At 32.0% G+C, this 255,798-nt stretch overlaps 11 protein-coding genes, 1 long non-coding RNA gene and 1 pseudogene across 20 annotated transcripts; 10 read left to right on the plus strand and 3 right to left on the minus strand.

Moving 5' to 3' along the window:
- Nucleotides 1–2,217: 2,217 nt before the first annotated feature.
- On the minus strand, nt 2,218–22,470 carry LOC139520026 (condensin complex subunit 2-like). Of its 2 annotated transcripts, none has more exons than XM_071312413.1 (17): nt 22,360–22,470; nt 19,438–19,679; nt 18,243–18,330; nt 17,262–17,348; nt 16,657–16,786; nt 15,769–15,842; nt 14,865–15,120; nt 14,015–14,103; nt 13,432–13,567; nt 11,846–11,942; nt 10,010–10,137; nt 8,787–9,019; nt 8,088–8,198; nt 6,315–6,479; nt 5,394–5,498; nt 4,103–4,276; nt 2,218–3,576 (listed from the first exon to the last, which is right to left on the minus strand). In XM_071312413.1, the coding sequence occupies exons 2-17, from the start codon at nt 19,677–19,679 to the stop codon at nt 3,520–3,522; spliced, it is 2,172 nt and encodes a 723-aa protein (XP_071168514.1). In that variant the 5' UTR covers nt 22,360–22,470; the 3' UTR covers nt 2,218–3,519. The 2 variants fall into 2 exon arrangements, with proteins under 2 accessions (XP_071168514.1, XP_071168515.1); XM_071312414.1 differs by lacking the exon at nt 22,360–22,470 and adding an exon at nt 21,867–22,029.
- A 3,663-nt stretch (nt 22,471–26,133) lies between these two features.
- LOC139520027 (uncharacterized) lies at nt 26,134–41,694 on the plus strand. 2 transcript variants are annotated; one of them, XM_071312415.1, is made up of 6 exons: nt 26,134–26,195; nt 35,895–35,994; nt 36,423–36,631; nt 37,450–37,576; nt 38,533–38,739; nt 39,948–41,694. In XM_071312415.1, exons 2-6 carry the CDS (start codon nt 35,901–35,903, stop codon nt 40,079–40,081), a joined length of 771 nt encoding a protein of 256 aa, XP_071168516.1. In that variant the 5' UTR covers nt 26,134–26,195; nt 35,895–35,900; the 3' UTR covers nt 40,082–41,694. The 2 variants fall into 2 exon arrangements, with proteins under 2 accessions (XP_071168516.1, XP_071168517.1); XM_071312416.1 differs by lacking the exon at nt 26,134–26,195 and adding an exon at nt 26,216–26,234.
- LOC139521451 (uncharacterized) lies at nt 28,198–32,693 on the plus strand. Its single transcript, XM_071314924.1, has 8 exons — nt 28,198–29,316; nt 29,520–29,652; nt 29,790–29,954; nt 30,200–30,379; nt 30,572–30,841; nt 31,111–31,162; nt 31,361–31,705; nt 32,066–32,693. The coding sequence occupies exons 1-8, from the start codon at nt 28,574–28,576 to the stop codon at nt 32,323–32,325; spliced, it is 2,148 nt and encodes a 715-aa protein (XP_071171025.1). The 5' UTR covers nt 28,198–28,573; the 3' UTR covers nt 32,326–32,693.
- A 6,457-nt stretch (nt 41,695–48,151) lies between the features above and the next one.
- On the plus strand, nt 48,152–63,842 carry LOC139520022 (uncharacterized). The gene is made up of 5 exons (XM_071312406.1): nt 48,152–48,828; nt 55,274–55,502; nt 60,268–61,468; nt 62,395–62,547; nt 62,725–63,842. Exons 1-5 carry the CDS (start codon nt 48,568–48,570, stop codon nt 62,849–62,851), a joined length of 1,971 nt encoding a protein of 656 aa, XP_071168507.1. The 5' UTR covers nt 48,152–48,567; the 3' UTR covers nt 62,852–63,842.
- Nucleotides 63,843–67,316: 3,474 nt separating this feature from the next.
- Nucleotides 67,317–77,172, plus strand: LOC139520023 (uncharacterized). 2 transcript variants are annotated; one of them, XM_071312409.1, is made up of 4 exons: nt 67,358–67,475; nt 69,390–69,536; nt 74,045–74,933; nt 75,447–77,172. In XM_071312409.1, exons 3-4 carry the CDS (start codon nt 74,167–74,169, stop codon nt 76,120–76,122), a joined length of 1,443 nt encoding a protein of 480 aa, XP_071168510.1. In that variant the 5' UTR covers nt 67,358–67,475; nt 69,390–69,536; nt 74,045–74,166; the 3' UTR covers nt 76,123–77,172. The 2 variants fall into 2 exon arrangements, with proteins under 2 accessions (XP_071168509.1, XP_071168510.1); XM_071312408.1 differs by lacking the exon at nt 69,390–69,536 and having other exon boundaries at nt 67,317–67,475.
- A 2,079-nt stretch (nt 77,173–79,251) lies between these two features.
- Nucleotides 79,252–86,600, plus strand: LOC139520024 (uncharacterized). The gene is made up of 2 exons (XM_071312410.1): nt 79,252–79,320; nt 84,821–86,600. The coding sequence occupies exon 2, from the start codon at nt 84,826–84,828 to the stop codon at nt 86,527–86,529; it is 1,704 nt and encodes a 567-aa protein (XP_071168511.1). The 5' UTR covers nt 79,252–79,320; nt 84,821–84,825; the 3' UTR covers nt 86,530–86,600.
- An 8,381-nt stretch (nt 86,601–94,981) lies between these two features.
- On the plus strand, nt 94,982–133,154 carry LOC139520025 (chitin synthase chs-2-like). Of its 2 annotated transcripts, none has more exons than XM_071312411.1 (13): nt 94,982–95,101; nt 105,844–105,891; nt 106,239–106,461; nt 108,636–108,773; nt 109,122–110,089; nt 120,593–120,784; nt 121,216–121,343; nt 121,983–122,100; nt 124,317–124,470; nt 125,353–125,487; nt 127,515–127,650; nt 128,452–128,652; nt 130,882–133,154. In XM_071312411.1, exons 2-13 carry the CDS (start codon nt 105,869–105,871, stop codon nt 132,612–132,614), a joined length of 4,149 nt encoding a protein of 1,382 aa, XP_071168512.1. In that variant the 5' UTR covers nt 94,982–95,101; nt 105,844–105,868; the 3' UTR covers nt 132,615–133,154. The 2 variants fall into 2 exon arrangements, with proteins under 2 accessions (XP_071168512.1, XP_071168513.1); XM_071312412.1 differs by lacking the exon at nt 94,982–95,101 and adding an exon at nt 97,730–97,807.
- An 11,996-nt stretch (nt 133,155–145,150) lies between these two features.
- Nucleotides 145,151–181,573, plus strand: LOC139520029 (chitin synthase chs-2-like). Of its 3 annotated transcripts, none has more exons than XM_071312418.1 (13): nt 145,151–145,260; nt 150,781–150,888; nt 151,308–151,533; nt 151,960–152,097; nt 152,698–153,584; nt 163,764–163,952; nt 165,922–166,046; nt 166,584–166,683; nt 167,218–167,371; nt 169,074–169,199; nt 169,495–169,630; nt 171,276–171,476; nt 179,620–181,573. In XM_071312418.1, the coding sequence occupies exons 2-13, from the start codon at nt 150,854–150,856 to the stop codon at nt 181,392–181,394; spliced, it is 4,092 nt and encodes a 1,363-aa protein (XP_071168519.1). In that variant the 5' UTR covers nt 145,151–145,260; nt 150,781–150,853; the 3' UTR covers nt 181,395–181,573. The 3 variants fall into 3 exon arrangements, with proteins under 3 accessions (XP_071168519.1, XP_071168518.1, XP_071168520.1); XM_071312417.1 differs by lacking the exon at nt 145,151–145,260 and adding an exon at nt 147,993–148,270; XM_071312419.1 differs by lacking the exons at nt 145,151–145,260; nt 151,960–152,097 and adding an exon at nt 148,155–148,270.
- On the minus strand, nt 169,702–176,064 carry LOC139520030 (uncharacterized). The gene is made up of 3 exons (XR_011663792.1): nt 175,598–176,064; nt 173,197–173,332; nt 169,702–172,227 (listed from the first exon to the last, which is right to left on the minus strand). It is a non-coding gene; the product is annotated as an uncharacterized lncRNA (long non-coding RNA).
- A 25,560-nt stretch (nt 181,574–207,133) lies between the features above and the next one.
- LOC139520031 (uncharacterized) lies at nt 207,134–217,656 on the plus strand. 3 transcript variants are annotated; one of them, XM_071312421.1, is made up of 2 exons: nt 207,134–207,229; nt 215,567–217,656. In XM_071312421.1, exon 2 carries the CDS (start codon nt 215,600–215,602, stop codon nt 217,472–217,474), a length of 1,875 nt encoding a protein of 624 aa, XP_071168522.1. In that variant the 5' UTR covers nt 207,134–207,229; nt 215,567–215,599; the 3' UTR covers nt 217,475–217,656. The 3 variants fall into 3 exon arrangements, with proteins under 3 accessions (XP_071168522.1, XP_071168521.1, XP_071168523.1); XM_071312420.1 differs by lacking the exon at nt 207,134–207,229 and adding an exon at nt 209,795–209,982; XM_071312422.1 differs by lacking the exon at nt 207,134–207,229 and adding an exon at nt 214,091–214,188.
- Nucleotides 217,657–220,462: 2,806 nt separating this feature from the next.
- Nucleotides 220,463–247,137, plus strand: LOC139520033 (uncharacterized; annotated as a pseudogene).
- LOC139521452 (uncharacterized) lies at nt 226,023–234,247 on the minus strand. Its single transcript, XM_071314926.1, has 2 exons — nt 234,229–234,247; nt 226,023–226,528 (listed from the first exon to the last, which is right to left on the minus strand). Exons 1-2 carry the CDS (start codon nt 234,245–234,247, stop codon nt 226,023–226,025), a joined length of 525 nt encoding a protein of 174 aa, XP_071171027.1.
- LOC139521453 (uncharacterized) lies at nt 246,447–251,042 on the plus strand. The gene is made up of 3 exons (XM_071314927.1): nt 246,447–247,158; nt 249,489–249,657; nt 250,705–251,042. Exons 1-3 carry the CDS (start codon nt 247,150–247,152, stop codon nt 251,040–251,042), a joined length of 516 nt encoding a protein of 171 aa, XP_071171028.1. The 5' UTR covers nt 246,447–247,149.
- The last annotated feature ends 4,756 nt before the right edge of the window (nt 251,043–255,798 follow it).

A 255,798-nucleotide genomic window follows, 5' to 3' on the forward strand; every position in this document is an offset into this window, starting at 1 on the left:
TTGTACGTTGTCTAAGAATATATGACATTTGTCATCAGAAGGAGCGTCAGACACTGTCAAACGTGAAGCAGTCATCGATTTCATTTAGGGAAATGAATGGTAACCCGAAACATTGGGATAGCCATTTACCAATTGCATTGTCACTTGATTTGTCTTTATACTCTGTGCTCAGCCAATGTAAAAGTATGAACTTACCTGTAACTTACCTGTAAATCCAATTAAGAAAAAATATAAAATCGGCGCAAATGAAAAAATGAAATCGGCGCAAATGAAAGAATGGAAATTTTCAAAATCGGCGCAAATGTCATACGCCCCATTATAAAACTAAATTTTGATCTTAAAAATTAGCTGAACTAATTGATTATTCTACTTTTTTTATATATTTCCTTAAACATTATTATTAACTGTGCTAAAATATTTTATTTTAAAGGGTAAAAACAAAAAAGCTAACCTAAGTCAGTAAGAAAGCTAAAATTTTGAAAAATAATTAGTTATGAATAAGTGAGTATTGCAATGCATCTTTCATTTATGTTGAAAATCAAAATTTCAAGATTTTTTTTAAATATTTCTAATCTTCATCAAGAGATTTGATCTAAAAAAAACAACAGCTATTAACTTATAATTTAGAAACAATGCTTTGAATGATGCATTTGGTAAAGATCTTAATTTCCACTATACAAATGTTGAGCAATATAATTGTGTTTAACTCCTGTTATTTTTGTTGAAATGTTGAAGTATGTAATTGACAGTAATCGAAAAGTAATGTAATTACTTTTGATAAAGTAATCGATTACATACTAAAATTTGTGTAATCGATTAATTGTAATCGATTATTAATCGATTGCACAAAAATCCTTCATGTAATCGATTATTAATCGATTACATTTGTCAGTAATCGTGCCCATCCCTGTTAAGAATATCTTATTTTGAAGTAATTTAAGTGAATGCATAAAATTGTCTCAGAGAACTATATATATTTATATAAATAGTTTGCAAAACAAATGAAGCTATGTTTAAGTTAAGAATGTAATACATAATGCTTATATGCATTTATTTACAAATGAAGACACTTAATGCAATATTTTCAATCAGATACTGTGAAGTCATATGACAATTTCTGAATCATAAAACGAAACACAAAATTTGCTATATATACTTAGGAAGTACAAAAAAAATAAACATTGAACTTCTGTTGAACTACACATAATGTTATCACTAAATACATTCAATGTGACAATCTTTCTTTCAGAGCAGGAGTAGATTAATGAACAAAACGTAAGATGAGGTAAAGGTAAAAGGTAAAGGAATTAAGCTGGACTAAAACAAAGATTGTTTGAGTTCAAAGTCGAATTACTGGATATAACAGTAAAAACTGCAGCTTTTTCTCAATATTTTGTCCAAACTCTGAAAGTCAGTTACAAGTTGGAAACAAGTGTGTTTGAAAATGAAGAAAAAAGAATATTTTCCCCAAAAATCCATAATTTTTTTGGAAACAAGTAATAAATTTTGGGAAATTACAAAAAAATAAATATATAAATACTTTTTTTTAACAAAAACCTTTCAAATAAATTAAGGCTTGTACTGCTATTATTTTGGTTTATTTTTCTATCATGATTTAAAAAGCAATTTGAGTGTATTTTTTACAATACGTAAAATCTGTGTACGTTTACAAAGCACAATTGAGTTTGAATAGTACTTTCAACGTTTTCCCAAAGAAAATACTTGCAATGAATGTAAGATAAAGATATCAATATTTTTTTAAGAATACTGGTGCATAATTAAATATCACACCTGAGCACATGTGTACTAGTTTAAACAATGTGGTTCTATTGATTTTTCACTCCAAACCTTTTTTTACTACTTTTTTCAACTAAATTTATTAGATGCAGATCAGAGAAATTTTTAAAAATTACTTATTCATTATTTCAATTTTAAGACTGGAAACAAGGTGGTTGGCAAAATGTCAGGTTAACTAGATATATTTTTTTGTTTACAGAATTATCTTAAATTGGCAAATCTATGTCATATGTCTGTTTCAGGTTCAGCACAACCGGACTTGAAATATCAGTTATCGGTCCTGTCCAAATAATAAGACCATTTTTAAAGACATGCTATGGTAGCTATTTTAAAATTATGTAAACTATTTATGATAACAGGAATTCATTTTATCTCCATTCACATCCAAAATTAGATCTATACAGATATTTACAGGCAATATAATGTTAAAATATATAAAAATGAACAGTAAAATATATGCTGATGAGAGGAAGACCAGTGAATGACGGACAGATAAAGGAAAGATAACAGAAAACATGGTTCTACAAATAAATCTGATAAATGAGTTAGCACAGGATGATAACACTCAAGAAAATATATGTACTGCAATTAGATATCAATAAATAACTGTGAACAGATTGAAAAATTTAACAAACTCAAAATTCCATGTATTTTTCAATTTATAACAATCTACCCGAGAACTGAAGTAATATATTTTTCACTATCAGAGTAATTTAACTCTTTTAAAGAAGAAAGGACCCGTTATTAACTTGAGTGAAAAGTACCATGAAATACTACGCTACAAACAAATGATCAAAAGAAAAGTTTTTTAAACGTGAAAATATGAATGTATATGTTTTGTATCTGACATGATGGAAATTGCTACATCCTTTAATAATGACTACCCACTTCTCAGTTGTAAAAAATAAACATTCCCTCTTTAAAAAAATTAATTGTGAAAAGTTTTTAAAGATAAGTATTTTCACTTTTTTTTTTGGTGGAGAGGGGGAGGGGAGGGATATTTCACAATTACAGATTTAAAGACCCCTTCTTATCAATTGGGTGATCAATACCTCATGCATATTTCCATTTAACTACTTGAATTAATTAGCTAATGATTATATTAATATTCTTACTAGCTGTGCTGTTGCATCAACATAACCAATTCAATATGTAACATTTAAATCCATGACTAATACAAGCCAACCTTAATATGAAATATACCGCTATTTAGAACAGAAGGAATTTATGAAGAAAAAAATTCTATTATATACAATGGACATACATTTAAAATGATTCAAATTATTTAAAATAAAACAAAACATACTACATTTAAAAAGTAATAACATTATTCATAAAATATCTTAACATTAAATAGTGGTATGTTGATTCACCTGAGAGTAAAATAATGACAAACTATTTCCTTAATTCTATACAATGGTCTATTTACTTATCATTAACATCATTACACAATATTTTTTTGAAACATTAAAAAAAAAGATTTTTACATTAGATTAGCATTGTTCAGAAGAACCTGAGTTATCTCCCCTAATCACATACTATTTTGTATTCTACTTTTTTCTATCTCTGATAAATTTCTGGTTAGTCTGGTGATATCTATTTATCAATTGCAACTTTATTTTCCATGTCGGCTGCCTTTCTTTACAATTGATGAATCCAAAGCGTTATACTATTTTCTTTATACAATTGATTGTTACTGTATAATTTTTTTTATAAACACTTTCACACATCCTGAGAAATTATCAAGTCTTTCATATCACTATCTTCAATTTTCAAATTCTGAAAAAAATAAATATAAAATTAATTTCAAAATGATTCAAAATATAAGATACATTGTACATGACATCAACCTATCATAATGATTTAAGAAACAATTCATGGCAGCATTTTGATGTAGAAAATTGAGAATATCTGGCAGTATAAATAATTTGGTGGTAACGCTGAACAGCCATTTTTGTGTATTACTGCATTTGCGCTCAAGGTAGATGTATTGTGATTATACTGGTTGAAGATAATAGGTCGTCTTATTCGAATGTCTGATAATCTTTATAACAAGTAGTAACATCTGAACAAACATTTTTACTTGTTAAACTAAAAAACTCTTTGGTGTTTCAAACTAAAGGTTTTTTTTATCCCCTGAATAGGTTACCTTATGTATTAACATATTTGACTGTCCCAAGACAAACTTGACATAAAGTTCATGGATGGAGGTTAAACATGTATACAAATCATAAAATTGACAAAAATACTTTTAATTTTGAGATTATTTGAATAATTCTGCAATGAAGAACAAATGTTTAATCACCTTTTCATTAGCTAAATGTAATAAACAGACAAATGCTATAGGAACACTAAGATTCTCTGCTGTCTGGCCGGACACTCTTTTTGGTAGTTCTGCTAACAGGCTGGTAAATGATATTGTCTTATCCATGGTTTTATTTAGCTGATCTGTTTGCATTGCACTTGTTCCTGGTTTGTCCTGTAAGGGAAAAAATCACACAATCACTTCGTGGACAAATATTTTACATATTAGACAATAAAAGAACAAACAGTTGCATGCACTGTCACATAGATGCCAACCCCCTTTTGACACAATCAGTAACAAACTATCAAATTTTCCGTATTTTTGAAAAGTTTTCAGTAATCATTTATAAACGTACATTTACCAATCAAAATTACTGACGAGTGGTTGCAAAGTGATGTACACTAAAATTTGTCATTTAACATGTTGTCTGTAGTATGTAATCCATTCATTAATTGTTCAGATGTTCTCGACTCAAACATTTTTGTTTTGTCAAGAAGTAGAGAAAGGGGGAAAGCTACTTAATAAAATGCAAGTTTGACTCTTCGGAAGTCAATTAGTTACCCAACAATAGGTTGATAACTCCCGAGAAACCGGAAGCATTAGATTGGCGTTTCCTAAAAACTGGACCCGGACGGAAAAGTAATGATAAAAATCCGCGTTTTACAAAATTGAACGTCGATGATTGGGAATCCGTAACTATTCGACTTTGACCGTAATAGCGTAGTTTATATCGCAAAATCGGAAAAACTACGGAAAAATCGTAATAGTTGGCATCTATGCTGTCATAAAAAGTACATCTCTTCTTGTCATTTATTATCAAAAAAATATTTCATGCTTTATATTGTACAAAACACCTTGACCAAAATTAATTTGGCTCCTTTTATTTTCAAAGAAATATTTTCTCTGACCCTTTGACAAAAATATAAAAATTTCAAAAAAAATATGAACCACACACTTTATCGAAAAAAAATCATTGGATATATAGCAGTTAAACAAACACTAATTTTGATCCTTGAGTGGCCTAATATTTCCTTAACAATAAAACAAGATTAAAACGATCAACTGATTTTTACAGAGTTATCTCCCTGTAGTATTATGTCCCTTATTTGGTATAAAAATAAATTATTGTCCAACTATAATTGAGCAAATGGAAGATCTAAAACAAACTAAACAATACAATTCCTACTTCAAATTATTAAAAGACATATATTCCAGGTGACGGAAAGTAGACAAAGATAAATGGAAGGTAAGTAGAATTATTCCAGTTACAACAATGAGAATGTATCACTACCTTTTCTTCTTCTGCTTCTGTTAAAATGTTCCATATTGTTTTCTTTAGTCTTTTGACATCTAACTTCTTTGCTGTTTTTGCGTACCCAATATCAATCTTTGCAACCTGTAATATTCAATGTAATTTAATGAACGTGAATCTCTGATCTATTATACAGCCACTAGGACATTATATTGAATGACATACAATATTTGGATCGTTTTTGTTATGATGATGTTCATAAATTAAACCCACCAAAATAAAACAGACACTAAAATGGCCCCACTTTCTAGTATAAATTTCAAGTTACAATTAAATACCTATGATCAGGATGAATCAAATAAAAATGTTGTGATAGAAAATATTGGTTGTTTTTTTTTAAGTTTAAGGATCACATTCTTTTCATGAGATCACAATAAGAAATAATATTAAAACAGGCTTAACAAATTGGTTGTCAGGACCTGAAGCATATACATGTTGTTCATACATTGACAAAGAAATATTTTAACATTGAATATGCTTGTTATGACAAACAACATATCGGAGTTTGTCAAACCATGTGTTTTATATTATCTAAGTCTCGATTGAATGAAATTCTAGCAGATTTTATTAGATTTCACAAAGCTCAGTTTTTTGCCACTTAGGGCAGTAAATGTCCAACATTACATTTGAAAAGTTCTACATTCTATTGGACTTTCTCAAATGTTTATTTATTATACATTTTCATCTTAAAAATAATGACCTTGTTATTAGGGCCAAATAAGGCCATTATTTCAACAATTTTTGTAAATCGAATGGGGATATATCATTAGGAGTGCAGTTTATTTTATACAATTTATAAAATGTTGCTGATGGTATGCTTAAAACTCAAAGTACCTGATGAGTTTATTGGTAATAAGAAAAAGCGTAGGAAATATCTTTATAAATTAGAATACATCTTACTTTTCTTGGAACATCCAGCAACTTATCACCAGTTAACATTGTTCCATCTAAAATAGTGTCATTGACTATTACTCCTTGCTGGGAATCATTGGTTTCTTGAGAGCACCCATCTGCTGTGAAGTTGAATCCAAATTCACCATTCTCGTCATCATCGTCATCACATGGCTGTTAATAATCACAAAATTCATAATTGAAATATAAGAGGAAATTTATAAAATATAGGAGATTCTAATTTTAGATGATTTTTTGTTTGTTTTGTTATGTACATCCTTAGGTAGGTTCTACAACTGTGAGAAGTTTCATCAATATGAATCCAGTTTATAGGAGTTGCATGATATACTGTTACCACATATTGCAATATTGAAGTTATTAAGCTCAATTATTTCAATTTAACAGGTAGGATCCAGATTATATTCCTTAATGAACATCTTAGATTAGTCTTAAGTTTTGTCAATAATCATCCAGGTGCACTAACTCCAGCAGGCCTGAATTGATTTCTTCAAAAATTTATTCAATATTGTTTAGGGTGTTAAAGCTATGCTCCCTTTTGATTTTTGTAATTGTCTTTCCAGTATTATAGGACTTGTTTGCTCCTCCATTTTTTGATTTTTTGCCAGATTTTCGGAATCCTCTGGTTTTATCAATGTATTGTCATTAAAAAAAATTGCCCACTAACCCCTACTTTTCTTTTCATAATTTTATTCCATAAAGTTTAAAAAGCCATATTTCAAAATTTTATAACATTCTTGTTATTTTTTCATAGTTTTTGAAACGAATAAGGTGCCAATGTTAAATATATGAATAATCTAGAGAGAATTATTTCCCGCCAAATTTTCAATGGCTTATATCTCGAAAACGAGAACACAGACCCTTCATTTTTTAAAACTTTTTTAGTTACTTTATTTATATACTATCAATTTATTATAGTCTTTTAAAAAGCTTGTTATTTTTTAATAGAGTAGCAAACATCCTTTGTTGTATCATAACTTGAGTTTATTCAGATCGAACAACTGGAAACTTACGGAATAGTGGGAATTGCTGAACAGTGTTTGATTTTCAAAAGATTCTGATATGTCATTCCAGTTGCTTCTGATTAAATTTCAATATCCCATTTTACTTTAGCAATTAATTCAGTATACACAATAATAAAGGGTGCATCATGTGTAAAAAACCTTAGGTATCTACTTGAAAAATTATGGAATTACTTGTGATCACAATTTATTCAATAAGACTATCCTCTTTACCTTTCCTTCAGCCTTTAGACAACAATATTTTGTTTAGGTGGTACCCAACACTTTAACTAAAATTATTTTGGCTCGTTTAATTTTCATAAAATTTTGTCAAAGTAGTTACTTTGACCCTTTAACAAAAATATAAAAATTTCAAAAATTTTGAACCAACCGTTTAGTCAGAAAAATTACACTGGTTACATAGCAGTTTGACAAACACCAATTTTGATCATTGAGAAGCTTGATATTCCTTTAACAACACAACGTAATTTAAACGTTTAGCCGACTTTACAGAGTTATCTCCCTGTAGTGTTAGGTACTACCTTAAGTAATAAACTTTTTTGAATTTTATTAATAATTCTAAAATTTCACGGCAAATTTATTTAAACAATCTAACATTTCTTCAAATCATAACCATAAAATAGTAGAACCAACATCTACAGTTTTTTTTCACAGACTTTTCATAAGAACATTAATCTAGTAAATTTAAAAGGTGACAATAATTTAAGGAATGTCAAAAATATAAAAGTTTATTGAACTTTACCTCGTCACCTCTCGGACAATAATTTTCCATATCATTTGAATTATCAAAATTATAGTTGTCTATTTCCCCGTCCACATCAACATTGTCATTTGTATTGTTCTGTCGCTTTATCTGAAACAAAAGAGAAAAAATAAAATTATAATCAAGTGTAGAGATAAAGTCTATTTGATTCTGTCCAAATTTTGAAACTGCTACTGATAATCGCCATAATCCAATGTCATATTTATTATGTATTCATTCGTTATATAAAATCAATACAGGAAGAATCAAAATGTGTCCTTTAAAAACTCATTCTCCTTTTAAAAAACATGAATTTAATACCTATGTTTAATATAGGCGAAAAAACAACAACACCCGGTTGCAAGTGTTTATTTCTTCTTCAAAACACCCACCTTACCTTAGTAAAAAACGGAGAACAATGGTAAATAAAGGGCATTTAAAGAGAATTTGTAACTTTTATAAATTCAATTTCAAAATATATATAACCTACTGAAGTGATAAGAAATAGGAAGTCTTTACTTACATGTCACTTAACTTTTATGGGGGATTAAATACATCTTTTTGAGGAAAATGGAGACATGCACAAACTTAGGGCTACTCATGCCACAGGAAGATAATGTCTCCCAGTTCTCCTAGTTAATTTTTAACATTTTGTTTCATAAGCCTCTACACTTTAGTATCTGATACTTTTTTACTTACCATAACTTTGGTTTTCTGAAATAATCTAAACAACTTATCAGCATCATAATGTAAATCTTTAGGGAGTGTGTTCTTCTTTTTACTATGTTTTATCATTGTTGCTTTTGTTAACATTGTTGCCCTAGATGATTTGAAGTAACTATCAAAGTCTATTTGTTGTTCATAGTCCATTTTAAATGGTTCTTTCTTTAATTTCTTCTTCCCTTGTTCTGTTTGGTTGACTAATCTTTTATCTGAAAAAAAACGTTAGTAAGTAAGTAAATTTTATTTATAGTCGAGCAGCTGATATTTTACGATATCTATACGAAGGAAACCCGATTATCTGTTTATCATTCTATTACTGGTCTTTTCCCTCTTCCTAAGACAGTTTTACGCTTGACAAGAGCAAGCTTGATAACGTCTCCTCTCGCATTGTGACGTCGCTGATAACTTCTCCTCTCACATTGTGACGTCGCTGATAATGCCTGGTCTCGTTTTGAAGTGTTGATACGAGAATTACGGAGCGACAGAGCAGGGTGATATAGGCGTAGGGAAGGACGATAAGTACAATTCAACAAGGTAAACATGAGCTCTGTAGAGCTCTTAACCGACTTGATATTTAAAACAAATAACAAATTATAAGTACATTTGACAAACTACACATACAAATAAAACACATGCATAATATAATAGCTAAGCAAACATGCATAAATCAAAGCATGCAAGCTAAAAAGAAAGGAAAAGCAAATTTTGCTTTTACTGGCATAAAGACAAAAGCTAAGCAAATAAATAACTTAAAAGCAAACAATAAACAGAACACATAAACAGAATACAGGGCCAGAAGATTCCAGCTCTGAGACAGCAAAGTTATTGTCTACATGAGCTACAGAAGCAGTTTTCTGAAGAACACCATGTAGATATACAATGTTTGAACTGTTCCAAAATTGAAAGGCTCCTTGCATGGTTAGGCAGGGAGTTCCACAACTTTGCTGCCTCAAAGCTAGAAGTCCTTTTGTCATACCTTGTAGTGTTGCTACAATATATAGGAATTTCCATATTGGGGGATTGTTTTACCTTTTGAACTTGGTGGTTGTTCTTTTGTCTTTTGACTTGTATTTTTATTTCATTTTGAACTATTTATTACTATCAACTCCTGAATTTCACATTACTGATATTTGAACCTTGATTTTTTTTGTCTCATTTTTTTCAAAATAAAAACACCATACAATAATGATTATATATACCTTTAGATAATGGTTTTATTTTCCAATGTGAGGGTCCCGCCCAAGCTCTCATCAGAGTATTATTGAAATAGGAGTAATCAGAAGGTGCTGAAGCTAAAACTGACAGCAGGGTTCCAGTTGTTCCATGTCTGAAAAAAAAAATAATGATGTAATACCAGTGATCTAGAAATTACTAGAATTACCCTTTCCCATCACCTTTAGGTCAGGGGAAAGTGGAAATTTAAACCTTTGTTGTCCTTGGACATGTAAAATCAAATTACAGAAACTTTATATTCATACACTCTAACTGTTTGTATCCTTTTATTTCAATCTAAGTCTAAAAGCAAGATGGTTGTTGTTGATGATTCATGCAGGGGTTCTGAAGTCTAGGGGAGGAAAATGTGGGCAAATGTATCACAAGTACCGTCACAAATACACTTGCCAGCTTAGCATGGAAATAAGCAATGTCAATGCAAGTATCAATCCAATCTAGATGCAAAGACCTTATAACCGGAATGCATACGGTAAACAAAAAGACATGTGTCAAACAAAAATTAATATTTTTCAAAATAAGATTAAAATATTCCATCAAAAGTTTTGTATATCTAGATGAACATGACATTTTATAATAAACACAATCACAAGCTAGTAAGACAAACTAATTTATATCAAAGGAAAATACAGTTCATAATTTCGAACTACATATATGAACATGTGATAAAAGGAATAATAAAATGATGGAAACATTTTTCAAAATAGTATTTAAATTCACTGAAAGTTCATTAAACTAGTGGGAAAGTTAATTTTAGATAACCTTCACTCTTGAAACATTGAAACATTTTATTTCACTAAAGGCCTCACATGAGACATGATAGTACAACAATATAACAAATAAGATATAATGTATGAACAAACATATTTACAAATGCATGAATAAATGGGAAGGTAAATACCATTTGTAAATTGACATTACAATTTTACAGAACTTGGCTAAGCCAACAAGAACAAATTTATCTTTGCTGTTTATTAAATTAGAGAAACTCATAGTATTTTTAACTTTAAAAATATCTGCAGGCAAAAATTTCAGCCTTTCAGCATTAAAGAAAGTACAATCATATATATAATGAAATTCATCTCCTAGCACATTCTGATCTATTAATGCTATAAAATCTACCACATTCAATAGGTAACCTATGACTGCACCTATATTTACACAAATTAATTCTTAAATCATAAGGCAATGTAGTTAAATAATCTTCAAAACCAAACTCAGACTTATACATTCTATAATTTAAACATTTTGAGGTATTTAATATCTGAGCCTTCCTTTCATTTACAAACAAATTGTGGTAATACTGTTTCACATTTTTAGACAACTGACAATTTGTATCTATATATTGACTATTCCAGGCATTAATAAAACCACATTCTTGTGGTACACCCTTTTACATCACATATGAGTTATCTCCCCTCCTACATTGTATCAAAGAAACTGTCAATTTGCTACAGTATAATCTTCTTTTGGTGAAATATTTGGAGAAAATCAATTGCATTTTCACATGTTAAAATGTTTTCTAATGTGTTCATCAAAACTGTACAAAGAAACCCATTCTATCAAATGAGTAAAAAAGAAAATTCAAAATAGAAAGTCCTTTATCAAATGGCAAAATCAAGTCAATGAAAACAACTGTCATATTCCTGACTTGGTACAGGCATTTATTTATATAAAAAATGGTTGATTATACCTGGCTTTATAGCTATCTAAACCTCTCACTTGTATGATAGTCACATAAAATTCCATTTGTTGACAACAATGTGTGAGCACAACAAACAGGCATAATAGGTTTAAGTACTTACTTGATACTTTCAATGGTTTCTGTGATTTCAGCAGCTTTACCATCACCTATTGTAATTCCATTATTTTGGTTCTCATCATGTACACTGGTATCTGATTCTGAAAAATTTATAAAAATGCAGTGACACTAAAACCTAAAGTATCCAGATTATGATTATACAATATCATTTGCTTAATCATGTTGCCCCTTGGTGGAGCATAGGCCACTAACAATATTTATCCACCACCATATCAATAGAATTGTAAACAAGAATGTGTCCCCAGTAAATGGATGCCCCATCCGCACTATCAGTTTCTATGTTCAGTGGACCGTGTATATGGGGGAAAATCTCCAATTTGGCATTGAAATTAGAAAGATCATATCATAGGGAACATGTGTACTAAGTTTCAAGATTGGACATCAACTTCATCAAAAACTCTAACCTGAAGCGGGACAGACAAACGGATGGACAAACGAACGGACAAACAGACGCACAGACCAGAAAACATAATACCCATAAATGGGCATAAAAAACAAAGTGTCTTACAAGCATTGTGATGGTTATTAATGATTGATTCTACATCAGCAAAATACAGAGGTTGATTGATGAAACAAATGTTTTCTACAGCAATGCTAGTCCAAATAATTATGACGTCTTGCAAGGCTATTTTAATTTTTTTCTGGGACGCCTTCCTACGACGTCATAACGCCGAAGCCATTTTTTACGTCTGGAGTTTGAGAGCAAATTTTGGGGGGAACTTTGACACCTAATTTTCACAAGAAATTTTTATTGCCGGTTAGAAATTTTGACGTAGTTACAAAGTCCTACCTTTTATGTGCTTATTGATGTAAAATATTTCCAGAAATATCCAAAAGAAAGGATAAAACAAGATAAGATTCCATTTGAAGTGGGGGAATATTTATTTTGTTTGGAAATGATTTCCCACAATTACCAACGACAAGTGACTTCCGGTGAATATAAAATTTAAAATCCGGTAAATTTCAATGGATCCGAATTTCCGGAACGTTCGATTTACATTATCTGGAAATTAGGGTCTGTCAAATTTTAACGGATTTTAAATTTTATATTCACCGGAAGTCACGTGTCGTTGGTAATTGTGGGAAATCATTTCCAAACAAAATAAATATTCCCCCACTTCAAATGGAATCGTATCTTGTTTTATCCTTCCTTTTGGATATTTCTGGAAATATTTTACATCAATAAGCACAAAAAAGGTAGGACTTTGTAACTACGTCAAAATTTCTAACCGGCAATAAAAATTTCTTGTGAAAATTAGGTGTCAAAGTTCCCCCCAAAATTTGCTCTCAAACTCCAGACGTAAAAAATGGCTTCGGCGTTATGACGTTGTAGGAAGGCATCCCAGAAAAAAAATAAAATAGCCTTGCAAGACGTCATAATTATTTGGACTACAGCAATGCTAAAATGTCCATAAAAAATTCCTGGCATTTGGATATTAATTATATTCTAAAATCTGTTTTTTTTGTTGAAAAATTCACAAATTGATTATTTTTACATGTTGCTTAATTGTATTTTTATCCTTGCAAGTTATAAAACAGTATGTTTGTCAAAAGTATACACTACACTACCTGCATAATCATTATCAGGAAAATCTCCAACCATATCAGGCATATCATCATTATCATTGTCAGCCTCAGGTATGGGTTCATGTTCAGCATTCATGTCAAACGCATGATCTCCATTGTCTTGTGAGTGTACTGTGTCCTGAAAAAAAATGTTTTCATGGATAAATAATTTCTTTGCATCAAGAAAATTTGCAGTTTATCACTATATTCACAGTAAATAAAAATTGTAGTACTTTGCTTTTCGAAATACACTTGAGCATAGTGATTATGTTTCATGAACTAATACACCATATCCTTTTCATGTCTGTTATATCATTCAAAATATTATGATATATAATAAATAATCCATGGTGATTTGGTTTTCATACATTAAAAAAGTTTGTAACAACATCAAATGGCATTACTTTTGGCTTATAATAAAAAGAGATTATATAAAATGTAGAACTGACAACTCTTGCATAAATAAGTTCAGTAGGATTAAGCATGTATTTATCTACAATTAAGCAACATAGTTTATACAACTCAATGTTTAAGTTTCAATAAAAAATATATAAACTTGAGAATATTTAAACAGATGAATTATTACCTCTGCATTTTCATCCCAATCCATGAAAGTAAAACTTGAAAATGATGGACAAACTTCTTTTGACTCTAAATTTATACCTCTAAACATTTCTGTAAAACAAAAGAGAAATTAAATGGTTCATCCCAAAAAGGATTTATCATGTATATGCATATATACGATGGTATTCTGTAATATTTTACATATAGTGTGATAAATCAACAAAACTGTGGTGTTTTCTGTATAAACCCATTGAATTGTGAGAAGTCATAAAACCCTTTTTATAAGTGTTCAAAAAACAGAAAGTTGAATAGCAATGAATGTAAATACACATTACAAGGTTAAGCATGCTTACTGAAACTTGAAACTTATATCAAGAAGTTCTGGCTGATTGTCCCTTAGAACAATGCAACAATAATTTCATATATTGTCATCATATGTAAGAATGTTCAGTTTACAGAAAGTGGAAGAGCAATGAATGCAAAAAAGCTTCACACACTGTGACAGTATAGCATGCTCAGATAAAGCTTGAAACCATATTTCTGGGAATCCTAACTTGTTGTTCCTGAGAAAAAAATGTGAGGAAAATTTCAAAGATGGTCATAAAGTGTAAGTACAATATCTTCTGTGAACCGGAAGTTGATGAGTAAGGAAAGTGAAAAACCAATCACATACACTTTGCTTACATTTTCAGAGATCTGATTCGTAGTCCTGAGAAAGATGAAATGTATATATAATGGGATGGAGAGACAAGAGTTAACCCGTATAATAATACCGTTGAATTTGAATCACTTTAATATATAGTACTTGATACTCTATATGCATTTTTATTGAGACTTTATATACAACAAGACAAAATCTTATTTATACAAACCTTTTATATCACTTAAATCTATAGGTTTATTTTGTGATGGTTGAATTTCATCATCAGCATTTACTACAGTACTTGAATCTAAGACCAGTTCTTGGTCATCATTGAAGCACCGTAATGTATTATGAAGCAATCCCATGGTTCCTCCCTCATCAAAAGCCCCTGACATCAGTTGAAACATTGGATCTACTTCAAATGCCAAGTCTACTTTAGCAGCTGTAATGTTCTTTAGATTTGTTTCTACTGTTGTATGTTTTTTCTGCAAGTAACATTTATGTTAGTGATTATTTTGGTACTTCTAATAAAAAAACAAATGGAAGGAATAAAAGCATAACATTATAAAGAATTTTCAATTTTAATTCTCACAACCTTATTATTATGCAGCATTTGAATAAATCCCATATTCTTATCTTGTATATTTTTTGTCTGTTGATTAACAATTGCATATGGTATCTGAATTTTTAATGTCAAAGCCAGTTGTCTTGGTCGCCAGAAGAGGGTTATGCACATATAAAACAAGTCTTACTTTGCAGTGCACCTTTAAATTTGTTGAGGGATTTAAGAAATATAATATAATCATCTAAATTTCTTCAAATTTGTATTTTGATCTTCCATCTTATTATAATTTTTTCAAACCTTTCAAGTCTTTAAAATGATAGCTAGTTTTAATCACCTTATGACTGATTGCATTCTGTATTTGCAATTTTAGAATCATTTTAATCTTGTTCTTTACATTGCAAATCTTATAAAAATGAAAGTGCTTTGTGTAAAATTGATTTCTATCTATGGTCTTATTCCATATGTATGGCATTATGCTTCCTATCAAATTAATAATAAAGCCTTTTATACAAAAATCTAAATAAAATACAATTGTTTTCACCAAAAATCTGCTGAGAGTGTTTCTTACTTTTTTCTTTTTCTTAATCTGTTCATTTTCTGGTGTGTCTTCATTATCTGCCATTTCTTCATCTGCTCCTTCCTCTGAAAGAAAACAGTTTAAAGTGTGTAAATATACAAAGACATTTAATTACCACATGTGATAGAACTAGCATTTGATTCATATTGAAACTAATTTATAGTAAAAACTGCAATCAATAAAATGTAGTTATAACTTAAAACTCATGAGCAAAGTGGCATATGATTGATGTAAATTTAAGATCTTATTTGGCGAATGAAAGATAACAAGTTTCCTTTGAACAACAGAAAAATCACTTGCATCGAAAGCATGTCATATATATAATTTCTCTCTCATTGAATTTTATATCCTTTCTAAGTCAAAACAAGTTTGACATATATCTTCTAAGGTTAAGATTGTATTGTATTGGACAATATGTTGGAGAAGACTTCATTACTTAAAGCTTGTGCCTCATCCAGTCATGTTTCTTGTTTTGAGAAATACATGTGTTTATGAAGTGCAGGTCAGATATCATGACTACTATAATTAAGTTTTTAAAATACAACATAAATGTAAAGAGATAAATGACAAACAGATGGGATTTTATGTCATTATCACACACATTAGCTAAAGATTAGCTGTACTAAATAACAAACGGTCTCAGATAATGTTACTTCAGAAACTATTGTATGCATTTATTTTTATAATTGTTGATCGATGCAAAATTTGAGCAATTAATTGATCTAATCTTAGGGAAAACTGCATACTAATAATGTGATACAAACCCTATTGATTTATTAAAGTATAACAAAGGTCGCAGAAAAATCTGAATTCACATTTAAATAAAACTTTATTTTTAACTATGGAGAACTGATAGTACATTTTATTAACATTACAAACCTCCATCATCCTGTTTAGATTTGTCTTTACTGGATCCTAACCCAGACAATACTTTATAAGTCTCAGCATGTATAGCATCCACTCTCCCGGCATAGATTTTAGCACTAGCATCTAATGTGGTACTGGCAACCTACAAAAATAAGTAAATAAAAATTGAACAATCGGCCAATTTGTGATAATAACAATCGGTCCCTGAAACTCAAATGTTGCCAACTTTATGGATAATTATAAATATCACTTCTCACACCTGTCAGATTGTCTCTATTTGTTAAGGTTTTCAAGGTTATAAATAGCTAAAAATTGCATTTTACCCCTGTATTCTATTTTAAGCCATGTTGGTCAGCAGGCAGGTTCATCAGTAACATACTTTAACTAGATACCCTAACAATGAGTGTGGCAAAGTTTGGTACCAATTGGCCCAGTTGTTTGAGATGAGAAGATTTTGGAAAACTTATTAGACACGACAAAGGACCCCAACTAATGGGAAAAGCTCACTTGGCCCTGTGGGCCAGGTGACCTAAAAAATGATAAGAGTGGTCTTTGTTTTACATTATAAATAATACCATTAGAGAAACAGATCTGAATCTGTAAATTATCTCAGTTACCTGAAAGTTTTCTAATTCTTTTTTCTTGACCAGATCTGACATATAATCTATTAAATGAAGTCCAAAGGCATTCTTGGAATTTATTTTCTGGAAAAGAAAATGTTAATACATAATATATGAATCAATTACAAACGAAAGTGAACCAACGCCTGGTGAGTCTGTAGTACAGTACAGTCCATAAAGTGGATACTCGGGGGTATGCAGGGTTGTTATGATAAAAAACATAAAATGTAGAGAGTCTTATAACAACAACACTTTAGGGACTGCTGCAGAAATTTATTGATCGACATGTTTCGGTGCCTAGGGCATCGTCATCAGGATAAAAACAATACATAAAATCATGCTGAAGTACAAAATCGGGTTGTTAAAATTTAAACGTCACAATGTTACAATGGTAAGTAACGTTTTTATCCTGATGACAGTGCTCTATGCAACGAAACATGTCAATCAATAAATTTCTGCAGCAGTCCCTAAAGTGTTGTTGTTATAAGACTCTCTACATAATATATAAATAAATACCAAAATATGTCTGACAACTACTAAATGTTTTTTGTTTGTGTTGTTGGATTTCTGTTTTATTGGTTTTTATCAATGTTTCATTTTATTCATACACAATAAAAGTATTGCCACAAGGAAGTTTCTGCAAAAATAAAACCTGTACGTGTGTTTTTATGAAATTAAACCAACTTCTAAAACCTGAAAGTTTGCAAAATATCGAGTCAGGTGAAGAAAAAAAACACTACTAAAGACACCAATGACAATGGCTTTAAAAGCTTGAAGCCATTTTTACAATGTTTCAGGAGTGAAAACTTTAGAATGAAAGTTCAAATAACTGTAATTTTCAAATTTAAAGTCTGTAATTTAGACAAAAATTAGCAGAGTGGAACCAATATAATATTGAAAATAGTATGTATAACTGTTTGCTGCTGAAAGATGGAATATAGCAATAAAGGATAAGGATAACAAATTTAATTAACATACATTTTCTGCTGACAGCTTTATACAGTTGGTATAATGTTCTGAAAGTTGATTAGCTGTTAATCCATGGCTTGATGAGACAGAACTTGGCCTGTGAATATAAATGAGAAAAACTTATTAATACACAATTCACATGCAGGGTTTCAGCTGGCGGTCGCCATTTTCGCAATTTGCGAAAAAATAATAATTGTGGCGATAAAAATTCGACATTTGCGAAAGAATTTGGCGAAAGAAATATATAGAACGATTTATTTTCCTCCATCTTGTTTATTTACTTTTTTCGAGTTTCTCGGACTGTACCCGATCCGACAATACTCGGAATTCACCTTGACCTCATTAAGATTTGGACAGAAAATCAATAATCAGCTGATTGCATTTTATAGCTATTGACAACAAAGGACTAATTAATAAAGGTGTTGACTGAATTGTTTGACAAAATGATATGGTTAAATGGCTTCCGCTAAATGTCACATACAGAATTTATTTACGACTATGCGACGCACCTGTTTGAAGCAAACTTTTGACGTCTCCTCTCCTTTTAAAGATAGTTTAGAAGAGAAAGTTGTTGTTGTGACGAAAAATTTTCAAAAGCAAGAAAAATCTCCGATTCAAAACTTTAATTCACCTTTGAATTTAATATAGGTAATTGATTAGGGAGACTACTTTAAAGTCGTTTGAGTGACACGTGTGTTTCAACAGAGACATATAATATTGTATTATATGTTTCTGGTTTCAAGCATAGTTTTAGTCTCAACTTTATTATTTACGATGGTCAAGAAAAGAAAACTGTTGTTATGAAGAAATCTACCCAAAAGTGTTTATTCATTAAATGTAGACTCTAAAATAAGTTTGACAGAATAATCATAGACACAATGGGGCAAAATCGCCTTATTTAAGGAAAAGGGGGGGTGGGGGTAAGAAAAAAAGGTAAATTTTAAACGAAAAATATAGTTATGTTACTTGGCGAAAAAGATAATAAAGTGGCGAAAAAATATATTGTTTTGGCGAAAGAGGTGGCAAAATAAATAATTGACCCAGGGGAAACCCTGCACATGTATTGTACATGTATGAATACCAAATACTGCCCAGTGCTCAACAACAACAGAACTAGTTAAATGGATATTCATTAATGCCAAACAATGTATAGAAAAGGTGGAATACCCTGATAAGGTATATATGTAGACAAAAAACAATGTACCTTTCTGCAGGTGAAGCAGGACTCCCAACAGTTTGTTTCAATTCTAATGCTCTGGAGCGACGTCGATCACGCTTCTCAGTACCAGCATCATATTCTTCCATATACATAGTCACAGGACTATCCATTCCTTTATGTCTGCTAGTTGATGGAGACACAAAACTACCAACTGTATTACTAATACCAGACCGTTTCTGTATGGCTGGCGTTGTCAAAGGAGAGAGGACATCTGACCTGCTGGGCATCTATAGAAAGCAAAAATTGTTCAATTGTTAATCAGTGTAAATTAAAGAAGTCACACTAACCAGTCTTTGGTTCTCTAGTTTTTCTTTAATGCTATGTTGACAATTTTATGATCTGAAGTGATATGCTTTTTTAATAAGAAATTGATTTTGATCATAGAAGCAGCTTGTAGTAATTTATTTTAGTGGAAAATAAATATACAAGGTTTTTTTCCAGTGAAAAGAGTTACATTCTGTCATTGATGACCAATGTACATGTATGCAGCTTGGGGAACTCAGCTAAATATTGTTTATTTAACCATTAGTGTCCATCACCAATTGTAAAATTGTGCATTCAAAGATAAAGAAGACATTAATACACTATTAAGTTTATTTGATTGTTTATTGTCACATGTACATAGGAATAAGCTTTCTAATTGCTGAATGGGGATATTTTTTATTTGTTAGTCTACACACAGGAATTCCCCAGTTAAAATATGAAATTGTAATTAGTGACAATGGAAAAGTCAGGCCAAACCTCAGATGTGTAGAATTCATGCAACCAAGTTCAGGAACTAATTGACAAATGCATTTATTTACAAATTTTGAAAAGTTCAAATACAGTGATCGGGAAGGTCGTGCGCCCTGCGCCTATAGCGCATATCGACCAGAAATGGCGCATAGAGTGACTTATATAAGCGCCCACGTGGCGCACGATATTTTTCACTTCGTTTCGATACGTTTTGATATCGTCAAATGGATTTCCGATCGTGTACCGTGCCGCCATGTGTGTGTACACAACTGTGTAATGTTCCTCCAATGATAGGAGCACCTATATATTTTTGGGACGTCTCGGGTGTTTTCCTATGGAAATAATAGAACCATGGGTGTAACTGATTACCCAAAAAACGTAATTAACCATCATTCATGATATGATTTTTTACAACCTTAAATTTGTAAAATTTGGCTAGTACAGACGAGATTTGTCTCTAATTATTATCTTTTAATTTAGTTCAGCTTGCTACTTTTTCGTTGAAAAACCCCAAAGCCTTTTTATGAATATAGTTTTTGTCTCCATAAAAGGCGACTAACTGTCCTTGTCACTTTTTGGTCTTTGGCTTGTTTTGACATTTTGTAAACATGCCTTCAGCGAATTGTTGTTTTGTTTTATCAATTAATGATACTCTCTACTGTTATTGTTGTCATCGTGATGAAGTAATAATAATACAAGAAGTGCAGAGGAAATGCCAAATACGTCCTCTAATACGGAACGTCGGGAATAAGTATGGTATCGACGAAGACCCAAATTTAATGTAAAAAAACTCATGCACATGAACAAGACAACAGTAGCAGTAGAAACATTGTAAATAAAGGATATCTTAAATATTATCTGGTTTGGAAGAAATTATTTTACATTCTTTGTTGAATTGAAATAACAAAATCACAGGCACAATATCTATAATATTATTTAAAATCATTAAGGTAAGTACCACCATCTCTTTGCTGAGATATACACTTTTTACTTTTTTCACTGTAGTCAATTCAAATGGCCCATTCATTTGACAACATGGCCCATTATTTTTTAAAATGGCCCCTTGAATTTAATTTTGAGGGGCCCTGGGCCCAAAGAGAAATAATCCTTCCAGATCACTGCAAATAACATTAAATATAAATTTACAATTTTTAAAATGCATCCCTGTTTATTTTCTAGCATGTGTAATATGTACATATACATGTACTGTACAACTGAAAAACTTTCTTCAAAATGTTTAATTTTCCTCTCCCAGTTGTGGATTTGAAGTTGTAACACAGATGTCCATTAATTTAATACATTGAGAATGATTTGCTGTGAGTATTACATTTGTTAAGAGAGTATAAAGGATTTTCTCCTATTGCATCATGGCAATTTCATTCTTTCCTGTTATTGTGACAGGTATTTGCAGTGCCAGGCCCAAATTCTCTTGTTACATGCATGAAAACAACAGGATGAATTAAAGAAATCAATATGAATACATTTGTATATACATTTTTTGTACATGTAGATTATCAATTATAGATTGTATAGTGTTGACTGTATGCATAATACAAAAACAACTGGCATATCTAAAGCTTACAGTATTTCACAATTATTTAAAACATTAAATATAATACAAAATTGAAAAACACTTTTTTACTCCTGTATCAGTTTATGTATGCTTTACATGTACTTACTGAACAACCCAACAATTTGAAAATAATAATGTGTTGTCATTCCTCATATTTAGTATTAAGTAACCATTGTTCAACATATAACTTGCGAATAATCAACAAAATTCTGTTTTGCATCAGTACATGTGCAGACAATAATAAACTGAAGAACTATCAAAAGGGAGACAACTTCAAAAGATTTGAAACATTTTAAATATTGACTATCATAATTTGTGTTTAGCGGTTTCTGTTCTTTTATATTTCTTAATTGTCATGCTATTATTCGTTCCTAAAAATATCTTTAATGTATAAACTACATATTTGTTATTAGAAATCACTATAAACATGATAAATCGGTTTATTTTGATATTCATAAAAAATTATGAAGACTGAAGTGAACCCGTTCTCATTTGATTTAAACAATCTTAAAGGGTACACAGTTTGATAATTTCATAGACTCACTGGGAATGTTTTGTAATTTTGTATATGTGTTTTGTCATTTACACTATAAAGTCACCTTTTGTGTTGTTTAGAACTTATCTATTGTTTTGAAGTTTCCGCCATCCGTATGGTCTCGTTTGTGGACGAGAAATTGCGAGAAATAGGGACACACTAAGACATTATTTGCATTTCCGTGTATGCCTCTGTAAGATGGAAACACGTAATAATAGTTTTCATCGTCTAAACGTTTCAAATTCAGCAAACAAACCAAAAGAAAGTAGCAAAATAACAACATATGTATCTTATAAGTATCCATTAAAATGTTACTAGAAAAAGCACACCTCCTTATTCCTGAGACAAAGAGTAAAGGTTAGTATAAATAACATCCACAATTGTATATATTACAAAATACGCATTATGTACAGTATTCACGAATTCAAGATTACATATTGATTTTAAAAGAAAAAAGTGACTATATAATTTATTTATCGTTAATTCTTACTTTGAATGAAGCATTTGTGTAGTGTACTATAGCAATTTGCACTTAACTTTATGAGAGCCACAAGTAAGATTAGAACACAATATAATAAAATTGAGAATGGAAATGGGGAATGTGTCAAAGAGACAACAACCCGACCATAGAGCAGACAACAGCAGAAGGTCACCAACAGGTCTTCAATGCAGCGAGAAATTGGTTTCACTCTCTTTAAATAAGGCATATTATTATCAATGCTGCTTAAATTTTCTTCAAAATGTAGGTGAAACCTAAATTAGATATGAAGATTGAATATAAAATAGAATAAGATGATATGCATGGTACGGATTCCAATGAGACAACTGTAATCCAAAAAGACAAGAGGACAAATATGTGAACAATGTCAGATCACCACAAAGGGTAATGTCACTAGCTCTCGTATCCGCCGCGTAATCTGATCCAGAAGTGATAAACTGGGTTTTCAATCGTTAACAAAGTTTAAAATCGAATTTCATTTTGGAAAAAGATGAGTTCTTTTATAACAAGATGTCACCATTTTCCCTGAATTTGTTTCCATCGCCGAGTCGCGGATGCAAAGGTGTTGAAAGCTAGAGAAATTTTGAAATGTAAATAATTGCTTGTAAGTGGCTTCGAACAGTAACATAAATAATGCGGCGGGGGTAACATGTTTGTGAAACTCACTCCTTCCTAACCTAGTGTAGTAGTGTGAAAATCGCAGTCACATTGGAACAAATCTTAAAACTACGTTAAAAAAGTCGACTCGATCATAAAAAAAACACACAAAAACATGTAACAAAAAGAATTAAAAAAAAACATTGATTCAATGATGTCATAGATAAAACACTCTTTGAATATAGTTTCAAATTGTTGTCAAATGATATACTATAAAAAGGAGTGGGGGTATATTAATGGCATTACAATCTAAACACTATAGATACAGTATGTCTGAACTGTATAAGTCAGTTAAGATAAAAATCTTATTTTTTTTTAATTTTTGGTTGTACAAAAGACAAGCTCTGAATCAAGTTATCGTCTTGCTTAAACTATGTCCTGTAATAAATGATTCCTGTATATTCAGAATAAGGACTGCTAGATAAGTGTCTAAGTTCAGAACGGGAGCAAACTAACATTAAACTGATATATGCAAATATGAAAATGAAATTATTCAGGATAAGGCAAAACATTTTGACCCAACGCTTGCACACATACGAGAGCTGTTTTAAGGGCCATTCTCAAATGAACAGCAAAAGAACAGTGTGCCAAGCTTATAAACTTCATCAACAAACCAAATTTCAGAAACAAGAAACAATTAGAATTCAAAAGTTTATTAAAGTCTCACCACATACGACATGATTAAAACAAGATACAATTATAAAATTAATTATACAGTAAACATAGTTAAAACAATTAAATACATGTATGTGCCATTCTTAAAAGAATTATGAGAGACTATTAAAATACAAATAATACTTATTCATTTTATAAAATACTACAAATACAGTAGTTAATGATATAAAATACTGTTTCTCCTTGTTAAAATGTTATTGCAGGTTTTGGCAACAATATTACAAATATTGGTATTTTTAAACATATATATAAATTTTTCTTCATCAGACAAGTTTAAAAACATATCATTATGACACAATTTATCAATAAAAAGAGCATGTCTTAGATCTTCATACAAGGGACAATTTAAAAGTACATGTTTTTCATCCTCTAAAATATTACAGTTAAAACAGACACTTTCGTCTAGATTTTTTCTTTCATATCGACCAGTTTCAATTTTTAATGGTGCTACATCACATCTAAACTTTGAAAAAGCACTACAATGGCGCTGTGGCATTTAAACAAGATGGCAGGCATAATTCAAACCACTATTTAACAACGAATACAGTACACGCATTTTAAAAGAATTAAAAAAGTGCACACAACAATAGTTCAATGTAATTATTCAAATATTCAAATATACATATTTTTTTATTTGAAGAAGCAAACACTTAGTCCAGAAGACAAATTTCAAGTCAACAAAAAAACCCACCTAAGGACATGTATAACATTATACAATATAACACTGAACAATATAAATTATCACTGGTATACTATTTGAGTCTGGTGGAGGACCGTAAGGGTTCTGTACAGGAAATTCGTTTCAGTACATAATTGAAAATAGCACAACAGAGGTGTGGGTAACACAACAGCCTGGTTTGTGTACAAACGGCATGACAATAAACGGACAGCAAATGTGATACAAAGGGTCATAACAGCACTGCATTCAAGCACAAACTCCTGACTTGGGACATTCATATACTGAATGCTGCGGGATTAAGCCATCATTCCGACGTGGGGGTCATCTCCACCAAAACAGTGATTCATATAAGAGCACATTGATTTAATTAGAGAATTTCTATAAATTAGTCACTTGAAAGACTGTCCCTGATATAACATAAGAACAAATTATCCGTGACTGAAATCATATAAATGATCGCCGATACAGAGCACACCACAACTTATAATGTGAACGCAATAAGGGACGACATCAAAAGTTCAATGAAGGATAAAAAACTTAATTCAAATAGTTTTTTCACTGACCCCCCTATAAACTTAATTTGGGAAAAATTGATTGACCCATATGGATATATGTAAAAATCAAAGTCGGATAACCAAATCTTGCAGCAGTTCAACCCCCAAACTATTTGAATTAAGTTTTTTTTTTTTTTTTTTTTTTTTTTTTTTTTTATCTTACATTGATCTTTTGATGTCGTCCCTAAAGATAAGATTATCGATCTAATAATATTCGAAGCTACCGAAAGTTATTTTAATGCCAATAACAACTAAAAAATAATCATGTAGTCAATTTAAATTTCACTCATTATTAATTTAGTCTATTTGAATTACTCAAAATATCAATATTCACAATTTAATTTTTAAAATGATAATTTTTAATAATGTAAATCATAAACTATGTCGTTTAGTGCTATATCTTTGTCATTTTAATCTGAGACTACTATAACTATATGTGTTATAGTAGTCTCAGTTTTAATTTATTGTGTTTGTAAAATTCATGCCTTTTATCTTGAATATGTGTGCACACAAAAAAATATTCATCCGTATACGTTCCTTTGATTAAAAGTGTAAAGACGTCATAAACATTTTATGAAAGCGTGACCTTCTACAATAAGGTACCAAAACAATTGTCCATTTTGCTTGTGTGATCTTTTTTTTCTAATAACATGTTAAAACGCAATCAGATCTACTTCTGTGGAATGAATTTCCATTTATTTATTTATATTCCGCGATATGGGTCCGACTTCGAGTTTAGCAGTACATAATTTATTTTTACCTGCGTTTCGAAACCGTTCATTTCATTGGTTGATATATTTAGCAGCGCCATCTTTAAAAACAACAAGCTAACAAGAGTAAGCAGGATAAAATTGAAGATTGGAAAATCAGTGATTGTACACCAGTTAAATTTGATTTAACACCAAATTTTAAGGATTTATTAATTTTTTAATCCTCCTGATAGAAATTCCATTTTTTCATTTACATTTATTTTTGACAGTCAGACTTGTTTCAATTTCAAAGAAAAATAAATTTTTATCTGGCAAAAGCAGAGTATTCCGTAGTCCAAATAATTATGACGTCTTGAAAGGCTATTATAATTTTTTTCTTTGACGCCTTACTTCTTGAAAGGCTATTATAATTTTTTTCTTTGACGCCTTACTTCGAATCGAAGTAAGGCGTCAAAGAAAAAAATTATAATAGCCTTTCAAGACGTCATAATTATTTGGACTAAGTATTCCGTAAACAGTGTTAGCTACTGTTAAATGACATTTGTGTTAATAACTCTAACAGAAAAATATATAAGTGTGTAGACCAAAAAACATAATAGACTTTAGTGACTACCATTAATGTATCAAACAATACTTATATAAAACTTTGTAGTCTAAGGTGGGTCTCACTGAGGTTAGACCGAATAATCTGTCTTGTGTGGGTACATTTGTCATTTCATATTTTCTTTTCATCATTTGGCTATTTATTATTTTTTTTTTTTTTGTGTGTCCACACGGAGACAGAAAGTGCTACTATCAAAAACGAAGCAAGACATCTCGGCACATTACAAACTCGGGACACGTCAACTCGGCATAGTGTAAACTCGGCACATTACAAACTCGGCATATTACAAACTCGGTACATTTATAATAAAAATGTATCAGATTTATTATTGTGCCAATAAAGACTTATTTTCATTTAATTTGAGATTAATACTTAGTAAAATATATGAAAAATTTATAAATGGCTTAGCAAAAATGGTATATTTTATTGTTTTATCATATACTGTTATATACTACTTTATATATAATGTTTAATTCGTTATGATTTCTGCATATATATTGTTTGTGTATATATTTGTATTGTATAGTTTATATATGCCTCCAACCCCTAGGGGTATAAATGTGTACAATGAATAAATAAATAGTTGTGTTTGTATTTAATATTTTACGGTGAAATTCAGTTTTTTTTTCTTTTTCTATAAAAATTTTGATAAACATTAAAAATTGCATCCCCGTTTTTCATCGTATCTAATAAACTGTAAATATGTAACATTGTCAAGTGACTTTTTTATCATTATTTCCTCTATTTAGATTATGCATTTTATTGATGGTGTTATGACGATTTTATGATTATCTCCAATTAACTGCAATAAAAAAAATAGGATGGCTACCTTTATCCTTTTAATTAGAGAAGTTTCAGGAAACAGGTGTTGATTATATATTGCAGTATAATAATCACATGATAATTAATAACAGCGGTATTTAATGACAGCCTGATAACATTTTTATGATATCCCGTTAGTAAAGCAGCTTGAGTTAATGCTGCTGAACTCCATGTGACAAATGCCTACCAAATAAAATGTCAAGTACCGCCTCTTTTTAAATTTATTGCGTAAAAAGTACATATATATCTGGTAAGAAACTAAAAATATTATCATAGTCTTTTAATATTTTTAAATTGTTTCACGAATTGCTCTGTATATCCGCTTTAATATTTATATACTTTCGTCCAAAAATGGGCACGGACCATTGTGTCGAGTGTTCCCGTGTTGTCACTACCAGACAACAAGCACTGACCTGTGATAACTGTGAAAGATGGGTACACAGAGTTTGTAATACAGGTATGTATATATATTAATTAAATTTCAATGTACTGAATTAAAAAAAAAAATCGATTTTTCAACGAATTTTTATCTAATAACTTTGTTTATAGGGTGTATTTATGAAACCAACATTCCTATCATTTATATGATTTAGTCATTTAGTTAGATGAATCTTCATCTTAAAATGCTTATGAAAAAAATGCTACATACAATGCACAGTTATCTTTTTTATAATAAAAAAAATATTTTAAGAACTTGTTACTATGTATGCTATATTGATAATTACTTGGTAATAAATTGTTACTTTTTCTATCAATTTTGGTACTTTTTGTCTGTATAAATCTGAAATAGTTGTTTTTAAAATGTATCTTATATGTATACTAGTATATATATAGTTAACACATCTTCTTTCATTCCGATGTTCTTCCTTTTATTGATATTAATACTAAGAAGAGCGCAGTGTTCCGTAGTTCAATATATTAAAGTAAATACTGAGTAGGCAAACACATATTAAACTTTATACATAAGTACATAACTAAAGTGCCTCTTTACTCTGACTCTATAAACATATCTCGCTCCAAGTCTTATTAATTCCATTACTATTTGTTCTCGAATTTTCAACATAAAAAAAGCACGTATATGATCACTTTTTCAGGCATAACTCAAACAGACTATCGTCGTCTTATGAAAGGAAAGCTTGACATTGCATTTACTTGCAATCTATGCAAGAACACAACAGAAAATGCTCCTGTTGAATCCACCAGATTAGAGCAAGACAGTGAGCAACGTTCCACACTGACAGGATATGGTACCTTCAATATCTCATTGATCAGCAGAAAATCAAACTCTGTAAATTCCACATTTACAGAAGTACCTTCAGGTACGAGCAATCCAACAAATCTTCCCTATGCACCCCCAGTTAATACACCACACAGAAATGGTTTATCAAGAGTGCCAAGACGTATTCTGCCGCCATTGTCACCTCACAGGACATTTAACGTTCCAAGTTTGGCACCAGAACAGGCATCAATAGAGCAACCAACATCAAATACAGTTGCAAACAGTTCAACAAACGATGCAACTCCAGCGTCACCAAGTTACACGCCACGTCGAAATGGCTTACCTCGAGTGCCAAGGCGTATTCTGTCGCCATTGTCACCTAACAGGACATATAACGTTGTTAGTGTGGCACCAGAACAGTCAGTAATGCAGCCACCAACATATCATACATCAAGAATAGTCAGCCCTTCACTGCCCGATGCATCCCAGACGCATTTAAATAGAACAACTAGTGTGCATCCTCTATCGCCCTTACCACTTGATGCTTCATTTGACTTTACCCATCACCAAGATGAAAATGATGACCAGGAGATTGTTGAAAAGTAAGATATATATATAAATATATTAAACAAATGTTGTACTTAAATGATTTTTTTTTGATTTTCATAAAATTTGTCATAACATAAAAAAAAAACGTATTGATTTATCTGAAAAGTGTTAACACAAATAAATATTGCATTTCATAGCTTTAAAACTAGTCCTTACTTTCACAGAATGCTTATTATGTTTTCGTTTATTTTTACAGTTCCATACAAGAGCCGGAGTTGCCTGACACAATTTTACCAGATGGTCCACCAACATTTTCCATCATAGAAAAGGGGACACAAAGAAGTAATCTGAAACTGGTTAGCAGTGACGGTTACGAATACACAAAGAAGGTATATTTATTTTTCAAGTACAGAATTGATATCTCTCGACAATTATCTTTTTAAAGCTTTGGCAAAAAGGTATCTACTTAAAAGATAAATTAACTACGGTACTACATGTATATTCTTGTATATTCTTTATATTTTAGATGTCTAAAGGCGATTTCACCTACTGGAGATGCATCAAACGATCAAAAGGCAGTAATTGTCCCGCTACTGTGTCACAGAAGGGAGAAAATTTTAAAAGAAACCCTAAACCCCACATTCACCCAGCAGACAAGGGGGCTTTGAAAAAAGTTCTAGTTCATAAAGAGGTATGCAAAGCCTAGACAGAGGAACATATTAGCTTAATAACGTGTTTCACTTAAACTATTATAAAATATCATAAAGTGAAATGTAAATACAGTGGAAACTGACATTAGATATGAAAATTTCTGTAAATATAAGTACATATTTAATATTCACTCAGAAGGAATAGCATTTCTGGGAACATTAATTTGCATTCGGAATTTTATGCATATACCTTTTAAATTTTAAATAATATTCTTTTAAATTTTAGGTAAAACAGACAGCACTCCAAGACATCCATAAACCTGCAGGTCGTATTGTGGATGATGCTATGCTTCGTCATATAGAACCAGAAGATCATCAGCTGCCAAATCAAAACAACCTAAAAAGAACTGCAAACCGTGTCCGAGAAGAACTTAGGCCAGATGAACCAACCTCATTGTTTTTCGAGGTAAAATATTTATGATATTCTAGATAGTCAACTTGCAACGCACATGTATAGCTACTTTTAGTAAATAAATGTAATGCTGCAAAAAGCTTGTTTCGGAATCCTTTTTAATTTTTTAATTTTTTATTTGTGATACGGTATTCTGAAATAAATATGTTAACACTCAACTAATTCAATCAAATTTTCTATATATAGCTCGATACAGATTACCTCCAATGTGACAACTTTTTGATTGAGGACATCAGAGTAGACGACCAGCGTCACTTGGTATTTTCAACGCCCGGGCAGTTACAGCTTTTGAAATATGCAAAGAAATGGTTTTGTGATGGAACCTTTAAAATAATGAAAGACCCATTCACTCAGCTATGGTCCATCCACGCCTTCATTAAAAAGGGAGACAGTTTGAAGCAGGTTCCACTGGTCTTCGTACTCATGTCTCGAAAGAAGACAAAAGATTACAAACCTGTAAGTTTCATAATCGTCATTTTTTGTTTGTTATCGACTTCAAGTTTTCTGTCAATGTGACGTTTAACCATTTTAAATTTGAAAATAGATTCGAATTTTTAGATAATCAAAACATTTTTTTTTAAATATGCGGAATATTTCTTGTAAATAAGTACAGCTTCATTTAATTTTTATAATTGATCATATTTATTATTAAAAAAAACCATGAAGCGCTCAAATATCATTAAATCTCCTATTATATATACATGTAGATTCTTGAATGTTTGAAGAGGAAGATTGGTGCACTCCATGTGGAAGGGTTTTGCTTGGACTTTGAAAAAGGTAAATTACAGCTTCACAGAATTACAGAAAAATAAATCAAAATGACTTTAAATTGGTGTAAAATTAACTGAAAACTCTAGTACACTTTTGAGTACGGGTGGATTTACACACTAGCAACTTCTAATTATAGACGATTGACAATACTTAGAATTGCTAATGACTTAGTAAGTGGTTTAATCTTTCCTTTTCTCTTAACAGGTGCTTGGAAAGCAATACGACATATATTTCCAAATGCAAGCATCAAAGGTTGTGCTTTCCATTTCGGTCAAGCCATTTGGCGGAAAGTTCAAGATTTGGGACTGAAGACAACTTACAGCTCAAGAGGAGTGGAATATAGATACATCCGTACGTTGATGGCTCTGCCTTTCCTGCCTCACTCGGATATAAGACCAGCTTTCAATACACTGAAAGAACGTGCAAACTCCCAGGAATTGAAAGAGCTCGTTGTATACATCAGTTCAACATGGTTCGAAGGTCGATATTGGTGTCCAAGAACATGGTCAATCTTCCAACATTCTATTCGCACAAATAATGATGTTGAAGGTATACATATACATGATATATTAGGTTCTCTAAGGCGGCAATATTTTTTATTCAACGATCTTCCTTACGTTAATCTAAACAATGCCAATATTAAATAAATAACCTTCAGATATAAATTTCCATATGATGTACATATTTCTTGAATTATACTAGTTTAAATCACAGGGGGTTAATAGATACACATACACAAATACGCAGCCACAGTGTATAAATGATTAACCCTTGGTCTAAAGTAAAATTTAAAAAATATGCCTGGTATATGCCTGGTATCTTTACAGTAGTAACTTATTTGCTAACTATATTATACCCCCATATACAAACCTTAAAAAATATTAATGTATGTATTTATGTTGTTTATAGGTTGGCATACACGCATAAATTCAGGAAAGTCAAATGTAAGCTTTTATGTGCTTATACCAGAGTTAATGAGAGAAGCTGAGATCGTGGATCTTACTTTAAGATTAGTATCCGAGGAACAAGTTCTCAGACATCAGCGACGCCGTTTTAAGGATTTGGAAGGCCGGCTCCACCAGTTCTGGGAAGAGTACGATAGTGGCGAAAAAACTGTGACACAATTGTTAAGGGATTGCAGTAAAGTGTACGGCCCCTCAGATGACTGATCACTGCTGCCAATACAAAGAATGCATGAAGTGACATTTTTATTTGTCGTTAACATTTCATTTAGTGTCTGTATGGTATTTATAGGAATTGTGTGTTGGTTTTTGTGAATGGTTCATTAGTTGATGTATGATTTATTTATTGAATTATTTATGGTATTTTCCTATTGAGAAGAGAGAGAGAGAGAGTGGAAGAGAGAAAGAGAGAGAGAGAGAGTGGAAGAGAGAGAACGAGAAAGAGAGAGAAAGAGACAGAGAGAGAAATATCGTGTACATAATCTGTTTATATGTAATTACTTAATTGAAAATACTTCATTGATAATAAACGTTCTGGTCAGTTGATTATGCTGCTTTTTATCAAGGCGTTTTATCAATCATTGAAAAAGGAATACAGAGAAATTTTACTCCATGCTACTCCAATCAAAATACACTGAAACCTAACCAAAAAAAAAAAGTCTGATTAATAAATATAAGAAGATATGGTTTGATTGCCAATGAGACAACTCTCCTTTGAAAAGATAGGTTCTTATTGAAAACTATCATATTTGATGAAACTACTATTGCGATGGTGATAATATAAATAAATTACTGAACATGATATATTTACACGAAAACATTCGAATATGGAGAACTCCTAAAATCTCGAACACTTAATCTTTCCATATGCACCCTAATTTTTATCAGTCATGAGACTAATTGAAAACTGTAAGAAGTGTTGTTTCTGGTTATTTTATCAAACTAACAACTATATCACCCGAGAGACATGTAGAAATGGCCACCTTTTTTCCATCCTTAACATAATGATTTTTCGTCATTTTTTATAACTATCTATCAGTTATAGAAGAGGGGAGAAATATACCAGAGGGACAGTCAAACTCATAAATAGAAAATAAACTGACATGGCTAAAAATGAAAAAAAAAACAACAACATACAAACTGAAACAATAGTACACATGACATAACATAGAAAACTAAAGAATAAGCAACACGAACCCCACCAAAAACTAGGGGTGATCTCCGGTGCTCCGGAAGTTATCATCCTTCTGGTAACTGAATGTTTTCATTAATATGTGCATTAGTTTTAAGACATTCGATCTAGATACGTAAAAAAAAAAGGGCAACACCTTAAATACACATAGCATATATCAATGACCAAGAAAAAAATAATTTTCCCGATTTTTTTTTTTTTTTTGATTTTTTTTTATTTTTCTACCATAATTAGCCTTGCTAAATGAACATTTATAAGATTTTAGGCATAAACAACTTTTTTATTCTTATTGATTTAAGTAAAATTTAATTAAATATTTGCTTTATTTATAAAAGTAAAACAATTTTTTTTTTTTTATATCAAGTGTTTTCTTATTTAACTTGTGACTTTTTGTCATATGAGTTTCTGTCCTATAATTTGTTCCATTTCTCACCTATTTTTAAAATAAAATTTGTTTATTTTTTTCTCATCGTAATTATTATATAAAATTTCTTTTTATGAACCATTTCCATAAATATATTCATTGGTGTGCCGAGTATGTATAGGTAATGTGCCGAGTTTGTATAGGCCGAGTTTGTACTATGCCGAGTTATACATGTCCCGAGTTTGTAGTGTGCCGAGATGTCCTGTATTCATCAAAAAGTAGTAGAAAGCCTACAATTTGTATGCAGTGGATTTTCAGGGTTTTGTTGCTTCCTGAGTGTTGCAAACACCTACCGATTGTTTATGGATTATTCTACATATCAGACAAAACCCTGAAAATCCACTGCATACAAATTGTAGGCTTTCTACTACTTTTTGATAGTAGCACTTTCTGTCTCCGTGTGGACACAAAAAAAAAAAATAATAAATAGCCAAATGCATGATGAAAAGAAAATATGAAATGACAAATGTACCTACACAAGAGACAGATTATTCGGTCTACACTGAGGTCTAAGCGTGACGTGGGATTGCCGATTTTTTGTAAGCGTGACACGTGAAAATCAAATTATTGTGCTGTGAAAACGGGAAATGAAGTATAGCGGATAAAAATGAGAATTGCTTACGTACATAGTGTAATTGGGATCCTTGATCAGAACCACTCAATGAGACCCCCTCTAAGGACAAAAGCACATATCCTTAATAAGTGTCTTAATCATGTTAATAGGGGTGTCTTCATGACCAATAACTGAAATATTTGCCAAATGATATAAATTGTAATTTTTGGCACTTTCCGTAAGAAGATAAAAAAATTGATTGATTTTGATGTTAATTTTTTTTCAAACATACCAGTAACAACAATTTTTCAGACCTCTTTATAGTTACGTTAAGTTCTGAATGACATTAAAGTAGTAAGCTTATTTGTATTAAAATTTTTTCAAACATAATTTTCAATTAGAGCTCTAGATCTTTACTACAGTTTTATCATTGTTTATAACCTGTAATTAGAGTGGTTATCCAAACAATAGGATTAAATCATGCATGTCATTATAATATGTGGTATTGCCATATTGGGGCAGTTTGTCATTCACTGTTCTAGAGTTATGTCTATTTTTAACTTGTAAAATTGAAAAGCCTGAGTGGTGCAAACGTGGCATTCATGAGAACTTACTGTTTTTAGGCTGTCTGTCCATCCGTCAGTGCGACAAATCAATTTTCCACATTTTTTTTATTTATATATTTTATTTTACGTACATGTACCTTTACACTACCACCTGACAAGGGTATCAATGGGTTACATATAGAAAAAAAATCAGTATACATGTACAATATAAAACGTGTGTTATGCGTTGCACTTTAAAAAAGAAATATTTTTGTGTCTCTGGTGGTAACAGTCGGTTCTTAAAGGTGAAATAACCCCAATAGAACATATGTACCCGTTTCAGCGCTCGACTGATACCCTGTTACTTATTCGTTCCTTATTTGCTTTTAATACGCGTGGTATACGTTGCACCTCGTTGAAATAAATCAATTATCGATTGCTATCACTGACAAATTGATTTTTATGCCCCACCTACGATAGTAGAGGGGCATTATGTTTTCTGGTCTGTGCGTCCGTTCGTCCGTCCGTCTGTCTGTCTGTTCGTCCGTCTGTCCCGCTCCAGGTTAAAGTTTTTGGTCAAGGTAGTTTTTGATGAAGTTGAAGTCCAATCGACTTCAAACTTAGTACACATGTTCCCTATGATATGATCTTTCTAATTTTAATGCCAAATTAGAGTTTTTACCCCAATTTCACGGTCCACTGAACATGGAAAATGATAGTGCGAGTGGGGCATTCGTGTACTGAGGACACATTCTTGTTACAATTTAATATAGACATAGTATTTAAGGTTACAAATGTACATATAAATTTTATTTGATTAAATCTCTACTTTCTCTCCTACAATACAATTTCTCTTCACTCCTCTGTTTTGCTGCAATATATATCTTGAATTTTTCTTGAAGATATTGATATTTGGTGTATTGCTTTATCTTGACAAGTTACAGATCAACTTCAAATTTTGTTCTTGCCTGATGATTTTGTGTATTGCCACACAATACCCTGAGAATTCTTGTGATTGTTAATTTTGCAAATATGATAATGTAATATATTTATATGTTTCAGAATAATATGGCATCCCTTGCTTTCCAACCATATGTTGATAAAGAGAATGCAGGATCATTTGGAGTCAGACCCAATAAAGGACAGATAGGTGGCGGACTAGGTAAGAATAATAAAAGTACCTTACATGTACATCTTTAATTTGGTTCATGAATATGAGTCTTAAAAATTTATAAATGAATTAACCCTTTCCTCCATGGAATTATTTTTTTACAAACTAGATTCACAAAGGATTTTTTCAAATAAAAAAAAATCATCAGGTTTAAAGAATTTTGAATGCATTGTGAAAACGAATATTTCATCAATGAAATTGCACTCAGATCTTCTCATAAATATTTTTTTTACATGTATAATAGATACAAATTTGATTAAGTCTGATAAGAAAAATTAGTAGATAAGACCTTTCAACTGAGGCACTACACAGGAGTCAAAAAGCGTCAATTGTGGAGTAAAGGGGGTGGCGTCAAAAGGTGTCATTATGAAGGAAAGGGTTAACTGATGAAATGCATAAATGTTCTAAATTTTTTTTAGGTAAGGTGTTCAACAAAGGTAATGAACAGAGTCTTGTCACACCTAGACGTGCACTGGGGGATGTAAACAGAGATCTAAAGGCCGTGAATAATGGACCTGGTCTTAAACCTATGCAGAAACCTTCAGGACTACCACTGCAGAGCAAAGGGCTTCAAATAAAATCAGCTAACATACAGCCCCTGACTGGTCGATCTGGTAATATAATGCAGGTAATGGTAGATCTGTAGAGTGTAGATAAGGATAAGGTGCATTGGCTATGTAGAGTTCTTACTAAGAGGAGTTGGTGGTTCCTGGACTTGTAAAAAACTGTCTGCTCTCACCATTTTCTGACTTGACGAGTGAGAGATGCTTGAATTTTGTACATTTTTCTAAGTCAAGTTTATCATCATTTCCAGCTGGTATCCTAAAATTCCTAATTAAAAAAAGATAGAACACACCTGCAAAATCAAGGTCATTAAGAAAGTATGTAAACTGTTGTAGGATGAATTTTCTAGTGTAAAACATTTATGACTGGAGAATTTCAGGAAGTATCAAAAGTCATAGGTATTTGGAGACAGGACAACTTTTTTTTTAGCCCTCTCCCTTTTTTCAAAAGTCTGTTATTTTTTGTGTTCTATTAATTTCAATTATTTTAGCATTTTTCTGTACATTATAAATTAAGTATATTTGCTATTTACTAAGTCTATCCATTTCAAATTTATTATCCACAGCTGTTACTGATATATTATAAAGAGAGTCTCTGTATATTATAATACAGTAGTATGATCATAGTGTATATGCTGATAAATGCGAAAATAATTGTCTTGTCTCCCAAGTACTTATAAAAATGATGTGTTATTTTAAGAAAAACAGTCATTAACAGAAGTCTTGTGCTTTATTTTCGTTTTTCTCTCAAAACAATCCAAACTGAATAATAAATTCACAGTTCATGCATATTTAGTGCATTGTAGTTTATCTGGCAGTAGTAATGATAGTTGCATGTATATACATGCATACAGATATTTTAAATGCTTGAAATATATTTCAGAAACCATCTGTGAATGAAAACCTTAGGAAAAAGTCGATAAGTACCAATAAAGTTACAGTCAAAATAGAGCCTGTTCACAAAAGACTAACAGAGGATATAGAACATATGCACATTCCTAAAGAAGAAGGTTGGTATTAAGTCGTGCCTGCGACTAATTAGGTGTAGAAAAGATTTATATTTCAGAAGGTAGAAGAATTGGATGCTTCATACCTTGTATACAGATGCCTTATGTAAAGAAGTTTGTGTCAGTCATATGTTAAATCTTATGGTTCTGTGACTGATACAAAAAAAATAATTTCATACGAAAAACTCACTTATTAGTAATAGGGTAACTGTTACCTATATTTGGTGTGTATACTTCTTGTTAGGTGTACATTTTCCACTAGAAGGTTTTATGTGACCATAACCTGATTTTTATGGTTCATTCGTCAATGCTAAGTTTTCCTTGTTACATATGTACATAAATAAATATATACACATGTTTCTTAAATTTGTTCTATAAGCAATATACCGTAGGTCATGTGTATATTGATATGAACTGATTGTAATGTGTACATGTCTGTCTTACTTACATAGTTCATCTGTGCTCAACCTCATTTCCATGGTACCTTGATCACTTCGTTTACAGACTTTTATCAAATAAAATTCAATCAAGATAGGTAAAGCAGCTGATATTTTTCAGCATGTGCACTCTTGTTTAGTTATTAATATTATAATGAAAATTATGTTATATATTTTATTAGACTTTTGGTTTATATAGAATGTGCCGATATGTATATATCTTCTCTCTTTTCCATAGAAATTTTGTCCAAATACATAATATCTTATATATATCAAACTCACAGTTTTTATGTTTGTCTCAAAATGTCCTACACACAGAATTTGTTATTTAGAAAAATCTATACAAATGAGATCTGAATAAATGTTTGACTTCTAGCCAAATATTGACTGGATTACAGCAATGACAATACTTTAATTTTGATTTAATCAGAAGAAATTAAGGAAGTACAGCCATGCAATATGATATTAAAGACAGAAAGAATGAAAATTGAATTATTGCATTGTTATAACATTTGTTTTTAGAGGATGATTTTGAGGACATTTGGCCAAAATCTGACAGAATAAGTACATACCTTAATAAGTTAGTACATTGGAGACCACCTTGCTTGTTTGGGGAATTGCCTGACTCAAGTGACGAGGAAGAGGAGAAGTTAGAGAGGCAGAGGATGAAGGAGGAAGAGGAAAGAAAGATGGTAGCATCTTTGGCGAAATATTCAACACAAAAATCAGGTGTCTCACTTTTATTCATCTTTTATATCTACAAAATGTATATGTGGCTTATCATATGGTGTGGGTTCATGAATAAAAAAAACTCAATAAATGTTTACACAGTAAAAAAGCCAGATTTATATTTTCTGTTTCCATCGGTAGAATCAACAGTTAGAAAAAAGATGTAATTAGGTCAGATGGAGAACCATTCATAATGAGTGAATAATACCGGTTTTGTTTTTAAGTATCCACTTTTTTTTTATCGATTTCATGACAAAATGGACAGGGTACATTTTTACTGAAAGGGAAGATATACTTGAATTTTACTGTACCCCATTGTTAAGGATTAATGTAACACAAAATTGGTTGACATGCTAAAAATTAAAGGTTTTGATCCAGCTGGGTAAAGCTACAATGTAACCTGAACAAAGAGAAATTTAATCACATGAAAAATACCCAATACACTGTATTTAGTATTTACTTGTATTTACATTTGCATTCACATATACCTCTGTATTTTTATGCCCCACCTACGATAGTAGAGGGGCATTATGTTTTCTGGTCTGTTCGTCCGTCTGTCCGTCCGTCTGTCCGTTCGTCCGTCTGTCCTGCTCCAGGTTAAAGTTTTTGGTCAAGGTAGTTTTTGATGAAGTTGAAGTCCAATCGACTTCAAACTTAGTACACATGTTCCCTATGATATGATCTTTCTAATTTTAATGCCAAATTAGAGTTTTTACCCCAATTTCACGGTCCACTGAAAATGGAAAATGATAGTGCGAGTGGGGCATTCGTGTACTGAGGACACATTCTTGTTTTAGCTCTATTCCTGTAAGTCATGGTTTATTGTATTTGAGTATTATTATTTACATTTAAAGTATTAAAGTATTGCTACATTTGCATTTAACTATGAAAATCCTATACAGGCAACAGATTATTTTTTGTTGCCGTCTCATTTTCAACATCACAACATTTGTTTATTTTATATCTATAAGTTCATTGATGACTGGTATCGATAGCTGTTTAATATTTACCTCAAAATTAGTTTTTTTTCTAATCGAAAAGTAGTTTGATGAACTAAATTTGATAAGTTTGGGATAGTTGGTGTTGGTTGGTTCATTGCATGTGTGACTGTAAAATGAGAAAAAAATCTTGTAGACAAAATATTTAAGAATCATCAGTTGAATGGCAAATGTACAAAATTTAATGGTCTTTTTAATTTTCTGTTTCAGATTGTTCAGATGAATTTAGATTTGAAGATTTATTAGAACCAGAAGATTTTGAAGATATTCCTCTTCCCTCAATATCTCTAGATAATTCTATAGACTTACTGCCAAACATCGGACCTCTACAACTCAAAGAATAAATGTGAACATGCATATACATTTTATTTTAAGAATTGATGTGGAATCCATGATTTAGATATAATAGCAGAAGATCTGGAATTGGGCATTTGATTTGCAATACTCAACTGATCTGCTAGTCGTGATGAAATAATAAGGTTGCTATGATTAATTGAAAATTTTATTTTTCTACAAACATTACTGCAATGTATATATTTGATGAATGTGTATAGCTGTGTCTTCGTGTGGAAGTGAGTTTGATACAGGAAAAGGGATGAAAGTAGATAGGTTTAAGCTTTAATTATGATATGTGTATTACTGTTGTCAAAATTCTGTCCTGTTGATATGTGTGACATTTTTAGAGACTATTTTTTATTTTATAGTTTATCAACTAATTAGGCCAACTAAAATTAATTAGTAGATTTTCATCCAAATTTTTGAAAAAAATGGGGCGGGTGTGAGGATTTTATTTTTTAAAATTTTATTTTATATGAAACCCTTTTGTGACGAGTTCTTCATGTTTGCAAGTGTAACGATAAGCTTATATCATGTATACATACACAAGTATGAGGAATCTTAAATAATTTTTGCAAGATGAAAATATACTTTTATTACCATGTAAAACATTAACTTAATAAAAAAAAATTTGGGACATTTGCTGTTTGTCAACATAAAAATAAAATGCGTATGTTAGTCGACTTTTTAAATTCAAAATATGGTCATAAATCTAACAAGTTTGTGCTTATGTTTCAATATCTTTTTAAATTTCCTGTCACAAAGTCATTGCATAAATAAAAAAAATCCGCAGTTTTCTATTCACAGAAATTTGTGACATACCATGATTTGCGGTCTTGGAAACAGAGTATTTCCTGAACACGAATATTTCACGTCATTCTCGTAATCAATCTTTACTCCCGGAAGATGATGTTGTCATGATAGAGCAGCAGAATATGTCGACTTAATTATTGTGGTTAGATTTAGTCGAGGTACAAAAACCGAAATTTGAAACAGGAAGCTTTGAATAAAACGATGAAAATCTATCAATTAATTTTAATTGGCCTTATGCCTTGGCAGATATTTGGCTGTCGCTTGCCATTAACTTGTGGAAAGAACAATTTCCGAATTTATAGTTTTTAATAAATAAAAAAAAAAAATGCCCCCTCTTCTGTTCATTTTTTATTAGATAAACGAATTATGATAACAGTAGTTCATTAACTCAACATATGTTTGCAAATTCTGGTCTATAGCTGTGTTTTTATATGAATTTTACATACCTACAGGAGTCAATTTATGATTTTTCCACACACAGTGAGTTGCCACCAAAAAATTACATCTCATGTTGCATACACGAGCGAGACAGGACAACATTTACTGAATTGTTTATTTATTGCATAATGTTGAACCAGTAGATATAATCAACTTGATTTCAAAACTTTTAGCTTCAGTGCTAAATTGGGCAAAAATATGAAATATTCTTTAAAAAAAAAATGTTTTAAAATTATCTCTTTTTGAAATAAAGAAATGTTTGTACAGTTTACTTTTACATGGTTTATTTTCACTGTCTATCATTTATGTGGTTTTTTTTCTTTCTTTTTTTAATACACTTGTAAAATTGTAAATAGTATGTAAATTAATATAAATAATGAAAATTAAGCTGTTTTATTTTATTTTCCATTTGCAAATAATATTGCAATTCATAGACCAGATTCATCAGGAGCAACGTTGTAGTGAAGCTTTGCATTTTAATTATAAGTTTTAGTATTCTTTATACTTTGACAGTATATTGTTTTCTTTCCATGGTGTTAGAGGCATACATCATCATGGGGAGACTAAAGCGAGACTAGTATTTTAGAGTGAATATAAAAAAAGAAGATGTGGTATGATTGCCAATGAGACAACTCTCCACAATAGACCAAAATGACACAGAAATTAACAAATATAGGTCACCGTACGGCTTTCAACAATGAGCAAAGCCCATACCGCATAGTCAGCTATAAAAGGCCATGAAATGACAATGTAAACCAATTCAAACTAGAAAACTAACATCCTTATTTATGTACAAAAATGAACAAAAAACAAATATGTATCACATAAACAAACGACAACCACTGATTTACAGACTCCTGACTTGGGACAGGCACATACATGAAGTTCTTTTATAATTCAGAATGAAGGTTGTTACAAGAGAAAAAAAAATAATTAACTTACAAGATCTTCAAAAAGGGCAGCATAACTGAAATTGTCAGTTGTTTCTAATAGGAGAAATCATAAATGGGTATTTTTGTACCTCTTTTTGTGATTTGGGCAAAAATTGTCAAAGATAGACCAATATTATCAGTAATGCTTAACAAATTAGTGATTTTAGTCAGGAATTATATTCTAGTTCACAATCTTTGGAGAGTGTCTATTGTTGAAGATGCACAGAGCCTCTAGTTCTAGGGAACTAAAAATCAGATATTCATGAAATTCATAATCAGTTTTCATTCTATATAGTATGATGGGGTTTTAGATTCATCAATTTTCAATTTCCAGTTATCATAATACTCCTGTGACTTATAGTTGTCTCAGTATGTACTTGCATACAATGGCCATATATGATATTTTCCTCATTTATTTGTTGGGAACTACAAATAAGATCTTCCTGAAATTTGATATCTGTTATCATACCATCATTCTATACCATGATGTGATGTTTCAGATTCAACAATCATGAATTTCCTGTTTTCTGAATTTTTGAAATTCTAATGCATAATGGTTTGCTTGAATTTTTCTTTTCATTTTCTAGGGAACTACATATTTAAGCTTCCTTAAACTTGATATCAAGTATCATGTGAACATGCTTTATTGTATGATGCATTTACAGATTTATGGGTCATCGATTACATGTTTACAGATTTTTTATATGGGGATCTCATAAATGAGCAGTGGCTCTTAATTTTTACTTGTTTGAAAACCTAATTCCGGTTGATTACAAAACAGCTTTGCTAGGGTCAATGTGATTATAACATGTATTGGAGAGATTGATATAAGTCACTGTAAGTCAAAGGAAAGGTACTATCAGTTAAGTGTGATTGGCTCTTCGAGGGCGCTCAATTTTCAAATATACACACTTAGCCATTGACTAACCAATTAAGCATATATTCACAACTCAAGTAACGGGTAATCTTATAATTCGTTTATTGGCAGAATAATTTTTTCACAGGTGATTTTTAAAAGGAATCAACTAAGTTTTGTGTTATGTAAATCTAATTACTAGTGTATCATAACTGTCATATATGTTCAATTTGTGACCGATTTACTAATTACAAATGCAGCAAACACGAATAGGAAACTTGGCAGATTTTTTCCAAAAGAAAAATTGGTGAATTTAAAAGACCTTACAACTCCAATATTATAAGGACAGTAGTTGCTTATGTAGGTACATATATTGAGATAAAGAGATGTTTACATTATACTTTATTCAGAGGACATGCATTTCTCAGATTGCTTGTGATTCTTTGGATTTGACGAAATTGGCAGAACGAGTGACACAGGAGAAATATGAGAAACATATTTGGTATAGGCTTCTTTGCAAGATCTACATGTCTGTCAGATAGGCTTCACCTGACCTTGACCTCATTTCTTGATCAGTTGACAAGTCCGTTATTCAGACAATATAAGCAATAGATCAACTACATTTAGTGTTCAATTCAGACTGACAGGTTTCATCTGATCTTAACCTCATTCTCATGGTTCATTCGTCATTGTTTTGTCTTTGTGGTTTGGTCTATTTCTCGGATGCAACAATAACAAATAGGGTCTCTTTATTTAGTGAATTGAGTGATTGTAAGTTGCACATGTCCGAACAGCAGATTTCATCCTTTTACCTCATTTTTATAGTCCACATCGACAATGTTTAGCTGTTATGGTTTTGTCAGTTTATCTGACAGATATTATAACGCCTATAATCAATACGCCAACTATATTTGGTGAATGAAATGATTGTAAGGCGTACATAACCGTCTGGTGACTATGGTCTTGAACATATTTTTCATGGTCTATTGGCTAATGCTAGTGTTTTGTCGAGCCTGCGACTTTTGTCGCAGAAATCTCGACATAGGGATAGTGATCCGGCGGCGGCGTTAGCTAACTTCTTAAAAGCTTTATATTTTAGAAGGTGTAAGACCTAGATGCTTCATACTTTGTATATGGATGCCTCATGTTACGAAGTTTCCGTCAGTCACATGTCCAATGTCCTTGACCTCATTTTCATGGTTCAGTGACTACTTGAAAAAAATGTTAAGATTTTTTGCAATGTTAAATTCTCTCTTATTATAAGTAATAGGATATCTATATTTGGTATGCGCGTACCTTGCAAGGTTCTCATGTCCATCAGACAGTTTTCACTCGACCTCGACCTCATTTCATGGACCAGTGAACAAGGTTAAGTTTTGGTGGTCAAGTCCATATCTGAGATAGTATAAGCAACAGGTCTTGTATATTCGGTGTATGGAAAGACTGTAAGGTGTACATGTCCAACTGGTAGGTGTCATCTGACCTTGACCTCATTTTCATGGTTTAGTGGTTATAGTTAAGTTTTTGTGTTTCGGTCTGTTTTTCTTATACTGTATGCAATAGGTCAACTATATTTGGTGTATGGAATGATTTTAAGGTGTACATGTCTGGCTGGCAGGTGTCATCTGACCTTGACCTCATTTTCATGGTTCAGTGGTCAAAGTTAAGTTTTTTAGTTTTTTCTTCTTTTTTTATATTACTAATTGCAATAGGTCAACTATATTCGGTGTATGGAGATATTTTATGATCTATATGTCAGTCGACCAGGTTTTATTTGACCTTGACCTCATTTTCACGGTTCATTGCTCAGTGTTAAGTTTTTGTTTTTTGGTCTGTTTTCTTAAACTATAAGCAATAGGTCAACTATATTTGTTGTATGGAAGAATTGTCAGCTGAACATGCCTGCCTGGCATGGTTCATCTGACCTTGACCTCATTTTTATGGTTCTGGGGTGGATGTTTAGTTTTTTTGGTTAAGTTTATGCGACAGTTGTCAAAAAGCTTTACATTTAGGACTATCAAAATAATATCAATGATTAGCAAAGAAGGCGAGACATTTCAGCGTGTGCACTCTTGTTTTTTTTTTATAAAGGCCGTTTCTCAAGAAACGAAGAAATCTGCTTATTTTTTAAAAGAATGTTTTAAAACTTTAAATCTCTCTACATTTTCGGCGTTACAGTGAAATCATATTAAAATTCACTTAATAAGGAATACATATCTTTTTAAGGCGAGATACAACGTAGAATCAATGTAATAATTATTGATTTTAGCATATACTGAATTCATTTTCGTATCTGTTGAATTCATTTCGTATATATATGCCAGATAATTTCAGCATGTATGCCTAATTAACATTTATGACCTTGATTTCGCGTTAATATTTCTGTATATATATATTTTACTATAAACAATAACCACAATAAACCTATTTCTCGTATCAAACATAAACTAAAAGAACTAGCCAAGGAATTTGTTTTTGTCCCGGCAGATAAAGCTGCTAATAATATTATTATTGTTTGACGTAAATTTTACATTGAGGTTCTGAAAAAGGAAATCACCAATTCACAACAACATTCCAACTGACTCCATTTTCAGAAAACGAAATCTGTAACAAACATAAACTTTTAACCACCGCTTTACAAGCAGAGCCAAATACAATGAAAGTCCCAACTATGTATTGGCTTCCGAAGCTACACAAAACCCCTTACAAATATAGATTTATTTCGTCTTCAAGCCATTGTTCAACTACTAAATTATCTATTCTTCTTACCAGCACACTTGGTACAATTAAAAACCTGATAATAAATTGTTCGAATAAGGCCTTCGAAAATAGTGGAATAAATTACTTTTGGAGTGTCAAGAACTCGTTGGAAGTACTTGATAAATTGCATGCTTATATTGGTGATTTTGAATCTGTTCAAAGTTTTGATTTTTCTACCCTGTATACCACATTGCCTCACATTCTCATTAAGAAAAAATTCACACACCTAATTAAATGGGCATTCAAAAAATCAGAATGTGAATATATATGTTCAAACTCTTTTAGGTCATTTTTTAGTAGCAATAAACAAAAAAAACTATGTTAATTGGACATGCTTTGATACTACATATGCCCTTGAATTTTTACTAGATAACATTTTTGTTCGCTTTGGGGATTCCGTATATCGTCAGATTATCGGAATTCCAATGGGGACTAACTGTGCACCACTTATTGCGGACCTGTTTTTGTATTGTTATGAGTTACAATTTATGACAAAAATAAGCAAAGACCCATCGAAACAACATCTGATAAACAAATTTAATAATACTTTTAGATATTTGGATGATATTTTGGCTCTCAATAATGACGACTTCAGTATGTATATTAATGAAATTTATCCTGTTGAACTTACTTTAAATAAAGCTAATACTAACAATGACCACTGCCCTTTTCTCGATCTTGATATCTATATCACTAATTATATATAATGGAAAGCTGAATACTAAAATTTATGATAAAAGGGATGATTTTTCGTTTCCTATCGTTAATTATCCGTTTTTAGATGGTGACGTTCCCTTGTCACCATCTTACGGTGTTTATATATCTCAACTTGTACGATTCGCTCGTGTATGTAACAATGTTTTAGATTTTAACGAGAGAAATTTATGTATTACTGAAAACTTATTACACCAGGGTTTTCGATATCACAAACTAGTCAAAACATTTACTAAATTTTATCATCGGTATAAAGACATCATTCGTAAATATAGCTCAACATGCAGACTTCTAATACGTTCAGGTATTTCACATCCAATTTTGTATGGTAATATTCTTTATAAAACACAAAGGTGTCAGTATTCACCTCAGAAACTTACAAAACCTTTGAATAGACTTATTAAGAAGGGATATAATTACGATACTGTTGTCAAGTCATTAAAGATTGCATATTTTGGCGTTAATATTGAGTCACTGATAAGGTCTTTGCATCGGAACTAAACACATTATTTTTTTTAAAAACAGTTGTTGGCATGACACGGGTTATGTTTTTCTCATATATGTTATGATGGTATGATACTAAACCCCTAACGGGAAGGATTGTGCCTGATGTTCATATGATGAAATCATAATCTTTCAGTCAGTTTAATTGAAGTCTGGAGCTGGCATGTCAGTTAACTGCTAGTAGTCTGTTGTTATTTATGTATTATTGTCATTTTGTTTATTTTCTTTGGTTACATCTTCTGACATTAGACTCGGATTTCTCTTGAACTGAATTTTAATGTGCGTATTGTTATGTGTTTACTTTACTACATTGGTTAGAGGTATAGGGGGAGGGTTGAGATCTCACAAACATGTTTAACCCCGCCGCATTTTTGCGCCTGTCCCAAGTAAGGAGCCTCTGGCCTTTGTTAGTCTTGTATTATTTTAATTTTAGTTTCTTGTGTACAATTTGGAAATTAGTATGGCGTTCATTATCACTGGACTAGTATATATTTGTTTAGGGGCCAGCTGAAGGACGCCTCCGGGTGCGGGAATTTCTCGCTACATTGAAGACCTGTTGGTGACCCTCTGCTGTTGTTTTTTATTTGGTCGGGTTGTTGTCTCTTTGACACATTCCCCATTTCCATTCTCAATTTTATATGCCGAATAATACAGCATATGCTAAATTGAATTAAACAAATTTTGAAATGAATTTAGCATTTGCTGAAATGAATCATAAATTTGCTAAATGATATATAGGATGTTATGAAAAATTTGGCATGTGCTGAGTAAAATACGTTTTAGCATATACCAAAATGAATGAAGTCACATGTGTATGCTTAGATAACTAATTATGATTCTGCAGCATAGTGCTGAATCATTTTTATTTTTAATCTGCTTTCTGTTTTAAACGAATAAAATAAAATTCTCACACCCACTTTCACTATAACAAACATGTATTCAATTATCCTATTGACATTCGATGAATAGATATTGGAATTCATTAGAAGTAGGGTTAGCGTTCCAGGAAGACACCGGTTAACTGTCATTTGGATTAAAATCAAAATATCTCGATTGTCCCTCCCGTTTTCTGATCTATCGATAGCGAGTAAGATGTATGATTTTGACCAGACTGTCTAAACTGAAGATAAGGAATTCATATGTTAATATAAAATATGTGTTGATGAAATTTTGTTAAAACAATTTGACGAATTTAAAAATAATTTACCTCAAATATTTTCTGCTGTTTACAATTATTTAGATTATGTGATGACGATTTACATAACAAAAAGTATTGTTAATTACAAAATTGATAATGAATTGAAGAAGCGTTGCGGAACATAAGCTTATTAGAAAACAGGAAGGAAATACGACAGGAATTAGTGACATTTGTTTATTGGTTTGCTTATAATAGCTAGCTTTTTAATCTTCTATATTTGATTTGTTTAACAGTGATAAAAAAGTTGAAATAATCTGTTGTGAAAGTGAGATTAATAAAATGAACGGAGAGACTGATTCCTCGGAGACAAAGATTCCAAGGCCTCGATCAAGTAGAGTGTATTTTTTCTCTGAAGTGCCGCAGATTGCAAAATGTCATGATTGTGAAGTGTTTGTTCCTGTACCGAAGAAATCAAAAGTTCATCTGTTTAGGAAAAAGAAGTCAGAACTAACATTGCATCCATTTGGATCATGTACTATCATGTTATTGGAATCCGACGCACCGGAGGACATAGTTAATTTCTCAGGAGATGAAAACCAGGTATACAATTAAGCAAAATGCACATTTGATTTATCTTATTTACCTGAAATCTTCAGTTCTTTATGGTAGACATACAGGTGTACTGAAAATATAAATCTGCACTTGTCTATGAATAAAAATGTACAGTTGAAGTTTAAGTTGTAATTATATTTAAAATAACTTTCAGTAACTATTACTAGTACTTTTTTTTTGTGATTTCGTGCACTGTCTAAATTTGTTTAATTAAGCTCTTTCTTTCTGGACTCCACAGTTTGGTCTGATGACTTTTGTGCTTCGGACCAATCAGTTGCGCTTAGCCATTTCCTATTTCCTATTGGTTTGTTACAGTTTGTTCTTGATATACGTATAATCCACTGTCCCAGGTAATTGAGGATGGTTCATCGATCACAAACATTCATAATCGTGTCACATTCAGATTTTTTGAAAAAAAATGTTGTTATTATATCCCGCATTTAGAAAAAAGAGAAAGATAATTTGGTAATTATGTACCGCAAATAAACGAAAAACCATGCCTTCATGACCACATTAATATGTTAAAACTACTTTTCGAACATGTTTTCTCCATAACATATAGGCCTTGGAGCATTATTCATATATGAAATAGATTGGCAAGCTTTATTGATTTGAATATTTGCGGTTTAAAAGGGGGGGTTCAATTTTTGTCCACAGTTTCATGACTGTGTGAAAATGTTCCAAAAAAAACACCAATCTGTTCCATAACGATTATTTACACCAAAATTGAGTATTTGAGAAAAAAAAACACATCATGTAGTTTGAATTGCCTTGCCAATTAAACATTCTGGTGGATTTTTACTATGTAGAGGGTTCAAATACCATCCCTGAGTAAAAACTATCCGGCATTTCTACCAAAATTGAACAGAAGTTTGTTTATAAATATGAGGATAAGATAGAATATAAAAGTAAATTTTGTAAAAAAAAATCCTGTTTTTCCGTATTGTTCTTATAAATGGACTTAGATTTTTCCGCCAAGAAACATTACTTTTAATCACTTTCTTAATCTATCCTGGATTCTACTTAACTTGGACAGAAGCTTGTTTATAGTTTAAACATATTTTATTTGCGTAAATGTGCAAAAGGGATGAGACACAAGTAAATCAAACTTATATAGTCTTCTCCCATAACAATATATAACAATAGAATATTTACAAAGCATGCATACATACAATACATTATTTAAAAATTGAATGCTTCTTTTTGTAAATTTATTGGGGTGTAAAAGCGTTGACCGAAGTACATTTTGTATTTAAAAATGTGCGCACGGTCAACGCTTTTACAACCCTATAAAGTTACAAAAAGAAGCATTCAATACTTTTAATTACATTTTTTAGTTATAATCAGGAAAACACGAATTTCATATATTTTTTTATTTAATTCACCTGTGCACTTTATTGTTGGACCACGTGTTATCATGAATGAAAAGTTGTATTGAGCAATGCAACAGCTTACGGAATAACACGTGATGTGCAGTAAGCCAATCAGAATAAAGTATTACAATGGAACATACATCTAATGTAATTATATATATATATATAAAATATTTGAACTCTGAAGAGATGGTGAAGCTTGTTTATGAGATAGTATCCAAAGAAAATTATGCCTGGTACCTATGATAACTATTGTAAAAAAAATCATTTTTTCCCAAATTTTACTTATAAATGAATTTTCTGCCAGTTAACATTACATTCACTCTGTGATTAACGTTTAAATTATATAATTTAAAAACATTTTTTAATTATCCTGGATGTGTACCAAACTTGGACAGAAGCTTTTTTATGATTAAAAAAACCCAAGTATCTAGAAGGAAATTTCATACCTGTTTATCCGTATTTTACTTATAAACGGACTTCTCTTCCAGTTGACATTATATACGGTCTGAAGTGAAAGTTTTCAAAACATTTATTAGATTCATAAACTATCCTGGATTTTTACCAAACTTGGACAAAAGCTTCTTACAATCAAAATATAGTATCGAGAGGAATATTTTATCAATGTTTTTCCTCATTTTTGTTGAGCCTGCGATTAACAGCAAAAGTATGCGAGACATTGGGTTCTGCGGGACCTTTACATATTTTTGTAACATTATGATAAAATCAAGAAGTTGGAATAACTAGAGGATTTGAAAGTTTAAGATATGTGGGCAAGCCAGTGGATCAAAATATAGCGACTAAGTAATAATCACAAAAATTGACAACACGTACCTATTGGAGCATTATAACTCTATAAGTTGTTTGAAATGTAATAATTTAATAAAAGGGGAAGGGATTTCTATGGGTTTCTTTTGGAGGAAGGGGACAAATACAAAGACGAAATGAAAATGTATAAATTCTTTCATATTTTATATATAACCACCTCAAAAAGAAGAAAGGGTTTTTTGTTTCTATGATGGTTCGGGGAGTCAAAATACCTCGTCTTATTTGTTCCACCATGTTTTATTTCCAACAGTAGTCCGAATTCTGCCTATGGCAATCCAAAAATCTGACGTCTACAAGAACATTGTTGTCATCTTTCAATGGTAGGGATCAAAATACCATTGCTGATTAAGAGAATACAAACAACTGTTTGAACATGTTTTAATGATATCAAACACTTATTGGAACAGTATTGCCATATAGGTAAAAAGGTAAAACATAGTATGTTTTATTCAACTTCTTATAGGATATCTATACAAAATAGATCGTTTGAATGAATACGACGAGTAGCAAATCATTGATCTTAACCTCTTTGATATTGAGGGATTTCCGTTTAAACTACTAAAACTAGTGATAATGCTTCAAAAAGATTCAAAACCTTAAGTTCCCAAAACAATGTATAACATCTTTTCTTAGCACACCCTACCATGATAAATTGAACATCCTATCTTAATATGTCAAAATATTATGTTATAATCGTCGTATTTTGAACCCCCTTTCGCTGTCAGAATTTCATATTGCCAGAGCATACATAGTAGACTTGCTACAATTCCCTTTTATTTATTTCTTTCTTCATAAGTTTACTGATAACTGCCAGCACACTGATTGCCATGGAGAAAGGGACTAGTATAATTACATTTTATCCTTCTTCCTGCAGATGTCAGTATAATGGTAATCTCCTAGTTATAGCAGTTAAATTGTTAAAGGGGCAAAATAAAAATAAAACATATCAAGGAAGGGACATGTAGCAAGTCTACATACAAAGCTACACGATGTTATTATAATCTCGAGATTATAATGTGTCATTAAGAACTTGAATGAAGAAATGTACACGTTTCCTGAGTCATCGTATCATTCACTAAAACAACATCTATATCTATTCTGACAATTGATTTTGTAGGAATTCTAGGAAAATACATTGTATTAAATGTAGGCATTTCAGGAAGTCACCCCTCCTCTTATACGTCAGAATTCATATTTACAATATTACAATAACAATTACAATACTTTAACTACATGTATTTATAATGTTGTAGTAATTAAGTATCTTTAAATAAACCAACATTTGTGGGAAAGGATTTTATAATATTGTTCTCTCAGCCATGGTATTTTGACCCTCACATGGCAATATAAAAGCCCACCCATTATTTCTATAAATGATCGATAGCTGGTCTAGATATAATGCTTTAAAAAGTATCTTGATTGGAAAAAAGTTTTTGGTTAAGGTTGTATGACACTTTCTTAGCCAAGGTATTTTGACCTCCCACAAAGGAAAGTTGAACGCACTCTTTGTAGATCAAAATTTGATACAGTACTAGCATTTACACTACTATAACTAGTTTTAATACTGCAATACGTATTTATCTTGAATTGAAAACTTTTAGGTTCATTATATTGCTTTGTACCACATTGCTCAATGAATGCTTACGTATTTTTATGCTTTTATTTCAAAACATCAGTCTCATTTTTTAAACTATCAGAAAAATATCTAATATATTATTAGAGCTTATAAGAACTTAATATGAAAGTATTTTATGAGTACCCTCTATACTTGTGGAAGTAATTAGATAAAATTAAAGAACAAACTGTAAATTGATATTAAAGTCACAGAAAGACTTCCTTAACGGTTATATTTGAAAATGTATGTACATGTGAGCTTCTGTTTGATAAAGTCGAAAAGTTGCTTCATAGTCAATTAATTTGATATTTCTAGCAAGTAACGCTGGTGTTCCAACAGTCGCTCTTATCATCAGTAAAAAGTTAAAAAAAAAAAAAAAAAAATACCTGTCCAATGAAATATCATGATCGTTTAGGCACTGACCATTACTAATTGTGTTAGTCGGGGAGGGACTATGTTTTATTCAGGCCTGTAAAAAAAGAAACGAAAGATATACATAGTAATTCTATATTCTGTAGGTTTCGTAGCAACATAGTAGTTACAGTCTAAGATTACAACAATTACAACAATAACTGTTTTATACACAAGACATTTTAAAAGAAAGACTTTATTATATAATATAATAATTCTAGACATAATTATCTGAATTAAATATCATAACATACATATAATAATAACATTTCTATTAATTAAAATGCTAAATTATTGGTTTTCTTGGGGTTACTCATTCATTGAAAAATTTAACCTTAAATTTTTTAAACACATGACATAGATATGGAAATCCCCAGTGGTGGATCCAGGGGGAGGGTTTCGGGGGTTGGAACCCCCCTTTTTTGGACGATCAATGCATTTGAATGGGGACATATAGTTGGAACCCCCCCTTTTGTCCTGGGTTGGGAACCCCCTTTTTAAAATGGCTGGATCCGCCCCTGATCCCTGCAGCAAACTTGACTGTATGAAATGTCACCTGGGGCGATCCCGACAGGTGTGAGCTACTTGACTAGAGAAATAACCGACCTGACAGGAATTAACCCATCTTATGTATTATTGAATTGGGGGAGTATAATTCCCTTTGAATTATAAAGGTCCAGTAACAAATGGACTTACTTTTTTGCATTCAACATAAAGATACCGTCTAGCGTTTAAGTTTTAGACCTTAATAACTTTGCAAACATTTAAAAAACTCATATGAATTTCGATGAGAATTAAGATCCGAAGAAGCATTCGAAAATATATTTTGCTAACAGTTTTCACTATGTTACTAAACAATGGACTTAGCTTTTTATAGTAAAATTTTTCGGCATGTGCATACAATCCGTGGTCGATTTTTTTGGTGAATAAACCTTCATGGAATATTACGAAACTTTTACACGACAAAGAAATATGAACAAAAATATGAATATTATTATTCTTCCGTATATTGTGCATTTGAACTCTCATAACTGGACTTAGTTTTAGCAGTAATAAGTAAATTTTACACTGACAGCACATGCGAACTTTGTTTGGATTTTTAATTTCTGCCAAAAATCTATGAATGATTGTTACAGAAGGGGAAGTGAACAAATGATTTGTTTCCTTTTTTTGTTCCTGTTTGGTTTTGATTAAATCTTATTATAAACTGTTTGTGATGAGAAAAAATTCCACGCCTCGCCAAATATGAATGATCAGGGTCTAATATAGAGCTTATGCAAATCCAGCAACTATGCAAGAACATTCAGCATGAAGTTCAACATCATTTTGCATCATTTAACATTAAACTCGATATCTGCCTAATTATCAAAGTATTATACATACTATTCCTATCCGATTCTCTTGGAAAATATTAGTTATCTTAATATGATCTAGGTAAACAGCGGCTATTTGCAAGTTTTATTAACTGTATTTTGGGACAATAACAAAAGATTGAAATCAAAATTCTTCTTCTGCAAGTCACAGCTCAGCTGATTGAAGAATATTGAACCATATTGCAAAAAAAATGTATTTGCATCCCAAACTCATACATAACCGTTTTATCATACTCTCTCAGTTGCCATTGTTTAATATCTGTAAATTAACCATATATATATGAAGGGAGTCGGGAACCCTAAACCCCTATGTTTACCCCTGACTGAAATTGTATTGCTAAATGATTATGCACAACGTCTCTGAACCACGCAAGTAAAAAAATACATAGACCTGAAAGATGAAATTGAGAAAGGAAATGGGGAATGTGTCAAAACGACAACAACCCGACCATAGAGCAGACAACAGCCGAAGGCATTCAATGAGTCTGCTCACAGACAACAATAAGGGGATTCGATGTGCATTGTAGGATCAAACGATCATATCTTAGAAACAGTGTTGCAAAATATGTTGATAACCAGTTTTCTATTCGTTACAGAAATAATTCTTTGGCAATATAGCTATTTTTAGACATCGACTATTCGTCTTTTGGGTGGGGGGATTTTATTAAAACAATAAAGAATGATAAATTCATTTTTTTTTAATTTTTCACCAAATATTGACATTTCATGATTCGTATTTTGGCTCCTTCAACCATGTGTGTTTTTATAAGTGGTAGCAAAACCACCATACCGGTATAAGGAAAAGTATTTAACACATTTTTGAATCATTTCAGACTCCATTGATGACCATATACCTTAACCGACTCATAGACAGATCATTGGAACACATCGTAAATAAGGCTAAAGTTTGGCAAGAGTTCCATTTGAATGATCAAGGGAAGAAAAGATCCTTTGTATTGCAATTCAAGAAAGGACCTGAGTTTGACGAGTTTTATCCGAAACTTCAGAATGTGATCAATACTCTACATGCTTGTAGAGAAGGCAAAGCAAAAATGAATAAAAGTAAGTTTTTTTGTTGAAAGTATCATTTACACAGCAACCATGACTTATTTAATTGAAAACCCTTTGAATAGAAGCATATATATTTATAATAAACATGACTATGCGGTATCGGCTTTGCTCATTGTTGAAGGCCGTACGGTGACCTATAGTTGTTAATGCCTGTGTCATTTTGGTCTCTTGTGGATAGTTGTCGCATAAGCAATCATACCATATCTTCTTTTTATATGTATGGCCATTTCTTTTTGAAATAACCCTTTATTAAAGTAACTGCTTAATGGTTTATTTCTCTCTAAATATACGAAGAAAATGATGGGTCATTCAACAGTCGAGGGGGGATTTGAACAAGTATGTGTTTAAGAAAAAAGTCATGATATCATACAATAGCTACATGCAACAGAAATTTAGATCATTTGAATACAAGATAGTTTTCAACATTGGATAATTGGATAATTTCCATGACACTGTGACATAGGTTATACATTGGTGTCAATTCATCATCTTTAAAGTAGGTAAATGCTATGCGGTACGTGTTTTCTTATTGACGGAGAACATATTAATTTGTAGTTGCTACCTTCTGCGTTATTTGGTCGCCATGGTAGAGTTATCTCCTTACGAATCATAAGTACTACATCTTCCCCTGTTTTTTTTTAATTTTATAAAGAACGCAAAAACGCCAGTGTCATTATTTTACCGAACTTTTTAATTACTTCAAGTGAAATGTAGTCTTTGAGAATGGTCCTGCGCTTGGTATTAATTTAATTTTTTGTTATAAATATATAAATAGGACAAAAATAAGACAGAAATGCACTAAAAACTTGTTAAATAAACCCGGCTTAAAATTTTCTACGCCCAGCGCTCGTTTCGTCTACAATAGTCTTATCATTGACACTCGAATTAAAAAAGATGAAAAGACTAGATTAATAACGAAGATAAAGAGTATTATTTAAGTACCCAAAAGTTCCAAAGGCTTTGCAAATACAGTTTTGTAAACAGTTGATTTTTAATCTTATGGTGATGGATGCTTTCAACCTTGACCTGATAGGATTTTATGTTTTCAATCTATGTTTTGATTCAGTATTTGAGTACGGATGCATGACCTTTTTAATGTGTTATCGGGAAAACACAATTGTGTCACTTCCACATATCCTTAGATCAAAATACTATTCTTATTCAGAACTATATTAAGATATTCATGAATAAAGGACATCGGTGTTGATTATGATGAGAGCTGTATTCCTTTTTAGGTTGAAACAATAAGACGTTTCGCAAATCGATTAACGGAGAAAAACAATGCTAAAAATTACTTTCAAGTATCCTTTTGACACAATACACACCTATTCGTCATAAAACAAGTTTAATATTGACTTTTTTTTCAAGTCAATTTTGTTTAGCATTTTTTTTTTTATTATCTTTGCATCATAGAATTAAAAATTACACACTGGGAATAAATAAACTGAAAACACACACTGAGAATTTGAAATTACACACTGAGAATTTAAAATTACATACTGAGATTTGTGCGCACTTTTTATGCGCACATATCTAATTAGCATACTTAATCTGAATCTAAGACAAGCTGAACAACTAGGAGACAGAACTCGTTAGGCCTTCGATTTGGTTCCAAATTATTTATAAAAAAGCTTTAGAAATACAAGAACAAGAAAAATACCCACTTACTCTTATTACAAAATATAGCCTTATGGTGAAAAACTTTATTAAAATTATAAGAAAACATATAAACGTAACACAAATATAAAAGATTATCTTGCGAAATCAGGGTAACAGTTGGAAGACTTTTGAAAAGGGACCCATGCTTAAACGGTTTTAAGTTAAAAAAAAATCCCGATACACTGGTAGTAATGATCTGAATTATAGGCAACAAACTTATATATGAATATGAGCGATTTTTAAGTCTTGAAATATATTACGAATGTTGGTTGAAGGAATCGCATTTCATTATAATTACATTAGATGTATGTTTCATTATGATACTTTATTCTGATTGGCTCACTGCACATCACGTGTTATTCCGTAATCAATTGCATTGCTCAATAAAACTTTTCGTTCATGATAACACGTGGTCCCACAATAAAGTGCACAGGTGAATTAAATAAAATAATAATAAAATTCGTTTTTTCATAATCATTGCTAAAAAAAATGTAATTATAGCGTTGACCGTGCGCACATTTTTAGTATGGAGCGCTTCCGCGCTTCATACAAAATGTACTTCGGTCAACATTTACACCCCAATGAAGTTACAAAAAGAAGCATTCAATTCTTAAAATAATGACAAGAGTTCTTGAGATTAAGATATTAATCTGTTGAATTATTCATCTCATGAATATTCATTAGTAATTTGCATATTAATCTCAGTGTGTATTTTTGAAATCTCAGTGTGTAATTAACAATTCTCAGTGTGTGTTTTTCAATTTATTTCATCTCAGTGTGTCTTTTTAAAATCTCAGTGTGTAATTTTGAATTCTCAGTGTGTGTGTGTTTTTTTTGTAAATCTCAGTGTGTAATTTCGATTTCTCAGTGTGTTATTTTAGGTTTTTGAATCTCAGTGTATATTTTTTTCTCGAAAAAAGGGTTTAAACATAGTTTTGACGAGAACGGCTTGCCATACCTATAGACATTATGCATTGTAAATGGATGGTAAAAGAAAGTTATTCAGGGTTTTTCTTAAACACTTCACTTGTTTTAATGGGGTTGAGTAGAGCTGGGTTAAATGATATGTTAACAATGCTAGCAATGATTTCCTTAAACAAGTTTATAAATTTAGATGGTTGGCTTTAATTGGAATTAAAAGGTTGTCTAGCACTTTTTGTAAACAATTTAAACGCTAGCACATTCATTCATTCATTCATTCATTCATTCATTCATTCATCATAGAAAAATAAATGAGTAATCTATGTTTTATTTAACAACAAATAAATTTTATAACAAATAAAGAAATCTTTGTATTAAATTCTGTGGATTATCTACAAAAATCTTTGTTTTATTTGCCACGAAATCCCCTTTTTCTAATTAAAAGTAAAATCACTAAAATACTGAACTCCAAGGAAAATTCAAAAACGGAAAGTCCCTAATCAAATGGAAAAATCAAAGGATAAAACGCATCAAACGAATGGACAACAACTGTCATATTCCTGACTTGGTACAGGCATTTTCAAATGTAGAAAATGGTGGATTGAAACTGTTTTTTTAGCGTTAAACCTCTCACGATTATGACAGTCGCATCACATTCCGTTATTTTTACAACGATCGATGCATGAACAAACATAATTGGTAAAATAGTCAAATGCAATGAAATAAGGTATAATAATGCTTTGCTAGAAGTTTCCACTTTGTATATGTACAAAATAGCCTATATCTTTCATTCATTATCTTTGCTGTGATGATAATGTTGCAGTTTGACACTTGGCCTGAGCATGCTATACAGTGATTGTTTTGGATGGCATTTACAGTAATGTCACTTTATGTGTACAGTTTAAAAAGTGAAATCGGAATGAATGTCTTAATGGCTCGTAAAATAATTTCGGAACACCTGCAACGGCTACATTCTAATCTGAGTTATCTAAACTTATTAAAAGTTACTTATGCTTTATTAACATGACAAATATCTTCTAAACTAAGATCTACTAAATGGGAGCAATTATGTGTATATGTTCCAGACCGTATGAGTATTTGGACCGTACGCGTACTGTCTGGACCATATGCGTACTTTTTCAAAATTCTCATACGGTTGGACAGATATTATGAAGTTGGTCAAGTTTATTAGATACAAATGCATATAAGAGATCAACATAACTTAACTCTAAAATTATTATAAAAAAACCAATGGTAATTGAAATAAAAAAAACTTTATACTTCAACTATATCAAAAATTCAAGCTAATTAATTCTGTTAATCTCTTGTGTTCAGCATGTCGATCAGTAATACATTAAAGGAATTATGATCACCGAAATCGAAGATATCGTAAGTAAACATAATGTGGAAGGACAATTGTTTTAGAATATTTAGCAACTTTAAAAAAAAAATGCAAATGCAAAGGAATAACATTAACGGTATCAATTTTCCTGCACCAGATGCGCATTTCGACAATACATGTCTCTTCAGTGATGCTCGTGAACATGCATGAACTGCAAACATGTAAACGTAAAAAATATTACGTTACATGTGGTAGCAAGTGTCACCTTGGGCGAGAGTACCAAAATAGGTTTCAGATATACAATTAAACAAACATTTAATTTTAATTGTTCGCTTGTTCATTTTATCCATCTACTTGTAATTGTAATATTAACAATGTGTAAAATTCAAATAAAGATTGTGATAAATGTTTGTTTAAATTTAACCCATATGATTCCATTAACATGTATATGGTCAGCTGGTACTTGACCATACGCGTATACTCATACGGACAGTATAACGGTACGAACCTACGAGTATACGTATATGGTCTGGACCGTACGCGTTCGGTCAAAATACTCATATGGTCTGGAACATATACATTATATTATACATTGCATGTACCAAGTCAGGAGTATGACAGTTGTTATCCATTCATTTGATGTGTTCGTGCTTTTGATTTCACCATTTGATTCGGGACTTTCCATTTTGAATTTTCCTTGGCGTTCAGTATCTTTGTGATTTTAATCAAAAAGAGCTTCAAACAACTGATTTGTAATAAATTCCATTTATGGTCCTTTTTAAAATCAAAAACGAATTTATGACATGATGCATTGATTTAAATTTTTCATTTCAGAATTCATCTTAGTAGGATTCAAATATAAAGAACCCGATGAATTTATTCGGACAATAAAAGGAACAAGCTCAACAGAAAGTGGAAGCAGTGATAATTCATGTTCTTCTGATTCTCTCGTGCACAGACCATATAACCCTCATCCACATGTATCAAGAGTGACTGGCTTAGACCAAGTACTGGAAAGAAGTAAGAGTACACAATCAGTTAAGTCAGATGTAAAGACCCGACAAGACAAATACCTCAAAGTGAGACAAGGTTCAATATCAGCACCTCAATCATGTGAGTTTCTTCAAACGCTCGATGATCCAGCTTGGACAGTAGATTACAGATTAGATTTAAAGACCCCTGAGGAAAAATACAACATAAAAAGAAATGGTTCTGCACCTCAATCAGTTTTTCTTCAAACAGTCGATGACCCAGCTTGGACAGTCGATTTCAGATCAGATATAAAGATCCATGAAGAAAAATACAATAAAGAAAGATATGGTTCTGCACCTCAATCAGTTTTTCTTCAAACTGTTGATGATCCACCTTGGGGAAAAGATATCAAATCAGATATTCGTGACAAAGATACAATGAATGGGGACAAACACAATTTCAAAGTTCGGTCGGGTCAGCATGAAAACCTGGAAATAACATTAAGAATTACAGACGTAGACACAGATACTGAAAATGGTGAAAATGTTGACAATCAAAATGTCAAAGTTCGGTCTGATCAGCATGAAAATATGGAGAAGACTTTAAGAATTACAGATATAGACATAGATACTGAAAATGGTGAAAATGTTGACAATCAAAATCTCAAAGTTCGGTCTGATCAGAATGAAAACCTGGAGAAAATTTTGAGAATTACAGATATAGACACAGATACTGAAAATGTTGAAAATGTTGACATGGATAACGGTGCTAAAAATATTGACTGTAGTGAAGGTTTCAATACACCAGGCACAGATTTTGAGTACACTAGTAAGGTAAATTCAAACATTGCAGATAATAACAATCTTTTACCAGTTGGTGCTGAAAATCTTACAATGAAGGCAAGACAAGAGCAAAAACAGTCGAAACATTATACTCAATTGCTGCAGACAGCCATTAATGATGGTGATCAAGAGAAAGCTCGTCAGTATGCAGACATTTTAGCAGCAAGTCATGTTGAAGGGAATGTGTTACTTAATTATGAAACAAATGAGCTGGACATCAAGTAAGAATTTTAATAATACTTTAAATGAAGATATCTGTTATGGTACCTTGAATGCCATGACGTATTACTCCGAGACTGTCATCAAAGTGAGAGGTTTAGCGCTATAAAACCAGGTTTAACCCCCCATTTTCTACATTTGAAAATGTCTGTACCCAGTCAGGAATATGACAGTTCTTGTTCATTCGTTTTTGATATGTTTTGTTATTTGATTATGCCATGTGATTATGGACTTTCCGATTAGATTTTCCTCTGAGTTCAGGATTTTTGTGATTTTACTTTTTAAGGCTTTCAACAATAAGCAAATAAGAGATGCTCGTCTGTTCAATATTTTACCAATACTCTGCATGAAAAGCCCTCCATGAAGTGTCTACAAGCTGTTGAATTAAAACAAAAGCAGCGCACATTGCATCCTCCATTGCAAATAAGGAAAGAACATAGTACATGCAGCCGAGTCTTGACTAGGAAATGTCCGACATCAATTTGGTACTTGTTGGACGTGAAAGTCCTGTAGGACAAAAACAAACATCTTAACCAACTCAATTGAGTACTTCGGAAGAACATGCACCTCATTCCTCGTACGACAAGGCGAAAACACTGCACTAAAGAGGTAACAGCCTGCTGCTGCCTATACTTTAGCCACATGAAGTAGAGGGCAGACACAACATCAAAGTTTCGAGCTGAGATCACGGCGGCTTCTATCACTCATATTGTATCATTCCCCAAGAAATAAAATTAGGCTGTATCTTTCTACTGCTATTGGTTCTTGTCTAGACTGTGGATCTGCATGCATCATTGTGGCTAAGTAATATGATATTCCAAATTTTGCAATGAATTCATTTATTAAATGTATTTCAAAATTAATTGACCAAATAAAGTTGTTTTTATCCCATTTAAACTAATATGATTTAACGATTCTCTCGTTTCAGCTTTACAAAGAATATAACCCCAATTTTTGGGTTTGACTCACATACCTCTGCATCATCACATGGTCAGGAAACAACACTCAAACCTGAAAACCGTTTGCAGTTCCCGCAGCAGTATTTTCAGGAACAACGCGCTAGAAGCATGCCAGATATTAGGTAAATAATCTATCTGTATACAAAATGTCACTTTTTTTTAATGATAAAATGTCTTTTCCTAAGATTATAAATTATAATTTTGAGAACTATAAAATATGATATTTTTTTAACTCTATTTATACATCTAATAATGTAATTTTTACTTAATGTTGTGTTTATTTTCTAATTTTAAAATAGCATGCAGTCGCAACAGTTTGCTGGTTATGGTGCTTCATATGACAGAGGATACTCTGGATCCCTCACTTTGAACATTCCACCAAACACATCACCTGATGCCATTGCTCAACCTGTGTCTGGTGATTGACGTGATAAAGGCTAGCCTGCACCACCCAAAGACGGTTTTGAGTTTTAACTTGTCGCATCTCAATTATAAATATTATTTTAAACTGCTGGTTAATACTGTAAACCAACTTATTTTCGCGACTTTCGCGAGTAGAAAAATAACGCGAATATAAATCGTCGCAAATATGAAAAGCTTGGATTTTACCATTTTAAACACAGTCGAGTATTTTTGAAAATCGAGAAATTAAATAGCTGCGAAGTTGATTAGAAAGGGAAAAACGCGAAATAAAGTATCCGCGAAAATAAGTTGGTTTGTTTTGATAGCAAACTGTCAAAATTATTTTTAAAAGTAATATCTACAATCTGTATAATTACTACAGAAAACCTGTGTAATTTGTAATACACTGTATAATTACATTGCTGCTCTTTAATACTATCTTTGGTCGAATTGTCTCTTTGACACATTCTCCGTTTCCAGTCTCAATCTTTTATTTTTACAGTAAAAAATGTTATTGTTTTATTTTTTAACTTGACAACTTGTTGATCATTTATTTAAACATTGTTCATGATTAAAACACATTGTGTTGTAAAAAAAAATGATTGTTAGTTAATGTGTGTATTCTTAACTTTTAAAAGACATTAAACGTTATTACTACATTTATTTTATTGGCAAACGAGTGGCTTTGAATTATAAAGAAGACCAAAATAGGAGTTTGGGAATGAATTCCCCTTTCCGATGATTGATTTAAACAGGATATTAAAAGATACGGTAATACAATCCGGGAAATATAAATTAGAATGGTCATTTGCCATTAATATTTATTCGATTAATACCATGCTATGATAGGGAATACGGGTTTTACCCAACATCAGGGAGCTAGTTGTTTGTCGAATATTGTTGTAAGCAGTATATATTTATTTGATGAAATTCATCAAAACCATCTACATCCCAAACTGTACCTACAATTGTAATTATTATTTTAATTTATTTAAACAGTTCCTCATAAAATAAATTTGTTTGTTTTACTAACTTAAGGTTCATCATAACAAGTGGACAAATATGGCCATATTTTCACCTCAAAAACTATTCTGAGTGCAGTTCCTGTGCAGTTTGAAAATTTTTAAGGCCTGGCATCTACTTGATATATGAAAGTTAAATTTATTTTGCATATCAGAAAGATACACTCTGTTTTGGACTATGATGGCATTTTTTTTCGTTCCTACAGAAACTATTTAATGACACACCTCAGAGAAAAAAGGGGCAAAATTTCCCAGAGGGACAGTCAAACTCACAGATCGAAAATAAACTTACAACGCCATGACTCAGAAAAAAGACATTCAGACAAAAAAATAGTACACAAGACACAACATAGAAAGCTAAAGAATAAGCAACACGAACCCCACCAAAAACTGGGGTTATCTCATGTGCTCTGGAAGGGTAAGCAGATCCTTGTTCACATTTGGAACCCGTCGTGTTGCTCATGGTATTACAAATTCGTTAAATAGTCTTAGTCGGTAGGTCACATTCGTGAGCAGCAACCCCCAATCAAGGAAATCATGATAGGAAATACAAGCACGGGAATATCGTATTCATTGGGAGATATCAAGATAAACATCTGGAACTATACTGTAAACTATTTGAACTCAAACTTTGCTGCACTTATCAGGCAAACGTCAATCATTATTCTGAAAATTTAATGGACTAAATGAATAGATACCAGGATTAAATTTAGTATTTACGCCAGACGCGCGTTTCGTCTACAAAAGACTTATCAGTGACGCTCGAATCCGAAAATCGTAAAAAGGCCAACTAAAGTACGAAGTTGAAGAGCATTAAGGACCGAAATTCCTAAAAGTTTTGCTAAATACAGCCAAGGTAATCTCTACCTGAGTTAGAAATGCCTTAGTATTTCAAAAATTCAAAAGTTTGGTAAACAGTTACTTTATAAATATGTCCATATCAATGATAATTCATTCAGCACAGAAGTGCTGGCTACTGGGCTGGTGATACCCTCGGGGAATTAAAACTTCACCAGCAGTGGCATCGAGCCAGTGGTTGTAAATAAACTCATCATAGATACCAGGATTAATATTTTTAGGGATGTCAACTCGGGCAAGGTTTACTAATCGATAACTCGTTGGATTTACCGAGCGATACTCGAGTACTCGCTCTGTAAAAAAAAATTACAAAATGGAAACAAAAAATTATACCCATTTTCTGTATTGCATTTCGTTGTCTTATTATCATAAAATAGCTAACATTATGACCAAATAGTAGATAGTAGTCTCAAAGAATGTTTTATCCTAACTAATAGCTCATTTACTACATGTAATAATCATGTAAACTGGTAATTATCTAATCAGGTAATTAATCAATATCTATAATTAATAAAATAATAACTCAAACTACAGTATTTGGGAACCGTTAAAAAAACACATTTAATTATCAACAAAGGTCGATGATTAGAACTTTCGAATGCGATTAATCATGTTCTGAGTGTCGATACAGGGTGCAACGAATTTGTTCTTATTTAAACCATAATTTTTTTTATAACTTGTCAACTTTTATTGGGACGTAGCGATTTCTCAAATTTGTTCGGTAACTAACAGTCCTGCTGACGGAAATATATGCTCTGACGGTACAGAGTTGGGATAGTACTTGACTTAGAGTAGCTAAAAATGTCAGCCTTGAAAAAATGTTCCTGTTCATATATCCTACATATACCTGTGTTCGGAGTAATTTTAATTGACATTGAAACAAAATCATTTGAATCATATTTTAATCTTTATTAATTTTGAATAATATATTATTTCCCGTTAGGTGCTCGCAATAAAAACATATTTGTTGTTTAAACTTAAGAAAGCAACAGGAAACCGATAAGTCGAGTATCATTTTGGTAATCGATACTCGGTACTACCGAGCGATACTCGAGTACTCGAGTACTCGTTGACATTCTAATTTTTTTTATTTACGCCAGACGTGCGTTTCGTCTACAAAAGACTCATCAATGTCGCTCGAATCCAAAAAGTTACAAAGGCGAAATAAAGTACATGTTTATATATTCAGAAATAAATCTGAAAATATGCTGAAAGTCTTCGAACAGTGCTTAACTCTTATGATACGTCTAAAAAGAACTTGAAATTTTATGAATATTGACTGAATAATTTTTTCGACTAGAAAGTTCAGACAGAACTAAACTGTTAAGAACTGATCCATTAATATATTGATGTTAAAATTCTTTTCTTCGCTTTTTCCAGTTTTTTTCCTATTTTCGCGTGAACTACCCAGAAAAAGTTATCAAAGGTACCAGGATTATAATTTAGTACGCCAGACGCGCGTTTCGTCTACATAAGACTCATCAGTGACGCTCATATCAAAATATTTATAAAGCCAAACAAGTAAAAAGTTAAAGAATATTGAGGATCCAAAATTCCAAAAAGTTGTGCCAAATACTGCTAAGGTAATCCATGCCTGGGATAAGTTAATCCTTAGTGTTTCGAAAAATTCAAAGTTTTGTAAACAGGAAATTTAGAAAAATGACCAAATGATTGATATTCATGTCAACAACGGAGTGTTGACTACTGGGCTGGTGATACCCTCGGGGACGAAACGTCCACCAGCAGTGGCATAGACCCAGTGGTGTAAAAGTTATCAAAGGTACCAGGATTATAATTAAGTACGCCAGACGCGCGTTTCGTCTACATAAGACAGTTAGCATTGCTTTCAACTTTTACAACAAAACATTTTAAAGGCAACATTACTATTTAACGTTATCAACCTTATTATATATAAGGAAATACCTGTACCAAGTCAGGAATATAACAGTTGTTTTTCATCAGTTTGATGAGTTTAAGCTTTAGATTTTGCCATTTGATAAGGGACTTTCTGTTTTGAATTTTCCTTGGAGTTAGGTATTTTTGTCATTTTCTTTTTAACTTTCATTTGTTATGACTGTATTTGTAAGTTTCTTATTCTACTTTGACATTTTAAGACTGGATCCTCACTAGGATTTTGAAGGTGAATCTTATTCTATCAATAGTCATTGGTAACTTTCAAAGGTTAAGACGATGTAGATTTCGTCCATAGCACCGGACATATGTGATTTGTTTCAACACTTTACAAAACACTTTTATACCGTTTGTTAGTATCACAAAACCGGTCTGCATGTATTCATATAATTTTCTGATTTTACATTTGACATGTTCACGGCAATATAAAGTTTTGGTTTAAAAAACAACAAATATTTCTACTTAATAACCGTTGTTTTGTAAAAAAATAAATACACACATACTTAGCAACATCATTTGAAAATACTGATTTTTTTTCTTATTCTGATTAGTTTAGCTGTATTAAAATAATGTGAATTTACATGAACCGTGGTAAAGAAAACATCGAATTCCCTCACTAAGCCTTATTACACACTATAATGTAATAAATACGCGTAGCCTTTTTGATATTTTTATCCAACCAACCGTGACCTATAAGTACAATTGATTTTTAATATAATTACTACGTCATGTTAATATTAACATGTAAACGCCTAATGTGTAAATGTCTATTAATAACTGGGATTCAGACATATTGTAAACATCGATAGTTTTATATATCATTATCAAGTATACATTGCTGCACCGAAGCTATGAAGGTAAAATATAGTTAAATTCAAACAATTTTCACTCGAATAACAAAAGCAGCTTGTCTCTTTTATGCATATCTTGTATATTTAGATAGTTTTTATTTTCTTTTTTATAAAACGTTTATTCAAACACGGATTTAATGAATAGGGTAATGGAGGAAGATAATATTACTGTCCAATATGTTCACCAGAAGTCGACGGAAAATCATTGGTAACAGATTCAACATGTTTTGTTGAGATTGACAATTACGGTTATAGTTTCTCTCATATTGCTTCTGACTAAATAGAACCATAACATAAATCGTTTTGACCCAAATCTTTTCAATCAAATTCTGACATTTAAAGGAGGACTGTCCTTATTAGGGGAGGAATACTATGACTAAGCACAATTATTGTGATAGCTTGTCATATAATACAACTCAATACAATACAAAATTAGGTATCATGTAGTACAAAACAATACATTTAGAATATTTAATCATAACATTAATTTATATTCAATTTTGACGAAAACAAGAGATTGATAATTTGTTTATTGTCGCAGAACAAAATACCGAAGCTGCGAAGATTTAGATATTATCCCAAAAATCGTATTCTCAACGATTTTAGTATACTTTCTTCCTAAAGTAACGATTTTTTTTTGCTTCAACTAGAAACCACACAATTGATAGGCACCTATTACCTATGGATAGTTCGTTTCTGTGTGTGTTACATTGTCGTTTTGTTTATTGTTGCACTTAAGTGTTTCTGTTGTTTTCCTCTTATATTTGATGTGTTTCCCTCGGTTTTAGTTTGTTACCTTTATTTGTTTTCTCTCAATCGATTTATGACTTTTGAACAGCAGTATACTACTGTTGCCTTTAGTACATCTGTTTATCTGGTACAAATAAAATAGGTGTAAAAATATAAAATATTCATATTATTTGAAATATTCAATTTCGGGATAATGGTCTACAAAACAGCTTAATTATTGTAAAACATACGTCAATAACATTAATTTTTGTGATTTTGACTTCCCTGCCAGGAAAAAAAACGTTTTCAAGACTTTCCCTTGATAAGACCCGTTGATGAATTTCAAAAATGTAACTGAATAGCATTTGTTGATAACGATATAACGTCAACAAGAAGAGCCGTGGTGTAGTGATTAGGGCATCGGAATATTAACACATAGGTTCCAGGCTTGAGGACTCAATTTGCGGCTCTGACTTTAAACCATTTGCGAGTATGATCTTGTGAAACGATGATAGTCCGTCGGAAATGGACGATAAATGGTGGATCCATATTGATAGCGAACCATAACACCATGATTGTTTAAAACTAGAGGCTCTAATGAGCCTGTGTCGCTCACCTTGGTTTATGTGCATATTAAACAAAGGAAACAGATGGATTCATGACAAAATTTTGTTTTGGTGATGGTGATGTGTTTGTAGATCTTACTTTACTGAACATTCTTGATTCGTACAATTATCTCATTATCTCAATTCATAATTGGCCAATTAGTTACAGAGGAAAATATTTTGTTAAAATTTACAAAAATTTACAAAATTTACAAAAATTTACAAAATTTACAAGATTATTAAAAATTGACTATAAAGGGCAATAACTCCTTAAGGGGTCAACTGACCTTTTTGGTCATGTTGACTTATTTGTGGATCTTACTTTGCTGAACATTATTGCTGTGTACAGTTTATCTCTATCTATAATAATATTCAAGATAATAACCAAAAACAGCAAAATTTCCTTAAAAATTTCCAATTCAGGGGCAGCAACCCAACAACCAGTTGTTGAATTCATCTGAAAATTTCAGGGCTGATAGATCTTGACTTGCAAAACAATTTAACCCCATCTCTGAATTGCTCTTAATGCTTTGGTTTCAGAATTATAAGCCAAAATCTAAATTTTACCCCTATGTTCTATTTTTAGCCATGGCGGCCATCTTGGTTGGTTAGCACGGTCACCGCACACATTTTTGAAACTAGATACCTAAATGATGATTATAACCAAGTATGGTTAAATTTGGACCAGTAGTTTTAGAGGAGAAGATTTTTGTATTTGTCACCTTCGGGCCAGGTGAGCTAAAAAAGCAGGCTAATGCCACAACAAGACAACACTCGCACTCCAAAAAGTGGAAAGAGATTTATATAAGTTGCAATAACTAGTTTCTCAATCGACTATAAATAAATATGTTTGAACTAAAACTAACATTTTGCCTTGATATTTCGATCTGGTACCTATAAAACGTCCAACCTTACAGTAAACATAGGATGGTGTTCAAAACAAGATAAAATTGAGAGTGAAAATGGGGAATATGTCAAAGAGACAACAACCCGACCATAGAGAAGACAACAACAGAAGGTCACCAACAGGTCTTCAATGCAGCGAGAAATTCCCACACCCGGAGGCGTCTTCAGCTGGCACATAAACAAATATATATACTAGTTCAGTTTTACTAATTTATATCTTTGTCAATAGATAATGTATAAAACATAAAATTATTGACAAAGTAACGAAATTCTTATGTGCCCTTTTAAGCGTTTACAGATTGTTATAGAATGTATGGGATGTATGAATGTTGAACTGTACGATTAATAAACAAAAATACTTTAAAATAGGTGCCAGTTTTAAGGTGGTACCGAACACCTTGACTAAAATTCATTTGTTTCGTTTAATTTTTTTAGTAAATTTTGACAAAATATTTACTTTGACCCTTTGAAAAAAATAATGAAAATTCCAGAAAACTTGAACCAATCACTTTCTCGGAAAAAAATGGTTGGATAGCAGTTTGATAAACACTAATTTTGATCATTACGAAGCTTAATATTTCCTTAAAAATACAATATATGTTTAGCTGATTTTAAGGAGTTATCTCCCTGTAGTGTTAGGTACTACATTAAGATAACACAACAGTTCAAGAATTGGACCCCGTTCCATGAAAAATCTTTTCATAGAAGTCATGATTTTAAATATAATTTGATTATGTATAATATGCTTCATATGTTTTTTTCTTCTGATTGAACAAGATACTGTGGTGAGTTAGCCTTACACTTTTCAAAGAAACGGCACCTTTACAGTCGAACGAGTAAAAAATCCACTAGAAAATGTTAGAAATTCAAAATTTCATGGTTTTTAAATCTTTGATTGTAATGCTGCTATAAGTATCCTTAATATTGTTGTGGGAAAATGTCAAATTTCTTCTAATGACGTGGATTGAGACTTATGCATCCCACCATTGTGTAATTGTGCTAAGGTCATATATTAGGGTTGTCATGTACTATTATCTATAGGTCATTTTGTATTTCTGTTGATGGCATTATGGATTCTCAATGCTCATCAACTTTGTGCTTGTTTGGCTTTATAACTTTTTTTAGAAGAGCGTCACCGACAAGTCTTATGTTGACGAAACGCGCGTCTGGCGTACAAAATTATAATCCTGGTACCTTTGATAACTATTGAAACAGTTATTTGTTTTTATAAGTGATTAAGATAATATTGCAAAGTTGACTGCTGTATCCCAGTTTTTTACGTTTATACCTATCATTTCTGTTTGTTTTTCTGACATATTGTTGTCAATATATTGGAAAAACAATCGACTTCCACACAAGTGAACGGTTGAGTTGCTATAAAACCAGTTTTAATCCACTATTTTCTACATAAGGAAATGCCTGTACTGAGTCAGGAAGATGACAGTTGATTCCATTGGTTTTGATTTTTTGGAGCGTTAGATTTTGCCATTTTATTAGACGTGTTCACCATTAGCCGATACAAAAAATAGTAGTAAGGTAAATGGTAAATGTTAATCATTTTTAATTAACTCAACCCTTTTACTCCATTTTATTGTTTGAAATTTAAAACACTAGATGGAGTATTTATTCAATTAAAAAAATAACATGAATCTATCAAAAAAGCAAAATTGAATTCAACGAGTATTAAATACACTTAAGTAAGTAATCTACAATTAAGATTTGGATGTAAATTTATTAGTGATGATGTACATTAATTATGAATCAAGTTTCGTCTAAGGGAAAGAACTATACATAGGTCTACAATATATGCAATATCGTTCCGAAAATATATATATAAATAAACTCATCATAGAAACCAGGACTAAATTTTGCATATACGCCAGACGCGCATTTCGTCTACAAAAGACTCATCAGTGACGCTCGAATCCAAATAAGTTAAAGAGGCCAAATAAAGTACGAAGTTGAAGAGCATTGAGGACCAAAATTCCTAAAAGTTTTGCCAAATCCAGCTAAGGTAATCTATGCCTGAGGTAGAAAAGCCTTAGTGAACAAAACAAAAACTTATGAAGGCACACATTTTTTTTATTTTATTTTAATTGTATGACTACTGTTAATCTGTATCAAAGGACGGGGGTCCGAAAAGCTTGATGGTGCTTTCGGCAAACTTAATTTCAACAGTATGTTATATATTTTCATGTTTTCTCTCTCCTTTTCCTTTTCTTTTCTTTTTTCTGGAACACGTTTGATTACCCCCTCTTGGTGTGATAGGTACTTCAATATTCATCCTCGACTTTTAAGGAAATTATTTCATTGTTTAAATTGTTATGAAGAAAATAAAAACTTACTTTAACACATTTGTGATGGACATACTATTTACAGTAGCCTTTTATATTTTTAAAGTATTACTTATTATCTATTTGTTCTTGGTGTTAGCAAAACTTTATTTCATAAAGCTATCCATGAAATTTGGTCAATTCTTCATCAAGCATTCAGATCATTGATAACATATCCGTCAGCTGAAAAATTAGAATTTACGAAGGGTGATTGGCCAGAATTGGAAGAAACTGTTGGATCTATTGATGGCACCTAGCTATCATATATTATCCCCGGCTTAGTATATTTCTAGGATTTCGATTGGTTAACGCACGTCGTTACAAAACCCATAGCCCCTGGGTGTTGCTAACCCATATCCCCGGATGTTGCTAACCATTATCCCGGGGAACTTCACGCAAGTTTTCCTTAGTTCCATGATTGCTCCTTGTGAAATAGTGAATTCTGTAGATTATCCATGACGTTTGTTATTAAATATTTAATTCATTAAAGATTTTGTCTTATTATGCCGATCATTTACACTCAATTTATTAAATGCATCACTTAACTGCATCATTTTCAAGGAATGGGACTGCTGACCTAGCTATGCAAATGACCCACGTTGACGTCACACCATCTATGACGTAACTCTCACAACATTGAGCGCCAAATTTGACTCAATCCAGTTTCGCTGTCTCCGAATTAAAAACGTCTTCTATTTGACTACCTGTAGGGTTCTACCAAAGGTAGTACCCTACACCCCGTAAAAAATATGTAAAATTTCCAAATTTCAATAAAACTTTTTTAGATAATGAAAAAAACGTTATTTTCACGTTACACATTGTACCCGAATTTCCATAAAACTCGCCCGATTCGGACTAAGACCGGGGATAAATTCGTTATCTACGTTCATATCCGTAGATATGGATATTTTAACACCCTTCAGTACCCTGTACACCCTTCGGCTACGCCTCATGGTGTACTGGGGTACTTCAGGGTGTTAAAATATCCATATCTACGGATATGAACGTAGATAACTTATAATAAATCGTCAACCAAAAGCCAGGCATGTTTTATAGTGGGCATCGTCGTATACACTATAATCATGTACACTTATGTAATGAGAGACACAGGAAAGAAAATGAGTTACATCAAATATGGTTTATAGGTCATAACAATGACGCGATGACTTGCAGATTGATGGATGCGATCGGTCTACACTATATTTTACCTTTTTTTCGTGATTGTTACTTATTTGACGATATTATATATCAACTAGACCATCCTATTGCAATACTATATACTGTAAGGCAGCTACGCAATTAACATTCATTTATCTACGATGAACGCAAATTTGTCGATGAAAAGATTCGTGCAGAAGAGTTTATGTAGAACATTCCATATTTATAGACATAGTCCCGAACGTTATTGCACCTGTTGTAGAACTATGTGAAGCTATTACCCTACTACAAAACCTGCTTAATGTACATCATAAATAAATGAACACCTTAAATCGTATATTACTTGCATTGGTATAATTAAATAATGGTTGAATTTAACTTTGCTTTTTGATAGATTCATGTGAATTGACGAATTGAAGTAATACTCTGTCTTTTGTATTCAATTTTCAAACAATATAATGGAGTAAAAAGGTTGAACTAATTAACATTATAAATATTTACCTTTCCCTACTATTTTTGGTTTCGGAATCGGTTTCGATTTTGATTTCGGCTTATGGTGAACATGTCCATTATGAGCTTTCCGTTGTGAATTTCCCTTGGAATTCGGGATTTTAGTTATTAGCGTAGCAAACTATTTTGAAATCCCCTCTTTCCCATTCTTCAGGTAACTTCTAATAGTTAACAGTTTTTTCTTATTCTACATCAGTTCAAATTTCAGGACCCTTGCCTACAAATCAAACTCCATAGCGCAAAGGGTTTATGGAAATTCTTAGATATATTTTTTTTTGTTGTAAGTTTAAATTTTCGAAAAAATAATCATTCTTTTTGTGTAAATTCTTTCTAGGTGTCGATTGTTGTCTGCGATGGTGTGTGAAGTTTTCAATGGACAGGTTTAAAAGAGTTCAAATTTCATCACATCTACCGTACATAGCTCAAGATTAAAGTATTGACTATGTCTTGAATAATATGAATGAAAGGGAAAGGAAAGCCATTCAAAAAAACTTGATAGATCTGATACACAATGTAAATCCTAATGATATAACTCCATATCTCTTCCAAGATGATCAAATCACCAGATCACTTTATGAGGAACTTTTAGACCTCAATTTATCGAGAGGAAAATTATGCCAACTCTTCATACGACGTATTACGTCGAACGGAAGTAAATGCAAGTTTAAAAGCTTCATTCATGCGCTCAGTAAAACATATCATTTTCTTTCTGAGAAGATAAAAGAAACATTAGCTAACATCAATGAAAATCAAAACCTGCAAACAGAAGAACAACTGATATATCAACGAAAAGAGGTATCTGAACCGGATATTGACAACCATGCAAAAACATACACATCAAGTAACCAAGACACAATTACAGAGCATGCTTTTATCTATGAGCCAATAAAGAAAATCGATGTTTTTACAGAAAACAGGCGTAGAATCTCAAGGATGTCGCACAGACTCAAACGTCTTAACCATGACGGCGACGTTGATAAATTTAGAAAATTTGTAGGGAAAATCGGCGACAAGTTTTCAAAACACAAACTTGACAGGTTAAAGAACGTAAAAGCACGTATGAATCTTGCAGACCTGAAATTCACCTCGCTCGAGGCTGAAGCTAGTTTTAAACGTGTCAATTATGACGTATCTTTGTATGAAAATCCTATCTTTAAAGAAATGGAGTCAACGATTCCATATACAACAAACCCGCAAGTGAGCAGTATGACATATTTAGCAAGGTATAATCAATTAAAACCCATTATTTCTTTTTCAAAGAAATCCTCATTATGGTATATTGCATATTTCGTGCAGCAAGATTACAATCATTTTCAAAATCTTTTTTTTTTGTTCAAAGAATTGTGGGTAATCTCGTTGTTCGTTAAAAGAAACGGAATTTACATTGTCGTTGATTGGATATCCATCGAATAAAAGATATTTTGTTTTAAACCCGGGACTATGGTGCTTATCTTAACTTTAAGTAAACGTTCATAGTTATGTTACCGGGATATTTTATAACGGAGTCCTTATGAAAGGATATTTGTTTATGAGTTTCTGACAGTAACTGGTAAGAGACTATTGTCGGATGGGTATTTCAGCTAAGTCACTATAATCATTACCACATGTTTATATTGAATTCAAAAGTATTTTTCTTATTTTTCATTTTTCAATTTTTTTATCACTATTGACATGATTGAACTATTTCTGATGAGAGCAGTTTTTGTTAACTCAATAGTTGTAATCGTATTTTGTAGATATGGATCAGCTATTTCCATGCTAGAATCTATAGACGTAGGGCTAGGTTACTTGCAGTATTCAAAAAATCACGCTGAACATGTGGTTCCGTGTAAAGAAACAGGCATGGTATTTTATATTGAGGTTAACCTACTTTCACAGAAATACGAACAAAATCCCTCTAGTGAAATTAAAAAATCAATACTAAAAACTGCCGAACTTGCCATTTCTCAGTTTTCTGGAGAAGATGAAAATGTTCAAAAAGATTACCAAAGAATGCTTATGCTTAAAATGGTGTTTTGCAGATTAGGAATCGGACTTTTTGGGAAACGAATAAACAGTGTTAAAGTGGACGACAGTGATAGAGAAGCAGCAAAAAACTTTATGGACTTTATTGAAAAACCCAATATCTGGGAAGGTATGGAGAAAAGACGAAAGATGTTGTTTCAGATTGCCAAATCTGAGCTTTATAGACAACATAATCAGATTGATCTCGCCCGCATGCATGCGAGAGAAGCAGCTGAAATTGCCGAGGAAAATAAGTGGAATGCCGAATTACCAAACATTAAGAAACTCGTAAACGAACTTGAAAATCACATCGAACCAATTACAAAAAAGGAAAACGAAGATATAGATGATTGGATGAACGAATTAGAGAATGATTCAGAGGAAATAGGAGAAAACAACAAAAGATAATGAGATAACATTTAAATATAGTAACGTATCATTAATTATAATCGGAATCTCCTTCCTAAATCTGTTGTTAGTTTTGTTTAAATGGGTAAAATATTCTCAAGTAATGACTGCTTGATAAAACCAACAGTTTTTTTCTACATAAATGCAGAATCTCACTAAATGATATTTTCGAAATTAATTTGACATTGAGATTTGCTTTAGAAGATATATTTTGTGAACCATAACAGAACATTTACAATTGAAAACTAGTTAACATTACGCATATAGTTACTTTACATGATATGGATAGATATAGCAAGCATCTCATTATAATTATATCTAAAATACATTTAATTATGCAAAATGCCTGTGCAGAAGCAGGAGTTTTCTAGGGAATTTAAATAATGATCTTTTTTAACCACTAGGTCGATACGACTGCAGGTGGAGTTTTAATTCCCAGAGGGTATCACCAGCTCAGTAGTCGGCACTTACATGAATTATCATTGATATGGTCAATTTTATAAATTAACTGTTCAAAAACTTTTGAATTTTTGAAATACTAAGGCTTTTTTACCTCAGGAATGGATTACCTTAGCTCTGTTTGGCAAAACTTTTAGGAATTTTGGTCCTCAATGCTCTTCAACTTCGTACTTTTTTATGCCTTGTAAATTTTTTTTGGATTCGAGCGTCACTGATGAGTCTTTTGTAAACGAAACGCACATCTGGCGTAAGTACAAAATTTAATCCTGGTATCAATGATGGATTTATTATAAACTGTGTACTTTGTCCATGTTTTTTCTTAATATGAAAATAAGAATATGGAGCTAGACACTCTATCTGTGCAGTTGGAAACTATCGAAAGATCAAGTATAGTAATTTTAGGGTTGATGCATTATTAAGGTTAATAAGAAATGTAAAATTAAACCAATACATATTGATAGGCTTGAAGCTTACATAACTATGAATATTTTACATTACAATCGTTGTTTCCATGTTAACTGGGTTTCTTCATCGTATATCATTTGATTTTTATTTTGCTGACAAGAAGAATAAAGAGCACATCGAATTCTTGATGGCTGTATTTCACTTGTGATTGAGAAATGCTAATGATATCAAGTTCGTTCTTTGAAAGAAGTAAGATTTCTTATAAATATTACAGATAGTTTGAACAAAACTATACTGTCTTTCATATTTATAAGTGACACAAAACATAGTTTATCTAAAAGACAAACGTATGATACAGAACTAAACAAGATTGAAGAGAACAACCCTCACCCGGTAAGATGAAAATTAAAGTTTGTTAAGTCGGACATACAACGCATAATTGATCAATTAAAGCCAAAAGGAGCAATTACATACATAGCTTACACACAGAAAATTTACAGAAAAAATTAGATCATGCCTTAAACAATACATATATTCTTAGCAAATGGTATCCTCATTACACTTATATCTATGTGAATCTGAACTAAATTCTAAGATAAGAATAAAATTGAAATTTCTGTATAAAATAATTGTACTATAAAATAATTGTATCAAAACTTTCACGAAATTATTAACAATTGATATACCATATTTTTCAAATATTCATACAATTTTTTATAGTATTTTCAACCTACTGCGAACATCGACTCTCAAAGTCTTAAAAACGGCATGACCATTCACCAGATATGCAATGATACTTTCTTAAAAGGTAGTTGCACAAGCCTCGTACCATTGCCATAATCTGGACTTTTGATTTGATATTTTAAGGTTCATCATAAGAAATTGGAAAATATGGCCGTGTTTACACCTCGAAATTTACTATAAGTACAGACAAATTGGTATATCTAGGAAAGTTTTAAGACATGGCAGGAACTAGATATATAAAATTTATATGTAGTATACGTTTCAGAAAATAAAAAACACCTTGATTTTGATGTCCAGTTTTTTCCAGTCTGCAGAAGATAGCAAAATAAACAAACAGCCGAGTTTCATTTGATACGGTCCACTGAGTTACACAGTTTAAATCACCTATTGTCTGCAGATGTCTATTGTCCATCTATTGTCCATTTAAATCAATACTACTCACAACATGTATTATATGAGGGGAGATTCTCAAACCTCTTTCCCAACTTAGTTTATTTTGGCACCTTCTGAAAAAAAACTGGATAGCATAATCTAGTAAAGTATATCAAAAGTAAAATCACAAAAATACTGAACTTAGAGGAAAATCAATTCGGAAAGTCCATAATCACATGGCAAAATCAAATAACAAAACGCATCAAAAACGAATGGACAAGAACTGTCATATTCCTGACTTGGTACAGGCATTTTCAAATGTAGAAAATGGTGGATTAAACCTGGTTTTATAGCGTTAACCCTCTCACTTTGATGACAGTCTCATCAAATTCCGTTATATTTACATTGATGCGTTAACTAAACAGACACAATAAATAAAATAGTCAAAATATGGGTACATCATCGTATAACAATTTTAAAAGGAACAATTTAACAGAAAACAAAAACATCTTTCAACAAACACATTCATTGATTTGTGTGTATGACGTCAGAAAATTTTATACGTCACATAGATTTGTCGTTCAATGTGCCTACAAACAATTTTAAAATTTACATAGGCAATGTTAGCATACAGGGTTAATAAATCAAAAGTATGTAAGAATAAATTTCAGAAATAGACCCGAGATTTAAAATAGTCCAAAATTTATACATGTTATATATAGAATTTAATTTTCTAAAACATAAAATGCATTTAGAATTTATATATCTAGTTCCTGCCATCCCTTAAAACTTTTGCAGTTGCTGCATATAGGTTTGTCTGTATTCAGAGTAAAATTTGTGGTGTAAATACGGCCATTATATTAGCCAAAAGGTTATGATGAACTTTAAACGGTGTTTACGTTAACCTAGATGGATGCAGATTTTCAAGCATGAAACCAAATTGAAATAACTTAAGATATGTCTCCTGAGACCAAAACTGTAAGACACAACAAATAATGATCAGACTGTTCATAAATAATGACAAAACGAAATTGAATTAAATAAAACACAGTACTCAAACAATATAATAAGCAAAACCGTTATCGTTTTATGTAATGTAATAATATACGTTCGTCAATATCTATTTATATCGTGACTAAACTATCCAATACAGTATTGTCACATGATCACATTTATACATCCGGATGTCGTCAGCTGGATTTTTGGAACATCAGTCATGTAAGTTTTATCCATTAAAAGCAACATGCTATGCACAAATAATGGTCATTTGACAGTTCGGTCACCCAAGTATAATAATCAAAAGGCCGCCGTTTGGTTTCCTGTGTAGTCTGATATCAAGTTGATATTAAATAAAGAACACATGTTACTATGACCTTTAGAAGTGAAATGAAGGTGCATTATTAAGGTTGTTTTGCATCTTATAAACTTGTTTCTTGCAGATTCATTTGTAAACCTTAAGTTAAGATCTTGTTCAGAGGAAAATCTTTTTACGTTTAGGTGTATTTGTGTTGATTGTTTTGTCTTGCATACATATATAACAAATAATATTTGATATCACATCTCGTTTCCGATTTCATTATTTAATATATTAAGATTCAACATAACCTTTTAGAAAATATGGCCGTATTTACACCACATATTTCACTCTGAGTATAGACAACCCTGTGCGCCTGGAAAAAGTTTGGAGCATGACTGTACCTAAATATATAAATTTAAATGCATTTTCAGAATATTCAAAACTTCACTGGATTTTGCTATTCATTTTTTTTTCATTCCTGCAGAAGTTGCCAAAATAAACTAAGTTGAGAGAGATGTTTGGGTAGATCCCCTCATATGATAAATGTTGTGAGTTATATTGATTTAAAAGGACAGTAGCCTGCAAACAGTAGGTGATTTAAATTGTGTAACTGTGTGGACCGTATCAAATGAAACGCATTTACTAGTTTATTTATTCTGCAAACTGGAAAAAAATGCACAGCAGAATCCAGGTCAGTTTTTGATTTTCTGTAACATAAACTACATATAACTTTTATATATCTAGGTCATGCCATGCCTTAAACTTTTCCTAGATGCATCAGTTTATCTGTACTCAGAGAATATTTTGTGGTGAAAACAAGGCCATATTTTTCAATTTCTTTTCATGACCATTAAGACTACATGTTGATGTAGTAACATAACAAGTGTTAACTCTTTCTAGTTTTTTTATGCCCCATATGGTTACTATGTTTTCATGTCTGTGCGTTCGTTGGTCTGTTCGTTCGTCTGTTCGTTCGTTCGTCTGTTCGTTCGTTCGTTCGTCTGTTCCGCTTCAGGTTCAAGTTTTTGGTCGAGGTAGTTTTTGATGAAGTTGAAGTCCAATCAACTTGAAACTTATTATACATGTTCCTTATGATATGATCTTTCTAATTTTAATGCAACCTTAGAGTTCTGACCCCTCATTTCATGGTCCACTGAACACAGAAAATGATAGTGCGATGGGGGCATCCGTGTACATCCGTGGACACATTCTTGTTTTATTTATAATTTTCGTTAAATTATTCAATATAAAATTTAGGCATATTGATAATTCTATTCGTGAAATCTATACTATATAAAAAGGAAGAGACCGATTTCATTGAGCCGCAACTCCTCTGAAACCATACAAAATCAGAAATATTTGTGATATGACGTATACATGTAGTGTTTTGTACTTCCTAAATGTGTCTATAAAACGCCAGTTTTGAGTAAATATCCAAATTTTGAGACCGTTATCGATACGTGTCTTATACGCTTTCGAGCATGCTCTGACGACGTGCTACCCGCGAAATTAAAAAAAACTCTTTGTTTCAAACTTGCGGTATGGGCTTTGCCCATTGTTGAAGGCCGTACGGTGACCTATAGTTGTTAATGTCTGTGTCATTTTGGTCTCTTGTGGACAGTTGTTTCATTGGCAATCATACCACATCTTCTTTTTTATATTGCCCAATCGAACGGCGATGTCGCGGGCATCTTCTAGTGTATTTAAAAACAAACATCCTTTCAATCTAGACTCTCTAGCAAAGAAGGTCTTCGCATCCTTTAAATCCTTAAAATACTTATAATATTCTTATTGTTTATGTGTGGATAGACGATTCTTTTTAGACTTTTACGTTGATGTATGAAAAACTGGCACATTTGAGGTTGTATAAAAAAAAAGTAAAATAACTAAAATACCGAACTCCGAGGAACATTATAAACGGAAAGTCATTAAGCAAATGGCAAAATCAAAAGCACGAAAACATGAAACGAAGGATAACAACTGTCATATTCCTGGCTTGGTACTTGTATATCATCTCGTTATATCTTAGATTAAGAAATATACTGACTGAACCCATTTAAATGATAATATACATAATATAATATATTGCATAAATGATCATAAATGTGTGCACCTGAACATTAGTATGCAAAGATTTGTTTTTATTTTCTTGAAATAAGGATAAAAACAAAGTAACAGGAAACATTGCTATCACCCCCAGTTTTAGGTGGGGTTCGTGTTGCTTAGTCTTTATTTTATGTGTTGTGTCTTCTATACTATTGTTTGTCTATTTGTCTTTTTATTTTCAACCATGGCGTTGTCAGTTTATTTTCATTCTATGACTTTGACTATCCCTCTGGTATCCTCGTCTCTTTTTGCTAAATAAAGGCAACAGTAGTATACCGCTGTTCAATAGCCATAAATCGATTAAGCGAAAACAAACCCGGTTTACAAACTAAAACCTAGGGAAACACATCAACTATAAGAGGAAAACAACAGAACAATAAAAACACTGAACTGCAACAATAACAAACGCCAACATACCTAGAATAAGACTATTTGATAACTGCCAATATGTGAACCTAAACTAACAAACAAAAAACAATTATAACTTGGAATTAATAAAAAATAAAACCACTTATTGTACATTCTGTCAATACCCCTTAACTGTACTGTACTGTAAAACAGTGTTTCAAAACCAAACACCACTTATAACCTTCATGGATTTTAGGAAATTTAGACAGAATAAAATTGAGAATGGAAATGGGGAATGTGTCAAAGAGACAACAACCCGACCATAGAAGAACCGACAACAGCAGAAGGTCACCAACAGGTCTGAAATGCAGTGAAAAATTTCCGCACCCGGAGGCGTCCTTCAGCTGACCACTAAACAATATATATACTAGTTCAGTGATAATGAACGCCATACTAAACTTCAAATTGTACACAAGAAACTAAAATTAAAAATAATACAAGACTAACAAAGGCCAGAAGCTCCTGACTTGGGACAGGTGCAAAAATGCGGCGGGATTAAACATGTTTATGAGATCTCAACCCTTCCCTTATACCTCTAGCCAATGTAGAAAAGTAAACGCATAACAATACGCGCATTAAAATTCAGTTCAAGAGAAGTCCGAGTCTGATGTCAGAAGGTGTAACCAAAGAAAATAAACAAAATGACAATAATACATAAATAACAACAGTCTATTAGCAGTTAGCTTGTTTTTGACCAAAAAATAATATTCAGATCAAACTTTTGAAACATTTTTTTTTCATTTTCTACATTTTTTCGCTGATAAATGGACTTAGTTATTTTTTAAAAGTAAACAAGTAGATACAGGTTGAAGTCAAAGTTTTTCAGTCAACAATTACTTTGTCAAACCTCCATGGAATTTTACGTAATTTGACCAAAAAGTAATGTTCAGTATAAAATTTTGAAAAGATTTATTTTCATTCTTACGAATGTAACTGACAATTAACTTATTTTACATTTAAAACCTTCATATAAAACTTTTGCAGAAGATTTTTGATAAATAGGAGAAAGAAAATTTAGAAAATATATTTTTTTTCATTTTCAGTAGACTGACTTATTTTTTTACAGTAAACATTTAAAGTTTGTGATTAAACATTTTGACATGATAAATAAGTAAACATTCATGTTTTTTTTATATAAAACTTGGCTAATCTTCAATACTGCAATAGCATCTAATGAAAATGTTATTTTCTTTTTAAAATCTATTTTATAATGCTAAATGGACTCATTTTTAAGTCAACATTACACTTTTACACTGACAGCAGAAATCGCAATCGAGAAAAGGAGTTACGTGGAACACCTTACGAATTTTTAAATGAAAAGAGTTATAGCAGAATATTGACACCATTAATAGAACTTTAAATCAATTAGCTAGTCCTTATTTTATGTAAATATAAATAGAAAAACGTGGATTAGCAGAAAGTTTTTTTTATGAAAATTTTCGATAAAATTGATTTCTTTTGTTCGTCGTACCATTGTCATAAATGTTTAAAGTGACTTATGTCAAAGGGTCGGGTCTTCTAATTGTTGTTTTTATATTTCACTGTATTATATAATATTTTGTGAAAAAACATATGAAACTATGATAAATAATTTACTTACTTACTTACTGTTTGAACATTGCATCCTTCAAGTTTTTGAAACTGTGTTGTGTAATTTGTTTCATGTTATACTTTTTAGGTGTTTCAAAATCTCAAAGGGAACTTTTATATCTTTGTCCAGCAGAACCAATTCTGTCTCGAGAAAGAAATGATAAATGAAAATATTCCACAATATTTCTTGTATTTTGAACATATCGCAAAACTGATTTAAAACTTATCTTCACTCTGCTACCTCAAATTTGTTTATCGCTTCTTTATTCTTGTTTTAAATGAAGGCATTCAATATGATATGTTCAATTACCTTTTATCAACTAATCAACCCTTTCCTTTAAAAATGTCAGTATTTTCTGCTATGAACTATCAAAAACATTGTTGAGTAAAATGCAACTTACTTTAAAAAATAATCCGGAAATTCTTATGTTCTAATATAAAAATATAAGGAGATGTAGTACAATTGCATATGAGACAGCCATATGTCCTATCTACCTAAGTTCAAATGAGGTGGATGTTAAAAAAATATATAGACAACCGTGGGGCCTCCAACAATAAGAAAACCTATACCATATAGTCGTCTATAACAGCCCTACGCCTGTAATTTCCTAAATTTGTTTTGATTTTATATACTGACTCGATTATAAACATCGCTCAACTTTACACCAGTCGGCTGACCGTTATGGAATAACCGTTTCACAGATTATATCGGATATGTTTCTTATGTCGTAGCTACAATACCCATCCCTTTTCACGAGTTTGACCTACCGAATTAGACTATTTACCGGATGTGTAATAACATAAGTAACACGACGGTTTCCACATGTGGAGCAGGATCTGCTTAACCTTCCGGGTCACCTGAGATCACCCCCAGGTTTTGGTGGGGTTCGTGTTGCTAAGTCTCTATTTTTCTATGTTGTGTCTTCTGTACTATTATTTGTCTGTTTGTCTTTTTATTTTTAGCCATGGCGTTGTCAATTTATTTTCAATCTATGAGTTTGATTGTTCCGCTGGTATCTTTCGTCCCTCCTTTACAAAAATACTGCAAAAAAGTACCAATCACAACAATCAAAAAAGCTTCCACGTAATCTGGAAAGATATAGTAGGTATCAAGACGATACTGCAGTTTTAATCACTGGGAAAACAGTTAGTTCATTAAAGCAAATTTGACGTTGATGAGCTAAATTGATAATATTCATTATTTCATGTTAAAATGTTCGAAATGAAGAAAATTATATACAATGCCTAGCAGATAGTATGTCAATATTGAATTTTAACTTAATACAGCGCATACAACATGTTTTCTTATTATTTAAGGAACAATGGCCACAAAAGGAAATATTTTATGTGGCGTTTGTGAAGTTCAGGACGTCACAACAGTTGCTGAACACTGGTGCCCTGAATGTGACGACGGCTTATGTTCGTCCTGTTTAAAGTACCACACTGCGTCAAAGTCCTCAAGAAACCATGACGTCATTTCCGTCGATAACTATTCCAAATTACCACCTTCCATAGCCAGTATAAAACAACACTGTCCTGTCCATGATAAGAAATTCCAAAACTACTGCCCTCAACATGAAAGTCTTTGCTGTCCTATTTGTATATCTACTGTCCATAGAAAATGCGAAGTTCTTGCAATCGATGACATAATTAGATCATCAAAAGAGTCCTCTTTAATTGAACACATAGAAAAAAATATTGACAATATGAAATTAAATATAGATAAAATCACAAAGGATCGGGAAGAGAATCTTAAAACCATAAAAAACCAGCGACAGAAATTTCAAACAGAGATAAGAGATATTCGCGGAAAAATAAATAGCCATCTTGATAAGTTAGAGCAGCAGATTCTCAATGAATTGCAAGTTAGTGAAGATAAAATTACCAAAGAAATAGAACATTTGCTTTCAAATCTTACTATTCACAACGATACCGTTTCCGTGTTACAAAACACTATTTCCGATATAAAGAGTTATGCATCTGATCTTCAGACCTTTCTTGGAAGTAAGAGAATTGAAGAAGATGTAATCAAAGAAGAACAGTTCTTGCATGAGTTGACAGAGAATGGAAGTTTAGAGTTTACAGACCTTCTTTTTATAAGGAATGACAAATTGTCTGATATATTATCAACAATTACAACATTTGGTGCCATTTCAACAAAGATGACGCCCCCTTCTATCATCATTAGGACTGAAAATGAAAACGAAGCCCAGTTGATGTCCGTTCAAATTACGAAACCTAAATCAATTGACGACATCAACCTTTTGATAAAACAGACACTTAACCTGCAGAAAGGAAATAAGCCAAATTATGTCACAGGATGCAATATCACACCATCAGGTAAAATGATATTCATTGACTTTGAAAATAATCGCGTAATAGTTCTGAATGACAGTGGAACATTAGACTGTGAAATGTTCGTATCGAACCGTCCTGTAGACGTTACTTGTATCGATGATAAAACCGTCGCTGTCTCCCACAATTGGTCTCCATATGAAATAGACATAGCTGACATTACAACAAAAAAAGTTGTTAAAGTGGTTCAAGTATCCTGTTGGTGTTGTGGAGTGTCGTTATACCAAGATAAATTAGTATACTATGAACAAGGAACAGGCATCAAGACAGTCTCACTTTCCGGGGGAAGCACATCTTCTCTTGTAAAACAGAATGTAAAGGGATTCTGGAATTACGTCACAACATTTGAAAATAAACTATATCATACTTGTCTAGAGGCAAATACCGTCACATGCTACACCATGGCAGGACAGATGGTGTGGGAATATAAAGACAAATTTATCATTGATGGTCCTTGTGGTGTTACTGTTGACAAAGAAGCTAACGTTTATGTCGCTTCGCAGAACAATGATAGTGTAGTTATATTGTCCCCTGACGGTACATACGCAAGAACCATATTAACGAAAGAAAATGGAATAGACAAAATTACTGGGATTCGTTTTAGTGAAGAAAGAAATATTTTATTGATTGTAAATCAGAAAGGAACAGCTTTACTCTATGATGTGAAATAATTTATGTTATATGTTTTGGTCCTGGCGTTGTATTTTTTTCTGTTGGAACAAAGATAGGTCAAAGATATCAATGATAGTTTTTTTCGTTTTTGGAATGGACGTGAATAAATATTAAGCGGCATTACAAAGCATGAGACCGGTTGGTCATACAATTCTTAGCCTAGTGGGTCACCTGGTGTAACATTTATTTTCTGTAGGGAGTTGTGTTGCTAAATCTTTAGGTATCTTTTTTTTTTTAATGTTTTTTTTCTATTTTCCGTTATCTGTTGAAAATGGCATTGTGTGTCTATTTTTTCTCACCCTCTTGGTTTATTTTACAACTTTAAAGGTTAGAATAAATAAAAGAACACAAGACGCCCGATTTTAGTAGGTCATTAAGGCAAAAAGGTATGAATCATTGTAAATATTTTTCAAAACTTTTCATATTGTAATCTTACTGACAAGCTTACCACAGACAGAAAAAGCAATTCATAAGGAAAAAATTGACTGAAAAAAATTGGCATGATGAATAACGGAAAGACCAACAACAGTCTACAATACATTATAAAAATTCGACAAATACTGTGATTTGGCATAAAAAAAAAATATAACAGATTATAACTACGATATAGTCTCCCCTTTTCTTTATTAGATACAGATTTATAATCTTTAAAAAAAACGTCGATGAGCCCTTCTGAAACTGAATTTGATCAGATGTAAAGATTTTTAGTTCCGTGCGTTGATCATGAATAGGATTCCTAATTAACATCAACAATCTATTTTTCACTGACATTTGTTACGTTTGGAGTGCATGTTTTACATAAGACAATCAACTTATGTGTAACCAAATTTTGTTTCTCTATTTGCCTAATTGTTTATTTGTTATTTGCGTGATTCCAAAAAAGATCTTCTCTAGATAAATGAAAACTATCTGACATTAACATTACGCTATATCGGTGATAATTGATTTAAGTCTGCTTCATATATTGAACATGGAGTCCGGAACTGTAAAGTTGGAGTGGTTCATTGCAAAATGTACGATACTGATATGATTTAGATGACCATTGTGAAATATCCGAGTCATAGACGACAACATTATCCAACTAGTCTTGTAATAGCTTTCTCTTTTCGTCCATTGTGACAGCACGGACTACTACTTTTCACCGAGTTTTAACTTGTAACTAGTAACACAACGGACTGTTGCTGGTCTTTTTCGTCGTATTTCCGTTTTGACACTAGTTGATAAATACTAAGTATTTGTTTTAGATTACTTATTTGTATCTTCTCCATAGTAACAATTTGTTTCAATACAACTTGTACATTTGAAACGAATAACAGACACAATGACTTACAAAATGTGATAAAATGATTTTTAACCATAGGACATTAAAAATATTAGAAATATCAAAAGTGGAGTAAAACACAGACCTGAGGTATTCTTCTTATCTTTTTTGTTGACAGCTTAACGCTTGTTAATTATTGTCGTCTCTTGCATTTCTTCAATCCGGCGGTCAACTCTTTGCTAAATAAGGGCATCTATTTGATTGTGCGGAACGTATAAATACACGACATCCCCGTTCTAAATGGGAAGTTAATTCCGATTAAGTGTAGAGATTGTGTTAAGAACCTACCTATTGCATTAATTGTTAATGTGTTTCCATCCTAGATATGGATGAATTATTTGTCAATGGGCGTAAATTCAAATTCAAAATGACGCACTTTTAAGCGTTGTTATCCAATCAAAATTACGGATTCTTCTGGCACATACATGTAATGTATAATTATTCATCTGTGAAAAAGATTGATCAAAAACAAAATAAGAGTAGGACCAGACTTTTGGTAATTGAATTAAACGTGCATGTTATCACGTGGAACCTTTGTCAGTGAAAAACTAAAACAGGTCAGGTGTAATATCCTGATGATAAGTTTCAAAAACCTGAGGAACTGAAAATTCAGTGTAATCTGAGTTTTATCTCAAATGTTCACACTGTCGAGGAACTAGTATAATGCATGTCGGATAACTATGGATAAAATTAGACAAAAGTCTAGCGTTTGTTTCCTCTGATAACTATGGTTATTTCAAAACTAATGTTATATATTTTAGGCTGTCTACTCAATTTTGCGACTTGCAATTTGCATTACTGTCAATATTTACTTGAAGAATACACAAATTATTAAAACCTTAGTTGCTTTAATACAAAAACAATCTTTTAGGTTGACCTTGGTGTTATTTCTTCACTATATCTACACATTTAGCTAAAAAGTTTTGGGTCAAACTGATTCTCTCCTTAATGTGACAACTTGCAGTATGTAAATGTATAATCTCCGTGTGTATACAAACGAAAAACTTCTCATATAATTTATAACGAAAGATATAAAAAGAAAATGCATTGAAAATAGTCTAAATGTATTTTGTAAGTCTTTTTATTACCTACATAAAAGAAATAACATGACTCCAATAGTGACCGCGAATGATTTTTCTTTATGAATTTCTTTTTTCAATTAATGTCATGAATCAATATTCCCATAATGGAACACCTTGCACCATTAGCTACAACTAAAGTGTTTTCTGAATAGCGCTTGCTAGTTTGAATCCAAACATGATCACCTTTACTTGCACTACAAAGTACATTTCGTGTTGTTGCAAAGTTTCCAGCTGACGATGATAAAGATGTGTGTTGTGGTCCTTTAACTAAATTTTGTACCCTTAATTCAGTATCCACATATTTTCCACTATACGTTTGCATAGTCCATGAAAACAAATAAATCCCGGAGACTGGTACGACAAAGATTCCATCTCCTGTGTTAAAGTTGTCTCCTTCGTCAATCTTTTCCTCGTTAAATTTCACAATTGAATTGACATTTAATATTGTAGCTGAGCTCAATTCGACATAAAAAAGCTGATGGGTTTTCTCCTGACCTTGACCTAAAAATTAAACACGCCTTTTTAATAACTGCCAGTGTGTAACTGTTACTTAATTTTTGGAAGAGAAAAAAAACTAGCTAAGACATCATTCTTAAAGTCTTCATAATATTGTCCCATCTCAAATTACATTTATGGTCTCAGGCTCATAGAATGTGCTTGAATAAGTTATTAAATGATGACATAAACTTTCCTTCATTAATTTATTCCTGTTTATAAATCAAGTTTTCCTAACAAAAAATCGACACAAACGTTTAAGTATTAGATACAATGAATAAGTGTTGATTCATAAAAAACAAACTAGTGATCACTAGTTGTCCTCTTTTATCTACGCTTATCCATTGTATCTTTTCTACTTAATGACCTCGTCAAATTTGCTTGCAAAACTACTCTGTAATGAAATTTATTTTAATTCATAAAAGTATCTAAATTTCAATTGGGAATCGTAGCTAGATACACGTATGCACTCAATTATCGCACCCTTAATTCAGTATTAAATTGTTTTCCGCTATACGTTTCCATAGTCTACGAAAACAAATAAATATTTACGATGAATCTTTCTATTGGGATAATATTCTTCTCAAAAAGTGCCCCCCTCCCCGCCCCCCAAAAAATGCAACAGAGCAAAACCCATAGAAACCCAAGCCAACGAGTTATTTTTTTTTTAATAATATATAATAATCAATAATGGGAGCACATCCTTTTCTACAAAAAATGGAAATCTTTGAAGAAATACCAAGCAAAACAATCATGTAGAGGTTTGTTATGTTCAAATGTCAGCAATATTAAGTGATAAGGGAAGTAAGATATGAAAACTTAACATATAAGTTACACATGGCCCTTTATTTTACAGCAATCGTTAGTTTGAAAAAATGTGACCATAGTGAGAGAAAAAACTTATAATGTTCCATTTTCTGTAAAATTAAGAATCCTGCTAGATTGTAAAATGCTTATGAACTCACAGCGTTAACCTGGGTATTGTGAATTGTTCTAAGAGAAAGTATGAATCTTTTTCGCACTAATGCAAATCAATATTTCTACAATGTTATTAAAAAGGCAAAACATATGTTGTACCATGCTCATGATGCTTGATTCAACTTGACCTGTTACATTTACATTTAATCAACTTACTATTGGTCACATTGTGCATAATTCCAGTAAAGTTGTTTAAACGCGTCTCAAGTAATTCCATAGATCTTTCTAAAGCGTCTATTTTGTTTTCATATTGGGTTATATTTTGTATCGATTTCGAGAAAACTCCTTGAAATAAGAGCACAATACATACGAATATAAAAATAAGCATATAATGAACTCCAGTTATTTTATTTCACGATATTTTCGTCCTCAACTTATTTCCTAGTTTATATCGTATTTATAGCAGATTGAAAAACTTTGCACATTTATATCGAAAGAGATGATACGTTACATGTATAGAATGCCAAACCAATTATATATATAAATGATAACTAGAGGCTCTAAAGAGCCTGTGTCGCTCACCTTGGTCTATGTGAATATTAAAGGAAGCAGATGGATTCATGACAAAATTGTGTTTTGGTGATGGTGATGTGTTTGTACATCTTACTTTACTGAACATTCTTGCTGCTTAAAATTATCTCTATATATAATGAACTTGGCCCATTAGTTTCAGTGGAAAATGTTAGTAAAAATTTACAAATTTTATGAAAATTGTTAAAAATTGACTATAAAGAACAATAACTCCTAAGGGGGTCAATTGACCATTTCGTTCATGTTGACTTATTTGTAAATCTTACTTTGCTGAACATTATTGTTGTTTACAGTTTATCTCTATCAATAATAATATTCAAGATAATGACCAAAAACAGCAAAATTTCCTTAAAACTAACAATTCAGGGTCAGCAACCCAACAACGGGTTATCCGATTCATCTAAAAATTTCTGAGCAGATAAATGTTGACCTGATAAACAATTGTACCCCATGTCAGATTTGCTCTAAATGCTTTGGGTTTTGAGTTATAAGCCAAAAACTGCATTTTACCCCATGTTCTATTTTTAGCTATGGCGGCCATCTTGGTTGGATGGCCGGGTCACCGGACATATTTTTCAAACTACTAACCCAAAAAATGATTGTGGCCAAGTTTGGATTAATTTGGCCAAGTAGTTTCAGAGAAGATTTTTGTAAAAGATTACTAAGATTTACGAAAAATGGTTAAAAATTGACTATAAAGGGCAATAACTCCTTAAGGGGTCAACTGACAATTTTGGTCATGTTGACTTATTTGTAGATCTTACTTTGGTGAACATTATTGCTGTTTATAGTTTATCTCTATCTATAATTATATTCAAGATAATAACCAAACAAGAGCAAAATTTCCTTAAAATTACTAATTCAGGGCCAGCAACCCAACAACGGGTTGTCCGATTCATCTGAAAATTTCAGGGCAGACAGATCTTGAACTGATAAACAATTTTATCCCTGTCAGATTTGCTCTAAATGCTTTGGGTTTTGAGTTATAAGCCAAAAACTGCATTTTACCCCATGTTCTATTTTTAGCCATGGCGGCCATCTTGGTTTGATGGCCGGGTCACTGGACACATTTTTCAAACTACTAACCCAAAAGATGATTGTGGCCAAGTTTGGATTAATTTGGCCAAGTAGTTTCAGAGAAGAAGATTTTTGTAAAATATTACTAAGATTTACGAAAAATGATTAAAAATTGACTATAAAGGGCAATAACTCCTAAAGGGGTCAACTGACCATTTCAGTCATGTTGACTTATTTGTAAATCTTACTTTGCTGAACATTATTGCTGTTTACTGTTTATCTCTATCTATAATAGTATTCAAGATAATAACCAAAAACAGCAAAATTTCCTTAAAATTACTAATTCAGGGGCAGCAACCCAACAACGGATTGTCCGATTCATCTGAAAATTTCAGGGCAGATAGATCTTCACCTGTTTAACAATTCTACCCCATGTCAGATTTGCTCTAAATGCTTCGGTTTTTGAGTTATAAGCCAAAAACTGCATTTTACCCCTATGTTCTATTTTTAGCCATGGCGGCCATCTTGGATGGTTGGCCGGGTCACCGGACACATTTTTTAAACTAGATACCCCAATGATGATTGTGGCCAAGTTTGGTTTAATTTAGCCCAGTAGTTTCAGAGGAGAAGATTTTTGTAAAAGTTAACGACGACGACGGACGACGGACGACGACGGACGCCGGACGCCAAGTGATGAGAAAAGCTCACTTGGCCTTGTAGGCCAGGTGAGCTAAAAGGGGGATAACATAAAAGTTTGTTTTCACTCCTGTAAAATTATATCATAGAACCTATTAAATCATATATATGCAAAGAAACCATAATTTATCAATAATGCTTAAAGTGATATGAAACCAGTAAGTGGTGAAAAATAATGTTTATCCAATTCTTGAACCAATGCATGTTTATATCATAAACTTAGAGCTCTGTGCACGATTTTGTCATTTTTTACGCAAATATATCGTATAATCGTCAATTTTTTTTCTCTCTGTCTGTTATGATTTAACAAATATGGCTACTCATTAAATGCCGTGTTTTAAAGCCGAAGTTTACCGATTGTCAACTTATAGTAAATAAATGACAAAAAGCATGGGTATTGAGCACGTGTTTAACATGTACAATCAGATAATTGTTTATTTTAATGACAGATGAGATCCATGCGTATTGCGATCGCCGGATTTTTACGAAGAGGGTTACACTCAGGTCACTATGCATACGGAAAATACGTCGGCGAATTGCTTCCTGGAAGCAAGCAATTAAAAACAAATAAACTTCTTGTAAATGTGGACACATTAAAGAATTTTCCTCAGAAAAAAGTATATGTACATAAGTTGTATAATGAAAACTATCCATTAAGTTATAAAAAACATATGCATGATTTTTTTTAATTTGAGGTTTCTTATGACTTTAAAGATATAAAATGTATATTATACGGTCTATTATACGTACTTACTCTTTACTGTCTATTTAATGTTTAGTATTAAATAAACATATGGAACAAATAAAATACATTGTTCGAAGGCTTTGTGCGTCAGAAAAAGGAAATGTAAAATAGGGTTTCAGCGACAAAATAATCAAGACATCAAAGATTGAGTTAGTGAGAAATGTTTTCGTTAGAAATTTGTACTGGCATACCCGTCACACTTTATTTATGAGCAATACAAGAACTTAAGACAGTTTATTTTTGACATATGTACGTCACTGTTCGACCTCATGGTGTACTGAATTTAACAATTAATCTGCGAATCAAAAGCTTTAGAGAAAAATAAGGGGGCTGTACATTTGTCATGACATTTATTTGCAACAAAGAAACACAACCAACTTGTCAATCAAAACTTATTAACGATACAGTTACGGAATGGCTATCCAGTGGTTACAAAGTTAAACCAGGAGCCACCGTGTAATCCATCGCAGCATAAATTAAATTCGGCCAATCAATTCACAATACATTAACGCAACAAGCTCAGTCTGTTGTATATGCCATGACGCTGGTTTTCTTATCTTTCTGACAGGGCTGAAAGGAGATTGCAACAGGAGGTACGTGGACGGTTATAGCCAAGTCTCCAGAGACAGAAGCAGATGACACTGTACAAGCATCTCCATCTTAAATAGTTGAAGAGTACGATCTGTTGAATTTTATTTCAGTTGCTGAATCAATAGAGGGTTTTGTTTAATCCTCATCGCATTCATGGAGATCGTATGTCATTCGTGTTTTAGAAAGTTGTCATAGAGGACATTCCCAAAGGTGGAATGGAGCAACTGATTTCAAATTAAAGGATTTCAGATGTGTGTTTAAACAAATGCCTAATAGGAGAACTTGATCTTCATTTTTTTCATAAGTGTTTTCATAAATGAGAATTTTAGAGTTTGTTTTTCTTATTTTATGTTTCTGTTTGTTAAGCTGCTCGAAATAAATCAAAGCGCCTAAGGGAAACACAGCATACACCCAGAAGATATATTCATAAAATGCTACAATTTTAGGTCAAAACAGTTCAGTTAAGCGGACCCACGCTCGACTCATCAACATGACATGATTTTGGAGTTAAATGTGAAATAATTGTACCCTGTCGCTGTTTATAAAGTATAAGTTTTCTCATTGTTAATTTTCTAAATGAAGTTAACAATTCTACGTCCACGTCAATTTGACCGGAGTGGATAATTGACTCATTGGCAACAGATTGACAATCATACAAAATATCAGCATTTTTATAAAGTTGCAAATACAACTATTAAGAAAATAGAACTTGTTTGGAAATAGTCAAGTATATTGTTTGTGTAATTTAAACAAACATATACACTTGTTTAAGTCTTGCAACACGTCAAGGTGCATTTTCCATAACCATTTTAAAGATATCTTTTGATCGTTGGGTTGCGTCTTTTTGAACTACAATTTTCTAGTCTGTGAAGACAAAATGATGTGATAAACATGTCCAATAAATATGTACATTCAAATTGTCAATACAGTTTGTGATAAAATTCGTTTTATCAGCTTATTGCTTTTATATATGTCAATGTCATTATAGATTGTAATATTAAATGGGGTATGATTTACTACTCTGTGGGTAGGGATTGTTATCGTCATATCATGGACAGTCTTAAGTACAGAAAATCCGAGAACATTTCATTGTATCTAAACACTTCATAAACGTGGTAAGTACGCTCTATAAGAAAACATATTTTCATTATTTTTAAAGATATCCGACCATCTGCATATTTGAATGTGTTACAATTTTGAAATAATTATAGCTTTGATAATAATCATAAAACAATTCAAAGGAATATAAAGATGAAATGAAAGAAAAAAGCAATTTCATTTGAAAGAGTGTTATGATAATTAACGAGTTATATTCCGTCATGATAGATGAGAAAAAATTGCAGTTGTACAATTGTCTTGATAACTCTAAATACAGGTTGATAAACAAATACAACATACCCCACAACCAAAACTACTACCCGTTCCTAATAGCATCCGTATAACTGCACATAAGTACATCGGACTTCCATCTTGCTTTTCTCTATTTTAGGCTTATTTTTTCTTTTCTTGCACATGGTACTTTGATCCTGATCAATAAGAATCAATTAATCTTTTCTATGCCTATCTCATAATTTAGTTCTATAAAGCTGCAATAAGTCATATATAACATAGACATGTAGCGCAAACATAGAAATACATAAAAAAGAAATTGTGGCGTTAATACGCTTCCGTATAATTTATTGACTTACCTCTTTTTTTTCATAAAGTTTAATATGTACACCAACACTAATAATCTATGTGTACATCATATTTTCAATTTGACTATAGATAAGATTCCTTCAAGCTTTATCCTAATTTAAAGCATATTGCTCTTACCATTCACGGAGCCTCGGTGGCCGAGTGGTCTAAGTAGTTACTACTGTTATCACTAGCCAGTCAACGCTGAGGTTGTGAGTTCGAACCCCGCTTTTTTGGATGCACTCGACTCCAATCTTAATTGACTCGGATTGTCAGTTTTCCTATCGAAGGTCTGTGGTTTTCTCCGGGCACTCCGGCATCCTCCATCAATAAAGACTGGCCGCTACGAAATTAATACGCATCTCCGATTAAAATATACATAATGAAAGATTATTGTAGTTACTGAAAAAAAGCTCAAAATACATGAGTATTACATTTTTAATTAAAATATTTCAGTGAGCAAACAGGCTTCAGTTCACTCCAAATGGCACTAACATCCTAAAGGACTTCGGTCAATTGCAAATTTTTACCAAGATTTTTTTTAATGACGTTGTTTTTTTCTTTTTTCTTTTGTTTGTCTTTCGTACAAAGTACTATTTTGGGTTGCACAAATCAGCAAAGAGTAAAAAAATAGCCAGTTATGCAGACCTTGTGTTTTGAAAATAACGTAGGTGTAAATCCGCTGACCCTTTAGGAATTTAATGCAGACATGATATAGAACGAATTGATCTTTTGAACACCAATAAATTATCCAATAATACGACTATTGTAAATAGAGTGTCAAAGGTACTACGTCAGAGCTTCACTCATAAAGTAAATGTATGTATTTGTTTAAATAAAATTCAAAGCAGAATTATATTACATACATCACAATTTCACATAAACCTAAGTACAGTCATCTTAATATCTTTTCTTTTAATTTATTTTCTTTTGCAATATAACTTTGCTGAAACAATTAAAACAAAACAATAATTTAAAAAAAACATAGCCTGGTAAAATATATGGATAACAATTAAGATGGATACGTTTATACTACATTTATATAACTAAGTACATTTAGTTGGTACGTAGGTGTTTTACGATATGTACGTAAGCTGTATGCGTCTAGAAAACATTTTAAAAATCACCTGGTAAATTGTGCATGTAATGTAAGTAAAGTGAGGAGTTTAAGAACCATATTTCTTCTTGTGTTTCGTGCTTTAGGATGTTTGCTTGTCATGTTTTGAAATTTTTGTCAGATTTTCCAAATCCTCTGGTTTTATCCATTTATGTGTTAACTTATTTTCACTTTATTTAATTATCTTGTATTCTTGTCCATACGGCTTAACGCCAAAACAGTTGTTTATACATGGTTTCCTCTTTTCTTATCTTCAACTCTTTTACATTGGTTGAATACATATAGGAAGATGTGGCATCTATGCCAATGAGACAACTCTCCATCCAAATAACAATTTATAAATGTAAATCATCATAGGTCAAGATACGGTCTTTGATACGGAGCCTTGGCTCACACCGAACAACAACCTAGAAAGCCCAAAATTACTAATGTAAAACCATTCAAACGGGAAAATAGACTGAATAAAACATAGGACACATTGTATATGAGAAAAACAGAACACAAACCAACATAAATAAAGTAAATGTCGGGGGATTTATTCCCCAAGTGCCTGTTGGTGAGAATGTCGATTGCTAAATTGAGTTTAACTTTACACCACCTCAGAATAAAAGAGTAACGTAAACATGCTGTTCCGGTCATTAACAAATAAAAAAAAACACACTAAAAAGGATAAATAATTTTATCATTCATTATGCTGCATTTACACAACATAGATAATAAATCCTATAGCTACCACACAACAGAGGTGAAATGGAACCATTCAAACAATTTATCAACATCATGCATTCACTGAAATGTTCAAACTTCATGATAAATCTTACAAGGGACCCCAATGAGAAGAATTAAAATCAATGTATACAGGTAAAGGTGCTATTTTGCACAAAAAACTTTATTTCAAATTCAGATAATGCGACCTAGTGTTACCCTTGTTGATACAAATTAAAGAACTATGGGTTTGACAAGCAATTTTGACTTCCTCTTTCTTGCACGTACAACATATTGATTTAATATATAATTTCTATACAAGGTAAGTTTTTGTATATTTTGTTTGTCATATATTTCAGCAAAATCACACGTTTTGGTTATTGTTTGCTTTATGTATAAACGCACACATGTCATGCGAAACACTTTGAAATATTATGATTGCTTTAATGCATTTTAAGAAGTTTTGATATTATATTTTTGAATTCAGCATTTGTTTTTCTCACGTTGAAAATATATTTTTATCATGAAATATTTATCGAATTTGTCAGAGGAAGCAAAAATAAAGTCAAAGGTACAATAACCCCCCCCCCCCCCCTCCATTCATTAATACGTTTTTGTATAGGTCAAACGTGATCCTTTCTTTAGATTATTATCCTCTTTATACAAATTTATAGTAGGGAGATTTGGAAAGCAATGTTAATCGACAAAATTATTACGTCAGTTGTCTGTATGGACACTAGTTAGTGTCACCAATGTGTAGTTAAAAAAATACAGTGAGAATTCAAAATTACACACTGAGATTTAAAAAAAATACACTGAGAATTCAAAATTACACACTGAGATTTTAAAAAGATACACTGAGATGAAATAAATTGAAAAACACACACTGAAAATTGTTAATTACACACTGAGATTTCTAAAATACACACTGAGATTAATATGCAAATTACTAATGAATATTTATGAGATGAATTATAATTCAACAGATTAAAATCCTGATCTCAAGAACTCTTGTCATAATGAAATGCGATTCCTTCAACCAACATTCGTAATAAATTTCAAGACTTAATCCCGCTAACATGTTTAACCCAGCCACATTATTTATGTATGTGCCTGTCCCAAATCTGGAGCCTGTAATTCAGTGGTTGTCGTTTTTTTTATGTATTACATATTTGTTTTTCGTTAATTTTTTTTTACATAAATAAGGCCGTTAGTTTTCTCGTTTGAATTGTTTTACATTGTCTTATAGGGGCCTGATATAGCTGACTATTCGGCATGGGCTTTGCTCATTGTTGAAGGCCGTACGGTGAACTATAGTTGTTAATGTCTGTGTCATTTTGGTCTTTTGTGGATAGTTGTCTCATTGGCAATCATACCACATCTTCTTTTTTATATTAACATCGCTCATATTCATAAGTTTGTTGCCTATAATTCAGATCATTACTACCAGTATATCGGGATTTTTTTTTTAACTTAAAACCGTTTAAGCATGGGTCCCTTTTCAAAAGTCTTCCAACTGTTACCCTGATTTTGCAAGGTAATCTTTTATATTTTTGTTACGTTTATATGCTATAATAAACACTTGAGTAAACATTTCACTGCATTCTTTGTTTTTTTGCAGATTGTTCCAATGTTTTCTTATAATTTTAATAAAGTTTTTCGCCATTTGATATATTTTGTAATAAGAGTAAGTAGTTGTTTTTCTTGTTCTTGTATTTCTAAAGTTTTTTTTATAAATAATTTTATAATTATTCCAAGTCAGGAATATGACATTCGTTTCTGATGCGTTTTGTTATTTGATTTTGCCATGTGATTATGGACTTTCCGAATTGATTTTCCTCTGAGTTCAGTATTTTTGTGATTTCACTTTTTTTTTGGAATCAAATCGAAGGACTTACGAGTTCTGTCCCCTAGTTGTTTTAAGCTTGTAATAGATTCAGATTAAATATGCTAATTAGATATGTGTGCATACAAAGTGCGCACAAATCTCAGTGTGTAATTTTAAATTCTCAGTGTGTAATTTCAAATTCTCAGTGTGTGTTTTCAGTTTATTTATTCTCAGTGTGTCTTTTTGAAATCTCAGTGTGTAATTTTCAATTCTCAGTATGTAATTTTCAATTCTCAGTGTGTAATTTTCAATTCTCAGGGTGTGTTTTTCATTTTTGTAATCTCAGTGCGTCTTTATGAAATCTCAGTGTGTTTTTTTTTTAATTCTTAGTGTGTAATTTTTAATTCTCAGTGTGTAATTGTAATTCTCAGTGTGTAAAGTTTTCGAAAAATGGTTTAAACATAGTTTTGACGAGAATGGCTTGCCATAATAAAGCCTTAGAGAGGCTTAACCCCTTGGTGAATCATTATCAAACCCATTAGTTTAAACATATTTAGTTGAAGTGAATTGGGAAACAAGTTGTGCAACTAATATTAATCCCTTTCCACTTTGTGGGTGCGATTACTGCTTTTGTATCGGCATTAGCCTGCTCTTTTTCGAAACCAATTTTGTCAAATCATTATTGATTGAAACGAATAGCGGCCAAAAATCAAGCTATGGTCTACGAATCGACTAAAATACATTAAGTCGTAAATTAAACTTCAGTTTGAATTTTGATTAAAAAAAAGAAGATGTGGTATGATTGTCAATGAGACAACTCTTCACAAGATACCAAATGACACAGAAATGAGAAGCTCTGGGCAACCGAATGGTCTTCAACAATGAGCAAAGCACATTCTGCATCGATAGGCGACCATAAAAGGTCCGGAAATCACAAATGTGAAAAAAAAAATCATATTAGACAGTTAACGGCCTATTTAATGTACAAAAATGAACGAAAAACAAATATGTAGCATAGCAACAAACAACAACCACTGAATTGCAGGATCCTGACTTGCGGACAGGCACATTCAGAATGTGGCGGGGTTAAACATGTTATCGGAATCCCATTCCTCCCCTAACATTGAACAGTAGTGTAACAATACAACACAAGAACGACCTGTACAAATGTTAGGTCAAAACACTACTGAAGTTCAAGTCAGGGCTTGAAAGCAAACTTATAATTTGTCTATAAAAACAACTATTAAACTGCGATGGGACATTTCTCTGTGTGATGCCCTTGTTGATATAAACAATTGAAATTCGATTATGTTGACTTCCTCATTCTTGATATGTACAATACTTCAGTCAAACTGTATATTGATTATATGGATAATTTCCATAGTAGCCAAGCTATGTATGGTAGAAAATTTGACAGGTATTTTTTGGGAATATTTTATAAGTTTCAATTTCATTTTTAAACATTTCTGGAAATCGCAAATCTTATGTAATAAGTTTTGATGCAAGTCTTTTATACCTTTTCATGCGAACATAATATAATTATATACTAGATATTTAGACATATTAAATAGATGTTCATAATATCCACTTGACATGATTAAAATTCTATCAGATTACTTTAGGAGCCGTTATGAGTCTTTGAAGCATGCTCACAAAGGTTCTTTGTTTTGCTTTGACCATCTTTGGAGGAGATATTATCAAAGAATTGATAATAAAAAACAACACAGAAATTTACCTACTAGCTCATCTAGCCCCAAGCATCATGTCAGGCATTGTCATTACTAAAAACAATAAATGTCTTCTTATCTGAGGAACAGTTCGACAATTTAACAAAATGTTTTACTAATGATACAGACGATCTACCACAAAGTAATATAAAATAGAACCATACAAATAATAAGCAAATACATATAAAAAGATGTGGTACGATTGCCAATGATACAATTCTCCACAAGAGACCAAAATGACGCAGAAATTCACAGCTACAGGTCACCGTACGGCCTTCAACAATGAGCAAAGACCATACTGCAAAGTCAGCTATAGAAGGCCCCGAAATGACACTATACAACAATTTAAACGAGAAAATTTATGTACAAAAAATAAAAGAAAAACAAAAATGTAACACATAAACAAACGATAACCACTGAATAAAAGGATCCTTATATCATGTTCTAAGATGTCATCTCCCATTTGAAGAAAAATCACATGAAAAAATAAACCTGTTATGTGGTGCTCTACTAACTACAATATGCATCCAAAATCAAAGATGTTGAACATATTCTATCACAATCATTTGGTAATTAATGTGTCTCTTCCATGCCCGTCTTGAACATAAAAAATAAATATTAAATAAACAACACTCCTAATGCTCAGGTTGGTTGTCGTCGTGTAACACAGTTTATATCACCATATAGGAAAAACATAGAACTCCTTTTGTCATATAAAACACTGTCACACATCCAAACGTACTATCCACACTGATCTGTGTCCACACTTGTATAGTTATATAATATAATTCAAATATTTTAGTAATTCCAGAAATCATAGGTCGCGTTTAATGATAGCTAGTTAAGAACCATTGCCCAACCATAAATGATTTGTTATGCTTTCAGACTCAATTATTAGTGAGTACCCATCCAACGGATTTACTGTTAAGACGCCATAAACAGCGTGTGACAAGATGACCTTGTGAAATGTCAAATAGTAATAATCGAAAAAGCTTCTCAGTTTAAAAATAATTATCTTAATTAAGTGTACATAACTGCATAACAATATATATTCACTATTATTCTAATAACATAATCAATGTCTTTTGTAGTATTTTTTGTACAGATTTTTTCAGCATCAAAATATTCAAATCTAGAAAAATGACAATTATAATTGCTATTGATACAAAATGTATGTAGTTCCGTTGGATAAGTATCAACATCACAACTAAAAAGAATTGTTGTGTATTTGAAGCAAATCAATCATCTATCTAACGACAAGTGTTATATCAAATGTTTTAATTTAATAGAACGTAAGGACGGACCTTACTGACCAGAACAATACAGACACAACTCTGATTTGTTCTAGTCAAACTCAGTTATTAAAAGTGTCGCGATTTGTGCCCAAGCGAATACATCCTGTCGATAAACTCCACTGTCTATCAAAACTACCATAGATGTTGTCGAGGAATTAGTTTTTTAGTTTTTTTCCATCTCAACACAGTTGCAATAAGTATAGCTATGTATCTTTGTCAATACGGAAGTAGGCTTTATATATTAGTTACAATACATGAATTTGCAATCACATTTTTTAATAAACCATTTAATAAACGAAGTAAGTTCTGTCATGGTGGGGAAGATAATTGATGATGGTCGAACCGTCATATCTTTAAACTGAATTGAAAGGAACATCACATGCACGAATTTATTCAAAGCCCGGATGATGAGAATGTGTAACATGATTTACGACATATATAAAATATCATGTTTAAAATCAAATTTAAAGAAATTAGGCCGGTGACAAAGTCGGAATTATGAAATTTAATTGTCATAAATGGTATACGACTATATCATCGATGCTAATAAAATTAACGGTACCAATTTTCTTGCACCAGATGCGCATTTCGACAATACATGTCTCTTAGTGCTAAAATATGTGTACATTGGGATTATTTCGGAAGTTGAAAAGAAAATAGGGTGCAGTTTTTCAGAAATCAAGATCAATTGACCAATATCTTGATATCATCTAATTTCGAATGAAAGACATGTCACTTAATCATTTAATCTTTAGGTGTTTGTTTAGTATCTCAAGACCTTTCTATGCAATACAACACGGTTCTATTTGTTTACTATATAACTTAAATAACTATCTCTGTATGAACAATCTTTATTAAAAAAGTATTGTATTTCGGTCTTATCAGTAATAAAACTTCCAAAAGGTATTTAATCTTGAATCATTGTACATATAATAATCTTGACACAAGTTTATTGTTGACAAAATAACATGATAAATATGTTTTCAAATATTTTTCTAAATAAGAGACTTGAACTTGAATTTTTATAATAGTTTTATCTTTCATGGTATTGATTTTATTTACACCCAAATATTGTTAATTCTATGCTGAAAAGTATTTAGAATGATATTCAAAACAGTGTGGCTGTGGCCATTGATTTACACATTAAATTCATCCATTGACTTGGCCAATTTACGTGAACGTTTGTCTGTAACGACCACTGTTCACGACGTACCTACGATAGACATTTAAACTGTGGGGTTACCAAAGGTTTTTTAACGCCTTTAATTATAAAATAATTCGAAAAAATAATCAGGAATAACCTTTATGTTTTGATTTATATAATTGATATAAATCAAAACATCGTGTTATTTCTGATTAATTTTTCGAATTACTTTATTAAGGTGTTGAGAACCTTTGGTGACCCCATAGTTTAATTAAAAAGTACATAATGAGCAGTGGTCGTTACATACAAACATTCACCTAAATTGTCCCAGTCAATGGATGAATTTAATGTGTCAATCAAGGGCCACAGCCACACTGTTTTGAATTTCATTCTATACCGAGAAAACTGACATCATAATGCAGCAATTCTCCAAATGTTTAGTGAATAAATATCTGGAAGACCACTGCCAAATGGTTTTGTCTACAACAATAAAATTGAGAATGGAAATTGGGAATGTGTCACATAGACAACAACCCGACCATAGAACAGACAAGAGCAGAAGGTCACCGACAAGTCTTCAATGTAGCGTGAAATTCCCGCACCCGGCGGCGTACTTCAGCTGGCTACAAGTCTATTTTGATGTAAACAATAACAAACAGATTTTATTCGTATTTTAAGTTACAATTACTAGTAATATTTTCGAAAAATACATATGATCACAGTGGCAGATCCAAGAAGGAGGGGAAGGTAGACGGCGTACGCCCTCCATTTTGATTGCGATATTTCGCAAGATTTATATTTTTTTTATTAGCATACAATCGTCCAGTGACCATTCATTATTAATTGAAAAAGGAAGGCATTTTTTAAATTCCTCGCGAAGAGAGACTTTTCAAAAAATGCAAAGTACTAGATGATGAGAAACATTTCTTAATAAATTGTTCACATAATTCAAATATTAGATTAACATATTTTAATTGCATTAACAGAGAAAGTAATTCATTTGCTAATCTCACTGATAATGACAAAGTTATATATATATACTTAACCCATCAACACCAACACAAGTAAATAAACTAGGATCCTTTATAAAAAAGTCAATGGAACTGAGGACAGGGGACCGTTTAATATTTACCTGAATTTGTATATATATATTGAGTTACTTAGTTATTGTCTTTATTTGTTTTGTTGTTGTTATATGTCACTGTAACGTGTAACCAGGCGTTTATATCACAAACGTCCGTTCCAGTAAATACTTTGATCCAAGTTGTCCACAAACAATACGGTAATACTAAAAACTACAACTATCTATGTTATGCACAATGAACCAAAATATATACACGGGCTTTTTGCCGATACAAAGTAAGTATGAACTCTTATATATACAAGTTTATACAATATAACAGCCTGTCCTCCTAATGGGACGTTATGTCACTATAAGACAATGTGGCTGGTACAACTTGTCCTCCGAATGGGAAAGTCTGTCAATACAAGACAGAGCGGTCTGGTACAACTTGTCCTCCGAGTGGGACCGTCTGTCACTACCAGACAGTGCGGGCTGGTACAGCCTGTCCTCCGAGTGGGACAGATTGCTGTGTCAATCCTATCAACGTGAACGTCCACTTTGTACCCAGTACAAGGTGTCCTCTCAATATCAAGGCTCTTCTAGCGCTTTATATATCCGTACGCTCTGTTGAAGGATGACAGCTCATCGACAGCCAGCGGACGCCGTTTCTCATTCTCTTATATACCCGTGGTCGATACCGCAATTTCCTTGATAGAGGTGTTCTCTAAATGTTACCAATACGGAGCATAGAGAGTCCTTTACGATCACCCCTATAACTTTCGACACGGTCACTAATTTTCCCGCCAAACGTCTAAATCTGCGTAACTCTTTCTCTAGCGTAAACCATGCATTTCTACACCAAGTTTCTACTCAACTGTAACCTTAACGACCAATAAACATTACATTACAAACTGTAAAGTTTATATGGCAATAAAACTTTGAATTGAAAATTGAATTGTTCTAACAAATTATCGTCTCACTTCACTTGGTGATATCTATTCCGTTTTTAAGGGTGAGAACAAAAAAAATCGACCCTTTCCTCTCCTTATATCAGATATGCACATGTTTTTATGCCCCACCTACGACAGTAGAGGGGCATTATGTTTTCTGGTCTGGTCTGGCGTGGTTTGAGAAACAGCTGTATTTACAAAGTGCACCCTATATGCATTATCTAATAAGCAGCCCTTTCCTGTTTAATATCTTATAAATTCTTAGTAGACCAAATTGAATGACAACCAGATATTTTTTTTTTATATAAACTGATTACGAGGTATTATCTTTCATTCTTGTTTCATTTTCAGATTCTCTGTAATCTGACACAACAGTATGGAGGAATCAATAGACCAACGGTGAGTTGAACAATATTAATACATTATTAAAATATATTTAAGAATTCAGTAGCAATTTTGATACATTTCAAAATTTTATACTTTTGAATTCACTATGAAACATAAAAATATGAATTCATAAAAAAAATTATTGACACCAAAATTAGACGTGTGTGTGTGTGAAGTTTTAATTTCTAATGTGCGCAACTGACTTTATTATTTATACTGCGTTTTATTTTTACCAACAAGAGAATATTGTTAACAATAATTTCTACCAGCACTATTTCTGATTCATATTTGATTTTTGAATAAATAGTAATTACAACTTGCTTTTTTTGTCTATCAATAAAGCCTTCTTTTTGTTTCAGAGATGAGCAAAGAAAATTTAACTACTGGGACATCTTTAGGAAAGACGTTTCAGCACAAAGAGTGACAAGAAAATCAAGCTTATCAGATAAGATTTTTAAAGGATTGAAATTATTGGTGTATGTCATACTGTTTCTGTTGGTATTTGGTGGTGCAATAGTGTCCAGAGCAGCACTACAGATTCTCACAGATCAGCTTTATCTGGAACGCCAAACAAATTATACAGTATGTGTTTACCCTGTGAAATTATGATAAATGTATATACACTGAGCTTTAATAATGTATATAAAAAAAAAATCGCATCACAATTTGATTTAAGTCTGATCATTCGTTATCATATGATGATATAATAATATCAGATTCAAAAAGGGAATTATCGGGACTAATATACTGTCATATGGACATAAGTTCCAATTGTCGTAACTATTCACGTTCCCTTCTCCTCGATTGATGACACATGTGGAGCAGGATCTGCTCATCCTTCCGGAGCACCTGACCTCAAGTTTTTAGTGGGATTTGTGTTGATGAGTCTTCAGTTTTCTCTGTTGTGTTGTGTGTACTTGTCTTTGTCTGTTTGTCTTTTATGTTTTAGCAATGGCGTTGCTAGTTTATATTCGATATATGTGTCACCTTACTAAATAAATACAAACTCGTAAACGTAAAACATTCAAAAAGTGCATTCACAAGCACAAATCTGTAGTAAAATAGTTTGCCTCGAATGATATTTCACAACGCAAGGTACATTTTTTTAAAATCACATCACCTTTTTGCTTACATTGATTTTAATCAAAGGCATTATCTAAGCATCATGTTGACAACATACAGAATCATACCAATAATTGAGTTTCTTTCTTTTTACCGGTAGTCAGTTCACGAAGTGCAAAACATCTTTTAAACCATTATTAATTCAATAAAATTTATTGCACATCTGAGTGGTAACTCTATTATCATAGACTTCTTCAAATTATGACACTAACTTCAGTGTAGACTGACTCTATCCGATTAAGTACTGCCATAAAAAAGTCAAAGGTATGTAATACAATAGGATGTTCATGTAACACGGACAGCACTTTCATTGACTAATAACACACATTATAACATAACATCAGCTTACTAAGTGGAGTATACTTGATAGCATTAACTGCCTTAGTGGAGTATACTTTATAACATTACTTCCTTAGAAGAGTATAAATTATAACATTACTTTCTGAATGGAGTATGCTTTATAGCATGACTTCCTTAGTTGAGTATACTTTAGAGCATTACTTCCTGGGTGGAGTAAATTTTGGGGCATTAATTCCTTAGTTGAGTATACGTTAAGGCATTACTTCCTTAGTGGCGTATACTTTAGATCATTACTTCCTTAGTGGAGTATACTTTAGGACAGTACTTCCTTCGTGGAGTATACTTTAGAGCATTATTTTATAGGTGGAGTATACCTTGGGGCATTACTTCATTAGTGGAGTATACTTTATAGCATTACTTCCTTAGTGGAGTATACTTAAGAGCATTACTTCCTTAGTGGAATATACTTTATAGCATTACTTCCTTAGTGGAGTATACTTTAGAGCATTACTTCCTTAGTGGTGTATACTTAAAATTATTACTTCCTTAGTGGAGTATTTATTTAGAGCATTACTTCCTAGTTGGAGTAAATTTTGGGGCATTAATTCCTTAGTTGGGTATACGTTAGGGCATTACTTCCTTAGTGGCGTATACTTTAGATCATTACTTCCTTAGTGTAGTATACTTTAGGACAGTACTTCATCAGTGGAGTATACTTTAGAGCATTACTTACTTAGTTGAGTATACTATAGAGCATAACTTTCCTAGTGGAGTATACTTTAGAGCATTACTTCCTTAGAGGAGTATACTTTAGAGCAATACTTCTTTAGCGAAGTATACTTTATAGCATTACTTTCCTCGTGGAGTATACTTTATGGCATTACTTCTTTAGTGGTGTAAATTTTAGTGCGTTATCTTCTTTAGTGGATTTCACTTTTTTGTATTTACTTTCTAAATGGAGTATACTTTAAAACATTTTATTCTTTAGAGGAGTATACTATTCGACGATATCTTCCTTAGTAGAGAATAGTTTGTTTTCTCGTTTGAATTGTCTGAGTACATTTGTCATTTCGTGGCCTTTAACAGCTGACTTTACCGAATGGATATACGGTATTGATTTTTCAAGGCCTTATTGTGACCTGTATTTATTAATTTCTATGGTCTCCTTTGGAGAGTTGTCTCATTGTCAATCTACATATTTTTTCAGTTTTAAGATGTATACCATCCAAAGGTCCTGAGTTCAACCTCGGCAGCCCAAAAAATATATTGAATACGGAATATTGCAGAATTGCGGAATATTAATGATTATTTTACCTCACATTTTTGTATTTCAGGTAAACTTAGAAAAAGATGCAATATCATATTTCCTCCTGTTTATCATATCTATACCAGATGGTGTTAAGTTCATTGTATCTCTTATGCAGTTTTTATTCGGGAAAAGACAATCCCCCTCTTGTATTCAGTTGATTGTTGTAAGTATTTTTTAATTTTCATAGAACCTGTTTGACCGAGTTTACTTTTATGATGGACTTAGATATCTATTTATATGATATAATCGGATCAGTATAATAAAACTGAAATACCTAGCTTATATCTTACATCAAGTGCATTTTTAATAAAGAAATAAAATGATAATAAAAGAAATAAATAATGTTATCATATGTATATTCAATTGACTTTTTTTTTTATATTAAAGAAAATGTGATAAGTTTTAAGCACCAGTGACTAATAGTGCAAGACACAACTTGAAAAATGAATATGCGCTTACATTTATGCAGTGAATTACTTTATATATATTTGGAAATTTTGAACATTTTCAGGTGATATTAAAAGAATGCCTGCACTTCTTCTGTCTGGGCACGATAGTCTTCAAGTTGATGCCATTATTAAATGCCGTCGAAGTGTGTGCCTATCTGTCAGGAATACCATTAGTGCCTTCCTTTCTTCATTCCATATCATACAGAAAGAAATGTTTTTTAGGTGGAAGACATATTGGTAAACAAATGTTAAACATTTTGTCTATCATCTTACAAGCGGCTGCCTTATTTGCTGTTCCAATATACAAAGTGACCAATGACCAGATTTCTTCTACAGACACATTCCTCATGATTTTCTGTGCTTTTTGTTTCAGTGTCCGATGGTTTGAGACATACTTTAAATATTCAAGAGAGTCAAAATTATTTAAAAAACTGTTTGCTTATGAAGAACGTGAAAAAACTCACGCAGCATCCTCATTAGTGACAAGTTTATTCCGACTGGTGTTAGCTGTAGCTCTTTTCCCAACATTTTTCTCTCCCGGAGTCACAAATCCAGTAGAAACTTTTTCCTCCCGACCATTTTCTGTCTTAAATTCAACTGTGGTCCCTACGCCTTGCTTAGATATATCAAAGAATACCACAATTCAATTACTAAACACAACAATTCTTCCATGTAATCTTCCATCGTCTAAAGCTTTTGTTGACGATTGGCTACTTAATCCCTTTTTGATTCATTTTTTCATGAGTATTGGATTGTTCTATGGAGCAATAATATCTACTAGACTCTGCATGGACAAAGTATGTTTTTGTATAGCTTTAACTTTTGGAACACCGGTATATGTAACAGGAGTGTTTATTGCACATATTATAAATGAACCAAACTGGATTTCTAACACACTAATGTCAAAAGAAGTAACAGACACAGGGGTGTATACCATGCTAGTAGTGTTCGTAATAGCTTGGTTGTCACAGCTTTGGACCTGCAGACATATCTGGTATTCGTCACATGATAGAATGGTTTTTGTTAGCAGGTATGTTAAGTACGCAAGACAGATGGTTTACATATCATAAAGAGAAATCGTGGATACAAATATTTTAAAATATCGTGAAAAACATTCAGTAGGTACAAATACAAGTAAATGTCATGTACACGTATACCAATCTTCAAGAAGAAACAGTTTTTACATATTATCCATCTATCAACTCGTAGCCGTATAAAGGAAAAAGATATAGCAGAAATTTTAGTAGGTGATACTAATATACCTTTGTCGAAACATGTCTTTCAACTACATGAATTAATATTAGGATATATAAGTCACTACACAAACAAAAACAAACGGGTAAATCAGAGGTTATATTTATCTTTTACATTAGACATCAACATAGTTGTATCTTAGAGGTTATCTTTATCTTTAACATTAAAAATCAATGTACTTTGAAGCGTCGTCTACTTTGGAATATCTGATAAATTGTTATGTAATGAAACAATGTCATTCATTTCGATAGTAGAATTTCGGTATACCGTCTATACACTTTGTTCATGTAGATGTTCCTTAAGATATTTGATTATTGATGTATGTTGAGAATTATCTCTAATTTGGCAATCTGTTTCATTTAAAAAGTCATGTGTATACTCTGAGTGTGTATACTTGTTACAAATGTTTTTAAACGACCCCAAACCTTTTTTGGGATCGTATAATTGTATGATGTCGTCGTCTGCGTCGTCTGCGTCGTCGTCGTCCGAAGACACATTGGTTTCCGGATAATAACTTTAGTTTAAGTAAATAGATCTTCATGAAATTTTTCAGAAGGTTCAATACCACAAAAGAAAGGTTGGAATTGATTTTGGGGATGATGGTCCCAACCGATTAGTAATTAGGGGCCCAAAAGGGTCCCAAAACAAACATTTTTCTAGTTTCAGGATAATAACTTGTGTAGAAGTATTTCAATTGCTCTTAAATCATACCGCAATGTTTAAAACCACAAGTAGAAGGTTTGGATTCATTTAAGGGGTTATGGGCCAAAGTTTAGGAATTAAGGGACAAACAGCGGTCAAAACAAGCATTTTTCTAGTTTCAAGACAATAACTTATGTGTAATTGTATGGATCTCTCTGAAAATGTACCATATAACAAAGGGGAGGCTGGGATTAAATTTTGGGTTCATTGCCAAAAATATGTAGGAATTAAGAAAAAGAAGCATGTTTCTAGTTTCCAAACAATCATGACAATAACTTGTGTTTAAGTGTATGGATCTCTCTGAAATTGTACTACAAGGTTCAATACTGCAATGGAAAGCATGGGATTGAGTTTAAGGGTTATTGCTCCAAGGGGGTTTCAAAAAGTTTGGTGGGGGGGGGGGACTTTTTGTTTATCATTTTTTGAAGGGCTTCCTTTTTTTTCAAAATTTTTCAAATTTCGAATTTTGAAAAGTTTAAGAAGAAATCTTCAATAGCACAGTATTGTGCAATAGATTTGTTAGATCTTTGACCACATTAATTTTGTGACAAAAACCTATATTATGTCAAAAATTTGATCACAATCCAAATTCAGACAGAATCAAGCTTGAATATTTTGACCAAATTTGCCCCAACTATTCAGGGTTCAACCACTGGGGTCGTATAAAGCTGCTCCCTGCGGAGCACCTGGTTGTATCTCATGCACATATTCATTTCATTATCTCACTCATTAAATGTCACAATACAAAATTTCAATATCACTTTATTTGATATGACCAAGAATTAAAACAAACGCATTTATCAGTACGTTTAGTTTATCCATTTTGCTTATTCACAACCTTCTCTTACTTCACTGGGGTAAAGCTGATGACCGTAACTGCATTCACGGTCATCCCAAGATGTTGGATGAAAAATTAGGTCAGTATCTGTATTGTCTGTTACAGTGTTTCTATATCATTTTCTTTACAAAGTATACATTGATACGATGTAAATTTATAAAAGATTCACACGGAAATCACAAATTACTACCGACAAATGTTCAGGAAACGCGAAATTCGATTTGAAAAAATCGCTAAGATGTCCGTAAATCATTATCAAAATATTTTCAAGATGACCGTAACATAAAACAAGGATGACCGTGATTGGTAAACAGATGACCGTAACTTGTAAAAGATGACCGTAACTTGTAAATGATGACCGTAATTTGTAAAGATTGACTGTAATTTATAAAGGATGATCGTAACTTTTAAATGATGACCCTCAATACTAAGAATATCCGTATTTGTATTCATAGCTTTTTGTTGTGTTTGTCTCAATAGGGGCTGAGTTAGCGGATATAAACATGTTTCATCAATTTATTTTTAATTATTTGCCGTATTTTGAGTTCATGACAATGAAAGTAAATTGCAAATTTCTCATAAACAACGAAATATTTATTGATAACGACTTTAAAATTTTAAAACAAATTGACTACCGAATTAGACTATTTACCGGATTTGTAATCACATAAGCAACACGACGGGTGCCACATGTGGAGCAGGATCTGCTTACCCTTCCGGAGCAATTCTGAGATCACCCCTAGTTTATGGTGGGGTTCGTGTTGTTTATTCTTTAGTTTTCTATGTAGTGTCATGTGTTCTATTGGTTTTCTGTTTGTCTTTTTCATTTTTAGCCATGGCGTTGTCAGTTTGTTTTAGATTTATCAGTTTGACTGTCCCTTTGGTATCTTTTGCCCCTCTTTTATTACCACTGGGTCGATGTCTCTGCTGGTGGACATTTTGTCCCCGAGGACATCATCCGCCCAGTAGCAAAACTACAATTGCATGAACTTACGAAGATCAAACAGGAAACTGGCTCGGACGTCGCCCAGTATAAAAAGGTCCGAAACAGACGTCACCATGGACACGGTGTCGTCTGATATGGCAGGTGTCCCCTCATCACCAGACATGAAAAATAACATCAAACACGACTCATTCAGATCATCGTCCTAGTGACAATAGCAATATTACACATATACAGTCATGTTCAGTTCTCCTTAAAGACATTTTGGTTTTTGATGACACAGTACAACACTGTCGCATTTCAAAATGTGAGACCAAAGGCTGCAAAACTTGTGCTATTTTAATTACAGATGCTGAATTCACTAGCAATTTAACAAAGAAGTCATATTTAACCAGAAGTTACGATGATCTGACTTGTAAATCGATAAATGTCGTCTACGGATTAGAGTGCAACCTTTGCGGATTGGTATACGTCGGTGAAACGAAAGGAAGGCTAAACAAACGTATGTGCGGTCATAGATCAGACATTAACTTCAATGCTAACGACATTCTATACCAGCATTTCAATCAGCCCGATCATTCCATCGTTTCTATGACAGTTCGCATTATCGAAAAGATATACCATAGCTCTAACAATCCTAATCTTTCAACGACTCTCCGTAGACAAAAAGAAGACTACTGGATTAGACAATTGAGAACTGCAACACCGTATGGCTGCAATGACAAAATTGATGGTAAAGGTATTCTATCTAGTCCTTCGTGTAACTCGGTGAATGTGATGAATATTTTCAACTCGACTCCTCGACGTAGACGCAGTCATGGTCATCGTCATTATACATCACCTTCTCTGCATGATGTCTCTATTAATGACTTGCTGTCATTCATACAAAAGCCGTTAGGTATTCATCACATTCGCACGAAACTTTATTCATTACCCCTTTCAAAACTTCATTCTCTGTTCAATTTATGTTTGGAATCCACTGTTACAAACCCTCATTCAAACCAATACAAACTTCAAGCTATAATTTCGGATATTGCAAGTCACAGACTTTTAAAGCCAGTTCGCATTGGAAAAGATGAAAAAAAGAAGAGATCTTTTCTAAATCTTTCCTTTGCCAACAAAGGTCTCGATGGCGTCAACCTAGGCAATATCCTTCATCATAAATTAGTTCAATCGAAAATACCTCCTTATTTCAAAGACCAGTCTGTACCAATAATTTCTTATACCTATACCAAACCTATTGCATCTAAAATTTTCAATTACAAACGCGTTTTGCAGAATCTCGATATTGACGACTTCAAGTCTAAACCTCCTGATTGCACTTGTGCTAGTTCCCAATTCACATATAATCCTGCTGGCCACGTTATTACCGGTGACCTTAACATTGTTAATAACACTTCTCTACGAAATGTGTTATCGAAAGGTTCGAAATATCGTGATCCTAAATCAATCAATTGGAAATACAACTTTAAAATTTTGATGGAGTCAGTCGAGGATTATGCCAGGCAATGGGCTAAACGTGAAAAGAAAGACGTAGACACTCTATCCGAATGGATTAAGGCAGTGAGGTCGTTAATACAAATAAAAAAAAAAGAATTAAGAAACTGAATGGGTTCATCAATGCCCATGCTACGTCAATCTTCAAAGACCCAAATGTTGCTAAACACTTATCCGACCACCATGATAAATATGTTGTTGTCCCCGCAGACAAAGCCCCAAATAACATCGTTTTTGTCTGTAAAAGTCACTACATTAATTGCTTGATAAACGAATTAGGTATAGACAATTCACTTGGAAACTCAACATATATCCTCACGACACTTACAAAAAAGGAAATCCTGGATAATCATAGGTCTGTTCTTTGTTCCTTTGGTATTTCAACCAAAGATGAAGAACTGGATCTTCCATCACTGTATTGGATACCTAAACTACATAAGTGTCCTTACAAACAACGGCATATTGCTGGGTCTTCCAAGTGCTCCACGAAACCTCTTTCTAAATTATTAACATCTATTTTATCAGCAATCAAAGACGGGCTTCAAAGTTATTGTGAAACTGCTTATTCTAGAGGTGGCGTGAAGCAGATGTGGATACTTAAAAATTCCAAAGATCTTTTAGAGTACATAAAATCTAACTCTCTTTCATCTTGTAACAGTATTAAAACATTTGACTTTTCTACTCTTTACACAAGTATTCCACATTCCAAACTAAAAGACAAATTGAAAGAGTTGGTATTACTTTGCTTCATAAAAAAAGGGTGAACGTAGATACAAGTATCTTGTCTTAGGGAGGGATAAATCATACTTTGTAAAGAATCACTCTGATTCAAACAAAAAAATTCTCTGAAACCGATATTATCAAGATGCTTGATTTCTTGATTGACAACATATTTGTAACTTTCGGAGGACGTGTTTTTCAACAGACTGTCGGCATCCCAATGGGAACAAACTGTGCCCCTCTACTTGCCGACTTGTTTCTTTATTATTATGAGGCTGACTTAATGCAGGAACTTCTTAGGAAGAAAGATAAGAAGTTAGCAATATCCTTTAACTGTACTTTCCGCTATATAGATGACGTTCTTTCACTAAACAATTCAAAATTTGGTGACTATGTGGAACGCATCTATCCCATCGAATTGGAGATAAAGGATACTACAGATACAGTTAAGTCGGCTTCATATCTTGACTTACATCTAGAAATTGACAATGAGGGTCGGTTGAAAACAAAACTTTACGACAAAAGAGATGATTTCAGCTTTCCAATTGTGAACTTTCCATTTCTAAGTAGCAACATTCCAGCAGCACCTGCATACGGGGTATATATCTCCCAATTGATACGATATTCCCGTGCTTGCATTTCCTATCATGATTTTCTTGATAGAGGGTTACTGCTCACAAGGAAGCTATTAAACCAAGAGTTCCAAATGGTGATGTTGAAATCATCCCTTCGTAAATTTTACGGACGCCATCACGAGTTGGTTGACCGTTATGGAATAACCGTTTCACAAATGATATCGGATATGTTCCTTACGTCGTAACTACAATCCCCTTCCCTTTCATGAATGGGACCTACCGAATTAGACTATTTACCGGATTTGTAATCACATAAGCAACACGACGGGTGCCACATGTGGAGCAGGATCTGCTTACCCTTCCGGAGCAATTCTGAGATCACCCCTAGTTTTTGGTGGGGTTCGTGTTGTTTATTCTTTAGTTTTCTATGTAGTGTCATGTGTTCTATTGTTTTTCTGTTTGTCTTTTTCATTTTTAGCCATGGGGTTGTCAGTTTGTTTTAGATTTATCAGTTTGACTGTCCCTTTGGTATCTTTTGCCCCTCTTTTATTACCACTGGGTCGATGTCTCTGCTGGTGGACATTTTGTCCCCGAGGACATCATCCGCCCAGTAGCAAAACTACAATTGCATGAACTTACGAAGATCAAACAGGAAACTGGCTCGGACGTCGCCCAGTATAAAAAGGTCCGAAACAGACGTCACCATGGACACGGTGTCGTCTGATATGGCAGGTGTCCCCTCATCACCAGACATGACAAATAACATCAAACACGACTCATTCAGATCATCGTCCTAGTGACAATAGCAATATTACACATATACAGTCATGTTCAGTTCTCCTTAAAGACATTTTGGTTTTTGATGACACAGTACAACACTGTCGCATTTCAAAATGTGAGACCAAAGGCTGCAAAACTTGTGCTATTTTAATTACAGATGCTGAATTCACTAGCAATTTAACCAAGAAGTCATATTTTACCAGAAGTTACGATGATCTGAATTGTAAATCGATAAATGTCGTCTACGGATTAGAGTGCAACCTTTGCGGATTGGTATACGTCGGTGAAACGAAAGGAAGGCTAAACAAACGTATGTGCGGTCATAGATCAGACATTAACTTCAATGCTAACGACATTCTTTACCAGCATTTCAATCAGCCCGATCATTCCATCGTTTCTATGACAGTTCGCATTATCGAAAAGATGTACCATAGCTCTAACAATCCTAATCTTTCAACGACTCTCCGTAGACAAAAAGAAGACTACTGGATTAGACAATTGGGAACTGCAACACCGTATGGCTGCAATGACAAAATTGATGGTAAAGGTATTCTATCTAGTCCTTCGTGTAACTCGGTGAATGTGATGAATATTTTCAACTCGACTCCTCGACGTAGACGCAGTCATGGTCATCGTCATTATACACCACCTTCTCTGCATGATGTCTCTATTAATGACTTGCTGTCATTCATACAAAAGCCGTTAGGTATTCATCACATTCGCACGAAACTTTATTCATTACCCCTTTCAAAACTTCATTCTCTGTTCAGTATATGTTTGGAATCCACTGTTACAAACCCTCATTCAAACCAATACAAACTTCAAGCTATAATTTCGGATATTGCAAGTCACAATCTTTTAAAGCCAGTTCGCATTGGAAAAGATGAAAAAAAGAAGAGATCTTTTCTAAATCTTTCCTTTGCCAACAAAGGTCTCGATGGCGTCAACCTAGGCAATATCCTTCATCATAAATTAGTTCAATCGAAAATATCTCCTTATTTCAAAGACCAGTCTGTACCAATAATTTCTTATACCTATACCAAACCTATTGCATCTAAAATTTTCAATTACAAACGCGTTTTGCAGAATCTCGATATTGACGACTTCAAGTCTAAACCTCCTGATTGCACTTGTAGATTTATGAGTTTGACTGTCCCTATGGTATCTTTCGTCCCTCCTTTTATGACAGAGATACGACGAAAAGTTGAAGAAACAAGAATGTGTCCCTCTGAGGTGTTTCTAGTACATGCCTCATCTACACTATAATTTCCTATGTTCAGTGGACCGTAAAAATGGGAAAAAAAACCTGTAATTTGGCATTATGATTAGAAAGATCATATCATAGAAAACATGTGTACTAAGTTTCAAGTTGATTGGACTTCAACGTCATCAAAATCCTCCTCGACCAAAAACGTTAACCTGAGGAGGTGGGACAGACGGACGAACGAGCAGACGAACGGACGAACAAACGAACGAACGCACAGATCAGAAAACATAATGCCCATGAATCAAACATATGAATATCCGGTAATCGACCCTGTGTGTATGGTTCCAGAGGAAGCAGATTAAAATCTTCGTTTGTCTTTATATATGAATAACATTGCTGTATATACAAATTGACAAGGTTCCCCTCAGTGGTGGATCCAAGGGGGGGGGGGTCCGGGGGTTGGAACCTTCTTTTTATTTACCGATCAGTGCATTTGAATGGGGACACATAGTTTGAACCCCCTTTACCCTGGGTTGGGACCCCCCTTTTTGAAAATGGCTTAATCCGCCCCTGCCCCTTGTGATATGCTATACGCACAAGACTATGTAAAGGATCTATTTTGCTGGAGCTCGCCTTCACTAGCTTGGTCGTAGTATTTTAAAAACAGGTTCTGTTATTTTACTTGGAAGACAATATAAAAGACAAATCAAAGACGATATAATATCAATGGGTGTACATCCATTGGCATTTTTAAAAAAGTGCATTTATTATGTCATTACAAGGATTTCCAGAAATTAAAAAAAATCTTTTGGCTTTAAGTTGGAGGCTGTGCAGCACACATTTTTTATTATACTTGTAAGGTGTCATTTAATTGCGCTTTTGTTGCATGTTTTCCCCACTTTTTCATGTGCATGTCTTGTTGTATGTTCATTTTAAAAATTATACCCTCTACCGTAAAAAAAAAGATATATATGGTGAACTTTGTATTGAAAGCACGTCTTATTTTCTCCTACCTATAGGATAATACTCTCATATAAATACGTTTTATATCAACACCATTAACCATTTGATACAAAAAAAGTAGTTATACAAATACGGATATTTCGATCATCCTTTAAAAGTTTCGGTCATCATTTAGAAATTACGGTCATCCTTTACAAATTACGGTCATCTTTTAACCAATTACGGTCACCCTTGTTATGAATTGCTGATTCTGTTACGGTCATCTTAGCGATTTTTTTAAATCAAATTTCCTGTTTCATGCACATTTCTCGGAAGTAATTTGTGATTTCCGTGTGAATCTTTTATAAATTTACATCGTATTAATGTATACTTTGTAAAGAAAATGAAATAGAAACATTGTAACAGACAATACAGATACTGACCTATTTTTTCTTCCGACATCTTGGGATGACCGTGAATGCAGTTACGGTCATCAGCTTTACCCCAGTGCTTACTTGTCGTAGGGATAACTTTGCTACATATGAATCGAACCTTCAAACCTCAAATCAAATTTGAAGTACGAAGGTTGGAGTTTTACTTTCTCAAGACCATAAAGGACGTTTTGTGAATGATATAAATGCATTACAACAATATAATAAAATGCTACAAAACAGCAGAAGCAATGACATTTCATCTTACCAATTTACAATTGATAATTTAATTGTAAAGTAGACAAATTAAGGACAGTTTCTCATAGATTATTCCAAAAAACTTCCGTTTTCAAAAAGTCTCAATATAATTTTTTTTTATATAAAAAACTTGGTGTATGACATTTTGACAAGTTCATGTACGTTTTTCTAATACACGTAATCAAAGTTTACATACCAAATATGTCATTTGACTGTGTGATAGAAATAAGTAAAGAGAGAAGTGATTCAAACTTTTTCTGATGCGAAAGTTTGGTTTTCTCAATTACCACAAACACTTTGCGCATGGATTCTTCAAAACCATGACATCACGCAGGCGATAGCTGTTAAAAAACTTAAAATTGTTACTTTGAAGGGATATTAAGCATACTCTTTTGTTTCTTATGTAAAGTGATGAAGATATATATCACTGAACCTTTTATATGTTGAAATCAAACAATAAAATACAACAGACCAATTTATCTTATTTCATACAGTTGAATTCTAGGTATTTAGACGGTTTTATTTGTGTTTTTGTGTACATGACAATTCCATTGTTAATATAAAATTTAACATCATTATCAGATCCATACAAAATATATATATAAGACTTAATTGAGAAATACCGTTCTTATGTATTATTTCGTGCTGTCCCCATCTCTTAGAAGTTCAACGTTTCTTGTCAGCGGTATAAATTCAAAACAACACGAGCATTTAATGAGTTCAAGTTATTGAACAAGTGAGTAGAAAATAGTTTCTAAAATAACAAAAATACAGAAAATCAAAGAATTCAAAACGAAAACTCCTTTTACACATGGCAAAATGAAAAGATCAAACACACCAAATGAATGCAAAACATTTGTCATATCTAGATAGAATCATATTCAAAACAGTGTGGCTGTGGATATTGATTGACGACCTAAATTATCCCACTGACTGGGACAGATTAGGTGAACGTTTGTCTATAACGATCACTGCTCACTACTCATTTATTATAGAATTTAAACTGTGGGGCCATCAAAGGTTCTTAACGCCTTTAATGATTAAAAAATCGAAAAATTAATCAGGAATAACCTATATGTTTTGATTTATATTATTGATGTAAATCAAAACATCGTGGTATTCCTGATTAATTTTTCGAATTACTTTATTAAGGTTTTGAGAACCTTTGGTGACCCCACAGTTTAAGTGTCTTTAATAGTACATAGTGAGCCGTTGTCGTTACAGATAAAAGTTCACATAATCTGTCCCAGTCAAAGGGATAATTTAGGTCGTCAATCAATGGCCACAGCCACACTGTTTTGAATATGATTCTAAATGTCTTTTATACGTTAAATGTAACTTTAGAAGTTTAAATCTAAATTTGATAATATTATTCATATTTTACAGACTGTTTGTTCTGCCTCACTACTGTAGTCCTGTTGCTGACCTCTCACTTCTTCACAGCAGACGACACAAATCAAAACATTTTGAAGATAGATACCAAGAAGACGATTCTGTCAAAACAAAAGTATATATATGTGCAACGATGTGGCACGAAAACAGAATAGAGATGAAACAGATACTTAAAACTTTATTCAGGTTAGTAATTTAATAAATAAAATCATAAAACAGTACAGAAGACTTTTGGTGACTTTTAGAATATATGATATTCAAGTTCTTCCTGTAAACATTTAACAACAAATAAACCTTCTTCAATACATTTTTATTCTACTGATACCAATTTAAAAGATTTAAAACTAGAACTTTTTTGAACATACGAAAGTACAATCGAAGATGACATGTCACCAAGAGAGCAACGTTAACCCGGAAACATAAAAAACACATCGAAAGGCCAACATGCAACTTAAGAACATTTGAAACGAGTCTATCAATGTAAGACATGTTGAACCAGATGGTCTTGTGTTTTACATCTTTTAGATACGTTTCAATCGAATAACAATTTGACGAAGAAGGTTCGGTTTTGTTTACTTTGCTTCAGAATGAACTTGACTATACAATTTATTTTGTAGACTTGATATGGACCAAGCTGCACGATCTATTGCTAAGAATGAGGTGTCTTTATCAGCCAGTACTGAAAGTGTTTTTGAATCTGGACTGGACAAGAAAGCGGTTATGAGAGACTATTATGAATTTGAAGGTATAGTTATCCATCGGTAGATTAATATTATGCAAAGCTACTTGAACTTTCAGTGAAGGTTAAAGCTATATACACAACAAATGCTGAACAATTTTTAAACGATTAACACATATAATGTTGTTGATATGTTTTTATTGATATCTGTATATTCCAAATGAGCAGTTCTTGATTAAGGATGATGAAGATTACATTCTTACGAAATAAAAATGCAGTCATGGTGCATTTGGTATAAATTTTACTGAAGGAACTTTTTTTATAAGCTTTCGGTAGTGGTAGAAATTATATTAGATTATGAATTATATATAAGGAGGTATGATATAATCCGGAAAAAAATTATTGCACAGCAAAGAATTCGAAATGATTTATTCTAACAAAGATATAGAACATAACAAGAAAATTCTAGAGTCCCAAAGCTTAAACATCTGTTTAATGATGCACTGTATGTAATCATCTCATGATGTAGAAATAGTAGGGACCTTTATTATTTTCAAATTATGAGTTTGAATGTTGTTAAGTATTGTTCGCCTCGCTTTTAAAACTAATTTTCATTTTGGTCTTTTAATAAAAAAAAAAAAGAAAACGCTTTTGATATGAAGTAATGTTTTAATAATTAAACATAACAAAATAATTTTCCCTTAGCACATATCATGTTTGATGATGCCATGGAAACAACACAAAGAAAAGAAGGAGAAGGGAAGAAACGAGAACCAAATGAATTTGTTCAACAATTAATGGAAATAATGTCCGAAGCAGGCATGTAAGTATTGTAATGTGTTTTCCTCTTGTATTTAATGTTTTTTCTCGGTTTTAGTTTGTAACCCGGATTAGTTTTCTCTTAATCGATTATGAAATTTGAAAAGAGTTATACTACTGTTGCCTTTATTTAAACGCGTTTGTTTATGAAATTGTTGATTCGAATGATCTTATTTAAAAATAATCAAATACTCATTATTCATCTTTATTTTTACCTGCTATAAATCTTCTCCAATTGACATCATTGCTATCAAAGGTACCAGAATTATAATTTAGTACACCAGACACCAGACTTGCGTTTCGTTTACATAAGACTCATCAGTGACGCTCATATCAAAATAGTAATAAAGCCAAACAAGTACAAAGAGTACGCAAAATCGTGTTTCATTACAGTGTTTTGTTTGATTAACAATTAAAGTTGATTTCTTTTTTTATTCTGTGTACTTTTTTTTAAATCCGTGTGGATCCTGTTGTTGAAGCTGTTTGATCCAGAGTTGAAAAATACAAATACAAGTCATGTTCCTGTAACATGTATGTAGTGATTCCTTGGATACTATGATGTACAACCAAATTGTATATCATTTCCAAATTCAAAAATTTACTGTAATATCATCTGTAACTAATTGATGAACGAAAGTAAAATTATGCAACGTTTTGGAATAGAAATATATATCAACAGATTGAGAGAGATGATGAATAAAAAAAAACTGACTTGGCAAATATACCCATTAAGGATGTTTGCCTGTCATGTTTGGGGATTTTTGTCAGATTTTCGTAATCCTCTGGTTATATCTGTTTGAATGCCTAAAAAGTTTTGCCCATTAACCCCCATTTTTCTTTTTATAAATCTTTTACATGTATAATTATCAGCCATCTTTTAAAGTCTTAATAAATCTTGGTTATTTTTGAAAAGTTTTTGCGAACTGAAACTTGTCAATGATAAAGCCATGATATGAAAAAATCAAGAGAGAACATTTTCCCGACAAAAATATCAATGGCTCGAAAACAAGCACATTGGTTAACTCTTCAACTTTGTATTTGTTTTGCTTTATAACTATTTTGATCTGAGCGTCACTGATGAGTCTTATGTGGACGAAACGCGCGTCTTGCGTATTACATTATAATCTTGGAACCTTTGATTGACCTATATATTTTTATTTGCTTTTTTGGTTCCTGTATTAATGCTCTATCAATATATACTAGTGTTATGAAAAGCTTGTTATTTTGAAACTGAGTAGCGAATCTCCTTAATTGATCATACGACTATAACTTTTGCCAGATGACTTTGTTTAACATCTGTCAGGATTATTAAATATAGCTCTACATACATGATCCTTACCCAATTTGGTTCTTTAGCCAATCAGTTTAGGAAAATATGGTTTTCTCATCACACTTATGTCAGTTTAACCCAGGTAAAGTAAACACAGCTTTAAAAGATGGAAACGTGATTCCGAAAAGTAATTTCGACAAGACATAAGCGCTAAAATTTCCGTTATGTATGCCTATCAACCATAACCAATAGCGATCGTTTGTAGAGGGTCGTCCAGTAATCAATCAAGTTTCAAAACTTTTTGTGTTTCGGCTTCAAAAAAAGATCTATCATATATGATCAAAAGTATCAATGATTGCGTCTAGCAGCCTAGTTATTTAATTTGATTAGAACCAAATGAGAAATATTAACATCATTCTTGTCAATTATGATTAAGATTTGTAATTATTTTTGTAGACTATTATTGGGAACTACAAGTATGTGCCATGCGCTACCATTTTCCAACGATCTTCGTCTTATCGCATTTAAATGATGATCACTAGTGACAAAAAAATGTCGAAACGCTGATCAAAGTCTTTACCAAGGAGTAGATTATTTTTGAAAATTTATCAATCAAAAGACAGAAAAGATAGTAAATGTTTATAATGCAAGTAGAAAAAAAAAATAGTTATAGGTACAAGACCTTCCATTCCTTCTTGAGAGTAACCTACTTAGTCGTATATGAAAATATCAACAGTGACGATAATTTGAGATAGAAAAGAGAAAGTTTCATGATTCCCATTGGAATTGTGCGGGACATCACGATTTCATATTCATCTCTGCCAATTGTATAAAAATATAGCAGGATTATTGTAGACAGGTTAAGCGTCCACGGCAAAAAAAAGGTTCTGTTCAACAATGAATAGACAGTTAAAAGAATAATGTTATGACTTATGATGCTTTATATTTAGGGCCGTTTACCAAGTACCAATCAATCTTGCACCTCCAGACAAGCTTGCTACGCCATATGGTGGACGTTTAGTATGGACGTTTCCAGGAGAGAATAAACTTGTGGTACATCTCAAAGATAAGGAAAAAATTAGACACAAGAAAAGATGGTCACAGGTATGTATAGGAATAAAAATCATAGTGAAACAATAAACAAAATCCATTATTAGATTTTGCAGAATGTCTTTGAAATGGATAGAACTACGTTTTTAGTAAACGAACTTCATTTCAAGACAAAGCAAATGAAGAATTTTACCCTTTTTAAATTTTTTTTTTGCCTCTAATCTTGATTACAATGTTAGAAAAACAGAAAAATTATTTAGTATAAATGATCATCAAACCAAGATAATAAATCATCAGTAATGTAAGATCAAATAAAAAGAAAATTATAATCAAGAATTATATTGTAGTCCACAATACCAGAGATACAAGTATGCCCTGGTTAACGACACAAGAGCTTCTAGATCAAATAAAAAGTTTAGTAACTTGAATATAGTTTTTTTTTCAGTCGGTTGAATTAAAACTATTATCTCTAATGCGATTAGTCATTAAAATGTTTTTATGAATTTTGGTGATCAGGAAAAGACAAGAAAATATATAATGTCCAACAAACAGTCGATACTAAATGTGTGATCCCAACCAATTAAAGTTTTTTGTATGGCATACAACCATTAAAGACTGAATACTATTGTCTTACATATCTCCAGCAGGCATTTGAAACGCATATTAATCTTTTCTATAATATCAACTATATGTATGTATTATTATTATTTTAATATCATGTGTTTTATATTGTTTTTGTCTCCGTGTTCATTTTCAGCCACCATTGACGTTTGTCACAATTTAACAATTCCTTTCAGATTTTACGAACAGTTAACTTTTTGACTACTTTGTATACAACTAAGATTTAGACATTTGTCTTTGACCGCTGTCAAAATAATCTATACAAACTTATATAACAGTACTGACTTGACTTAACCAAATATTACTCGATTGCAGATTATGTACTTGTACTATTTGATTGGCTATAAATTAGTAAACAGCGAGATACAGCAGATGAAAGAAAAAGTAAAGGAAGATTTTGAAAGTGTGCAGTCAATTTTTGAAAGGCTTCCAGCAAATTTAGTTCAACAGGTAATAATGCATCTTTTGTCAAACGTTTTTGACATTTTAACCTAGAAAGTTCGTTTACACAATGGTGTTAATGTTCCAGACCATATGAGTATTTGGACCGTACGCGTACGGTCCGGACCGTATACGTATACTCGTACGGTCCGACCATATGCGTACGGTCGGACCGTATGGGTATACGCGTACGGTCCAGCTGATGTTTTGGGATCATATAGGTTAAATATAAGCAAATATTTATCAAAATCATTATTTTTAGTTATACAAATTGTTTTTATTACATGTATATGGATAAAATGATTAAGCGAACAATTGAAATTAAATATGTGTTTAATTTTATATCCGTGATTCCTATTTTGGTACTGAAGGTGACACTGACTTTCACAAAGAACGTTATATTTGTATACAGTAACATAATTTGTTCATGCACGTTGCTTTGCATTTTTTTGTTTTTGAAAAGTTCCTTTATATTCTAAAACGATTGTCCTCCCACTCTAAATTTACTTCCGATAACTTCAATTTCAATAAGCATACTTGGCTTCAATTTATGAATTACTGACATGCTAAAGACAGGAGATTAACAGAATAAATAAACGTGATTTTTAAAAATAGTTATAACATTATTTTGTTTTATTTCAATTACTATTGAACTTTTTACATTAATTTGAGATATGAGTTATGTTGATCAGTTAAATACATTTGTATCTAATAAACGTGACCAACTTCTTGATATTAGTCCGACCGTATACGTATTTTAACAATATACGCATACGGTAAAGACCGTACACGTACGGTCCAAATACTCATACGGTCTGGAACATAAATATAATGGAATTTTATGCGAGTGTCATACAAGTGAGAGGATTATCTATCAATACCAGGTTTAACCAACCATTTCTACACCAGAAAATGTCTGTACCAAGTCAGGATCATGACAGTTGTATTTCATTCGTTTGATGTGTTCGCGCTTTTGAGTTAGCCATTTGATAAGATAACAGTCTGTTTCTCCTTTGAGATTTAAAAATCGTTTCCAGTCAAGGAAGATATGCATTTCTCATACAAAGCTCTAACCCCGGTATTTGCTATACTTTATGCACTTTTAGTTGGCCAGATATTTAAAGGTTGTATTAAGCTATTGGTTTTCGAATATTTTGGCCTAAATCATCACCAAATAGATAACAATTGTTCAAATGCGTATTCGTTGCAGTAAAATGTGTATTCATTTTTATTATTACTATTCAATCATCAATCGCTTTTACGTCTAATTATTTGGATATAGGAAGATGTGGTGTGAGTGCCAACGAGACAACTCTTATCCATATTACAATTTATAAAAGTAAACCATTATAGTTCAATGTACGGCCTTCAACACGGAGCCTTGGTTCACACCGAACAACAAGCTATAAAGGGCCCAAAATTACTAGTGTAAAACCATTCAAACGGGTAAACCAACGGTCTATTCTATATAAAAAACGAGGAACGAGAAACACGTATACATTACATAAACAAACGACAACTACTGTACATCAGATTTCTGACTTAGGACAGGTGCAAACATTTGCAGCTGGATTAAACGTTTAAATGGTACCAAACCTTCTCCTTTTTTCTGAAACAAAAGCATAACATCACAAAATAGAAAAACACACGATAAAAAATCAATTGGAAGGCTTAACTCAATCAAAAAGTTGTTTGCTTAAAGCGTCTCCAAAATTAAAAATGTATTCATGCTTACTTCATCAATCCGGCTTCAACTGACTTGGAGATAATACGAATCTATTTATTTTCACTTTCGTTTTTCTCTATTTTTAATTTTGACTTCTTTAAATCATAGATTGATGCAATGTACATACAACTTTCAAAATTGTACTTTACAAAGGATTATATATCTTTCTATTTTCTTTTTTTGAGTCCTTACATAAACAAACATTGGTAATTCTGTGTGAAGTCCACTTCAGTTTTTGTTTTCAATTAGTTATAATGACGTTGTGTTTGATATAGTAGATTCAAGTCGTTTCTCTTTCTTAACAATTCAGGCGGAGAACACCTATGTAATGGCTTTAGATGGTGATGTTGACTTTTCTCCAGAAGCACTACAGCTACTCATAGACAGAATGAAGAAAAATACGAAAGTTGGTGCGACGTGTGGTCGTATCAAACCTGGAGGGTCTGGTAAGACACTTATGAAACTTCAAACTCCATGATATGATGATAAAAATTGTTTCAACTTTTAAAATATATTGAAACGTTAGATTTGATTATTTTTAAATGTACTGTTATTTAGAACAAAAATCTATTTCAATCATGTTGACAAAAAATTGATAGTTTTCGTTATAAAACCTATACATATACTTTTTTCTGAAGAACATTCTTTGATTTGTCCTTATTTAGATAAAGTTTACCTTTTGTTAATTGCTTGCTTCCAGGAAGCAATTCGCCGACATATTTTCCGTATACAAAGTGACCTTAGCGTGACCCATCTCGTAAAAATCCGGTGATCGCAATATGCATGGATCTCTCATTGAAATAAACTATTATCTGATTATACATGTTATACAAGTGCTCAATAGTCATGCTTCTTTGTTGATTGTTTACTATAAGGTGACAATCGGTAAACTTCGGCTTCAAAACACGACAAATAATTAGCCGACATATTTTCACATCATAGCAGAAAGAGAGGAAAAATTGACGATTATACGATATGTTTGCGTAAAAAATGATTAAATAGTGCACAGAAGACTTAGTTTATGATAAATACATGGATTGGATCAAAAATGATTAAATAAAAAGTATACAGAAGACTTAGTTTATGATAAATACATGGATTGATTCAAGAAATGATTAAACATTATTTTTCACCAGTCACTCGTTTCATATGACTTTAAATTTTGAAATTGTATAATGTGAAATATATTTTCAATATTTTCAATAATTTTGTTCGCTGAAATTTAATTACTTTTTTCAAAATTTTAGGTCCAGTTGTGTGGTATCAGAAATTTGAATATGCTATAGGACATTGGTTACAGAAATCAGCAGAGCATGTTTTTGGTTGTGTGCTTTGTAGTCCCGGATGTTTTAGTCTGTTTCGGGCAAAAGCTTTAATGGACGATAACGTCATGAGAACATATGCCAAATTACCAACAGAACCCAAACATTATTTGCAATACGATCAAGGTAAGGGTATTACCAATGTTTTTTTCAACTGAACAGGCGGAGCTTACGTTTTAATTTGCACAATGATAGTCTATTTGAAGGAATTTACCAAAAAAATACTGGACACTTCATTGATGAGTTAATCCTTAAACACCCATCGATATATGGACTGGTTTATTATGAGCGAACCGGTAAAACTCCGCCCAGTCAAGTGAAATAAATCGAGTAATACAACAATTTGGTTTTTATGGTCGAACTTGTAAAAAAAATGTTTTTAAAATTTCAAAATGACTTCTAAGGAAAACATATTAAATCTATTCGTTTAGTGTATGTTCACTTGTGTTAATATGCTTTTGATTGAGTTAAGCCATTTCAATTAATATTTTATAGTGTGTATTTTTATGCTGTGATGTTCTACTATTGTTACAGCTAAAGGGTGTAGGTTGGTACATATTAAAATGTTTAAACCCGCTGCTTTTGTGTGTACCTGTCCTAAGTCAGAAAATTGATGTTCAGTAGTTGCCGTTTGTTGATGTGATTCATTTTGGTCTCTTGTGGACAGTTGTCTCATTGGTAATCAAACCACATCTTCTTTTTTATATTCATTAGTGTTTCTTGTTCCTCATTTTTTCATATAAATAAAAACATTGGTTTTTGGTTTGAACGGTTTTACACTAGTCATTTTGAGGCTTTTTCTAGCTTGCTGTTCTTTGAGAGCCAAGTCTCCGTGTTGAAGACTGTACTTTGACCTTTATTTTTTTTGTCTGTTACAAATTGTGACTTTGATGGAGTATTTTCTTATTGGCACTCATATCACATTTTCTTATATCTATATTCTGTTATTGCTTTATTACAATATGACTTTTATGGCTTTAATAGACATATACATAAAAAGTATTCCAATATTTTTATTGACAAATTAATGCGTTTTTATTTAAGGACTTATTTATAGATACAATAAAAAACCCATAAATACTTAATTGATATAAACTACTGTAATTATGTATACTTATTTATAGACGCATAGCTATCAAAGTATAAGAAAGCATGTTTCAGTACATCTGGTATCCTAAATAGTGATTATCTTATCCCAGGCATAGATTACCGTAGCCTTATTTGGCTCAACTTTTTGGAATTTTTGGTCTTCAATGCTTTTCAACTTTATACTTGTTTGGCTTTTTAATCATTTTGATCTGAGCGTCACTGATGAGTCTAATACAGACGAAACGCGCGTCTGTCGTATCAAATAATAAGCCTGTACCTTTGATAACTATAACAATCATTATATCACTTTACTATGATTCCATATTCCTTAAAATTTTTGATCTTTATCTTCTTAAACTGATGTTTACCAAACGTTCTTGAACATATACATTCGTTTAATTATTTAATTATACTGATGAGATAAAACCAAGTCCACTACATTTAATAGTTTATTCACGCCTTTTGTGATAAAGGACTTTCGGTTTAGAATTTTCCTTGGAGTTTTTGTTTTGTTTTGTTGTACTATCTATTTCTCATATAAGTCGACCTCTTCAATATCAGGAACCTAGATCATATTAAAAAAGACATTTTCTTAAAATACATGTACATTTGCATTATATTCTTGCTTTTTATCGAACTGTTTCTGAAGTCTTTAGACGTAATCAGTGGGATGTGTATTAATCTTATATACACTTTGTTCACAAGTTTCAATTGACATTGAGCTAGCTTTCAGTAACTGCAAGCACTCTAAAATTGATACTTTGTGTCTTTTGTCGTTTAGTTTCGTTTTCTTTTGTGTGCTTTGTTTCAATTTGATGAATAAAGCTTTTTTTATCTGAGTGTGGAGTCTATTCCAATCCTATTCTATCCTGAACTGTCACACAATGATCGGATAAAGGAAAAAGTAGAGTGCTTACAAACATGTTTCAGCTATCAAAGGTCGTACTCTAACCCATATTTGATTATATTAAAGTCTTTTGGTCTTTGGTGGATAATTTTCACATCAACAGTCATACAACTTTTCCTTCTTTCTATATCAATCCTTTTGAGGGTCAAATAGAAAATACCTTGTCTCGATATAATGGTGATAACACTGTCTACTGAGTACACCCAATGATTGTTATTTTTTTATCTGGTTTAATTTTTCTTATGGTTTTTGTATCATAAATTTTTGGAAGTTTCTTTATAATTGTATAAATCATAAATATTTGCAATGTCTGGTGAACATATTTTTTACTATGCTAAATCCTTATTCCCACTTTTCAGGTGAAGATAGATGGCTGTGCACGCTCATGTTACAACAAGGTTATCGTATTGAATACTGTGCAGCTGCGGAGGCATTGACGTTTGCACCAGAGGAGTTCCGAGAATTCTTCAACCAAAGAAGAAGATGGATGCCTTCTACTATGGCAAATATATTAGACTTACTTATGAGCTACACCCAAACGACCAGAAACAATCCGAACATATCATACCTTTATATCTTCTACCAGGTTATTTTGTTCCTGTCGTCCGTCTTGGGTCCGTCTACTGTATTACTTGCAATGCAATCAGCAGTCAGAACTGTTTTCAGCACCTCGGCAGTAGTTGCATACATCGTTACATATGCACCAACAATTCTTTTTATTTTCATTTGTTTAAAGTTCAAATCACAGACACAGCTAACAATAGCGATGATATTGAGTGCAATATATGCAATGTTAATGATGGCGGTTATAGTCGGAACCATTGTAAACATTTCAGAGGAAGGGTTTTTCACTCCGTCTGCTGTGTTTATGTATGTCTTAGTAGGGGTTTTTCTTATAGCCGGACTTTTCCATCCCCATGAACTAACTGATTTGTTTTGGGGAGTTCTGTATTTCATATGCATTCCTGCTGGTTACCTATTCTTGATTATCTACGCGATTTGCAACTTAAATAACGTGTCTTGGGGAACAAGGGAAACACAAACAGCTGTTTTAGAAAACCAAGTACAAAAAACTCAAAAAAAGACGACTGAGGATGAACTGGGAGTTGTTTCTGGTGAGGTCATTGAGGATATTCTTAAGCAAGTTAAAACAAGCAAAATCAAAGATGTTTCATGTCGAGATTTAGTACCGTCAATTTTTCAGTGGATTAATAACTTGATAATCCTGCGTTCTTTAGAAAGCGTGGTTAGTATATTTAAAAATGTTGATGGAGAAGAATATGATAACGCACCCTTGATGCAGAAATCAATGAGACGGAAGAAGAGGAAAGAGTCGACCGAGGAGGATAATGCAGTTGACGAAGATTCTTGGGCAGACCAACATGGTACAATTAAACGCCTTAAACAAGATGAAATAAACTTTTGGAATGAACTGATTGTAAACTATCTTGCACCATTGAATCAAGATAAAAAGAAAGAAAAGGCAGTTGCTGAAAGTCTGAAAGACTTCAGAAATAAAGTAGCTTTTGCATTCTTTTTCGTAAATGGTCTATGGCTTGTTATAATGACGGCAATGAATGAAGTTAAAGCAGTATTGAATATTAATATACCAACAGTTGATGGGAGTACAATTACTATTGAACCACTTGGACTTCTCTTTTTAGTCATATTCGCAATTTTATTATTTATGCAATTCTTTGGTATGATCCGTCACCGATATGGAACATTCTTGCAACTTCTTGCGGCAACAAATTTACGGAGTAAAGATTCTGATCCAGAATCAGTCATTCGAAAAATTAAAGAACTATCTTATTCTTCAGAACCAGATTTCGTTGTTCATAGCAATAGAAAACCCGGTGGTAAATCATACGAAACAAATGTCTCACCGGAAGAAATAGACGATATCTATGAAAATTTTGCTCACCACAAGAGGGCAAAAAATATTGGAAAGTCTATCAAAAGACCAAGCCCACATGTAGGCAACAAACCTTTTGACTTGAAAAAGACATTCCGACGAAACGTAAATCACATGACGCGTAACAACAAAGAACACAAAATGAGAATTGTTTCAGATAACGAAGAAAGGTTATAGATCCTGATTAAGATCATTTTAATAAAAGCTATTGACGTCTCTTTTCTGAATACACACTGGCGAGTTGAATGTAGATAAGTTATTGTCTGAGCATAAAAATCACATTATTTGCAAAATCCTTTAATAACTATTCAATAATGAAAGACTATGCATTATATCGATTCATTCATAAAGTAAATTTAGTGAATTCATGCATTCTCAAACTTCGAGCAAACTCTTTTGTCTGGAATACGTTTTGATTTTATTATTTTATGTTCACCCTAGGCCGATACCGAATCCGAAACCGAGACCGAAAGCGAAAATAGTAGTGAGGTAAATGTTAAATGTTTAAATCTTTAATTAATGCAATTCTGTTACTCTATTATATTGTGTGAAATTTGAATACACTAGAGGGAGTATTACTTCAATTCATCAATTGACATAAATCTATTAAAAAACCAAAGTGAAATTCAACGAGTATTAAATATTAAAAATAAATACGCAAGTTATATACAATTAAGAATAAACATACATAAATGAGAGTATAAGACGGATGAACAAAGGAGCAGAGTAATCTTTTAAAGGTTTTGATTGGGTAAAAATGTTACCCTACATTTTAACAAATGGCTTAAATGCTTGATGTTAGCAAAATTTAATTCATTAAGATATCCATGAAATTATTCATTTAGCTATCAATGAAATTATTCATCAATCTATCCATGAACTTATTCATCAAACATTCAGATTAATGATAACATGGCCTTAAGCTGACGATTTGAATCTATGAAAAGTGATTGACCAGAATGGGAAGCGGTATTTGAATCTATTGCACTTCCAAAATGATAAATCGCTGTACAAAAAAAAGCATTGTTCTATATTGGACATTGACATATACATTGTATTTATACGCAAGTCATAATAGACATAGGAAAGAAGATAAGATACATCAAACCTTGTTTCCTAGGTCAAAGCAATGACGCAATGACTTACACATTGACGGATGTGATCGGTTCACACGAGATATTTCCGTTTCCTCGTGATTGTGACTTACTTGGCGATACCATATATCTATCTGATCCTCATATTGCAACATCATATACTTTTATGCAGCTACCTAATCAAAATGCAAACATCTGCGGTCAACGCAAATGTTTCAATTAAAAGATTCGTGCAAGAAGAGTTTAACTTGAACATTCCATTAGACGAATGAAAATAATAGGTTCTCTTCATAGACATAGTCAGAACGATATTGCACATACTGTAACAAACCTTTTTCATAAGTTCATGGGAATTAATGAATTACAGTACATAGTTATCAAAGGTACCAGGCTTATGATTTAATACGTAAGACGTCCGTTTCGACTACATAAGACTCATAAGTGACGCTCAGATTAAAAATAGTAAGAAAGACAAACAAGTACAAAGTTGAAGAGCATTGAGGACTCAAATTAAAAAAAGTTGTGCAAAATACGATTAAAGTATAATCTATACCTGGGAATTGAAAATCCTTAGTATTTTGAATTGTTTATACTTTTGAAGTAATACTTCATTATTGTATTCAAATTTCAAACAATACAATGAAGTTTAAGGGGTGAGACAATTAACATAATGAACATTTATCATTTACCTCACTACTATGTTTGGTTTCGGTATCGGTATCGGTTTCGGTTTCAACTTCGGTATCGGCTTATGGTGAACATGTCTAATACTCCGACTACGATTATGTTTGAAAATCTGTCTCTCCGTCTCAATTTCCAAAATCAGTTTATTGTTTTAATTTATGAAAGTTCACCATGAAATTGCGGTGTCATGTGTGAACATCTTAGAATATGTGCTAAGTTATGATAATAACGAAGAATTTAACATTTCACACGGCAAAGAAATGCGATAGGTCGAGCTGATGTATCCATTATATGCACACATTTTCATTTTCCTTTTAAAGTAGATACTTTTATTAAATCTATAATGAAATTATACTGATTATGGCTTTTTTTTTTACTATAAACTAGCTATATGTAAACCTACTATTAATATGTAATCCAGATACATGTTATATATTTGTTTTAATTCTAAGTTGTATCAAATGAAATTATACATCTATTAATCTGACTTTTCTAACTAGCACGTGAAACTTTATTTTAAGCATTAAAACAATAAATAATATAATCACGGATTTCGACAAAAAGTATATTTAATTTCACTAGTACTGTTGAAACTTGATAAACCACTCGTCTTTCCAAACAAACAAGATGACATACATTATCAACACTGTTTTATTTATTCGAGCGTCACTGATAAGTCTTTTGTAGACGAAATGCGAGTTTGCAAAATTTCAATACTGTTATTTATGATGAGTTTATTTGTACATTAAACTTACAAAAGTAGCAATATACATTTGAAAAAGGATACCCGTTGAATATAAAGATAAGTGTAGGTGCGATATGATTGACAATGAGACAACTCTCCACAAGAGACAAATGACACATTTAATTTCCCCGCGGAAATGACTTATTTGGTGCTGTACACTGTTTTTTGTCTTTTTAATCTCGACGCTTAATGTGTATCTATTCAAACCAAAGTTAACCTTTAATCAATTTTTATAAAGCCTATGACATAAAAAAATCAATCAATGATTTGTGACATACTTTACAAATCCTTGATAAAACTATGAAAGGTTAAATCATTATATAGAAAGACGTGTTATTCGGCTATAGAATTAAATCAGAATAGGATACAAATGATATCATTTTCGACCTCACAGTACATGTTCCTGGAATAACCACCATTAGATAGTGAATGCAACATGAGCACAAAAAAATCTAAAATGGTCAGAATAGAACAACCACAACCTCTAAAGGTTTTTTTTTGTGTGAGGTAGTTGTTAATTAACTTAAGGTAAACACAACGACGTTATTACATGAAGAGCTAGGTTTCCATATATTTGTCACACGAGCTAATTTTTACCAAAAAAAAGGTGATTTCTCAATTTTCTATTTAACTGTTTTGAATGTATTCTATCTATATTAACATCTATGAAGGATTATGAATATTAAAAGATTTGTGAACAAAATTCCGTATACTTTATACTTTTTCCTAAAACATTACAAAATGAGAACCCCTTAAACATGTACGATTTTGATTTATTTCTCTATATCTCTATAAAACCATAACAAAACTCACTGTAAAAAACATACGAACAAATGTTCTTTGTTGAGTAAGAATTATTTCATTCATGTCGGCTTTATGGTGATTTGTAACAGTAAAATACAAAGTAACAATTTTACAACTTTGACAATCAACTTTTCAATTCTTCTTGCTTTATGTGATGACTGCACAATACAAAAAATAAAATAAGTGATAGATATGATAGGTATAACAAATACGTAAATCCAATTGTTGTTGCTTCCAAAATAAAACAACAAAAACACATGAAAAATACCAATGACTTGTGTGTCTTTTTGTTTTTAGTATTCACAAGTATTTTCAATTTTTTTTTTATTCATTTAACAAATACGCTTGATGGGTTTTTTAAACGTTTGTCATTCACATTCTTAATCTGCTGTAATACAACAAATGCGAAAGAAATTTAATACGTAGATACGAAGAGTGAGTGTTGGATGCCGCTAACATGTTTACTCTGCCAGATTCTATATGTGCAATTTCTTAGTTAGGAGCCTGTTATTAAGTGGTTGTCGTTGTTGCTATACTTGTTTTTCGTTCATTAATGTACAAGAATTAGTCCGTTAGCTTTCTAAACAAAAATTATTATTGTTTATGCCCTTTGTTATTTACATCAGTCAGTTCATGTCAAACGGGTTTAAAGTTAGAGTAAAAAAACCCAGGGTAGACACCACACTTACGTATCTCAGTCCATTTGATTTTTTCGATTATAAAACTTTTGAAACTACAATATTATACATTGATATGCGAACATGGGAATCATATATGGTTGAACGTCAACGTTATTAAATAATATAGAAATATCGTGACGTCTAAAAAATAAATATTTAAGAAATAATTCATGGGGACTTGAATTTATACGAACTTTACCACGGGTTGGCCCTTATTCAAATATTGTACCACGAGCACAAACAAGGGGTAACATAGCGGCATAAAGGGCAAACCTGTGGTAAAATCAGTTTTAATTCACGCCCCCATGAACTATTTCTTAAATATTTATAGTGAAGACATATTATATTTGTTTTGGTCGTTAACTGTGATTAACTATTCCTCTGTTTATTCTGTCATTTTTGTGGCTCCAAATTACTGTACGTATGCCTTCATTTGATTCACATACGAAAAATGAATATTGAACTCATGATACAACACTTACTTAACGCTAAAAGATGCGTATATTACTGCCATTTCTCAATAAACGAGGAGGTTGACGAATGATCATGGAGAAGAAATCATGAATAAAGGCAACAGTAGTATACCGCTGTTCAAATTCATAAATCCATGGACAAAAAACAAAATCGGGGTAACAAACCAAAACCGAGGGAAACGCATAAATATAAGCGGAGAACAACGACACAACACCACAATGTAACACATACAGAAACGGACCAAACATCAGACAAAATCCCACGAGAATAACAATATATCTGTTTCTGTTCACTTTGATTATAAATTAAACATCTGGTGAAAGTCTGCTGCATCAATATGCATTATGGTAAATACCAACTACTAATATTTTTTTATTTTTTTATGACCGATGCACTTTCCTCGGATACCTCAGTGGAACATACGGCCCTCAAAATGAAAAGTTTTACACTAGTCATTTTAGGGCCCTTTACAGCTTGCTGTTCTCTGTAAGCAAATTACTACTTTGACCTATCCTCGTTTATCAGTTTCTTTGTTGTTACTTGGATTGGAGAGTTAAATTCGTTGCACTTATACCACATCTTCTGATTTATATAAACAATAATTATGGACATACGAAATTGTTTCTCTCATAAAAATGTATGAGAGATTATATACTTTATGTATATGTCTATCAAGAATCAAGTATTTTGTTCAGAAATATTTAGTGGTGATGTTGAAGTCACCCTGAAGTAAACCATATGTCTCCTTTCATTCGTCCTACAAATGTTCAGATTGATTTGATGAATAAGTTCGATAATTGAGAACACTCAAATTGGACATTAAATGAAATATAAAAGTCGTTTATCAGCCGTTTGTTCTTATATATGTCAATGTCATTTAAGATTGCAATAGAACATGTGTATATGCTTTTCTATTTTTTAGGTATGGATTATTATTATCGTGTCAAGGACGTTGTTAAGTGTATATGTTTTGTACAAATTATCATTTTGTACAAATTATAATTTTACTAAAAAAATATAATAATTGTAATTCGTATTTTGAATTTGTAAAAAATTGCAATTTGTACAAAAAATGCTTGTACAGTTGATCTCCATTCGTTTGATGCGTTTAAGATTTTAATTTTGCCATTTGATTAAAGCCTCGATCACACCTTACCGGATAGCACGAATGGACGCCTAACGGATGAAAATAAAGGTACCAGTCTTGTATTACAACTCCAGTTTTCGGTGCATGTCAAAACATGGAGGGAAACAAAATAGTGCATTTTTTTCTGAATTTTTTTCTGAACTCAATTTTTTCTGTTTGATTATAGGTTTATGCTGAATTGAAACATATATATATATTTAAAAAAATCTTGCATCTTTTGGAGGATATCAATTCAGGAAAGTGGAAGGATATCAATGTTTACTGGAAGTGGTGCGGCCTAGTAAAAATAGCAAACAGAAAGTAGAAAAAAAATGTTGTGACTTCAGGATTACGTTACTTTTTATTCTTCGTGGCAAGACCCTCTTTTTTTTGGATTAAATCACAATTTCACATAAGTACATTCATGATATGAACATGAAAAAAAATTTCTATGTAGCATTTTTTATTTTTTTATTTTCAAAGGTCAGCTGTTTTGCATGTAAGCCTATGGAGCAGTCAATTACAAGACTGCAACCTGCATAGGGTATTTTTTTCATATGTTCACTGCAAGGAAGTAGCTCATGTGGACTTTTGTGTGTCCAGAATGATAAAACATCATGATTTTAATGACGGCAATGAATGAAGTAAAAAATGTTCTCAATATAACGATACAAACTGTTGAGGAGTTTACTATCATTATTGGACCACTTGGACTTCTCTTTATATTAATATTTGCGCTTCTATTATTTTTGCAATTCTTTGGTATGATCCGTCATCGATATGGATCATTTTTGCATCTAATTGCGGCAACAAATTTACGAAAGAGAAAGAGAAAGAGAAAGGGAAGTTCCTCGTCTACAGAACAAGAAAACGAAAATAGGAATGCACAAAATATTGGAAATGAGACACGGACGACTAGACAAAATGCCCTTCAAATGCATCCAGAAAGTGATGGAATACGTGATATCGAAGAAAGCGTATAGTTTGTTTTTTACATAGTTGTTGCAATTTTTAAGAGAAGTTAAGAGCCACTTTCTCAGACTGACCCTATTAGGAATTCATTAATACCCCACACGTTAGAAGCATTTGGCTTTGTAAGTAATTTTCTCGAGGAAGACTTGGGATACAATTTATTTCAAAGGCTAAATAGAATTTAAAGATGTAATTTAATGATATTTTTGTAAGTGTGTTTGAAGTCAAAATGGTGAATTATAGTTTTCTTGTGACATAATATTTGTATTCCTCAAATACAGCGCATTTTCTATGAACATCAGTAAAATGTTTGTCATTAGTGTCAGCGGTCTTGGAAAAAAAGTCATTATTTGCGTTTCTGTTTTAAATGAATGTAGACGTCGAAATTACTTAAGTTGTCGTTATTTTCCGTACAGAATTTGTAAAAGGCTTATTAATGCTTTGAATGTTATATAAATAATAATTGTTATATATATATGTGTTATATGAGCCAAAACATAGTTATATATATTTCTGTAATAAAAACATATGAAATTTTGTTAGCATATTTCTATTATCCTGTTAATTGAGCGAAATGAATAAAAATGTATATGTAACAGCAACCCCACGACAAACATACCAACCAATCACGTTATGATTTTTTTACATGTGTATCTAGATAAACTGTGGTATGACTCTAAATGTTACAGACAACTATCCATCAAAGACCATGCAGACTATTTTTACGATCGTTGGAATAGACTAAATGAGAATCGTAATCACGTTTTGTTTCAACCGTTTAAATAGAAAATTTATCAAATATATAATACATAATAAATAATAATAAAAGAAAAAATTTAAGGTCCTTAGCCTCGTCTATTTGATATATAACCTTTTCACTGACTATTATTCCAGCCAAATGGACGCCACACTATACTCGGAAACATATTAATAAACAAAAACAAACAAAAAACAAGACTAACAAAGACCAGATATTTCTGACTAGGAACAGTGGCATATACAAGGTACCATCTAAAAACATAAATACCTTAGTTAAGGTTGGGTTTTTTTTTTACAATTTTTGGATATTTGAAAGCCCGATAAACACTTGAAATGTAGCGCTTATTGCCAAGAACTATTTGTTGACTATTGAGCAATTGAAATCACACTAACTTTGAATGGATATGTTCCATTTATTCGGTTCTCAATTTTGTTCCCTTTCATCTCTCATAAGTTTTCTTAAAATACAACTTGATGAGAAAACACAACAGACACCATTATGCTTGTTATCACTGCAATTTATGTGGCTTTTCCAAGCTCCTCTTATAAAATAATGTCGGTCGATGCCACAGCTGGTGGAGTTTTTATTCCTCATCACCAGCCAAGTAGTCTATGTTGACATGAACTATATATATCATTGATATGGTCATAATTAGAAATTAACTGTTTACAAAACTTGAATTTTCGAAATACTAAGGCTTTTCTATCTCAGGAATAGATAATCTAAGCAGTATGTGACAACACTTTTAGGGATTTTTTGTCCTCATTACTCTTCAACTTGGTACTTTATTTGGCCTTTTTATTTTTTTTTTCATTCGAGCGTCGATGATGAGTCTTTTGTACACGAATCAGATAATGAAAACATACTTCAAAAATTTATAACAAAATAAACAATTAAACTTCAGACATTTCTACATCTTATGCGTCGCTGGTGGGTCTTGTGTGGGCGAAACGCGTGTCTGGCGTATTAATTATAATCCTGGTACCTTTGATAACTATTTACACCACAGGGTGGATGCCACTGCTGGAGGACGTTTCGACCCCGAGGGTATCACCACCCAGTAGTCACCACTTTGGTGTTGACCTAAATATCAATAATGTGGTAATTTTTATAAATTTCCTGTTTACAAAACTTTAAATTTTTCGAAAAACTAAGGATTTAACAGTCTCCGGGACAAGTTTGCAATTCCGCTGAGTGCAAAAGTTGTCACCTTAATTTTTGGAGTTAAGTCAAAATGAAGTTGATAACTTGGTTGGTATTGGTTCCCTGATATTTGTCCTAAACATTTTTTGCTCTAGCACCACTGTTGAAAAAGTTATGCCCCTTTTTTCAACAATTTCCTCAGAGGAAAAGTTTTCCTCAAGGGAAATCAAATTTCCCTAAAGGAAAAAGATTTTTCCTCAACGGAAATTGTTTTTCCTCGAGGGAAAAAGATTTCCCTTAGGGAATTTGCTGCATAAACATTTCCTTTGAGGAAATTCTATTTCCTTAGAGGAAATTCTATTTCCTTTGAGGAAATTCTTTTTCCTTTGAGGAAATATGCGGCTTCAAATTTTCCTTTGAGGAAAATCTATTTCCTTTGAGGAAATTCGCCGCTTCAAATTTTCCTTTGAGGAAATACTTTTTTCTGTGAGGAAATTTGTAGGTTCAAATTTTCCTTAGAGGAAATACTTTTTCCTGTGAGGAAATTTTGGACAAACACTTTTCCTTGAGGGAAAATTCAAGACAACAAATTTCCTCTAAGGAAATAATTGTTCTTCAAATTTCCTCTAAGGAAATCATTGTTCTTCAAATTTCCTCGAAGGAAATTTCTGAACATCAAATTTCCTCTACGGAAATTTTCCTTAAGGAAATGTTTTCTCTTATTTTTAAATTGTTAAACACAATTTTCTTCACTATACCATGTATACCAACAGTATGAATATAATTTTTACAAGACTGAATAATTGATACAAATGATATCTAAAACTTTAATTAATGTTTGACTCAACATTTTAATTACATTGAACATTAATACAGTCTGACTGTTCAGGTCTAGGTATTGTTCATACTTTTCTACATAATGTGCTAATGGTATTAATTAATGTGAAATGAACTGTGTGTTTTTCTGGAAAAAGAAATAGAAAAAATTCTACAAAATTGCTATCAAAAAAATAACAGTCTCCGGGACAAGTCTCTTTCAAACATTCTTACATTGCCATGAGGACCAAAGTGATAGAAATGTATTGTAACATTTATATGTAAAGTAGATTGAGAATATTAGTGTAAGTAAAGAACAGTCGATAGAAATATATATGGTATATAGTTGAAATATACATGAACAGATGTCTTCTTATCAAACCTCAATATATGGTTCAATCTAAGTGGTCGAAAGCGCTGGGTACAGAGCATGCAGTATTGCTTCGATATCTCACGAGTTCGAATCACTGACAGGTAAAAACAAAAATGTATGTTTCGCAAATTTGCAGAAGTTACATTGTAGTGCTGAATGATATTAAGAGTAATTATGCAATATAATATGTGTTTTCAGTCGTGTACCTCCTTTACTGGTGATCCAATAATTGTGTCTGTCGTAGAGTTGTCACGTGTTTAGACGTACTTACATTCTTACTTATATGTTTTCATTATTTCTATTTGACAGAACATTTTAAACATATACATGTATCGTTACTCGTAACGATCCAGCGATCTTGTGGGAAAAATCATTTGACTATTTTTCAGACGTTTTATAAATATATATATTTATATATAATTCGTCTTATCATACAGCCCAACAATGTTAGATCTGTTCCCTCGCCGGGATTCGAACTCATGATACTGAGATATAGTGACAGCAAATCACCTTGCACTGTATCCGACACGTTTTTTTCTCTTGATGAAATTTTATTCAAATATATACAACGAAAAATTCACCAGACAGTACCTGGTGTCACAAACAGACAGTTACATATAGTCAGTTAAAAAGAAATTCAATGCAAAATTAGATATGTTACATATCAACTACTTTAATTGATACAATATTTTTTCAATCTATTTCCTTTGAGGAAATTCGCCGCTTCAAATTTTCCTTTGAGGAAATACTTTTTTCTGTGAGGAAATTTGTAGGTTCAAATTTTCCTTAGAGGAAATACTTTTTCCTGTGAGGAAATTTTGGACAAACACTTTTCCTTGAGGGAAAATTCAAGACAACAAATTTCCTCTAAGGAAATAATTGTTCTTCAAATTTCCTCTAAGGAAATCATTGTTCTTCAAATTTCCTCGAAGGAAATTTCTGAACATCAAATTTCCTCTACGGAAATTTTCCTTAAGGAAATGTTTTCTCTTATTTTTAAATTGTTAAACACAATTTTCTTCACTATACCATGTATACCAACAGTATGAATATAATTTTTACAAGACTGAATAATTGATACAAATGATATCTAAAACTTTAATTAATGTTTGACTCAACATTTTAATTACATTGAACATTAATACAGTCTGACTGTTCAGGTCTAGGTATTGTTCATACTTTTCTACATAATGTGCTAATGGTATTAATTAATGTGAAATGAACTGTGTGTTTTTCTGGAAAAAGAAATAGAAAAAATTCTACAAAATTGCTATCAAAAAAATAACAGTCTCCGGGACAAGTCTCTTTCAAACATTCTTACATTGCCATGAGGACCAAAGTGATAGAAATGTATTGTAACATTTATATGTAAAGTAGATTGAGAATATTAGTGTAAGTAAAGAACAGTCGATAGAAATATATATGGTATATAGTTGAAATATACATGAACAGATGTCTTCTTATCAAACCTCAATATATGGTTCAATCTAAGTGGTCGAAAGCGCTGGGTACAGAGCATGCAGTATTGCTTCGATATCTCACGAGTTCGAATCACTGACAGGTAAAAACAAAAATGTATGTTTCGCAAATTTGCAGAAGTTACATTGTAGTGCTGAATGATATTAAGAGTAATTATGCAATATAATATGTGTTTTCAGTCGTGTACCTCCTTTACTGGTGATCCAATAATTGTGTCTGTCGTAGAGTTGTCACGTGTTTAGACGTACTTACATTCTTACTTATATGTTTTCATTATTTCTATTTGACAGAACATTTTAAACATATACATGTATCGTTACTCGTAACGATCCAGCGATCTTGTGGGAAAAATCATTTGACTATTTTTCAGACGTTTTATAAATATATATATTTATATATAATTCGTCTTATCATACAGCCCAACAATGTTAGATCTGTTCCCTCGCCGGGATTCGAACTCATGATACTGAGATATAGTGACAGCAAATCACCTTGCACTGTATCCGACACGTTTTTTTCTCTTGATGAAATTTTATTCAAATATATACAACGAAAAATTCACCAGACAGTACCTGGTGTCACAAACAGACAGTTACATATAGTCAGTTAAAAAGAAATTCAATGCAAAATTAGATATGTTACATATCAACTACTTTAATTGATACAATATTTTTTCATGGTTATCTTTTACTTTGATAACAGGTTTGTCCGATATAAAATATTTTTTTCTAATAAGAAAGGTCTTTTTTCTTATTTAAAAGATAAAAATAGTGAGAGATGTATTTTTCTAACAATGTTTTAAAATAGTCTACTGAATTGAGTTTAGCTTGAGGATTCAACAATACGAAATTTCCTCCTTTTATAGCAGCTTACTCATAACAAAATTAGCAAAATAAAAATTAAAACCGTTTCTTTTCTTCAAAAACCCCATAAACATCATCAACATATCACATAAAAGTTATTAAAAAATCTTTCAGAAAATCAGTGAATATCCGACACGCTAGACCACTCGGCCACCTCACACTAATAAAGCTTTCTGTGACCGGGTGTTACCTTTCCTCGTAAGTTTTAATCTAGCGTCGAAATACAGTATATGATATATAAGGCAAAACGATGGAATTGATACAAATCAGCTGAATTATATATTGTAAAGGATCCTACAAATTAATGCAAGATAATACAATCACAGAAATAGTTATATTTATAAGTACGTTTGCACCAGTGATAACTCTACAACAGGATTATCCATCGGATCACCAGCAGTGATGGTGATACAAGGCTGACAATACATTATGTATATATATAATTCGTCTAAACGTCAGCCAAACAATGTAAGATCTGTAAATTTGCTATCGCAAATTCATATATGTATATATAAAAACAGATCGGCCTTACTCAAAACGTTGAAGTACATATCTAACTAAGAACATTAATATTATACATATTTGTATATGAAAATCAACCTGAATAACTTAAAACTATTTTCACCATGGGTTTAAATGATACACTAAGTTCCCTTTTAATACCATAACTATTTGTTTTGTCCCGTATTGAATAACATTATTTACATTCTGTATTCCTAATATACATAATATATAGTGACAGTTAAAAACGTTTGTGGATTTAGAAAATACACTTCCTGATTCATCAAGTATCGTTCTAACTCAAACTCGGTAAGTCACTAAAAAAAATGTTCACTGTATTATTATACAAATCTTCAATTGCATTGCTTGATTGTTTAAGCATCATACATTCTTTATTTTATCGTAGATTTCCAATACTCGAGGTAACCCAATTTAAGTCTCAAAATTAAAAACAAAAAATAGCAATCGATCATCAAAATGTGTATAGTTTGTCCAAAACGTTGGTAGTTTGAATAAAAAAAAAGATATTGAATACAATCTAACATGCATATAGCTATAATAGCTGTGTATACAAAAAAGCAAACACAGAAAAAAAAGAACAAACGAAGGTAAGAAGCCTGTTGGTCAGTGGTTGTCGATTGTTGGTGTGGTTTATAGGTGTTTCTCGTTTATATATAACATTGACCAATGGTTTTCCTGTTTGAATTGTTCAACACCAGTCATTTTGGGGATTTTATAGCTTTCTGTTAGGTGTGAGTCAAGCTAAAGGATCGGTGGTGAAAGCCATACTTTGGCTATTATATTGTTAACTTTTTTTATACATTGTAACTTGGTTGAAGAATTGTTTTATTTTATATTTTATTTTTTCACTAAAACGATTTACCGCAGCGTTTTTTTACTACCCTTCAAATCAATGTCAACAAAAATGTAAAGAACAGAAAAAATCAATATAGAAGTAAAATACTAGGATTTTCATCTACACTACCTTTCAATGTTCTTCTTAGTACAATGGTACTCATTTCAAAAGATAAACAAAAATCAGAAATTGATATACGCATTTGCACAAATTGTTACATTTAAAACATCACGTATTCGCTAAAGCATGTCAAACTAAAGAACAAGAAAAATATGAAACAATAAACATTGTTTTGTTGGGATAGTTTAAAATTTTATGGCTATATATACTTTCATTGTGTATTTATTACGATTTTTTTGTCGTTTAATAGATTTCGATTAAATTTACCTATTGTATAGGTGATGTCGCTTTGACTTTAAAACATTTTTATAAATAATTATGAAGTATTTGGTTGTGTCGCTGAAAAGCAGAGAAAGACATCAATTGTCTGCTTCGCTAATTAACAACTTATAATTTTACAACTATCTGCCATTACGTAGAAATAGTCAGTCCACTGGTGATAAAAAAAAGGGGGGGAGTTTAAGGTACTCTGTCACCATGATGTTGTAGTGTGTGTCAGAGGTCTGAATTTTCGTTATAAGTTGCGTTCTATTATATTCGTTAAAGTATGTCACACAAACAACAACAAATTATGAAAAAATTAACATTTTTTGTTGGGATAGTTTAAAAACTTATGGCTATATATACTTTTTGTGCATTCATTACGAGATTTCAGTCGTTTGATAGATTTCGATTGAATTTACCTATTAATAGGTAATGAGGTTTTATTTGACATTAAATCTTTTTCATAAATATGTTGTGTCGATGAAAAGCAGAAAAAAGACATAGTTCGATCAATTGACTGCTTCGCTAATCAACAACTTAAGATTCAAAAACTTCCTGCTCCTTTACGTAGAAATAGTCAGTCCACTGGTGATAATAAAGGGAAGGTTTAAGATAAAAAAAAAAAAATAAAATAAAAAAATATTGCAACTCTGCCACATGTTCCAGTGTCTGTCAGAGGTTAATAAACTCGTAGGAGGTTGCCTTATGTCATGTCCTAATATTTTTTATTTTTATTTGGAGAATTTGATGATGATACCTGATTGTAATAGAAATTCGATGGGTTCCATAGGGAAATTCACACTCATCTATCGAAAACAAACTGAATTGTCTATTTGTCATTTCGAAGCCTCGTATAGCTGACTTGATAAGCGGTATGGGCTTTGTTCATTGTAAAAGGCCGTACAGTTAACTATAGTGGTTAATTTTTGTGTCTTTTTGGTCTCTTGAAGTTGTGGAGAGTTGTCTCATTGGCAATCATATATATCATATTTTCTTTTTTATATTGACCATGCCATGGCAAAAAAAAACACCCAGAAAAACGACCAAAAGACAAATATCAGTATACGAAAACACATCATACAAAACTAAAGACTGAGCAACACGAAACCGATAAAAATAACCTGAGCTCCGAAAGGTAGAAAGATACCGCTCCATATGTAACACCTGCCGTGTTGCTAATGTTAGTACAAACCCGGTGATAATTCAAATTCGAAAGGTCACATTCAAGGAGGACAGGGTTGTTTTCACGCCAATTAAAACAGATAATCCATAACGGTAGATTTGTAATTGTTTCATTTTGTTTGCTTAAACAGATTTTTTATAGCTTACCATATTGTATAGATTGTACATTGTTGAAGACTCGAATATGATATTTTTTGTATATGTGTCTTTGGGTTGCTTTCTCTTTCCCGTTGGGATATAACCTAACATCATTTTCAATATATAGTGAATTTTTATAATAACTCTTTCGTCTTCTATTCAATTGTATGCCCAATAATTCATTTATAAGTGCACTACTTCCCTATAGCCTGTATAAACTGCGAAGTTGTATTATTTGAAGAAAACAATACATATTTTCCATGGAAAAAAGCGACTAACGAAACGATACATTACATGTATATTGTGTAACAATTCACCTGATGTTAATTGTTTCCCTGTCACCTACACGGAACTGCGCATCAGCTTCATTATGTGAAGAAAGCAGGCGACAAAAAAATATTTAGCAAAGAAAAGGTGTCAATAACAAAACAAACTGTAGAAGGTTGAATTATTTAAATCTTTAAAGCTACCCGTGTTGTCAGTTTGAACAAATAATGACAACTGTTTAAGACTAATTATGCAGAGAATAATTATGTACTATATAAAGAATATAATTATGATTAGTATAACTTGCAAAAATCAGTCAAGAATGTTTATGATATATAAAATCCCTTAAAGATCACCTCTCAAGTGTTCTTTTGTATGAAATTGAATTACTCCTTTTACAAAAGTTTGAGATCGTCCGTACATTGTGCGTCGTTTAAAAGGAAATAAACTTCCGGATTCATTCCTGCATCTTCCAAAAGAAAAATGCAATTGGTAAGTTATCTATTATATGAGTTTTTGACAATAGTTTTCTCATGTTATTAGGTTTAGCAAATTAAAAGAAATAATGCATCAGGAATAGTTTGGCAAAATATGTATGATACTTTTATCATTTTTCATTGTGAATTGCATAAAGGTGGATGCTGTTCCCTTATGTTTTTTTTATTTCCCTTGTTTGTCTTTTTTATCCGAACTTATGGTATTGGGAGAAATTTGATTTTTGAATCTGAATGTTTTGAAAATTCATTTTTATGCCCCACCTTCGATAGTAGAGGGGCATTATGTTTTCTGGTCTGTGGCTCCGTTCGTCCGTCCGTCTGTGCTTCCGTTCGTCCGTCTATGCTTCCGTTCGTCCGTCCGTCTGTGCGTCCGTTCAGGTTAAAGTTTTTGGTCAAGGTAGTTTTCGATGAAGCTGAAGTCCAATCAACTTGAAACTTAGTACACTTGTTGCTTATGATATGATCTTTTTAATTTTAAAGCCAAATAAGACTTTTGACCCCAATTTCACGGTCCACTGAACATAGAAAATGAAAGTGGGAGTTTCAGGTTAAAGTTTTTGGTCAAGGTAGTTTTTGATGAAGCTGAAGTCCAATCACCTTGAAACTTAGTACACTTGTTGCTTATGATATGATCTTTCTAATTTTAAAGCCAAATTAGACTTTTGACCCCAATTTCACGGTTTGCTAAACATAGAAAATGAAAGTGGGAGTTTCAGGTTAAAATTTTTGGTCAAGGTAGTTTTTGATAAAATTGAAGTCCAATCAACTTGAAACTTAGTACATAATTATGTTCCCTATAGTATAATCTTTCTAATTTTAATGCCAAATTAGATTATTACCCAATTTCACGGTCCATGGAACATGGTAAAGGATAGTGCGAGTGGGACATCCGTGTACTTTGGACACATTCTTGTTAGTTATCTTTAAAAAAAAAAAATTGAAACTCTTGTTAGAACGGTTTGTTACTATGCATACATGTATGTAAATAAATCATAAAATAATTATCTGTGTAACGTATAAAAAGTATGTTTGGTTCAGTACATTAGAACATCTCGTGTATTACTGAAATTTATTTTCAGCACGCAGACCCATTTTCATTCTATTTTCATATCTATAACGAATTTAAATTGTATGTTATGATTGAAACTTGTGTTAATGGGAATGTTTATTTCCACAAAGTTGTTTAAAGTTTCACTAAAATGCATGAAATTTTTATGAATGAGTTTTGTGAATAACTACATTAGATTTATTAACCGGATCCGATAAAATTCATTAAACATTTAAAAGAGGGACGAAAAATACTAAAGGGACAGTCAAACTCATAGATCTGAAATAAACCGACAACGCCATTGCTAAAATAGTACACATAACACAACATATAAAACTAAAGAATAAACAACACGAACCCCACCAAAAACTAGGGGTGATCTCAGGTGCTCAGGAAGGGTAAGCAGATCCTGTTCCTCATGTGGCACCCGTCGTGTTGCTTATGTGATAACAAATCCGGTAAATAGTCTAATTTGGTAGGTCACATTCATGAAAGGGAAGGGGATTGTAGTTATCCGATATCATTTGTGAAACGGTTATTCCATAACGGTCAACCAACTCGTGATGGCGTCCCGTAAAATTTACGAAGGGATGATTTCAACTTTACCATTTGGAACTCTTGGTTTAATAGCTTCCTTGTGAGCAGCAACCCTCTATCAAGAAAATCATGATAGGAAATGCAAGCACTGGAATATCGTATCAATTGGAAGATATATACCCCGTATGCAGGTGCTGCTGGAATGTTGCTACTTAGAAATGGAAAGTTCACAATTGGACAGCTGAAATCATCTCTTTTGTCGTAAAGTTTTGTTTTCAACTGACCCTCATTGTCAATTTCTAGATGTAAGTCAAGATATGAGGCCGACTTAACTGTATCTGTAGTATCCTTTATCTCTAATATTCATTAAATCTCACCGATTCAATCAACTTTGAAACTTAATGAATTATATGATATTTGTATTATTCAGTTTCCCAATTCATAAGCAAGGTAATCAATTGCGTAATTGTTATCGCGAAAACAAATGGATATGGCTACCAGAGAGACATTACAAATCAAGATTTTAATCGAAAATATATATTTGTTTATTACGTGGGTAAAGTAAAACGTCAAACAACAGTTCTACAATTGATTAGTTTTCATATCGAATTTTAGTGAACCGTCATCTTTTGATAAGATTCCTATCGTTGCTCATCGTTTAAATACGAGTTTCTGCAGCTTGTCGTTGCTTTATGGCATCAAGGACTCTGATATTAAGATCATATTATACTGACTATTGCTACATATGCAAAGCTGTCTACAAGTACCCGTATTGCTTTTCATTATTTCCTAGACTACCCCGTTGTTGATTATATTATAGCATGTCAAATGTCGGTTACTAGTAATCATTTTAATTAATCTAATTGAATACGTTGTGTTTTGTAATGACTGTCGGTAATATATTATTTTCTATATTTCAGAGGATTTAAGGGTTTCATAATATTTGTAAAGAAAAGGGACAATATTTGTTTACTCGTCGACAACAAAAACGAAATGGAAAGTGAGGACCAAGGGAGGAAAAGAATTAAGTAAGAATTTAGAATATAGTCATTAGACGTAATGTATATATACTGAGACAGACTTTAGAAAATCAACTAATATTTTTGTAATTTTTTTACCACATGATTGATTATCATAGAACTACTATCCATACATATCTTTATCTTAGAAAACAAAATCAGTGCCTGACTTACCTGAGGTTATTGAACATACCGGATTTTTGAAGTCGTACTAATGTCTTAAAGCGAAATTTGAATCTTTTAAATGATTTTTTAAAAGTTTTTTGGCGCCATGTCTATATAAGTTGAGCATACAACGTCCTTTTTAGAGACATGTTACGGCCGCAACGTCGGTATGCTTGAACAATCTAATAAACTTCTCTCCACCAACATATTGCAATCGTATCATGCTGCTTATGACATACTTCTTAATTTATTTTATATTCCAGCGGATTATCAAATGGAAAGATGAATTACTGGGATATCTTCCGAAAGGATGTTTCCGAAAACGAAAAAGAAAAAGCATCTGGAGCAACAGATACTTTACTAAGGGTCTTGAAAGTAGTGGCCTACTTAGTGTTTTTCGTTCTTGTATTTGGGGGATCCATCGTCACCAAAGCTTCACTTCAAATCCTCACAAATGAATTCAACAAAGAAAATAAATCAAGATTTTCAGTGAGTTAGATTTTATTCTATTTAGATTTGTGTCATACTTGCATTGTATATGAATGGTTATTATCTAATTCCACTAATACGAAATAAGAGACACAACCGATTCACTTCACTAACATGAGGCTTAAAACTCGATTGTGGAGAATAAAAACCGATGTCATCGATTTGGTTAAAAGACGATGGTATTTTTTAATACGGCGACCTAAAAATAGATAAAACAAATGAAGATCAAGTCTAGAGGTCTTCAACATTAAACAATCGTACATACAATATGTCCAGTTCTAAATAGCACTGAATCTAGAAAAGTTTGGCCTCAATAAAATAGTGTATTAAAAGTAAATTAATTCAATAAAACAAAATAGTCCTGAAAAACTGGCTACAAGAAAAAAACGATGTTTGCCTCATTTCGTTTTTACATTTTCATTTTAGACAAATTTAGCAAAAGATGCCGTCGCTTATTATCTCCTGTTTATTTTGACGATTCCTGACGCTATTAAGCTACTGCTGTCATTCTTCAGATTTGTCTTTGGAAAACGTGCGTTACCAACTATTGCACAGATGGTTGTTGTGAGTAAAAAATGATTAAACTATTCAAATTATTTAAACAAACACCAATGAAAGAGTTAGTTTCTTAATACTTTAACAAACACAAATGAATGAGTTATATATTTTCTTAGTATTTCAACTAACAACAATGAATGAGTGAGTATTTCAACTAACAATAATAAATGAGTGAGTATTTCAACTAACAATAATGAATGAGTGAGTATTTCAACTAACAATAATGAATGAGTATTTCAAATAACAATAATAAATGAGTGAGTATTTCAACTAACAATAATGAATGAGTATTTCAACTAACAACAATGAATGAGTTATTTTCTGAGTAATTAAGCAGCTGACATCAAATGTTTATTAAACAAATACAGTATGGATGAGTTTAATAAATATATTTCATTTGCTTAAATATACAAAAGGGATGAGACACAAGTAAATCCTACTTCTATAGTCTTCTGCCATAACCGTATAGATGATGATGATGATATTGTTGACTTATATACATTGAAACAAATGTATAACGAAATGTTTCCAGTCGTTCATATTTTATAACCTGTTTGAAAGGGTTTCAACTAGCTGTTTACGTGTGTTGTCTATGATTTATTCCAGATGGTTGTTAAAGAATGCCTACACATGTTTTGTCTAGGAATAATCGTTTTCTTGGTTATGCCAAAACTTAACTCTATTGAAGTGTGCGCTTTCTTGGCTGGAATGCCATTGGTTCCTTCAATTCTGCATACAATTTCATACCGAAGGAAATGTACCAAGAGATTTTGTAAACAAATCTTAAATATTCTTTCAATTTTACTGCAAGCAGCAGCCGTATGTGCAGTCCCACTTTATAAATCTTTCAAGGACCAGATAACAACGGAAGAAACATTCTGGATGATATTCTCTTCTGTTCTTGTGAGTGTTCGATGGTTTGAGACTTATTTCAAATATTCTAGTACATCAAGAGTGTTTAAAACATTATTTGCTTATGAGAACAGAATTGAGACACACTGTGCGTCAACACTAGTTACTAGCTTCTGTCGCCTTCTTCTTATTATCGTTCTGTTCCCCACTTATTTTGCGCAAAATATACATCGACCAGAAATTGCTTTCGAAATGAAACCAGAGCTTCACATTGAATGTTCAATATCTCAGTTGAACAGTACTAGGTGCACACATTATGCTGATCCTTCGCTGATGACGCCGTTCCTTGTTCATTTCTTCGTGTGTATGGGGCTGTATTATGCGGCAGTATTAGCCACTAAAGTTTGCATGGATCGGATTTGTTTCTGTGTGGCACTAGCTTTAGGTGCTCCAGTATATGTTGGGATAATTGTAATATCACGAGTAACCGACAACTGGATATCTAATACTTTCATTAAAGATGTTGATAATATGGACTTATACGTCATGGTCGCCATTTTCGTCATAGCATGGTTATCGCAGTTGTGGATTTGCCGTCATATTTGGTACAGCCCACACAACAGACTGACATTTGAGTACAAGTGAGTTCATTTTTATCGATGTAAATTTTAATGAAGTAGCAATTATAAGAATATGACATGATTAAAGATCAGTTAGCGCGAAAATGAAGAGATTAACTTATAATAATAATTATAATATTGTTTTCACCCCAACAATAAGTGTAGGCGCATGTCCTAAGATAGGAACATCGTTAGTTCCTGACTGCTTTTCGTTTTGTCTGAAAATTTTGTTATTTGGTGAATTTTGTGTCGAAGGCAGGTCTAATGTCTGTTGAAATTATTCACAAATGTGTTTGACTTGAGGCAATAAAGATAAGATTCGTACATTATGGTCAATTTCGAAATGGCCCGGTTAACCAAAAAATAGGTAGATTCAAAATAAACGAACGACATAATGCGTCAACAGCATTTCTTTTTTGTCGGATTCTCTATTGAGTTGTCTTTTTAACGATGGGTTCCTGGTCATATACTGACCGACTTTAAAAACGCAACACTCATTTTGTTGATTTTTTTGCCAAATCATTTTTGATTTTTATATGATTGACGTTACGCTCGATGTTGGTGTCACTTTTGGTAACGTCGTATGTTAACGTCAAAATCACATTTATATATTGACGTTTTGTAATATCATGATATTGACGTCCAGTATATACGTTAAACATTTTGCTTTCTGTTAATAAAAGGTGTATGCCAGGTGGTCTCTAGCTAGACAAATGGAAATATAAGGAATACCTATGGTGTTGTGTGAAAGGACAGAAATGTCGGATATACGCTTCATTCAAGTCCACTCGTATGCATTCATGCACAATTTGTTTCAAAATAATGTTTACCTGTTGAAAATTTTGTTTTTTTGTTTTTATGAAAATCGTACTGAAGGGGAGAAACGCCTTACACTTTTTGGTTTTTTTTTAATACTTGTTCATTTTGTTTTTTTACCTTAGATATGGCTGTAGGGAGAACCGGTATATTTTTTTCTTAGGTCAACCTTCAACAAATCAATTTTCAATAATTGTTAGATTTTAATGTCTGTCAAAATTCTATGATGGCAATATATTTGATAGCCAAGTTTGATTTTTTGGGAAATGGGTTGGTTGTAAAAGGCTCGCCTCCGTGTGCAGGAATTTCTCAATGCATTGGTCGACTTCGGCTGTTGTCTGCTCTTTGTCGGGTTGTGGTCTTTTTGACACATTACCCATTTCCATTCTCAATTTTATATTTTATGTTTTGCTTTGTTCTGTATTTGTTTTGCTGTTATTTTTTTTCTCAGTTACCTTTTTTTGTCGTTGATGGTATCTTATTTAAATGTTTTTGTTTGGCCAATCTTTATTCTCAACGAAATGATTTTCTGTTCCTTAGAATACAATTCTAGTGATAAGTAAAGACGAACTTAAGTGTCATGTGATTTTCTCCCGAGTAAAATTTCTTATTTTATGCCGCACTTCTCTAAAATATCACAATCAAAATACTCATTGTATAATGCAAGATTTAACTAACGCGAGAAGAAAGATAAATTACGCTTCGTACATTTCTAAATATCACTTATCTCAGATGGTGCCATTAAAACAAAATACATATATGGTTTGGCGATATCTGGCCACAGCTTTTATTCATAATATGATAGATTCATACAATATATAATATATATATATATAGATAGATAGACCATAGACCATGTATATGTAGATAGATCTATGGTCGGTTACCCGAAGATAATATGGCAACCAGGTAGATAGATAGATGTGAAGATAGATATATATGAAAATGTAAAGATGCACCGTGGGATACACTGGTGCTTTAAATTTAGAAAACACCGTGGGATACACAAGTGTAGTCTGTATTATCCAAAAACCTAAAATTTCATAGTTAACATTAAGATTCTATGCAGCGAATTCTGCCATTTACGGGAATATATTTATGATGCTCAAAGTTCAAATAAAAGTCACTTTTCTCAACAGCAAACAAGTTAACATCATCAGTCAAATCTGTATCATCACTATCACCGACACAAACCTGAAAAATAAATACAAAAGAGCAGTATCTTGTTCAATAAAAAGGAGTGGGAGGGCGGGTTTTCAAGTTTACCGCTTACAAAATTTAAACAGCTTGCTTGCTGCGAGGAAATTCTAAAAAGGACTAAATGACGTCACAGAATATATCGTCACACATGTTGGGTAAATCTAAAACATGAAACACAATCCGTGAGTGGCCCCGGCGATAACTGAATTTAAGTCTATTAACTTAAATTCCATTCTTTTAATATCAATTGGAGAAATGAAATAATAATAAAAATTTCTTCAATGTAATAGATGTTATTGCTTTGAACAATATTAAATTAATATTGAGAAAGTTCTATGTAGTGCTCTCATCCTATGCCGTGACACATTATGAAGCGGTGACACAATATAAATTTCAAATGATAATCAATGAATAAGTTCACATAAATTAACACATTCAAAAATATTATTGTACTCTTCTTCGGTTAAAACGAGCGTATTTCTTTTCAAAATACTGTCTTGGCATACATACAACACCGAAGCGCTCGGGACGATGATAGTCCGTCGGAAGGGGACGATAAATGGCTGACCCGTGTTAAGAGAGAGCCATATCTCTTGCACGTTAAAGACACCCTTGTAGATTTCGAAAAAGAGCAGGCTGATGCCGCTACAAGGCAGCACTCGCACCCGCAAAGTGGAAAGGGATTAATAGAAGTTGAAAAACTTGTTTCCCAATCCACTATAAATAAATATGTTTAAACTAATTGATTTTTGATTTTTCAAAAAGACTATACTGTAAAACGTGATTTTTTTTCTTCATGAAATGTCCATTAATTACAGATGTTCCTTCAGGGAAAGTCGAAAGCCACTCATCAGTTTCTTCTCCTGTTAACATATGACTCCCCGATGTTGATTTAAAGGGAAACTTCGCAAAAAAATCAAAAATTGATATTATGTTCATTCTGTATAAAAATGTTCAAATTCATAGATATTAAAGTTTTATTCCAATAGATAAGCGATCACCATCGATTTTAAATTTAGAGTATTAATTCTCCGGGATCCGCCATCTTGTCTTCTTTCCCGATGAATAAAAACGATATGTCTATAAACCACAAAGAAACAAAACTACAGTAACCGATGTAGTCGTAATTGCGTGTCGATATCTTGTCAATCGTACGGTTGTTTAATACGACTAACTAACTTGATACGGAAAATATTCTTACTTTTTTAAATTACCATGGTCTGTTGTTTTTAAACTGTTGATATTGGAATTAGGTGAAAAGTCAAAGTTGAAATCATAAATAAGTGTTCCGTGAAAATTGTTTTCGAAAATCTAATTTGTTCATAATTCTTTAAAGTAATAAACTTTTTTCAAATATATTTTGATCTTCCCTTATCTGATCACCAGCATGGCTAAAGGTATTACTTCCAAAGGTATTGTGAGGGGTGTGAGGTGACACGTCCAGGTATTCAAGCGATTTCCTGTCGGGCTTGCAAGTTCATGCATCGTTTCACTTCTGCAGGTATTGATCAGTGTACACGGCTGATAACTTATAACTTATAACTTTCCATTTTGAACTATCAGATGTATAATATACAACTCTGTCTTACTTGTCATTACTAAACTCATACGCTTGTTTATAAATAACATTTCTGGTGTAAAGAATATAATTCATAATATATAAATAATACCCAAAAAATAAGATTTGATGAAATTAAAATCTATTTAAATATTTTTTCCAAGGGTGAATTTGGGAAAATGTAATATATAGTCATTGTCAATAGTGAAGGACAGATTGGAACAGACCAGAAATATTGATTTAAAAAAATGTACGCACTTGCCGACGATTCGTTTATGCGACTGGATATAAAGTTACGGAACTATAGCGCAATTTAAAATATATACGTGTATACATTGAACATAAGAAAAAAACATATATTTTGAATAAATAGGGGTAAAAGTGTTGTAAATAGACTAGCCAACGTATGCCAACAGTATGTAATCATCGAATGTCGATAGACTACAGTTGTATACCAAAAGAAGAAGAGAACCAATTTGATTTAAATACAGGTCGATGTATAACTTTTGCTTTGGTTCATTGAAGCTGTGGACCTAGGAAAATCACAGATTTATATTTCAATAAGATTGTTCTCAAACAAAGGAAGGAATTCGTCATCACAATTGTTATATATGCCACTGGACGAACACTAATTATCCCCAGGGGATGTGAATATTTTGCTGGGAAACTTTTGAGTATCAAAGTTTCAAATTAATTTCGGGATTTATTTTCTTTCTTGGTATTCAATAACCGAAAAAAGAATAGATTACTTGTTCGCTAAATAGGGATATTCTTGTCAGATAAAAGAATTTTAGTTATATTTAAAAAATAGGGAAATATGACATTAAATTGGTTCTGTCTTTTTTTAAACATCGTTAAAACGATGTGTGTCTAAGGTGAACGCCACAAGAACCCTGTAATACTAGTACGAGAGTATAGCATGTAAACATTCCTTCTCAATAATATGGTTGTATTGGAAAACTTTTCATACAGATTGACAACTCATTGTCCGATATGCATGTAATATTTGCCACATGACGCCCATAGTTCTTTCTACCATCATCACCTTATTCCTTGATATTGCTGTAAACATCGATGGTTCACACCCAAACAAAATGGGAGTAATGAACCTTCAGAGCTTCTCCGTGTTATACACTTGTGAAATATATAGACGAAATTTCTGTATTGAAATGAATCTACATCTCACAAACAGGATTTTCAAATAACGATTTTGAGTAATCACCTTACAAACCAATATAAACGTATGGCAAGATATAACCATGAAGGAATTTAGTTTTTGTCAGAACTCATCACTATATCATAAACGTATACGTATATATATGCATACAGTTTCAAATATCAAGAACAAGCGTTCGATGTCGATAGTCTGTTCTCTAACTGTTCAGAGTTAGACATGTCACTTGTTCATTCTTGGAAGCCTTCATATTCCCCGTCTAACGATGGGAACTCTTTCTGATTGTGTTGACTATAAATGCTTGTATGGTAATTCTGTCGTTTATCTGTACAAGCGGTTGCATTTCCTCTCCTTTCCCAACAAACAAACGAACGAAACGCAACTAGTCTGATTTCTCTGGAGCTCATCCTCAATGGCTCTTATACGTCAGGAAACTTATTATAAATTCGTCAATATCTGTAATGCATGACTAAAGTATAACTTTTATTACAACTACTGTATTACTTATTTGGATTAATGACGGCTATCATGTTCAACATTGCACAACTATTATCATAGAATTTAAAAAAAAATCCTCAAAAATCCTCAAAAGATATAATGCCTTAGCTTAGATAATTAGTATTCTTTTCACAAAAAGTTCGTGTAAATGATTGTCAAATGAATTTAATTATGTAAGAATAAAATGTTAAAAAGAAACTAAAAAAAAATTATGGATGTTGTATGTTGTATTTTTTTGTCAATTAAAAACTTTAAAATTGCAATAGTTTTATTAGCATTTAAACACAGCCAGATTTTGAATACAAGTTAAGAAATTCCGGTAAAGTCAATGATATCAAACAGATGTACAATGGTATATCAAATTGGGTAATATTGCATTTAGTTTTTATTAAAGATTAAAACTACTATTTTTTGCTTCATATTTGAATCTTTACGCCAATTGCCGCTAAGAAAGTAATCAAAAATTGTTTCCTTTTATTTTTATACACTTTCGGAATTACGAATCTGAATTTTATTTTCAATTAATTTACACAATTTAATTATTGTATCTTTATTCTCATCGTGTATTTAATCTCAGTGTATTAACATCATGACAGCATATACTCTAATCCTTTCTATTTATCATTTCCAAATAACAACATTTATACCTGTTTACGCTTGAACTCACACCTGCGGCTAAATAGCTACAAGGTAAACGAATTGACCTCAAGCCGAGAAATATACAGTGACCTTTACAAAATAATATACACACTCTGCTCACACATTAGTTGCATTGAAATGATTATCAAAACAATAACGGTAAATAGAACTGAAATCTTTTCAGTTCAATATCAGTAAAAATGTTCAATAAATATTTTATGAAAAAAATCTCAACAATAATTAATTAAATTTATTCAAAAACATTTACTAGAGATAATTTTATAGGAGTTTAATTCAATCAATACAAAACGGTATATATATGCATATTCACTTTCGTTCATTCTTATATTGTGGTTTATAACTTCGACCATTCGTCAGCTGTGCGCTTTTAATTACGTATATTGTCGATAAGCTATAAGAGTTAAACAGATTTTATTTTTTCCCAGAATTCAATAAATCGGGCTAATACGTCACGACCCACTCGAGAATTCAACCAAAAAAGTTACAAATACTTGATTTTCTCCGTTATTAAAAGGAATATAAATTTAAAACTTTGCAAATGTGTTTTTTATGTTAAGATGAACATAATTAGATGATAAGTAAAAAATCGCGGAATTTCCCTTTAAGGAGGAAGAAATCATTTTCCTCATGTCACTCTCACTGCACCTGTCGCAATAGCACGACACGTACCGTTTGTGTATTTTTTGTTTCTACGCGATGTATTGTCCGTATCCCCTTTATTGGTTTAAACGATTTTCTATTTCTAGAAATTTCTTCTTTTTCGGATTGTAATGGTGACATATAAATGCATTTGTCTTCGTCATTAGAACTTAAGTCTTTCTAGTGGATAGATGTCTCATTGTCAACCACACCACATCTCCTTATTTATATATTTTGACACACTACAGATTATTTCTAGTATAGTATTTTGTTCTATATGGCGTTAAAGAGCTTGCGTTGCGTTTTTTGTTTGTTTGTTTGTTGTTTAGAAGTTAGTATAATTATCTAACAAGTCAACTTAAATATCAGACATGTTTAGGTGAATATTTGACATGCCAACCTAAATATCCCGAACATGTAGATTATAATGTCCAAAAGTTTCTTCGTCAATATAAATGTATTTAAAGGCAACATAAAGTATCGATGATTTTTATTTGATACATATATACTTTTAAAATATTAATCATAGAACGGGAAAAAATCAACCTATGTTTGGGAGTATTAATCATCATACCATTTACAAAATTTTAATAATTGTATTTGTAATTTTAAAAGTGTACCCAATTAGCTGTACTTACAAAATATCTCCGTATATTTGATTGTTTACATCGATGTGTCCGTGTGTCCGTATTCGTACATGTATACACAACGTTCAACTTTCTTATTCAATACTTTAATTGATACGAATATCCATTATTTATTAGCCAACTAAGTGCATTATTACCAAAAGTGACTGTTTATTAAAAATTACATATTTTCTGTAATGGCCCTGTTTTTCTGTAATGGCCCTGTTTTTTTCTGTAATGGCCCTGTTTTTCTGTAATGGCCCTGTTTTTCTGTAATGGCCCTGTTTTTTCTGTAATGGCCCTGTTTTTCTGTAATGGCCCTCGGTCAGTAATAATGGCCTCGGATGTCTGTAATAGCCCTCGGCGTTGCCTCGGGCCATTACAGACTTCCTCGACCATTATTACAGACCTTGGACATATAACAGGGCCATTATAAAAACACCCGTTCATTAATACCATAGTATGATGCTAGTTGTATTTCATACGATAATAATATTCTCCACTGAAGATATTTATTTTATATATACATGTATACATTTTTTGACCCCATTTGTTTGTTGTTGTTGAGATTCTGTTTCATTAGCTTAACAAAAAATGACATAAAAGAAAAAAGCATTTGAAAGAAAAGGTATATATATATATATTCTGAATTTAAGTTTTAGATGTTTTATATTAAAATAAATTCGTTTCAAAAACGCCATAACGTGAAAAATGGTTACATGAAATGTGAACGTCAATAACGTCAAATTAGCGATGCTGTGACATTTTGGTAGACCACCATGTGACCAATGTATTTTGATAATTTGTACATTAATCTTTATCCTATTTATATTGAAATGTTCCTTTGGTTTTAGAATTTCCGATTATCGCCTAAATTTTTTAAACAATTATATAGTTTTCTCTTATTTCTAAAGATTTGTAACAACTTGTTTTTAGTATTTTAGAGAAAAAACGAAGATGCCATTTTTGTGACATTTTGGTAGACACCTTTCCAACGCATCAGTAATCGATATAAATTGACAAAAATATAAACGAGTGCATACAAACGTTTCTCTTTTATTAGGAATTTATCATATTGGCTTCATTTCGCCGTTCTGAAATTTATAACCCTTTTTTTTTTATCGTTTTCCTTAAAAACCATCGAAATTACTAACATTTAACGTTAGTTAAAAGTTTTGTGACGGGAGCCATGTGGGGATTCATATACATGATATGGTTTTATGTAATGCTAAAAAAGAGACTGTTATATGAATAAATGCCGCTCAGATGTTCTAGATTACCGGACATGTAGTATTTTCTGACTAGATAACATGCTTTACATATTTTTACTCGGTATTGATCATTTCAAGTAGAGCATGTTTTTTTAAACGTTGTTGTGACAGTGTTTTTCGGGGCTTTGATTTTGATTATGATGTCGAAGTTCTCATGGAATTCGTTCTTTTAAATTGGGAATCAATGTTTTCAAAGCATTTACCAAGTTTGTTTTACATAATGATATTCGATATAATGACTTTGATGACAATTTATATCGCTGTCGATAGATTCTCACCTGTGATGCCGCAAAGGGCTTATATTTTTTCTTCATTGTCTACAAGCTGAAATGGCTTCTTCCAAGGTCTACTCGATTCAAAAATGGCGTCGATTACGTCATACAAATATGCCGTCACAAAGCCCTAACGTTCCTCTTCAAAATTATATACATTTTTTATATTTTATCTATTTGTGGTTATCCGATGGTAGGAGGAACCCTCAAAAACAACATTAGTATGTTACCCGTCTACACGCAAAAACATGTGATTTTTCTCGTTTGTTTTTGGAAAACTGATTGACAAAAGTGAATAAAATTAAAAAGCCACAGTAAAAATTATAATTTAAGTGCTCCGAAGATTTTGACACAAAAAAAACAGTTGATCTTTACGGTATTTTTCTTATTTTAAGCCGATTATTGGTCATAGGTGAATGTAATCAGAAAACGTCACCAACATCGAGCGTAACGTCACAACTAGTATTCATGCTTATCATACTTCTTTCTCTTGAGAAAAATTCAACATCTGACTTACCTGTGTTTATTGAACACTACGAATCTTTGAAGCCGCACGAATTTTTTAAAACGAAATTTAGAACCTATAAAATATTTTTTCAGTTCTTTTTGCTTCATGAAACAGTTCTTTCAATCCGTGGGCTCACTTAAATCAGTTGAACAATGTTGCATCTCTATATTGTCAAGACTGAGGAACAAAAACTAATCTGCCTATAAGAATACTGCCAGCAGAAAAACGTGAACGTGCTACAGTTTGACTTCAGAAACTCGTCTTACTGTACTTCCGACAATGATACAGGTAGACGGGATTTGTTGCTGACCATCCATGACCAGATGAACATGTAGTGACAATGCAGTGTCAATAGAATTCGATTACGCAACGTCATTTGCGAGACATGTTTACGGCCTCAACGTATTTCTGTTTATTAAATTGTAGAATGCCATTGCGCACAGATTTATGCCATAAATGTTTCCCATAAACTAAACTGTCAAAGAACCGGCTGAGGAAAAACATTTGAAGTTCTTAAGTTTCAACCGCATCATTGCCAAAACCATTTTTAATGGGTTGAACAAAGGCAAAATGAGAATGTAAAACAGAACTTAAAACAAGTCGAACAGAATTGGTTGACCTTTCTGACAATCATTTTGGCGTTTGTCACAGGCAGTCATCGCTATTGACGCTGACACATTCATTCAAAAATTTCAAAAAACTAATCAGTGTTGCGTTTCTAAAGTCGGTCAGTATATTATTGGTCACACATTATAAGCATGAATAATATATTGCGGTTGTAAAACCTACTAGATCGACAGCTATAGTAAATTTTTCTTGACAAGATTCGCAGCTCTACATCTGTAATAAATATGTTGAGATGAGAATAAGAAAATGCACACAGAAGCCGTCTCTTTAAAAATTGCCAATTGTTTTATTGTTTTATTACGTACATTTTTTTTAAAGTGTTTCAACCTTTATGTATTGTTCTTCTTACAGATTATTTGTCTTACCCCATTACTGCAGTCCGATAGCCGATATATCTTTATTACACAGCAGGAGGATTGTTTCTGGTACAACCGAGTCCAAGAAATACGAAGAATCTATACCGACGAAAGTCTATATTTGTGCAACGATGTGGCATGAAAATAGAAGCGAAATGAAGCAAATTATGAAAACTTTGTTCAGGTATGTAAATTTCTCTTTACATTTAATAGGGACCTGTCGATCAATTGCCGGAAGGGATAAAGTAATCAGATAGTCTTTCCTCCCATCTCCCATGTGGCAGCAACTCTTCTGCGACTGTATGATAGGAAACTTTCATACGTAGTAGGCTTAGGATTATGTTCATCATGTATAGTTGAATGTTTTGTCCGATATTTCGATTCAACCATTTTGGACTTTTACCTTTGGAACCTCGAAGGATCGTTTGCCATTTTGTACCGTAATTTTTTTCCCACCATTTTCCCGAGAATTATAGGACGGTGACTATTTCTTTACTTTCATAACCGTACCTCCCATCACATTTTTCTTGTGAGCGAGATATTTAGAGTCGATGAAGGGTTCATAATCCGTTTCATGTACTATCCCTTTCTCATTTAATTCTTTACCATTTGTTTGGACAACACCTTGAATTTGAACCCCTTTTGTTTGGTTGAAATTCAAAACATTATAGATTGTGAACAAAATATATATAGATTTATTAATCCTATATAGAGGAGAGGAGGCTATCACTATCCGTTTTATTTACAACTATTCCTTTCTCGTGCAATCCATTACCACTTTGTTTTTTTAATACCTTAAATTCAATACACGGTATAATTGGGCAAGTATTGAAACAAACCGTTTCAGTTGAATTTCGCGGGCGGGCAGTACGGCGACTGGGCATGCGATTACGATCTTTGAATTTGGTCATTTTCTAAAAAATGGCGTTTTCTGTGGAAAAAAGATTGATTTTAAAGACAAACTTAGGGAGAACAAAACACTACACTTATACATCAGGTCACAAATACTCCACTTTGTATGGTTTCAGAGTAATTGCGGCCCAATGATACCGGTCTCTTCCTTAAGTAGTATAGATGATTATCGTGATAAGTTTTAAGAAATCAACAAATCCAAACATTTGGATTCGATGTATCGAGCACAAATGTTGTACTATGTATAAGCTCCATTAAATTTGTTAATCGTGGTGCGGCGTGTAAGCCACGTAAAACAAATCTTACAGAGTAAAATGAAAGATCCGATTTAAATCAGATCATAGCAAGCGATAGTGTATTTTGGTTTTCCGTATCACACCGACGAAACCATTAAAATGAACAAGCTCGGATGGATATTTTTCAATAAATGTTCAATTTGTTCAACAACAAATATTGATGTGAGGCTGAATACTGCCATGAGAGAATGGGTTTCAACTCTTTTAAAGGCTCTGGGTTGTTTTCTGTTTGGTTGGCAGCAATAATAATTTTATTCACAATTTGTCCAGAATAGAGTTTCGTCTATATTGAATGAACACTTAACTTTAATTTAGATGCATATAAACAATTGCTTTATCAATAATCGTTCGAATAATCATTATTCCCATTTCTCTCCTTTTCAGTTGTTAAATTTCGTTATTTATTTAATAGTTGATAATCTCATTGCTTTTAGTCTAAAAAGTTATCACAATATACCAGGTGCTTCTGTGCACATGCATTCGACGGACATTACAATTTACGAAATTCCGTTTCCTAAATGCTTTTTAACTCAGGTACCTTATTTTACCTTTTTATAAAACTTTTTTAATTGGTGCGTTGACCTGTTGAGTCTTTTGTAAACGGTCGAAACGCACTTTTAACGTACCAAATTATAAAGTTTGGATTTTTTTACGAGTTCCATTACAACTTTTTGATATTTTGACAACCTATATCTAGATAAGTTGTATTTCATAATGCATTTCATATCTGTATAGTATCAACTTTCAGTGACGAATACGCGTCATCGATTTCGTTTTCATGTCATGCAATTTTGTGTTTCTATTTTCTTTCAGTTCACTACTTTCTTATGTTGATACCCATTTTAAAGATAGATTTCATATAGCTATATCGTTGTAACCAGCTATTAAATGCACATTTATTTACATCTAATTTCAATCTGTTATCCTATTTCATTTTTTTTTCAGGTTGGATATGGACCAAGCAGCCCGAGAGATTGCCAAATATGAAGTTAAAGTGCCAACTAATCGTAGTCTGTTCGGTTCTAAACTGGACAAAGATGCTATCAACAGAGACTACTATAAATTTGAAGGTAACCGTTAGTTAAGTTTTAGAGCTTGGTATATTTATATATAATAAAGTGGGAAAATCTTTCAACTGTCAGATCTCAATATTTTTTGTTGTTTGCATCATCTGTGGTTTTATTAGGACGAATGATAATTAAAAATGGATATGGACTTAAAGAATGCACACGCAGGCAAAAAAATATACTAACATTATCGAAAAATATAATAACTCATTTTATACTCACCAAGCAGCAGCTGAAAAACTTGGCGATAGTTGCCTGTTCGTCGGTTCAAATAACCGTGACTTTACATTTTATGACTGTGATGTAAACAAAAAAATAGTTATGTAGAAATTAAAAAATGGTAAAATTATAGGGCAAAAATACGGAAGACAAACAAAATTGGCTGAATATAAATAAAAGCAGTGAAACAAAACACATTGCAAAGCTTACTGTGGTTGCCTGAAAGCCAAAGGAGACAAGATTTGACTACCACTTTATGGTTTCTTATACTAGAATAGTAAATGTTATGTTATAAATAATGATTGCTTTATATTTTAACAGCTCATATATTGTTTGATGACGCTATGGAAACTATAGAAGGAAAACGTGAGCCAAATGAATTTGTGAAACAGCTAATGGAAATTATCACTGAAGCTGGAACGTAAATTGTTTATTATTTTTTTTTAAACCATATGACTTATTCTTTGTTAATGTTGTTCTCTTTTTTTTTCTTGAAAGTTAACGTTTACTGTTTTTGCTGTTCCTACTTTTTCGGTAAGAAAGTTTTTATGTTGGAAGTTATCTCGATTTATAATAGAAACATTTTCTATCTAGATAATCACGACCAAAATTTACCAATATTATACATTTGAAACTGGTCAAACTAAAATTACTACAAAATACCATATAAACGTAACCAAGACAATACCAAAATGCAAAAAAAAACCAATTGCACCTATACACATAAACACACCAAGATGTATAATTTTTCGATTCACTTACTAGCATACAATAGGTCGTTGAAATGTGACAAGCCATATATTCATTGTTTAATGTCGTATGGTGACCTATAGTTATAATTGGCTTCTTAATCACCAGACCGTTTCTACTTATCTTTATGTTTCAATTTTATGCTGAATATAAGCACCCAGGGATCAATGTTTAAAAATTGGCAATATGCTTTTATGCATTTCAGTGATGTATATAAAATTCCGATAAATATGTTACCTCCGGACAAAGTTGTTACCCCCTATGGTGGAAGACTGAATTATACTCTGCCTGGAGAAAATAAGCTTGTTGTTCATCTTAAAGACAAGGACAAAATAAGGCACAAGAAAAGATGGTCACAGGTAAAACAAAAACTTTTACCGTTTTTTATGTGTTTTATCTGAGACTACTATAAAACATACTAGTCGCAGGTTTTATAAAGTGTAATTTGTCCTAGGTAGGACGGCATTCTGGCGTAGAAAAAAATCACAACGTTAACCGAAAATATTGCTACAAAACAGTTTATATGCTCCCAGAAATTGACAGAAATAGTCATCAAAAGAATAGCAAGAACCGACATTTTGGTACTACCGTTAGAGATAAATGGGAAAACTTTAGTTTAGTTTTTTTTTTAATATTGACAGCGGTCCCAGCTATAATAAACAAGAAAAAAGGATTGTTTTTTCGGTTTAAAAAAAGTTTATACATAAGAAGGCAGATACATTAATCATTCAATCCAAACTGCAAGGGATATTAAAGTCAAACCGCTGAATCAATATTGGTACCTATGCACATAGGTTTTTTTTTTCCTTGAAAGTGTGAGAGTCGAAATGATTTTTATATAAATCCAAAGAAATGACTAATTAAACTAAATTGTTGACCATGAATTTCAGTGAAAGGGTTTCTATCTTGTTCACGACACACTTTCTGGTAGAGGTGAATATTAATGCCAGATTATATTACTGAAATCCAAAGTGTTTAAAGTTACAGAGATGCAACGTTTATTGTGAATGCTTAATGAAAGATGATAAAAAATCTTCACATAAAGGTCTTCATTACAATTTTGCATTAATGTTTGTTGTATACACCCTGTTTATAAATTGATGACAGTGTCGATTCTACAGTTGATGCTACCTTTTTACTTGATATATTTCAACATAAGTATTGTTTTTATGTTGATATGTTTACAATACATTTGTCTTTCGGGTACGAATCAACTTGAAACGGATACGTATTCATACATCTCACATAACCAAATAGAAGCTCAATCAACGTGGGTTTTACAAATAGTCTTTTATTTTTATTTTAAGTGTTACAAGTATAAACAAACAATAGCCAGTCATGTTCGAATCCTAACAAACTTACGATATGATTGTAAAGGGAAGACAATGCTATTAAAACTAATAATCCGTTAAAGACAGACCAAAACCATTGCCAAAAAAAGGCAACAGTCCTCAAACACTACGTTTTAAACTAGAGATTAAGAAGGCTAAACTCGTCAAAACACCTAGAGATTAAGAAGGCTAAACTCGCCAAAACAACTAGAGATCTTAATAGCATTATTAGTTTCTGTGCACAAGATGTCGTGTTGCTTATGCAATTTCCGATGTGCATTTCCTCCTGGTGATGTAAGAAATACGTTAAGAGAACGTCATTGTGACTATGGCAAATGGTGAAACATATTTGTCTTCATATACGACACAGATATTTTGTAATAGTTTACCAAATCAAAATGGTTTCTGTATACTTCATAGTTAACCATTAAGAAATAGTCAGAAAATATCCCTTCAGTTGACTAGTACAACGTTAGAGAAAGACTGTTTTGGTAGTTTTGTTTTGTCTCTTGATTGTTTTTAATCTCAAATCTGTTTTAGTCTTGATTTTTCAGCAAAATATTTGTTCTGGATCACCAGAACAGTGTGATTCAACGTTGTTTGCAATTCAAACGATTGCAATTGTTTCAATTCTTTAATGTCCTTAATTAGTTCTAGACGGGCTTGTGTAGCTTTCACACTATTCATTTATAAAACTATATTTTGATTATCAATCCATCTATTGTAACAGATAATGTACATGTACTACTTGCTTGGATATAAACTGGTAGAAAAAGAAATAAGCAGTCCTTTAGATGAAGATTTTGAAAGCGCATCATCATTATTCCAAGCCTTACCCAAAGACATAGTTCAGCAGGTAGTTTTCTGAGTTGTGTAGTGTATTTGCAAATTGTTTATATTTTTGTTTCGTAAGCATTCATACTGTAACTAACAAAGCATCATTCAATTAAAGCAAGACAAATCATTTTTTTCTATTTCCAATATCATATATTCTCTAAAGTTTAACATCTATTTGAATATTTTACGGATACTTAAAAAGAATAGATTTTTAATTCAATTTTGAATTATTAAGATTTTTCTACTTTTTCGCCCTAAAGACAGCCCGTACCCTTTATATAAACTCTCAAGCATACATCTTAAATATGTTTCAGGCAGAAAATACATATGTGATGGCTTTGGACGGTGATGTTGATTTTTCACCAAAAGCTCTCCAGTTACTGATCGATAGAATGAAGAAAAATCCCAAAGTCGGAGCAACATGTGGCCGCATTAAACCAGGAGGATCGGGTATTAAAATTAATCGATAATTATCATTCCTTTACAGAAAATTATCAGATCAATAAATAGAATACAAAAAATATATATCATAACGCTTTATTATCATTAAACAATAGTGAAACATATCAGCCCTCTTCATAAAGAAACAAAAATGAATATTGAATGGCGAATTCACAGTCCAATGATTGAAAAATATTGAAGCAGTAGTACAAATATGATTTATCGTTAGTGCGTACTCCCCTTACAGCAAAAGACGAAATTTAAGTTCTGAAATTAAAAAAACAATATCGCACCCAATTTTACATCTTATTCGATAAAAGGAAAAAATATAACAAGGGGACGAACACAAAATGTCAAAAAAATATATTCATCTCCCTTAAGCTGGGGTCACACATTCACGATTTTTACTGCCGTCCTTGATAGGACCATTCCCGATTAAAATTTATCAAAAGTCTGATCAAGATCCTATGAATCGTGGATGTAAATTCAAACTTTAAAAATTTAATCACGACAACAATCAGATATTGTTCAGGAAGCGTCGATATTCAACCGTTTCCAAGCGAATTTATCCCGATAATCCCCTTCTAAATCCGTTTCTAATCCGATTTTTATCTTTCGCCAGGTAAAATTCGACCGAGTCTGTCACGACTGCGTCCCGATTCTACCGAATGTAATCCGACAGAGATCAGATAGTGACAAGACAGTGAACCGACGCTGACGGAAGTTATCCGTTCGAACAAATTTCTCCAGATCATTCCCGTTCCACAGGACACCATCCCGAATACACAGAACATTGTTAGGACTTCGATCCGATACAGCAGAATCTGTCACGACATAGGCACGATTGTAATACGACTAGACAAAATCGGCTGAGTTTCCCCGAATGTTACGGGACGCACCTAACTGTCGGGGTGCTTTGCCGAACTATTCGGACCCTTCCCGACCAGTAGGAATCTGTTACGAACTAAAACGACTGCGTTCAGACAATAATAGGACATTCCAGATAATTGAGGATACTAATCCGACTTTTTCACTTTTCGTGTCGTATCGCTGTCTGATTTCAAACGGGAGTAATAATCGGCAATGTGTGAACCCCGCATTAATCTCTCTTACACATTTACAAAATTTGAAACACTGTTTAACAAATATTTATTACGAGTATTCCCTTTAAAGGAACATGACGATTACATTAAAAAGCATCATTGCAGTATGATTTAAAATCAGAAGCCTGTATTTTGGTGGTTTTCGTGTGTTGCTGTATATCATATTTTTTTTCGACCATTGTTTTTGTATATAAATCAAGCTGTTATTTTTGTTGTATGGAGTGTTTTACGTTTGTCATTTCGGTGCCTTTTATAGCTATGTGGCTTGAGTTTTCGTAGTATTGAAGACCTATAGTTTCTAGCTGCTATGTCATTTGGTGTTGGTGGAGAGTTGTCTCGTTGGCAATCATACTACATATTCATATTGGTAAAATAACGAAATTTCAGATATCTTGAAACTGAATTCTAAATAAAAGCACACTTTTGTGTTGTACAGTACTAATGTGTAATCTGGTAGTTTGTCATGTTTAGTGTTTCAATTGTGAGGTGCACTGTTTTTAAATGTTCATGTTTATATATTTAAACAAATTCACTATACGTTTTTCTTGAAGGTCCAGTGGTTTGGTACCAGAAATTTGAATATGCTATTGGACATTGGTTGCAAAAATCAGCAGAACACGTGTTTGGTTGTGTATTGTGTAGCCCTGGATGTTTTAGTCTTTTCCGAGCTAAAGCTTTGATGGACGACAATATCATGAGGACGTATGCCAGTATGCCAACAGAACCAAAACATTACTTGCAGTATGATCAAGGTATCCCAAACCTCTGCCATATTTATTTTTTAAAATGTGCTTATGTTATCACAACAAATAAACTCATCATAGATACCAGGACTAAATTTAGTATGTACGCCAGACGCGCGTTTCATCTACAAAAGACTCATCAGTGACGCTCAAATAAAAAAAAAGTTTAAAAGGCCTAAATAAAGTACAAAGTTGAAGAGCATTGAGGACCAAAATTCCTAATAGTTTTGCCAATGACAGAATGCCAACAGAACCAAAACATTACCTGCAGTATGATCAAGGTATTCTTATTCCCTGCCGTATTTATGTCTTATTTGATTTTATGTTATCACAACAAATGACAGCATGCCAATAGAACATAAAAATGATCCGTCGTATAGAAAATTTCATAATACTTACCATGTTATCCCTTATAATGGTATCGCGGATTTATAACCATTATTGATTATTATGAGTTAAATGTCCCATTCAAATGATTATGAGGAAACAAACTGAAAATACAAGTAAAATTCAATTCCTTAAACTCTACATCTGTTAATATTTTGAAAGTACATATCAATATAATGACACAACGACAGTTTCAGTTTGTGTTGAAATATCTCGAATATATTTTGATGCATTTATTCAGACTGATATATCTGGATATTACTTGTGGCAGCAGCAGTAGTTTGGTCCACAATATGTGACAGAACATCCACCGTATCCATACAAATGTGCAACAGAATTTGTATATAGATGCAGAGCGTTGAAACATTTCAAACTGAAACATAAATGAAATTCTAAGATAAGTAAAACAGCTTCAAAGTCGGATTCACAAGAAATATGACATGTTATTTTTACCAAAATGTGACCTACATAGTTAGACATATTATCGGGTTTGTACTAACGTGAGCCACACGACGGGTACCACATATAAAGCAAGATCTGCCTTACCTTCCGGAGCACCTGAGTTTTTGGTGGGGTTCGTGTTGTTCAGTCTTCATTTTTCTATGTTTTGTTTGATGTTTTGTTCTTTGTGATGTTGGTTTTTTTTTTAATCTTTTTTAGCCATGGCGTTGTAAGTTTATTTGCAACTAATGAGCATTGTCTTATCGGGGCTTTTTATAGCTGACTATTTGGTATGGGTTTTGCTCATTGTTGAAGGCAGTACGGTGACCTATAGTTGTTAATGTCTGTGTCATTTTGGTCTTTTGTGGATAGTTGTCTCATTGGCAATCATACCACATCTTCTTTTTTATATTGAATGTCCATTTAGGTATTTTTCGCCTCTCTTGAATATCGAACATTAACAAATAAGTTACTATGGGAAATGTTAATTTATTTCACAAATTCAAAATGAAATTCATATTTATTAAGTGAGAAAACAAACAATGTATGTCAATCTTTTCGTCCTGAATATGTATGGTATAAATGCCACGAATAAACAAGAATCACTCGTTTTGGTCCAAAGACTTCCCTTTGACCTTTAGTGCCAGGCATTATTTGTTAAATGAAGAATAATGAAAGTTAGCTAACAAAATATCGAGGTTGGTTCGAAATGAAATTTTACTTCAAATGCAACTACACACTTTAAAAAAAACATTTAATGCAAAAATGTGCTATAGTACTTGTTCGATTGACATTTTCGATTGGTGTTTTAAGTTTATCAGCTGACACTTAATTTCCTTTTTGGAAAATTTCTTTACAATTTATCCTATGGTTGATACCGTTATATTCTATATATCAATACCTGGCATCTGTTCCCTTGCAAATGGTTTCACATGTTGTCTTGCTGCTACAATTCCGTCTGACAGATCTGATTTGCCCATTGCTCCCCGTGATTCCAAGGCACATAGACAATGCACGGTCATCTTTTCGACGTGGTTCTGTAAAATACAAAACAAAAATTTAGAAACTGATTAAAATGAACTGACTGTCGCTTTAGCAGTCATACCACATCCAATTTATCTTTTTTTTATTGACTGAGTTAGATGATTTGATGTTAAAGTATAATTTACGTTTTCATTTGATTTTGAAATAACGCAGTTTTTACGTACGTCTAAAGTACTATTTTAGATAACCTTTATTGAACAAAAGAAAGGTGATTGTCGTTTGACCTGAAACTCTGAAATGCTTAATTAAGTGCATATCTCTGTCACAATTGTCGCTTGTCCAGATTTTTATTCCAATCAAAAGTCTGAAGTACTGAACATCGGATGACCGCAAGTTATATTGGATTATGAATAAATGACATTATCCTGATTTTGAGTAATTTCTCGCAATTTGATTGGCTGATATTATCCTAACAAATTTTAGTACATTTTTTAATACGTCAATTGAAATTATCTCCCTTATACCATTGACTTAATAAAAAAACGAATTGCTTTATAGTCCTCATATTTTTAATTTTTCACAGTTTTAGATTAAATATCTGAAATATATTTGGTTGATATTGTTCTTATATTGAATTTGAATATGATAATATGTAATATAAGAAAATAAGGATAAATGCGTTACACAGTGTGCAATTGTCCTAATACAAAAAATACGGAATTTATTGGGTCAATAAAATTCTCATTTTAAGGTTTATGTACCCTTCTGTAGCCATTTTTGTACGAACTTTTCAAACTTCAATTGAATCAAAACTACAGATATAATGAATAATAGAAATAGGCCATTTTGTACATATTCCAAGGGGAAACTTGATGCAAAGGATTATTTTTACTGTTCCATTGCATTTAATAGAAAAAGAGGACTTTGTGGCAAATAAATCAAGATTTTTATAGAAAATCCACAGCCTTTATCCTTGTACTCTCTTATTTGGCAATTTGATGACTGATAGATATAGGATTATTGCATGCAGTGCTAGCATTGATTTCCTTAAAACAAGTTTATAAATGTAGTTATTGGTTAAGACAAGTATAAATATGGCCAAAATCAAGTACACCTTTTAGGGTGCGCTCGACTTTAGTGACTCAGCACGAGGTGTTTTGGAATTTACAGGTTACTTAGAACTTTTTGTAAAAAATAAACACTAGCACATCATAGAAAATCAAGTGAGTAATTTATGTTTCAAATTTTATAACAAAAATCTCTGTATTAAAGGCTGTGGATTTTCTATAAAAATCTTGATTTATTTGCCACAAAGTCCTCTTTTTCTATCAAATGCAATGAAACAGTAAAAAATAATGCTTTGCATCAAGTTTCCCCTTGGAACATGTACTAAATGGCCTATCTCTAATATTTATTATATCTTTAGTTTTGATACAATTGAGGTTTGAAAAATTCGTACAAAAATGGCTACAGAAGGGTACATAAACCTTAATACAATTGCACACTGTGTAACTAATACTATGATACCTGCCAGACAGGTACGTACACCTTACAATTATTCAATACACTTAATTTAAATGACAAGTTAATCCCAAAACACAATTTTCGGTATGGTTGCATAGATATTTATGATTTTTTATTGGTATATACCGGTATTTCTCACGACAAAACTTTTTCAACTTTTTATTCATGTTCTTCAAAAATATTTTCACTAGTATTCATTGAAGAAATTAATTGAACAGCGATAACGAAATCAATGTTATTTTGCACCCGATAATATCTGCGTATTTATTCGAAATACGTTCGGTTATCAGTCAAAAGGCCAAGGGGCCTCTGCAGAAATTTCTGCAGGAACATAACACTGGTATGGTCTCTTAAGGTCACATCCAATGTAAAAATAACAAAGAATGGGAAAAAATATTGCCTACACTGGCAAAACTAATTACTTCTCTCAGTTATTTTCTACTCGAAAATGAAAGAAATTGAATGGACTTATATTTACATTCTTCTTTGTTTGATAACAGGTATTTGACTAGTCAGTGAGACAGTATTATTATATAACATTCCCGTACTTTTCAAGGCTTTTCCTGGAGACAATCCACAGAAAGCTATTTTTTCCTAAACGTACACATTAATCTTAAACCAAACTTGTCGGCATGTGTTCTTACTCCTAAACGTTATATTTTGGTGGAGATGAAGCACGTATTTTAAAGTCTCTCGTTTTACCATTTTTCAAATAGATACAAATAATAGCTCGTTTAAGTATATAAAATCATATTTGAAATCATCATCTCGTAAAAAGAACTCATTTATATTACCTTTTTCTAAAATCTGTGCATCAGTAATCCGTTTTATATCATCAGTTATGTTGACTGTCAGATTCGTTTTCACGTTATCAATATATCGCTTTACGTCTTCCTCTAAATTCAATGCTGTAAGAACCTCTTCTATTTCATCTTCACCAGAGCTTCCATCTTTTTCTCCATTGTTTCACTAACATATTCCTTGACACGCTTATTGGCATTCGACAAATCGAGGGTGGCAACTAGTGGCGCATTGTTATTATCAAGTAATGGTGCGTCAACTCTGTCACTGACGGCATTTGTAAGTGTGTTTGAAGTCAAAAGAAAGAATACAATTTCAATCATCTTCATTATTAACTGGAATTTGCTCTAAAATATATGGGAACCTTGCCTTAAAATAAATCCTTTATAGACATTGTCCGGAAATGTTAGCGTGATTTCTATATAAGTGTTGTGTTTAGTTTTGTTACAATTGTCGATTCTCCTTAAAACAACAATTCTATGTTATCATCCTTCAACTTTCGTGAGATCTCCAATCCACACGTAAGTGCTGATACTTATAAATGAATTGATATTTTCCTATATTAATGGCTAACACTTTATTACAGTTAAGTTGTTTACCTCTTATATGATAAATACAATAGATTATGATTGCGCTTAGGAAGTATAACAAAATTCTTCTTTTTTAAGGGCATCAAAGTAATTCTTTTTCATTATGGTTCATAAAAATAATAGTTTGTTTGTGTCCTTAACTGTTTACAAAACTTTTGAATTTTTGAAAAACTAAAGCTTTACTACATCCGGAATAGATTACCTAAGATGTATTTATGCTCTTCAACTTCGTACTTTATTTGGCCTTTTTAACTTTTTTGGATTCGGGCGTCACGGATAAAATAAACTCATCATAGATACCAGGACTAAATTTTGTATATACGCCATACGCGCGTTTCGTCTACAAAAGACTCATCAGTGACGCTCGAATCCAAAAAAAAGTTTAAAAGGCCAAATAAAGTACGAAGTAGAACCCCGTTTGCACTAAGGACCAAAATTCCTAACAGTTATGCCAAAAATACAGCTATGGTAATCTATGTCTGAGATAGAAAAGCCTTAGTTTTTCAAAACTTCAAAATTTTGTAAACAGTTAATTTATAAATATACACATATCAATGATAATTCATGTCAGCACCAAAAAAAAAGTGCTGACTATACTGGGCTTGTGATACCCTCGGGAAAATAAATCTCCACCAGCATGGCATCGACCCAGTGGTTGTAAATAAACTCATCATAGATACCAGGACTAAATTTTGTATATACGCCAGACGCGCGTTTCGTCTACAAAAGACTCATCAGTGACGCTCGAATCCAAAAAAGTTAAAAAGAGGGATGAAATATACCAGAGGGACAGTCAAACTCATAAATCGAAAATAAACTGACAACGCCTTGGCTAAAATATAAAAGGACAAACAGACAAACAATAGTACACACGACACAACATAGAAAACTAAAGAATAAACAACACGAACCCCACCAAAAACTAGGGGTGATCTCGGGTGCTCCGGAAGGGTAAGAAGATCCTGCTCTACATGTGGCATCCGTCGTGTTGCTAATGAGATAACAAATCCGGTAAATAGTCTAATTCGGTAGGTCACATTTATGAAAGGGAATGGGATTGTAGTTACGACGTAAGGAACATATCCGATATCATTTGTGAAACAGTTATTCAATAAAGGTCAACCAACTCGTGATGGCGCCCGTAAAATTTACGAAGAGATGATTTTAACTTTACCATTTGGAACTCTTGATTTAATAGCTTCCTTGTGAGCAACAACCCTCTATCAAGAAAATCATGAGAGAAAATGCAAGTACGGGAATATCGTATCAATTGGGAGATATATTCAACGTATGCAGGTGCTGCTGGAATGTTGCTACTTAGAACTGGAAAGTTCACAATTGAAAAGCTTACATAATCTCTTTTGTAGACGAAACGCGAGTCTAGCGTAAATACAATCTTTAATCATGTTATGTATGATGAGTTTATTTACAAAACAAAACATTCTGTCATATCTATATATATGCTTTGTATCGGTTAGTGCGACAGTAACTCAATTTTGCATATGACAAACAGTTCACAAAAACTCCATGTACATGACAGAACGGGTAAACTTATGTCAGTTGTTGTCTTGCAATAAATACTACATAATGTTACAAATTACACAGTTATGTTTTATTGAAGATCGTGCAAGTTGGTTTTTTTTCCTTTGATTCATGCATGTTTGTCATCTTTATACACAGTTGGGCCCTTTATAGTTTACTGTTCTGTGTGAGCCGAGGCTTCGTGTTGAAGGCCGTACTTTGACCTATAATTGTTTACTTTTTATACATTGTGACTTGCGTGAAAAGTTCTCATACCACATCTTATTATTTCTACTTGAAATGTGTTTATCATTACTTTTATGGAAATAATTGAATATCCCTCCATAAAATAAAAATGTCTTTCCGTCAAACAAAATACTATTACCTGATATCAAAACATTTCAGTTATCCTGCTACCTAAAAATTTATTTCTGCTAGGCTCGATAATGTACTGTAAATTCATTCTAGAAATCGGGTATCAAACAAATTTTTGCCATAAAGTGTTGTTTGCAATAGAATCTTGAAAGTTCAATTGTATAGACTATTATGATTTATCAGTGTGAACACATTTAAACCAAAATTGCAGTTTGAAATCATGTAGTTGTCTAAAGCAAGTTATTGCAGACGAATATGGCGCAAATACAACAGGTTGGGGACAACCCGCCAAATGGGGAACTATTCCACAAATGAATAACAACCCCTCATTTGAGTAATCATTTCATAGTGCTAAAAACAATATTTTCTAAAAATAGGTCTTTTTAGTTAAAATGGCACTAATTTATAGAAAATGGAACAACTTCTTCCCAAGAACAATATTTTTAATATGGATTTTATAAAAGTTAGTAGCCTTGAAAATAGTCAAATTTTCAAAATGTTCACATGCTTGTATCTTCTCAATAAATTAAGATAGGGATGATCATCTTTTAGAAAATATGGTGCATCTTTCATGAATATGTGCCATTATACGAAAAAAGACTCAGTTTAAAAAAAAAATTTTTTTAGCACTACCAAATGATTACTCAAATGAGGGATTGTTACTCATTTGAGAAACAGTTCCCCATTTGGTGGGTTGTGTCCAACCTGTACAAAATTTCAATACTGATATCTATGATGAGTTTATTCATAACCACTGGGTCGATGCTGTTGAGGTTTTTATTCTCAGAAGGTATCACCAGCACAGTAATCAGCACTTCTGTGTTGACATGAATTATCATTTTAAAATAATTATGGTCATAATTATAAATTAACTTAAAAATTTTGAAATACAAAGGCTTTTCTAACTTCGCTGTAATTGGTAAAACTTTTAAGAATTTTTGGTCCTTATAATACTCTTCAACTTCGTACTTTATTTGGCCTTTTCAACTTTTTTTATTCGAGCGTCACTGATGAGTCTTTTGTAGACGAAAAGCGCGATACTACATAATTTAAATCCTGGCATCTATGATGAGTTGAATTAATATGTATTTTAAATTTTGTTGTATCCCTAAATGTCTTAGCAAGAGGTGTTAAAGAATTGACAATGGTAGTCTACGTGACATGTATATGATTGAACAAGCCACCAGCCATGATGAATATTTTTTGGATCTTTTGATTATTTGACATGCGTCATGTAACACCATTTGCCTTCACATTCATGCTGAAGCAACATATTTTTTTATATAAATATACTGTTTATGAAAAAACTTATAAAATTTTAGTATTTATCACTTCATGAAATTATAGTCTTAGAAATTGTTTTACATTGTCTTATCGGGGCCTATTATAGCTGACTATGCGATATGGGCTTTGCTGTCTGTGTCATTTTGGTCTTTTGTGGATAGTTGTCTCATTGGCAATCATACCACATCTTCTTTTTTATATTTGAATAAAATTGAACTCCTTTCACTTGTTTCTTTTTTTTATAGGGGAAGACCGTTGGCTTTGCACATTGATGCTGCAACAAGGTTATCGAATAGAATATTGTGCAGCTGCGGAAGCAGTCACATTTGCACCTGAGGAGTTTCGAGAATTTTTCAATCAAAGGCGAAGATGGATGCCATCAACAATGGCAAATATTTTGGATCTTCTAATAAGTTACAAGCGTACAACAAGAAACAATTCAAATATCTCCTATCTTTATATTTTCTATCAATGGATTTTGTTTCTGTCGTCTATTCTTGGGCCATCTCTTGTATTACTGGCAATGCGGTCTGCTATTAGTTCCGTTTTTAAGGATAGTGTTAGTCCATGGGTTGCTTACCTTCTGATTTATGGTCCTACTTTAGTTTTTATTTTCATTTGCCTAAAATGTAAAACACAGACACAGTTGACAGTTGCAATGGCTCTAAGTGCAATTTACGCAATGTTTATGATGGCAGTTTTAGTTGGAACCATTGTTAACATAGCAGAAGAGGGAATCTTTACGCCAACTGCTGTTTTCATGTACGTTCTTATTGGAATCTTCCTAATAGCTGGTCTTTTTCATCCGCACGAATTGACAGATTTATTCTGGGGACTTTTGTACTTCGTGTGCATACCAGCCGGATATTTATTTTTAATTGTTTATGCAATATGTAATCTAAACAATGTATCTTGGGGGACACGAGAAACACAAACGGCGGTTCTCGAGCAGCAGTTTGATGGAAAGCAACGGCGAAAAAAGAAAACAGAGGAAGAATTTGGAGTTGTCTCTGAAGATATTCTTGATGATATTCTAAAGCAAATAAAGACAACAAAAGTTAAAAATGCTTCGTATATAGATCTGATTCCATCGTACTTTCAATGGCATAATAATCTTGTACTTTTACGATCTTTAGAAAGCGTGCAGAACATTGTTAAAAATACTGAATCGACAGTACCTGATGATGGTTCTGATCTACGACAAACAAGAAGAAAAAGAGTAAGCCTTGCACAAACAATCAAAGACAAACCAGATTCGGAATCTGTAGATGATACATCCTGGGCTGAAGATCACGGTCAAACTAAAGAATTACAGGATGACGAGAAATTATTTTGGAAGGACCTTATCCTGAATTATCTGAAACCAATAGATTCGGATAAAAAGAGAGAAAAAGAAATAGCTCGAAGTCTTAAAGAGTATCGAGATAAAGTAGCTTTTGCATTTTTCTTTGTAAATGCATTGTGGGTTGTCGTTATGTCTGCAATGAATGAGGTAAAAGGTCAGTTGAACATAAAAATTCCAGCAATTGGTAGTAACACAGTCATTGAGCCACTTGGACTTATGTTTTTATCAATATTTGCCCTTCTTCTCTTTATGCAGTTTATTGGTATGATTCGACATCGATATGGCACACTCCTTCATGTTTTGTCAGCAACAACTCTGAGACAAACTCAGGGAAACCCTGAATCAATAATCAACCGAATAAAAGATATTTCTTCCATTTCGCCGGCCAGTGAGCCAGAATTTGTCACCACCAAATTGAATCACGTAGGCGAAAGTGGTGCTTCGGATACGTCAACAGTTGACATGGAAGAAATCGACCAAATTTACGAGAACATCTATGACTTAAGGTCGAAGAAGAAAAATGAGCTTGGGAAATCAGTAAAAAGACCTACAGCTCATCTTTCCAATATGCCATTTGATCTGAAAAAGACATTTCGTACAAATGTTAAGACTATGAAACGACAACATAAGGGCAATAAAAGGTATAAGCAAAAAACAACTGAAAACAAAGTTTAGATATTATAGGCATATTGATTCGGTATCATTGGAAAATGTCAGAGACCGAGACTATCAACGGTTAATAAGACAAGATTGATTTCACTCGCAGGATTATATTGATGTCAATTTAATTTCAATTTTTCAGTTTAAATAATTATATATTTTGGTAAACTTTAGTAAAAACTCGTCCAAGCAAAGTCAATCGTTCACAGTTTAAATGCATGTTGGTTTTTAGTATAATTAAGGCAACCCAAGTTATGGTTCCAACTTCTTAAAGTAAAGTTAAACTTAGAGGGATTTTAATTAAGAAACTTTTGGTCAGAAGCTCTTGTGGTAGTCACTCGGTCAGAAGTTGTGGTAGTCATTCGGTCAGAAGCTCTTGTTTAAGTAGTTGTACATCTTTGTTTTTCTGATAAAGCTCTTAAGCTGGGGTCACACATTCACGATTGTTACTGCCGTCCTTGACAGGACCATTCCCGATTAAAATTTATCAAAAGTCTGATCAAGATCCTATGAATCGTGGATGTAAATTCAAACTTTAAAAATTTAATCACGACAACAATCAGATATTGTTCAGGAAGCGTCGATATTCAACCGTTTCCAAGCGAATTTATCCCGATAATCCACTTCTAAATCCGTTTCTAATTATATTTTTATCTTTCGCCAGGTAAAATTCGTCCGAGTCTGTCACGACTGCGTCCCGATTCTACCGAATGTAATCCGACAGAGATCAGATAGTGACAAGACAGTGAACCGACGCTGACGGAAGTTATCCGTTCGAACAAATTTCTCCAGATCATTCCCGTTCCACAAGACACCGTCCCGAATACACAGAACATTGTTAGGAATTTGATCCGATACAGCAGAATCTGTCACGACATAGGCACGATTGTAATACGACTAGACAACATCGGCTGAGTTTCCCCGAATGTTACGGGACGCACCTAACTGTCGGGGTGCTTTGCCGAACTATTCGGACCCTTCCCGACCAGTAGGAATCTGTTACGAACTAAAACGACTGCGTTCAGACAATAATAGGACATTCCAGATAATTGAGGATACTAATCCGACTTTTTCACTTTTCGTGTCGTATCGCTGTCTGATCTCAAACGGGAGTAATAATCGGCAATGTGTGAACCCCGCATTAGGGAGCACACATTTTACATGTTTTTAAAGATGTGAATGAAAATGTACAAGATAACGAATTTAAAATGCAGCCTAAATTTGCATACATATCATGGGTTATTTGTTAGAATAATTATTTGAAACTGACAACTTAAACACTTGATTTTTTAATGTGCATCAATGAATCATTTCTATTTAATTATGTGTACAATACACATTATTTTAAAAGGATTTACAAGTTGATGGGACAATACTTCATTATGTCAATGCAAAGAACATGCTCATTAATAGAGGAGTGTAGCATTGACGGTCACTATAGTTCTGTCAAATGAAAGCTGGCTGTTCTGTTAAGGTAGAACTTTTCGAATAAGCAAATGCAAGCACATTTAATTGTAAACATATTTATAATATGATTTTTAACATTTAATTTATTAACAAAGCCATAGTATTATAATGTGAACTTATATATTGATCTTTTTATTTTCTTAGTTATCTCTCTTTTATAGGCTTATATTTCCTATAGTCGCCGTCACTTAAAATTGGTACTATGTTTTTTATTAAATTTTTCTTTAATATCGACCGCGTTTACTAAAGATCATGTTTTTCAATTAGCGGAATAAAAATCCTGTCCAAATATCCACTACTGTCCTACCTTTTATTGTGTTTGCACTGTATAATCCTGACCTTCACATAATCCAAGATAATTTTGTATGGTGGAATCCGACATTGTTATTATCGGAAGTGTTGCCGTGGAGTTCCACGTGCTCTCCATTTTCTTGTGTCTCTCGGAGCTTTTCATCATCTTTACGTAAAAAAGCGCGGGAAATTGTATCATCAATGACAATGATATTACCGGAGAGTAACGAATGTTATGGAATAAGGGATCCTCATAGAAACCAAGATGGCGGTTTTACAATGTAAATAATCTTGAAAAATGTGAAGGTCAGGATTATACAGTGCAAACACAATAAAAGGTAGGACAGTAGTGGATATTTGGACCGGATTTTTATTCCACTAATTGAAAAACATGATCTTTAGTAAACGCGGTAGATATTTAAGAAAATTTTGACAAAAAACATGGTGCCAATTTTACGTGACGGCGACTATACATGCTTATATGTCAATATTATAAAAAAAAAAAATACTTCATAATTCTTATCCAAGTATAAATATAACGGGATTGGTTTGTAGATTTGATTAGGTTAAATCACGAATTGTCTCCCCTTGACATAATCGAAAATAACAAATTGAAATTCAATTTATATGTTCATTAATCTAATAAATTTTCACACTCCTAAAATGTATATACTATTGTAGTCTCATATAACAGTTAAACTGTAATAGGGTAATATACATCAGTTTGTAATTAGAAGGTATTAGCTTTGTCACTCTTTCTCTAAAGTATCACACTTTTAATATATGGTTACTTAAATTACTGTTTTGATAACATATATACCTATAATTTTATATATAACATATAACTGTATAAATGTGATCATTTCTTATTTCATTAAATGATAAAAAAAATTCTTTCTATTCATCTTGCTTCGCCTTTGTCGATACCATCATCCAGTACTGGTCTGTTGTATTTCATTGTATCTGTTCATCCATATATCTCCGGGAGAACACATATAAGAAAAATGTTTGAACAATATGGATCGGCTTCAGCTTTTGTTTAAGGGAATCACATTTGTTTATATTATTACAAGATTGATCGTTTATATAAATATACAATGTTAATTTCCATTGTTTAATGCAAGCGTATATTTTAGATGAATAAAGACGGTTCCTTATTTGTGCATTGTGATTAAAAATTCGGATGTTTTGTTTACAACTCTCTCTTGTATTGTTCTGGTCGTACTATTGCAAATATTCAATTTCATGACTGTATCATGTGTTTCCATCAGTTTACCATAGTACATAATTGAAATTCAATTTATATGTTCATTAATCTAATAAATTTTCACACTCCTAAAATGTATATACTATTGTAGTCTCATATAACAGTTAAACTGTAATTGGGGAATTTCTCGCTACATTGAAGACCTGTTGGTGACCCTCTGCTGTTGTTTTTTATTTGTTTGGGTTGTTGTCTTTGACACATTCCCCATTTCCATTCTCAATTTTATAATATACATCAGTTTGTAATTAGAAGGTATTAGCTTTGTCACTCTTTCTCTAAAGTATCACACTTTTAATATATGGTTACTTAAATTACTGTTTTGATAACATATATACCTATAATTTTATATATAACATATAACTGTATAAATGTGATCATTTCTTATTTCATTAAATGATAAAAAAAATTCTTTCTATTCATCTTGCTTCGCCTTTGTCGATACCATCATCCAGTACTGGTCTGTTGTATTTCATTGTATCTGTTCATCCATATATCTCCGGGAGAACACATATAAGAAAAATGTTTGAACAATATGGATCGGCTTCAGCTTTTGTTTAAGGGAATCACATTTGTTTATATTATTACAAGATTGATCGTTTATATAAATATACAATGTTAATTTCCATTGTTTAATGCAAGCGTATATTTTAGATGAATAAATACGGTTCCTTATTTGTGCATTGTGATTAAAAATTCGGATGTTTTGTTTACAACTCTCTCTTGTTTTGTTCTGGTCGTACTATTGCAAATATTCAATTTCATGACTGTATCATGTGTTTCCATCAGTTTACCATAGTACTATCACATGGTTAGGTTAGTAATTAATTGTAAACCCTAGTTTTTAGTGTTTTAATGTCTTATCTTACCTTTTTAATTTATTGACATTTTCCCCGAAATCTGCCTTGTGTTTTTTTTTTTTTACATGGAACTCTTGACCAGGCTATGACTTTTTGACTCTTGACCTATGCATATTGGGTGTGTTTCTTTCTATGATTACCTTGACGTCGTCAGGAGTCTCTGTTTTTTGTTAGTCTGGTATGTTCTAATTGTGAGTTTATTTTACCAGACACAAGTTGGTTCCTTTTTCCTTTTTCCTTTTTCGATATTCAAATTTTGAAAAATATTACAAGTCCAAACTGAATTTTTTTTTCCTTCAAAATTTTTTTCCTTCAAATTTTTTTTCTCCTAAAAAATGTTTTTTTCCCTCAAAATTTTTTTTCCTCAAATTTTTTTTTTCTTCAAAATTTTTTTTTCCTCAAAATTTTGTTTCCTCAAAAAAAATTTGTCCTCAATTTTTTTTTCCTCAAATTTTTTTTTTTCCTCAAAATATTTTTCCTCAAAAAGTTTTTCTTCTAATTTTTTTTTTTCATTTCCTTATTCGTTTTCTTTTTCCTTTTTCGATTATCATCCTTATTCGATTTCCATTTCCTTATTCGATTTTCATTTCCTTATTCGATTTTCTTTTCCTTATTCGGTTTCTTCTTCCTTTTTCAATATTCATTTCCTTTTTCGGTTTCTATTTCCTTATTCGGTTTCTATTTCCTTATTGGATTTTCATTTCCTTATTCTATTTTCATTTCCTTATTCAATTTTCATTTCCTTATTCGGTTTCTTTTTCCTTTTTCAATATTCATTTCCTTATTCGGTTTCTATTTCCTTATTCAGTTTCTATTTCCTTATTGGATTTTCATTTTCTTATTCGATTTCCATTTCCTTATTCGATTTTCATTTCCTTATTCGGTTTCTTTTTCCTTTTTCAATATTCATTTCCTTTTTCGGTTTCTATTTCCTTATTCAGTTTCTATTTCCTAATTGGATTTTCGTTTCCTTATTCGATTTCCATTTCCTTATTCGATTTTCATTTCCTAATTCGGTTTCTTTTTCCTTTTTCAATATTCATTTCCTTTTTCGGTTTCTAGTTCCTTATTCGGTTTCTATTTCCTTATTGGATTTTCATTTCCTTATTCAATTTCCATTTCCTTATTCGGTTTCTTTTTCCTTATTCGGTTCCTTTTTCCTTATTCGGTTTCTTTTTCCTTTTTCAATATTCATTACCTTTTTCGGTTTCTATTTCCTTATTCGGTTTCTATTTCCTTTTTCGATTTTCATTTCCTTATTCGGTTTCCATTTCCTTTTTCGATATTCAAATTTTGAAAAATATTACAAGTCCAAACTGAATTTTTTTTTTGCTTCAAATTGTTTTTCCTCAAAAAAAAATTTTCCTCAAAATTTTTTTTCCTCAAAATTTTTTTTTCCTCAATTTTTTTTTCTTCAAAATTTTTTTTCCTCAAATTTTTTTTTTCCTCAAAATATTTTTCCTCAAAAAGTTTTTCTTCTAATTTTTTTTTCATTTCCTTATTCGTTTTCTTTTTCCTTTTTCGATTATCATCCTTATTCGAATTCTATTTCCTTATTCGATTTTCATTTCCTTATTCGATTTTCTTTTCCTTATTCGGTTTCTTGGCCTCAGATCACAATTAATTCCCTTTGTTCGTGGTCTAGGAATATAGTTCCCAATTATTATATAGGGGTTTTCTTCCCAAGTAATCTGTCTACTATTTTCTTTGAAATGTTTACTATTTAAGTAGTCCTATCAGTTGCATATATATTGAAATAAGTAAAACATGTGGAAAAAAAATATTGTTGAAAGTGAAAGTAGTGATTTGGCCAAACTGAAAGTAGGGTAGAAATTAGCCTTCGTCATTTATTCAAGATTCAAATCCTACCATTGGCATGCTAATAGGGCCCTCAAAAGAAAAAGCACTGATGGATTGTCCTGGGACAAGCATATTTTATTAGAATGATAATGGTCTATAAGCAGTTAAATTTATTTCATGTTTGTGGCGGTGCAAATTTTTTAATTCACTTTGACTTTAACTAAAAAATGCATTGTAGCCAAGGGGAAGAATAATTGTGTTCTGAGGCCTCTTCTTCCTTTTTCAATATTCATTTCCTTTTTCAGTTTCTATTTCCTTATTCGGTTTCTATTTCCTTATTGGATTTTCATTTCCTTATTCGATTTTCATTTCCTTATTCAATTTTCATTTCCTTATTCGGTTTCTTTTTCCTTTTTCAATATTCATTTCCTTATTCGGTTTCTATTTCCTTATTCAGTTTCTATTTCCTTATTGGATTTTCATTTCCTTATTCGATTTCCATTTCCTTATTCGATTTTCATTTCCTTATTCGGTTTCTTTTTCCTTTTTCAATATTCATTTCCTTTTTCGGTTTCTATTTCCTTATTCAGTTTCTATTTCCTAATTGGATTTTCGTTTCCTTATTCGATTTCCATTTCCTTATTCGATTTTCATTTCCTAATTCAGTTTCTTTTGCCTTTTTCAATATTCATTTCCTTTTTCGGTTTCTAGTTCCTTATTCGGTTTCTATTTCCTTATTGGATTTTCATTTCCTTATTCAATTTCCATTTCCTTATTCGGTTTCTTTTTCCTTATTTGGTTCCTTTTTCCTTATTCGGTTTCTTTTTCCTTTTTCAATATTCATTACCTTTTTCGGTTTCTATTTCCTTATTCGGTTTCTATTTCCTTTTTCGATTTTCATTTCCTTATTCGGTTTCCATTTCCTTTTTCGATATTCAAATTTTGAAAAATATTACAAGTCCAAACTGAATTTTTTTTTTCCTTCAAAATTTTTTTTCCTCAAATTTTTTTTTTCCTCAAAATTTTTTTTTCCTCTTATTTTTTTTCCCTCAAATTTTTTTTTTCCTCAATTTTTTTTTCCTCAAAATTTTTTTTCCCTCAAAATATTTTTCCTCGAAAAGTTTTTCTTCAAATTTTTTTTTCGTTTCCTTATTCGTTTTCTTTTTCCATTTTCGATTATCATTCCTTATTCGGTTTTTTTTTCCTTATTCGATTTTCATTTCCTTATTCGGTTTCTATTTCCTTATTCAGTTTCCATTTCCTTTTTCGATATTCAAATTTTTAAAAAAATATTACAATTCCAAACTGAATATTTTTTTCTTTCAAAATTTTTTTTTTCTCAAAATTTTTTTCAGAAGACTTTTTTTCGTTTCCTTATTCGTTTTCTTTTTCCTTTTTCGATTTTCATTTCCTTATTCGGTTTCGATTTCCTTTTTCGATATTCAAATTTTGAAAAACTGAAGTGGCTGCTATTTTGATCGGCTGCTAGTAGGCTTTAATTTGGTGTATAATATGAGCAGATGGGTTAAGGCAGTCCGTTCAATTATTCAAAATAAGCCATTTCTCAAAGTTCATGCGTATTTTGATATTTAAGTCCGTCGGTACTCTTCTACTAGAGGTTTCCCGATTTGCTACGTATATGGTACGGTTGGTACGTAACTCAACGGTTGGTGCTGTTTTGGAGAAATCATTTAATGAATGAGGTCATTTCATTCATCATGATAACATCAAAAGAATTGAAATGCATATCAGCAAAAAAAACTAGCTTCACGTTTTATTTGATAATGATTTCAACGTTTCTAGAACACTTTGTTTATGATTCCCTATGAAATTATTTAGTGGTACATAAGAGAATGAATCAAACAGACCTTCAACGAACTGAGTTGACATGACTTTAATATTCTAAATATAGATTTGCGTTTGTGATTGGTATTGGTATTATTCTTTTGTTTCTTATCTATATTCGTTAACGTGTCAAATTTGTGTTAATTTCATTGTATAATTATTTCTTGCATGATTTTGAAATTAGACATTAAATATTAGACAATAAATTTCAGTCGTTTCATCAAAAGATTGTTTTTGGCTGATTGGAAACCTGAGATTTTGCATTGACCCAGTGAGAAAAGGACACTCTTCTCATGTTTTTATTTTATCAACAACTTGAGACTTTTTTCTTGAAATGCATTCCAAATAAAAGTAACTGACAATTTATTGATAAATAAGACATATTTGCCTATTCTGTCGTCGATGAAAAACACTAATATAAAAAGGAAGATATGACATAATTGCCAATGAGACAACTCTCCACCACAGGCACTTGTCTGAGGCAAGTGCATGTGTTCTCAACATGAGACCAAATGACACAGAAATAAACAACTATAATAGACCACCGTACGGCCTTCAACATTGAACAAAGCCCATCCCGCATAGTCCGCTTTAAAAGTCTCCGAAATGTCAAGTGCTAACAAATTTCAAACAAGAAAACTGGCGGCCTAATTTATGTACAAAATATGAACGAAAAACAAATATGTAACACAGCAACAAACGAGAACCACTGAATTAATTTACAGTTTCCTGACTTGGGATAGGCACATATACATACATAATGTGGCGGCGTTAAACATGTAACTTTGACAGTGGTGTAACAGTACAACATAAGAGCGAACTATAAAAATCAGTTGAAAAAGACTTAAGCCTGACTTAACTCAGATCATGAGATACAAATAGAAATACACCTTGCTAAAACACAGAGTGTACGTGGCCTGGTACATATCTGAGAGTTTTTCCAGTTATTAACAGCTAGTTCAAAGCCAAAAACAAATAATAAACGAAATCATGCATCCTAGACTAAATAATTAATCATCATAGAATTAAAAAGACTAGAATAATTATTAATTAAATTGTACTAGCTGACATTGTATTCTTTAAATATCTTATAAACGATCTTTTAATTGCAGCTTTCCTTCCACCTTTATTGGTTAAATATCGCATACGTGTGTATTACGATTTATTTTGAAAATGCTGAAAATATATTGATTGATTGATTGTTGGTTTCTCAACGTTCAGTGGCAAATATTTCATGAATATTCAGGACGAGAACAATTTAACAATAAATACAATAGGTAGGTCTCGTAATAATTGAGGCCATCCGGGATGGTGATCAGGGAAATTTTGACTGCCACAGGAAGATGAGGGTATATTGGATAGGGACATGAATTTTGCCTTGCATCAGGTAACCTACGAACCCCTCAAAGAGTTGTTGTAAGGGTTCTTAACGTACAAAGAGCATGACTTTCTCTTAACACAAGGCATCGGACTTAATCTATCTTAAATATGTATTTGTTTCTAATAAAATGCATAGTTTCAGCTTTCGCGTATGCAGTACGCATATGTTGTACTATGTTTAAGTGGAAACTCACAATTGGTTAATTTAATAGACCTTCACAGTCCTTGTTTCACAGTTGTAATACAACAACTAGAAGTTTTCAACGACCTTGACTGGCTATTAAACCATCCAATTGTTGTATTAGAATTGTGAATTTATAAGACCTTCACAGTCCTTGTTACACATTTGTATTAAAAAAGGTTTTGTATTTATGTTTATCATAATATACATTTTCAATAAGGCCGATTTTATATGTTAAAATAGCTCTTATTCTATCATGGTTTTGAAAGTCTACTTCAATTGCCAACTTATTCAATTTAAACTGTTGTATCTGTAACACAGGCGATTATTTGAAAAAAATATGAAAATATTTTATTTTTAGCTTGTTTATGTCTGTGCAATTTCAAGGGAAATAAATCTTAATCACAAACCGTTCGTTGCAACGGTTACTACTTGCAACGGTTGTTTGAAAGCATAATCGAGTACACACAATGTCGTTTGTTAGTTTATCTGTAAATACGGGCTGAAGTGTCACAGCAGTCCATTCAATTATTCAAAATATCCATTTCATTATTCAAAATTGGCTATTTCCTAATTTTCACGCGTGTTTTGGCATTCAAGTCCTCCGTAACCCCTCTAATGGTCATTGCCGCACATATTGTTTATTATCAGTGTATTTCTCTATCAATAAGCTTTTTATTGGTGTATAATTTTTATCGTAATTAGGAGCTGACGGGTTGCAGCAGTCCGTTCCATTATACAAAATAAGCTATTTCTCAATGTTCACGCGTATTTCGATATTAAGTCCGTCGGTACTCCTCTTATATGCGTTGCGGAACATATTGACTATATACCTTTTGCTCCTCTCTTAATAAGCTTACGAATGAGTTATAAGGTTTATCTATTATTCGGGGCTGAAGGGTAACAGCAGTCCATTCAATTATTCAAAATATCCATTTCATTATTCAAAATTGTCTATTCCTTAATTTTCACGCGTGTTTTGTCATTTAGGTCCTCCGTGACCCCTCTAATGGTCATTGCTGCACAATCAACTTGTTATATCTTTAATCAGAGGATGAAGAATAGCAAAGGTCCAGAGAAAATAAAAAAAGACAACGTAGAGTATTTTAATTTTGATATATATATATATATGTTTTGGTATTCAGGTTGTTCATACATGGAATTTCTTTTAAAAATAGTTAAGAAAAAGCCATAAGTTTATATCCTCCGAAACTAAATAAATAAATGAAATTAAAGATTTACAGAGTGTTTTTTTATAATAATTTGAATGATCGTTTGATAACACTAAAATGACGAATTTAAAAATACGGAATTTAGCTACAGTGTCAGTTATTTTTATTTCACTATTCACTGCTCCAACTTGAATAATGAAACCTAAACTATTTCATCATTCATGACTTAACATTGAATAGTGAATAGTGAACTAGTTCATTATTCATTATTGAATTTTGAATAATGAATAATGAATAATGGACGTACTTCAGCGCGGTAAAAATGACAAGTATGATGGATTTGTTTCTGTGCCCGGTAAAAAGACCACCTACATAATGTAGTGTTCCAGTACTTCCCAGATCTATGGACAAACCGACAGGCAGGACGGAACACTCTTAGTTAATCATATGTACATACCACCTAAAACTTCATTTTTGAGGGATTATATATATACATACAACCTCTAGTAACTTACCCTGTATTTCACTTTAAATGTGTCTCGTTTTATACTAATGTATAAGTGAAATAGTCGGGCAATCCATGACAGATTTTGCCAAGTAGCCTTTGCCAGCTGTTCATATTAAATTGTTCATATTGCCTCGCATATGCGTGTCTTCTATGCCACATACAACTGTGACGATATTGACTTTAGCAAACAATTCTGCTCAAACCGGTGCTAGGGACTGTCTTTCAACTTTCATTGAAACGAGCATGATTTCTCTGTGTAAAAGATCTCAATGTATTTGTCAAGAGAACAGCAATAAACACGCTGTTTCTTTACTGCAAATGTATTGTGTATATGTCTTGATTTTGATGTCGGTCAAACTTATGAAAGAAAACGGAAACACAAAAATCAGTATTTTTTTTTTAATTTGTTAAGGCGCATAACCCTAGAATGGTATAAATGACGCCACCAAAATTCAAATGTGATCTGTATTTTGTTGTAATACGGATTGTGTATAAGTTTCTTAACATTTTGTTGAGGCAAACTCAAGATAAAAGAACAAAAACTAATTTTTTGACGTACGGACATACACACAGACAAAGCTGGAAAAACTTAATGCCCCCTCCACTATAAGTCATATTTCATTGAATAACCCGATGTTTTCATCACTTAGTCACGATAATTGCTATCTATATCCTATTCTTTTTTTATTTATATAAAGTTCCGGAAAAAATTTCCCTAACCGATATTAATCAGAGTCTTTTAAATAACTAGAAGGAATTCCGATCTATATATAGAAAATTATTGACCTGGCTACTGAGGTTGTCATTTGTCGCTTCTGTAAAAGGAGTAAAAAACGGGGCATGTAATATCAAACTCGGGAATACGCTGGCATTTCATAATCTATCATGTATTGTTACGTAGGGACATTTGTTCTTACGAAACAGCTTATAAATGCACATCTTATACAGGGGTAGATCCAGCCATTTTAAAAAGGGAGCGGGTTCCAACTATATGTCCCTATTCAAATGCATTGATCGGCCGAAAAAGGGAGGTTCCAGCCCCCGAAACTCCCTTCTGGATCCGCCACTGTTACAACATTTTGATGTCTCATATAGACTTTCCAGTTCGTTTTTCATTGTATACTAGAAAGATCTCATTTTTGTCTGAATTGGTGAACCCTTTTTTAACGATAAAGAGTAATAAGGAAATGAAAATTGAATAAGGAAATAGAAACTGAATAAAGAAATAGAAACCCAATAAGGAAATGGAAATCTAATATTATAACAATGAAATAAAAACCCAATAAGGAAATAGAAACCGAACAAGGAATGAAAATCGAATAAGGAAAAAGTTACCGAATAAGAAAATGAAAATTGAATTAGGAAATAGAAACCGAATAAGGAAATGAAAATTGAATAAGGAAATAGACACCAAATAAGAAAATAGAAACCAAATAAGTAAAAAGTAACCGAATAAGGAAATGAAAATCGAATAAGGAAAAAGAAACCGAATAAGGAATGTTTTTACATTGGTTGCAATGAATTACATTGATTTCCCAGTTAAATAAAAACCGATAATTTCACATGTGAAATAAACGTGGTTATTTCACTCTCTGACGTCATACAATAAGTACCGATTATCAGGTTATCTGCATGTTGATATCGTAAAATATCAGCTGCGAGACATAATATGAAGCTTTTTGTCGAGTGAGCGTAGCGAACGAGATCAACTAGCCTTCATATAATGTCAAGCAGCTGATATTTTACAATATCAATATGCAGATAATCTGATAATCGATTTATCGGGCTATATTTGCGTGTTTCGGAAGTGTTTTCTTTGTTTCACCAGCACACAAAAGATGACTTGATAAGTTCGGGTCAAAGTTATTAACGTCGGTTCAAACATTATGACGTCGCTGATATGTCAGGGTCAAAGTTATTAAGGCCGGGTCAACGTATTTGACGTCACAAAGACATGATACGGAATAATATTATTAATTTGTATATTTTAACAAATTTGATTCGTTTAGGGATAGTCACATGTTAAACTATATTTTCGAAGGTAGAGAGAAAACGGCGGATAGCAAAAAGCATATTGTACGGCAAAAAGCATATTGCACGGTTATTTTTAGAAAATATAAAAACCGATAAACTTTGTGACGTCATGTATTGAATTTCAGGATATTGTTAAACGATCTTAACGTTTTGAAACAGATCTGTGATCGATTATTTGACGGAAAAAATCTTCAAATACTTAAGATGACAAACAAACAAAAAAAAAGCAATTGAAATAACAACTAATATTTTGTATTGTTAAGGAGACAATATGATATCTATAAAATTCCAACAAAATCAAATGACGATTTTGATACAAATATTGTCGGAAATTAATAATATAACAAATATAGCCTTTGAATGAGGTCAATACAGGATATATCGACCCAAAGAAGTATATCGACCTCGGACTACGTTCTCAGTCAATATACTTCTTTCAGGTCAATATATCCTTTTATCATATGTTTAGTAGTAAATACAGTAGTTTTGCATGTTTGATAAATAGCCTGCTGTTTAATCCGTATCGCGCAACTTTGGTGCGCACCCTTTATCGCATACCCTTTATCACACCCTTACTTTTTTTTTTTTTTTTTTTTTAAATAAAGTCAGTTTTGGATTTTTTTTTTGCTTATGAAAAATTTTAATGTTTAATGACGTCATTGTTTGGTATGTGACGTCACGAACGTCGTTTTCATATTGTATGTGACGTCACGAACGTCGTTTTCATATTGTATGTGACGTCATGAACGTCAAGTTTTCATATTTTTGGCACACTAAATGCAACTATAAAAAATACGAAAATAAACAAAGTATTTTTAAAACAACAGCACGCAAATTGTAAGGTAACCAAGGTGCTTCGGATTAGTAATTGATCAGTTCTTTTAAGGCCTTTGAAACAAGACAGAAGTAGAACTGAAGGTAACCCAGTGCTATGAAACAGAAAACAGTTCATATAATACTCTTCTGTTGAAACATGATAAAGCGTATAATACATGGCAAAATCCGTATCATATTTCGTATCATCCCGAGACATCAATATCAGCTCGTTTAATCCATGCGTCGTTCGGTCACGCGTTGTCTTATTTTTGATATCCAAATACGGCGATTAGTTATACTATAAATAATCGAAAAAGGAAAAAGAAAACGAATAAGGAAACGAAAAAAACTTTTTGAGGAAAAATATTTTGAGGAAAAAAATATTTTGAGGAAAAATAATTTTGAGGAAAAAAAAATTGAGGAAAAAAAAATTTGAGGAAAAAAAAATTGAGGAAAAATATTTTAGAGGAAACAAAATTTTGAAGGAGAAAAAAAAAATCAGTTTGGACTTGTAAAATTTTTCAAAATTTGAATATCGAAAAAGGAAATGGAAACTGAATAAGGAAATGAAAATCGAAAAAGGAAATAGAAACCGAAAAAGGAAATGAATATTGGAAAAGGAAAAAGAAACCGAATAAGGAAATGAAAATCGTGTAAGGAAATGAAAATCGAATAAGGAAACGAAAATCCAATAATGAAATAGAAACCAAATAAGGAAATAGAAACCAAATAAGGAAATAGAAACCGAATAAGGAACTAGAAACCGAAAAAGGAAATGAATATTGAAAAAGGAAAAAGAAACCGCATAAGGAAAAAGAAACCGAATAAGGAAAAAGAAACCGAATAAGGAAAATGAAACCGAATAAGGAAATTGAAATTGAATAAGGAAATGAAAATCCAATAAGGAAATAGAAACTGAATAAGGAACTAGAAACCGAATAAGGAAATGAATATTGAAAAAGGAAAAAGAAACCGAATTAGGAAATGAAAATTGAATAAGGAAATGGAAATCAAATAAGGAAACGAAAATCCAATTAGGAAATAGAAACCGAATAAGGAAAAAGAAACCGAATAAGGAAATGAAAATCAAATAAGGAAATGGAAATCGAATAAGAAAATGAAAATCCAATAAGGAAATAGAAACTGAATAAGGAAATAAAAACCGAATAAGGAAATGAATATTGAAAAAGGAAAAAGAAACATAATAAGGAAATGAAAATCGTATAAGGAAATGAAAATCGAATAAGGAAACGAAATAGAAACCAAATAAGGAAATAGAAACCAAATAAGGAAATAGAAACCGAATAAGGAAACAGAAACCGAAAAAGGAAATGAATATTGAAAAAGGAAAAAGAAACCGAATAAGTAAAAAGAAACCGAATAAGGAAAAAGAAACCGAATAAGGAAATTGAAATTGAATAAGGAAATGAAAATCCAATAAGGAAATAGAAACTGAATAAGGAACTAGAAACCGAAAAAGGAAATGAATATTGAAAAAGGAAAACGAAACCGCATAAGGAAAAAGAAACCGAATAAGGAAAAAGAAACCGAATAAGGAAAATGAAACCGAATAAGGAAATTAAATTGAATAAGGAAATGAAAATCCAATAAGGAAATAGAAACTGAATAAGGAACTAGAAACCGAAAAAGGAAATGAATATTGAAAAAGGAAAAAGAAACCGAATTAGGAAATGAAAATCGAATAAGGAAATGGAAATCAAATAAGGAAACGAAAATCCAATTAGGAAATAGAAACCGAATAAGGAAAAAGAAACCGAATAAGGAAATGAAAATCGAATAAGGAAATGGAAATCGAATAAGGAAATGAAAATCCAATAAGGAAATAGAAACTGAATAAGGAAATAGAAACCGAATGAGGAAATGAATATTGAAAAAGGAAAAAGAAACCGAATAAGGAAATGAAAATTGAATAAGGAAATGGAAATCGAATAAGGAAATGAAAATCCAATAAGGAAATAGAAACCGAATAAGGAAATAGAAACCGAAAAAGGAAATGAATATTGAAAAAGGAAGAAGAAACTGAATAGGGAAAAGAAAATCAAATAAGTAAGTGAAAATCGACTAAGGAAATGGAAATCGAATAAGGATGATAATCGAAAAAGGAAAAAGAAAACGAATAAGGAAATGAAAAAAAAATAAGAAGAAAAAATTTTTGAGGAAAAATATTTTGAGGAAAAAAAAATATTTGAGGAAAAAAATTTTGAGGGAAAAAAAATGAGGAAAAAAAATTTGAGCCAAAAAAATTTTGAGGAAAAAAAAAATTTGAGGAAAAAAAAATTTTGAGGAAAAAAAATTTTGAGAAAAAAAAAATTTGAGGAAAAAAAAATTTTGAGAAAAAAAAAATTTTGAGGAAAAAAAAATTTGAAGGAAAAAAAAAAATCAGTTTGGACTTGTAATATTTTTCAAAATTTGAATATCGAAAAAGGAAATGGAAACCGAATAAGGAAATGAAAATCGAAAAAGGTTATAGAAACCGAATAAGGAAATAGAAACCGAAAAAGGAAATGAAAATTGAAAAAAGAAAAAGAAACCGAATAAGGAAAAAGAAACCGAATAAGGAAATGGAAATTGAATAAGGAAATGAAAATCCAATAAGGAAATAGAAACCGAATAAGGAACTAGAAACCGAAAAAGGAAATGAATATTGAAAAAGGAAAAAGAAACCGAATTAGGAAATGAAAATCGAATAAGGAAATGAAAATCGAATAAGGAAACGAAAATCCAATAATGAAATAGAAACCGAATAAGGAAAAAGAAACCGAATAAGGAAATGGAAATTGAATAAGGAAATGAAAATCCAATAAGGAAATAGAAACCGAATAAGGAACTAGAAACCGAAAAAGGAAATGAATATTGAAAAAGGAAAAAGAAACCGAATTAGGAAATGAAAATCGAATAAGGAAATGAAAATCGAATAAGGAAACGAAAATCCAATAATGAAATAGAAACCAAATAAGGAAATAGAAACCAAATAAGGAAATAGAAACCAAATAAGGAACTAGAAACCGAAAAAGGAAATGAATATTGAAAAAGGAAAAAGAAACCGCATAAGGAAAAAGAAACTGAATAAGGAAATTTTGAGGAAAAAAAATTTTGAGGAAAAAAAAATTTTGAGGAAAAAAAAATTTTGAGAAAAAAAAATTTTTGAGGAAAAAAAAATTTGAAGGAAAAAAAAAATCAGTTTGGACTTGTAATATTTTTCAAAATTTGAATATCGAAAAAGGAAATGGAAACCGAATAAGGAAATGAAAATCGAAAAAGGTTATAGAAACCGAATAAGGAAATAGAAACCGAAAAAGGAAATGAAAATTGAAAAAAGAAAAAGAAACCGAATAAGGAAAAAGAAACCGAATAAGGAAATGGAAATTGAATAAGGAAATGAAAATCCAATAAGGAAATAGAAACCGAATAAGGAACTAGAAACTGAAAAAGGAAATGAATATTGAAAAAGGAAAAAGAAACCGAATTAGGAAATGAAAATCGAATAAGGAAATGGAAATCGAATAAGGAAACGAAAATCCAATTAGGAAATAGAACCCGAATAAGGAAATAGAAACGGAAAAAGGAAATGAATATTGAAAAAGGAAAAAGAAACCGAATAAGGAAATGAAAATCGAATAAGGAAATGGAAATCCAATAGGGAAATGAAAATCCAATAAGGAAATGAAAATCCAATAAGGAAATAGAAACTGAATAAGGAAATAGAAACCAAATAAGGAAATGAATATTGAAAAAGGAAAAAGAAACCGAATAAGGAAATGAAAATTGAATAAGGAAATGGAAATCGAATAAGGAAATGAAAATCCAATAAGGAAATAGAAACCGAATAAGGAAATAGGAACCGAAAAAGGAAATGAATATTGAAAAAGGAAGAAGAAACCGAATAAGGAAAAGAAAATCGAATAAGGAAATGAAAATCGAATAAGGAAATGGAAATCAAAGAAGGATGATAATCGAAAAAGGAAAAGAAAACGAATAAGGAAATGACAAAAAAATTTGAAGAAAAACTTTTCGAGGAAAAATATTTTGAGGAAAAAAAAAATTTGAGGAAAAAAAAATTTGAGGAAATAAAAATTGATGAAAAAAAAAATTGAGGAAAAAAAATTTTGAGGAAAAAAAAATTTTGAGGAAAAAAAAAATTTGAGGAAAAACAATTTTGAGGAAAAAAAAATTTTGAGGAAAAAAAATTTTGAAGGAAAAAAAAATTCAGTTTGGACTTGTAATATTTTCAAAATTTGAATATCGAAAAAGGAAAAAGGAAAAAGGAACCAACTTGTGTCTGGTGTTTATTTTTATGTTTTGGAGTTTTAACTAGTACACATTTTGTTTAAGGACCATCTGAAGCCCGACTCCGGACGAGGGATTTTCTCGCTTTGTTGAAGACCCATTGGTGGCCCTCGACTGCTTTCTGCTCTTTTGTCATGTACTGTCTCTTTAACACATTCCACATTTCCATTCTCAATTTTTAAGAATTTTTGGTTCAAATGAAAACTAAACCCTTATATTTCCATGAAAAATTAGAGAAATTATTTACGGCTTCAGTAACACCATGTGCTGGACTGCCAGTTGGGATAGATAAGTATGTTTCAATCATTTTACCTTAGATTTTTGTTCATGGACATGTAGGTACAGATATTCTGTTTTTACATCTTAGAATTGCACACAGAAGGTATACGCATATCAACAGACTGAACTCAGTGCAAAGAACCTTTAAAGTACACTTGGACAGAGAGCTCAATCTAGTGAGACACTTTGTTATGTTGGTCACATGTAACTTGAAACATCGCTGTCTGTTACAAACTACACCGAAATCCTGAAAAAAATATGCAAGTTAATTCTATTAGCAGTAGAATTCAATGGAAGTAAATAAGCTGTTTACTGAAATAAATGTAGAATATGTCCATTTGCCACAGATGCCCCTGCTTGTGAAAAAAAACATGAGTAAACTTCCACATTTAGATACAGGATTCATGTAATTTTGTCCGTTTTGTGACCATAAGCATTGTGTATAAGTTTCAAAACATTTGGTTGAGGCAAACTAAAGTTAATTCAGAACGGAAACAACAGATTTAGCATTTTTCCTATCGTAAAGTACCGTGTTGACATTTGAATCATTGGTACTCGTACCACATCTTTCTTACATCTAAACACTCATGAACAGTGACCCCACCCAATATCAAACTTAGTAGATCAGTGGTATAGGGTTTAACGCATTGCGTAAAAGGTTTATAACACTTGATCAAGTCAAACTTATTTAAGAGAACGGAAACGAAAAATTCGGCATTTTCTATGTTTTTAAAGGGACATGATAACTAATGAAGGGTAGAAGTGACGCGACCAAATTTCAAATTGTGTTGTTTGAAAGTAAGCATTGTCCTAGGTTAGGGGGTAGTGGGGATTATTCGGTATGTATATGACTGTCACAGGTCAGGAGCCTGTCGTTTGTTTATGTGCTACATATTTGTTTTTCGTTCATTTATTGTACATAAATTTTTTCGTGTCTTTTATCTTTTGAATTGTTTTACATTGTCATTTCGGTGCCTTTTATAGCAGACTATGCGGTATGGACTTTGCTCATTGTTAAAGGCCTTATGATGACCTATAGTTTGTAACTTCTGTGTCATCTGGTCTCTTGTTGAGAGTTCTCATTGGCACTCATGCCACATTAGGTGGAGGGTAGGGATCCCGCTAACAAGTTTAACCCCACCTTAATCTGTACGTATGTGCCTGTCCCAAGTCAGAAGCCTGTAATTCAGTGATTGTGTTTGTTTAAGTGTTACACATATGTTTTTCGTGCATTTTTGTACATAAATTAGGCCGGGAGTTTTCTCGTTTGAATTGTTTTAAATTGTCATTTCGGTGCCTTTTAACGCTGACTATGAAGTATGGACTTTTCTCATAGTTGAAGGTCATATAGAGACCCATCTCTTTGATTTTCTTTTCACATTGCTGGACAATCTTCTTGTCAAACCTACAACAAAGAGTGTTGATCATATTTTATAACATTATTTGACGAAATTTTTGAAATCTATTAGATTTTTTAAGTAATTATAGATATAAGGAAATTTAACTTTACAAAACATCTATTGGTTGGACTGTATATCTTCAACTGAAGGAACTACCGTGGTATTTTACAGAACTCTTAACATGCTAACACATAATTGGCTTAATTGACTACTTGATACATAATTGAAGTAATAAAACATTATTCAAGACGTTTCGGACATTAACCTTCTTCGGTTTCTTTATTTTCCTTAACTTGCATAAATATTTGACACTGGTCAGTGGATGTTTAAAAATCAATCAACTAGCTTCTAGTAATTTTGAGTACTCAGATCTGCGTGTAATGACCACAATTGTTCAAATATCTAAGCAGGTAGGGATTTTACAGTAGAGGATAAAAAAAAATTATAAAGAAATACGAATTTCTTGAATTTTGATACGATAGTATGAACAGAACAGAACTTTTGCATTAGGCATGGACTATGTGTGTATGTGTTTGTGTAACTAGGGTGAAGGTTTAAGAATTAAAAGATTGATAGTTTTTGCCAAACGGATAGTTTTATTTTATAGTAATATCAGTGTTTACAATCATTAAGATGTTATAGATATACTTTATACCGCCTGGATATCACTATTCTTTTGCGGTCAACAATTATTTAAGGTTGTGTAAAAAATTAAATGTGACATCGGATTTTATACAAATGCCACGGTTCCAAAATTAGTCCGGACTGAATGATTGAAAACATAAACAGGTTCGTAAAATGTATTAAAAAAAGTTTTTAATACCATGCCCTGTGCGAACTGGCAGTGTGATTGGGTAAAAGTAAAAGGTTCCAAATGACGAGGGGCGTTAAGATCCGTATTTGGCCTAAAATAATTCGCAAAAAATAAAACCCCTTTAAAACAAATGACCTTTTGTAAAATATAACCTTTCTAAGGTACCTACTCTGTCAAATTAGAAAAAAAACTTTCTGCATTAACAAATTATCATGTCTATTAAGGTACGGAAGCCGGTTAGTGTCAGGGTAGAGTTTTATTTTTAAGTCGTTTAACGACTTAGCTAACTTGTTTAAACGACTTAGCTAAGTTGTTATAACGACTTAGCATATTTATCTTGTTATAACAAATTAGCTAACTTGTTTAAACGACTTAGCTAAGTTGTTATAACGACTTAGCATACTTATCTTGTTATAACAACTTAGCTAACTTGTTTTAACGACTTAGCTCACTTGTTTAAACAATTTAATTAAGTTTTTATAACGGCTTAGCTAACTTGTTTAAACAACTTAGCTTACTTGTTATAACGACTTAGCTAATTTAACTCGTTATAACAACTTAGCTTACTCGTTATAACAACTTAGCTTACTCGTTATAACAACTTAGCTTACTCGTTATAAAGATTTAGCTAAGTCGTTTAAACAATTTACCTATCTCGTTTCAACCACTTAGTTAAGTTGTTTAAACGACTTAGATAAGTCGTTATAACGAGTAAGCTAAGTTGTTATAACGAGTTAGATTAGCTAAGTCGTTAAAACCAGTTAGCTAAGTTGTTATAACAAGATAAATATGCTAAGTCGTTATAACAACTTAGCTAAGTTGTTTAAACAAGTAAGCTAAGTCGTTAAAACAAGTTAGCTAAGTTGTTATAACAAGATAAATATGCTAAGTCGTTATAACAACTTAGCTAAGTTGTTTAAACAATTTAGCTAAGTCGTTAAAACAAGTTAGCTAAGTTGTTATAACAAGATAAATATGCTAAGTCGTTATAACAACTTAGCTAAGTTGTTATAACAACTTAGCTAAGTTGTTTAAACAAGTAAGCTAAGTCGTTAAAACAAGTTAGCTAAGTTGTTATAACAAGATAAATATGCTTAGTCGTTATAACAACTTAGTTAAGTTGTTTAAACAAGTAAGCTAAGTCGTTAAAACATGTTAGCTAAGTTGTTATAACAAGATAAATATGCTAAGTCGTTATAACAACTTAGCTAAGTCGTTTAAACAAGTTAGCTAAGTTGTTATAACAAGATAAATATGCTAAGTCGTTATAACAACTTAGCTTAGTCGTTATAACGACTTAAAAATAAAACTCTACGCTGACACTAACCGGCTTCCGTAATTAAGCATCACCAACATGACAAGATTTCATTAAATGTCTCTTGGTTTTGATGATTTTGATCAATTTCTGCAATAACTTCTTTATATTACTCTTCAACTACTGTTTAACACAAAAGGTTTGTCAGCTGATGCATGAAACATGCTGTATATATTGCATAAACCTGGCATCATGATATTGCTAGTAACACGAGTACGAGTACGAGTAGCATTGTTTTGTAAATATGTGAGTTTTTTATTTGGCTTCTGGACAAAAAATGTCTAGTTCAAATCCATTTATTTCACCAATACTATACTAACTTAGAATGGATATACTACTTCAAAAATTCCTTGTGTAGCTGTGAGTTGTTTGTCCTACAGGCCCTTAGTGAGCATCCATCCTACATAACCACATCTCACAAACATGCCATAATATACTATAGGATCAGAAGTCCTGAAAAAGACATGATTTTTTTTTTATTATCAATATATACACCGGTTAAAACTTTTACAAATCATTCGGTTCCTAGCAAGTAGACATCGCTTCATGCACAAATTGATACATGCTGAGAGACACTCTTTTTGAAATAAGAACATGTATTTCCATCTAATCATAATGAGAATTAATTAATTTACTCTGTTTACATATATATATATACAACTCCTCTAAACAAAGGCAACAGTAGTATACCGATGTTCAAACTCATAAATCCATGGACAAAAAACAAAATCGGGGTAACAAACTAAAACTGAGGGAAATGCATTAAATATAAGAGGAGAACAACGACACAACACTACAATGTAACACAGACAGAAACGGACCAAGCAACAGACAAAATCCAACGAGAATAACAAATATAACATCAAAACCAAATACATGAATTTGGGATAGACAAGTACCGTGACACGTCTTATCGCAATGTGAATTTACACTCAAAAATAAGAGAAAACAAACGACGCAACGTTAAAATGTAACACATACAGAAACGAACTATAATTATAACAATGGCCATATTCCTGACTTGGTACAGGACATTTTTAAAGAAAAAAATGGCGGGTTGAACCTGGTTGAACCTGGTTTACAGATCTAACATACCACTAAGACCAGCCCAACAATGTTAGATCTGTAAAATTACTTTTGCAATTTTTTTGTTCTTCCCTCGCCGGAATTCAAACTCGTGCTACTGAGATAGATCGTGACACCAAAAAATACATGTTTATGTCTCTGCGTACGGGGAGTAGAGATTTACAGAATTTTTTTCACGGTGATTTTGTGGTATGTTGGGTTCTGGGACATTGGGGGTATCTGAAATATTAGCCTGGGATCCTGGATCCCTACTCGAAGAAGCATAAGACTAATCTAGGTCAGGATGCCAGGCTATACGAAATATCAGAGACATATAAATACACAGAGATTGGCAACTGTAATAGTGGTCAGCGAAATCCATCTGTATATAAACCCTTTTAGCATGGCAGCGATCTACGAGCTTGCATAAAAACAAACTGTAGCTTCAAAATGTGAAGATCACAGACCAAATGTTTTGTACACTCTTTCTTATTTTTTTTTTATTCTGCCTCAATTTGCTTTATTGTACAAGTATACATAAAACATGTTTAAGGGAGTGAGTAACACAAGACTTATAGTGTAGACAATAAGACAAAACTTGTTTTTGTTATTTTGTTATTTTATTAGTTATTTTCATTTTTGTACAAAATAGAGAGATGTATATTCTTAAACTAAAAGGTTGAGTAACAACAAAAAATATAAAGTATGCCAAAAGTAAATGGTTAGTAATATTTTTTTCGGGAATTTTTATATGTCCGTGTAGCGCAGGGGATCGTGGGTTCGAAACCCATCGCGGATGTTGTATTTTTTAATATTATAAATTGTATAATATACCTTTATGCCTGTGGGCAAACTGCATGATATACAGATACTATGTTTGTTATGTCTTGTAGTTGTATTATTCTGGTGATATGTATGTTTTACACTGTGTTATTTTGTTTACTTGACGTATGCCACCAATCCCATTAGGGTAAATTGAATAAAGATTTGAATATATACATCCCAGTTGCTCCCCTTGGCATCTGCTCCTACGACACTCAAATGAATTTGAAAAAAAATATATGTAAAGATAATAATTCCACGACATTATGATAAACGTAACACTCCTTTCGTTTATTGACCTAGAAATATGGTAAAGCATTATTCAGTCAGGTACGTCAGTATCAATCAAATTTGGGTTTTCCATTTTTTTTCTTAAATTAAAAGTCACTGAAGTAAGATTGGTTTTGAAAAGATAAGTAAATATATACAAAGTATCTATGTATTGTAAGTACATGTTTATAATACCAGACGTCAACGTTTTAAACATAAGTTCATGGTCATTTGGTGGGTTCAAATTGTTAAAGATGTTATCGACTATATACGAAGATTACGACAATAAACCTGTTAACGCAATGATCAGATTATTTCTCAATACTTTTATAATGGTTTTGTTCTAGTTTTTGTCATCGGTGTATTGATATTTGATATTAATGGAGACTCAAAAATTGCATTTAACCAACACAATTTTATAATAGATACGAGGCGTGTTGACGGATTCTTTGCTGGAATGCGTTTGTGCCACTTGTTTTCAAAATACATACTATCAATTGCACCAAAAAAAGGTATACCACTACGCCAATTATACAAAAATGACTTCGTCCTTCTTTATTATATATTTTATGTAATCTGTAAATACATCTTCTGTATCCAAGCAGAGAACTTCACAACCAAGAAACACAATATATTAAACATTGTTAGCACAAAATTCAAACTAACCTTATTAGAATCTTATTAGCACATGCCAGCGCCGAATTTGAGGAACTTTTTTTCTGGGTTGTAGCTTGTGATAAACGGGTTGCATTTACAAAATGTTTATGCATTTTGAATACTGTACTCAAAGTACTGAATACAACAGTAATGTAAAACGGACACAGAGCATTACCTAGTACGGAGGAATAACATAATACAATAGATAATGCATCTATAATTCATATTAACAGTGTTTAATCATATCATCCATACTATTGCTTTCTCCATACATAATACATAGATTACTAGTAAAATGTTAAAAAAAATGGATGAGTTAAGCAATCAAACAATAAGACAACCAATATAAATCAATGACTCGTTTTTTTAAAGTAAAAATGAACTGTTATGTCTGTTATGTATAATATTAAAAATATTAACACGTTAAACTTCAACCCAACCCATTCGCCGGTTTTAATATAAAAAAAGCAGATGTGGCATGATTGACAATGAGACAACTCTCCACAAGAGGCCAAATGAAACAAAAATTAAAAATTATAGGTCACCGTACGGCCTTCATCAATGAGCAAAGCATTTGCTGAATAGTCAGCTATAAAAGGCCCCGAAATGACAATTAAACAATCTAAACGAGAAAAATAAGCCCATTCTTTTTGTGGTCTTTAACAATTTATAATGCAAACTCATATACCTCTAGTTTAATAATTATCTCCCATTGAGATATCACTGCGACTAGGAAAACTCAATCAGAAAAAAACATGGTTTAAACAGCCTTACTTTTAATAACAGTAAACATTGAATATGTTTTTTGAATAAGTTTACCTTGTTCATGTTTTAAGATGGATATTGTTTGCTGAGTGACAAAACAGTAGCAGTAAGAAAAAGATTTACTCTGATTTTTGAAGAATATGACGGTTATATTTGAGGGAGATAAGTCGCAAATTAAATCAATGAAATCTTATCTATTTCAACCAAAATGCGATCATTGTCATTTTTGAATAATCTTAGTGCATACATTTTGCATTCATTTAAATAGATCAATGTATGTAACTTATTGGAGTGTGTTACCACACTTTTACGTGTGAGGTGGGTTTTTTTTAACGAGAGTGCATTCATCCTAATATGGGAATTCCATAATCAAACGGCATATCACTATACAATAAAAAAAAAAAGTATTTAAATTGAGGTACATTATTTTTAGATTATTTATAAATAATACCGGTATTTAATTCGGACGGAATAGGAATTATAGGGATACATTGCAATTAACCTTAGTACGAAATATGTTGGTGAGGACTCAGAAAGGTAAGATCAATGTCAAACAAATCAGTCAATTCTTTAAGGCGCATTTCAAAATTTTGAAATTCTTGTACACAATGTATGTAATTTACTGTGGAGATCGAGAGATGAAATATTACTATAAAAGTATGTAACAATAGAAATGGAGCTTCAAGAAAGAAATGTGCAGTTTTGAATAAACTGGACAAACCACCTCGTTTCGGTTACGAACTAATCATCACTTTAAGCATACTAACTTAATTAGTAGAAAGGGCAAAGCTGGTCGGTAAGAAAAATGTCCTCTGGTGGATGGTTTTATGTCATCTATGACCTACAGCCTTGTGAACTAAAAAAGAAATGCAGGATTCATATTCCTATCATATGATACTCTCGTCATGAATATGATATGTGATATTTCCCGTGGATGTTATTCATCTATCCGATCTGATGAATATTCATAAATATCGGCTTCAATAAAGCAAACAACTGAAAAACAGAACCATGATATCACTGTAAAACACGACCGTTTGTAAGAAGATTGTTTGACTTGTTATTGTAAACTGTTTTTGAAACGAAATCGAAAATTTCCAAATACATACCGTTCTGCGACATTTATGTTGCAAAACACTACCGTTTGTAAGAAGATTGTTTGACTTATTATTGTAAACTGTTTTTGAAACGAGATAAAAAAAATTCAACATTCATTGTCAAGCTGCGACATTTATGTTGCGAAAGCGAGAGCTAGCGATCCTACATAACATCGTTTGCGGCATCAGCATTAAGGTTCTGTTTGTGATAAGCTTTGTAGTGCCAATAATACACTATTCAGGGCAAAATTTTGATGGATTTCTTTTTATGCAGTTAACATTTCCTCACAGTAAGGAAATTCTTTTTTACATGCTAAATTTGTACCTTCGTGGGTTGCTAAACTAGACACTTGGAAAGTAAAGAATACGCATCTCAAGAATAAGAAACAAAGATTTTCTCCCCCCTCCTTATTTCCATGTTTTAATGATAAACTTACGTTTTACAATCAGCATCACACTTTTACACTGACAACACCAACCGTGGACGAGGCACACGGTTCCGCCGAACATTGTACGATTTAAAAAAAATATAGGTCTACTTGAATTTTGCAGGAATTGTAACACCCAAAAAAATTGACCTATATATTTGAATGAAAAAAAATCAACACGCAGGTAGCATTGTATGAGGGTCTTGTATGGCTATAGCAATCGTCTATAAACTCTCTTTTATTGTTCCACTGACGATTTCTTTTGCAAAAGAAAAACGTAACTATACTGGAGAACATACCGATATATCAATAAATATATAAATGCATGTAAGAATATCTACGTATAGAAAATAATAGGAAATCATTAATTGTTTATTTACAGAAATTTCTTCACATGTCTGAACTCAAGACCATTAAATTGTAGTGTACTATGGGATGCCAGATTATATGTAAATAAAAAGCATCGATTTCACAATTGTAATTGGGTATAATTGAACCTATTTTTATAAGTATAAACTTGTTATTATTCTTAGTAAAGTGCTGTTTTGGCATCATTGAAGATGTTTAAGGACTGTGCCAGTTATAAGTCTTGTAAATAATGCATTGAGTGATGAGAGTTTTTTTTTTTTTAATGAAAAGTAATCAAGATATAATATACATTTTTCGTTGGTAAATAGGAACCAAAATTAAGTTCGTTTATTTTAAGGGAACCTTGTTTTTGCAATTCAGTTACTGTGATGTTAATGACAAATTCGATTGATTTCCTACATGGTTATTGATTCCAACGATACCATGGTAAGACTATAAACCTTTATAGTTTTACTATTTGTACATGTAACAGTAAAGGGACAAAATAAGATAGTTGACATGTTAATACTGCGTAAAATCCGGCCTCGAACACGTTAATACTAATTGAAATATGGTGTCGATATAAGATTTTCGGTCGATCTATTGAATTATTGATTTGAATAAGCCGAAATTTGTAGTAATTTATATCCCGCTCCCTACGAGACTTTGTCGATTAAAACGGTGTAGAATTATTAGAGAATGTCTAGACTCGGAAAATTAATATATTGTAATATATACGGTAAGTGCACTTGCTTTATTCATCAGTGAAAATGAGTACATCTGATATATTTTTGTGAATCTGTGTTGTTTCTTTGCTGTCATGGATTAAACATAATTGTCTTTAAATATTCCGATGTATATGATTCACAAGCAATTAAAACTTTAGACCTTTTATGTTTGGTTTCAGGAGCTGCTCTGTTGACATTCCGTTTTGAGACATACAATACAGGGAATTTATTGACCATTAATATATTTATTTTCAATTTGGTAAACAAAAAGAAACCAATTAAATGCGTTATTTGGTAATTAAGAACTATTGATTTCATTTAAACGGTTTGATTTGAACCCGAACATGTTTCGTTTCGCACAAATATGCCAATAATTAACGGTCATTTATTATTGATATTACTTATATATTACTTTCTATGAAATATATTCAAATAGGTAATTATAACAGATTGTTCGGAATTAAAAAAAATAGATCCAGTTGTTCATCCGTAACCTAATTTAAAATCCACAGTAACAGTAATTTTCACAGTCGGGTGATATTGGTGGTGAATTTATTTAATTTCTATCCTATTGTATGGTAAACATATTTTCTTGTAAATTGGAATGTACTGGCGTAAATGGATCGTGATGTTTATCTGTAACAAATTGTGATAAAAACGCATTTTGTAGAAAATCTGGAATCAAAAGCGTAAGTAATTTTTTTTCTTCACAACTATTGGCATGTCTAAATTTTGTAATTGAAACAATTTTCATGTTTTTTTTTTAATTTAGAAATGAAATTGTACACAATTTTATACCCCATGTAATAAAACTTTTTAATTTAAAAAAAACTTTCTGACGGATAATGAATTATTAATGATATATAAACATGAAATATGAGCAACAGGATACATCATTTCGTTTAAAATTCATGAATACATCTCAAGCATGTTTTAATTTGTTTTTAAATGAAATCTGAGTTTAAAAAAATAGTTTTGTGGCCAGATAACTCGAAAGTTAAATATTGGAACGTATATCGTAACTTGTGAGTTTTTTTTTATATCTTTTTATATCATTATTTCTATACCTTTGGACCTGTGTGTATTTCATGGACAGAGTCACATTCTTAAAATAATTATGATATTAAAGTTAACATTTCAAATCTGCAAATATATTCCAAACTTTTAATACTTCGATGCGCTTATTATAGAGTTTGGCATGTGCATATAATAGCAGGGGCGGATGCAGGAATTTTCGAAAGGGGGGGTGCTAACCCAGGTAACCCAGGGCAAAGGGGGGGGGGGGGTGCAAAACATATGTCCCGATACAAATGCATTGATCGGCAAAAATAAAGGGGGGGTGCGCACCCCCGGAACCCCCCCCCCCCCTGGATCCGCCACTGAATAGACACTTGTCTGTTACGGAAGACCATGTGTTGATTGACTTTGAGATGTCTTCTTGAATTTCAGAGTTGTTTGGTTGCTGTATCTTTTTCAAATGTCACTCATCTGCTATATATTAGGGTAGTATATTGCCATTTCAACTAGAGTTGCTGGAATTATATCTGTAAAAATCCAATGTTCAAATTGACTTTCTATAAGTCTTATGAATACAGACATTTCATCTTTTTTTTTTACGAGAAAGCCGTTTGAACAATAGTTAAAAAGAACGTGAAATAAAACTTTTATTAACGCATCTGTAGTCTTTCTTTGACAAAGTTTTGGTTGCGAACACTAGACGGACACCTCTGTTGCAGAGGACTAGTGACGCAACGTTTTTGCTGCCGGAAATGCAAGGGAAAGGGATGCCTCTTTATTTCATTCGCAGTCACAATGCAATGAGTCATTTACATTTTTTAAAGTGTTTTCTATATCTTGTCTTACAATTCGTCGAAAATATTTGATTTGTTTTGTTTTTGTTTTTGTTGCCTGGTTGTATTCTTTTATTAAAAGACTACTGTTAGCGGACACAAAATCAATTAAATATTTGGTAAATGACCACACTATATTTCTATATTTGCAATTTTATACATTTCTCTTATCTTTATTATTCACATCACACAAGGAAATTATGTTGTCAATAACGACTATTATAAACAAACGTGTGGTCAGGTAAAAAAGGAAAAATACGTTTTTTTATTTTGTCAATTTTAATTTAATCCTTTATCTGATATAATCTTGTGAGAATTATGTCAATATTATGTTTTGACTTTTGAAATACTTATTCCATTATTCGTATTCGTTAAATTATAAAATGTTTATAGATTACAGGTAAATACAATTTAATACCTATATGTAAGTCATCTTTGATAATATATTAATCTTAATAGTAATTTAACCCAATTCTTTTATTCGTCGGCTCATTTTGGTCACTCTGTAGTGTTATGGAGAACACGACTGACTTGGGAATCTAACCTTACTCGAAGTATATGCAAATTATCATTTATACACCAAAAAAGTAATACGGGAAATATGTGTATCGAATCTACCTCCGGCGAATTTCATTATTTAACTAAATCACTCCTGTGGTAAAAAGTTAAATGACGAATATGTGAAGCATCGTTTTAGGTAATAACTCTTCCCCATAGAACTTAACATAACTGTGTAAAATTTATGAACGAGAATAAAAGTGTTTATATTAAAAAGGCAATTATGTTCTTATTAAAGTCTTTAATACTATTTTATGATTGCTCTAATTAAACCACTGCAGATAAATATAATACAATGTTTCTGGTTAAACTAGTTTCATTTTATTGAAATAGATTGATTTGAAATATATTTCCCTTGATATTCATGTGTAATTGAATTCACTTTCAAAAATGGAAAATAACCTTTTGAAACCTTTTATTAAACATTTCAAATTTAAGCACTTTAATTGTTCAAGTATTTCTATTACCTATGTAAGATAGAATTATAGTTATATACAAACGTGACTTTAATATGTCATCCTTAATCTTGGGTTGATAATCCTTGTAGTATACTAAATGTATATTTATTTTTAATAACCAGTTGATTATCCCATTTCTATTTTGAGTTTTTTGTTTAGCAAAATTCTTAGTTCAATTATGTTTTATGAAGTCTATTCAGACATTTCACTAACAACATCCACCTTATTTATCAAATTACACGTTTTTATTCATGAAATCTTTAAATTCTATATTATCTACCACTGAAAGTTAAACCATCAGCATCGAAGTTCATTATCACTGACCTAGTATACATTTTTGTTTAATGCCAGCTGAAGAACACCTCCGGGTGCGGGAGTTTCTCGCTGCATTGAAGACCCATTGGTGGCCTTCGGCTGTTGTCTGCTCTTCGGTCGGGTTGTTGTCTCTTTGCCACATTCCCCATTTCCATTTTCAATTTTAATAGAGAACCATTGCAACTGAAATCATACTCTTAGAGAACCCTTGCAACATGAACCATACTAATAAAGAACCCTTGCAACTTAAAACATACAAATAGATAACCCTTGCAACTAAAAGCATACTAATAGAGAACCCTTGCAACTTAACACATACCAATAGAGAACCTTGCAACATGAATCATACTAATAGAGAACCCTTGCAACTTAAAACATACAAATAGAGAAATAAACATTTGATAAGTCATTAATAAGTGTGGGTTTTGTTTCCCAAATATTGCTTTATATTACAGTAACCTTTAATAATTATGTTAAGATAGATTTAATGCAACTGTTTAACTTTGCTGACCCATATCATATATAAAACGTGACATAGTATACCAAAGATCATTTTAAATGTATTTATAAGTCATGCATAAAAGCAAAGACGGTTTTATGCATACTCCATGATAGTTGTTCATAATTTTATTACAGTAAACTTGCGTACAAGTCGTCAAGAAAATATTTCGAATACGAGTTTCTTAACTACTTTCCGTGTGATTCAGAATAATGGCTGAAGAGGGTTTTTTTGCGGTTTTTTTTTTGGTCTGAAATAAAGACATTAATCTGGGGTTCATGTGTCTGTTTTGCTTCAATAGTTCGTTACTTAAACAGAGGCGAAAGATATCGAAGGGAAAATCAAACTAATAAATCGAAAATCCTTTGCAAAAAAAAAAACAACGAAAATTAATTTAAAAAAAACAGTCCACACAACACAACACAGAAAAACTGGAACTCCGCAACAATCCGATGGTTATCGTGATAAATATATGTACCTTCAAACAAGTAGAAATGGTCGATTCGAGCCAAGTGACAGTTCACGGACATATAAATAATGCCATTTATCAAATAAAACCCGAACTTTGTGTTTTATTTGCCTTGGTCAATTCTTATTCTGTGCTGACAAAAGATGAATATGATTAATGCATCTGAAAACAGAATGTATATTAACGAATGAGGCATTGCACAAAATATCTCCTGAAGTAGTTTTAAGTTGTAACTTATCGGTGAAAGGGGATGCTGAAATTGTATTGAGCAGGCGGGCGTCGTGGTTGGTAACGAGTCACTGAAAAGAAAATAGAAAATAGTACTTAAGTAGTTGATATTTCATCAGAAGGGACAGACGAACGGATATGGGAATCAACTTATCTCGTAAAATGTTCCGAACAATAAAAAAATAAACGAGTCCATGAGCAATTGCAAACGTCACGTTAGATAAACAGAACTTTATATAAATAAAAAAAGTCTAGTAAACATACTATCAAAATCCCACAACTGTACATATTGACATTAATATTTATCGAAATGATCTTTGGCGTTCAATTTCACCGATTAATTCATTTAAATATAAAGGATAAAAGCAATTTTATATTTGTAAAAAGAATTTATTTTAATCCATGTATAACATTAATCCTAATCAAGTATATATTTTCACCGAAACGTACAATGCATATCTACCGTTAGTGGGGGGAAATGTCTAGGTTCAATGAGATATTATACCTTTTTAAAGATGGTAAGTGCTACTTATATTAATTTTGTGATATTATATAAGACTTTGTATTCAAGTGTTCAAAAGATGTAATATGCGGCCAATTTCTCTTGTATTTACCGTCAGTATAGAAAGACCAGTTTAAGAAGCACTTAATTTTAACATCAATATGTGTATTTTGCAATTTTGATGATAGTGTGTCATACCTACTAAAAAGAAGTTTCTAAATTGCGAGGAAAAATAGAATATGTACATTATGTAATTAGGGAACAGGGGACGAGTTTCATATATTGTTATCTGTAAAAATGCTGATGTTTATACTCTTAGATCAAAGTTTATACCAAATTATTATATAATGCATCCAAGCAAGAAGAAATTTACTGCTGTCTATATTTAACGTACACGTTCAAAAGAAACTGTCAATTTCGTAAAGAAAATTTTAAAATCATGAATTTAACTTATAATATCAATTGCCTTTTATAATATACTATGTATTTTTGTTTCGTCTGTCGTGTCTCGCTATTATTAACTTATGTTTGTAATCATGTTTTCTTGTACCCCTGTGTGTGTCTAAAGTTATGAATACCATCTTTTTTTAATAAACATTTCTAGAACAGATGACAAAAAAAGACCTCGCAATATTCAAAGAATATGTTATATTATGAGTTGATAATGATAGTCAACAAAAGTTACAATGCACTCAAATAGAAAAATATAAATCGTCCAATTAAAAACATGCATTTGCAAAGCGGTGAGTGCAAGTTTCAAACAATCGTATCAAGTATACATGTACTTCGGTAAGTTATGAAATACCGATTATTGCACATTTATTTTGCGGTAAATGTCGATAAAAAATCAACACCTAATTTCGAAGATGAAATTCATACTATTTAAACATGTGCGAAGGAAATCAATTATTTTTAGTCTATTTTAATTAAAACATATTAAAGTTCAAACATCGATTTAATGTTTTATGTACTCTAGTAATGGCTTTTAGTGTTACTTTTGATGGCTAGTATACTATTTGTAACACGATAAAAAGGATATTAGAAACCAAAACGATCAAAGATAAAGTATGTAATTAATTTTGGTTGACCCTGAATGAAAATGTGTAAATATTTTTGAATAATTTAGTAAGGTTGTCTTCAATAATAACTACACTTGTGTAGAACTGAATGATGTAGATATTGATAGTTATATACAGAACATTTTAAAATTGCTTTTATACATCAGTATATCATGAAAGATATTTAGTTTTAGATTTTGTGATCTCCCTTCATTGTCACTGTCTCTAGCTCTGAAATAATATACTAGTATAGGGGTCCGATTTAGATGATAATCATATACTAGTAGTTATTTAATGGCTTTCATTTCTTAAAACGTGTTTCTTATCTTTTTACAGATTACTGTAGTTAAAGAATAGGTAAAGCATCCAATGGCGGAATCAACATCGCCATTATCGCCATCTAACAGAAATACAAAACGAGGTACAAACTACGAGTCTGAGATAGACGACAGAGATATATTTGATACTCCTAGGGAGGAAATAGACGTTGGAAACAGTATTGAAAGAAATAAAAGAGATGAGCAGACAAACGGGAATGACACTTCTCGTTCAGGAACTTCTCAAATGAACGGGAATGACATTTCTCGTTCCAGAAATTCACAAATAAACGGGAATAACATTTCTCGTTCCAGAAATTCACAAATAAACGATAATGACACTTCTCGTTCCAGAAATTCACAAATAAACGAGAATGACACATCTCGTTCCAGAAATTCACAAATAAACGAGAATGACACTTCTCGTTTCAGAAATTCGCAAATAAACGAGAATGAGACCTCTCAATCCAAAACTTCACAAATAAATGAGAATGACACTTCTCGTTCCAGAAATTCACAAATAAAGGAGAATGACACTTCTCGATCCAGAACTTCACAATCAAACGGGAATGACACTTCTCGTTCAGGAACTTCTCAAATAAACGGAAATGACACTTCACGTTCCAGAAATTCACTAATAAATGAGAATGACACTTCTCCTTCAAGAAGTTCACCAACAAAACCACAGGTGATTGATTCTGAAACTAAATACAGCGTTGGAGAAGACAATTCACACCGAAACAACTCTGAAAATGAAAATAAAGATGGAAAAAATAGTGTGAATTCAAAAAAGGAGACAAAGCGAAATAATTATTCAAAGGAAGAAATATTAAATGGAGATAATACAACACGTTCAATCCAGGATAATAAAAAGGACGAAGCTGTGAAATCTCAAGATGGTGAGGACGAAAACGAAATCACGAATACCAAGAAGGTCGAAAAAGAAAATGAATCGGTTTCAAATGATGGAAACATAAAAAATGACTCAAACCACCCGACAGTTTCCGAAATTAAAAAAGCAAACGATGACAGCTTAAAGAGTCCTTCACGAGAACCAATAACGAATAACAATGTTACTTCATCAGCCAGTGAAAAACATTCTGACAGTGATAGATATACAGACAGCGAGACAACAGGTGGTAAATCGTCATTAAGTGAACATACGCCAAGAAGCCAGACAAAAAAGTCAAAAAAGAAACCAAAACGTAGTTCGAAGTCTCCTAAACCTACAAAGTCAAAAAGTATTCTGAAGACTGAAGAATCAAAGCCGCATAAACCTCTAGCCTTCATGTCTTCTTTATTGGAAGATGGAACAACTCCCCGTAATCCGACAAGAGACAGTGGGGACAGTAATGTCGTTTCATTGCCGGCAATAAACCGACAAAATGTTATAAACAAGGTATACGTAGATGATACAGAGAAAATAGTAAACAAATATCCCAAACGAGACAAGGATTTCAAGTTAGAATTTGTATATGACCTAAGGCCAAAATATCCGTCTTGGTATGCACCTGAAAAAAGATTGAGTCGTCGAGAAGAAAAAGTCTTCAGCGATATGTCTGGCGTATATGCAGATTATAAACAACAGGACGAACGTCATCTGTCGAAGACAAAGACAATGGACGATAGACTGAAAAAACTTGAGAAATTAAAGAGAGAGGAAATCAAAGAGAAAAAAAGAAAGAAATTAGAAGCTGCTTATGAACAATATGAACAATTAAAAGACGTTCGCGAAAAATTCGATATTATGTGTTGGTATCGTAATCATACGCAATATATTACTCCGAGAGTTTTAGAACATGAAAAATTGAGCCGACATGTCTATGGACTTCCAGAATCTTTAAAAGAACAACAAAAATTGATAAAAAATCTAAAACGCAAACCAAAGAAACGAACGAAGAATGGAAATCGAATTGACAGTCACTAATAAACACATTTAATTCAATTCATTCAACATGTTAATGTGAGAATGTGCACAATACTAAAGATGGGAACAGCCATGCCTTAGAAAAATATTCACTTTTAATTCAATATTCTTAGATATCTATAATTCTAAAAGTGGTATTTTTGCATATTGGATTTTTATTAAAAAATATACTGACGTAAAAAGTGATGTGGTTCATGTGTATTGTTAATCTTTTGTAGCTTCTATTTTCGTTCAAATATATATACAAGCAGTTCATAAAACATATTTACAAAACAGTAATCATGCATGGCATCATACGCCGCTACTCGCAGATCGAGATCGGGGCGAACCAGTGCGTCACATGGTTCTCTCTTTTCTCTCTCTCTCTTCCTTTTTCGTTTCAAAATAAACCTTTTCAAAACATGATCATAGAAACCTTTTTGACCAATGTATATAGAAAAAGGGTACTTAATAAACAATTAGATTCAATACAATGAAAAATATGAAAAGCAGATTGAATTAAGTGTTTGAAATTGACATTGTTCAATCTATATACAGTGGGTGTTCACAAATAAATTACGATTATGACCATTGTTGTCAAAAAGTATTCTCACGACATAATCTTATCTTAATCCATAAATATTTCCTAGTAACGCAAACACCACTAACGGGTGTCTCTTATAAAATTATTTGTAAAGAATTCAAAATCTTATTTCCGAACAAAATGCACTTCTTGCGTAATTAAAATATTGAAACTTAAAAGTACTACTCATAAGAAATAATGACTTTTGATACCAAACTCTACTAAAATTCACAACTTCACACAACTTCACACATTTTCACAACATGACACTACCTCATAACAATGGGAAATACGCATTTATAAATGTTAATCAACTTCTGATTTTATGCTAACTGTAAGAAACCTGTCAAATTATGAATCTTTGATGAACGAATACTAAACTAGTGAGGTGATTAAGGTGATCACAGATACCCCTGCCTTTAGTAACTTATAGATAATTTTGTGTTTAGTGTTTCAAAACATTCCATAAATTTAATGATTTCAAAAAGTGGTTCTTGTTTATCATTTGGAAATCGCATATAATTCATATCCTCTTTTCTCGAATCTGGCATGATCAGCGAATAAGACTCATCACCAGGTTTGTGCTTATATTAGCAGCACGACGGGTGCCACATGTGGAGCATGATCTGTTTACTCTTCCGGAGCACCTGTGATACGCCAGGTTTTCGATGTGTGTTTTTTTTTATCAGTCTTTAGTTTTCTATGGAGTTTTGTATAGGTATTGTTTGTCTATTGGTCGTGTTTCGTTTTTTGTCATGCCGTTTTCAGTTTGTCGTTGACTTTCGGATGTGACAATAAATATAAAGTTTTCTACAGATACAGCTGTACAGCAACATTTTGTATTTTTGGTAGAACCTATTCTTCACTCATAATAGAGACATCATTTTTTTTTAAATCAAACAAGATATTATTTATTAAAATCGCTAAATATGGGATTGCATTCATTCCAGCTTATACATGGTCAAATATGAATAAAAGGAGATATACGACAACGTAGGGGAGACTGTTACACTTTTTACTTGTCTGCCAGACACTACGTAATACTAGTATATATGTTTTCATTTAGATAAATCTTTTGCACAATTTTAGTCCACTGACTTGTGAATTGAAGGTCAATTACAGTATAGAATAGGAAAACGGGTATCGAGATGCAAGAAGGTATTCACAAGACGGCAACAAAAAGACAAACGTAAACAAGATATCTAGATAGCAACATTATCATTGACATCGACGTGTGTCTATTCAACAAGTCAAAATTAGTTACTCTCTTTGTAGTCCGAGATTACTCTGACGTCCAACGGCTGTTTTGCCACGGCCACAGCTTGTCTGGCAAAACAGCCGTTGGACGTCAGAGTAATCTCGGACTACTCTCTTTGAAAAATGATATTATCATTATTATTATTATCATGTCCAGGGCTTAAAATTAACCGTGATTTATGACGGTTGATATTAATTTTGTTCAATCGCCGTGTAAATTTCTATTTTGACGTTAGGAGTATTTTCTCGGTGAATTGGGAACTTAAAGTGGTACCGAAATCTACAGGGAGATAACTCTGTAAAAATCAGCTCAATTTTTTTTTATCACTGTGACATTTTATCGTTAGAAAAAAATAGTTTCTCAATGATCAATATGAGTGTTTGTTAAACTGATATATATATATCCAATAAAGGCGTGTCGGTTCAAGTTTTTTATTTTTTATTTTTGACATGGGATCAAACAGATATTTGTCAAAATTTTATTAAAACGATGCTAGCCGAATTAAATTTAGTCGAGGTGTTTAGATCTGTTTAGTACCACCGTAACAACTAATGAACAGCTGTGGCATGAGCGCTTGCTACGCCCGTCACGTTTCAAAGAATAAAGTTCAATAACTTCTTACGCGGAGCCATTCTCTGTAAGGACCAAAAGTAGTGTCACAGATTTTTCTAATTCTCTGTACACGAACTGCATAACTAATATACTTTACAACTGAAACTTTAAAAATTGGTTTTGGGCTTTGTCACTATGGAAATGGAGTCCATTTTGTTTTGGGCCTTTTTTCAATGAAAATTCTAAAACCCCTGCTTATTTCCCAAAAATGCTCACAGAAAATGATGCAGACAATCATCACATATAAAAAGCTGCTCTCTTTACCTTTCTAAAAGTGTATTACTGTACACAGTTGACTGACAATATTTTAAATATGCATATAATTTATTGGAGAAGAAGTATTAACAAAATTTCCGAGATAATTTATAGAAAATATTGCCATAATCATTAAGATAAAACCCCAATTAAAAAATACAAAAGAATCCAGGTATGTGTTTTTTTTATTAAAAAAAAATGTGGATTGAAATCTGTAAAAAAAATCAACAATGTTTTTGTGAATTATCTCCCCTTATGGTTCTTCTTTATTGAAAACATAAAGGGACAACAAGAAGTATGCCAAAAATAGTGCAGACGACATGTAGAAACTCATTAATCAATCATTATTGGTAAAAATAGGATATTTAAGGTAGATACTTCATACTATGGAGTGCAGTTTCTATCCAAATTTTGTGGAATCTGAATGTGATGAACTCATTCAACCTTTTGCAAAACACAGTCACAGTACAGACCAAATATTTGCTTGCATGTGCTATGCTTTTTATTTATGAACTTTTTACTTGCAATATAGCTATCATAATTTGTATGTCTCATATGTGTGTTTTATGTATCTTAATATGTGTGTTGTTATTGTTATTAATGTCGGCAAAAAGCTCTACAGAGCTTATGTTTGTATTTAATGTAACCCGACTTGAAATACAATTTCTTATCTTATCTTGTCTTATCTTATGCTGTTTTGTCTGAGAAAGGTCTGATACCATTAACACTTGCTCATAGGCCGATCCAGGGGGGGGGGGGCCTGGGGGCCCGGGCCCCCCCTTTCGTGGGAAAAATTTGGTTGATTATATAGGGAATCATTGAAGCATGACTGGAGTGGGCCCCCCCTTAGGTCAGTCAGCGGGCCCCCCTTAGGAAAAGTTCTGGATCCGCCACTGTATAATGCTCATCAATATTCCATTTGTACCAGCCATTTAAATTAATTTTTTAAAAACAATTCAAACTGCACGTCCCAGGTTGTATCACATTCCGCGTTTGATAAGTGCTCATCCAGATATTGACCACATTATGTACCCTTCAATGCTAAACATATCTATGGAAATTTTATAGAAAATCCACAGCCTTTATGATATCCTTGATCATCCTTGTACTATCATATTTGGCAATTTGATGACTGATCGATATAGGATTATTGCATGCAGTGCTAGCATTGATTTCTATAAAACAAGTTTATTAATGTAGTTATTGGTTAAAACAAATAAATATAGGGCCCAAATCAAGTACCATTTAGGGTGCGCTCGACTTTAGTGGCTCTACACGAGGTATTTTGGAATTTACAGGTTGGTCAGAGGCGGATTTAGGGTGGGGGGGAGCTTTTTCCAGAAAAAATTTGGTTGGTTATGGTAGCAATAAAGTCTTTAGTCTTTAGTATGCGTCATCTTGACACTGATTTTCTCATATGTACTTTGGTCACTTGCGCGTTTGAATACATTAATCACGTTTGTTTTTCTCTTTGTACTTTCACTTTAATTTAGGTAGGCGCTGTTGATACTGATTTATAAAAACAAATGATCAAATCTTCTAGTATCGTCTATAAACTCGGAAACTGCATATTGTATGTCTGCACTGGCTTCTGTGTTAAGTAATTCTTCTAGATCTAGATTAAGTGTTCCTGTTTTGAAATATATTGACTGGCGGAGTTTTTAGATCACCTGTCCCGAAGGGACATGTGAGCTTATGCCATCACTTGGCGTCCGTCGTCTGTCGTCTGTCGTCGTCTGTCGTCGTAAACTATTTCAAGAATCTTCATCTCTGAAACAACTGGGCCAAATACTTTCAAACTTTAACTGAATGTTCCTTAGGGTATCTAATTTATAAATTGTATCCGAAGTTTTGATCTATCAACAAACATGGTCGCCATTGCTAAAAATAGAACATAGGGGTCAAATGCAGTTTTTGGCTTATAACTCAAAAACCAAAGCATTTTGAGCAAATCTGACATGGGGGTAATATTGTTTATCAGGTCAAGATCTATCTGCCCTGAAATTTTCAGATGAATCAGACAACCCGTTGTTGGGTTGCTGCCCCTGAATTGGTAATTTTAAGGAAATTTTGCTGTTTTTGGTTATTATCTTGAATATTATTATAGATAGAGATAAACTGTATACAGGAATAATGTTCAGCAAAGTAAGATTTACAAATAAGTCAACATGACGGAAATGGTCAGTTGACCCCTTTAGGAGTTATTGCCCTTTATAGTCAATTTTTAACCATTTTTCATAAATCTTAGTAATCTTTTACAAAAATCTTCTCCTCTGAAACTGCTGGGCCAAATACTTCCAAACTTTAATTGAATGTTCCTTAGGGTATCTAGTTTGTAAATTGTATCCGAAGTTATGATCTATCAACAAACATGGTTGCCATTGCTAAAAATAGAACATAGGGGTCAAATGCAGTTTTTGGCTTATAACTCAAAAACCAAAGCATTTAGAGCAAATCTGACGTGGGTAATATTGTTTATCAGGTCAAGATCTATCTGCCCTGAAATTTTCAGATGAATCAGACAACCTGTTGTTGGGTTGCTGCCCCTGAATTGGTAATTTTAAGGAAATTTTGCTGTTTTTGGTTATTATCTTGAATATTATTATAGATAGAGATAAACTGTAAACAGGAATAATGTTCAGCAAAGTAAGATTTACAAATAAGTCAACATGACGGAAATGGTCAGTTGACCCCGTTAGGAGTTATTGCCCTTTATAGTCAATTTTTAACCATTTTTCGTAAATCTTAGTAATCTTTTACAAAAATCTTCTCCTGAAACTACTGGGCCAAATACTTCCAAACTTTAAACTGAATGTTCCTTAGGGTATCTAGTTTGTAAATTGTATCCGAAGTTATGATCTATCAACAAGCATGGTCGCCATTGCTAAAAATAGAACATAGGGGTCAAATGCAGTTTTTGGCTTATAACTCAAAAACCATAGCATTTAGAGCAAATCTGACGTGGTAATATTGTTTATCAGGTCAAGATCTATCTGCCCTGAAATTTTCAGATGAATCAGACAACCTGTTGTTGGGTTGCTGCCCCTGAATTGATAATTTTAAGGAAATTTTGCTGTTTTTGTTTATTATCTTGAATATAATTATAGATAGAAATAAACTGTAAACAGCAATAATGTTCAGCAAAGTAAGATCTTCAATTAAGACAATTTGACCAAAATGGTCAATTGACCCCTTAAGGAGTTATTGCCCTTTAAAGACTTTTTTCACAATTTGTTCATCATGTTGACTTACTTTAAAAAATCTTCTCCTTTGAAACTGCTGTATCAATTTCAGCTAAATGAGTTTCAGAGTATCTAGTATAAATTTTATATTTTATTTCCTTGTATGTCAAGAAACATAGCTCCTATGGCTAAAATAGAACATAGGAGAAAATGATTATTTTTTTTGGCTTTTGAAGAAAATAGGACGATCCAAAAAACATTCAAATAAATTGAAAAGCCAAAATAATCATTGATGAGAGATTTAACCAAAAGAATTAAGGTGAGCGATTCAGGCTCTTGAGAGCCTCTTGTTCTCTATCCAAACTGTAATTGTCACAAAATAATAAAAAATGTTCTACAGATTCTATTTCTCCGCAAGTACATTTGTTGTCTTCTACATGTCTGTTAATGAAATGTTGATACCCCTTTAGTTTGGAGTATCCTGATCTGAGACTGTTTAGTATATTGAAGTGTTTTTTTGATGGGAAGTCGAGTTTGATTCTTTTTGATGCATCTGGGTGATGATTAAAAAATCTTCTCCCAACCTCACTAGATTCCCATTGTGTCTTCCATTTTTTAATGACTGATGTTCTCGCCGCTTGTTTGATGTCTTGTTTTGTCGTGATTGAAGACATTCCCTATTATCTGCCTCTTTTGCCGCTGCTTTTGCCAGACGGTCAGCCTGTTCATTTCCCTCTATATCAGAGTGCCCCGGTGTCCAAATGATTTTGATACTAAAACCCTTTTGTTCCAATTTTATTTTCCTGTTTTTGATTTCTTGTATGGTTTTGTGATAGTTTTCTAATTTCCAATTTAAGGTTATAATGCCTATGGCGGATTGGCTGTCAGAGTATATGTTAAGTTGTTTAACATTGCGGTAATTATAATTGTCTATTTTTTCCAGCACAAGTTTAATGGCTACTAGCTCTGCTAGTAGTATTGATTCTCTGTTTGATACAGGGTACTGTATTGTTTTCTCCTCTTCATTATTGTATATAATCATGCGCGTAGCTACGTTTACGTCAAAACGCCCGGGCGTACACTTGAATTTTGAAAATAAAACAAATAATCGACATAGAATAAGAAAAACTGGTCAAAAGCACATCAGCCTTGTGCTTCTTTTTTTAATGGATTGTAATTTTGAATAAAAAGGGACTTAATTTACTCAAATAGACCAATTTAATATATTTTGTTCGAATCTTTTGTAAAAGTCAGAACCCACTATGAATTCTACGTACTCTTATATTTAAAGCAATTCACTATCTGTTCAGATTCGATATGCTGTTTGTATTTTTGTCGAGCCTGTGATGTATGTCCCAAAAACGAGACAAAGCGGCGTCAATATTTAGGTTCCGAATGTGGATAAAGTCTTTTGATTGACTCTCGTGAAATTTTACGAAAGTTGTACAGAAACTGTTAATGATCAAAAGAGTATTCAGAGCAATATAATAATTATCTTTAATTTTTGCCGCATTTTAAGGACAAAATGTATTTCTTTCTGCAATTAATAAGTGGCCAGTCGCAGTTTGGGCAGTTTGGGCTTACATTTTGTTATTTCTCAATTACATTAACTACTTGTCGAACCTTCATCGAAAATTACGAAAATGACGAAGAAGCTTTTTCTATGACTAATGTCTAAAGCTAAAATTTTAAAAGCATTTGTTTTCGTTCATTTTTCTGTTCTTTTCTGATATCTGATAGCCAGATAGCCGGACTCTTCTTTACGCAATTAATTGTTTTACATGGTCAATTTATAAACCTTCATAGATTATCGTGAAATATTCCAGATCAAGAAAAAAATATCAATAGAAAATTTTAGACGAGTAGATTTTTTTTAATCCGTTTAAAGGAATGATAGATTGATTTACTTTTTGTGGAAGAAATCCTAGGTGTTCCAGATTTTTTTTATATTGCACCTCTTAAAAAAAAAAAATTCCGTGTTCATTAAAAGGGGCTTTTGTTGATTGTATGCTCACTCATGGCACCATTTAAACTTATTTAAAAGTAATATTGGTTTGGACGTTTTCTCTAAAACCAATAACCATTAGCCTAGATTCCAGTTTAACACGATGAATAAGTTAACATATTACAAAATTAAAAAAAAAAAAAAACCATTTAGATTCAAAAGTATGTTGTTATTAATGATTTTTTACTGACAGGAATCATTATGGTATCTCATTCTAGATAGATTTCGGGGGCTTCGTCCCTTTCGAACCCACTACCAACAGGTGCTTTGACATTGAGCGGTTGGCACCCCTCATATCCCTCGCCAAGGTTCGGGCGTACACGTAAAAATGACCCAGCTACGCCACTGATAATGGCTCCTGCACCACAAGGCCCAGGATTTCCCATGCATGAGCCATCTGTGAATGCCACTGTTGTATTTGGAGGAAGTTCTTCTAATTGTTGTTTTATAAGTCTTTGTCCTTCAATGGCTTGTTCACTGGTTCTTGTTTTGGAACTTCCAAATGTGGTCCAGTACTCCGGTGCCCTTCTAATTGCACACATGCCACGACATTCATATTGCTGTTCAATATTATTTACTTCAATTGATGTTTCCTTCTTCATATCATCTGCCTGTAGTATCATTTTTCCAATTGGAGAGATGTAAGTTTCCGGATTAGATTCTGTTTTCCAGTTTTATAGCTTTTTCTTAATTGGGACTGTTGTAAAAGATGAGGTAATTTTTGCCAATTCTCTAATTGCTATTTCTTCTCTTCTCAGTTCTAAAGGTAAGACTCCACCAATTATCTGAAGAACTTCAAGGCTGGAAGTTGAAGGCATATTAAGGCATAAGGCAAGGCCATGTCTTTGAACCTCATCCAACTTGTGTAGGTTTGTTGAATTTCCAATCTGCCAAACACAGCTTGCATATGTGATGGTTGAACAAACAAGACTTTGGTAAATTTCTATTAGTCTTTTTGTTGGAATATTAGCTATACTCTTAATTTCTCTAATTATTCCTAATGATCTTTTTGCTGTTTTCAGTACATTATCTATATGAGTATTGAAAGTCAGTTTTTGATCAAGTGTAACTCGAAGAATTTTAGGATTGTTGTTGTGTTTTAAAGTTCCATTACCAAGCTTAAGTAGAACTGATGTAGTATTTTGTATACTTTTACTGAAAATACAATATTCTGTTTTTTCTACACAATAAACAGTTAGGAAAAAATACTAAAATTTGCCCTTATGAATTTTACCATCCCCTTTTCATTGCTTTCTTGCAATATCAAGCTTACTGTTTGTGTCATATATGGGCATATGTATGTAATCAGAATCTTCCATAGATTTTATATCCAGTATATAAAATGGTAAAATATAATTTCTTTTTGGTATATCCATGGCAACAATCTGCATTTATTTGCTATAAAATATTGCAAAAAGTGGGGGAAAGATGTCACATATTTCCCCAAAATTTGGCTAAAAGTAGAATTTCAATCGCTTGAAGTAATACCTTTTCTGAAACTGTGTACATATATCATTCAGCAAATCCAATGAAAATCATATGTCTTTCATCTCATTTTTTTGTAAAATTGCGTCAAAAAACTTCGTGTAGAAAAAGAGTGTTTGTAAACAGTACATTAATTTCTGGACCGATGGCCGGTCTAGCTATGAAAATACGGATTGTCAAACAGAAAACAGCCCATAAAACATGTAAAAAAAAATCTTGATGCTCTTATAAACCATCTTTAAAGGCTAAATTAGCACTCATCTGTCTAAAAATTAATTTTATTACACAATAACTTTCCTATTTGAAAAATCCACAGGGGCCAAAATGAGAAACTAAACTCCTAACTGTGTATTGCTACCTTAATAGTAAATATTTTTTTTCAAATTCTCCCTTTTAACTTATTTTCTGAGTTCTGCTAGCTATTACGAGTAAAATGGCCTTTTATTTTTGAAAACTGGTTGAGTAATGAATATTTTATGAAGGTTAGCAGTTGACACTGAAACGCGACAAAAACTGATTTTAAAGAAAGGTGCCAAGTCAAAGTGTAAATTTTGTCTCTACCTCAATTTTTAGCCAAATCTTAAAAACTTTAGGTTTAATTAGTTTTATGAAATATTTCATTATTTAAATTTTCATTATTTAAATTTTCATTATTATTTAAATTTTCATTATTTAAATTTTCATTATCATAAAAACATTCATCTTGAATCATTGATGATTTGGTAAACATTTTGAATCACTAAGACAATGCAAACAAGTCCTTGAATGAAAAAAAAGGATTACTTTCAATGTCTATTAATTTTTATTCAAAACAGATATATATTTTATTCACCTCCTTTTTGAGGATAAGGATTGGGCCCTCTAATTTCTGTAATATTTAAATTTTAAACACATTTTTCTATATCTTTAAAACAAACACTTATTCTATAAAATTCTAAGGAAAATAATTTTACAATTAAAATTTTCTGTAATAATTTAATTTCATTTTAATGTTTTTCCTTCATTTCAGTAATTAATCTATATTGTATTAACTTATTACTTTATTATTTTCGACAGTTATTCTTCTTTCTTTTGCACCCTGTAATTCTCTATTCTTTATATGTGCTTATTTTTTTCTTTTCAGTACTTTAATTGGGCATTACATAAATAATTCTTTGTTTGTTTAACCCTATCAAGCCCCTCTTTTATGTGTATCAATCATTGTTACTCTTTTTAAAATTGAAAATTACATTCCTCAGGTTCCTGAGTTTGTATTGAACAACTAGTGCACAGTTTATTATCGATTATTTCTACAATTATTTGATATTTATTTCAAAACATTACTTAATTAGCTGAAAAATTGTAAAAACTTTGAAACCTTTATTTACATAACACCTTAGTATTAAACAGTGTGTATGTTTGTATTCAATATCCCACTACCCGCCCCCACCCAGAGATTTGATGCACATTGGACAATATCCCTTCTCCCCAACCATGAGATTTGATGTTTTTTTTAACATGCTAAATAGGAAGTATCTTTTAAAAAAAAATTGGAGCTGTAAATAACCAGCTTCCCCCAAAAAAAGAAATTGAAAAAAAAATATTCTAGAAAATATTGTGTAATTGATAGCAAATAGATGAGTACTCTATTGAATATCTATTTGACAATATGTAATAGTGTAAAGTTTTGGTACCTTTCACTTTAAAAAATGTACAATTTGTATGCCATATTGATAAATTTGGAACAGCAATACATGTATAGATTAACACAGAACTAGTTTCAATGTTTTACTGTAGTTTTATAAATTAAAGCTATCTTTTTTCCAGCATGTTGTACTTTATGTCTGAAGAAAATAAGAATAGATGTCAATGAGCCAGTACTTGAAGAGGGAAATGAGGTAATAATAATATCTTGTTTAAAAGTAATCCTTGTATCTTCACAAAAGGTTCAGTATATGTTTAGTAACATATGTCATACAAAGTCTTCACATGCCAGTATATAGGCTCATACCACTACATTCCCTGAGTCGAGAAGCCATGAAAAATTTATATTATATTGGAAAGTCTATATAAAAAAGAAGATGTGGTATGATTGCTGATGAGACAATTCTCAAGATATCAAATGACACAGAAATTAACAACAATAGGTCACTACGGCCTTCAACAATGAGCAAAGCCTATACTGCATAGTCAGCTATAAAAGGACCCAAAGTTTCAAATGTAATACAATTTTAAAACAGAGAAAACTAACGGCCTAATTTATTAAAAAAAAAATGAACCAAAAACAAATATGTAACACCTCAATAAAGGACAACCACTGAATAACAGGCTCCCGACTTGGGAAAGCCACATACATACAGAATGTGATCAGCAATACAGCAAACCTTGAATCTATACCAGTGCCAATACAGAAACAGCCAGTTAATAACACTATATTATGGGCCTATTATCATCAGTATATATTGTCACTGGGGTAAAGCTGATGACCGTAACTGCATTCACGGTCATCCCAAGATGTCGGATGAAAAATTAGGTCAGTTTCTGTTTTGTCTGTTTAAGTGTTTCTATATCATTTTCTTTACAAATCATACATTGAAACGATGTAAATTTATAAAAGAATCACTCGGAAATCACTAATTACTTCTGAGAAATGTGCATGAAACGGGAAATTCGATTTGAAAAATTCGCCAAGATGACCGTAAATCACAATCGAGATGACCGTAACAGAATCAGCGATTCATAACAAGGCTGACCGTAACTGCTATTAAGATGACCGTAATTTGTAAATGATGACCGTAACTTTTAAAGGATGACCCTCAATTCTAAGAAATATCCGTAATTATATAACTATCTTTTTGTATCAAATGATTGCCAAAAGACATGCAAATGAACAGGAAGGGAAAACATGCCACAAAAGCGCGATAAAATGACACCTTACAAACATAATAAAAAAAAATAGGGTGCACAGCCTTCAACTGCTCGACAAAAGATTTTTGTTTGTTTCTGGGATTCATTTTAATGACATATAATAAATACACATTTTTAAAAATGCCAAAAAATTGCATGTTCACCCATTGATATTATATAGTCTTTCATTTTGTCGTGCAAATAAAATAACAGAAATATTTTGAAAATATCATTCGAATAAACTAGTGAAGGTGAGCTCCAGCAAAGTAGATCCTTAACATAGTATTGTACGAAAAGCGTATCACAAGGCGGAACGTTGTCAATTTGTATATATACAGAAATGTTATTCATACAGTCAGGATTCTACTTCTTCAAAATTATCTCCCCATTACGCCAGTTCATGCTCACAATCGTAGAAATGGAAGCCATTGTAGGGATGACGCTCTGCCAATTTTGCTCTTGAAAACTGATAAATTTATCCACATAGCACCATTACGATCGATCGTTATATGTCAGTTATATTTTAAAAGACAAATGTATCTACTAGCTAATGAGCATTAGTTAATGATCTTGTCTGCATTGATTCAACTTAAAAATATTGTCTGTTCGGATGTCAGATGGAATTTTTGAAAATTCTTAAGCATTTAAAAAAATTCTAATTAAATATTTCGTGGAAGGGCAGTCTAAACATTTTCAGTGGTTGAAGATTATAAACCCTAATTATCACACACAATAAAATCATATTTTTTCGAAGATATCCATTTTCATCATCCAAATTAAAAGACTGTCGTCAAGTACTTTTAGAAAAAATAGCTATTCGAACACACCTACTCTGTTTTTGTGATTCATTAGATAGGTATCTCACTTGACCCATATATTTCATCTTTTCGTATTGTCATTTTTTAAGTTATAAAGTCAACCTGTAGCTTTGATATATAATAATGATAGAATCTGAAGCGAGATGCTATATAAAATACTCTTGCTTTGTACGTTTTAAAGACAAAATATACCCCCCAAACATGCCTTAACATAAAAAGGTGCATTCGATTTTTCTCTTTTCGATACAATCGTTACCTGTTTTGGGGATTTTTTTCTTGATTCACATAATGGAAGGGCAGACACGAAAATTTCTGAACTAAAAGATTGATATGTTCTCCGTCCGTGATAAAAAAAAATCGGTGGTTATGCATTTTCTACATCCAACTTTAGATACTATATATAAAAAAGAAGATGTGGTATTATTGCCAATGAGACAACTATCCAGAAAAGACCAAAATGACACAAACATTAACAACTATAGGTAACCGTAAGGCCTTCAACAATGAGCAAAGCCCATACCGCATAGTCAACTATAAAAGGCCCTGATAAGAACCATGTCGTCGACTTGATATCTTATTGTTTTGCATTACTATGTAATAGATACATTGAAAACTCATGCAAATGGTGTTTTTAAAAATAAGAAAATTGTCGTTTTATTTGTTTCTATTAACTTTTTAAAATTTTGTTACTATATCAAACATTACAGTTAACATTTATCGCTTTCTCGATAAACACAGAGCTTCGATTCTTTTATTCTATTTCAAAAGTGTTTCTGCCTGCATATATCAAGACAAATTAAGATTTTAATCTGCTTCCTCTGGAACCATACACATGGGCTCGATTACCAAATATTCGTATGTATTATTAATGTTTTTAATGCTCCATTTATTGGCATTATGTTTTTCTGGTCTGTGCGTACGTTCGTCCGTTCGTCTGTTTGTTTGTCCGTTTGTCCAGCTTCAAGTTAGTACACATTTTCCCTATGGTATGATCTTTTTAATTCTAAAGCCAAATTACAGTTTTATCCCATTTTCATAGTCCACTAAACATAGAACAGGGGCGTATCTAGGTAATAATTAAACTGTAGGCACAAATCGGCGGGATGTCTGGGGGCCGCTCAAGGGGGTTCGGGGGGATGGTGGCGGCGAAGCCCCCTCGACGGAAAACGGATTTCAGCGTTTTGGCTGCAAAATTTTATGCACATAAAATATTAAATTTTCTGGTTATTTAATCATAATAATTATAATATACATGATGAGAAGTTCTAAGAACTATGAATAATTTACCATAACATCTGAATGGTGAATTAAATAACGCAGTACAATTGGAAAATCAAATATCAAAAAATATTATTTATAATATGTACTGCCCAGCATAGATCCGCGTATCCCGGCCTTTAATTAAGCAGTACACCCTGTTTGGTATTTTCAAATCTATTCCGTTATGATCGATATATACGTTTAACTTGATTGATAGTACCTTCATTAAAAAAAAAATAGGCACGTGCACATAAACACTGATATTACTATATAATAACACTATCCTTTTGGCTAGAAAGACATCAACCATCAATCTTTTGATTCTTAAACCTTCAACCTAGCCACACAAACACATACACACATAGTCGATGCCTAATGCAAAAGTTCTGTTCTGTTCATACTAACGTAACAAAATTTAAGAAATTCGTATTTCTTTATATCCCGCTCTACTGTAAAATCCCCACCTGCTTAGGAATTTAAATAATAATTGTGGTCATTACACGTAGATCTGAGAGTACTCAAAAATACTGGAAGCTAGTTGATAGATTGATTTTTAAACATCCAGCGTACAATATTTATGCAAGTTTAGAACAAAAAAAACCAAATTGATTATTTACAATAAACACAACAGGGAGCATAGGCCTGTAATAGGTGTTGTACAGGACGAGGGTCTGGAAATTTGAAAATGCCATGCATTGGAAAATGAGGGATTATTGGATAGGAGCAGAAACTTTGCCTTTCAGTAGACCAACTACGAACTCCTCAAAGAGTGGCATTCTCTCTACAACTAGGCATAAGATTAAATGTCCCCATTTTGACCAGAAGTGGTTACGTATTTATACAACCTGCACAGCCAAACGGACGACCAACATTGACAAGTCAGGTGAAGACAAAGTGGCAAGCTAGTTGAAAACTAACAACAACTAATTAAAAATTCATGTGTCTAAGTTGAGGTTCATTCAAGTTTTTGTTGATAGAAATGAAATGATCTGAACCAAAGTTCTAGTTTATAGTTTATATATAAGGTACACACATAAAAACATTCAATTCTATCCAATATTCCATTCACTATGGACGAGAGACTAGTGTACTCATGACATTCGATAATTAGAGTTGTGACAACTTCACTGGAGTTTATCTACATATAACGTTGTTCATTATTTTTTTTAATAAAAAAAAAATATTTGTGAAAAAATTATGTGTAGGCACGTGCCTAAAGTGCCTAACGGCAGCTACACCCCTGTAGAAAATGATAGTGTAGATGAGGCATCCGTGTACTAGGGACACATTCATGTTTCTTCAAATTTTCGTCGTATCGCTGTCAATTTGTGTTACGAGAAATATGCAATTTACTATCATTATTAAATCCTAAATATGGCCAATTATATTGTAGTTCAAAACAAGAGGCTGTCACAACGACAGCAAACCGGATTTATTAATATTTATTTGTGTCCTGGCAATATCACAAGAACCATTACTGATGAATGGTGAAAGTGAAAATCGTCAATATCAAATTTGACCTCAATTTTGTCATCAGTATCAACATCTTAAAATTTGAAAAGCTTAGATTGAATGGTTCATGAGTAAATGTAACAACGTGAATGGAAACACCATTTCACAATCTTTCAAGAACCATAACTCCTGAACGGTAAAAGTCAAAATCGTCATTATTGAACTTGACCTCAATTTTGTCATCAGTAACAACATATTAAAATTTGGGAAGCTTAGGTAGAACATTTCATGCGTAAATGCACGGACAAGACTGGAAACTCCATTTTTCAATCTTTCAAGAACCATAACTCCTGAACGGTAAAAGTCAAAATCGCCATTATTGAACTTGACCTTCATTTAGTTGTTAGTAACATTATATTAAAATTTTAAAAGCTTTGGTTAAACGGTTCATGAGTTAATGGACGGACAACATTTGATTGCCGCCCGCCCGCCCGCCCGCCGTACATCCCCAAATCAATAACCGACATTTTTGTCACAAAAATCCGATTAAAAAGAAATTTATGTAACATATTTATATTCGCTAACCGAGCCCTTTTTGAGATCGACAAACTCAACAAAAAAGCTTTGAATACAATACGGACATTTCTTAGAATTGATGGTCATCCTATCAAAGTTATGGTCGTCCAATATAAATTACAGTCAGTCTTTTACAAATTACGGTCATCCTTTACAAGTTACGGTCATCTTTTTACCAATTACGGTCATCCTTGTTTTATGTTACGGTCATCTTGAAAATATTTTGATTATGATTTACGGTCATCTTAACGATTTTTTCAAATCGAATTTCCCGTTTCATGCACATTTCTCGGAAGTAATTAGTGATTTTCGAGTGATTCTTTTATAAATTTACATCGTTTCAATGTATGATTTGTAAAGAAAATGATATAAAAACACTTTAACAGACACTACAGAAACTGACCTAATTTTTCATCCGACATCTTGGGATGACCGTGAATGCAGTTACGGTCATCAGCTTTACCCCAGTGATTGTATCATAGACAGAATTTGCTCATTGTCTATTTTAATTTTTTAGCTCACCTGGCCCAAAGGGCCAAGTGAGCTTTTCCCATCACTTTGCGTACGGCGTCCGGCGTCGTCCGGCGTCTGTCGTCTGTCATCGTCCGTCGTCGTTAACTTTTACAAAAATCTTCTCCTCTGAAACTGCTGGGCCAAATTAAACCAAACTTGGCCACAATCATCATTGGGGTATCTAGTTTAAAAAATGTGTGGCTTGACCCCGCCTACCAAACAAGATGGCCGCCATGGCTAAAAATAGAACAGTTTTTGGCTTATAACTCAAAAACCAAAGCATTTAGAGCAAATCTGACATGGGGTAAAATTGTTTATCAGGTCAAGATCTATCTGCCCTGAAATTTTCAGATGAATCAGACAACCCGTTGTTGGGTTGCTCCCCCTGAATATGTAATTTTAAGGAAATTTTGCTGTTTTTGGTTATTATCTTGAATATTATTATAGATAAAGATAAACTGTAAACAGCAATAATGTTCAGCAAAGTAAGATTTACAAATAAGTCAACATGACCGAAATGGTCAATTGACCCCTTTAGGAGTTATTGCCCTTTATAGTCAATTTTTAACCATTTTTCGTAAATCTTAGTAATCTTTTACAAAAATCTTCTCCTCTGAAACTACTAAGCCAAATTAATCCAGACTTGGCCACAATCATCATTGGGGTATCTAGTTTAAAAAATGTGTCCGGTGACCCGGCCAACTAACCAAGATGGAGCCACGCCTAAAAATAGAGCATAGGGGTAAAATGCAGTTTTTGGCTTATAACTCAAAAACCAAACCATTTAGAGCAAATCTGACATGGGTAAAAAAAATTATCGGGTCAACATCTATCTGCCCTGAAATTTTCAAATGAATCAGACAACCTGTTGTTGGGTTGCTGTCCCTGAATTGGTAATTTTAAGGAAATTTTGCTGTTTTTGGTTATCTTGAATATTATTATAGAAAGAGATAAACTGTAAACAGCAATAATGTACAGCAAAGCAAGACCTAAAAAGAAGTCAACATGACCAAAATGGTCAATTGACCCCTAAGGAGTTATTGCCCTTTATATAGTCATTTTTTTTAACAATTTTCACAAAATTTGTAAAATTTTACTAACATTTTCCACTGTAACTACTGGGTCAAGTTCATTATAGATAGAGATAATTGTAAGCAGCAAGAATGTTCAGTAAAGTAAGATCTACAAACACATCACCATCACCAAACCACAATTTTGTCTTCAATCCATCTGTGTCCTTTGTTTAGTATTCACATAGACCAAGGTGAGCGACACAGGCTCTTTAGAGCCTCTAGTTTTTTTTCAGGTGGATGAACCAGCTAAATGTATGATCAATTCAGCAGTTCAGACCCAGTTTGAGTATACTGATTACTCAGAAGTTGTGAGTTAATATATAACTTAATGTGTATTATAATTAATGAAATATCTGAGAGTCTCATGATAAACAAGAAAAGCCAGTACCACATATACAAAATGTATAAAACTAATTATCTTTGATTGAGAGAAATCTTGGAAATTGATATTAGTAGCAAACTTGTATGCTGATTATAGTATTGATTTTATTTTTATTCTCCATTTTAATAAGCTGAATCCATTTTGTGCAAATAATTATCATTCTTACATATAGTGTTTTTCTAGTCAGAAATATAAATTTACTTCTACTGCATAGATTTTTTTTTTAAATGTTATTGCCCTGTATATTTAGTCTAGACACGTGATTGAATTTAAAGGGAAATAATTGCTGTTTAAATTTATATTTTACCCATTAATTTATTTTTACAGGCAAATATTTCAGATTATTTTAGATCCAGATACATTGTAGTAATTCTTGAATAACCAATTCATTTCATAGGTTAAATCAACAAGAAGAAAAGGAAATTTGCCAACATGTCCAAAAAAGCTGGAAACAACAGAAGATGTAAGTTATCAAACAACAATAATGTTCTAAAATAGTTTAAACTAGGGATGTCAACTCGGTGTTGATTTACTAATCGTTTACTCATTGGATTTACAGTACTCGCTCGGGAAAAACATTTACAAAATGGAAACACAAAATGATAGGTGTTTGTATTATGAACGTAAAACCCTCATTATTAATAATTTTATTAGGGTTTACACAGGGTGTAACATATTTGTTCTTGTTTTAAAATAAATTTCTTGTCAACTTTTTCTAGGACAAGGCAATTTTCAACTTTGTTAGGTAACTAACAGTCTTTCTGATGCAAATAAATGCTGAGACAGTAGAGACAGTGGAAGGGCTAATATTAGCTAAAAGTGTAAAACTTGGAAAAGTGTTTTGTTCATATATGCAACATTTCTTTAGAGGAATTTTAAATGACAGTAAAACGCAAACACTTAAGGGGGTTCGCGGGTCTAAATCATTTATATAGGATTTCTCTATATTTTTCTATAAATGAACTTTATCTTATGGTTAATAGAAAAATAAAATAAAAAAATGGGGTCACCGTTCATTTGCACTCACAATCTGCCTTCGAAAGAAGCATACATCTTTGCAAAAGTGTTTTTTTTTCTGTTGAACTAATAGGAGAAATAAAGGTAATATCGACATAAAAAAAGAAATTTATTACAGAAATTGCTCAAATTTTACAATAATTTAGTTTAAGAACAGCATATATCAAAATTATATTAAAAAAATATACAGTTGGACGGCAAACGCCTGAATCTGACAGATAAAGGTCAACTTGTCGACACAAAAAGGACCCGTATGTAAAATGTTTACGCCCACAAACAGCGCCCCCTATATTTTTTTCTACGGCATCTTTGAGAACGATGTCCCGTTCTGTAGTAAACTAAAACATTAAATTAACTAAAACATAGAAAAGTAAGTGTAAAAAACCAATTGAAAGATATATTTGCAGATGACTGGTTATGCATGATACACTGGCAATGTGCGCAATGTCCTTTAATCCAAGATTGAAAATTAATTTGTTTCCTACGTCAAAATGGCGGATTTCAATGTTTACATTTTTCCCTCTATTTATAATCTGACACAATTTCGTATCCAATCATTTATTAGCAATTTTATTATTGATCTTTGAAGATCATCCAATCACATTTACCGTGAGAAAGTGGCTACACGTTACCAGCCATCATTACAAAGTAGCCATGTGTTCTGTGGGGATACCTTGGGAATGTTGTGTATTCAAAAGTTACGGTAAAAATCAATGGTTTCTTCATTAAATTTCCATGCAATTCACAAGTCATAACAGCAAATCCATTCTTAACAGACCTCATAAGGTAAACAGACATATTTATCTGTCTGCTTTAGCGAAAAAACGTGTAAATAAGCCTGATGGGTCGTTTTGAATTCAAGCACAGCAGACAAACACGTGATAGATTGTTTATGTTTGATAGTGTGTTTACCTTAATTGCACGTTGATGTTACTATATACTTACAACCTTTATGTGTTATACTTTCAATTGTTATATAATACATCTTGCCTAAAAAAAAATTCTAGCTAGGTGCAAGGACTTCCTTTACTAGGACTTTAAATAATGAGGGTGTAATGATGTTTACAAATTACCATATTTACATTACAGCATTTTTTTTGCATTTGATATATTTCATATACATGTACATTTTATGTACACAAAGAACAATAGAGTAAATGAACATACATGGGTTTAATTTCCACCCTAGGTATAAATTTTGATACTCATTATAGGTTGGATTACAAATAGAACAGATTGCAATTGACAATAATGTAATGTCTAAAATGCTGATTGATGGGGCCAAGTCCTCAACATCATTTTTTCTAAGTATATAGCAGCTCCTATAAGGATTAGTAAGGGAATACTTTTCATATAGTCCAGTGGCTTAGGCCTGTCTTTTTTGTCTCTGATATTTCCTTATTTATATTATCATTTCTATTATTCATGTAGTAAGACAAAAGCTATTGTTACTCTTATATTCCTCATTTGCCTGAAAACAATGGAATTTATTCATTGTTGATGTATGTAAAGTGACTTGTAATTTAACTGTCACTGCTAACAGACACTTGGACTCTGGTGATAAGTTTCTAGACTGTTATCTCATTGGCAATTATACCATATTTAAATGTCAGTTTCCCCTTTATAACTTTTTAAGAAAAGAATTTAATGATAATACAATGATAAGTTGTAAAAATTTTGAAAAGTTAAGCACAAGTGCCAAATTCAATTTGCTTTTTATTCAAGAAAACCTAGAGGTATTGAAAAGTGTTGCAATTCAAATAAATTTTTTGAGCTCAGAAAACTATCAATAAACATTGATAAAGTGCAGATATAGTTTTAATTAAGACTTTGAGAATATTTGCCTGTTAATACATGTAGAATATATAATTGTTATGCCTTTTTTTCTAATATAAGTGTGGCTCTGATCTGGCTGTGGTTTAATATCTAAGAATGGATTTGGTTAAATTCATATTTATCTGATTTATATCAACATTATTGTGTCAATTATAAAAATCATTACAATACATTACTTTGCTCTTCATGGCCTTTTTAATTGGAATAACATATCTTATCTTATACCACATCTCTTTATTTTAGTACTGACAGGTTAACTTTTAAAAGCATTTAAAGTAAGCGAGATGTTGACAAGCTTAGTCAATGATCATGATGATTGTAAATCCAGATGATATCATGAGATTTTTTTTTATGAAAGTAAATAATGTGATTAAATTGATTATCTCAATTCTAAGAACTGAAATTCTGATTTGATACTATGAGATTATTTCTGATATCAGAATAATAAATATCTCATTGTTGTCCTTTTTAAAAAAAAAATTCTGAACATACTGTATTTAAGTCAGTTTTAATTTTGTCTGAGACTACTATAACATGGGAAGTGACCAATCTCTATGTTATACATTGTAGTAGTCTCAGGTTTTTGTTTTTGTAGTTCAATTGACTATGCATTTATGGGCAGGAAAATATGAATTTGGATTAAATTTGAAGTTGATTCAGTATATTTTATGACATAAAACCACTATTTTATTTTAACAAAGCATTTTCAAACTTTATTTACTGGTCAGCTTAGCTTATTATTCAATCAATAATTTAATTGAAAGGACTCAACAGTTGGTTAATTGCAGGACTTTTGAATTCAAATGTAAGAAGGAAAAAAAATAAAGCAAAACTTGAAATAATACAAATAATAGGAATTATGAGATCTGCATGATCTCAGATTGCAATACAGCTTTTTTCAGTTCTCTTTGTGTTGAATATTATGTTTTAAATCCCTTTCTGGTTCTTTGGGTGTTCAGATTTTTTTCTCTTGATTAATGCAAGCTATAGAACTTGTACATCTTATATAGTTTCTTATCTCAGGGTGAATCCAGACAATTTTAAACATGGGTGGTGGTATTCTCGACCAAGGATAAAAAGGAGGGTTCCAACTATATGATCCCATTCAAATGCATTAATATTCCATAAAAAAGAGGAGGTTCCAATCTCCAGACCCCCTGGGATCCACCACTGTATCTTAAAGCAGGTATGATAAAACAAAAATTGTACATGTACTTCTGTCCACTGCAAATTGATTTTATTTTCATTCAATGGTAATGTTCATAATTTTGAAGACCATATTTCCTTTTTTCCATATTTTTGTTTTAATGTAATGAAAAGTTCAATTCTATTGTAACACAGGTTCTGCTGACAAATGACTGATAAACCCTTCTTGTATCCTTCTATCTACCAAAAGGTGTTTGAGAATATACAATAAGTCCAAGTTTCAGAGAAAAGTCAGTTAAATGTATAATTTTCTTCTTTGGAAGTGTTCAATAACCTGTAAGTATTTGAACAAAATGTCATATTCAACCTTTCCATGACTATTTTAATGTTACAACAGTAGAGGAACATGGAATATTGAAATGTTATTCAAGAAGTCGTCGAAATATATCTGCAATCATTAATTTTACTCGAATTTACTGTTGTGAACTTGCAATATCCAACGATGCATGTACCGAGTTATCTCCCTTTGATCTCCGCTTCGCCACGAATAATCTGACACAATTGCGTATCCGGGGTTTTTGTGATCTGATAGAGTGTATAGAGAACCAAAAAATGGTTTTACTTCATATTTTATACCCCTCAACACGTTACCAAACCTATTTAAGGAATTATTAAGGATTTTCCGTGGACCTACGCAAATTTTCAGAAAAAAAGTTTCACTTCACTCGTGAATTTATAACATTTTAACAACACTTTTTAATAATAATTATATAAAATAAGGAAGCTAATTCAATCTAGAATTGACCACTTTGGTTTTTATTAATGTACGTGTACAAATAAGACAATACGAGTCCAAAAACCACGAGGCATGCACGTTTACCAAAAAATCGTAAACTCTGACCTTTTATCACGTGACCAATGTCTTGACCTTAGAAGCAATTAAAACGTTTGCCGTCCAACTGATAGGTCACCGTTGAGTTACAAGAGATATTTCAATTTTAAAACCAAAAAATAGCATTTTTCCACCAAAGGGAGATAATTTGGAACTTTTTAAATGATAGATATAGGAAGATGTGGTGTGAGTGCCAATGAGACAACTCTCCATACAAATAACAATTTAAAAAGTAAACCATTATAGGTTAAAGTACGGCCTTCAACACGGAGCCTTGGCTCACACCGAACAACAAGCTATAAAGGGCCCCAAAATTACTAGTGTAAAACCATTCAAACGGGAAAACCAACGGTCTAATCTATATAAACAAAAGATGTTTACATTTTAAAAGTCATCTGGGGCCAACACGAATTAATTTTTTTGAATATTTTGTGTACCATATGATAAAGTAACTACAAAAGGTAATAAATAAAATTTGTAATGAAAAACAAATGTTTAATTTTTTTCTGAAATTTGTATACCCTCGAGCCTCCTTAAATGGTATTTTATTTTTTTTATCAATTTTGATTAATATTTAATTTCCAGGGATCAGACACTCTAACTTATATTTTGTTTGTTTTAGCTTAATATGAAATCAGTAGGTCGAGTTTCATTTTGGTAATCGATACTCGGTACTACTGAGCTATATTCGATTACTCGAGTACTCGTTGACATCCCTAGTTTAAACCTGTATTTCCTAACAACAATCAATCAAGGAAAATGCTAATAAGACTATAACTATAAGTTAACTGTGCAAAAATTGTGTTATCTGCACTTGCTGAGCAATAATATCTAACATCAATACATCTTATATAAGGGATATTTTTCAATTAACAAAGTTCCATAACCCATTAATTCAAAGGTAAACATTTTCATTCCCAAGTTTGTGTACTCATTTTATGAAATTTTTCATTCTCAATTTTATTCATTTTAATGTACTCATTTCAAGAAATTTTCCATTCTCAATTTTATTCATTTTAATGTACTCATTTTAAGAAATTTTCCATTCTCAATTTTATTCATTTTAATGTACTCATTTTAAGAAGTTTGCCATTCTTTTATTTTATCAAATCGAACTGTTAATGACGAAGTGTACATAAAGAAAATTTTATATCTTAAAGTGACCTGTACTTCAATAGGTGTATAGAATTGAACCCCTAAAAACTATTACTTGAATAATAATTTAAAATTACTAGTGTAAAACCATTCAAACGGGAAAACCAACGGTATAACTGCCAACGAAACATCTCTCTACTAGAGACCGAAGTACACCATAGATCTATGTAAACAACTATAGGTCAGCCATGATCGCTCAGAGTCAATATTTTACCATATGTGCCAGTGACTTAGCTTTATTGTAGTAACAGTTGTTCCTGTTTTTAAACTTGTAAAAAACAGATTTTTCTGGCATATTCCAAAGATATAAAAGGGGAAATACCAGATCAACATATGAAGTCACCACTAACCTTTTATTTTTCAGAGTGATATAACAAAGGCAAGAGGATTGAATTTGAGTGAATGCAGTAGCATAACTTCTGAGAGTAGCATGGAATTTTTATCACAGGTATTATTTTGTATTTTCTTTTCTTTTCATAGTAAAACTAATGCTTGCTGCTTTATATTTGTAAGAATTGCATCCAAATTGATAGGAAATGTAATTATTCTCGTATTTCAGCTATCAGACAGATTTTGAACTGTTTCGTCTTTTAAATCAACAAAGTTTATTGAATTATATAAGTTAACTTTTAATTTCCATAGACAAATGAACTTATTAAAAAGCAACAGATAAATATTCTCTATCAATATTTTAAAATTTTGTTTAAACATTATACCCCATCTCCACAAACTAGGATTTGCTTTTTTTTTTTTGGGGGGGGGGGGGGAGGGAGTGGTATATATTACTCATCCTGTCTTCTCCATCCATTGGTCACAAATTATCTTGTAAACTCAACTAAAATCAAAATGTGAAAGGTTTTCAATGCAACTTCATATAACGGTAAACGGTAACCAACCTTATGAGGATTGCAGGAAGAACTATATAATCATTAACCCTTTCCTCCATAATGACGCTTTTTGACGCCACCCCCTTTACTCCATAATGACGCCTTTTGACGCCTGTGTAGTGCCTCAGTTGAAACGTCTTAACTGCGAAAAATCTGTATCAGACCTAATAAAATTTGTATCTAATATAAAAAGGATATTCAAGAGAACATCTGACTGGAATTTCATTGATGAAATATTCCTTTTTGCAATGCATTGATACTTTAAACCTGATGATTTCTTTTTATTGAAAAAATCCTATGCGAATCAAGTATGTACAAATAAAATATCAATGGAGGAAAGGGTTAAGGGGAGATTATTGAAATTAACAATTACTGTGGGTAATTTTTAGTGAAATATTCAGGTCAACAATGTTGCGCCAAATGCTCATTTTATCTAATAAACAATCTTTTGTCCAGTTCCAGTCAAAATCATTTGGGGATCTATACTTAATAACAATATAACTGTTAACAAATGAATAACATCAATCAGCCAAAATTAGAGCAAAATTCTTCTTTTGATATGAAATTTCTATGCAATAATATGAGAAACATGACTCCAAAGTTTCATATAATTTCTCAAAGTCTGGGTACTTATTACATTAACTAGGCATAAAATAAAATGGTAAAAAAATATTAAATATAAAAAGTGCATTAAAAAAGGCACTCAAAGGTTAACCATGCAGTGAAACAAAACTATAAAAATTACAACTTTATTTTTTTTCAATTTTGTAAGCATCAATCATATTAAAAAGTTATATAAACTAAGTAAAAATTGCTTATACTCCATATTTAACTAACTTACTAATTTGTAAAATAAATATATTTTTTTAGGAATCATCCAGCAGTTTCCAGCTTATAAATGAATTTCACCATATAAATGAATTTTTACAAGCAGTTGAGATTAGGTGTTTTTCAGGAGAAGAAAGGAGTTCCTGGAATATGTATTCAAAAAGTTCCAAATCTGTTTATTGCAATATATTACTTGAGATAATCATAGAAGAGGATTATTACAACTGTTTTTCCCAAAAATATAGAAGATGTCCTTCATTCAGTGACAATGTTATTGAGTTCTAATGACTAGGAACAAAAACCTCCAGTATTTCCAAAGGGTTCATTTGGCCCTTTAGTTGATTCGTTTAAAAAAGCTGAAGCTTGGCGTCACAAAAGACTTCCATTCTTGACACAGACCATGTCGTATAATCAAGTTTCTCAAATGCTTTGAGATGTTACTGAAAATAAATACTATGCAGCAAAGAGTCATGCTAAGATTGTTTGGCCAGGTCTACCACTATCTACATCTTCAACTAGGCAAAAAATGGATCCTGTAAAGTTACACAATTTCCATGATTTTATCACTTCTTCACATGTTGTTCCTGGTTTGCCATATGGAGAGAGAAAGAAGAAAATGTCAGATTAAACTGATCATGAAATGCCAAATGTTGTACGTTGTTTGGGTTCCAGTGATGTGATTCAACAGTATAAAGTATATTGCTCTGAGAAAAACTTATGTCCCTTAGGTATATATTTTAGATAAACTTTATTGATAATATTTGGTCAACAAATAAGTCAATGGATCTCTATGAAAATGTATTACCGTACAATGCTCCTTATAAAAAAAGGAAGGACTACTTTTCTAATAATTTGTATAAATTGCTTATTTTTTTACCAATTTCAATGAATTTTTTCAAAGTTTTGAATTCTTGGGGTTCTTTGATATGCCTAATGTAACTGTGTATAACTGTGTATTCTTATTTTTATTATTGGGTCCTCTTTTCAAATTGGTCCACATTAAGGTAAAACAGTGACCAAAATTAAACTAAGTTTGATTTTAACAAAAAATGAATACTTGGGGTTCTGTGATATTCTGAATCTAACCTTGTACTTAGATTTTAGAAATCGGACCCAATTTTCTATTTAGTCCACATTTAGGCCCAAAAGGGTCCAAAATAAACTTGGTTTGATTTAATAAAGAAATTGAAATTTTTGGGTTCTTTGATACGGGGTATGCTAAATCTAACCATATTTATAACTTAGATTTTGTGACCGATTATCAAATTAATCCACAATTAGGTATAACTTTATATGAATAGAGATAAACTGAATTCAGCAAAATTTTAAACGAAGTCAGATCTACAAATAAGTCAAGCATAACAAAAAGTAATTAAAAGTAAAAAAACTAATGGAGTTATTGCCATTCAAAGTCAATTTTTCACAATATATTACTAAGATCGTCTTCTATGAAACTCCTAGGCCAGATTCAAGCAAACTTGGCCGCAGTCATAACTACTCTGATTATTTATTATTACTCTGATTATTTATTATTTACATTTTAAAATTCCTGAGTTCTGTCTGTTTACAATGGATGATTACTTTTTTTTGTAGTAGATATTAACATCAATTTAACCTTAAATTAATTTTGTCTCAAATAATCATGTGAATATAATGTGAAACCAGTAGAAACATAATTTTCATGTTCAAATATTGTGATATTTACATGATAATCTCGTGTCTCAACAAATTTGGCTTACTATTAATGCTAAACTTGTGTTATTCTTATGTTAGAATTACATTATTCTCACTCTCAGTATGTGAACAAAAACATTGAATTGATATTCCTATTTTCATTTGTTCTCTTCAAACTTTAGAATTAAATTATAAATTTTTCATTTTTAGGTGATAGCACCATGTATATAATATTGGGCAATGTGGAGCACAAGTAGCAACAAGTCTTGAAGGTATAGATTATTTTGTTGCTGAAGGAGGACGTGCAATCCGTACCATCATAGATATCCTGGACGAACTAGCTAAGATGAACATAATTGATCAAGAAAAACACAAAGAATTTTCCTCATTGCTTCTGCAGTGTAAACAGTATCTACGAACAGAGTTCAAGGTAGTTTGAGGAATTTATAAAGGTCACCGCTTTAAAAAAAAAACAAAAACAAGAGTAAACTGTCAACACAATGAAATGTCTTGTAATATTCATAATTGAATTTTTGTTGAAATGAAAAAAAATAATTATACCGGTACTGCAAGTATTTCATTGAATTCCCATGTCAATGATCAATGTACATGGAAGTCAAGTTCAGATAAACTCTTTAAGACAGACATATATATAGGCTGTACAATCATTCCATACAGAAAATTTATTTAACCTATTGCTTAAGTCTCTTAGAAACAAAACTCACCAAGAAAACTTAATTTTTAACTATGAACCATCAAATGAGTTTAAGGTAAGATAACACAGCCAAAAACACATGTAAATGCACCTTACCATTATACCATATATGGGATTCAAGATATAATTGACTTACATGTATCACTCATAGAATCTGAAAACTGGACAAACTTTAAAAAAAATAATGAACCATGAAAATTGGATTAAGATCAGATGACACCTGCTAGACAGATGTGCACATGTTCCAATCATGTCATACACTAAATATATATTTCTTATAATGCATAATGTATCTGAAAAACAGACCAAGCTAGAGATAAGAAGAGGTTAACTTAATGCTTGTAAGACAGAGACCAAAATAAAAGTACCATTCCATGAATTAGTCAGAAATGTTTCATATTGTACATTTATGTTTCAGGTGCATATTGCTGCAAATAGTGAAGTAGGAGATCATTGTCTGATGTATGCACTTAGTGATTCTATTCATCCACAGTTTGCACATCCTTGCCAGCATCAACAAAGTGTGTAACTCGTTTGAGCAACTTAAAGATGCAACCTTATCAATACAGAAACTGGTGGAGTGCACAAATATTGTTGGAGAAAATGAAAAACTGAATGATATGAGTTTTAAAATCAAGCAATCCATCCAAAGTATCAATAGTTTAAAGAGACATATTGTTCATTGTAAGAATCAAGATAAGGCAAAGAGCAAATTGTTTGAAACTATGGGTCAGGATGAAGTATTTCTGGTCTCAGACTGGTCAATGAAGTATTTGCCCTGAAAGTATCGTGAGGACCAGAGTGACTGGTTTGCCAAACGTGGCTTACCTTGGCATATTACAATGGCATATTACAATGGCCTTCAGGAAATCAGATGAAGTAATAGAAAGTTTAGGGTTTGTTCACATTTTCCAGAGTCAAATTGCTCAGGACAGCTTGACCACAGCTGCAATAATCATTGATGTCATCAACTGCATCCAAACTATGAAAGGTTCTGATTTATCATTTCATTTATGGTCAGATAATGCAGGATACTACAAATCTTCTGAGATGATGCCCCTCCTTTACGCAAATGGAAGTATTGCTTCGTATGATTTCTGTGAGTCACAGAATGGCAAAGAACCTTGCGACAGAACAGGAGCAACTCTGAAATCAGCTATAAGAAGATTTATAAACCAGGGAAATGATGTTTAAATAGCATTTGCAATGATAAAGGTACATGTATAAAATATCTCTGTAATAGTTTATATATTTTTCTTTAAAAAATTGCAAATTTTCTGTCCTAACTCACTCAGTTTTAAGTTTACATAGAATAACAGTTATAATGAAACTGGTTGCACAATAAAACTGTCAGTTCAACCATTTTAAATAAAATTTTTAAAAATCAAACAGCATTTACTTTTCTACATTGGCTAGAGGTTAAAGGGGGAGGATTGAGATCTCAAACATGTTTAACCTTGCCACATTTTTGCGCCTGTCCCAAGTCAGGAGCCTCTGGCCTTTGTTAGTCTTGTATTATTTTAATTTTAGTTTCTTGTGTACAATTTGGAAATTAGTATGGCGTTCATTATCACTGAACTAGTATATATTTGTTTAGGGGCCAGCTGAAGGACGCCTCAGGGTGCGGGGATTTCTGCTACATTGAAGACCTGTTGGTGACCTTCTGCTGTTGTTTTTTTCTATGGTCGGGTTGTTGTCTCTTTGGCACATTCCTCATTTCCATTCTCAATTTTATTATAAGACATTGTTAACCTAAAAATAGGTAATAATAAATTTTGATACATAATGTGTTTCACGGTTTAGATCCTAAACTTCAGTTTTGACAATAAGCACTCATAAATAAAACTTGACCTTTTTTTTTTAATGCAACAGTAATGTGAGGTACCAGTGTATTTTAATTTCAAACAAAATATACTATTGCTGCAAATGGTGACATCACAGGTATTTTTTCCTGTTGCCATCATGTACATGTAATGTACTTATAACAGTAGAATTAAACCCAAATCAGTCAAACATCTTTTTAATTAAGACAGTTTATTGTTTGGGAAAAAAAAAGAATATGAACATGAAAAAATATGAGTTGAACATCCAGGGCCGACTTTAAAAAGGTGTCAAGGCTATTGTAAACTAATTGTAATTATGGATGTTCTTACAATAAGTAGAAACTAGAAAGGTCTTGTGAAACCCAACTTATCATCAGCATACAAGATCTTGCAAAATCATTAGGATATGGTAACCAAATAGATGTCATACTTTTAGATTTTTCCAAAGCTTTTGATAAAGTTCCCCATCAAAGATTAGCCCAGAAATTAGAATTTTATGGTATTAGAAATCAAAATTTAAATTGGATAAATGACTTTTTAGCTGACAGACAACAGCAAGTACTATTAAATGGTGTTAAATCTTCAAAATTAGCTGTTGACTCTGGTGTGCCTCAGGGCACAGTTTTAGGCCCAAAATTATTTTTACTCTTTATTAATGACCTACCCGAACATGTAACTTGCAATGCAAGACTTTTTGCAGATGACTGTTTATTGTATAGAAATGTAAATAATAGTTCTGATGCACAATTACTTCAAAATGATTTATCTAGTTTAGTAAAATGGGAAGAGGAATGGCAAATGAATTTTAATCCTGAGAAGTGTTATGTAATTCATATTTCTAAAAAAAGTAAACCTTCCTCTTTTGATTATATATTGCACAATCATGTTTTAGAAGCAGTAAAAGACAGTAAATATTTAGGCGTAACTATAAGCCATGATCTTGATTGGGGAACACATATAAACAATATCACTTGTAAGGCAAATAAAACCTTAGGTTTTCTTTGTAGGAACCTGAAAAACTGCACACGTAAGGTTAAAAACCTTACGTACACATCACTTGTCCGTCCAGTCGTCGAATACTCTTCCCCTGTCTGGGATCCGTACAAAAAACATCACATCACTCAGGTTGAGCAGGTACAGCGTAAGGCAGCCAGGTTTGTCTTCAATGATTATAAAGACAGATCACCTGGTGCAGTTTCAAACTTAATTAAATCTTTGGAATGGGAAAATTTAGAAATAAGAAGGAAAAAAGCTAGATTAACTATGCTGTATAAAATAAATTGGGGGTTAGTGGAAGTTCCTAAGGACAATTTAACAATATCTGATAGACGTACTAGGGGGAAACATAAATTTAGGCAAATATCTACAAATAAAGATTTCTATAAATTTTCATTCTATCCTCGCACTATTTCGGACTGGAACTCACTACCTGAAGCCATAGGTATGTCTGACACCCTGGAATCCTTCAAAAGTGGCATATCCACTCTAACACTTGAAGGATTCACAACAACTTATTAATTTAAACTACAAAGCCACTGTACATAATGTATATATGTTATTGTTAATGATTTTTCTTTGTCATATTATTTTAAATTAAGTCCATATGTACATAGCACACAAGTTCCGGGAAGTTTTACACTCCTACCTAGGAGTCTACTCCCGTATTCGGAAGAAGAAGAAGAACTATAATTTCATAAATGATTTTTTTTATGTTAATTTTAGGGTATTGAAACTACAATGAAAAATGTGAAATACAGAGTGAGTGTAGTAGATTACAACCCTTCAAAGAAGACTGCTTTCAAGGGCATACCAGCCATTGGTTCCTACTCAAATTTCAAGATTGAAGAGCAGGGTATTTGTGTTTGGAAAGCCCATGGAGTTCATGGTCCAGGTAATTATTTGATGTCAGACTAAAAAATCAAACAATTTCTGTTTTGTAAAAAAAATACATAATTATACAACTCTATGGTCGGGTTGTTGTCGCTTTGACACATTCCCCATTTCCTTTCTCAATTTTATGTATTCAAGTATTATTATAAAGAACTTGGAAGGAATTTAATTAAACCTAACAAAAAATTAAGTATTGGAAATTACTAAAAATTAAAGAACCACTGATAAATTTAATAGTAAAGGATTAAACGCCTTTTTAAATAAATTCATTGGTGTATAAACTCGACAAATTCACTCATAATTTATGATATGTTTGTAAGTAACTCGGTTCAGTTTCTACATCAATAAATTCCTATAAAAATGCAATTAATTATTATTCTTTAAAATTGGAGAAATGGATTTTTTTTTCACACTCATAACCTTAAGTTTATTATTTTATTAAATGATTAAGCTGAAGTGAAAATAGATATTTTTAGCGTCAAGCCCGAGTGTGTTATTACCACCGCCATCATTTTTACATTGTTGACAAAAAGAAGTTCAGTCAAATACTCTATCAAAGAAAGAAACCCGTCAAGATCAACTACCAGAAGTTCTCTACACAAATTATATAAGACTATTAACTCAAAAGCAAACATAAAGAATTATAGCACAATAATATACACAAGTATTCTTTCAATAGATATTGTGCTGGGAAATTCCACATTTTGCAAAATATTACTGTTAAAACAATGGTATATATATATTCTCCTGATTTAATTAACACTTTTTACAAGCTATTGCTTATTACTAGCTAAAATATCTGATGTTTAGAAAACAATTATTAGTATTGCCCTAGAAACTAGCAAGCCTAATTTCTAATTATTTTATCTTAAATATGAGAGTTTTGCTTTATTACATCTTAACTGTATGTCAATTAAAAAAAAATTAACATTATCATTTATACAATATGCCAACAAAGTTGGAGACTTTTTATAAGGTACTTTAAATTTTTTTATCAGAAGTTTAAATTTTAAAGTATAAGTTAACATACTGTTCTTTTATTTGACAGGATCGTTGATTGCAAAGGAAAAAATACCCACAATTCCAATCGACCCTTTGACTGTTTTGAAAGAACCAGACCAAATAGGCTTCAATCCAATTATAGGAAACAATCATTCTGCAGACTTGAGAGAAAAATCAGATCAGCAGGAAAAAACAGAAAACCAGGCATTATTAAACAATGGATGTTTGCCATCTTTTGATAGTGATGAAGCCTTGACAAATCATATAATTGTAGGGAAATGTTGTCTCGAGCTTGACCACAAATCCAGTATTAATTCTGATGTAATAGCTGAATGCAGTATTATACAAACAGCTGTTTGCTTAACAGAAGAAACCAAACAATAAGAGCCAAGTAACAACCAAGAAAACCAACATCCTTCTAAGTGGAACTAAAAGGCCAAGTGAGCTTTTCTCATCACTTGGCGTCCATCATCGTTAACTTTTACAAAAATCTTCTCCTCTGAAATTTAACCAAACTTGGCCACAATCATCTTTGGGGTATCCAGTTTAAAAAATGTGTCCGATGACCTGGCCAACAAACCAAGATGATCGCCATGGCTAAAAATAGAACATAGGGGTAAAATGTAGATTTTGGCTTATAACTCTGAAACCAAAGCATTTAGAGTAAATCTGACATGGGGTTGAATTGTTTTCAATTAAAGATCTATCTGCCCTGAAATTTTCAGGCAAATCGGACAAACAGTTGTTGGGTTGCTGCCCCTGAATTGGCAATTTCAAGGAAATTTTGCCGTTTTTTGTAATTATCTTGAATATTATTACAGATATAAACTGTAAACAGCAATAATGTTCAGCAAAGTAAGATCTACAAATAAGTCTACTTTACCAAAATAGTCAGTTGACCCCTTAAGGAGTTATTGCCCTATATAGTAATTTTTTACCAATTTTTCGTAAATTTTTGTAATCTTTTACAATATCTTCTCCACTGAAAACTACAGGTCCAAATTTAACCATACTTGTCCATAATCATCATTGAGGAATCTTAAGTTTAAAAATGCGTGCAGTGACCCAGACAACCAACCAAGATGGTCACCATGGCTAAAAATAAAACATAGGGGTAAAATGTAGATTTTGGCTTATAACTCTGAAACCGAAGCATTTAGAGCAAATCTTTTGTGGGGTTCTATTGTTTACAAAGTGAAGATAGATCTTCCCTGGAATTTTCAGATGAATCGAGTTGTTGGGTTGCTGCCCCTGAATTGGTAATTTTTAAGGAAATTATGCTGTTTTTGGTTATTATCTTGAATATTATTATAGATAGAGATAAACTGTTAACAGCAATGATGTTCAGCAAAGTAAGTTCTTCAAATAAGTCAACATGACCAAAATGGTCAGTTGACCTTTTAAGGAGTTATTGCCCTTTACAGTCATAAATTTTCATAAATTTTGTAAATTTTTGTAAATTTTAACAAAATAATTTCCTCTGTAACTAATGGGCCAACTTCATTATAGATAGAGATAATTGTAAGTAGCAAGAATGTTCAGTAAAGTAAGTTTAACAAACACATCACCATCACCAAAACACAATTTTGTCATTAATCCATCTGTGTCTTTTGTTTAATATGCACATAGACCAAGATGAGCGACACAGGCTCTAAATGAGAGAAAGGAAAGTATTTAGATTATGTTTTTTTTGTTTTTTATCAGAATTGCAATATACACAATGGTTTAAAAGTCAGTCTAGACTAAATTTTGTCATATGTATGGGTAAATGTTTATTATCTCAGATATCATAATGTACAGGAATCAGAATATTCTAAATATTGGAAAACAATTTTTCATTTGTTTTTTCAATTAATTATATGAGTTTCAATGTTACAGTTGCTATATACCGGTATGTCAACCTTATATGCAGTAATTGATTAAACAAGAACAAAATGACTCATTGGTTTTTTTAATTGTTATATTAGAGTTCTGTAGTCAAAACTGTCAATATGACATCTAGCTGCCAAATAAAACTGATTTCAATTTTCCTGTTAATCTCTTTTATAAAAGCCACTGTCATAGTTGCATCTCAAGTTTCATGTTTTACATTCACATTCTTGAATTGTATCTTACTATCATACGAGTGAGTGGTTAAGCTAGCTATAAAACCAGGTTTATTCCTCATTTTCTGTACCAAGTCAGGAATATAACAGTTGTTAGTCATTCTTTTGATGTGTTTGAGCTTTTGATTTTGCCATTTGCCATTTAATAAAGGATTTCCAGTTGTGAATTTTACCTTACTTTCATTTTTGACCAGATCGCTATTTTCACTTTCAACAATATTTTTTTTCAATGTTTTACTTATTTCACTGATAGGACTCCTTAAATAGTAAAACAAACAGTAGACAGAACACTTAGGAAGAAATACCCCATATAATAATTGGAAACTATATTTCTAGATCACGAACAAAGAGAATTAATTGTGGTCTGAAGCAAACTGGGAAGTTCTTTGTAATGTGTTTCCATAGCAACTGTTATTGATATTATTTTAAATAATATTGGTTGTGTATCAATACAATTCCTAATCAGTATGGTTTTACAAAGTTGAAAAAGAAAAACTTTGAAATTGATGAAAATAAAAGCATACTTTCTTTTAATCTGCACTCCGCAATTTCAAGCTTAGTTTTTCTAAATTTCTGAAAAATTTTGGATTTTTTTTTTTTAAACAACAAAAAACACATACTCAATTTTTTCTTGGTAAAAGAAAGATATATGAAGATCATTTTGGAGGCATTACAAAAAAAATGTCATCTTGGAAAATAACATCATTTTGAAGTTTGCTAAAAAATGTATTTTTCAACAGTTTGAAAAAAATGCACTTTTCAGATCCAAGTTTTAATGTTTTGAATGGTTTCAAGATAAGGGTGTTTACCATATTGTGCCATTCAAGACCTCTATTTGTTCAGTATACCTATGATTTCTAAAAATTTATATTTGCTAAAAACAATTCAAGTTGGAAAATGATGGATTTTGAGATTTTGCTACTCTGTATTTATCAGAAATTTATAAAAAATAAAAGGGAGGTTATCTTAATTGATCACCAAAGTTTAATGAACACTGCTCTTAGCACTTTTAAATCCTGAAGTTGTATCTAGCAATTTGGTAAAAAAAATTTGTTGTAATCAATTATGGTTGTGACGGAGTAGTGAACAAAAGAAAAACAGTGTTCGTGGAGTTTGGTTAAACAGGGTTAGGTTTAAAAGCGTATAAACTGTTCGATGTCATATACCAAAAATCTAAGTGATATCTTGTGAAACAATAATACTGCGCAAGACAAAAATCAATAATCAAAACAAAAGCAAAAGGTCTTTCAACGATAAGGTGGAAGACCATATTATTGAAAATTTGACCAAGACTGGCATTACAACTCAAATAATTCATATTTAAAGGGGTAAAGTTATTTTGTATTAATAGTTTTATCCTAACTATTCGTATGTGAAATTTGAAGTATATAGGCCTGATTTAAACAAAACCTAGAATTCTAAAGGCCAATTTTAACCCTTCATGAACTTACTTCTTTGTTCTCGTAGTTCCACAAGATTTTTTTTAAAAGTTTACTAGGGAATCCAAGTGACAACAAAAGATAATTGTCAGCAGAAAATGTATGACACAACCTACACTTTCCAATTAGCCTTTGAAACATCATACACAAACTGACCTCTAAAACACATCTTCTCTATTGTTTATATATAAAAAAGAAGATGTGGTATGATTGCCAATGAGACAACTGTCCACAAGATACCAAAATGACACAGACATTAACAACTATAGGTCACCATACGGCCTTCAACAATGAGCAAAGCCCATACCGCATAGTCAGCTATAAAAGGCCCCGATATGACAATGTAATATTTTTCAAACGAGAAAACTAACAGCCTTATTTGTATAAAAAAAATGATCTAAAAACAAATATGTATGTAATAATAATACTATTACTGAACTTCAAAAGAAATATATACCTTAATATTATACAAAATACCATTGGGCATAACTAGTAAATGGTAAATGTGAAAAACATCAAATCCACTCTGTTTTTGTTAGATGTATTTCTATTTTTATCAATCTAATGAGTTATACAAACCTTTTTCAACTAATTTGTATAGCTTGTTCTTATGTTGTACTGTTACACCACTGTCCAAGGTTAGGGAGGGTTGTGATCCTGTTAACATGTTTATATACCCCGCCACATTCAGTATTTATGTACCTGTCCCAAGTCAGGAGCCTGGTATTCCGTGGTTGTTGTTTGTTGATGTGTTACATATTTGTTCTCCATTCATTTTCTTATAAATAAATTAGACCGCAAGTTTTCTCTTTTGAATTGTTTTTTATTTGTCATTTCAGGGCTTTTTATAGCTGTCTGTGTGGTATTGGCTTTACTCATTATTGAAGGCCGTACAGCGACCTGTAGTTGTTTCATTGGCAATCATACCACATCTTTTTTATACTCACTTCATTTCAATTGATTTGATCAAGCAGTATTATCATGGAAACCCATATTTTAGCGGTAACTAGAGCATTTCTTGTTCAACTTTAATGTCAAAACTATAAAAATCTAACTTTTCCTCCATTTTATGGTCCATGACATTGCCTTGATAATTCCAAAGATTTGTTCAAGCTGTACTTGAAACCTAGGGTGGAAATTATAGTTCTAACAGAAGTTCATAGGGATGGATGGACATGTACATCACTATAAGTATACCACTCTTTACAGCAGGGGTATTAACATAGGTTATGTAAAATCAATTTTATATACGAGTCTATTCACACGCAAAAAATATAAATAAGTCTAAATTGAAAACGTTCAAACATGATTGCATTGGATAAAAACCGCAATTTTTTATATGTGTGCATTCAAAACAAATTTCTTGGTAGAGGGGTCTACAGCACAAACAGCATTTTCCAAAAGACCAAAAAAGTGAAAAAAGAATATTTTAACAAAAAGCATTTTGTCACTGGTTCAGACATACTTATATATAAAATATATATAATATTACTTAAACTTTTTTCCCTCAAATATATAGGCGTAACAAAACCAATGTTTGAATTGTTTTAAATTTGTCATTTCATGACCTTTGTAGCTGACTATTCAGTATGGGTT

The sequence above is a fragment of the Mytilus edulis genome, chromosome 4 (assembly GCF_963676685.1).
Source record: "Mytilus edulis chromosome 4, xbMytEdul2.2, whole genome shotgun sequence".
Lineage (NCBI taxonomy): Eukaryota > Metazoa > Mollusca > Bivalvia > Mytilida > Mytilidae > Mytilus > Mytilus edulis.

Excerpts from the sequence above, each read along its gene's own strand:
- LOC139520026 (XM_071312413.1), bottom strand. The coding sequence starts at position 19,679 with ATGCCCAGCAGGTCAGATGTCCTCTCTCCTTTGACAACGCCAGCCATA. Across the intron at positions 10,138-11,845 it reads GAAACCATTGAAAGTATCAA|ACATGGAACAACTGGAACCC; the intron begins GTAAGTACTTAA and ends TTTTTTTTTCAG. Across the intron at positions 4,277-5,393 it reads CAGAAGCAGAAGAAGAAAAG|GACAAACCAGGAACAAGTGC; the intron begins GTAGTGATACAT and ends TTTCCCTTACAG.
- LOC139521451 (XM_071314924.1), top strand. The coding sequence starts at position 28,574 with ATGATCACTTTTTCAGGCATAACTCAAACAGACTATCGTCGTCTTATG. Across the intron at positions 30,380-30,571 it reads CAACCTCATTGTTTTTCGAG|CTCGATACAGATTACCTCCA; the intron begins GTAAAATATTTA and ends TTCTATATATAG. Across the intron at positions 30,842-31,110 it reads AGACAAAAGATTACAAACCT|AGGAAGATTGGTGCACTCCA; the intron begins GTAAGTTTCATA and ends GAATGTTTGAAG.
- LOC139520027 (XM_071312415.1), top strand. The coding sequence starts at position 35,901 with ATGGCATCCCTTGCTTTCCAACCATATGTTGATAAAGAGAATGCAGGA. Across the intron at positions 36,632-37,449 it reads GATCTGGTAATATAATGCAG|AAACCATCTGTGAATGAAAA; the intron begins GTAATGGTAGAT and ends AATATATTTCAG. Across the intron at positions 37,577-38,532 it reads GCACATTCCTAAAGAAGAAG|AGGATGATTTTGAGGACATT; the intron begins GTTGGTATTAAG and ends ATTTGTTTTTAG.
- LOC139520022 (XM_071312406.1), top strand. The coding sequence starts at position 48,568 with ATGAACGGAGAGACTGATTCCTCGGAGACAAAGATTCCAAGGCCTCGA. Across the intron at positions 61,469-62,394 it reads ACAAATGAGCTGGACATCAA|CTTTACAAAGAATATAACCC; the intron begins GTAAGAATTTTA and ends CTCTCGTTTCAG. Across the intron at positions 62,548-62,724 it reads AGAAGCATGCCAGATATTAG|CATGCAGTCGCAACAGTTTG; the intron begins GTAAATAATCTA and ends ATTTTAAAATAG.
- LOC139520023 (XM_071312408.1), top strand. The coding sequence starts at position 74,167 with ATGAATGAAAGGGAAAGGAAAGCCATTCAAAAAAACTTGATAGATCTG. Across the intron at positions 74,934-75,446 it reads AGTATGACATATTTAGCAAG|ATATGGATCAGCTATTTCCA; the intron begins GTATAATCAATT and ends CGTATTTTGTAG.
- LOC139520024 (XM_071312410.1), top strand. The coding sequence starts at position 84,826 with ATGGCCACAAAAGGAAATATTTTATGTGGCGTTTGTGAAGTTCAGGAC.
- LOC139520025 (XM_071312411.1), top strand. The coding sequence starts at position 105,869 with ATGGAGGAATCAATAGACCAACG. Across the intron at positions 122,101-124,316 it reads ATAATGTCCGAAGCAGGCAT|GGCCGTTTACCAAGTACCAA; the intron begins GTAAGTATTGTA and ends CTTTATATTTAG. Across the intron at positions 128,653-130,881 it reads TTATTTGCAATACGATCAAG|GTGAAGATAGATGGCTGTGC; the intron begins GTAAGGGTATTA and ends CCCACTTTTCAG.
- LOC139520029 (XM_071312418.1), top strand. The coding sequence starts at position 150,854 with ATGGAAAGTGAGGACCAAGGGAGGAAAAGAATTAA. Across the intron at positions 153,585-163,763 it reads AGACTGACATTTGAGTACAA|ATTATTTGTCTTACCCCATT; the intron begins GTGAGTTCATTT and ends TTCTTCTTACAG. Across the intron at positions 166,684-167,217 it reads ATTATCACTGAAGCTGGAAC|TGATGTATATAAAATTCCGA; the intron begins GTAAATTGTTTA and ends TATGCATTTCAG.
- LOC139520031 (XM_071312421.1), top strand. The coding sequence starts at position 215,600 with ATGGCGGAATCAACATCGCCATTATCGCCATCTAACAGAAATACAAAA.
- LOC139521453 (XM_071314927.1), top strand. Across the intron at positions 249,658-250,704 it reads CCATGGAGTTCATGGTCCAG|GATCGTTGATTGCAAAGGAA; the intron begins GTAATTATTTGA and ends TTTATTTGACAG.